Source organism: Melopsittacus undulatus, chromosome 10 (genome assembly GCF_012275295.1).
Source record: "Melopsittacus undulatus isolate bMelUnd1 chromosome 10, bMelUnd1.mat.Z, whole genome shotgun sequence".
Lineage (NCBI taxonomy): Eukaryota > Metazoa > Chordata > Aves > Psittaciformes > Psittaculidae > Melopsittacus > Melopsittacus undulatus.
In genome coordinates, this window is record NC_047536.1 from 12,947,187 (window position 1) to 13,182,621 (window position 235,435).

At 47.0% G+C, this 235,435-nt stretch overlaps 12 protein-coding genes across 25 annotated transcripts; 5 read left to right on the forward strand and 7 right to left on the reverse strand.

Moving 5' to 3' along the window:
* The first annotated feature begins 17,500 nt into the window (after positions 1-17,500).
* Positions 17,501-31,703, forward strand: SPRY4 (sprouty RTK signaling antagonist 4). The gene is made up of 2 exons (XM_031047500.2): positions 17,501-17,636; positions 27,516-31,703. The coding sequence occupies exon 2, from the start codon at positions 27,562-27,564 to the stop codon at positions 28,459-28,461; it is 900 nt and encodes a 299-aa protein (XP_030903360.1). The 5' UTR covers positions 17,501-17,636; positions 27,516-27,561; the 3' UTR covers positions 28,462-31,703.
* An 18,814-nt stretch (positions 31,704-50,517) lies between these two features.
* NDFIP1 (Nedd4 family interacting protein 1) lies at positions 50,518-66,184 on the reverse strand. Of its 3 annotated transcripts, none has more exons than XM_034067069.1 (8): positions 65,995-66,184; positions 58,509-58,596; positions 56,899-57,029; positions 55,568-55,655; positions 55,267-55,391; positions 53,815-53,881; positions 53,329-53,434; positions 50,518-51,517 (listed from the first exon to the last, which is right to left on the reverse strand). In XM_034067069.1, the coding sequence occupies exons 1-7, from the start codon at positions 66,031-66,033 to the stop codon at positions 53,331-53,333; spliced, it is 642 nt and encodes a 213-aa protein (XP_033922960.1). In that variant the 5' UTR covers positions 66,034-66,184; the 3' UTR covers positions 50,518-51,517; positions 53,329-53,330. The 3 variants fall into 3 exon arrangements, with proteins under 3 accessions (XP_033922960.1, XP_033922959.1, XP_033922958.1); XM_034067068.1 differs by having other exon boundaries at positions 50,518-51,489; positions 65,995-66,177; XM_034067067.1 differs by having other exon boundaries at positions 50,518-51,540; positions 65,995-66,177.
* A 5,104-nt stretch (positions 66,185-71,288) lies between these two features.
* On the forward strand, positions 71,289-75,428 carry GNPDA1 (glucosamine-6-phosphate deaminase 1). 5 transcript variants are annotated; one of them, XM_034067183.1, is made up of 7 exons: positions 71,289-71,407; positions 71,466-71,651; positions 71,725-71,826; positions 73,193-73,375; positions 74,009-74,193; positions 74,710-74,884; positions 75,172-75,428. In XM_034067183.1, the coding sequence occupies exons 2-7, from the start codon at positions 71,528-71,530 to the stop codon at positions 75,267-75,269; spliced, it is 867 nt and encodes a 288-aa protein (XP_033923074.1). In that variant the 5' UTR covers positions 71,289-71,407; positions 71,466-71,527; the 3' UTR covers positions 75,270-75,428. The 5 variants fall into 5 exon arrangements, with proteins under 5 accessions (XP_033923074.1, XP_033923073.1, XP_033923075.1 ...); XM_034067182.1 differs by having other exon boundaries at positions 71,297-71,407; positions 71,507-71,651; XM_034067184.1 differs by having other exon boundaries at positions 71,307-71,407; positions 71,471-71,651.
* Positions 75,429-77,830: 2,402 nt separating this feature from the next.
* RNF14 (ring finger protein 14) lies at positions 77,831-84,197 on the reverse strand. Of its 6 annotated transcripts, none has more exons than XM_034067193.1 (10): positions 84,131-84,197; positions 83,951-83,989; positions 83,757-83,843; positions 83,105-83,352; positions 82,511-82,668; positions 81,309-81,833; positions 80,678-80,906; positions 79,834-80,006; positions 79,126-79,256; positions 77,831-78,872 (listed from the first exon to the last, which is right to left on the reverse strand). In XM_034067193.1, the coding sequence occupies exons 4-10, from the start codon at positions 83,256-83,258 to the stop codon at positions 78,818-78,820; spliced, it is 1,425 nt and encodes a 474-aa protein (XP_033923084.1). In that variant the 5' UTR covers positions 83,259-83,352; positions 83,757-83,843; positions 83,951-83,989; positions 84,131-84,197; the 3' UTR covers positions 77,831-78,817. The 6 variants fall into 6 exon arrangements, with proteins under 6 accessions (XP_033923084.1, XP_033923086.1, XP_033923087.1 ...); XM_034067197.1 differs by having other exon boundaries at positions 77,949-78,872; positions 83,105-83,267; XM_034067195.1 differs by lacking the exon at positions 83,951-83,989 and having other exon boundaries at positions 84,131-84,190.
* A 475-nt stretch (positions 84,198-84,672) lies between these two features.
* Positions 84,673-102,699, reverse strand: HSPA4 (heat shock protein family A (Hsp70) member 4). The gene is made up of 19 exons (XM_034066705.1): positions 102,468-102,699; positions 98,605-98,662; positions 96,814-96,954; positions 96,030-96,152; positions 95,477-95,576; positions 94,945-95,078; positions 92,910-93,154; positions 92,448-92,524; positions 91,986-92,137; positions 90,953-91,059; positions 90,513-90,646; positions 89,896-90,077; positions 89,429-89,518; positions 88,781-88,933; positions 88,176-88,301; positions 87,112-87,219; positions 86,681-86,800; positions 86,173-86,334; positions 84,673-85,941 (listed from the first exon to the last, which is right to left on the reverse strand). The coding sequence occupies exons 1-19, from the start codon at positions 102,572-102,574 to the stop codon at positions 85,741-85,743; spliced, it is 2,520 nt and encodes an 839-aa protein (XP_033922596.1). The 5' UTR covers positions 102,575-102,699; the 3' UTR covers positions 84,673-85,740.
* Positions 102,700-113,539: 10,840 nt separating this feature from the next.
* ZCCHC10 (zinc finger CCHC-type containing 10) lies at positions 113,540-123,487 on the forward strand. The gene is made up of 4 exons (XM_005147286.3): positions 113,540-113,617; positions 116,512-116,673; positions 118,591-118,632; positions 121,776-123,487. Exons 1-4 carry the CDS (start codon positions 113,577-113,579, stop codon positions 122,041-122,043), a joined length of 513 nt encoding a protein of 170 aa, XP_005147343.1. The 5' UTR covers positions 113,540-113,576; the 3' UTR covers positions 122,044-123,487.
* Positions 123,488-126,517: 3,030 nt separating this feature from the next.
* AFF4 (ALF transcription elongation factor 4) lies at positions 126,518-177,889 on the forward strand. 2 transcript variants are annotated; one of them, XM_034066627.1, is made up of 22 exons: positions 126,518-126,574; positions 145,273-145,399; positions 146,581-147,372; positions 148,740-148,784; positions 149,611-149,697; positions 154,532-154,568; positions 156,021-156,069; positions 157,329-157,349; positions 157,888-157,942; positions 158,886-158,923; positions 159,275-159,437; positions 159,928-160,845; positions 162,449-162,537; positions 164,733-164,970; positions 167,067-167,164; positions 168,523-168,586; positions 168,735-168,871; positions 169,270-169,341; positions 170,064-170,157; positions 170,911-170,954; positions 171,724-171,944; positions 172,200-177,889. In XM_034066627.1, exons 1-22 carry the CDS (start codon positions 126,531-126,533, stop codon positions 172,316-172,318), a joined length of 3,552 nt encoding a protein of 1,183 aa, XP_033922518.1. In that variant the 5' UTR covers positions 126,518-126,530; the 3' UTR covers positions 172,319-177,889. The 2 variants fall into 2 exon arrangements, with proteins under 2 accessions (XP_033922518.1, XP_033922519.1); XM_034066628.1 differs by lacking the exon at positions 126,518-126,574 and adding an exon at positions 126,718-126,788.
* Positions 177,890-178,540: 651 nt separating this feature from the next.
* Positions 178,541-180,888, reverse strand: LEAP2 (liver enriched antimicrobial peptide 2). The gene is made up of 3 exons (XM_034066569.1): positions 180,217-180,888; positions 179,681-179,820; positions 178,541-178,789 (listed from the first exon to the last, which is right to left on the reverse strand). Exons 1-3 carry the CDS (start codon positions 180,271-180,273, stop codon positions 178,753-178,755), a joined length of 234 nt encoding a protein of 77 aa, XP_033922460.1. The 5' UTR covers positions 180,274-180,888; the 3' UTR covers positions 178,541-178,752.
* A 2,972-nt stretch (positions 180,889-183,860) lies between these two features.
* On the reverse strand, positions 183,861-184,452 carry UQCRQ (ubiquinol-cytochrome c reductase complex III subunit VII). The gene is made up of 2 exons (XM_005147356.3): positions 184,251-184,452; positions 183,861-184,089 (listed from the first exon to the last, which is right to left on the reverse strand). Exons 1-2 carry the CDS (start codon positions 184,402-184,404, stop codon positions 183,995-183,997), a joined length of 249 nt encoding a protein of 82 aa, XP_005147413.2. The 5' UTR covers positions 184,405-184,452; the 3' UTR covers positions 183,861-183,994.
* Positions 184,453-185,760: 1,308 nt separating this feature from the next.
* On the reverse strand, positions 185,761-187,666 carry GDF9 (growth differentiation factor 9). The gene is made up of 2 exons (XM_005147283.2): positions 187,267-187,666; positions 185,761-186,713 (listed from the first exon to the last, which is right to left on the reverse strand). The coding sequence occupies exons 1-2, from the start codon at positions 187,664-187,666 to the stop codon at positions 185,761-185,763; spliced, it is 1,353 nt and encodes a 450-aa protein (XP_005147340.2).
* Positions 187,667-193,801: 6,135 nt separating this feature from the next.
* Positions 193,802-219,402, forward strand: SHROOM1 (shroom family member 1). Of its 2 annotated transcripts, none has more exons than XM_013128562.3 (7): positions 193,802-193,875; positions 210,062-212,889; positions 213,645-213,703; positions 214,736-215,308; positions 215,652-215,802; positions 216,991-217,263; positions 218,828-219,402. In XM_013128562.3, the coding sequence occupies exons 2-7, from the start codon at positions 210,166-210,168 to the stop codon at positions 219,074-219,076; spliced, it is 4,029 nt and encodes a 1,342-aa protein (XP_012984016.2). In that variant the 5' UTR covers positions 193,802-193,875; positions 210,062-210,165; the 3' UTR covers positions 219,077-219,402. The 2 variants fall into 2 exon arrangements, with proteins under 2 accessions (XP_012984016.2, XP_030903306.2); XM_031047446.2 differs by having other exon boundaries at positions 215,655-215,802.
* A 7,313-nt stretch (positions 219,403-226,715) lies between these two features.
* SOWAHA (sosondowah ankyrin repeat domain family member A) lies at positions 226,716-229,902 on the reverse strand. The gene has a single exon (XM_031047449.2). The coding sequence runs from the start codon at positions 229,800-229,802 to the stop codon at positions 228,471-228,473; it is 1,332 nt and encodes a 443-aa protein (XP_030903309.2). The 5' UTR covers positions 229,803-229,902; the 3' UTR covers positions 226,716-228,470.
* Positions 229,903-235,435: the final 5,533 nt, after the last annotated feature.

The following is a 235,435-nucleotide window of genomic DNA, read 5'->3' on the forward strand; positions in this document are numbered from 1 at the left end:
AATAAAAAGCTTTTCATTGACACTCAAATGTAGGTGCAGCAAGTCAAAAGCCTTATTTTCATGTTTTACAGTGCTCCCACCTGAATAAATTCATTTTAAGTGCCACTTTTCCATTTGTGGATTAGGAAATGTTGGGAGGTCTGGATGCCATCGCAAGGTACCAGAAAGCAATATATTACCCACTGCAGGAGTCTGCTGGTGCTGCTCTAACCTGCAGCCATCACTGTTGTAAAGCTTTGCAGAGCACTGACCCACCTCTCAGCATGACCACAGCCCTGTCTTGGACCCACAGCCACAGACAGACAGACAGATGGACAGCAGCACATCTGCTGCTGATGGGAGAGTAGCCTGTTAAGCCATAAAGCAATGATGGTACTCGAATGTGAGATGGCCCAGTGGAAAAAAGCCTACTAATACGAAGTTTTTCCTAATCCTCCCACCTTCCTACTCCCCTTTGGAGAAGAACAGCTCCATTATAACATGGGGTTTGCTCAAGCCAGAACCTGCATGGGGAAAGCAGGACTTCCACCAGCATGAGCACACACTCCCCTCAGATCAGACTGGGGTTCCTGCAGCCACCCAGTTTCAACACAGGTGTGATTCTGCCCATTTTCAGCTAGAATGCACAGCACCACCTTAAATTACACAAGTGGCTGTGGGCATCAATGCAAGCTCATGTAGTAAATGTAGGCACACCAACCTCACACAGCAACACCTACAGCAGAAATCTGGAGAAATTAAGTTGTTGGCTCTGGTTATATTTAATTTTCCAGAGATTTTTAACCACATGGAATGATAGCTCAGTTATGTCAGAGCATCACTGGCTACCGATCCAGAGGACAAAGATGCTCTGTGTACACAGCTGAAAGATCTGAAGCCCTGTCCGCAGTGGGAACATACATCATCCAATCAAACATGGAAAACATCAGCAAGCTTAGCACCTTTCATAAAGAAGAATTTGCCAGGTTTAAAACCCAGATCCAACGGGTCCAAAAGCAATTGGTACCGTACAAGCTGCTTCATCCCATTCAGCACAGGAAAGGTTTGCCACAGCCCCTGGGAGCTCTCTAGCAAAATGCAGAAGGTTTGAGTTTACTCCATGCATGCAAGGAAACATCTCTGACAAATCAAACCCACGCTTGGCTGAGCAGGCTGCAGCATCTTGCTCCTCACTGCTCACACAGACCAACCTCTCCCAGTAATGCAGGGACAGAAGCACTAGGTGGCAAAAAGAGCCAACAGGTCCCTATTTATTATGCTCTGGAAATGAGCATTAACATACCTATAAAATTGCAGACACCTTAATAACAACCATGATTGGCATCAACCCATGTTCCCAGCAGCATGGGTTATTGTTTCCAGTGAAGCAATGGAAGTGAGGGATCACAATTATAGAAAGAAAAGGGAGAGAAAGGGGTTAACCCCCAAACTGTTACTGAATAAATGTTATCAAAGTACAAATAGCATCTTGATGGATTGCTGTTTCCTTCCTGGTAATGGCAGTGCAACAAAGCATCAACATAAACAGCAATCCAAACAAACACCAAAAAATGGCTAGAATTGCTCGGTATTCCAGATGAGAAACATCTGCAGGGCTAGATCAGATCTTTTCTCTCTTTCCTGGGCAATTTGTTAGACAATGCTGCACTCTCGTAGGTAAAATTATTCTCCCAGCCTCTTCTATCACCCCATAAATTAAATCAGTATTTTTGGAAAGGAAGGAAAAAATCAATAAATACCTCTAGATAAATAAGAGCAAAAGACTCCCTTAGATGTAGTTTAGATGCCTGCCTTGGTGAACATTTCCTGTGCAGCCCTTCTCATTTCTAGCTGTACTTTCTCAAATGGATGAGGGGAAAAAAACAATTCTCAAATGCATTAAATCTTCAAAATAAGACCACAGTTTTTCCTACACCAACAGAAATAACCAAGATCAGAAGGATGAGACCAATGCATTCACTGTGTGACTTGTTAACAGACTATAAACAAGGACAATCTTATTAATTTTGGAACCACTATAGCCAATTATGAAAGCATTGTGTTTGCCATACACATTGATTAGAAAAGCTGTTTATTTGAACTAATAAAGCAGTAAATGAGCTGAAATTGTCTCTTCTTTATTTTTAATATGATAAATGGAATAAACTATGAGTACATCTGTTCCAAGCCTCTTTTCCACAATATGGTATGTCTGAAAAGCCTCAAAAAGGTTCTTTTCTATTCCAATATTTCAAAGTAATGATTTCTGCAAGGCATCACCTACAAAACATCCAGCAGTGCTTATACAGTTTAATCCTCATTCTGCATTTAGTTCATTTTCTGAACTAAACCACATTAGATGGGCAGGAGAACTCAGGCACCAGTCTACAAATACATCATGGGCATCATAGCCCATTGACCTTGCAAGCATTCTTCGGCATACTGGCATGGCTCAGACATCTGTGAACACACTGTTATCAGCAGGATAACAAGAACAGGGCCGTGCAGGTAGATTTACATTGAGCGTTAGGAAGGAATTCTCTGCTGTGAGGCTGCTGAGGCACAGGGTGCCCAGAGGAGCTGTGGCTGCCCCATCCCTGGCAGTGCTCAAGGCCAGGTTGGACACAGGGGCTTGGAGCAAGCTGCTCCAGTGGAAGGGATCCCTGCCCGTGGCAGGGGTTGGAACTGGAGGAGCTTTAAGGTCCCTTCAACACAAACCAGGCTGGGATTCTATGCATACAAGCTGCTATTATTTGAATTTCCACCCAACAGCAGAAGAAAGCCCATACACAAACCTGTACAATGCTGCAGCAGCATCTTCTCTAGCAAGACACCACAGTACTCCATTTTTCAGTGCAGTAAATGCTGAACCTCATGTTTTTGCCCATGAGCTGCAATAACAGAGCACATTGAGGCAAACACAGAGCCTGGTTCTGGGATCTCCTAGGATCAGCTCAGCTGGAGCTGGGAACACAGACCTGCTCCCTGCACTGCCACTGAATGGGAGCTCAGTAAAGCAGCAAACAGAGAATACAAATTGTCAGCAGATAATGAACACCTTATTTTAGGCTGTGATCAAGTGATTTGCTTTTCTGAGCAGGGATCTTCTTCTGTCGTGGGTTTTTTAGGGCAGCCACAATGAAGTTTCTACATAAAGGAAAAGCAAACAGCTTTAAGAGTCCTCCTTGGGCTTTGATCCTCCCTGCAGAGAGTAAACCATGAAGTGTTTGTGAAAATCCTAATCCGATTTCAAACTGCTTTTGAATGTGTTAAGGGAGGAAGTGCTGGCTCTTGCTGTCCTGGCCAGCCCAGGGCTTTAAAGCCGTGTTACTCTGCGTGCACAATCCCAGTGTCCCCCTCCCGGGCAGCTGTTGCTTTGGCCAAAACCACCCACCTCGAGATAAAGCTATTCCGAAGGGACAGTTAATACATCTCATTGTTTGAGCACTCTTTTGCTCCCTTACAAGCAATGGCAATATTGCAGAACCAGCCAATTCCTATTGATCAGTAATTAATGGGCTGCTGGGGCTCTGGGCAGCTCCCCAGTAACTGAGTTCTCAATTGGGGAGCGCAGTTTGAGCAAGAGCACCTCAGTGCAGCACTGAGAAATACCTGAAAATAACACAAAATGTGTTGTTGTTTAACCCATGGTTATTCCATGGACACACAAGGGAGCCAGAGCATGGACACCTGGCGCATGAGTATCTCAGATCATGGAATATGAATCCCAATACAAATGAGACCAAAGTAACCTGCCATTGCTGGCACCAGACCCACCAAACAACTGCTCATTCTGGGCAAAGCCAGGGCACCTGGGCAGGCCTGGCTTTGCTGCAATGAACCCTGCTGGCATCATAACCCTGCCTACAGCCAACCCAATGGCAACAAGCATCTCTTGTACTGGCTCTGATAAAGAGCATCTCTGTGGTGTGGATCTGGATGGGTATTTTCCTTAACATATGTTGAACTTAGCACATAAAACTATTTCTACTTTTCTTCCTTTAAAAATACAGTCTCAAAGGGAATCAGCATAAAGCAATCAGCAAAACAACCTAATACAACTGTTAGTGACCAAGCTTCAGCTGCTACATCTTCCCTTGTGGATGAAGGAAAACAACCATGCCACAGCCCACCCAGTCCCTTTGCAGGGGCTCTCCCATCTCCACCCTGACTTCAGCAAGTGCTTGGGTACCAGCAGTCCCATCCAAAGGCTTTACTGCCTAGCTCTGAGACAAGCTGTTGGCAAGACACTTGGAGACTTGTGAAAATAGAGAGGTACAAGGAGCAGAGAGCGACCAAAGACACTCATTTCACTGCGGGTCTGAGCTCGGTGCAGGCTTTAATGTAAAGGGCACTGCAAAGCCTGATGAGTGAAGTTGTTTTGGGAGCACAAAGCATCCTTATTCTTCCCAACATGGAAAATTTGTATGATGTCCAGAGGCAAGCCAAGGAAAACACAAACTGTGACCCTGCCATGGCACAGGGACACAAACCCTGTTACTGTGGATGTGACCAAGTGGCACGTCTGGTCACACAGATTAACAGAGCGCAGAATTCCCGAGTTCAAAGAAGAAAAACAAAAGTGCTGTCACAATGAGCCATGCTCAGGGCCAGGGCAAGCCTGACTGCATTCCTCCAATTGGTACCGTGCTTCCTTTCTTTAGGGGAAGGAGAGGGAGGAAACGGGATCCCACTTTGTATCAAGCAGTATCTGTAATTTAAAATGTGCAACAAAAGAAAAGCCACAAATGTCTGAAATGTCTCCAAGTGCCCTGGATAACTCATTCATCCCACACACAAACAAGTGCCCAGCCAAAAGCCATGCTTTTGCCACAGGCCGCTCACTACAGTGGAGATCTCCACATGCACTGGGAGGGTCTAGGGGGCATCCAGGAGCTCAGAGGCTAAAGACGAGTTATCTAAAGAGGCATATTTCTACACAGCTTCACCACTCTGGGCTGAGTTAAGGAGGTTTAAAGCACACACAGCCTGTCCAGCAGCACTGGCCTCAGTCTAAGTTAGCAGGTAGAGCTGGGCTGCCTCTGTGACCATCCATGTGCATAACCCAGCTGGCCTTTGCAGCACTATTTTGCCAGTGGAGCCCTTTCAGGATTAAAGATATTCAACTTGAGAATGCCCACGTTCATTTGGATTTGAGACCAGGAGAACAGAGATGCAACAGGAGCGCTGGCCAGTGATGTTGCCTGGGTACAGAGAGCAGAAAGGTTTTTACCTCTCACCACACATCAGCAGATGGGTTTTTATGCCACCCATTGTTATTCCATTACCTTTTAATCCTCTGGACCTCTCTGCTGTCAACAAAGAGATTACCTAGAAAGACAACTTGCCATAGGTACACCTGTAGCCCAACAACTCCACTATTACAGAGCCGGAGAGGTGGAGGACACCACTACACCAAGAGCTGCACCAAGAGAATGACAACCCTGGCTTCTAAGAGTTTATGAAGGAGAAAACCAGGAACACTGAAGATCTGGGATCCTCACATCTGGGTTCTGTCATTGTAGCAGGATACAACAAAGCTGTGATCCAGCCTTCTTTGGTCAAGCATGGATCAGAAGATGAACACACCCATCTCAGCTTGGCATGTCATTATTTCCTGAACATACAGTCCATGAAGGGGTTGTAAGGAGAAGAGATTTCAACTTGAAAACCAAGGCCCCAGGACACCAGGATCAGAAATGTGCTGGTAACTGGCAAGATATCACAGCAGTTCCTTTGGCTGGAGCTGAAAAGCAGAGATTTTGCCTGGGAACTGTTTATAAATCCCGGCTCCAGAAAAGCTGAAGAGGCTCAATGTGATCATTCACACAGTAGGAGGAGTCTGCATGTTTCCAGGATGCAGGTGTTGGTTCCAAATCGAATTGTGTGGGTCTTCAGGGGGAAAATGAAATTCCATGCACCGCTGCACATATAGCCGTGGCTGCAGCTCTCGGATTACTGCATCCCAGCTCATGGTCTAAGAGCTGCTTCAGCCCAACTCCTAATTCCTTATGTATTTCAGAGCATTTAATGAGTAGGAACAGGGAAAAGACAACACAAGGAGCTTCCCCTCCCTTCCAAGCACAGCTTTTAAAGAGCAAAATGACCTTTACTTTAGAACATGCTTATCTAGCAAGAATGCTGGACAAGTTCCTGTGTGATGTACTCTAGGTTTCCCTGCTCTTGCAGGCGGGTTGGACTGGATGATCTTTCGAGGTCCCTTCCAACCCTTGGGATTCTGGGATTCTGTGATTTTTTGAACCCATCTTTTTTTGAACAATTAAAACACACCCCCACACCATACGCAAGTACACAAGTCAAAAATCTCTGCTTTACATCACACACAGCACTTTTAAATGACATCTCCTTTTTCCGGGGTGGAAAATCACAGTCAGCATTTGTATATAAATATTATTACACAGCTTGAATGTACAAGCCAGGAAACAGAGTGCTGCATGACAACGTGCTAAAAATTCCTCCCTGCATTCTTGTTTCACGTTAAGCATCCGCCACTGTTTGTTGTACAGTAATTCCATTGTCGCACACAGCCTCTTGCTCGCAGCAACTGGCAGCTCACACCCCTACACTTTGTCCTAAAGCCGAAGTACAGCAGCACGTAGGAAATCATCTCCCCCTGTGACACCGAGGCACTGCTCTCCTGAAGGCTACTGATTCACTTAACCTGTGCATACAGTAGTCATGCCTTGACTACACATATGCCTCTGAACAGCAAAAGTATTAAGAATGTGAGCATGTCCTCCAAAAAGAAGCAAATGAGGAGACCATGTTGGCATGCATTCCTTTTAAAGTCATAATAATATGACTTGTCTTTATAATATTACTTTATTTTAATCATAGAAGAAGGTTTTCTCGATAGATTTTCGATCACAACAATCCTCTTTTATAGCCAACAAGAGACTAACAGGGCCAAAGACTAGAACTTCCCTCAGTTTTAGAATCAGCTTCCCATGCAATAGCTTGACCTTGCCTGTTGAGTGGCAAGATCTTAACTTGCTGTTCCAGAGCTAGAGACTAACTTGCCTTTCCAGAGCTGGAGGCAGTAGTTTAACAGTCCAGAGCTTTTCTACCTCCAAATAAACAACAAAACCCAAATTGAAATCTCCAGCTTTCAGTTCATCAAACCCTAATTCCCCTGTATCAAAGGGTGAACTCTTTACTGCTAAAAATACACCAAACTGGCCTGCGCTAGCTGCTTAAGTATCCCTAAATAGTGGTTTGTTTTTTGAAAGCCACACACTTCCATGTGTCCACAATGTGCTGTTTGACTTTGAAAACAAAAACACTTCCACTGGAGATACACACTGTTCCATTAAAGAAAGGCTATCCAATCCCTAAGGCATGAAAACCTTAAATGGGGATAAACCACGTCCCAGACACGCCTCTCACAAATATCCCACTGACAAAACACGAAGCACTTTCTGGGAGACTGCAGCATGGAATAATTCTATTTGTAAGCATGAAGATAATCAAATACAGAGCCATAAAAGAAACTCTGCTCCTAACACAGATACCCTGAAGGGGTTTGCAGTGTGCAAGTGCAAGACAGGTCCTAGCTAGGGTTGTCCTTAAACAATCTGATGAGGTTCCCACTGGACAAAGCAAAGGTAACTTCGGAGCATCCAACCTCAGAGCCCTTCAGCTGAGTCCACAGCAGCCGGATGAGGGCCTCCTGTCTAAAACACCCCAAAGATGGCATCAGTAGGACAAATCCACACACATTTTATTAATCATATCACTGCATTTCTCTGCATACGACAAAAAGCTCTGAGGGCTCCCTGCCCCTTTGGCTGCCGAGCTCCTGTCATTATATTCATTAGCAAATCAACTACCAGAATTTAACATTCCTGAGAGTTTGGGGGACAAAATGTGATTTGATTATGAAATTTCCATGCAACCATTCCATTTCTAATGACTTTGATAGTTAAGACAAGGTTTGAGGGGAAATCTCAAGTCTCTTTCAACACATACTCTAATGAAAAGGAATTCACAAAACCAGTGGCTAAACAGGTCAAAATCCCCACAAATAGCTTTTCCCTTCTAACATTAACCCATTCAAAGAATATCAGGCACAACTCAACAGGCTTAGAAAGTGTTAACACCCACTAGATGGACAGAAGACTAGGCTTTTAAACTGAGAAAGTGGATGTTTAGATTGGACTGAGACGTGTACCTCATCATTCCTGTAACTCCAGGCCCTTACATACATTTACATCAGTTTCTCTTCTCTAGTTTTCCATTTCCCAAACATTTCCTGTTTGTCCCACAGATAAGAAAAGCTCCTACGCTGTGCTGGGCACCAAAACGCTTGTGAAGACGTGCACAAGGACTTCAGAGTATTTTCCCTCAGAGGAACTCGACCGTCACATCCCATTGCATTTGAAACTTGGGCTATTTTTGCCCTTGTGCATCATTCAGTGCTTGTCCTCATGGGCTCTTGCCTGCCAGGACGATGACTAACTTTCTCCCTTCAGTTGTTCCCTCCACCCCTGAGAACATTCACATCCATCTGGAGAGCCTCACAACAGAGTGTTTTTAAGCTACCCAAACCACCTTAAACCAGGATCAGCAAACTCCAGTCACTTGTCCCCACATCCTCCTGAGTCTTGGCACACAGACCCAGAGCCAGTGCCCTTGACCTGGGGCTGGTGCAGGGTGAGAGCTCCATTGATGCCAACATGGCTCTGAAGGGTACCCTAACACTTTCTGTATCAGGGTCTTTTCTTAATCAATCGCATCATGTTCATTGTCTACTATTTAATTGACATCCCATTCTAAAAGAAACAAAAGGGAAGCTCACCGTTCCCTGTGCTCCAAGCTGCACAGCCTCACTCCCTATCCCCACAGGAAAATGAGGAACTGGAAGATGCTTTACCCAAACTACCCATATTTTACTCAAAGAATAGAAGCTGAGGAGGGACAGAAACAAAAGGATGCTATCAGCTGAACATGAATTAATTACATTCATTAGCAAGTGTGAACGGAACACGATGTAACAGCATTAAGCTGCAGCAGAGGACACAGGTTTTGAGGTGCGGGAAAATCCTGATAAATCTCTGACATCAATCAGATCACTGTCTTGTGGGAAGACAGAAACACTCTGAAAGAACCAGTAACAGCAGAGAGGAAGAACATGAAGGTGCCCAAAAAAAGATCTCATGAATAAGAAAGCAAGAAGAAAAGCTTTTTGAGATCCATTAAAGGCAAATCATTTAACATTTCCTTTCCTTTCTGGAGCTCTTTTAAGTTTCCACATTACTGCACCATTAATTAGGCAAAACTACAGGAACTGATGGGTATTTTGACAGAGCATAGACTGCTGGACTGGGCCCAGCAGACCTGTCATAACATTCTGCTATACAGCATCAAGGGTGCTGGGGGCTGGTGGGTTTCATTATAGAGAAAAAGCAAAAGAAAACAAAACACTAAACCCCAGTAATAATACCTGTGAACAACAGGTTGAGGCCGCAAAGAAAAGGGGGGTTTAAGTGTTCAAAACAATTTCCTTTGAAATCATACATTTTCCAGTCTGTAACTTTTTAATGGATATAATCTGGGTCTTTTCAAAGCAGAGACAGGAGGAAATTAGTCAGGAAAATATTTAAGTGTTAGAATATGATAATTATATACAAGTATGTGACTCCGTAATACCCAGCAATACTTCAAAGAGGGAAGGGCTGAGTTAATTTTATTCTACTGCTGTTCCTTGTGGAAGAGTCAAAGCAGGAGGGATGGAAAAACAGGGGGATCAGAGCTGATTTTGCAGGGAGAGGCAGAATTCCCCTTGCTCCGTGGGTCACAGGCATCCTGCTCCAGCAGATCATGGGGAGGGAGAACCAGGACATTCACTTGGCACCTCTTGGTAAGAGATGTTTTACGTGCTATTTGGGGTTTTCTTTCAGCAGGGAGCAACAGCAAAGCTGCCCATCACCGAGCCAGGGTGATCCGGGGGAAACACACTCATTGACCTGCTTGGAAGTTCACACTAAACGTTGATTCAGAGCTACATCACACCAGTGGCGTGGTCAATGTCACATCCTTAAGGATTTTCAACTTCCAACTTCCTTCAGAAGTTATAAATCGTTACTGAAATGTTACGTTTCATCCTTTCCTATTGTACTACTTGTTATATACACACATCACATCCCAAATCAAAGCTAGTTAAAAATTAATGCATGGGGATGGAAAGGGGAGACACACAAACCATATTAACGTTATGGGACACAAAGGAGCTGAGGTTAAAACACCCAGTTAATCATCACCAATCCTGGGGAAACAGCAAAGAGCTACAGCACAGAATGAGTTTATAGTAAACAAAACCCCAATTATTTTCCATCAGCACAGCCAATAGCCACAGCACATGGACTCCATCTCCCATGAAGCTTTTGCATTTTAAACCTTGACTTCAGAAATACCAGGAACTGGTGACCAGAAATACCATTAACCACTGCAGTAGCTAAGCTGGAATTAAACACATTCCTTTTTGCTACAGGTTTCAGAAACTGAAGTGCAGAAGGGCAACAGGAAAGACACAGCAGATGTGCCTCAGCAATCAGTTGTAAGCACAAGTGATTTATACATTTGCATTGTAGGACTTCGGCTCTTTTTAAAGAAACACATCAAAACTAATTGCCACAAAAAATAGTTCAAAGCTGAAAGCAGATTATTTAACTGAAGGGACCTTGGAGATCATTTCCTTGTAGTCTTTTATCAGGGCAAACCCAGTTCTACAGATGGGGGCACAGGCACATAACAGTAACTTAGTGGACTTTTGATGCTGACACAATCAATTCAGTGTGGTGCTGAGTGATCAGTATCCTTGTCTATATCAGGTGGAAGGGGCAGATCTTATTCCTGCCAAAGCAGAGATGGATTTGCTGTCTGCTTTTGATCACTTTATTGCAATAGATGAGCAAAAATGTTGATATTTAAGTGTTTACTTTGCTGCTCATCAATGACATCATTTCTAAATGGAGCCTTACAGTGGAAAGTTATGTAGCTTTTTTAGGAAGGAGTTAGAGGAGGGTTATTCAAAGTGTAACTGGTTATTAGCGATGGTTTCAGGGAAGGATGATGCATTTTTTCAGGCTGCTGTCAATAGTTGGTAGCTCTCTTTATGGACTGGTGCCAGAGAAGTGAGAACAATCCCAATACTTGGATTTTTTAGGCTCATACTGGCCTGCTATAGCAATAGGAACACCAAAAGGCCCATAAAGCCCTGCTTTACAGTCACCAGGGTTTCGTGTCAGTACTTTTCCACAGCGTTGCTTTGCTTGCCAGGGAACACAATTTCCTCCCTATGAAAATCCATTTTCTCAGTCACAACTAAAGTGATTGGGCTGTGGGAAAGGTGCACCCGCAGGTAACAGGCTGGTAGTGCCTGCTCTTCCTTAGCATTAAAATACACATACACACACCAACCATCACAAGCCTATAAATCCAGCAGGAAAGACAATCCCCAGCTGTTCCAGATCCAACAGAGACAAGCGGCTCTGCCATTGCCAGGGGACCAGCTATTTCCAGCAAGGGCATTGGCCACATCTGGCCTCAGCTGGACACATCTGTCCCAGACGGCAGGAGTGAAGGCTCGGGCAGGCCCAAGGAGGGTTAATGTGACTTGGGGTAGTTCAGGAGTAGATTTAGTTTCTGGGCTGAACATTGCTGCCACAGCCTGGGCTACTGTGGGACAAAAAGTTCCATGCATCCAGTGGGGACATGGGACACAGAAAGCATTATGTTTTCCTTATTAAGTTGCAGGATGACCAACATCTCTGTGCTTGCCCTGCACAGCTCTATGTCTGATTCCAAGCTCCCCCTACACACAGGATGCTCTGCAGAAGTGACCTTCTCCTTGTTGTGTTTCAGGAGACCTGGGACCAGGCACCCTGGGAGAATGTGGATAGCGACACTTCCACTGCCCTGAAAACATGCTTGCATTTGTTCACTTAGTTGCTAAAAATGCTGGAGTCACATGGGAACGCCTGGGAATGCAGCCCAGGAATGTCGTTTGTAAGCAGAATTGTGTTTCTGGAGACTATTGACCTGAACCGTAAATAAATACTCAGGAAAAAAAGATAGAAATATTCACAATTTATGGTCCCTCAAATGAGCTGTTCAATCAGAAACAGTTGGAAACAGTTCCCAGAGTGCCCTCACCAACCTTCTATCAAGTGGCTGAGTGCTGGAGATCGGTAAATAACCCACAGCCCTTCCGCAGAGGAGAAGCAGATCCAGTTTCAGACCTGGGGCCTATGATGGGAAAATCCATATCTCACATTTACAGAGTCTCTGCCTGATAACAGGCGCTGTTACTCTGCCAACTGGATAGCAAGAACAATCACAGCAGCTTCAGAGCCCTGCTTACCCCTTACAACCAGGCCATGCCTGCTCTCTACCCCAAGGATTTCTACCTGTGCAAGCTGCAGCCATGCAGAAGAGCCCATCTAAAACCTATATTCTGGTAAGGCACCAGCTTCACAATTTGCATTTGCCTCAATGGAATTTTTTATCCCAATGGATGGTGAATTTTCTGATACAGTGAGCTCAGATTTCAAGACTGAGCCAGCCAGGGCACAGCAAACGTGAATAAGAAAACAGCCTTAAACCAGCAAACCCTGCAAAAGCAAGTGCACAAAATGGTACAGCTGGGTGGAATTACAGTGGCAGGTGAGTCGGAAATATATAAAATCAAGGAGTGAAAAAGAGAGCTGCTGTTGGCCTCCTCAGGAGAGAGGGCAAATCATGAATGGTTTGATGGGATATGGAAGGACAGACAGTTTTTGCTCTGGATGCTCTCTCTTTGCTCATTCAGGATCTCCTTCCTCCTCTCTCTGCCATTAAAAAACCCCATTTCTCCATCTTCCTCACACAGACCATCTTTCCAGACTCCTCATTACCTTTCACTTTACTCTTTATGCACTTTCTTCCCACCTCACTGAGCTCACACTTTAGTTAGCAGTGGCAGTTACTGTAATTGCTCATAAACACTGAATTATTCATGGAAAACCAGGTCAATGGTTATTAAAAGCAGAAGTGAATTGTCAAACAAAAGTGAATCCTGAATTACTGCAGCAAGCAGAAGTGCTGGCATTACACATCACACCCTGATTTCCATTCCTTGCCTGAAACTCCCAAAGAACCCTGACTGTTTCCATAGCCAGGTAAGGGCACACACAGAGTAAAGCAGCAAGGGAAGGAAGGAAATGAAGCACAGTTGGTGTTAATTATGCAAAACAAGATGTGACTTAAAGGATGTGAGTAATGTCTGGCTACAAGCAACAGGTGCCTGATAAGAGAGGAGGAAACCTAGGCCTTTCATATGTGCCGCAGGAGCGGACAACCGCGATAGCCCCATTTCTAACAGAGATAACAACACTGAGTCACCTCCAGGGTGGATTACAGGGTTCCTGAAGTAATTTCATAATGAGAAGAGGGATGTGCTGCCCCATGACAGGGAGCCTGGCTGCCGGGAGAGGCCCCTGCTATGTGCTGTGGCATTTCAAGGCAGCAAGATAAAGCTCAGGGACTCTGCATGCACAGCACCCCCCTCTACCCACCAGGAATTCAGGGTCTGCTTTGACATCCATCCACTCATCCATCCCTCCCTCCCTTTCTCAGTTAAAACACTGGGCTTCTCTCTTGCTTCCCACAGAGGCTGAGGGGTGCAATCCAAAAGGAAGCTCCAAAGAACTGGATTAATACATTAAATCGTTTTAAATCCACACAGATTCTGATAGCCCTAAAAGCCCACAGACACAGCACAGCCCTACAGGAGTTGTACGCAAGTCTAGTACTTCTGTATCTCATCAGGCACCCCTATTTTCTGTTTGGCATCTATTTTGTAGCACCTTGTTTCTGTTGGGCACCTCAACAAGGACCTGGTTCAGGTTGTGACCAACAGCCCACGATGCCACTGCCAACACAGCACTCACCATTTTACCAACACCTTTGTCATTCCACATCAAAAACTCCTTCTTTATTTCCAGGCATGATAGACCAGCACAATTCATCACAAGCATCAAACCGTCAGAAATATATGATGCTGCCCTTGACTGATTTTGCAGCAATACATTTCCAGGCAAGAGGCATATAATCTCAGCAGATGAAAAAATATAGATCCAGTTATCCAGGTTTTATGAACTATTTCTAAGAGGTGCTAAAAAACTGAAATCCCCTTTTCTCGTTTTTAACAGGAAATGTTAATCTACAGTTTCCATCCTTCTAACACAGAGAAACAGTTAAATAAATAATGAGAAGGGAAAAGTTCTTCTCGTGTTACCAACAGATGGCAAAACATCCCATAAGGGCATCCTTTAGTTGCAAGAGGCAAGGCCAAGTTTTAAAACCACTTCTTCTGTAATAATTTGAGCCCACTGCCAGCAAATTAGGAAATTCCACATGCAGTATCAGTTTAGACAGGGAATTAGCTACTTCTTCACACGGGAGCAGTGCCTGCGCGCCAACTTACCGTAAGCCTACAAACACCAGCCAGAAAGGATTTGGAGGAACATGAAAACCGCAGCAGATAAAGTCTACACATATGCTCTTGATCCGGTTTAAAGATAGCAAAACGCCAAGTGAGCACAGATTTAAGACAGAACATGGCTACACGTTCATAACGGCTCAGAAGCACAAGTTACGCGTTCCCCGGGGGGTTGCACTTTCACTTGACTAAATTGCCTGCATGTTTGCCTTTTTCTGATGGTAGATTAGGAGCCATGCATTTCCTTAAACCACCAGCTTTTGGCCAAGACACACACGCCCTTCCTGGAGACCTGCCAGCCCGCACTCCCACAAGAGGCAGAGCTGGAGAACCACGTTCCAGCACTGAGCTGCTCCGAGGAGAGCCCAGGATCCAGCTGCAGCAACTGCCAGGCTCTCACCATAGACCCAGCTCTCCTGGGCCCGAGGGAGAGCAGGTAAAGAAGAAAGGTTGGCTGAGAAGCCCCTCTGAACGAGGCCCAGGGTTCAGCTTATGGCCTTCTGTTATTATAGCTTGATCCAATAATTTTGTGACTGAGAAACCCAAAGGAGGAAGCACATGTTCCATGTAACACCCCGGCTGCAAGGGGAATGGTTTGCTTTTCTCTAACAGTATGGAAAAGGGGAAGATAACCTTAAAAACATGGGTAGGAACACACATTCCTCTAAGGCAGACCCAGCTTCTGAGCCTTGAGAGCACTGCGTGCTCAGAGGCAGGCTGTGTGCGCGCTGCACAGGTCAGGCCATAGAGCCTTCCTGCGAAAGCCCCCCCGAATGTTCTCTCCTGGAACCATATGGCCTGAGCCCATTTCCTCCTCACCCCTCCACACACATATAATAATCTTTACATCCTTTTCCACTTTTATTGCTAGGGCTCCTGTCAAGAGAGCACAGTCAAGCTTGGCTTTGCCAGTAACTGCGCTGTAATTACAGTGTCAGGCTCGTTCACTATTGCACACAGCCTGCAGTTGCCACATAGACGCTGCGTCTCATGGGGAGACACAAACTGTCCTGCAACAAAAGACTTCCCGAGTGCATTGAACACACAGCCCTGAAACAGAACACAGCATTCATCTAGAACAGCCCTTAAGTCCAGAAGGCTAGCCTCTGGCACTGCTGCAGTGTTACAGCACGCCTGCAAACCCCAACCAAGGCTCAGAATTTACACATGTGCCAGTGCTGTAACATGAGGGGATCAGAGCAGATACCTATTTGTTCAGGCACTGGAGTCTCTCAGCTTTTGAGATGGTTTCCAACACTAAATAGAGAGATGTTATTTTATTCTTTCTTCTCTATCAGCTCTTTTAAAACTGCATTTTCATTCAGTATCATTTGCCAGTATTCGAAATCAGACACAGAATTTCTATGCTTGCCTCTCCTTCAAACAGTATTTCACCATAAAGAACACAACCAATAACAAAGCAACATATTTAACGACCATATTCTACTCGTTCTGTAAAGCAAGCACCCGTCGGGCATATTTGAAGTCTCTTAATATTTCACATACCCCTCAGATAAGCTGCCCTTTAGAGAGTCTCCTTCTTCTGCCCTTCCCTTGTCAAATTGCATCTGCCCATGGCCTGTGAACACAGCTCCCACTGCCCTCAGAGACACACACACACACACGTAATTAAACCATCAGCCCTGGAGCACATGCTCTTAGAGCAATCTTTTCTGTAGGGTGTAGCTGCAATAACATAGCACTCACCACTCTTATTAGTACTAAATATATAGATAATCCAGAGCTCTTTCAGTGCTGTGCAAGGTTTGAAATATGTGTGCCATAAACATGGCAGGAAACGGGAAGGGTCTTGGTTTGTGCTCTGAAAATGACTCTTCACACATGTTAGAAACACATTATTATTCTCATTGCATTTTCAGTGTGAAGTGACCTCTTCCGAGGATCCTGGAGGACAGTGCCTGAGAGCCGGCCCACAGCCGCTGCTGCCCAGCTGAGGATGGAGATTCTCCATTTGCTGAATGGGAAATGAAGCACATAAGGCCGTTTGGGAGCTCTCGGCATGTGGTTAGGGCAAGGTTTTCTGAGGAGCTCAGCTCTGAGCAGCAAAATAGCAGTTCTTTGCTAAAGATCGTTTAAACATCTGGCCCTGAGGGCCTCACACACCGCCGGTGAGGTCCAGCAGGACACGGACAGAACAGCAAAGCTGGGAACATCAATGGCTCACTTCCAAACGGGGACCAGCCTCTCGCTCTGGGTGGTTCCGTGCAACCCGCACAGCTCCAGCCTCCGCGAGAGGCAAGAGCCACAGAAGGAACCAGCGGGTTCCAAACCCCACACGCGGATGCAGCCGCGGTTTTCACTCGCGGTTTCCCAGCGCGGCGGCCGGACGCGTGTGACGGTGCAGCGGGGGAAGGAGAAACCGCAGCGCCGAGCACGGGAACACATCACGGATCTCTTCTTGCTTCCCGTTCGCACGCCCCAGAACGGGAATCACCAACCCCTCCCCCGCCTCAGCCCCACCGCCCCGACGAGAAGCGCTGCCCGATGCCGCCCCGCTCCCGAACGGGGGCTCCGGCGGCGGAGGGGCGGGGGTAACGGGGGGCTGCGGCACTCTCGAAGCTGCCCCCAATAACGGCTACGCCTGGAAGGACCGGGACAGGGCGAGCCCGGAGGGGGGGGGGGGGTGGGGTTCGGTGGTCCCGTCTCCCCGGCGCGGCAGCCGCCGTTACCTGCAGCCCCGGGCGGGGGGCGCGGTGCACGCGCAGCCGCCGCCTGCGCTTCATTCATGCAAAAAAAAAAAAAACCCACAGAAAGAAAAAAAAAAGGAAAAAAAAAAAAAAAGGAAGAAGGAAAAAAAAAAGCGCAAGCCGCCACCGGGAGCGCGCGCCGCGCCAGCCCCCCATTCATAAAAGGCAGCCGGGCATGCGCGCTGGCGCCCCGGTGCCCACCCATTCATAGAGTCGGCAGGCCGCGCATGCGCAGGAGGAGCCGCTACCCTCCCATTCATAAAATAGCCATTTTCCCAGGCAGCGGCGGTTGCAGCATCGCGGCGGCCGCTGACAGCGCCGCGCTCGCAGGTCCCTTCCCGCAGCTCCAGCGGCTCCTGCCAGGATTTTCCCAGGTCCGGCCCCCTCCTCCGCCTCGGATTTAGGATTAACTCGCCTATGGAGAGATGGTCTTAGCTGAATTATTTAAAGTAAGTACGAGATCTGCTTTTGTGAGCAAATGTTAAATGTTGTTAAGTGGAGAAAGAAAAATCAAGCCTGTTCCTCAAGGGAAAATCTTGTGTTCTTTCTAGATGTATTCAGCCAGACCCTTCAAGATCCCTGATCATAAGTGCATTTCTGACTATGACTTTTCTAACAGCAGCTATCTCTAATTATGCCTAGTGGATATCTGCCTGGTGCCTCACAACCTACAGGAGACTTTGCATTCTGAAGGAATATCACGTTTCTTGCAGAATTTGCATTTGTGTGCCCGTGTCTCTCATTTATACCTCTCTTCTGTGCTTGTTCATCAACATCTGCAGTTGGTGTACATATATGGCAGGCAGGTTTCACCATACTTGTGCTGGGTTTGCGTGCAGGGATTTTATAACAGAATAAGGCTCTTCTTTCTGTTGATGGGATGTCGTCTCCTCCATCCCTTCTTCCTTCCCCCAAGAAGGAGCATAAATATGGGGTCACCTGAACTGACAAATAAGAATTAGGTATTTCATGCTTTGGTATATGAAAACTGATTGTACACATTTCCTCTCTTTTCCACAGCCTTATGTCTTGTTAGTGTCAAGTAGTTCCAAGCTGTCTCCATAATAGGACACTTCAGAGCTCAGCACTGGTGTGTCAGAGCTTTCCTGTGTGACCTTTGCTCTTTAGCATTTTATTTCACACAACTGTCCTTTTCTCTTTTATTTTGTTTGGCCTCTGTGCCTTATTCCATCACTTGTTCTGTTCCCTGTCCTGCTGTACACTTGTTTTAAATCTGGATGTCTGGATGGATGATGTATTTTAAGGGCTAGATAAGTAATGCAAGTAATAAAAATGTGTACCTAAGAATCATTTCATAAAGGTATGTGGCATATATTATATATGGAGGCAAAACCTGTCTCAGCTGCTCTTCCCCACCAACTGCGTAGCAAAGATAAGCCAGGATTTTCTTTTCTGGTACCAGTCCTGGCGTCACAGGAGAAAGACAAGCCTGGAAACGACATGTTCTGAAAATTCAGTATTAGGAGGGGAATGGAGAAAACAGAAAGGGGCATATAAAAGGCACAAAGGTCTTAGAGGAAAGCAGGACTGGGAACGCAGCCCTTAGAAATGGCAGTGCAAATGAATATGAACGTTAATCGCAGGAGGAAAAGGCTTCCCTCTATTTCCTCAAGTGACTGTGGGTCTGATTTCTTCATTTAAATTGTTTGAGCCCCCAAGTTTTTCCTTAAAGGGTGGAGGAGAGAAAGAAAGAGGAAAGGAAAAACATCCCTGCATTACCCAGGGTAGAAAAGGCATGTTCTAGATTCTTTAAAACTTCTTCAGCTGCTGTCTTTCTCCCATACCATGCTAAGGGTACAGCATGTCAAAAATCAGCTCAGGGATTGCTCTTTAATTAGGTAAAGAGAAACCCAGTTTTCCCAATATTAAGGCTTCCCCCCTCTCCCTTTATTTTGGGTTCAAGAATAAAGCTACAATTTATGCACGGAATCACAATGATCCTGATGACTGGCTTCCCCCTTCTCCATAAAAAAAAATGAATGATAGCAGGAGGAGGGGTTGTTCTCGGTTATTGGAACCCCACTGGGGATGTCTCATTGATAAATGTGCCATTTTTCCATGGACTACTGTGTTTTCTGTTGCTAGAAGGGACTCTATCTTGGTATTATAAAATTAAAAGGACCATTTCTGAATACTGCAGTCCTTTTGAAACGTTCTGTGAGGTATGTGCAAGGGAGAAATTATTTGTTCTCCTCCTGAAACAGCAAAACAAAAGCTGTTTTCATGGAATCATGACTAATTCCTAAACCACAGTGGGAAATGCAATATCTCAAAAAGCAGTTTCCCCACCAAAAAAAGAATACCCTGTTCTGAGACTGAGGACTAAAATTCACCACCTTTGCAGCACCCCAGTAATGATAATTCACAGTTCTGATGGGTTTCCAAATATTAACCATAAGAGCAAAAGAAATAATTGTGCTGCTGTACAATGTTTCACGTTCAGCCCAGTACTTAAAACTGTCTTTTTATAGGCAAACAGTTGCACGAGTATGCTTTGGGGTTTATTCTTTTCACATGCAATACAATGTATTTCCTTAAGAACATAGAAAATCCTTCTCATGTGGTTATCGTTTACTACCATTGCCTTAATAGATCATATCTGAGCTTAGTTTTCTGTCCTTAAAATAAATATTCTTCTCCCATAAAAAGCCTTAACTGAGAAATCTGAGTCCCGAGAGGTCTGAACATTAGTGGTTCAAAATGTGCTTTATTCACTCGCACCATAGGAACAGGCTTCAGCTGGACAGAGACAGCTTCTTGGAAGTCTACAGGTCTCATTTCCCAGCTTCCGAATTTCCACACTCTGGCAAGAATCGAGTGTCTCCGTTTAAAAATGGCAGGTTTCCCTAATCAGCTTTCTATTTTTTCCCCCCTTTCCCTTATTACTCGTAGAGAAAATTCCAGCTCTCCTTAGCTAGATGAGGCTGTTCAGGAGGGGAACAAGAATAATTAATACCAATATTTTGATAACATTAATATATGCTTTATAGAAAAGAGCTTTTTTCATTTTTAAAGCATTTACAGCTTGACTGGAAATTCAGCCAAACTCAGCTTAATGAACTCCAACATTATATATTATTTTTAATCACACATTAAAAACACATGCTTAGTAAAAGGTCTCTTTCAACTCCAAGTGTAGTCCTCCCTCATTAAAAGCTTTTATTGAGTTTTCCGACTTCCGTCAGTGGCAGCGTGGCCTGGGAGCACTGGACAAGAGGATGTCCTTCATTCCAGACAAAGGCAATGGCAGAATTTGTTCCCTTATCGCCACCTCCTCCACTGGGAAGCAGGTCCTCGGGTGATACCCTGGTTGTCTACAGTGGCAGCCAACCCTGACCCAACTGGAGCACACACTCTGTGAAGCCCTATAGATCTTCCCTTTACAAGTACTTTTTGATAGCAAGGAAAGCTCTTATCCCAGATATCCTGCCTTCATTTTCAATGCATGTCCTAGGTATTTCCCTCTTTTCCAAACAGCTGTAGGGAGGGGCTGTAAATATCTCTGCAGAGCCAGCAAGGCAGGGTTTGTGCACATCCCCAGAGCAGGGGATGCTGCTGTGATCAACACCTCCTGGTGTTGATCTCAACACCCTGTAACCAAACCACCACAGGAGAGGGACTCGTCACAGTTGTTCTGAAAGCAGTGATAATTCAGAGGAATTTTGCACTGGTTACACTGAGTCTGAACGGTGCTGACTTGCGCAGGCCTTGAAATACGTGCCTGACCTGACACTACGCTGCTTCAAAGTACATAGTTCTCAATTACCATGATTTCTCTGTATTCAGACTTACCTGTAAAGAGTCTATTGCTTTTTTTTAGCTTGTTTTTTTTCCTGCTGCCCTGCTTTAGAAATTTGTGTGTCCCAGATAGGAAAGAAAATAAGCCAATTTCTGCAGTCCATTTACTGCAACTGTTCCTACCTGCATGTCGATCTTAATGAGGTGATTGTTGCATTGCTTTCAGAGACTGTAACTCAGCTTTTGCCTGGGTAATAACAGGTCTAGTATCATAGTAACTGAGAGGAAGTGTCATCCAGCTGTGAGGTGACAAGATTCAGAGGTCTCTGGTCTGTCCCTTCACCATCGCTGACTCACAGCAGAGCTCCAGGCAAGTAGTTCAGGCTGTACCACAGCCCAGGAGCATGCACAGGACAATCCAGCACCAGCAACCCCAGGAGAAATCTTGGTCTGCTGAGGCAAATGACTCTTCCCTGACTCCGCTGCCATTCAGTGGCAACAGAAGGGGCGGGCTGCTCATGAGGTGTAATTTAGGCATAATACATTAGAAGGAGATAAAATAACCCCTGGTCTGGTACATGCAGCTTACAAAGGATAGAAAGAGTTATTGGTGGCTACATTGCTGCTCTGAGCATCCTGGTGGTGTCTCTGTTAACAAACACACACCAAACAGCACATTTAGGGCTTTTCTATGATGTTGAAGGCTACGTTCAGATGTTTGCATGTCAGCTTCTCATGTGGAAATTCCCTGCATCCTTCAGAAACAGGCTGGATGAAACTGCCATACCTCTTACCTGGTGCCGGGTGTCAGGAGGTGGTTGTGGGAGCACGTTTTCCCATTGACTTCACTGGGACTGTGGGCACTGGGGACGTGTCTGAGTCACATCAGTGCTTCCCAGGGCTGGGTTTTGCAGGATTACTTCCAGACAGGACCTGGTTCTGGGCTTAAAATGGTGCTGAGAGGAAGGGACTTGTTCCCACTTACATCTAGAACATTGTTTAAACATAAGGAAGAACTTGTTAAAATCATTAACTAAGGGATAATGAGACAGTGGTGATCATTGTGTATTTCTGCACTGATGAGCTAGTCAAGTCAAGCTCCATTTTGGTTTGCAGTACATGCAGAGGAGTCACCCAACCCCACCTTGAAAATAAAGCTATCAAACCTCATTGCTTCAAAAACTGCTCTGACAAACACTAACGAGCATGAGCTTTCCTGGGGGTTTATACAGCTTTCTCATGGAATTGCCTACAAGGATGTAGCTTTCTATAAAAGGATGGAGGCAAGTCCAAAATCCTATTAAAATACACGGTCACGTTTGTTTGAATTTCCTGTCACTGAAGAACCTTACAAACTGTTTGAGTCTGAAATTATACCCAAACACTTGAAAATAACAGTTGGTTTCCTACAACTTTAGGACTTGCAATTATCTGGTACAACAGTAATTTGCAATTGGCAGTATCTTGCTGAAGAGACAAAGCCAGCACCGCAGTGCGTTTGTGAACCTGACTTCTGAATCCATTGTACTTCCTTGGAAGGAAGTATATTTTGACTTGAAAATTGCATGTGGTGAGCAGCCCTCCAGTCCCTGGATAGCACTGGGGAAGAGAAGTTTCCTCTGCATGGGAGCTTGCTGACATGTCTGCTTTGAAAAGAACTCCATTGTTTCACCTACCTCTAAGGAACGAGTAAATCCCAATGCAGGAGCATACTCATGAATTTGCTTTCTTGCTGTCTACTGTCAGCCAATTGCCTGCACAATTGCACCCAGTGAATCTGTGCCCATGTTAATGCTGTAATAGGTCTGTAATTACTGATGATCAAAGATTAACTGATTTTGTTTACCACTATTCTGTATGGCTTTTTTCCTCAATTAAAATGCAATTTAGAGTCTGGCTGGATTAGTGCAGTGGACAGCAAAGACATAAAGTTTCCTAGCTCAAGCATCTCTGACCTATTCTACTTCATTATCTCTTCTGTATTTCTTTTTTAATCTACAATTTTCTTTAAATGACACATCTGGTTACATTAAATCTGTTCAATTTGAGCAATTAATTCAATAGCTGCAAGCCCAACCCCACTGCCCTTGCCAGAAGAAGATCTGTTCACAACACTGGCACCACAGGCTTCAGTCATTCCTTACCACCATGGATGACTCCTACAAGTGGAACTATTCTCTCTTAGGGGGTTTAACATTTGCAGCTCATCTCTAGTAACCATCCCCTCCTTGGGCAGCTGCCACAGGCACCTTCAGGCCCTCCAGTTGAAGGGGGTGGTGGAGACAGCTCAGCCTATTCTCTTGTGCCTCCCCTCCCAACCAAAGTGCATCCCATTTGTCACCACTTCCACCCAGGGCTGCTTCAAGCAGTGGCTAGTTCTATGTGCCATATGCTGAATTAGGTCACTTCAGCTACAAGACCCCCTGAACCCCAGCTTGCTCACCTGCACAGGCCTTCAGAGCCAATGCAAGAACCCCAGGGCTACAGCCCTTCAGCTTTTGTCCTTTTCCAAGGTCTTGATTTCTGCCAGGTCATCCCAAGCATTAACTTTGGGGATGAAGCTGCAGTTTGTAAGATACCAACATTGCTGCTCAAGGCAATGTTGTCCTTCCTGACAAGCATCCTGTGCATGACAGGTTCCCGGTGGGGAGTGGAAGAAGGGCACAGTGTCCTGCTTCTGGAGTGGGAATGAGCTTCCCTGCTGCTGAGCAGACATCACAGCAGATACGCCTGTGAACAGTCATGAGGTATCCTGCAAACTGATTGCATTTCAAAGGATGACTTGGTTGTATTGTTCCAGTCATCCTGGAACAATTTCAGACTGGCTGCAGCTGCATTTCCCCCCTCTGGGGAACACAGCAACCAAAAATGGTCAAGTTATGATATCCCGGAGGATCTTCCAAGGAAGTTGCCAGGATCCATGCACATATCCAGTCTCACGGGAACAGCCTGGCTTCTTGACTTGCTTCTGGTCCAGCACAAGTCCTTAACCTGAGAACTGGACTGGATTCCTCTTCTTTACCACGAGAGATGCAGTGCTGTGTTTGTAAACAGCTGCCTAGCACCCTTTGCTACAATCTCTTCTTTCATGCGATGCAGACATAAAGCTTAAGGCAGAAACAGCTCAGGGAAGGATGTGCTGAAGGCACTAGGGGAAGCATGCAGACACAAAACCTGGAGTCACCACATCCGTAAGTACTGACATTGTCGTCATCTGGGCAGATCCCAGTGGAGGAGAGCCTGCTTGGAGGACCAGCACCACTCAGCTCACTCTCTAGCTCAGCACATGAGATGTTTGACCTGGATCTGTCACCAGCAATCTTATGCACTGCTGAAACTTCCTGCGACAGGACCAGCAGCAGCAACATAGTCACGGTCCTTGAAAATCCTACAAATGCCAGAAATTTATGTCTTATAAGAGTGGCTTGAAAAGTGGCAGCAGTTAACTGTGGCAGGGCAGGCATTGAAGGACCATGTCTAGCACTAGCACCTGAAGCTGGTAGGGTGTGTATCTGTAATGATTTAAAAGTGATCTTCAAGAAGAGAGAGGTTGTGTCCAGAGCAGGGGTCTGGGAATTAGGAGAACTGGGCCTTATTTTCCTGTCTTCACTCCAGAGCTTTTATCCAAGTAGAGATCCTGTGCCCAGCTATCTGCAGGTCTCTTGCCATGTCAGAGCTTCCATTCCTCTTGTTCTGCAGAAATAGTTTCCCTCTCAGAAAGACAATTTGAAGCAGTGTTATAATGGAAAAAGGTGAATAGTTTTCAACCTTAACTATCCAGAAGTGCAGTATTTAGTCCAGGGTTCATCTCCCTTCTGTGCTAGTAAACTGAAATCCTGACCTGCATTAGCATATCTAGTTAAGCCATCTTTAATGTCTGCCTGCCTATGGTCATGTCTGTGTACCAGGGTTTGGGTGTTCTAAGAGTGCCTGTGGCTATAATATGTCTCCAAACTAATCTGATAACATAACTTCCATGTGATGTCATTGCTGGTTCTGGACCATGGCAGACTGTGCAATTACAGAGTTAATGTAAAGCCCAGATGCTGACTCCTGTCCCGGGGCTGCTGCCCTCCTGCTTGCTGCTCTCCCATGGTGCTGGGGCAAGGGGCTCCCTGTAGGGTGCCCTCAGTGAGGCAGAACCCCTCCATGTGCCACCAGAGCTGCCCTGCTGGGAAAATCAGCATCAGGTCAGGCTGTTTACATTGATGGAGAGAGCGGATGCTGCCCAGCTCTCCTCCATACAGTGCTGGCACACACTGCACCTTAAACAAAATAATGTTCCTTGGATCCACCATAAATATATGGCAAACAGACCAAACTCCAGAGGCTTGATAACAAGGGGGAGTGGGTTGAGGCCAGAACACAGAACCTCATGCTAGATGTGAAGGAGCAGTCAGGCTTGTAACATCCTTCAGTGTGCCACCATTTCCTCCAGCTACCTTCCATCTAGCATCAGCTCTGCTGCACTTACTCTTGGCAGCCAACACAGCTGCATCTCTCTCCTTAGAGAAAACAAACCCCAAAACCCTGTGAAGTCAAAGTCTTGCTGCAGACAAACCACCTAGCTCATGCAGAACCGAATCTGTTGCTAAACTATGACTTGCAGCAAGTCCTTTTTATATCATGACATTGGATTCTGACATACAGAAGAAAAGCAATACCCCACAGCTGTCAGAATCATTGCTGCTTTTTACTTTGAAATACAGTAAATAAGAAGAGATGCTCTGAAAACTCTCTTGTTGCTCGAGTCAGGATGTCAGTGAGCTATGAATAATGAAATAAAAAAATCAAATGAATGACTAAGAGCCAGCAGAGGATTTTAACTTGTGAAGAGAAACAGCCTAAGGACCACACTGCAATAATCATCATCACTGCTCGATAAAGCACTTCTCCTGCTTGCCCTGTGCAGCAGACAGGAGCCCAGCAGGCAGTACCCGGTGCCAGCACCCAGAGGTGCCATGTGCCTCCCCACTCTGTCACTGCCCTGGTCTCCATCCAGCAGCAGCCCTCACTCCTATTGATCCTGGGAGAACTGGCAGATTTTCAGCCCCTCAGATGCCAAGTGACCTATCACAGCAATGATTTACTAATGTAAGAGTGGCCCCTGGTAGCATTATTCAGTGGGTAAAGAAAAATGCACTTCCCCTTCTCCTTCCATAAATGAGTAATTAGTTCATGCCCCAGTTTTTGTTGTGTTGAGGTTAGAGGGGAACGTGTTCTTGCAATACACATACATTTACTTGTGCGCACACACACATCTTGGCTGTAGTTTGATGCATGTTTTTCCTGACTGGTTTTCAGCCTGCTCTAACATTAAACTCCCTCATGCTGTTGCAAAAAGCTCCGTTTATCTGAACACAAACAACTGGCAATGCCTTAAGCTGTGCACTGTTTCCTTTTTCTTGATACCAGAAGCTTCCCCCCCCTGCAAGTTGCTCTGAAGCTTTCCTCAGCCCTTCTTTAAACTGCTCTTCAGCATTCTATTATTTATGAATAAAGGTCACCCCGTGAGGAAATGGCACATCTACTAGAAAACAATGTGCACTTTCTAAATTTGAACCGAGTCGTTTCCGTTCTTTGATTTAAGTTTAGTTACTTCCTGTGGTTTCTTGTCCTACTGAATCTTTGGATTGGCTCCAGGATAAATTGCACTCTTTCAATGAAATTAGAAACTGCAGCAGCAGACGGCTGAGCTGGTGTAACTGGTAAACAGCTCTCAAACCAAGCATCAGCCCACTGAAGGGTTTCAAAGAACAGTGCCTGGTTACCTGCATGAGGTGCCAAATCAAGTCTGACCCGTGTGAGTGCTCTCCCCTGCCCTGCTTTGCACCGAGACAAGCTGCTGAGCAAGAGCTTCCACCTCCTGCAGGAAGGCTGAAAGCAGCCTCCAAGCCCAGCGGCTCCAAATGGAGACAGGACATTTGCTCACCAAAGCCAAGCCACCCTCCCGCAGGCAGATTCAGGGTTAGCAAGGATGAGTGCTCACCCCATGCCCCAAAGCATCTTTATACCAGTGCTCCCAAAGCCACAGTTTTGCATCAGGGCTTTTAGGGATCAGGGTCAATTGAGGAAAACCCCCAAACCTTAGATAAGTCGCTTCAGGCAGTTTGCTGACAAAAATGCATGTGAACATACAGCAGTAACCCTGAGATGTGCTTTCCCCCTGAAGAATGAGACATGGGCACTTCAGGGCCCTGCAGTAGTGGTAGCCCTCCCAGGACCAGAAGAGCTGTATATGGCCAAGGTTAGGGAGAGGAACACAGCAGTGAAGGGTGATATATTTTGTACATAGGCAAATGCTCTGACTCCCTTCTAAGTTTATCCTAGAAGACCTTCTGCACAATAATCAGCCTCAGTAAAGAGCCCTGTTCGATCCAAGGCTGTAGGGTAGAACCACAGAATGGTTTGGATTGAAAGGGACCTTAAAGCTCAACCAGTTCCAACCCCCTGCCACAGGCAGGGACACCTTCCAGTACAGCAGCTTGCTCAAGGCCCTCAAGAGTAACTCAATAACGATGCACTCTTTCTCCCCCCTACCCCTTTTCTTTCTCCTTTCCTTTCCCCAGAACACTTAAGAACAGGTTTTTCACCCGTACTCAGACTGCTTGATCAATGGAGCCCCGGATTCCCCACAACATCACTGTCGTCCCCAACTCTGTGATGGTCCAGCCCTTGCTGGACAGTCGGATCCCCTATGGGCGCCTGCAGCACCCACTCACCATCCTACCGATTGACCAAATGAAGACCACTCACATAGAGAATGATTACACCGACAACCCCACCGCTGCCCAGCTGGCAGCCCAGAAGCGGCCCCGAGGCCCCCATGAACTGGTCCTGACCAACCAGCACCCACAGCGCTGTGAGCAGGATGTCACCCACCCCTGGATCTCCTTCAGCGGGCGCCCCAGCTCCATCAGCAGCAGCAGCAGCACTTCCTCAGACCAAAGGCTCTTGGACCACATGGCCCCAGCACCCGTGGCGGAGCAGTCCTCCCCCCGAGCGGTTCGCATTCAGCCCAAGGTGATTAACTGCAAACCCCTGGACCTGAAGGAACCTGTGTCTCAGGAACTGGACAAGCACTTTCTGCTGTGCGAAGCCTGTGGGAAATGCAAGTGTAAGGAGTGCGCGCTGCCCCGGACGCTGCCTTCATGCTGGGTGTGCAACCAAGAGTGCCTCTGCTCAGCACAGAACCTGGTCAACTACTCCACCTGCATGTGTCTTGTCAAGGGCGTCTTCTACCACTGCACCAACGAGGACGATGAGGGCACATGCGCTGACCACCCCTGCTCCTGCTCCCACTCAAACTGCTGTGCCCGCTGGTCCTTCATGAGCGCCCTCTCCTTGGTGCTCCCTTGCTTGCTCTGCTACCTGCCAGCCACCGGCTGCGTCAAGCTGTCCCAGAGATGCTATGACCAAGTGAGCCGGCCCGGATGCAGATGTAAAAACACAAACAGTGTCATTTGCAAGGCACTGCCTGAGAGCAAAGGAAACAGGCCAGAGAAGCCCTTTTGATAGTTTGGGAGGATGGGGAGTGGGAGGACACTCCACAGTGGCATTGGCTCTTTTTGATAACCTGTGTTCTGAGGATAACATTAGTCTTTTGCATCTGAAGAAAGCAGAAGCAACTATTTCCACAAACTGAAGCACTTTGGGTTATTCAGGGTTTTGGAACTGGTCACAGTTTAAGTAGATGGGGCCAAAGGAGGAATCTTACTACCGTAAAGTGAAGGCTGCAAACCTATGTATATCGTGAAGTACAGCTGCTTAGAAACCCCTGGTTTGGACAGACGGCTGCTCACCATGCCTGCACACCACAAGAACCATTAACTGCTTGCTTGGCAGGCATGGCCGCACAAGCAATACCCATTCCCAGCTGCAAAAGCTGCATTGGATTCGTATCCAAGGTGGGCTTCTCAGTTTTGCTTTGCTTCCAAACCGATTTACTACCAGCAGCCCGCTGAAGGTGATGGGTTGAGTCCCTCCACCCTCCCTCCCCACCAGCACCCCATTAGAAGGGCCCATTGCGCACAAAGTCCACGTTTCTCAACAGCTTTCCGTGTCCCTGAAAGGTCTGGAACCACAAGCAACGATAAGGGTCATTCGTTTAAGGGCCTCTCCACATTAGGCATGTTGCTCTCTCTGAACCCACCTGGCCACGGCAATTCGGACCCTCTTTGTAAAGCAAGCTGGTAGCAGGGCGCTGCCTGCCCGGGAGGAACGGCAGCGGGAGCTGCTCAGGCAGTTGTGCCAACACTGTGTCATTCTGCCTGCAGCTGACCCATAGGTTTTGCTCAATGGAATAGTAATTCTACACCACCAGTACAAACCTGCTCCAGGAGGATGTTGCTCAAATCCCATTTCCCATCACACGTGCTTGCTCCCTGGTGCTGGATCTTAACTCATGCCACAAATCAAAGACGTTCGGGGTTCCTTTCTCTAAACCTCTTAAGCTCTGTTGAGGAGTCACAAAAACCTGAGTGTCCAGTACGCTTGGGTGCATTTTATAGGGATATCAATCCAGTACCTCCTCTCCTGGAACAAGCTCCTCTTTGCTCAGTAACTATTAAGATTTTTGTGTCTGGGGGATGAATGGCATTTGCTGGAGCAGAGCCCATTCCCCATCTCTATTGCTGCTGTTCGACTTCTGCCTCCTCTGTACAAAACCATGTCTTTTTCAGTGTACAGAATGCTGTTCATGTTTATTTTAATGTTAACAAACACATGGGAAAGCCAGGGAAGAGAAGAGAGGCTATTTAAAGAGTGTGCCCATGGTTTTCAGTAAGCGGGCTTTGCCTGTGCACTCATCCTGGGGCTGGTTCTGCATGCCCTTTGGATGCAGCAATCCCTGAAGATGCAGTAACCCCTTTCTCTCGACAACTACAAGGTGCTAAGTAAAAATCTGTGTCCAGCCATGCAACACTCAGAAGCGGGCAGGTACTGGTTGCATGCAGAAACCTGATCTAGTCTTTTTCCTTTGTAATTAGAGGATGTTTCCTCAGTAAATGCACAGCAGTGACAGTGAAATGTCATCTCCAATTAGACAAGCAATAGGCAGAGCTCATGTAGCATTTCCAGGAATCCCATTGACTTGGTTGCAATACAGTTGCTGCGTATGGGTTGGCAGGAGGGTACTGATGGGACTTGTGGTGTCTTTTGGCTTTGGAATTCAGTCAACCTGGATGTCTGGGGTTTAGTTAAGCTCAATTGCAGATACAGATCTGTCACCAGATACCAAGTCCTATAGTTTATCCTCATGCTGACACCTCTGGGGACACCAGAAAGAAGGAAGCAGGTGGGGATCCAGAACTGTATTGATTATCTTGCACAAACTGGAGGGGAAGAGATAAAAGGAAAACCAACCCCAAACTAGCTGAACTGTTGGTTGAATGTATAAGGTATTGTATTTAATAAGAGAAATCATTTTGCTAAGATGCAAATAGACTAAAAAATGCTGCCCTCCTCTATTGGGACCATACAGTATCCAAACGGCTTCCACCAGTGATTGTTTTGCCTTTTTGACCCTCTGTCCCTGGCTGTTCCTGGGGGACCTGTACTGAAAACCTGCAATAGCAAAGCCCATGGCTTAGATGCATGGTCCTTGCAAGCAAACACAACGCTGGAGTGGTCGCCACTGTGCCAATCTACACTCATGTACATACACCCAGCAATCCCATATGGATTTACATTCATTGTACATAGCTGTAAACTATTTCTCTGTTGGTTTCTTTTAATATATAAGTCCTGTAAGCCAGTCCCATGCTGGAAGACTGTAAAGCATTAGTGGATGTGTTAGAGCAGTGGTAAATGTAGCAGAGCAACCCTTCCTCTTCTCCTCAGCCTCTCAACCCCATGGTCAGACCCTGCTCCATCCGCTCATGGTCCAAGGCAAGGAAGTGCTGAGCTCCTTGCAGAGCACTCATAAAGGTTGGGGTCAGCCAAGGTGGGGGCTGTACTGGAGGGTACGTCTCCAGTCAAGGATTCCTTATCCCTTCTCTTCCCTCGTCCCAATGCCTCCTTTCACCCATCCCCTTTTAAGGTACTTGGGTCTCCTGCCACCCCCTGACACGTACCATGGGCATGGTGCAACCCCAGCTCTGGCCATCCTCCTGCAGGTTGGGTCCTCCCTTGCAGGCTGAGGAATGGCTATGAGTGAGCACAAACCTTGTCAGGATGCTTCTGGCCTCCGGCTGTGCCAGTGCAGTGGGGTGGGATGACAAAGGCAAACAGGGAGGTGAGGGCAGGTTCCCCTGGACCAGGCACTGTGCCACCACGGGAGGAGGAGGAGGGTGGCAGGGTGCTTTGGCTTTATCACCTTGACCTGCTCATTGCAGGTTCATTGCCAGGTTTTGTCCCCTGCCCACACGCAGAAGCAGGAAGGGGTGACTCCATGGGCAATGCCACATCGCATCCCTGGCTGGAGCTCATTGCCAGCAGAGCAGCTTCAACAGACAGACAGACCCTCCCTGCACCCTCCACCCCAGTGCTGCTACAAGGAGTAGTGACTAAATTCAACACCATTGCTCCCCGGGCACGGGCTTTCCCACCGGACAAACCCTCACCCTTTCCCAGCACTGGGCATTCCCCTCCTCTCCTACGCTGATAAAGGCTCCCCCTTGTGTTACCACCCCACCACATACACACCCTGAGAAGTTACCACAGAAGGTTTTCTTTGTATAGAATATTTATTTTGAAGCTCTATTTTAATAGTATTTATTTTAGAAAGTCTACTATTGTAAGAGTTCTTCTGTTTGTGAAGAAAAACAAGTACTGATGAATGTACTGATCTAGAAATTATATATATATATAAATATATATTGTTAAATATATAAATGGCTGTTGTGGTTTTTAAGCAAAAAAAAAAAGGAAAAAAAATCCCAAGAATGTTTATAGCAATTATTCTAAAAATACAAGCAGAGAGCAGCCCAAAATTCAGTGGGATGCTCTCCAGCCTGGTTCATCCCAGCCAAGGAACTCAGGGCAATGCTGGGCTTGTTTCACTCTATGGCCTGGCTCATCAGGGTGCACATCCATTAAATATCCTGTAATTCACTGCAGCAGGGAAGAGCTCCTCGATGAGAAGGAATACCCTCTTCTGCCCACTTGCAGGAGCAATTCTCTCCTTCCCACTGCCTCTAGAATATGCCAATTGCATTCAAGTCAGGATGCTTTCCTCCACAGGTCTAACATTCACAGAATCCCAGAATCCCAAGGGTTGGAAGGGACCTCAAAAGATCATCTAGTCCAACCCCCCTGCAAGAGCAGGGTAACCTAGAGTACATCACACAGGAACTTGTCCAGGCGGGCCTTGAATATCTCCAATGTAGGAGACTCCACAACCCCCCTGGGCAACCTGTTCCAGTGCTCTGTCACCCTCACAGTAAAGAAGCTCTTCCTGATGTTCACATGGAACCTCCTATGCTCCAGTTTACACCCATTGCCCCTTGTCCTATCACTGGATATCACTGAAAAAAACCTAACTCCATCATCCTGACACCCACCCTTTACAGATAGACATTAAAAAGGAACCAAACCCAAAGTCAGTGATAACCCCCACACGGAAGGGTTTTAGTGACAGCTCTGTCCCACAAAGCCTCCCTTGACAACCCAACCCTGCCCCCTCCTGTCATGCTGCTCATTTCTAGGAGCAGAGACCGTGCAGCCCTGCTCCCCAATGGCACAGGGTAGGACACAACAGCCAGCACCAAATACACAGCACACCAAGAACAACAGTCACTCACAATGAGTGGCCATTCACTTACAGCTGCCTCACCATAAGAGTGGGACACAGTTTCTTTCACAGTTATTTAAAGGCAGAAAGTCAGAGCTGCTCTTATGGCATCATTTATGCAGGTGCTAACACCAGCAACAGGCACCGCTGGGGTCCCGGCTGGGTTCAGAGCATCCTACAGCCCTGGCCAGCCCACCCATAGAACTCCAGCCTGGTTTGTGTTGGAAGGGACCTCAAAGCTCCTCCAGCTCCAACCCCTGCCACGGGCAGGGACCCCTTCCACTGGAGCAGCTGCTCCAAGCCCCTGTGTCCAGCCTGGCCTTGAGCACTGCCAGGGATGGGGCAGCCACAGCTTCTCTGGGCACCCTGTGCCAGCGCCTCAGCACCCTCACAGGGAAGAGCTTCTGCCTAAGAGCTCATCTCAGTCTCCCCTCTGGCAGGTTAAAGCCATTCTCCCTTAAGGTCCCTCCAAGACCCCACACCTCAGGTGAGTTGGGGATGCCCCTGCTATCCCTGCCACATCCCGGAGCCCCCAAAGCTCCCATCCACCAGCACTCATCACCCTCCCTGCCCCCATCCTGCCTCGTGTGTCACCAGCATCACATTCGCCTGCTAAAAATAAAGTATCTGGGTTATTTTTCACCATTCTCATTATTTATTTGCACGTGCTATGGAGCTGTGAGTCATTAAAAGATCTGCCATGGTTTGTGTCATCCACAAAGGTAACCCCAGTGCTTTACCTGGCCTGAAATAACGCTACTGAAACAATAATGTTGGGTTAGCCATTGGATCAGGTAAAGAGACAATAACTACACTCTACGGATCATGGCATTTGCATTAGGGAAAATATGCTGGATTTGTTATTCTCGTGGTGGTTTGTTGGGGTTTCTTTTGAACAGACTGAACCAGGATGTATACATTTAAATCAGAGTTTGGCAACACCAACTGATGTCTTGCACATAGAGCTTTAAAATAGCAACTCGACATTCTCATCTCTGCTGGAAGCAAACCAGAGCACTCTTGTTGATTTGATGAATAGCTGTTAATGTAATATTTTCTCAATCAATCAGAATTATCACCTTTTTAAAATAGCTTTTTTCACACCATTCTCTATAACTGACCATTGAATGAAAACAATCCCAGCACCATGAGCACAGGTTATAAGATAGCAAAGAGACACACAGACCTAAAAGTAAACCAGACTTCCCAGGTGACCATCAGGTCCAAAGCAAGCACAGCTTTTGGAGGTCAGACCACAAAGGGGATTTCTAGTGAACCAAAGCATCCAAAATAGCTATTAATCAATGCATTAACCCTGAGGGAATGGGCTGAAATTTACAGAAATGAGATTAAAAGCTGAAATTCCTTTAAAATGGTTTTGCTGAGTAATGAATTATTTTCATCACTGGGATTAGACACCAGTGTGTATGGGCACGATGGTGGCAGTGCCAGGGGGGAGAACCCTGTGCCCTGCCGGATGAGGAGCTGGCTCCTCGCAGGGCATCCACAACCAGCCCACATCATCCATGGATGAAGTTTGGCCTTTTGTGAGCAGCAGAGGGCCGGGACAAAGACAAATTGCCTTTGCATTCTGCTTTACTTCCTAACAACAGCAACCTCCCGTGTGAGACACTGAATCACCGGCTGCCCGCCCCGGCCCCGCCGAGCACCGTAAAACATCAGGGACCTCCTCACAGAGCCAGGAATGGCCACGAGCCTTCAGAGGGCACCTGCGCTCCCAAAGGGAATGCTTCCTTTTCAGGGGAATAATGGGATGCTTATAGAGGTCAAGGCAAACGTTTCAGCAGAGAGACACAGGTCGCATCCCTCCTCCTGCACCTCACACTAGCTCAGGGCTCAGCCTCAACAGGCTTTGAGGTCAAGGAGCTCAGAGCCACTCAGACCCAAGTTGGACACCAGGTTTTGAGGCGGAATAGGGATGAAAGGGGTTCACAGATCCTGCCCACAACACTGGAGCCCCTTGTGACCCAATGGAAAGCAGCTCTGGGCACCCAACTGGGGCACACGGGGCTCGTGCTGCTTGCTCAGGGGTTGTTGTGGCAGGTTAAGAACAGCCAACAGCAAGCTGAGAAACAGCAGTCAAAGGCATGACGGGAGAAGGTTTTCAATCAAACCCCCAAACCTCTGTGGATAGCTGCACTTATTTCACACAGGCTTACCAGTCTCCCATCAGCAGCTTGGGCTCAGTGACAGCTCAAGGACTCAGAGCTCACCCACCCCCACTCCCTGTTAAACCCAGGAAATAGCAAAGGAGATCCTGGAAATCCAGCCAGGATTTCAATCTCTAAGGTTTTGGTTTGCTTCTGCCAGACCATCACTCCTCCAGGCAGTGGGACAGCATCCCTAGGATGCAGCCCCAGCATCTCCTGCTCCCTTCCCAGCCTAGCTGGGCTCTGCAAACCTGAGCAGATTTTGTGCTCCCAAGGATAAAGGTCCAGAATTCCTCAATAAACAGCCTGATAAAATGTACTTCCCAGCACACCTGAACACAGGGAAGGCAAACACATGCTACCCCCTTGCTCCACAGCACTGCAGCTTTCACTGACGTTTCTCTCCCCTTACAACACGGAATCAATAGAAGCTTATGCATGAAGAAACTCTGATGAATAAATCATAAGCTCGAGTTCTGCTCAATGCCAGGTATGTTTGTGATTATGAGATGCAGTTATGTAACTGGGTTTTCCTAATCAAAACCATGATATTCCCAGAGCATGAAACTGGGACGTTCCGCACCACGTCCCTTCGCTCCAGTTACCGCACTGGAGCATCCAGCCATGTGCAAAGCAGCAAAATCCTCCACTAAGAAACATCCTGCTCTGAGCTGGGAAGGAAATGGTCCACACTGGCTCTTCAGTGGAGCCCTCTGGTCCAAACAGATGCTGAAGCCTGAATGTAGGAATAAGCAAGTCCATTCTTGTTGGTGCAGTATTTAATTGCTTCTCATGAAGAGGGTGAGCTCTTGGCACAGATTCTGCACATTCCTGTAAATAATCCTTATAAAGACAACAACCAAATGTACTTTTTCCTTCATGTGGGTATCTGTGTCCACTGCTAAGAACCTCCAGCCATATTTCAGTGACTGGACTCATGCTTAACTGATTTGGTTGGTGTGAATTAGGCAGGACAAATCCTAAGCTCACCAGCACAGATCTGCCTAAAAACCTGACAAGAAGCAACAGCACCACCAGAGCCAGGGGAGCATCGAGAAGCAGAACCCATCTCACCCACATGAGACACTGTTTAGGCCACACAGTTTGAGTAAATAGGAGGCTGGGGTCTAAAACAAGGCCAGAGATTGCTCACTGAGGCCAGGAGATGAAAAACACCGAGTTGGGAAGCCCCTGTGCTGCTGGGAAGCAATGGGCTTCACTTCCAGTCCCAAAGGAGCGAGTGGGAAATGCAGCGTAGGACCCCAGTGAGGCAGCAATACATCTGAACCATGGCTCAGCCAGCTCCTGCTCAGGGTTATCCTGGCTAAAGACCGTAAACTGCAGAGGAAACCCAGAAGGACAAACAATTGTAGGAACCTGAACCACCGAGTTCCTCTGGATTCCATGGGAAGAGCGATTCTGAGTACCCCGACCTGTCTGTCTGAAGGGAAGCGGGCAATAAATAGCAGCCGGGTTGTTATCAAGAGGATGTGAGCTATTTATAAAGAATTCTTGGGCTTTTTGAACTCTGTTTAAAGAGGCAACATCCTTCACTTGGGTAACTGGGGGACCGAGATGCTAAAGCAAACAAGATTACTCAGCCACCTTGGGAAAGTTTAGGGCTTGCTTGTGTGATTCTGAACCTTGGAGCACACTTAAACAGCTGCGCTGTTCTTGTCCCCAAACCCAGAGGACAGCATGGAAAGGTCTTTCAGACCCCTGGGTAGGCAGGGACACACCAACAGCCAAGAGGTGCTCCTGACACACAGGGATCAGCTCAGTGATCCCACAGCTGGCAGCTGTGGCATTTAAATATCTTACATCAATGAAATACTTCATTCAGAAGGGCTTTCTCCATGCCTTATAACATGTTAGGAAGGCTCTTACGCCAACATAACATTGGCATAAGCAGTCTCCAGCTCTGAGACAAAGGAGGGGTATCAACTCATGCACTCTGCAATAGCAGAAGAGATTTTGGTGGGAGGGCAAGGGGTAAAGGAAAATGGACATCCTGTGTAAGGCAGGCTGCATGAACCACACAAATGTCCATACAGAGCAATGAAGGCCTCCTTGCTCAAGGGAAACTCATCCCATCCTTCTGACAAATAACTGGTTTTAAATAAATCAGGAAAACCTGCTGCCTTTGCTGGGACAAGCACCTCTCCATCCTGCCTTTGGCAGCACACGGAGACACACTGGACTTCCAGAGGAACCACAGCAGCACCAGGAGCCATTGTGGGACACACAGCCTAGCATGGATGGCTAAATGGCCAGGTCACATTGGCCATGGTGATCTTACCCTCCCTGCACCATGTGAAGGACAAAGGAGCGACGGATTTAGGGTTGCTCAGCTGGGGAGCTCTGATACCAAACCTCTGTTTGCCAGGTCCTGACCCCCTTGGGGCACAGTAACAGCTGACCCACACCAGGGGAACATCCCTCCTGCTCCTTCTCCCTCTCCCATGATCCCCATGTCAGGATGTGGCACCAACGGAGCCCTCGAGGCTTTCCACTGGCTGCTTTTTTTGTCTGTGTGAGCACAGCCTCCGGGCAGACACCACTGCTCCTGTGTGGGAACCACACACAAAGTGTCCCGACAAAACGATGGCATCGGCTAAAATACACAAACACGCTCAAAAGAAGGAAAACCATGAAATGAAGGATAACAAACAACAAAGAGGAGCTGGTACACAGAATCTGTTAGTGTTTATGAGTCACTGAGGCCTTCCTGTCTCCTCTTATAAACTGTGGGAATCCGCCGAGGTCCATCCTCTCCCTGCAAACCACCGAGATGCTCTTTTCCTCACAGCAGCCGGGCTGGGGGGGGCTGCACAAATGAAAGATTCCTTTTTTTCCCAACCCCCTCCCTTTTCTTTTCTTCCAAGTAGGAAACCGAACCTGGAGCAAACGCTGCGAGGGGCATTAACAGGCGAGTGCAGAAGCCTCCGCGCTGAGATCACCGCGCGCCTTGGCCCAGCGCCGCTTTCCGACAGCGGAGGGCTTAACAATGGAATGGATGGGAAATGCCAGGAAAAGTTAAAGAGCTTTGGACACGAGGTCTTTGTAAAAGCTCATTCTCTATTGCTAACAACTCCTCCCCATCCTCCTTCCTTTCTCCCTTTAGCTAATGAGGATTTTCTTTAATATTCATTTTTTCCCCAATCTCAGCATTTTTAACCTCTCCCGGTGTGCCCGTTCTGCCCCATTCAAGGTGTCCCACCATGCCGGGATGCAGGGATGCACACCTTAATGCACAACCCACCCTGAGCTGTGCTCTGGCTTCAGAGCCAAGGTTTCCCCTTGGGTTGCTGGTGGGTTTCCAGGAGGGAACAATCCCATCCCTAGGGCAGGGCAGAGGCTGCCCAAGCACCCAGGTTCTCCCAGAAGGAAAGACCAAAAGAGCCTGTGCAAGCTCCTGCTGTAACCCAGGGGAAGGATGCTCAGCTCCTGCTTCCCGGCTGAAACTGGAATACACAAACCAGAACTGGGAACAGCTTTTTGGGATTTTGATGCGAAAGCCTCACACAACAGAGGATCTCAGATGGCTTCAAGAGAAGCCACCCAGACTCACTCAAACCAGGGCCAGCCTTGAACAGCTCATTCAAGCCGCAAGTAATTCACTGGCTAAACCATTTGTATGTACTTAGGGACTCTCAGCACAAACTCTGTGTAGAGATAAAAACACAAATAAGGATTGTAACGCTCTAAAATGGCATTCGATGCTAAAACACAACATCCTGCTGTTGGGATAGTGGTACATAACCCTGTGCAGCACCTTGACGTGATGGCGTGGAGCACTGCCAGGAGCTCAAGGGAGACTAAACCTGGTATTTTCACAGTCACAATTCCCTCCTTGCCTTTCCCCTGGGGAAGCACCTCTGGCCACTGACCAGTTCTGCAGTTTCTAGAGCCTTAATGGAAGGACAGCCCAGAGCAGGAGCTGCTTCCTCAGCCTGGAGCAGGTGCTGGGAGCCAGGAGCTCTCAGCAATGCACCTCCACTGCAACTTCAGTTCACACGATTCCTTCTGTCAGTTCACAAAGCAGTTTTCCTGCTCCCTCTGGATTCCTTGGTTTCCATTGCCACAAGCACTGGAAATAAAGTTATTATAATAATGATTGTGCTGCAACAAAAAGGCTACCCCCAAAATTACATACTTCAGAAGGAACAAGGGAGTTCAAACCCCTGAAATGTCAACCATAAGTGTTATAATGGTAGGTTTGTGCTAACTCAAGGACACGCTTCAGCAGCCCCTTTCAGCACCAATAACATCTCACTCACATCCCTGCCGGGGGAGCCCTGTGTCTGGGATGGTGCCTGGGGACCCTGCTGCCAACAAGGCTAAAATCACCAACACAGAGATTTCAGTCCTAACGGTGAGTGGAACCAAACCAGGATCTTTACAGCTACTTTGTACCACTGCAAACGGCTGCAGAAGGAGCAGAGCATCTCATGGCATTGATGCTGCTGTACCCAGAGGATGGTGCATCACGAGCTGAGCTTTCTGCTCAGATTGAATCACTCAGAGTTGTACCCTTTATGTCAAGAAAGGCTCTTTCATCCCTGCGTGCACTGGAAAAGTCCATATCACAGCTTGGGAGCTCATGGGTGGGTGCAATTTACTGCAGGAGCTGCCTTAGCACCCAGCCTGGCACCCAAAGGAAAGGAGCAGGACTTTGACTGCAGATACACATTCAGCAAGGAGTCAGCAGAGAAGCTTTCAGCTTCCTATAGGCTGTCAGATACTGGGAAATGCTACAGAAACCACCCCATTTCCTCAGAGATTGAAAAGAAACCCAAAGTAATGCAGTTTCTCAGCATCCACACAAGTTGGGATCTCGGGGGTGGTGTAACAGGCAGGTTCTTTCCATGTCAGGTTCTTTCAGTCTATGATCACTTGCACTAAAATGTGTCTCTTGCTTCCTTGGCAAGCGAGAGGATGGCATCACCCATACAATGTGGACACAAGGGTGACATTGCTGGAGACCCTTGCCCAGGCCATCCTCATCCCTGGACCAGCTGGAAATCAAAGCCAGGGCTGTGCTGGCCATGTCAAACTAGCTCCTAAATCCCATATATATGTATATATATATATACACACATATATACATATACAACACACACATACACATATAACCAAGTGGAAAAAAAAATCTCGTGTGGATCCCCTGGGATGTGCTGGTGTCTGAAAGCCCCCCTCTCATAGCAGACACATCCCAGTGCCAGTACCTCCATAAGGCAGAGCATGTGGAGCATGTGGCAGGCACTGGGAAAGACAAGGCTGACTGAGAGCATGAATAAAACAATAGGTACCACTCATCGCCCCGAGGGCTTCCTCATACCGGGACTTAATTTCCCTGAAAAACAAAGAACAATTCCCTGCATCGTGTATTGATGGGCTTGGATTTGATCCGCAGGATGAACACACACACACAGTTTTTTCTCCTACATTTTTGCATGAGGACTTGCATGACAAGCCTAATAAAAGCCCAGACAAATAACCCAAAACACACAAAAATGTAACACTGGTTCACATTAACTTCCAAAGCACTTCACTGACTGCAGGAAGAAACTGCATTAAAAAGTCAGAACAAGAATCAAAACCAAAAATGACTGGAAAAAGCTGTATGTAAAACTGCCCAGATAAAAGTCATCCACTGTGATGGAGCTGACAACACATGGTGCTGGGCAGAGCTGCTCTTGGGGCACCTTTGTGCAGGGTGGCTTTGACCTGGAACAAAACTCAGGCAGCTGCGATGCTGCTGCCCAACAGCAGAGCCCATGGGCACAAGGTATTTAGGGGAATAAAAGGAAGAAATCCCCCTTGCTTCACCCAGAGCCTGGTTTAGGCCACAGGATTCCTGCTCTTGGGCCACAGCTGGGACCCTTCCTGGTCCAGGACAGCCTCCTTGGGTTCTGTGCATGGATTCAGTGGGAAACACGTTCAGCCCCGATGCAGGACAGAGCATCTCAGTGCAGGGAAGGATAACACAACACTGGCCAGGGCTGCCCTGTGCCAGAGACCACAGCCTCAGCTGGTTCAGAGGATCTGAGCCCTGCCCCTGCCCCTGAACCCAGCACACAGGACCCTGGAAAGGCACCAGGTCCCATGATGTGACCAGGGCCCATCCCGAGGTGCACACTGGGTACTTGGCAGCGATGCTGAGCGGGGCCCTTTCACCACAGCCCTGCACATCCCATCACCACCCTCTGCAGTTCACCCCCTCCTGCCCCATGGCCAGGTGCTACACCCTATATTAGGAGGTGTCTTTCTACGAGCTGCTCCCCAGAGCATCACCCCACCAGTTGCCAGCAGCAAGAGGCAACAGCATCAACCCCCAGCACAGAGGAGCAGCGTGGTCCCTGGGGAGAAGCCCCACAGGACAATAACACCCATCCCGAGGCAGAGCGCGAGGTCACAGGGGAGGGAAAACCATCCCCCCCGAGGATATTCCAGAGGTTTTCCTTGGCAGGAGCTGATGGGGTTTTGCTTCCTGCCCAGTGTGGGGGGACACATCCCTGCAGGGGAGGGACAGCACATCCCCTTTCATGTCCTGCTTTCCAGGCTCGCTTGATTCCAGCCCAGCCAGCAGAGAACAGGCTCTATCCTCCAACTGCACAGGCAGACTGGACAGCAAACAGCACACCAAAACACACCAGCAGGACATCTATACTGCAACAGGGGAAACAAACAGCACACATGCTTCTATTCACCACCCAATCCATTTATACTCTACCTGGGGACGTTATAGGCTGTTTTGATACCTAATGACCCTCACGGCTTAGGGGAGCAGGCAGTCAAAACGTACAAGTGTGACCTAGATCCCCATGAACAGCTTTGTACAGGAATGGGGAGAGTTCCTCGAGGAGCTGACAGTGACTGAAATCCACCTTTTCCTCCCCTGGCTGTGCCAAGCAGCTGCAAAAGAAATAGCAGCAGGAATGGAAAACCGTTTCCATTCTTTCCCTAGGCTGCCTGCCATTGGAGAGCCCCGCACGGGGTGGGGGCACGGTGAGACCCCCCCAGAGGTGTTTGCATGGCTCAGTTGCCTTGGTCAGGAGGTGGATGTGTAGGGCCCCTTGGTGCAGGGGAGTAGGCAGCTGCCCGCAGCCCCCTCAGCCAAGCCAGGGGCAACCTGCGCTGGGTAAGTGGAAACTGGGCCCTGCATTGCAAGGCAGAATCCAGTGGCTAAACTTTAAACCACTTCCTCCTAACAATGCACAGAGGAATTTCCACAAATCCCAAGGCTGCCCTGACTTCCATTTCTAAACTTGGAAAAAGAAATACCAGGACATTCCTTTGTTGTTCCAGCTCACTCCCTGTTTGATCCAAGGAGATTTTTGCTCCAGCTGAGCCAATTAAAGGATCCCCATTTCTCCTGGAAAAAGGCACAAACCAGGAACAAACAATGCTCTCGTGGCTTTGATTTTTAACTACTTGTTTTCGAGTTGGATCAAAACCTGTCCCCTCATTCGGGTTTAATGCTGAAACAGTATTTTGGCCAGAAGAAGAGAGCCACGGAGGCATTTAGAACTGCATTCCTGCTCTCTGGAAGGAAACGCTCCAGTGCTGCACTCATTGAACAGAGGCAATTTTGCACCATAAGCAGTTTGAAATATTCCCCCCCCCCCGAATCCATGCATTGCCCCAGCCAGTGTCCAGCACAGTCCTACAGCCCCCCACTGCTGGGACAGAAAATCCTCAGCACTTACACACACCCTGGGAACCGCTTCTATTCTTTGCTGTATTTTCGGGAGGTTGCTCTCTTATCTCTCCCTTTCCCACTTGTGCCACCCCCAAGACCTCCCTCTCCTTCCCCAGCTCTGTGCCCAGTTGCTGGATTCCTCCTCATCCCCAGGTTCATTCTCAGCCCATTCACCCCTCAGTAAAATCCCTTTGCACAGCTCCCTCCCTCACTGCCCATAGGCAGCATCCCAGTCATTCCCTGCCCTACAGCCAGGCACAGCAGTGCCTGTGACCGTCTGCCATGGGAGATCTGGACACCAGCAGAAGGAGCAGTGATGCTCAGCAAGGCAGCGGTCCCTGCTCACCCCACAGGAGCCCCTATATGATGTCCTCCTGCATGCTCAGCTCCAGCATGGCCCCAGTTTGTCCCCTCCACTGGTCCCCAGCAGTTGTGGATGGGAAAATGCAGGTTCCTTGAGCTTACAAAGATCACGGCAGTGTAAATCACTGCTCTGAAAACCAAGATACACACTCGGATGCGAGGGGCTTGCCTTCAGCTTGCTCCAGGGGCTTCCAGACAAAGCCAAGGGTGCTTTAGAAGCTCCGAGGATCAGATGCGGGTGCCTAAAAGCCAGGCAGAGAGAGCACCTTGACTTGCAGTAGCTGTTAATCAGAACCCCTGCACCAAAAATAACCCGAGCAGCCACCTAACCACAAACAAACAGAGCCAGCAGAGCAGCTCTTGCCTCAAGTGCAAGGAAACATCTATTCTTCTGCCAGGAAGAAAGAGAGACGCGAACCTTGAACTTGAGGAGGAAGGACCGAGTTCCTGTTGTTCAGCTGCAGTAATTAATTGCATATGTACCGGGGGAGGCCAGGAGGGGAAACACGTGCTGTTCGTGGAAAGCCAGCACGGAGCCAGTGCCACCGGCTGGTGCTGCTGGCACAGCCCCAGCCAGGATGCGGCTCCTCCATCGCCACAGCCGTAGCTCAGCTATGAGGCTCCAGGGCTCCTGGCCCATCACCATGGTCCGAGTGAGCCTGTGAGCATGGGTCTAATGCTGACGACAGAGAACAGGGTCCTCAGCAGCTGGAGCCTGAGTAGACCATGAGGGAGATACGCTGCAGCGCAGCATCAAAGTGCTGTTGGGTATCATTAGTGAAATTTGCTTCTCATGATAGGACAGACCTCTTTGTCTCCTTTTTTTTGGTGGTATCTTATCATCCAAGAGCTCATTAGCCAGGAATTCCTCATGCTGTTTATTTTCCATTTGTCCATATGTTCCCCACAAACTCAGCCTAGTCTCTGTTTTAAGTTTATACTTAGAAGCAGTAATTGGAAGGGATGAACAAAGGCATGAAGGAAGGCAACACAAGCACAAACAAGCTTACCAGATGTTTTAGATTCCTGCATTTCCCCAAGAAGCAGGATCCTTAATGTTTTGATCGTGTCATCACAGCACAGAGCTGCTGCAGTCCAGAATACGACCAGCTCCTCTCTTCTGCCTACTGGCCACAGAGACAGTAATTCAAGTCACCACAACCAGCTCAAATCTGCTCTTAACCATGAGCAAGAGCAAAACCCTGGGATGTGCCTATTCGGCATCAGTGCCTACAGTGGGGTTGGCCCAGGGATGGATTTGGCTTCAGACATTGAAGCCACAGGGCAAAGCCAAGCCAAAGCCTTCTGTGTGCTTTCTGATTTCAGTTTAAGAAAGCTTTTTTCCCCCTTTAAGATCCATGCAAGTTCAATATCATAGAACCACAGAACCAACTGGAAAATACCTTTAAGCTCATCAAGACCAACCATTCCCCAGCACTGCCAAGGCCACCACTAACCCATGTCATTGAGGTCATTTGGTGTATGAACACCTCCAGGGACAGCGATTCCAGCACTGCCTTGGGAATATATAAATAATATTTATTAATATATGTATTTATTATGTATTTATTACACTGATTTAAAGTTAAATAAAATGGTATTCATCCCAAACAGGGCTTTGCACTAGTTAAAAGCAAATGGTATGTGTTTGCTTGTAGATAAAGCCTTGTTTTTCCAACACAGCTATTGCAAAACACTTGGGACAACACGGAGATGCTCTACAGAATGGAAAGAATTAAAATAAATAATAATTAGAAAAAGATACTGGCAATTGTGCATGATGCAACGAGAGCTGCTGGACTGGGAGACAGCATTTCCATCCTGCTCTGCAGCCTTCCCTCCCATTCAGATCCCAGCAGCGAAAACAGGCCGTAAGATTAATGAGAGGAAAAATCATGACCACAGCAAACAGAATGACTCACGCCCACTTCATGGCCTTAATTTCTAATCTGGAATAGGAATTTTCTGCTGGACCAGATTAGAAACAGTTCTCCTCCTGCTGAGCCCACAGGCCATAGGGATGCTGCAGCCCACACTCAGCGCAGGGCCATGGCTTGGGTAGAACAAAGCCAACCTCAGAGGTATCCAAGCTCTACCTCAAGGATGCACCGGGGAGCACAGCCTTGGATGAGAACCAGAAATGCAAGACAAAGAAATCCCTCCTGTTCTAAAGAGTGGCCCTTCCAGCACCACCGCTGCAGGCTGGCAGCAATCGACTGCGTATATGGAATTAAAGGGAGAACACTAAAAGCAGCCTAAATACTGGAAACCCTGTACTAAAGCACAGCTCACATCATGGTGGAAAAGGGAACTGCCCAGTCTGATTGCAGAAAGCAATTGACTTCAATTAGCTGGGACAGAAACAGAGCTCTTGCTTAATAGGAGTATTGCATCTCCAACAAAGCAAGCAGCTCAGTTGCATCTCTCCTCTTGGCACTTGCTGAGCTTCCAAAACCTCCTGTATGCAGGAGGGGTTGGAATAACCCTTTGGCTGTCAGTCAGCAGGGCTACACAGGCACATTCCCATCAGGAGGTTTAAGCCATATCCCAATCAGGAAGACACACACTGGGCCAAAGAGGAGATAACTGGGCAGAAAGGCAGCAGGCAGAGCCTTTCTCTGCTGCCCCCTCCTCCTCACCTCACCTGCTGTCAGCTGGCTCAGGCTCTGCTTAATGTGCAGAGGAAGTCATTCCCAGCGGCTTTGGAAAGCTTGGGCTGTAAAATGCTTCTTCCTCCCCATTTCCAGCTGAAAAGCTTGGGGCAATAGATCCTACTGTCTGATAAAAGCCTTCCTAGAAAACCAGGCAGGACCAAAGGACAAGGGGCCGGTACCTGATATGTCTGCTCGCCACCTCACTGCCCTGTGCCAGAATCTGGCACTGGATTCATCCCGAGTCCTTCGGAGCAGCTTCCTGCCCTTTGGGCTGCAGACTGGCAGTAAAATTCCTCCAAGAGTTTAAGAGCTTTTGCTCCGAACAACTAAAACCATCGAGAGACGAGGACACCGACATCGGCACCCACACAAATGGAAGGAATTAAGCACAAGTGGCTCATCCGGAAGCCTGGGGATGGGGCTTTGCATCCCACACCACAGGAAATCCATTCCCTAGGTTGTGCTTCTCAGTTCCCTGATAGAAGTGCTCTGCTATAACAGACAAAATTACTTTGCCCATTCATGAGTAATTAGGTCCAATTTCATCCCACTCACACAATGGAGCAGAGAAATGGACTTTCACAAAGGAGCCAAGGGGCAGCTCAGAGCTGCAGACACCGGATCCTGCACCCAAATCCATCTCTGCACCTAAAGCATCCTGTTCCTGCTCCCCTGAGGCATTCAAAATGCTGCATTGGCTGCAGCTCTGCTTTCCCCAAACCCCAGCCCTAAAGCCAAGCCTGATTTACCTCCATGTGGGTGTTAGCAGAGAGCTGCCCGAGGGATGAACAAGAGTCAGTGCTGTGCCCACCTCCACAGCCCAGCAGGGTCAGCAGGGCCAGGCAGGTCTGCAGCATCCAGCGCCAGCTCCCAGCATCACACCATGTGGGAACATGGAGACACCTGGAAACAAAGAGTTAGGGACATCACTGGGGGCATCCTTCAGCAGTGGCTCTGGGAAGAGGAGGCTGTCAGGAGCTGCAGCTCTGCAGTGGCAGCCCTGAAACCAAGGGCTGGTCTGAGAAGGGACCGGTCTCAGGTACAACCCAGAGAATTGGCATGAAGAGTTCCCAGCCACACTCAGAACCAGCTCACATCTACATCAGGTAACCACTCCAGCTCTATCCCCCCTGCTGCAGCCACTGCCCTGTACTTCAGATTTGAACCTGCAGCTGTTTCAGGGGCTTGAATTGGGAGTTTTAAAACATCATCTTGTCAAAGCCAAGCTCTGTGTTATTCTTTGTGCCACTGCACCTGCAGGCTTCAACCAACCTTCACATCCTCTGGGCACTGGGGGGGTGGGGGTTAGGGGTTTCTTGCAAAGGGGGTTTAGTTAGACTGAAGTTAATGTATTTCTGCTGCCCCTCTGCTGAGCTGCAGTGTGCTGCCACCAGCAGTGACCCAGCCCCATTGACAGCTCCACCACCCAAACCAGCTCCCACACAGAGGGGCAAATCCTAACCACGCGTTTTGTGCTGGTCCCACTTACCTCTGTGCAACATGGAGAACCAAAGCAATAACTCAATGCACAAACAGGGAGCACACCCCATGGCAAAGGGTGATGGTGCTGCTGCAGCTTGCAGCTTATGTGGGGTGCAGGGGAGACAGGTTTCCCCCCAGGCAGGCGCTCCCCATCCCCTGCTGCAGGCTCACAAGTCCCAGAGGAAGCACCACCAGGCACAGGTGGGGCTTTTGAGCACTGCCCCCGTCACAGCTGCAGGAGGGAGGCAGCAGTGATGGCAGCTGCAGCACAGCCTCAGCCGAGCACTGCAGGTGCTGCCCTTTAATCCAGGCAGTGCAACGTGTGTGAAGCGGCTGGCAGAGAGGGGAGCAGCGACAGAGAGCCCCAAAATGATGCAGTCTGTAGGCAAAAGCTGCTGCCGGCATCACAGCAAGGATGGGCAGAGCTGCAGCTGAGTAGGATGGATGGATGGACAGATGGACGGATGGACAGACAGAGGGCCCCATGCACACTCGCTGCATCCCAGCCCCGCGGTGTTGACCATTGCACATCTGCAACCCCTTTTCTCTTTCTTTCCCTCCTCCCAGATCACTTTAAAGGCCACATTAGGGCATAATTAGGCAGTTAAATGACGACCTGGAAGGGGCAGTGACCTCCGGCGGTGGCAGGAAATGCAGCAGTGGGTGGGCTGGGGGTGCAGCCCCGCATACACTGTGCTCAGCACCACCAGGCACACGGGAATTACCACTCGGTTACAAACCCTCCTTTTAAGCCCCCATCACAGCCTCGGTTTCCTCATTCTGCTCCAAGAAAACGACATTTTGGTGGAACAGCCGTGCTGAGCGATGCTGAGCGCTCCCCATCCCGGTCCCACACACTGCACTGGCACAAGATGCCCCCTCCTCTCTCCATCCCCAGCACCGGTCCAACCAGGGACTGACCCGCTGGCACTGACACTGTCCCATCCTGCCTCAAGCAGGGCTGGGTGCTGCACCCTCGGTGCTGGGCTGTTGTGACTCCATGCAGGGCTGTGTGCAGCCGCGGGGCTCCCTTATCACCACCGCGACCTTTGTTGGGTGCAGATTAGCGGCTGGAGCCAGTTGGGTTTGTTTGATTTCTGTTGATGGTTATTAGGCAGAGGAAGTGCCAGAAGGGATTTTGACCTCGAGTTTAAACCTATTCCAATTAGAGCCACTGAGCCTTTAATTACTGAGTTCCAGCCCCTTTGGTTAAAGCAACAAACACAAACCCTGGTGGAAGATGGACTTTTCTCCTCATTGGCCCTCTGAGCTGCTGCCCTCTTTGCCCGTGGCCTGTGGGATTGTGGGCATGGGGCTTTCTGACCCACAAAGCCCCTCACGCTGCCTCCAGACCCCGCGGCTGCTGAGTGTGATGCCCGTGGGCAGGAGGCAACGCTGCTCACTGTGCCTGGAGGATGCTCCAAGGACCACCTCCTGGTGCCCACATGACTCCAGCCGAGCATCACCTGAGGTTACAGTTTGGGGCCCATTGGGGCTCACCGAGGGGCAATGGATATTTTGGAAATGCTGATTTCTTACTCAGGATAACTTCTATGAAGTAACTCCATCTTTACAAAGCACTCCAGAGCACCCTTGCACTTCACTCCACTTGGCCTTGGGACATGGATGGTGTTTAACCCTCTGGAACTTTTGGCTCCTGGTGCAGACCCTTCCTGGCACTCCAGACCCCGGCCACAGACCCCTGCCTTTTGCTTTCTCCATTGCCATTAGGTTTTATTTACATGCTTAAGCTTAGCAAAAGAGGGTTTGGGTCTGTGTCAGTCCTATGATTTAAAAATAAGCTTCTAGGACACCTCCTGAGGTTGCTCTTTCACGTTAAACAATGACTGGACGCCGCACACTCTGGTACTTTCCTTCCCTGATGGGCTTTTAGTCCATACCCTAAGCAGTCTGGAAAATAAAACAAAATGGATCTGGAGGTCTCCAATTCAGTGGTTTTATTCCTTAGCATAATCCTCTACTTCACATGGATAAATTAGCACTGATGGCTAAGCTCCAGCCAGAGCCAGCAGAAGAGCAGGGACAATGGACAGATCCCATTCATCTCCTTCGTGGTGGTCCTACCTTCTCCATCAGCAGATTTGATTTCCTCCAGCACGTGCTGGTCTCCGTTTATCCGATCCTTCCCCCTCGGGTTCCTTTTCCTTCTTTCATGGGAACTGGAAATAAGGTTTCAAGAAAACCTGGAAAAACCTTAAAGCAACTCTCAAATGATTGAAAAAATAGGTTTTTAAAATCAATTTACAAACAAGTCTGGTTTTTGGATGAGAAGAAGTGACTCCTCTGAACCACAGCCAAGCTTTTCTGCATAAGGCTGCTACTGATGCAAAGTAGTTTTAACCATTTTGAGAGTTGCCATGGAATAACCTGCTCCAGCAGCCAAGAAAAGAGCTGGAGAGAACTGGTGAGGGGCTTGGGACAAGGGCCTGTAGGGACAGGCCAAGGGGAATGGCTTTAATCTGCCAGAGGGGAGACTGAGATGAGCTCTTAGGCAGAAGCTCTTCCCTGGGAGGGTGCTGAGGCACTGGCACAGGGTGCCCAGAGAAGCTGTGGCTGCCCCATCCCTGGCAGTGTTCAAGGCCAGGTTGGACACAGGGGCTTGGAGCAAGCTGCTCCAGTGGAAGGTGTCCCTGCCCATGGCAGGGGTTGCAGGTTTACAGTGCTGGAAGGAGAAGACAACCCAGGGGGTGGAAGGGCCAAAGGTGTGCATTTGGTCACTGCAGGTGAGCACAGACTGGCCACTTATATGGGACCAAGCTGTCAGAGCCCCAAAGTCATCACTGGAGCTTGGAGCTGGGGTTAACACACAGTGAACATGGGCTGCTCCAGCCCATCACCCACCCGCTGCTGGCTGCACATCCCACCCTGTGCCCTGAGCACTGTCTGCAGGGGATGATGAGCAGCAGGTGCCTGCAGCTTCAGCCACCAGAGCAGGAATGCCAAATATTCACCTTCTAAAAGAGGCCCAGATTCCACGAGAGCAAGCACAAGGCTCATCTGCCAACCTTGGGCAAATGTGATGCAGAGCTCCTGAATGCAACAGGTTTTGCCTCACAGGATAAACTTAATTCTCTCTGCATACACTTATTCTGGTTTGAAAAGGAAGTCTCTGTGAAACCCCCATCTATCTCCATCAGCTGTTTGTGAGGACTATAAATGGGAGAAGCTCAGCCATGAACCAAAGCCATGAACAGTTCACAGTTGTGAAACTACCAAAAGATCCAAGACAGCCCCAAAACTGTATGGACCCAACCAATTCCTGAGCTGCCAGGCTGGCACCAGGGCTTGGAAACATGGTTACAAAGGGGAGACAGACACCTTGGAGATTTGTTACACCTTCCATGGAAAAGCAATGGAATGCCCACAGGGAATCTGCATTTATAATCAATGACCAGGTGCAATGAAGGATTGTACCCAAATTAAACATTGCTCTACAGCAAGAAGTGCTACATAAGTGACATTTATTAACGTTCTGCTGTATTTACAGTTTGAACACAGTAAAACTCCGAAGTGAGTTACCGCTTGGCAGAAAGCACAGGAGTGCACATTAAATCTACATTTAGAACGCATCATAGTTTCTGCTAACACAAATTAGAAAAGCAAGAATTACAGGTGGGGTAGGAATTGTTTCCAAAGTCCCAAAGCCAAAGGAAAGGGAAAGAAAAAAGGCCTTTGTTTTGCAAGGTCATTTTTTATACAAAGTTGTATCATCATCTTTCGTGTCTCCACTACCAATGTGTACCGTGAAAACCCCTAGATATCCAAAAAGTAGGTAGTATGAAAGTAAAGTATCCTACAACATTGAGAGTATTGACTATCAAAAACTTAATACTTGTGCTGCCTTCAAAGCGACGCTCTCTGCCAATGAGCCCTCAAGAGCCTGTACCAGAGACCCGCTTTGACCACAGCAGCAGAGATGCTGCTGGATATAAGCAGCAGGAAAAGGTGTGCAGCCAGAACAGAGCCATCACCCCAACCTCAAGGCCACCACCCCATCTTTGAGGCCACCCCTGTCCAGCACTGCACAGGCTGCAGAGGCCAGAGCAGAGCCCAGGCCGGCTCCCAGGATGGAGGAGGAACTAAAGCAAGTCTGTCCCCTGCTGGCTCCAGAGCCAGGGCTCACGCTACCAAGCTCACTACAGAACTACCCATGGAAGGCTTTATTAGCACGTCACAGACTCGACCGCAAGAGCTTTTTCAAACATCAGCCACTAAATGAGTCAATGATTACAGAATTCTGCGTTAATTATTCAAACTTTACACCTAGAAACAAATAGAAAGAAATGCTTCTCCTTGTCTGTTTGAACAGTACTTTTATTTAGTTACTTTAAAGCAGGTGATTATTTTTTCTTCTGCTCCAGAGTCTTGATTCACTTCCTGCAGGTGTCCTGTTGCTTCTTGAGGGAGAATTCACTACTGCAGGAAGACATTTGCCAGAAAACATCTGTCGGAGAAGGATATTGAATACTGCAACTATAGTTAGATTGTTATTTTGGATAAAGAAGGATGTCGTTCACAAAGAGTGCAGGATGTCTAAAGGCTGATGAAGTATCTCAGTACACAATGACATGACTCTAGCAAAATGCTCAGTGCTTTTGTGCGCATCTGAAGAGTTAAAACTCCTCAGGGGAAAACAGGCACTGAACCAGACAAGGCTCTTAGAAACACCAGCATTAAACATACACATGTACCAAATTACACTGTACTATGAGAATAAAATTGGACTGTCTTTAATTTCAGCATCCACCCAGGATGATGATGAGGTTTGTATCTTTCCATCAAGTGTCTGTGTTGAAAGAGACATCCTCTCCTAAACTGTTAAAGCCTGAGACCCACCACAAGCCCCTTGTGCCTGTCACGTCTACCGCCAGCACACGTGGACAGAGCAGTGAGCACCAAGCTAACCATTCCGTTCAGTTTCACCAGTTGGTATTTGCTGGTTGGCACTAACTGTTCCTCTCCTCCTCCAGGAAAAGTTAAGTTTCAGTAAAAAAAGTACAATTTCAATGAGAACAAACTGCAGATGATAAAGCTGATGCTGAAACGCTCACGCTACGTGACCGTACAGCGGGGGGGATAGAAACCCTCTGGTGACTCAGCAGGAATACAAGAGGATATTACAAATGCTGGAGGAGGCTATAAACCATGACTGTGTTAAACAGAACTGAAACACTTCAATAAATGGACTGAACTATTTTTACACACAATCACCAGTGGAAAACTCAAGCTGGAAAACACTGCACAATGGCTGTTTTGTGTGGCCCGTTCTCATTACAGCCTCGAAATGAAGCAGAATCTTACGCAATTTGCAGTTTCTAATGAAAGGAAAGTGAATTTGGAAGAATCAAGCCTCAGTTTTAAAATCTGAACAATTTAATGACCCCCAATTTAAAGCTGGGGCTTGTTTGCTTTCTTTATGCCACTGTCCCAGCTGCAATTGCTTCAGCCCTGTCTTGGGGAAATCTAGTGCTATTATGATATTTCTAAAGGGAGCATCATGTTGCATTCACCATCTGGGAAGCAACAGGATTTCCTTCCCCTCAGGGAGGGACAGTTAATGCAAGGCCATTATCTGCTGTAAGCAGGAAATTATGCTAGAAGGGTTCAACTACTTAAGCCTCCTTCTTTAAAGTCCCATTAAGAAAGCAGCAAAGTTAAGGTTTGGCCTCAAAATGAAAGACTTGTAGGCATTAAGGTCTTTGAAGGATGTTCAGGCAGGACAGTGTGTTATGTTCAAGTATGCAGGAGGGGTTTCTAACAGGCAAAGGTGTGCAGGAGCTTTATTTCTTCAGGAACTTGGCAGAATATTCAAGCAGAATGCAAAATGCACACAAATGGGTCTGTCTGGGGCATAAGCCAAAGACACTGGCACAGTCTTCTAACATTCTGTGACCTTTACCCACGTTCAGGCCACACCATGTGCTTCAGGCATGTGGTTTCTTCTGAAAGACTCACTTGCCAAATACACTGCAACACCGAGGGGCAGAAATTTTGTTCTTACGATTCACGTCATGGAATCAAATGAATATACAAATTCCTCAAAGCAAAAACTCAAGGAGAAATGTTAAGTATTTCTCTGCTCCCCAGCAAGGCAGTCTGGACTCTGCCACAACACAAGCTGACTACAGGATACCAAGAAACAACTGTCATCTGCTGCCTAAACCATATTCAAACCAAAGCAAAGCCCAGCCTGAAAGAGTCACTAAATAAAGTTAAAACCAAAAGAGAACAAAATCAGGAAAGCAGAAAGTTTACCTTTAGTAAATAAAGAGAACTCTGGTTCTGGGGAGAGTGGAGAAGGTGTCTGGCATCTTCCGAACCTTTGCATAATTAATAAACCCTCTGAGGAACAGCAGAAAGCCTAGATGGAGAAACCACAGCAGTTAACACGAGTGCTGCTCCTTCAGTTAGAGGGAGCAGTTCAACCCAGCATTACTAATAGAGAGGGACATTTGTCACTTGGATGCACAATAGCTGATTAGATACGAGATAATTGAGTTTTTTAATCAATGACACCCAATCTTTCAGTCCTTCAGGATGCTGCCACCAAGAAATGAAAACAAAAGGATGGTGTTTGTGTGTACCTTTAAAACCCTGAAGGCATTCAGAAAGAGGAGGGGTTTTGTGAGGGTTACATTCACTTTTATATCAATTTGCACATATCTGAACATCCAGTAAAGCCCAAACTGCACTCGACAATAGTTTTTAAGCATGCATTCCTTCTCCCCACCAAACACTCACCTAGTACAAGGAAGACCCACCAGAGCCAGTACTGGCCATCAAAGTAACCAGGAAAATAGGTGGAGAACTGGGGAAAAAAATATATACAGGCAAGTTAGAGCACATGGAAGTGCCTGAATCCACATCTGCTCCCACCCATTTCAGCAGTAACCAGATCAAGCCCAGATGTGCACAGAAGAGACTTTATAGAACATCACATTTCATCAGCTGCCCTGATTGCAGGGAACAAGCCACCTCCACAAACTTTCATTTAAGGTTTTTCCCCACACACTAGGCCAGCTCTAACCAAGGGGAATGGAACAGAACAATGCCCAGCCATAAACTCCTGCAATCAGTGGAGCATTAAGACACTACTGGGCAAATAACCCTATTTTCCCTTACATCTTTGATGCTTGTAAACCACAGCTGCAGTTTGTGAAAGGGAAGACCAGGTCTGCAGCAGTGTATTAATTACACTGTGAGGTAGGACAGCACAGCAAACAAAAGTCCAGCTGAAAAAGAAACCCCAGACCTGTGGAACCCTCTGACAGGCTTTTCTATTGGGAAAATTACTGCCCATTGACTGAAAGGCACTGATACTCTCAGAGCACTGAAGCTCATTGTGTCAGTGGTAAATACAGCAGGGTTTTTTTGTTTTCACTCTATTCAAGTTTAAAAACCTAACAAAAGATAAGATTGTCATCAGAGTTTAAATCACATCCACAGGTAAGGTCACCTACTGCTGTCACACCTCTTAATCAAGCATATAGCTCTTAACACCACTGGTACCAGGTGACCACAGAAAGCTCCCCTCCTACAGGAAAAGTCAACAGATGCTGTATTGACACATTCTAATCCCTAGCCCCAAAAGACCAGGTATGAAGTGACAGCTCTTACCCAAATGCTCTCTACTGATGCACAGCTAATGAGCTTTTTTGCTTGCAATTTAGGCTCTCAGCCTGGGATGTCTGTGTGCCATTTTCACAGACATCACCTTTCCTTGGGCTTCAAATAAGGCTTTCCTGATAGAAACATTTCCTCCCAGTCTCTCCAAAAAACATTTTGGCTTTTTTCCCCCCATTCCTTCCAGCACCAGCACAGCTCAATTCCTTTCTGCTTTCCCCCACAACCATTTCTCTTTCTCCTCCTCCGAGTTTGAGAAACACTACGTCAGCCTTTCTCTGCATCCAGGCTCCCATAAAAGAAACCAGTTCTGACCAGTCATCCCCTTACTCTGCTGTGTGATCCAGTAGAGGGGAGCACAGCGGATGTTTAAACAGCCCGGATACACTGAGTTTATATGGAAATAAAACAGAAGTGTGCTTCCTCCTATCCCCTCCTGCTTGAACGGCAGGCATGTCACACCAGAGGGCACCAGCGGGCTTCTCCCATCCACTTCAGCTAACTTCAGCGTAAGGGGGATAAAACTGAACTAAACTGTCGATGTCCATGGGTTTGCACTACACAACTTACCCTGACAATAAGAATCCACTTAATGAGAGACAGACCAAACCCAGAAATGGCCCCATATCGTCCTGCAGCTGAAGTAGTCAGACAGAAAGACAGGAAAAATCCAATCCAGTTGAAGAGGAATGCCACTGAGAAAGCAGGAGAAAAGCAGCAGGTCAAGTCCTCTTTACATTCCAAATCAAAGAAAAGCTTAAAACCTTTGCACACAGGTTTCTCCTAGTGCTACATAAACCGAAGCGTGAAAATAACTCCAGCTACTTTGGCTCACTGCCTGCAAAAAGGGGAAGTCCCCCCATGGACTTACTGAAGAAAGTCAGCATGAAAATGCCATCATTTCCTATCCTCAGCTGGTCAGTGTCGTCAAAGTCATCCCGGGTCACAAATTCATCATCCTGCAAAACCAAGGGAGACGAGACATGGGTGGGTTTATGTCAGACCAGTCCATACAGCACTACAAATTCTGCCTGGGGCTCTTCAAGAAAGGGCTGACAAATTGCAGATCCTTCAGAAAGCAGCGTTCAACAGAGGGATCCAAAATGCTTCATTTACATTTAAGAAAGGAAGCCTACAAGAAAGCTGGAAAGGGGCTTTGGACAAGGGCCTGTAGGGACAGGCCAAGGGGGATGGCTTTAACCTGCCTGAGGGGAGACTGAGATGAGCTCTTAGGCAGAAGCTCTTCCCTGTGAGGGTGCTGAGGCGCTGGCACAGGGTGCCCAGAGAAGCTGTGGCTGCCCCATCCCTGGCAGTGTTCAAGGCCAGGTTGGACACAGGGGCTTGGAGCAAGCTGCTCCAGTGGAAGGTGTCCCTGCCCGTGGCAGGGGTTCGAGCTGGATGAGCTTTGAGGTCCCTTCAACCCAAACCAGGCTGGGATTCTATCAGAAGTCCCCTGTAGGGCAGGGCTGGAATCCTAAATCACAAAGTGCTGCAAATGTAAGCAGGATGCTTCTCATCCTGAGACAATACAGGGCATGAAATATTATATACATAATATGATTTCTAATATTTTTAAGATAGTCAAAACCCAGCCTGATCTTCGTCTCACTGTAAAGAACTCTCCTACTCATCAAAGCTATTAAAACTGCCATCTCAGGAAAGAATTTGGCTTCTACGAAGGAGCATAATAAGCAGTGGCCATGTAATGCAGGGGCAGAGGAAGAGGCTGAACAAGAGAGAGTGCTGGAAAAAACCCAGAATAAATAAAAAGAAAACCTAATGATTTTTACAGAATGGCTTTCCCATCCTTGTATCAGCTACACTGACCTCTGGAGCAGTCAGCTAAGTAAGCAGGAGGAGTAAAAAGGCTGAACAGTTAATCCTAAGTCTTTAAAAAGCCCCAGTGGCAGTGCACAGGGACACAGTACAGCTCCCCTGTCAGCATGCCCAGCTAATCTGGATGCTGGCACTGCTGAGGTGTTTACATCACCACAGCCACCCACAGGAACACTGGCAATTACAAATAATAAAAATAACCAGCAGAAAAACCCCCAAATTAGCCCCGGGCTCTCAGGAGTGTGTGGTCCCAGCACCCCAGGAAGCTCAGAACAAACACAAGTCATGGCACTTGCTCAGCAGGAGTTAAACCAGAAGTTCTCCACCAGCAACATGAAGGACAAGGAGCTGGCTGAGTGTACTCACCCTTCCAGGAACCAAGGGGATTGTGGCTTCAGCCTTGGTTCTCTCTGCCTCATCGTAACTAGGCAGTGTTGTGGCCACATTGTAAGATGGAGGCTTAGGAAATCCTGACTCATCCTTGTAGTCAAAATAAGCTGCAAAACAAAGGGTATATAGAAGGTAAGTTGTGGGTTCCCTGAGAACACCGTGTTGAGAACGAGCTGTGTTTTGGATGATTTCAGAAGATGTCAATACCCCAGGTTGTGAGATCCGGCCCCTCCTGTTCCCTCCCAGCCTCCTGCCATCCCAAAACAGAAAGTGGAAAACATGGGAGCACCTTATCTGATATAGAGCAGTGCTCTGGGTATCAGTTTAACAGGCCTGGCTGTTCCTGTTTAACACACTGTGTCTCTCCTGACTTCAATGATCAGAAGTAGTCATGTTTTCAAATCCAAGTGCTTTGAGTGAGTCAAAGGCTCACTGCAAGCCTCAGCCCACTGGTGACCCATCTTTCCAGACAGAGCCTCCAAATAGTTTTCAGCTGGATGGAAAAGGGATTGGAGTAAGTGACAACACATTTCCAAGCCCCAGTAACTGAGATGCACTAAAGAACTAGAACTAATGGGACATCTTCATGGTGACTGTGCCAAGGCAGGATGCTCAATAGGCAGTTTGAGAAACACAATATAGAATCATAGAATAGTTAGGGTTGGAAAGGACCTTAAGATCATCCAGTTCCAACCCTCCTGCCACAGGCAGGGACACCTCACACTAAACCATGGCACCCAAGGCTTCATCCAACCTGGCCTTGAACACTGCCAGGGATAGAGCATTCACAACTTCCCTGGGCAACCCATTCCAGTGCCTCACCACCCTAACAGTAAAGAATTTCTTCCTTATATCCAATCTAAACCTCTGCTGTTTAAGTTTCAACCCGTTACCCCTTGTCCTATCACTACAGTCCCTAATGAACAGTCCCTCTCCAGCATCCCTGTAGGCCCCCTTCAGATACTGGAAGGCTGCTATAAGGTCTCCACGCAGCCTTCTCTTCTCCAGGCTGCTGGCTGACAGACACAGTATGCTGCATTTGATTCATAAATCTCATCTGAATAGTTGACTATGAAAAAAAAGGGGAAAAAAAGAGATTTACCTAAGCCAAAATGCTCTGATACATAAATAACACAAACCAAGCTGCTTTGCTAAAAGCTATTAGGGACAGGACAGTGTGATGATGCAGAAGTATAATCCTTAGGACAAAGTCTTTAGTTACTGAAAACTGCAGGAAGACTGAATTCTTAATCCCTTTTAAGTAACAAGCCCTTTTTGGAAGGAGCACAGCATCATCCAAATGGCAAATAATGAGAGGGGAACCACAAATCCTCACAGCACTTTGATTTTTAACTGTCTTCAACCTGCTGAGAACACCGCGAAATGTAACTTGAACACCACTTGATGGGATGACATCAGATGAATGTAGCCAAAGTGCATCTCCTAAACCACAAGTAACAGCAGTCTCTCTGGATCAATTCTGGTCCTTTGCAGCCTTGGCAAGGATGCTGCAATGCCACCCATCAATAAGGAGAACAAGCAAGGAAGAAAAGCAGAGCAAACCTTGCTTTGTAAGTGAAATGTACCTGTACTCTCTGCAGAAATGCTGCTGTAAGGTGGAGGGGCATCATTCAGCACGGGTGCAGTCTCGCCTGGCTCCTCTTCATTCTGCAGCTGAAAAGACCCACACACAGAGAGGTTAATGGGGCTTTCCAAGCTCTGTGAAATCACCCCAGAGTTTTAACTGAACACAACAGACTCTTCTGTTGGACAACTGTTGTGCAGCACCATGGGACACATGAGAAGCAGCTCAGCCTCCCTCCAAACACTCCCACTTGAAATGATCTATACATCATCTCAGCTTTAATGTGGCTTTAGTGGTATCCTCACACACCTGGACGAAGTGCAGCACGCATCTTTTCAGTACCTTCCCATTCCCCTGGCACTTGTTCAGCTCACACTGCTCAGGAACTGCAGTTACACCTGGCTTACTTGAAGGAACACCATGAGATACCCAACAGAAGATTCCCTTGCTGCCTGTGGCTTTGCTAAGGAAGGGTTTTTTCATGGATACATTACATAAAGATACATACAAGTGTGAATCTTGCCATTTCCTTTCAACCTTTCACACTGCATGACTGAAAATGAGATGGGTTATTTTGTGCACTGTGCCTCCCACAGGCTCTGTATAAATAACCACATAGCTTATCAAACACAGAGTGTCACTTGCATGAAGCAGGCACGTGAACACGGGCTTTGGCCAGAGAATCCAGCAATATCAGGGCAGAAGCATCCAAAGCAGAACCCACCAGGAAGGAATTTGTAAATCAGCGGCACCTAAAGACATTTTCTTCTTCTTTCCATTTCTCATCATCTCACCAACCAACCTCTTTTGTAATCACCACAGGAATAACCCTGCAACCTCTTCCTTAACATCTCCTTGACCTACCCCTCCCATATACCCACACTAATATTCTAGAAGCCATTCATGATGTTTTGATTTCTCTTCTCTGGAGAGACACACTGCCATTCAAGTCTTTTCCAAGCATTTCATGCAAGGGGTCAGGGAGTGGGAATATGTTCCCATTTTACTTCATGTCTTATAAGGAAAAAATCAAAATCAGCTCACACTTCTAATTGAAGGGCTTATTTCATACCTAACTGTTGTGTGTCTTGGGCTTTTACTCCTTTTACTGCCTAAGAGCAAAGCTCAGACTACATCCATGTGCTCTGTGAAAGTCAAAGCCAAAACCTTCTCCAGTGTTGAAAGCACAGTTCACTGGATGTTTGGATGCAAGACCCACTCTATTAGTGAAGGAGGAATGGCTCCAACACACCAGACACTTTGGATACTGCATTCCCTGCACTACCCCCCTCACCTGGTGAAGGGGTGGCAGAAACTAAAGCCCTAATGTCTGCAAGAAAGAAGACATATGTAGCTTAAAAGCACAATCACCAAGGAGGGGGAAGGAAAGCACTAGATGTGCCAACACTGGGAGAGATGAAATGAAAGAGGACACAGATTATTGAGTGGAACATTAATTCCTACCACTGGAATTCTTACAAGGTTCTTCTTTCAATAGTAAAAAGGAACGCCTATTTTTACACCAATGTTGTGTGGGAGAAAGCGAGCGGAGCTTAATGCTGGCTTCAAATCATTCCAATCCAGGTAATGACACAAAAAACACAGTTCCTTTTGGAAGTGGAGCTCAAGGCTGCAGGAGGTATAGTTACAGAAAACAGCTTTTTCTTCTAATGGACAATGTACACAAATGCCTGCCAGCCTTTTTAATGATCCCAGCCATCTAAAATTCAACTAAGTGCCTATTAGCAAAGCAGCAAGGGTTCATGTGGCAGGAAGAATGAATCACCAGGCTTCGTGTGGTGCAGCTCTGCCCTCACCTCGCATGCTCTGTCTGCCCCACATAGCACCAGGGATGCACGGAGCCACGCTACTCGGGTTTGCAGCTGATTCCAACTTGGGCCACTGCTGAGTCTTCAGAACCCAGAGAACCTGGTGAAAGCAGGCTTTGACTTATGTCTGTTTCCCTGAGGCTGTGGGTGTTCTTTCTTCGATTTACTGATGGATTTTAGCTTACAGCAAGATTCCTGTATTTGAGGCTTTAAAAAAGAATCAATAGAATCACAGATCGGTTTGTGTTCGGAGGGACCTTAAAGCTCATCCAAGTCCCAACCCCTGCCACAGGCAGGGACACCTTCCACTGGAGCAGCTTCCTCCAAGCCCCTGTGTCCAGCCTGGCCTTGAACACTGCCAGGGATGGGGCAGCCACAGCTTCTCTGGCTGGCAACAGTTCCACATGAACTTTGCAGAAAGCATTTCCAATAAATATATTTGTTAATTCTTCCAAATTTGCTGCACTTGGCACAGGGGCTGCTGACACAGATTTAGATCCTGGGGGGTTTTAACCTCCTCTTGCCCTTTGCACATATTCTTTACACTACTTCAGCATTACTACAAGCTTTGCCTTAGCAACAGATCATCAATAATACATTAACTCTGCCACAGATCATCGTGTTTACTGCATTTCAGTTCTTATTTTATGTTCTGGTGCACAAATCCAACGGAGGAAGACAACCCTGATCAGATCCCATTTTTGTTGTTACTGTGGTTTCTCTGAGATTTCAAAAGGCAGATATTCAGGCTAATGACAGAAAGAGAACTGATATTTGTTTTAAAAGGCAACAGGATTGATGTTTTCAGAGTAAGGGAATCATCAACTTTGCAAGCCAAATGCTAAGAAGAAGTTAAAACGTGGACCACTACTAAATTTGGGAGTACTCCAGCACAGCAAGAGCCTGCCCACAAACAGGTTACACTTCACTCCCATCGCAACATCCCTTATTCCTCTCCTTCCATATCTCCAGCCTTGTGCAAGCAAATGCAAGTTGCTGCCAACTCTGAAGAAGAGAATTATTTTCACTCACTTACACTTCCTTACATCCCCTGACTTGAAATCCTGACTTTTGCCCTGTGCTGTTGCAGTCTCCCATAACTTACCATCCCCTTATTAATCACCAGGAATAACAGCACATATAAGCTGTCAGGCATATATATAATAGATATATAATAGATATATAATATAAGCACTGATAAGCTGTCAGACAAGGCAGCCCACATCCATCAGGCCTCTCCCTGATGAGCCAGTAACTGTTTTCTCTGTTGGCACCTCCAGTTCATTTAGCCCAAGGAATGATAGTGCCTACCCCAGCCCCACATGTGCTGTCAGCTCTGCAGTGACACTCAGCAGTCACAGTCCAAGCAAACCCTCCCCTGGCTCCTTCCTGCACCAGGAGATGCTGATGCTCCTGCCCAGGCCTCACGATGGGGAATGGGTTCTCCCTCGGGCCCAGAGCACAGCCCAGCTCTGGGGAGCGAATCCCAAGGTCTCTGCCAGCCTCAGCTTCTCCTTCATTTTAACACAGGACTGAGAACCGTTCCTTCACTCCCCCTCCCAAAACATTCCATGCAGTGAGCACACAGCTGCACCCACACAGTGGGATGCACAGACAAGGACCAGGAAACTGCAGGAGCAGTCACCTGAAGGGGCAGTTTGCAATGACCTCCCCAGCTACCAAGGTGAACACCATAAAGCAAAACGTATTTGATGTCCATCAAAATACCACCCGTGCTCACAAGGATGTTTTTCACTGACCCACTGCAGTTAATGGCCTGCTAACATGGAAATACACTTCAGTCCTGGGAAACACACCTCTGCTCCCACAGGGAACTATACTGCTCTGGCTGGACTGCAAACAAGCACTTGGGCCAGCACAAACCTGTGCTGCAAGCCCCATTTAACCTGGCCTTGAGCACTGCCAGGGATGGGGCAGCCACAGCTTCTCCAGGCGCTCTGTGCCAGCGCCTCAACACCCTCACAGGGAAGAATCCTGATACCTAAGATAATATTTTATTTAGAAGTTTGCAAGGCTATTTTCTCCTGTTACACAAGCTCTTTATAACACCAGACAACTACTGTTCCACTGCCTCTCCCAAGTCCTGTTAGAGACGGACTATATTTTAATTCCGCAATTACTTTTTCAGATAGAATCACTAAACCCTTTCAACCTCACCTACCAGGTACTGCTGCCTACAGGAGTGGGTGTTTCAGAGGCAAACAGCGAGACTTTAGTCACCTCAACACACTCTGGGCTGGTCATTGGGCAGCTCCAGGGAAGGCGAGTGGTCCCTGTCGGCTGCAGTAGAACCCAAGAGTATCACTTTACTCTGCAACTCTTTGAATCTTTCCTGGGTTTATGCCAATGGGCATCTCCCACTTTGCTTGTCTGAATGCAAAAAAAAACCTGAAAACAACCTACTCTGGAAATTTCCTTATCGTTCTTATCAGTTGCCTGTATCTAGAGCAAGCACATCTTCTGCACACTGCAAGCACCTCACCAAGGAAACGAACAGCACCGACACCACTAATTGTAACTGCTGACATTAAAAGATTTGGTATATTCTCATCTTTGAGTTTCAATCTGCGTGACTGCTTCAACTGAAAAAATGAAATACACCTTAAGGTAAGCACAAGGTGGCAACTGGCTCCTTGGTTCGCTCCAGCCTTCCCAGATAGTAAGTAACCATTGGGGTCCTCCATGGATTCAAGCTGCATTCACATTATATCCTCAGCAATGTATTTCTTCTGCAGTTTCATCAAAAGAAAACCAAAGGAACACAAAATCTTTCTTCCTTATGTTTGCCATGGACACCTCCCCTTATGAAGTGATTCAGGATCCATGTAAGCCTTCAACAAATGGAACAGGAAGAAATATCACTTAGCAAGGAATGTGTCTTCACTATTTAACACACCCACCATTTTCTAGGTGGGTTTACATCACTCACGTACATCACACATATCTTCAAAAGCTTCAAGTAAAAAGCAAGCTGCGGTGAACACACAGTGTAAATAAACCTATTAAAAGCCTGGCTATTTTTTCCAGCATGGAGGCTGGTTTCTATTCTAAGGACAAAATACAGTTCTGCCACTGAACTCTCAATCCAGGTCATGCCCAAAAGGCTTTAAGCCACCTAATCCTAACAACATCCCTGTACAGCTTCCCCAGAGGCAGGTCTAAATGCCAACAGCCTCCCAGTGTCCCTTTCTGGAACACAGCACCGCCCAGGATAACGACATCAGGGCGTGCTGCTGCCTTCCTTCCTCCAGACATCTCCCATTCCCATCTACAGCAAGCTCAGCCCCAACACCCAGACAGCAGGTTCCAGGGGGTCACACTGCTCCAGCCTGTGCTCCTGATGGAAAAGAGCTGGGGGAAGCGGAGATCCTTTCTCTGGAGTTTTAGCTTTATTCTTCACTGAGCTGCATTTCCTCAACATATCAGATCAGACTGCAACATCATCCGAAGGCGTCATCACAGGCTATTTTTTATCAGATTATCTAATGCCTGCACAGAGCACACGGGCTGGAAAGTTAGCATTAGAGAACAAATCATGTGCCACTGCACAGCCCCAGAACACTGCATGTGTGGGTGAACGGACACAGGCTGCCAGTTTGTAGTCAAGGAGGCTGCTGGGGTGCACGGCCACCCCTCACTCCCCATCTCCAGGGCTGAGGAACTGGGTGGAAGAAACAGCCAGATTCAAACCCCGTTATCAATCCCTGCTTTGGTCTGATCATCCTCATCACCATCAACTTTTTTCTTCTGAAAGTACACCCATACAAATATCATATCACTATGAGTCTGTCTTCACTGGCACACGGTACATTGATTAATTGTACATCCATGCACACAGTAAGGATCAGCTGTTGTTGAAACACCTTCAGTGCTGGGGAGACTCTCCCACCCTCTCATCTCCATCAAAATACCAACTCTGCATCTTTAGTTTCACAGCTTGCAGGGGTTTTGGGAGCTACACAAGCGTTAGGAGCTGGTTCAGCAGTAACACACGTTACACCACCACAAATAAGTCTTCAAGGTCAGGTTGGACAGGGCTTGGAGCAAGCTGCTCTAGTGGAAGGTGTCCCTGCCACGGCAGGGGTTGGAACTGGATGAGCTTTAAGGTCCCTTCCAAAACAAACCAGGCTGGGATTCTATGAAATACCTGGGTTCTGGCAGAGGTCAAAGGAAAAACAATCAATTTCTAAACAGCTACAGAAATGTAAATATATTTACAGGGCAGTTTCTGACTGTGCAGCCCAGTTACACCATTGCTTTCCTGCGGCCTCCATGATCAGCTTGGCATTAGCAGTAAAAGCCCCAGGGCACAGCCTGCTCTCTGCTCTCTGCAGTGCCCCGTAGAGCTCTACAGCACCATCAGTGTCTGCTCGCTGTCTGCCCGATGTGTCCACAGGAGCTGGTGAAACGCCAGCTTCACACATTGCTCTGTAAGGAGACCAGGACTGTGCCTATGGGGCAGGCAGCACCACTGAAGAGCAACTGAGCAGTGGCACGTTTGTCAGTCCTCTCCACGGGCTCCAGGCGATGGGACACGAAGCAAGAGCCTTGCTAAACGACATTTGTGAAGGTGTTTGTTGGGGTCAATGCCAATGGCAGGACTCTGACAAGAAAGACGATCAGTGAAGATCTGGTTATTTGTACCTGCCGCTTCCCAGAACAACAACAGAGAAATGTGCTTTGCACAGAACAACAGAAAAAAGCCCGAGTTTTACTGAACTTCTACATTTCTAGTATGTAAAACCCAGAGGCCTCCAGCTGTCACGATAAGGCTGATGCTGCATCTCGTGTGCTGAAGTGAATCTCTGAAGAGAATCTCATTTTCTGGAGAGAGCCCTCCCACACTGACAATGCTCCCAAGGCAAAGTCATGGCACAGGGATTTCTATGAAGCTTGGATCAGCAGGAAAAGTGCTGTGTACCATTTTGAGAGATTTCTCCCTTACTTTACGTAATGAATTCTCCATGTCTGCTCAACAGGAATACAACCAGAGGAGCCGGGGCACACAGCGGGATCCAACGGGCCCCGAACCCTTCCATGAGGCTGATGCTCCTGACGGAGCACGTCCAATCCCGCAGGAGACAGGGAAGGGAGCACAACCCCGCATTTAGAGGGAGCTCTGTAAGGCCGGTCTCTGGCCTCCGGGGGTTTCAATCTGCGCCAGCGAGGACCCCAAGTCAGCGATGAACTGAAGTTACCGGTAATGCCACGGCCCAGCCCGGGTCCCGACCTTCGGGCTGGGACCGCGGCGGCGCGGCCCTGCAGTACCGCGGCCGGACACCGGCCTCCGGGGACCGCCGCCTGCGCAAGGTCGCCCCGGCCCCGCCGCTCCGCAGCCGGAGCGCGGCCCGCCCGCCGGCAGGGCCCATCGCGCCCCAGCGGGCACCGAGGCCTCCGCAGGCCGCAGGCCCGGTCACCGCCCCGCTCCCCGCCTCTCCCCGCAGCGGGGCAGCGGCTCCGCGCCCGCAAGCCCGGCCCAGGCCCGCAGCCCTGGGAGGCTCCCGGCCTCGGGCCAGGGATGAGACGCCGCCCGGCTCCGAGCTCCTGGGCACAGCCGCGGGGGGAGGCGCCGGATCCCCGCCCGGCCCCGGCCCCGTCCTCCCCGGCGCGGCCTACGGAGCCGCGGCCCCCCCTCACCTGCTTGTACCGGCCGCAGCCGGGCTCTGCAGCCGCCATGGCGCTCGGCGGGGCGAGGGCGCGCGGGCACGGAGATGGGGTCTCGGCGGCGGCGCTGCCCGGCCGCCTCCCGACGGGCGCTGCGGAGGCGCAGGAGGCGGCAGCCGGTGCTCCTTGCTGCGGGCTCCGCTCCCGCCCTCCGCCCGTCACGCTCGGTCGCGCCCGCCTCCCGCCCCGCCCGCCTGCGGGGCCGGGCCGGGGCCGGAGCCCGAGCCCGAGCTCGCCGGCAGCGGGAGCCGGGAGTGGTGCTCGGTGCAGGGCTCAGGCCAGCTCCACTGGTGCCTGGAGAGCGACCGGAGCCGGCCCGATGCGGGCCGCGGGGCACCCGGTGCTCCTCTGCCCGCGGGATGCTGTGGGCCGGCAGCACGTTCCCGGCGGTTTGAGGGAGCTGCAGAAGTGACCGCACAAACTCTGTGCACCACTTTAATATATATTTATTATATATGATATTATATTATGAAACTTCATGTATGATTATTCAGAACGAAAGCTTCCATAGAAAGTGCTAAACCGTGTGCTGGACTGCACCCCCCGAAGTAAGCAGCAGATCGAGGGATGGGATTCTGCCCCTCTGCTGCGCTCTGGGTAGTCCTGGTCCAGCTCTGGGCCAACAGCACACGAGGAATATGGAGCTGTTGGAGCGAGGCCAGAGGAGGCCATGGGGATGCTGCGAGGGCTGGAGCAGCTCTGCTCTGGAGCCAGGCTGAGAGAGCTGGGCTGGGGCAGCCTGAAGAGGAGAAGGCTCCTTAAAGGGAGACCTGAGAGCAGCTCCAGTGCCTAAAGGGGCACTGGGACTAGGTGATGTGTAAGGTCCCTTCCAACCCAAATATTCTGTGATTTTATGATGATTATGTGAAACCCCATTAGTCAGAAAATTGATGTAAACCCATATTGAAAAACAAGGCCACCTCAGCAAGAAACCACCAGGGCACCCACAGAAACCAGCACCATCCTAAGCCACATTAACCAAGGCTTGGCCATACATACCACTACCTATCCCCATCACCAACACCCCATTGGTATGCTGACATGTGCCTGCACCGCCATCCACAGCCGCGTACCCGCACAGGCAGAGAAGAGGCCTGCGACATGCTGCACTGCAGCTGAAGCAAACACGAGATGTTGGCCAACTCCTCCCAGAGCACCATCAGATCTTTCATATCCACAGAAAGCAGATGGCATCGCAGATTTGAAACCTCAATCCAAAAGAAGCACGCGTAGGAAACCACACAGAGATAGAGCCTGGTTTATTCAGAGAGGTTTCTGCGTTGAATGTTGCACTGGTGAAGAGACTTCCCAGCTTGTGTAACCTTTCTGTTCTACATGCACAGTTCAGCTATAGTCAGCCTTGTACAGAACTACCCACATCAGTCCTTAAGGTTGATGAGGCTTAAATATATCAGCTTTAGGATGAGGAAGGCTGAATCAGCCCCCCTGGGATTCCAAGCTGCAAATTCAGAGTCGAAAGCGTTTAAACCTGAGGACATGGGTTTGAACTACTCAGTCATAAATACATACCCTGATGCTCATTATTCAGGGCCATAATCAGGTTGGACGTTTCCTTTTTTTGCCATTGGAGGAGTAGATAGCTCACTGCTTGCCTTAGGGAGATAAATGGGCATCACAATTCCCATGTTGACGAAGAGGCAGAAATCATAAAGGATCTTAGCCAGGAATAACCTCAAAGAGCAACTCCTGAGAAATGCTGGAGACACAAGGAGAACGCATGGTTCTTGCAACACAGGTACCTTTGAAGGAGCTAGAATGCGAGCTACAGGCACTGACAGCCTCTCTGGTTTCACCTTTCCACAACAGTCACCATTTGCACTAAGAATCTCCCTGCAGTAAGAAGCTGTCCTGCTGACACGCACAGATTTACTTGCCATTGAGGTGGGATTATAGCCCTAAGGCTATAGCCACAGTGGTGATTAGCTGTGCTCTGATTGACTTGGACATAGTAGACACTAAAATAAGAAGCAGCCTGTAGATGCCTTCAGGAAGATGCTGGAATGTATCCTGAAGAAATGGTGAAGCAGTTTGTGTCAAAGCCGTTCTGGGGCTAGCTGGAGGCAAACCGCGGTCTAATTAGGCCATGTAGTCTGAGCAAGACTAATTCATGAGGTGCAATGCAGTTTCTTCCAGCTGCTTTCTGTGTGTGTTTGATTTTCTTAGGTGGGGAAAAGCTGTAGAAAGAAGATGCTGTGGTTATAGTGCATGACTGGTTCTGCTTTCATTTCCCACATGGGTTTGGGCACATCATGCCTCTGTGTGTTTTGACTCTTCCTCCAGTACAAAGTGTCTTTTCTCCCAAGAGATGTTCTGAAGCTTGAAGTCATTGGTTTTCATTGACTTCCTCATGGGATGTGCTGTGGGAGTATTTGAAAGTGACTGAATGTGTTACAGAATTGCAGTAGAGAGTCTTCTGAAATCACTGTACAATAACACTGTACAAGCGTTCCTTTAATTGTTGTGTATGACTGAGCAATAAAGGGAACACTTTTCATCTGCACTTTGTAATAAATATTGAACTCTAAAAGCTAAATAACAAACCCCAGAGGCAGGGTGTTTTAAAGCTAGAACAGTGAGAAATAAGCAGGGCACCCTGTGCCAGGGCTTCACCACTCTCACAGGGAAAAACTTCTTCCTTTTGGCTCATCTCAATCCCCATGACAGCCTCACCGGGAAGGGACTGGCACGTGTGTGCTCCTGAGCTGTCTGCTCGTGGACCACCTCAGCATGTTGGCTTGTGGTGACCCCCCCAGCAAACTCCTAACTGGGATTTGGGTGCTGCTGCCAGAGCTAAGCAGGGAGTGGGGCTCACAGGGCTGCCCTTCACATCTGCCCAACATGGAATCTTTTTTCTCCTTTTCTTATAAATAAAGGTGGGAAGGTAAGTGGAACATGCTGGAGCAGGGAGAGGTGACAGATGGTGGGTATTAAAAAGACTCTTTGATTACAGGATTTGGAGAGAAGAGCCTTTATGGAGATAATTTTTGAATTGTTGCTTTTTTTCAGGGAAAAAACCCCAGTGCTCCCAAGCAGTTCCCAGCGAAAGCCCTGGTCTCTGAGCACTGTTGACTTTAATCACTTCAACACAGAGAAAAAGAAAATGCTGTGCTTGTTAGAACTCCTTGGTTCAACTTCTTCTGCAGAGAAGTGGTTGTTTCCTTCCATCTGCTGCCTTTGCAAGGAAGGAAAATCAGCCTGCTCAGATACCAGGAAGTTCTTCAGCATTTGCACAGCTAGCTGGAAATGCAGAAACAATAACATGCATAAATTATCATACCTAAAAATACCCTGCGTGCCAGTCACACATATAACCCAGCCCTGGAGTGACTCCTAAGTAACATAAGACTGCATAAAGTATGCAGATACACGGGATGTGGGCAGAACGGGGCAGCTGTGGCGGCAGATGCACGTGCCTGGCTCTCTTGTACCATTGTAGTTTCGCCCTCTCATCAAAACATGTTTTGCTTTTACTGGGAGCTGCCGGCTGCCTCCCTCATCTTTGTGCACTGTATCTGCCAAAGCCACTTGCACAGGAGATTAAAGCAAGAGCCAGACCCTCTGTGATCAGCAGAGTCCCCCAGCATTTAAAGCAAATCCATCCTGACATTGGGGCTGTGTGAGCAGCACAGTAGGATGCTGTAAGGCTGATCTTCAAATGCCACATTTCTCCTTTGGGGGCAAAGTACAGCAGAGGCAGGGCAGGGATGGATGTCCACAGGACACTCTGACAGCAGACAAACCCAACAACCCCAGGGCAGGACACGGTTGTTGCCCTACAGCTCTCTGCTGGGGGAAGTCCATGGTGTCTCTTGCAATCCTGCCTATGTGCTCCGTGTCTCCAGTAGTTTCTTTCCAGAACCCTTCGAGCCCGTGAACGTTTCCATGGTAACACCAAGCAGTGATGTGGTGACTGCAGGATTGAGGTGCTGGTGCTCTCTCCCTTCCGAGCCCTGCACCAGTTCTGGCTCTGCACACCAGAAGTGAGCTGCAGTAACTGAGTCTGCGGTGAGAACTGTGGTTCTTCACCACAACTCCCCTGCCAGCCTCAGGTCAGAGGCCATGCTCACCACATTCCCTGCACGCCGTTGGTGAATGAACAGCATAGGAAGTGTTCAGACCCCAGGCAGGTCCCAGTGGAGGTACAGTCCTGTTCAGCTCAGCACCTCAGTCCTGTGCCTGTGAACCCACCAGCGCTGCAATTCCTGCTGGTGTCCAGGGGACCAATCCCACCAACATGACCCCCATGGGAACTGTGGAAACACTGTATCACCCAGAGACAGAGCCCAGGCTGCCCTGCACTGCAGCAGGGATGAGGATGCTGCTGTCAGCTCTTCACCCATCACCACAACCACTGGAAGACTTCCCTGCCTGCTGGCTACCCAGTGCTGATGCAAACACATGGCACTTGCACTTCACTTACTCTGTTGCCTAAAACTCTTCCCGTGACCAACCACAGCCTGGCTACAGCCTGTCACACCCTTCCTTCCTCATCCCAATGCAAACCAAGCCAGGACTTCTCGGCATCCACAATGAGACCCAGAGTGAGGAGCACTCAGCCAGCCAGGCTGTTCCAATGACTAAACCCAGAAGGCACAGGCTGGATGATGCTAGCCCAACCATGGGTTATTATGTGTCCTCCTGATGAAAGTGAATAGCTGTCTAACTGCAGCAAGAGCTTTGACCTCAACCCCCAGCCCAGGCTGCAGGCAGAGGCCAGGCACGATTCCATCGCAACTGAAGGCAGCCGGAGCCAGAGCAGAAGCCAGGTCCTCTGGGGGTCCCACTGCTGTCAGGAGCAGCACAAGCATCCGCAGGCCATGGTCTGCTCATTGTGCCTGCCCTGGACCAGTCCCTACGAGATGTTTAACACGTGAGAGCTGCTCATTCCTGCCCAGGACACAGCTCATGGCTTCCCTTTAGGGATCAGGGCTCAGGGAATGACACTCAGAGCGGCTGAAGGACCGAGTCGTGCAGATCCCTGCAGTGACAGGGACCCCTCAGCAGAAGCATGAAGGAACAAAGATGTTTCACAGGCTCAGACTGGTTTGGGTTAGAAGAGACCTTAAAGCTCACCCAGTTCCAACCCTGCCAAGGGCAGAGACACCTTCCGCAGGAGCAGCTTGCCCGAACACTTCATTACGGGGTGTATTTAACCACTTCTGCTCTTTCTAACCCTAAACCCCGACCCTACGGGGGCCGGGCCGCGCTCGGAGCCTCCCGCGGGGCTCCTGAGGCGAGCGAGGGGCGGAGCGGGCGCGGGGGGCGGCCCTGCCGGCGGTGCTGCTGCCGAGACCCCGACCCCCAGCCCGGCTGTGGCTCCGGCCGTGCCCGGAGGGGATCGCGGGGCAGCGGCAGGCGGTGGCAGGTGGGTCGGTGTGCGGGGGGGAGCGGGGAGGCGGTGGGAAGATGGCGGCGGCCGTCAGCACAGCTCCGGCCCTCAGCACAGCTCCGGCCCTCAGCACAGCTCCGGCCCCGCCATGAAGCCATGAAGCTGATCATCCTGGAGACGTACTCGCAGGCCAGCGAGTGGGCCGCCAAGTACATCCGCAACCGCATCGTGCACTTCGCGCCCGGGCCCGGCCGCTTCTTCACGCTGGGGCTGCCCACAGGTGGGTGCCGGGGCCGGGAGCCGGGGCCCGTCCCTCGGCCCGACCCCGGCGCTGAGGCGGCCGCTCCCTGCAGGCAGCACGCCTCTGGGCTGCTACAGGAAGCTGGTGGAGTATTGCCACAACGGGGACCTCTCCTTCAAGTACGTGAAGACCTTCAACATGGACGAGTATGTAGGTGAGTGACCGCAGAGCAGAAGTGCTGGTTCTGCGTGAGCTGGTGTGCTCTGTGTCTGCATGGTGGGAAGGTCTGCAGGGCCTGAGGAGGGGCTGATGTGCCCCAGTGCTCGGGACTGCAGCCGGACTCTGGTGTCAGCACATGGTGGGTGCAGAGAATCCCGCCTGCGGAACGTTCAAGACAGGAGGGATAACGTTTGTGTTGGCCATGGGAGTGAATGGGGCAATTCTGAAATCCATACAAGAAATATGATCAGAGAGCTGGAGCCAGGCTGGGGAAGAGAAGGCTGCTTAAGGGGAGACCTCAGAGCAGCTCCCGTGCCTAAAGGGGCTGCAGGAAACCTTTGGACAAGGGCCTGTAGGGACAGGCCAAGGGGAATGGCTTTAACCTGCCAGAGGGGAGACTGAGATGAGCTCTTAGGCAGAAGCTCTTCCCTGTGAGGGTGCTGAGGCGCTGGCACAGGGTGCCCAGAGAAGCTGTGGCTGCCCCATCCCTGGCAGTGCTCAAGGCCAGGTTGGACACAGGGGCTTGGAGCAAGCTGCTCCGGTGGAAGGTGTCCCTGCCCATGGCAGGGGTTGGACCTGGAGGAGCTTTGAGGTCCCTTCCAGCACAAACCAGGCTGGGGTTCTATGTTCCTATGAAATCCTAAAGGGTATCAGGTGTCTGGTACAATACACACTGGACACTGCTGTATTTTACCTGAGCTTAGGTATTGATTGACTGAGAATCTCTGCAATACTGTGCAATATTAACTACCACCTTTGCTCTGCCATTATAAAGGTCGCTTTAGCTTCAGGTGTCTGACAAGGACCAATGTGTCACCTTGTGATTGCCCTCCTATACCGACGAGCACTCCTGTTGAGATAGCAGAGAGCTGTTTCATTTATGAAGCAAGCTGTGCTGAAACAGCCTCTTGAGAAGAAAGAGTACAGCGAGATTAGTGACAAGCCTGAAGTTCCAAAGGTGAAAGACACACAGGCTAATTATTTGCTAATGCTGCTTTTCCTCTGGTCAAGATATTTTCTTGGAAAAATCCCATCAGTCAGCATTAGGAAATAGGCAGTCCATGGGGGTTTATAGCACTCAAGGTAGTAAGAGATGAGGCACAGTGCATGCCTGCTTTCTGGAACCTCTGCTGCATGTTAAGACGAGCACATACAGGAGCTCTTAGAGGAGCTACAGTGATTGATTTTAATTGTGCTATTTAAGGAAACAAAACCAACTCGTGGAAGTTGAGGGAGTCACAAATGACAGCCAAAAGCAGAGCTCTGTTACCAAAGCTACTGCAAGGGCGTAGAGGTAGGTTACATTATGGGTGATATTCTCTCAGTTGGTCTTAGTCCTGTCTGTGCACTGCTGTCTCCAGGTCTCCCGAGGGATCACCCGGAAAGTTACCATTCCTTCATGTGGAATAACTTCTTCAAGCACATCGACATCTCGGCAGAAAATGTTCACATTTTGGATGGGAACGCCCCGGATCTGCAGGCAGAGTGCGACGCCTTCGAGGAGAAAATCAAGGCAGCCGGAGGAATCGAACTCTTTGTGGGAGGTGAGGCCCAAAAGACTGAGAGTCTCTTAACCCCACTGGCAGGAAGCGCTGCCTTCCCTCCACCAGCTAGCCCATGTACTGGCAGGACTGTTCATGTGCAGTGCAGTGCATCTGCAGTGAAAGCCACCCCATGCTCATTGTCCCAGGCACTCATGTCTTGAGAGCTTTGCCTTCCACTGCACTGCTCCCCCCATTTGAAGTATTTCAGTCCAGTAAGGGAATTGGTCAGGAATGGATTAGAAGGAGAAACTGGCAGTGCTAGAACTGCATCAAATATAAAATGTACCGCTGTTGCTGTGCTAACAGATCATTGCCAGGAGCAGTCAGAGTCCTCTGAGCACAGAGGAGCTGAAGGCAAGCTTTTCCCATCAATTTGCCCGAAGATTCTGCCATCTGCTCTGCTCCATTGCTGTCTCATTAGGGACTGTTAGGGAAGAGTTTCTGTTGGCTTCAGAGGGGCTTTTGCTGTCATTCCTACCAGAAACTAATTTGAGCTTGAGCAGAAAATGGCAAGTGTTTTTCCCAGATGTGTATCTGTTCCTGGAAGCACTGAGTGTCCCTCTAACAGGAGTGCTGTTGTCTCTGCTCCCCATGACAACCAGTACAGCCACTGACCTTCTCAAACTGTCACAGGTATTGGCCCGGATGGTCACATTGCCTTCAACGAACCTGGGTCAAGTTTGGTATCCAGGACACGAGTGAAGACCTTGGCTATGGACACGATACTGGCCAACGCCAGGTTCTTTGATGGTGACCTCTCCAAAGTCCCCACAATGGCTCTGACGGTCGGAGTAGGCACGGTCATGGATGCCAGAGAGGTTAGGAGGAAAGCAGTGAATCCATACAGTAGCTCTTGAGCAGGGCTTCCTGGAGCAGCTGAAGATGATTCAGTTTTGGAGCTGCAATGCACCCTGCTGGTGTAGGCCAGCTTACGCCTTTCCTGCTGCAGACATCTGAATACCTGATCCTCTTGCTCCATCTTCCTTTTTTTGCTCTACCAACAGTTAGGTTTGTGTAACCCTGCAGTACAGTTGTTATCCACAGGGAGCTAGGAAGGTTTGGGATGTGTTTGATTAAATATCTCACCTGGGGAAATAACTGCAAGAATCACAGGTTGACTTGACGTTCCACCAGCAGATCGTGAAACCTGGGATGGCTTATAGTGGAGTCTGTACCTCGACTTCATTAACAAATAAAATGCAGCCAGAACTGTGCAGGATGATGGAGCTCTCCCCATTAGGGACCAGGGCAGCTCTCTTTGTTCAACAGGGGGGTGTGTGCTCTGAACACATCTTCCAGACCCTAATTGCCATCTTCTGTGTCTTGGGGTCCAGGTGATGATTCTTATCACAGGAGCCCACAAAGCCTTTGCTTTGTACAAAGCAATTGAGGAAGGTGTCAACCACATGTGGACAGTATCTGCCTTCCAGCAGCACCCCAACACCGTGTTTGTGTGTGATGAGGACGCCACACTGGAACTCAGAGTTAAGACTGTGAAATACTTTAAAGGTGGGTGTTTGATCAGGCCGAGCAGTTGTTGTATTTAGTTTCTAAGAGGCACAAGCCATGCTTTGCATTAGATGCTGCTGATACTCAGCTCCCAAAGGAGTACATTTCTTAACTGTAACAGCTGAGGTATGCAGCAATAACAGAAGTGCAAAGGTAGATGCTTAACTGCATGGGAATGAGAGCAAAGGAACAGGGACTGTAGTGATGTGTAATTTCATTAGCATCCTATGAAAGAGAATGTTGCCACCTTATGTCTGCTGAAGTCATCTTTTCACTTCCTCCATCAGGTTTAATGCTGGTTCACAACAAGCTTGTGGAACCGTTATACAGCATGAAGGAGACTGGAGAAGAAAGAAGCCACTCCAAGAAGCCATACAGTGATTAATATGACTGTTCAGAGCAGTGCTGAACCAGCTTTCCTGCTGCAAACCAGCTGTGAAGGAAGGGAATTGCTGCATAAACTTGCATTTGTTCCTAAATTAGCAAAGTGATTATGTGCTGCTTCTCTCCATTAAAAACATGCCCAACACCTGCCCTAACCAAATGTGGATGGATCCAGTGCACTGTGTTCCATAAGCTTCTGCCTCTACCTTGTTCTCTGAAGGTAAAGTCAGTGGAGAATGAACTGTTTTCCCCATGGAGCAGCTCTGCTCATGTGGACTGAAGGCTGCAGAACTTAAATATGGAGAGACACAAAAGTCAGTGTTGTGGAAACCAAATGGGTCAATGCTTTGGGATGTATTCCTTGCAATTAGGTCAAGCACCTGTATGTCCTTCCCTCCACAAATCACCCTGAGATGCTCAGACTGGATATAAGGAAGAAACCTCCCCATGAGGACAGCCAAGCAGTGGGGGCAGGTTCCCCAGAGGGGGCTGTGTAGTCTCTGTCCTCAAGACCTGACTGGCTAAAGCCCTGGCTGAACCCTGCTTTGAGCCAGACAAAGCTGAAGCAGTAAGTTCTCTTGCTGCCCCTTCCTGTGCTTTTCCTGTTGCTACAAGGAAATGCCAAATAATCATAGAATCATAGAATAGTTATGGTTGGAAAGGACCTTAAGATCATCCAGTTCTAACCCCCCTGCCATAGGCAGGGACACCTCACACTAAACCATGGCACCCAAGGCTCTGTCCAACCTGGCCTTGAACACTGCCAGGGATGGAGCATTCACAACCTCCCTGGGCAACCCATGCCAGTGCCTCAGCACCCTCACAGTAAAGAACTTCCTCCTTATATCCAATCTAAACTTCCCCTGTTTAAGTTTCAACCCATTACCCCTTGTCCTATCACTACAGTCCCTAATGAATAGTCCCTCCCCGGCATCCCTGTAGGCCCCCTTCAGATACTGGAAGGCTGCTCTAAGGTCTCCACGTAGCCTTCTCTTCTCCAGGCTGAACAGCCCCAACTTTCTCAGCCTGCTCCAGTTCCCTTATCATCCAAATAAGCCTCAATGAAGAACTGTTCCCTCTGGAATTACAGAAGTCCCACACTGCTGGACAAAAGCCTGTACTGACAAGACCCCACGAATTCTGGAACTTGATTCCTGGTTTTTGTATCATATGTTACCATGTGAGGGCCAAGACAGAGTGGGCAGCATTTACTCCCTCCCTCCGTGCAGAAGTGCTGTAAGCTGTTGCTCTGTGATGTAACTTTCTACACTAAATGTCTTAAGTTTTCTAAACGCTCATGTTTGTACCTGGTGCTCAGTTTCACTGTGCTCATGAAACAGAACAGTTCCTGTGGGTCAGCAGGACTGGGAACAGAGTCTTTGAGCAGAACAAAACCTTCAAAGCATGAGAAAGAGCCATCATTTTGCACAAGCTTTCAGTAGCACCTAGAACCAAAGCAGTACTGGAAGAGTCTGATAGGAATAGCCACTGCTGCTCTCTCCTTCAGGCCTCGGCCAGTGTTTGCTGGCAGGTTTCCACCACACACCTGCTGTGCTCCTGTCCTGCCATATAGAAATGGCTCTTAGGCTAAAGGAGGAGGTCACAGCTTTCTGCCCAGTACCTGCACATAACCTAATGCTCCTTGTGTGCCCACAGAAATGGGGGTGGAGTTTACAAGAGGGGAGAAAAAACAAGGAAATAGCACCACAGTACCCAAGCTGCCTGCCCTGTTCTGTCTGTGAAGATGGGTTTGGGGTTATCTGTCCTACCTTTGCAGCACTGATTGTCCTAGGAGTGCAGTCCCCTGCCTGTCCCCTGCTCAGAGGGTCTGTCCTCGAGTCCTAAGTGCCCAAAATTCACACATGTTGGTGACCACATCATCCCTCTTCCCCTCCACGCACTGTTTGTGAAAGCAGAGGTAGGCCACTGCAGCACCTTCAAATACTCCCCATAGCACTTGTGCTGTGGTGGCTCTGGTGGACATCCCCAGCCACAGCTTTCCATCCCAACATACCCTCCAGTGTCCCAGCTCTGCCCCCAGCCCACCTCTGTCCTGGCAGAAGGGACGTGCCTGGCCTCCTGTAGGTTTGAGAGCTCCAGCACCATCTCCTCCACCCAGGCAGAAGGCCAAGGTTTAGGCACATTCCTTTCTTTGTCACAAATATTCCCATCTGAAAGCAGGCAGCTTCTGCAGTTAAAAATGGTGGCCAGAGTGGAAACTACAGTGGGAATGGCAGCTCAGAGCTGGTTTCACCCTCTGCAGTACTCCCAGTGTGGCATCAGTGGTGAACAGCCACTACGTATCTGGGGCTTGGAGCTCAGGGAAAACTTGAGCTCTTTGGGTGAGAGGTCATGCTGAACATGAACAGCCAAAGCTCTCAACAGAAGACACCCCATGCAGCTTCACCCTAGAGCTCTGCACCAGCCCCACTCTGCTCTCTCATTCTGCAGTCCAGTGACTCAGCCCTGTGGCCCATGGGAGCCAGCAGCCATCCCCACCCAGGCACAGATCTGCACTGCCATTGACATGCCATAACACAGACAAACAGGGCGACAACTGTGTTTGCTGTCTTAAAGTGAATTTAGTGCAGGTGAAAGGTGCAGGAAATACAATTTAAACCATACACAATGTGAATTTTCCCTACACACTGTCCCACAGCTTAAACCAAGACAAGATCTGCTCTTACCAGCTCATGTTTTTAATTGCTCCCAGTTCTAACAGTGCAGACTCCTCTGCAGAGGGCACTAAATCAATACTCGTTTATGGCAAGGTATCTGAGTAGAAATTTATTTACTATCAATCAAAGCTGAGCGAGAGGAATTCACCTTGAGCCTCTAAAGAGCCTCCTGGTGCCCAAGCTACCCCCGGCCCCTGCTCTTTGATTTGAACCCAAGAGATGCAGTTTTCATTTCAACATTTTTAGACCATTCTGCACATGGAAAAACTTCCTCAAACTGAGCAGTTCCCCCAGCACTCCCTGCCATGCTCCCAGCACCAGTCACTGGGCTGCCAGGAAAACCATTTGGGGTTTGAAACAGTGTGAAGTGCAAGAACAGTGGAAATAAGGGATCTAGTCCAGAAGCAAAACTAGTAACTTATGAAGAGTTAGTAAAAATAAATCACTTCATCATCTGAGAAGTATCTTCAAGAATTCAGCTTATTCTCAGCTATGTATCCATGAGCACGTGCTTCAGTGTGTGACTGATGCTTTCCACCCTCTCACTGGCCACTCATTCAGGTCAGTGCCTCAGCACTGACAAGATAAGGAGAAGCAACACAAGTGAATTCACCTTCAACACTGAGACTTCTGACTGGCTGCACCTGCCTTTAACAATTGATAGGATGATCAAGGCTTTCCACAGTGACCCTGACTGCAGGATGGGTGAAATCCTCTCCTTTGGTTTTGGTCACAGCCTCTGAAGGGTGAGGATCCTGCAGTGCAAGGTTGGTACCATTCTTGTATCACGCAATAGAAGGGGAAAGCAAACAAACTTGACATGAAACTGGAAGCACCTGATTCTGATTTGCTCAGTGTTGTTGCTAGAGAGTTACTGCTCTTCATCTTCCCAGTATTCCTCCTCAGGATGCATAGCTTGAAACAACCTGCAAGGCAGCCAGCAACTCACATCAGCGTGTAAGAAAAGGTAAAACACCTACCAAAAATACCAATCTAAATGGGACAAAAGCTATAAAAGCCACAAGTTTCAGTATCTTCAGTATCACAAACCACTGGTGCTGCAGAGCCCCAGGTCGACCAACATGATCTGAACAAAGCTGCTCTGCATCTCTGCAGCACGTTAACACCAGAAGGCAGGGAGAAGCTCTGCCCTGTGAGGGTGAGGAGGTGACCACGTACCTGTTGAAGCAGGGGGAGGATGGATCATTGAAGTGCCTGTAGGGGTTCACCCTTGACAGAGAGCCCATGCAGAGCCAGCAGAAGTACTGCATGCAGCCTGTGCACGTCATCTTGTTACACCCATCGAGTTTCTGAGGGGAAGAAAACAATAAATGGCAATAACCAAGTCTCACTCTGCCAGTCTTCAGGCCTGGCTCTGTTTGATAACAGTCCTTAAAGCCCCTCAGCTAAGGAATACACTGCACCCTGGCTCCATCGTGTCCCTGACGTTTTCTCCCTGCTGCAAAGGTCCAGGAGCTACAATCACAAATGGCACACTGGCTCAAATGATAATAATCATCATGCTGGAAATCAGTATTTTTCTGAAGCTATTTGTATTTCCTGGCTGTTGTGGAAACAGCAGTAGCCTGAAACATGGAAAACAAAGGGATCCATACGGATCCACAGAAAACCCGGATCATTTTAGACTTGGAGTCTGAACAATCCGAGCTGCTGTCTTTACCCAAGTCCCTGAGCTCCAGAAACATCACCTCCTTTTCCATACAACACAGAAAGGGAAAATCCTCTCACCATTTCCTAGCAGTTTGCCCTCCCTGGTGACCCTGGAGCCTATAAATCCATCTCTGCTCCAGCCTAAGCACAGAACTGACTCCATCAGAGTTTGTGTGCAGTTATTACAGCTCCTCCACCTCTCCTCTCCGTGCTTACCTCTATGTGAGTACCACAGCAGGGACAAGCCTTGGAGTTCTTTTCCAGCCATTCTTTACTCTCTATCTCCTCAAGAGCCTTCTGAATCACCCGTTTGCCGTAGCGTTGTTCCAAGAACCTTTTAGTTGCCTCATCTGCTTCTAAATACTCATTTCGCAAAGCCATTAATTTCTCTGGGGAGTAAAACAAAACCAACCCAAACAAACCACAAAGGAAATAAAACAGTTTTTGTCAGGGATTACATAAAGGAGGCCAGCAAGTAACAGCATCAATACTCTCAAAGGAAACTAACATAACTGATTAAAAAGGAACATTGGAATACATGAGAATACTAAAACCTCTCTACTGCAAAATTCAGCATTTTTACTCTGTTATTCTTTACATATATATATTTACACCATTATAAAATAGGCCAGCCAATGGACTAGTCTAAAACGTAGAATAAGCTAAAAAATGGGAATGCTTTTTCTGAGCATACACTTAATGAAACTTTATAACAGGATTTTGAGGCCAAACACAGAAGCATCCCCTGGTTCCAGCACCAACCCTAACAACGGGAAGTGGTGGACTCACAGGAAAGGGCAGGAAAAGGTACATGTAAAATTACTCTTGCCCTGCTGTGGCCTCTCAGCATTTGGCAATCAGCAGTTCAGGGACCCCAGGAGCTGCTGAGCATCCTCAAAGGAGTAATCTTTAATTGCCAGCAGCAGACCAGCTCCAAATGAGTCTGATCTTCGGGGAAGCTCACGTGGTGATGAGTGTCTCTGTTTAACTGCTGACTTTCAGTCTTTTCTATGCAAACCTTAACTGCTTCTCACTCCATTTCTGAAACACAGAGACTCACCTGCGGTGACTTTACATGGGGAGACCCCATGGTAGGTCATCTTACAGAGGGTGCAAAAGGCATAGTTGCACTGGGAGCACATGGCCATGGTGCAGCCCGGTTCCTGCATGACGGGGGTCTGGCAGCAAGGGCGAGGGCAGTACACCACATCTGCCATCAGGTCCAAACTCGACTGTAGGAGCAGGCGGTCGTAGCGCGCAAAGAGCTGCTCTCCAACCAGCTCCTTCACCTGAACAAAGACTACAGACAGGTCAGATGCACTGGAAATGCTGAGCCTGCTACCTGCAGCCACAGTGAAGATCTGCAGCTGGGGTGAATCTGCTCTGCATGCCCCAATAGCTCAGAAAAACACTTTTAGAAATGGTGGTTTCATGATTCACTAATGAAAGGAAAAGCATGCAGCATGAAAAGCAATGGGACATCGATTCAGGCCTCTGACTGACACCAGGGCGAGCAAAGTAGGCAAGACATGTCTGGAGTTAGCTCAGATGCCCCAGCACGGCTCAGGGGATGCAAAAAGCATTTCCCTGGATCTGTTCACAGGGCTCCCCAGGAAAAGCCACACCTCATCCTCTGTAATGATGGGTAAGGGAGCAGAACACTACCACCACTGCTCACACACTGCTATTACCTGGCCTGGCGTGGCTACAGAGGAACACTTGGGTTCTGGGCAGTTGAGGCAATGGACCTGCCCGTCCCTGATCTGGATTTCAAAGTAGTCCTTGAGGCACGCTTTGCAATAGACGTGGCTGCACTCGGTGAAGTGCATGCACTCACTGCCCAGCTTCTCACAGAAGCAGATATTGCACAAGTACATCTTGCTGTTAAAACACTTCCTCCTCTGGGCCTGATCAAAGTCCAAGATCTCCCTGATCAGACTTGACAGTGACTCCACATCCTGCACAGCTCTCGCATCCAAGACTTCTTCCTCAGCCGCAGCAGAGCCTGCTGCACCGCCACAGGCCTCAGCACTGGGAGGGACCAAAGGTGTCCTGCTCTGCCCGCGCCCCTGGGGGCACATTTTCAGCTCATACGGGGAAGAAATATTGAGGTAACTCAGTGTTTCTTCCTTCAGAAACTGCATCCAGGCAAACAAAACCACGCAGCCTCGATTCTCTTCCCAGACGTTGTCCAAGTGCTTGCAAAGGGCACTGAGCTAGGAAAGGAAAAATGATTCCAGATTTCAGTAGTTCTGACAACCCATGACTGTTTTCTTCCCCTCCCATAGTCCTCCTTAGCCCATGCTGCCATCTCAGCCCCTGCAGCTTTAAATATGTACATAAAATACAAATATCACACTCAAAGATGCAAGCTTTCATTCCTCAGAACAGCAAACAAATGAAAGCAAGTACGAAACAAGAGAAGAGCCAACTGGAAAAGCAATGTCATTGTTCATAGACCTGATATTTTAAGACCTTATATGTTGTTGTTTAAGGCCTTAGAGCAGCTTCCAGTGCCTAAAGGGGCTCCAGGAAACTTGGAGAGGGGCTCTGGGCAAGGGCCTGTAGGGACAGGCCAAGGGGAATGGCTTTAACCTGCCAGAACAGGGGAGACTGAGATGAGCTCTTAGGCAGAAGCTCTTCCCTGTGAGGGTGCTGAGGCGCTGGCACAGGGTGCCCAGAGAAGCTGTGGCTGCCCCATCCCTGGCAGTGTTCAAGGCCAGGTTGGACACAGGGGCTTGGAGCTTGAGGAGCTTTAAGGTCCCTTCAACACAAACCAGGCTGAGGTTCTATGATTGTCTTTTTTTTCCCCTGCTCCATTAACACCCCTCAGAGCTCAGTTATTTATGAACTTATTCATGACCACAACAGCTCTGTTTAAACGTTGCCAAACCTGAGCCTGGGAGAGCCATTTCCCACTGAGGGTGAAGGCGGGCGGGGAGGTGGAGGGGTAGTCTGGTGGAAGCTCGAAGTTCAGCACGAGGGGCGGCAGGAAGCAAACGCTGTACTCGAATCCACCCGTCTGGAGGCTGCCTCCGGAGCTGTCTGAACCTGAGACAACACCAAGGAGTGAGAACGGATGGCCCAGAGCTGCTGACGGCAGCACCCGAGGGGGTCCCTCATCTGATAAACCTCTGGGCTTAGGATTGATTGTTAAATAACAAAGTTTCACGGGGCTGTAGCTATCCCATGAAACCAGTGACCACCTGAGCTGTGAAGTACTGGATCCTGCACAAACCGAGCACTTGGGAAGAGAGAGCCTCAAGGGAAAGGAACAATAAATGAACTCAGTTATTCCAAAGAAATCCTATTGCTCAGCTCTACTTTGAAAGGTCACCAAGGAGGTTGTATGTAGGAGGGTGAAATCCCTACTCCAACACAAGCCCCAGGAATGCCATGAGTACAGCATGGGGCCAGGTACGGCTGGGGTCAGTGTCCCTGCAGGTCACCCCCTCGGTCTGGGATAACACAAAACGTCTCAACTCACCACTCACAAACACTTTGAAGTTTTGGGGCAATTCCAGGCAAATTCTCGTTTCTCCCCCTTGGGCAGACTCCGCTCTCTTGAACTCATCTTCATCATAGATACTGGCCAGCGCCAGCAGCTCATCCTCCTGAGCTTCTCTGTCTTCTGAAGACATTTAAACCTCCTGGGGAGTTAAAACCACTCTTCAGCATCCACCGAGTTAACACACCCTATGCACAGGAATCATTTGGGGTCTCTGTTTCATACTCCTGTAAGATTTACAAACCCAAGCGACAGATGTAGCAGTGTAAAACAGAATTAAGCTTTCTTACAGACTGAAGGATGTTGATGGTGGTGTAAAATAAACCCCCTCAACACTGAGAAGTCAGAAAGCAAATGGTCTCTGTCAGCGGCTGAAACAGACCTGCTGCAAAAGTGACACAGGGACACTGAGTTAATGCTTGAAAGGGACGGACAAGAAACCCCGGGGATAAGCAGCCAGCAGCAGCATCCCTCCTCCAGTGCTCTAAAACGAGCAAACAGCCCAATTTATGATTAAAGCCATTGAAGGCAGCAAGAAGAAGCTTCTGCTCCTCCACAGACACCTCGCAGGTGCCCTCCTGCCCCCTTTCAGTTCTTGTTTAGGGAAATCAAGCCACGTTCCATGGATTACCTTGTGCTCACCACGGCGCGGGGGCAAGCGGCGGGTCCCTGCTCATGCCTCTGGGGCACGGCAGCTCATGGGCTTCAGCTCCGGTACCTGCGGGCAGAGGAACGCTCACAGGGACTGGAGCCCTCCCCGTGCTCTCACTGACAACCTGAGAGAGCGGAGCTGGGGCAGCTGGAGAAGACTCCTGAAGGGGAGACCTGATAGCAGCTCCAGTGCCTGAAGAGGCTGCAGGAAACCTGAAGAGGAGACACCCACATTTTCAGGCCATGCCTCCCACCCGGCCGCGCCCGGGGCTCTGCGGCCGCCGGGGTGAACGGAGGCCCCGCGGCACCCGAGGCCCCGGCCCTGCCCCGCCCGCAGCCCCGCTCCGGCCTCACCGTGTCCCGGCCGCAGACGAGCGTGCCCGGGGTCAGCGCGGCGGGGCACGTACGGGGACAGGAAGCGGCTGCCCAGCGCACGGCTCCGCCCAGCGCAGCGCCCCCGGCGGCCGGGAGGGCCCATAGCGCCCAGCGAGAACAGCACCCCCAGAGCGGTACAGAGCCCCCGTCCGACATAGAAACAGGGCACGGTTTGGGGTGAATGAGGATGGAGCAGCCGCAGCTTCTCTGGGCACCCTGTGCCACCGCCTCAGCACCCTCCCAGGGAAGAGCTTCTGCCTAAGAGCTCATCTCAGTCTCCCCTCGGGCAAGTTCAAGCCATTCCCCTTGGCCTGTCCCTACAGGCCCTTGTCCAAAGCCCCTCTCCAGCTCTGCTTTATTAAAGGGGCCTGAACCAGGGTCTGGCAATTGCAGCTTCACCCACAGCAGCACAAGGGCATTCAAGGCTTTGAGCTGTGCCCTGCACGGGTGGGAAGGACACAGCCCTGCCTCTGCCCTCCCACCACTGCCTCTGCATTGCAATCAAGGGCTGGAGAAGGTGATGGGGTAGAATCCAGTGCATTTATTTCTTGCAGTATCTGAATGGGTGTTCCAGGTTTGGATTTTAACAGATACAAATGAATGTTTGCAAGATTATTGACAATCAGTACTAGAAGCAAATCATTGCACAAAGATCATAATAATAATTGAGAAAAAAAAAGCCAAAAGGTGTCAGGTCTTCCTTTTCCTGGGAAAAAAAAGCCAAACCAAACCCCAAGCATTCCAACTGAAGGCCTCATGGAAGCAAGCATATCCCCATGGAAGCAAGCATATTCCCTGGAAGACTTAGGAGCAAGTCAGAGTCAACGCTCAATGCAGGCAGCAGGAATAGAAGTATTCACTCTACAAGCAGCTAATTTTGTTAGAGACAAGCTTACATGGTCTGATCAGGGGGAAGTGGCCAGGTACACACACCCTGTCTAGGAGGACATTCAGGGATCCACAGGAGCTGCTCCTCTGAGTGTGTGCCAGGGATGCAGATCCACGATGTGAGGGGACCCATTAACATGATGGTACCAGCCCCTGCCTTGCAACCTCATGTAACCAGGCACTGTTGGAGCATGCACGAATCAGCTGGAGCAGTGTTAACACTACAGCAAGGGTTAGATGAGGGCAAGTGACGGAAAGGCTCTGCCTCTGGTGGGAGCTTCCCCCAAACCCCAGCAGCTCCCACACCAGGGGACATGGCCCTAAGTGCCACTGTGCCACCAGTGAGGGGAAGTGAAGAGAGAACCACAGGTGCCTGCAGGTAGGATCCTAGAACAGTGCTGCCATCTCCCCCCTCTACATCAAGGCCAACTCACCATGAACACTACAAATAGACATGAGCTTAGGGCTGCTCCTAAAGGTCTAGTAAGAATACCAACACTTCTAAATACAACCATAAAGGCAAGAAATGCTGCTTATCTGAGTGAGGCACTGAGCGTCACAGTCGACGCACTGACCAAACCTCTCCAGGAGTTCCTACTAGCGCTGTGGTATGCACTTGCTTCACTCTGTATTCAGAACATACAAAGTTGACAACTTAAAGCTTTATTGTAGTTCGCCATAATATAAACAGGTGCTGAAACTCAGTCAATGTCCATCTCTGGAAGCTTCTTCTCAGCAGTGGGGGGGGGAGCAGCGCTCTGCTCAGCGGTGGGGGCCGCAGTGTTGCCTTCACCCTGCCCATCCACAGGTCCATTGGGTTCAGGTGGCTTCTGCTCCTCCTTTGGGAGCTCAACTTTGGGTTTGGGTTTTCGGACAATAGGATTGCAAATACTTGTCAATTCCTGGAAATACAACACAGAAGTGGGTTTATCTGACAACAGCTCTACTTTAACATGTTGCTCAGGTGAACTTTGCCACCACCAGCTGGATATTCAAGCCACAGGCAGATGTTCCCCAGAAATCAAGAGATACCCAGTCACTGTCCTGCCACCAGGGTCCCTCTGAGCATGACAAACCAGACCAATAATCAGAAAGATTCATGGAAATGCAGTGAATTATGTACAAAGACTTACTTTAATCTTGGCTTGTATGTCCTTAGCTTTTATCACTGGGTCCAGTGTAAGACTTCTCTTGTTCTGGAGATTAAGGTGGTTGTTCATCCACTCTGTAGCTTCATTCGTGCTCTTCTCTACTTTTGCCACATCTGCTTCATCCAGGTGATCATACTGTTCATCCTGAAACAGCAAATAAAGAGTAGCTGTTGAAAACCAGTATCTACGTAAGTGCACTGCACATGGATCTCAAACCTCAACTCCCACACACCAGAAAGACCCATTTAGCCAGGAGGCTTTTGGAGCCAGCAGAGCAGCTCACCTAACACCCACAGCTCTAATCAGAGAACTGAAGTCCATGAGGAAATCAGCACCTCATGACTTGAGAGACTGTCAGGTTTTCAAGCCAACATCCACCTCTGAAAATACAGCCAGGAGGGTGCACCAGCTTTTTGAAGGAACTTACTTAAAATGCAGAAAAGATTTATAGCACTTGCTTGTATTTGCCAGAAATTAAATGTATAAATACCTTTGCTCTGAATGCAAGAACAGTTTTCATGTACTGCTGAATGTGCTTCCCTAATTCCTCAAATGCTTTTGGCCTTTCCTCTGATTCTTGGTATCTTGCCTGAATAGGTTGACCCAGAGCCTGAAACAGAGAACAACAGGTATCAAAACCCACACAGCTATGATCCCGCATGATCTGACAGGGTACATCGACACTTCTGAACCCCCTGGAACTTCTACTATTCCCTCTTCTTACAGTAAAGGCTGAGTCTCCCTCAACCCTGCACTGCTAAAGTTTTACTGGAGACCTGCTCCTCATGTGCTTATTAATGAGCAAACTAAGCAGCTTGTTAGCAGTGCTCATCACTGCACCAGTAGAGCTCTGACAGCTCCCTACATGAACAAAGCTCTCCACACTCCCACTGGGACTTACTGCACCCAAGAACCACTTACCTTTAATTCCCCCAACTTGTCAATGTAAATTTGCTTGGGTTGGTCTTCACCATCTTCATAAAGCCAATTTTCTGTATCCTCTAGCTTCAGTGTGAAACTATTTCTATCCTAAAGAACCCACACAAAGCAGGTAGGTGAGATATTCTGTTAGATGGTATTAAATGATGCTCAGAACCTTTCTAGAAGGGTTACAGTCTATAAATGTGAGAACTTGTTTGAAACTCTATTTTAATGAGAAATCAGAAATCCGATATCCTTCAGAATGGCTTTGTGGTGGAGACCAGGGGTAAGGAAGAACCCTCCATCACAGTTTAGACCAATACTGTCCCACAAAAGCCTATTTCCCCCACCTTTTTTTTTCTATTCACATTTCCATCATCAGTCCACAAGCAAACCAGAGAACAGACAAACTCATCTTTAGTGAGGGAGTGATGAATCCCACTCAGCTTGGCCCACTTCTGACTCTGATGGAGGTGCCTGGGCTCTACAAGGCAAGGCTCCGACTGCCATCAACAGGGATGCAGGCAGGAGTTTTGAGTGACTCAGCTGATTACCACAGTCCCCTAACTTTAGAGCTAACACACCAACACTAATTAATAACACCGAGACTTTTAGGGCAACCTGTCCAAACACAGGTATCCACCTTTAGTCAGACCAATCCCATGATTTTGTGCCCAGGTAGGGATGTCTTTGAGGTTTTTATTCTTTACACTATTCCTAAATACTCACAAAGAACCAGAATAGAACAAGATGCATGAAAACCTTAAAACCATTGTGCACATGCACCTAGTCTGTTTCAGTCTCAAAACATACACTCTGATAATACCTTAATTGCTGCAACTGCTTTGGAAGAGAACACGCCATGTATGCTGGGTACCATCTGCTGGTACTCAGGCCATATTCAGATAGCTATCTGCACAGCCAGGTTAAAAGCTATTTCTCCTCATTTAAAATCTGAAGACAGTCTAGGTAAAGACAGCATCTAATACAGGTCACAAGTTACAACAATACAACTGCTGATTGCAGAGAAAGCCATTAGAAGATACCAAGCAAGCAGTACTTACATCTTCACTAACAAACTTCTCATAAATACCGCAGAGTTTGTCTCTCATATCATACACATATTCTTCCACAGCATTCTTGGCATCATTCCTCTCCTTCTCTAGTTTATCCTGCATTATCATTTTACCCTGTGAACAAGTCGTCAAGTTAGCCAAAAAGGTAGTCTCTTAACATACACTGCTAAGATACCTTAAAAGCTTGACCTTGACTTCTGATTTTGGAATAGTGTGATTTACAGAACTGTTCTAAATGCAGCACATGTATGAAGATTCATGTCAGTTTTGGTGGGATACCCAACAAATCTTCCCCTGGTTGAGGAACTTTCACCCTGATGGCAGCAGCCATTTAGCACCTTTAATTGCAGGTGATCTCAGAAGTAATCACCCTGTGAACTGGCCTTCTGCAGAACCCCTCTTCAGGGAAGGTTACAGCATTCACTAATGGGAAGCATGTATCTTGGCTCTGTGGGTCAATGCTGCTCACCTCACCAAAAAAGCATGAGCCTTTCCATCTTTCCTTGATTATCCTTATCCATTAACCATGTTCAAACACCAACATTTCTGGAGCTCAACCAGTGAAATGTGAACTTTGGCAAGTAAGAGTTTACCTCATTCTCAATGAACAAGTTCAGCATATCCTTCCCTATCTGCCACACCAACTGGTTCTCAATGGGGAGGTCCACAGTGGTTGTCTTTACTTTAGCCTTCTTGGCTTGAGGTGGTTGATCCACTTTCTTGTCTTTCAAGTCAGCCTGAGTAGTCTGCATTAAAGAAACAGATTCAAGGTAAGAGCATCATCAGTCAGTTCACATTGAGTATTCAAGACTAACAGAGAAAGTATGACTGAGCTGGTGCACCTCAGCATCAGAGCTACATGCTACCTGTCACACTGACAGTGCAGCTGCTAGCCAGAGGTAGTAAAGGCAATTACTGACTTTTCCCAGGCACACTGAAAACACTGCAGCAGTGTAGTCAGTAAGTGAATACTCCTCCACTATTTAAGTTATTGAAAGCTACATAAAGAGGAGAGTTCATTCATTTTATCAGTACTAGAACACTTACCAGGTCTGCAAGTAATTATCTACATCAGCTATGTACTTCCAAAGCTCTAATCACAACACAGCCTACCCATACAATTCAATGAAAGCTCAGCTTCCAGAGCTATGACAAAAGCAGCAAATACTTCTGGAAGATTCATGGAAATATGTAGTCTGCAAGCTATCCTGTAAAACCAAAGTCTCAAATGATCACATTACCTCCATTTCTTCAGACTCAGCCTTATTTTCAGGTTGGGCCTGCTGTTGTTCTTCAGTTTTCTGCTGCTCTTCCTGATCTATCTGCATCTTCTGAAATTCATAAGGAGATCCAATTTGACATATTAAAGCATATGCAGATCACTGCTTCAGCTCCTAGGCTGATCACATCACCTAGTGCTCTTTGGCAGAAGGAACAGAATGAAACCTAGTCTCAAAACTTAAGTTATAAGCTTCTAATCTAGGCAAGCAACAGCTCCACAATCAGGAATTTTATTTATACCCCCCAGTCCTGGCATCAAGAGGATCTGTCACTGGTGTAACATACTTCAATTAGTACTTGACCACATCTTTATTTTAGTTGTTGGAGGTATCTACTAAATCCTTACACAAGTATTAGAACCTTCCCAGAACTTGGAAGGCTGACGAAGCACAGCTGGCCAAGTACTAAGAGCAACAGAGTCTATTACCTCTTCCTCTTTTGCATGCTGGTCTGTTTCCATCGGCTCTTCATTCTCATCAGATTTATGAACCTCCACTAAAGATGCACTTGAGACACTGAAGATACCGTGGATATTTACTCTGACTTTGACTTTCACTTTTGAACTGGATCCATCTGTTTGAGGAGTGACCTTCTGAACCAAGAAGTGAGCTAAGCAATCCCAGAGACAAAAAAAGATACCATTTGGTTAACTTCATCACTAAACGTGAAGTAAAACCTAACTGCTGCTGACAACAGATCACTGCAATGCACTCAAGAGGGCATCAAATCCTACTCAAGTCAAACAAGTCAATTTTTTTAGTCTGCAGTGCTAGGATACACAGCTATTAGAATTCTCTACGGTGTGCTGTAAGATAGCATTAAAGACAGCACAACTCTCAGTGTACCCCTTTCAGGTTTGTTCCAGCATCAGGATGATCTTCATTTAGCCTATTTGTCCATAAACTTCATATTACTCCACTCATTTTACTGTGGACCCATGACTTTGGAAACCTATCCCCAAGGCGCTTTCCAGACTATATAATCAGACAGAAGTCCTGAAACTTGTACATGATCACTAATAAATGGTTAAAGAATGGTCTTAACCTATAGCAGGATCTGGGTAAGGCAGCTCCTTGGGACAACTGTAGTATGCCTCCAGAGTAAATGGCTCCTTTCTGTAGAAGGTGAGGACCTTAGAAAATGGGGAAGCATGGTTCTTGGGAAAGACCTCACAATCACTGCAAGAGAGAACAGAGCAATCCTTCAGTACATGGCTAATGAATCTGATAAAGGTAACAAAACTTTTCTAGAGACCCTTATACCTTAAGGAAAAGCTTAAGAAGTGACAAGAAGAGTCTCCAAACCTCCTAGGTCAGAGTAAGGCCAACAGCCACATAGAAAGCGTTAAACTGCCCCCCATTAACTTCAGAAAAAGGATCATGTGATTTGTTGAATGAGCACTGCTCTAAAAGCATTATTTACTCCAGTAGTCATCATTCAGTTTTAAGCTGTATAGAACCATTCAAGAAAGCTGAACTTTTTACCTTAACCCTTCCTCTGCTGGTGAATTCCATCGTAAAGAAATAGGATATGGTATCAAATCTGTGATAGAGAATTCTCTCACTTTGAAAGCTGGGGATAAAATAGCACACTGAAAGAACACAAGAGCCATGTTAAAAACATTCAAACTTCAGGTGAACAGTAACTTAATTCAACAAGTGGCTATTTATGCAGCTTCATATGTAGATTTACTTTAGTTTAAGGGAGGCTAATGGCTGTCCTAATCTGATCACTCCCAAAACAGGAATACACAAGTTCTGTCTTAGAGTCATGTTGTTTGGTTTGCTATGGTTAGGCTACTGAAGTGCGTTTTGTGCCCACATAAGAGATCAGGAAACCTCAAGTAAAGTTGCTTTCTACAGTGACACTGTACCAGGCTTTCTGCATACTGTAACAGAAAACTCTCTTTAAGCAGATCCCTACAGCTCATACCACTGACCAAACAGAGCTGTAAGCACATGTTAAACATTTGGAGAGTGAGGTGATCAGAGCAAAATTAAGGTGCATTCAAGATATGGCAGCACTTTTGAAACTATTAAGAGTATTTACTACTGTTTAAGCCGTTCAAGTGGTTGATTCCAGCTCAGGACACAGATTCCCCTTAGCAAGAAGCTAAGCTTTCATTCCCATGCATGCTACTAAGCAGTTGTTTAATATCTTAAGTTCATCAGTAGTGCTGTAACAAAGAAAGATTTTCCCCTGTTTAACCTGGGCCCCCAAAGGAGCCTGGAAGACAAAACATCACATGAACTTTATCAGAGTACTGATTCCCAGCCACACTGAAACATGCTCTGCTTCACTTCCAAAAAGTTACACTGATCTTCATATTTGGCTCAAACAGCACAAAGGAATTGCTTAAAGCTGCTATTCTCTATTCTTCCAACTGCTTTCCTGAAGCTTACTTGAGTCCATTCTAGGATACATATGAAGTATCCTTCCTGTTACTTGGGGACCCTGTCTCAAATACTTGTGATTTCAGTAACAATACTCAGAGCTAAAACAAACAGCACTTGTTACCTGCAGTGCACAACCTCGTGCCACAGCCTCATCTGCATTCAAAGTTGTACTGACTTCTTTGCCAAAAAATTTACTGATCTTCTCTTTTACAGCGGGGATCCTTGTGGTACCACCAACTATCTCTACTGCATAAATATCCTCCTTCTTTAACTCTAGAAAGGAGTCAGACATTAGTTTTTAGACTGTTTTACATGAATATGCTGACATCATAAACTAGATGTTTACACCAACCATTACTTAATTCAAGCTTGTTCTCAATGTTTCGAAGCAGTAAGACTTTCAGATTTTTACCTTGTGTGAAAAGGTTTTAAAAGCTCGTAACTGCTAAGCAAGAAATTGATAGCTGTGGTAAATGCACCTGTCTGAGCCCTGTCAAGACCCAAAGGAAGCTTGTGATAGGGAGGAAGCTTGTGATAGGGATGTCTTTCCTGTATGCAGAACACAGAATGCATGCTCACTTACTGGCTTGCTCCAGCACACTTCGAAGGGGTGGCTCTACTCTTGCAAGCAGCCCTTCACACATCTCTAAAAATTTGCTTCTGTTGGAGGAAACCATAAATCAAGCTATAGCAAACCAGAAGTTAACATTGCAAATGCAATCAGATGCCAAAAGCAGAAGAATGCTACTGTAGCTACATGCTGCAGGGCTTTCCCTCCCCCAGTCCTAGTTTTATACTTATGAAGTAAGTTCTCCCACAGACTTTGCTCCAGTGATCCAGGCACACTTGCAACACTCGCAGCCCCCCCTCCTAGCTCAAGGCCACTGGCCAGTCTCTAAATATCATTCTTAGCAGCACCCCCGCACATATTGTTCTTACATTTCCATCTCCCTCCAGCCCTAAGCACCAGCACTTCATACGAAGTTTGAAGTGCTAAGTTTCTTGACTGAAGCATTTTGAACAAAGCTTAGAGCACAAGCATTACCTGTTCATTGTTCCAGAGACATCTATGTCATTCATGAAGCACTCTATATTCATTGGGAGGTCGGAGGCATTTGCACTCATCAGCTTTTTTAGCTTCTCACACTCCTGGGACAGCCTCAGCAGTGCCCGGATCTTGGACTTGATGTCCAGTTTGTATTTCTTGCCAAATTCTTCACAGAAGTATTCAACTAACATCTCGTCAAACTTCCTGCCTCCAAGTGTTGTGTCAAATGCTGTAGCGAGAACCTTAAAGAAACGAAACCCTTCAGTAATGGCACAGTTTCTCATTACTCAGTGACACCAGTTAGCAGTTAAAGTCAAAGCATTTCTTTGTTTCAAATATAGTCAACTTGAAATTAAAGCAAGTACTACAATGTTACTGCTGAAGAAGAATTACACTGGTGCAGCCATAACAAGAAGAATTCAGCACGGTTCATTCTCTACTGTGCCCTTGCAGTGAGGAGTTTCTTTTGATAAGCCTCATCCAGAAGCCCAACCTAGTCCAAACAATAAATCCGTGTCCCTTACTCAGCTTTCACACTTCAGACACTGCTGGCAACAACTAAGCTATTCTATTCTATTTCAGGGCAACCTAAGTAGCAATTACATTACCAGCATCTGCAGTAACAGATGTACACATCCTGAGATACCTCTGGTTTTCTTTAAGCCTACCAAGTCTAAGCCATGATTATCCTGTGCCTGTTGTAGCTGGTATCAGATGTTTTCAAAATGCTGCTGGAGAGGGAACCACTGTTACCTTGGACAAATTTTGGCACCTTCACAAATATGAGACCCCTCTCCAAACACCAATTCTCACAAGGGAAAAAACCCATGTACCAAATGCTAAAAGCAGCTTTGGGCCCCCAGCCTACCTATAGCAAGGTGACAACTTTCAGAGGCAATTTAGGAAGCTAGGGCAAGGCTCAGCAGCACAATCTGTTCAGTAGCTTGTACTGTAAGCACACCATCAGTTCCCAAATTCTGCTTAGCCACTGTCAGTTTGAGTCATATCCCAGATTAATTTTTGATGCCTCATAAGGGTGGAACATGCTTACACAAAGCCAAGAATAAATGGAGAGAATAAATGCTATTAACTCTTGCAGATAGGTGCTTGCTCCTGATGAGGGGATTATCTGCAAAGAACATCTGCAGCCCATCCACCTCAGCTGATTCTGTGCTTTAAACATGCTGGGAACTGATTTTTTAAGGAACAGAAATTAGTGAAGTATCCCATTATTCTCAATACACCTCCAGACTAGGCTTGGCCTCTTCACTTTTAACTGCCTTGCTGCCCAGCTCTCCATTCTACACTCAAAGGCATCCCTTCCATACTTCTGTGGTTACAGTTTAAAAGACAAATCAGAGAAACACAAAGTAGGTCACGTTTCTTTACAAAAGAAAACACAACTTCAACAAAACCAATGCTTTCAGAACTCTTGCCCTCTCTGCATTTCACTGCCCTGCACTGGAAAGTTCGGGTTTGTTTCTCCAGCAGATTGAGTTACTGGAACTGCAAAAGCCCAGACTGTAATTGTAAAAAGGCCACTTAGAAATGCTGAGAACAGTAATGCTTTGGCAGCTCACACTGTAACTTGCTTACCCTCCACTCAAAGCTTAAAGTAATTAGAATGTTTTTGCTCTTTCACATGAGCCCTGCAGTTAATGTTTAAAACATGACACTTGGAGCATCCTAGGAATGCCTGCTTTCATGCTCGCTCTCATGACTGAACTGGAATATTCTCTGAAAGCAACATCCAGTCAGATATGATAATTTCTGACTACACAGTTTAATTCAGGCTTTTTATTCTTTGCCAAAATCTGCTGATTAAGGCATGTTTGCTTCCTCCACACACTACTCAAAAGCTCTCTAGTTCCCTGCCCTACTTTTAACTCCAGACAAAGAGCAATTTTAAGAGTAAGAACTGAGCTGTCTGGATGCACAATGTAAAGACAAGCAAGCTTGCCTGTCACAGGCCCTGTATGCACTGGTGAATATTCTACTGGTGATTAAAATGCATGCAGAACTGATTGTTTACTTTCAGCTTTCCTTTGTTGAATGCACAAACAGAAACTTGATATGCAGAATGCCCCATATCCACAAAAACAACATTCCGTGGCTTCTCTTCCAAGGCAGGCAGGTCTTGCTTATAGATCCCGTATGCCAGGGCAACTACACAGAGACAAGAAGCAGAGACTGTAGTCAGGATATTCAGTTCCATAATTCTCTAAGTGGGTCATCAGTAAAGATAATCAGCATTGCCCCTTCATTTTCAAGCTACAGAAACTGGTTTCTTGTTAAAATTCCCAGTGCTAAAGAGACATGGAAGAACACAAAACAACATAAGCCCCCGCAGTAGCTGCATTATAACAGGTACCCGAGAAACATCTTTATGTTTCTGTAAAGCAATGAAATAGACCAGAGCTCAAGGAACTTGATGATCAACTAATCCATTTTAAGTTTACAAAAGCAGCAGTTAACTCCAGAGGACATGGATCACTGACACATTACAAGTCCTTTTATCTAATACAACTACAGTATTAAGCAAGGGAGAGAAAGGAAGATGCTACCTGCAGTTGTTTCATTTATCAGTCTCAGACAGTTGAGACCAGCGATCTGTGTAGCATCCATCACAGATCTCCTTTCTGCATCTGTGTAGAAAGAAGGAACCTGAAAGACAATCAAATATTCAATATAAGCATTTAGAACAGCCACCTTTAGCAAACAGTTAAAGTGTGTGTAGAGAATCAGTATAGAGCATAACTGAGGTACCCTGCAAATTCAATGTTCACTTCAGTTCCAACAGAGAAAGGGGAAGGAAAACATTACATGAAGACAAGTTATTTCTTGTGAAGTTTTTTCCACCCTATGTCAAGCCATTCATTTTAGGACTGAAAAAACAAACTGGTATCAAATATTATTTATGCTGCTGATTAGCAGCATTTTAAGACATTCACCATTAATGAAGTAAGTCTAGAGCTGAAGAGATGGGAGAAAGAATCATTTTAAACAGAAAAGACAAATACCTGAATATTCAAGTCTCATGGGCAATTTCATGCTGCCATCATTTCAGTTTATGATGCCAACCAAATAGGTAAAACCTGGTTACCATCACATACTTACAGAAACAACACAGTCAACTACAGGCTTCTTGAGCGCATTCTCAGCGGTCTCTTTTAGCTTGGTAAGAAGCATCCCTGTCACCTGTTCAATAGTAAAGTTTCTTTCTTCTTCCATATACATGGCCTTCAAAGAAGAATTGTGCACACAGGTTACACTACAGCACAAACCACGAGCTACACACATAAGGAACACATGCAAGAGCCTTTACTAAAAGCAAGCTCAAACAGTAATCCAGCTCTGTACAAGCTTCTCGCTGAGGGCCAGGCTTGTGCACAGCAATTGTGAGTTAAAGACTAGAACACACATTTCAATTCACATACACAAAGCTGCTCTGCACATTTTTTAACCCTAATTTGTAAGCAGTGCCTAGGATAACTGATCCTACACCAGCAGGGATGAGGGTATCAGTTACTGCTAAAATCCAAATCAGATAATCAGCCATTGTAGAAAATGACCAATTACTAAGCTGACTTCTCACACCTCTGCAGTATCTGGACAGTAGCTAAGTAAGTCCACTGCTCAAGTAACTCATCTTCCAGATTCACCATGGACTGAAAGGTAAAAGTCACTGCTACAGCAGTTGGTGTGGGCTTTGCAAGGCAGTGAAGTTGTGTTAACTAAATGCAGTCTCACCTAACACCTGGAGAGACCATCTGCATTATTAGCCTTTCATTCCCTATTTGAGATTTTCCATTCACTACAGCAAGGAGATTTAAAATAAAGAGACTAAAGGGAACTTTATCAGTTTCCTCCTCTGGCTCTTTGTCAAATCTGCCAGACTTACCTTGATGCCAGTTGAGCCTGTTGGCAGCTGGACAAGTTCATAGGCAAGGCTTGCTTTTTCAGCTTGAACAAAGGGATCTGAGAATGCACGACCATGAAATCTTTTAAAACTTTGTACTGTATTCTTTGCATTTGAAATAACCTAGAGGAAAAGAAATCTTTAATACAACATGTCAGGGCAACATCGGAATTTCAAACAGAAGACAGAGTTTTGTTCTCATGCCTCTCCCACCAGCAGAGTTTTGTCATTTGTATCTTGTATCAGGGCAGTTGCTAGAAGGCACCTTCCCTCTCATCACTCACGGAACCTACAGGAATTTGAGATTTAAAATAAAATGTATGCTAGCATATTGAGCCAAGATTCTATCAAAATCTGATTAAAACAGCACTCCATTGTCACAGTGTAATTGTAGGACCCTCTTTAAAAACGTTAGCAAAGTGTCTTTCCCCTTTACCTGTTTCCTACACCCCACCTTTCTATCACAACACAGTCAGTAATTCCACAAACAAAACAAGTACATTGATGTAAACCCCAGTTCAGGTTCATCACATGCATGTGACAGTCAACACAGGTATTCCCACAAAACAGCTCAAGGACATGGTCATGAAGCTTTAAAAAGTCAAGACAGCCCCAAGATGCTACTGTCAATTTGACTTAAGTGACAAGGGTCTTTTATTAATAGCAGAGATCAGTGCAAATGGAGAAGTGAAAGAAGTTACAGCCTGGTTTCACATGGTGAAAGTAAACTTGTTGAATTCTTTAATTTACATTAGAGCAAGACACATACTAAAACCCCCAAGCAGTTCACTGAGCAGACAACACTGTACCATGTAACATTTACCTGTGATTCAGTTTTAGTCGAGTGTCTATTTCCTACATAACCTGGGTCTGATGTTGTGTAAGTTTAGTTTCTGCAGGACATACCTCATCTCTACTGGATCTCTGTATCAATGCTTTTCTTTAAGCTAAGCAGACACTCAATCCCAGAAAAAAAACATCTGTATTTAGTTCTAGTACAGTTGTTCTGTTCTTGAATAACATGGTTGTGTCCAGTCATTTTTGTGTTCTAGATAATGAATCTTCACCCATCTCTAGGTATTTAAGGCTAAGAAAAACCAAGTGTTTGAATAGTCACTTCCTGTAGAGGACTTCAAAGAAAAAAATAGTCACATTTTATAGGGGTTTCACAGCAACAACAAGGCATGACACAGCAGGACCCAAATGTGACAACTCAACGTCACTTTCTCCGTGTCCTTAAATCATATTTACCTACCTACATCAACAGACACTCCAAGCATAAGCAAGAATGCCCAAGACAGACATCTAGGTTGTAACTCAACCACAAAGAGTCAAGAGAGATATATTTACACCCAAGTATGCCCCCTTTCTGACAGAACTATGCACTTGATGGAATTCCATAGAATGCAGTCACATAATTAAAAGCTAGCGTAAGACACACAAACTAGAACAAGCTAAGGCAGGATGAAGCACTCTGCTTAGCTTGCTTTCTAGGTTGCAAATGTAAATTCTAATTGGTATTTGTCATAATTTCAGAAAGGGCAAAACTGTATATCTTTTTCTGTTTCCACACTTCATCACATGCAATGATCAACCCCGAGCTTCCTACCCAAGATGCCAGAGCAGCATTACATGCTGAGCAGCTGAATTCAGCTCAGCTGTTCACACTTTATGAAGACACCAAGACACCAGCTCAGAGACATCTGTCACCTTCCCCGATCAACCAATACATCCTGCTCCTCAGCTACTGACTTACCCAACGTACACACTCACCTGGCTTTTAGCTGCAGCACCAATAGAGCGGTTCTTGGGTCCAAACGATATACATGACCTGTAATGAGAGGAAAGATTGACGGTTAGTAAGGGACTGGTAGAACTGCACTGCTTATCTTGTTGAGAAATGTTGACAAGATCAGAGATTTTAAGCAGTGTTTGGTCTATGGAGGAGCTGCTCGCTCACTGCAATATATGCACAGAAATTCTGTGAATTCTGGAGAAAAACAGGCACTTGCAGCTCAGTCAGAACAATGCTGTGCACAGCAGCACAGCACTGAACCCAAACATAACTCATGCTGCTTCAAGTTCTACATCTATATAGTAACTGGGGAGACACCCTTTAACTCTGTATTTACCCACCTATCTAAGGCCACCCAAAGATAAGCTGGTCATTAATAGTACAGGAAACATTCAGCTCTTCAGAAGACACACAGGAAATAAATCGGGTATTCAGGAAATCATTCCCACATATCTGTACCAAATGCTAACTCAACTTTCCAGCTGTAAAGCAAACCTGCAGAGAAAAATTGGTGCTTGAGTTTCATCTGCACTCACTGCAATAATACAGATTACAGAAAGAAAAAACATACTTCATGCCAAGCTACTTGTGACAGCCTGCAGGTCTGAAAAACATGGAATAAAACCCCTCCATTCTGGAGGAATTCCTGCTCCTATTAAGCCTCTTTATTTACATACTTAAAATTAAATCCAGCCCTCCAATCCAAGTTCCTCATACCACTGAGGTAAACTTACTGGGGAAAAAAAGAATACCATGAATCAAGTAGATTGTTACTATTCACACAACGCTGGAACAGCACAATTCAACTGCTCCCTGTGCAGCAGGTCAAGAATTTGCTTTACAACAGGGTTCTGCCGCAGGGCAGCCACAAGAAACAAATTCCATCCCAGACTGAGCTTTAGAATTGGCCTGTCAAACAGAAATGGTCAAAACCAGAACTGAAGACCACAGTGAGATAACTACATTGGGTTTGTATCTTCTTCCAATTTATTAGCAGCTTAACAACTGAGGCAAAACCCACCCCAAAGCAATGTGCTGCAACAGAATTAACACCTCTGAATTAATCTGTTTCTATTTGAAACAACCACTCAAAGGATCAGCTAAAGTGAGGAGATTCCGTGCTATGCAAATCCTAAGGTCCACACTAAGGGAACACAAGCTGCAGAGCTTATGGTTAAAAACTTCATGAGCCCCAAGCTGGAAGCTGGTTATTAATTTACTCTGGGCTTCAGAAAGGAATTAAAGACACAAACAGGAATTGCTGCTTTTCTCCTGGACAACAAGATATCCAGCTACTTCACTGCTAGGTTCACAAGCCATGGGCCCCATCCACCACAAATCCATTAAGATAGATAACAGAATTCTCTAAATCTGCTAGACTAAGAACTCAAAGCAGAAGTCTGTCTCAATAGAAGGAAATGGCACAGTAATTGAAGATGCACAGTAATTGAAGACATGGTATCTCATATTATGTGCAGGGAATAAAACTCTGAAGTGCAAACATCCTTCTTAACTATGCTTTATGAACAGGCAGGCTTCTCTGAGCAGCTGCAGTGAGATAGATGGGATTGTTTTCAGCTCCATTCAGTCCCTTTGTGCCCATCCCAGCCCTTCTCCTCTCAAAGCCCCAAGCAGCCACACCAGGTCCAGGGCAAAGCTAAGTTAAACTGCAAGAAGGAAGGAAAGAGGAAGTAGCTTCATTCCCCAAATCAATTTACCACAGGATTCAGGGTTAACTCATTTAACATGAATTAGACTATTACACAATTTACTGGGAGCTGAATAACTAACCACAGCACCTAGAGCAGAGTCATAATCACACTGAAGGTCATCACAGGTCTAATGAAGCAACTTAAGCAGAGCTCTGAACTTCATTAATGCTCCTGCAGGCACCACTTCACACTCCCACCTGCTTCCACTTCCTCAGATGATATATCCTGTCCCCTGACAGCACATTTCCTTTACAGTAAAAAGGAAAAATCAGCCCTCAACACCATAAGCTCAGTTACAAATTCACTTTCATCCTATGGAGATAATGGATAACCATGACACCTCCCTCTTCCCCCCACCTCACATTTTTACCAGCCTGCTCTCTACCACTTCTCCATTTTAAGAATATTGTATTCACAGACAAACATGTTTTGTGCTGCTTTTGGATAGAGAAGTTTCAATTTCACAGGATTCTAGAAAAATCCCAGTGCAGAGCTGAAAGCAGATTCAGAGAGAACACCATTGTGCCACGGCACTAAATACAGTGCATTCAGCAGGGTTTACTTCACTAAAACAATAACAGATATTTAAAAATCCTTCCTAAAACATGGAATTCATCATAGCAAATAGTGTTTAGCCCTGACCATGAGCAGACTCCTGAGGAAACCTGCCACAACACCTTGCAGGACTTCCCCAGAGGCCATGGTACAGAACCATTGAGCAGTGGCTTTTTGAACCAGGCTGTTTCCAAGCCAGTCATTAAGCATTCCCTTTACAGATGGGTTTGCTCACACAATGGTTTCTGCATTCTCCCAGAACAGGGCTTGGAAATTAAGTCCTGTTAAAAACTCTTTATCATTCGTATTATGCTTTTTTTTTCAATTTCACTTCAGCCCTTCATAACTGAATTATTTCCTGAAAGATGCTTTGGGCCAGGTACTTTATACAGCTTCAGTGAGCTGTATGTGCATTCTTACCTCAAATACATATAAGCAGAACTCCAGCTCCCTGAGGGACACATACCCAGGGCTTCTAGACAAGTGCCTTGGAGTTCTTCACATTAACTATTTTCCTAGTACATCTAACACTTAAGCTGTTACTGACAACACTTCAGAGACTGTTCCTTACTCCAGCACATGGTACAAGATTAAAGACTTCCTTCTCCATTGATTCATTGCTCAGAGACAGCAACAGGCAAACAGAGCCGAGGTACTGTCTAATGGGAAGCAAGATCATTTTATTCCTCTCATCATTACAAGCAGATGTGAAGGACCTAAAAAAACCCTACCTAAGACAATGTAACGATCTCATTAAGACAACAATTTACTTCAGCATCTGCTTAAAATAAAGCTATGCTACGAGAGTAACTTTTAAGAGAGCTTTGCGAACAGCTCCCTCCAGGTTTGATGCACTGGAAGGTTTCTTTTGCATCTTTATTTTGCAATTTATTCTTACAAGAGTTTTATCCGAGTTCTCCCTCTCAGAAAGTTTATTAAAACCACGCATCACAGTGTTGGGAGTCCTGTTTAGAGAAGGAGAGACAGAACACACTACACACGTTGTACAGTGCGACCTGCTTCAAGACCGAGTTCACCGGCGAACTGCACTATTAGCCAGGGCCTTTTCCAGGTAAAGGGGGGGTTCTGGCTGAGCTGCTCACATCCCCCTTCCCTATCCCCGGTCAGTCTGGTGGCTGGCTTCAAGCGTGAGTTTAAAAGCCTCAATGCGAGCTCAGTGTTCACCTCCGCAGCCTGGCTGAACTGAGGGGAGAAGAACTTGAACTGCAGGGGAACAGGCAGAAATGCTATCGGGGATGTGTGAACATGGTGTAGATATTTACTAGGAGTTAAGCTTTATTACTTCCAGCAAAGATGCGGTTGGCTTTCCTCGCATCCACAGACCCCGTCCAGCCCTGCCTTAAGGCGCACACGCTGCTTACACTACACAGGAAGAAAAGGAGCAGCGACGGGCACCCGCAGCCTCTCTCGGTGCCGGCCGCGCGGTACCGCTCGTTTTCCATCGCGTTTGTGTGCGGTAAACCCACTGCCCCCGGCCCCGGCTGCCTCCCGCCCCGCACACCCGGGCCCGGCGGCCGCGCTGCCTCCCTCAGCGCGGCCCGCGCCCCACTCACGGCGTGCTGCGGTCGCTGTACTCGTTGGCGATGGTCTCGATGCCGCCGGCACGGGCCACGGCCACATAGCAGCTCTGGAAACCCAGATCGATGCCCACCACGGACATGGCTGCGGCTCGAAGAGGAGGCGGCGCCTGCGAGGCAGCGGCGGGGCTCGGCGCGGTTAAATGCGCGGCGGCGGCAGCGGGGCCTGCCCGGGCGGGGGCACTTCTCGAAGGATCCCGTCGGGCCGCGGCAGAGAAGAGAGCGCAGGGAGGAGGCGGATCTCGCGAGACTAAAGAGGGGCGCGTCCGGGGGGCGGGGCTAGCGCTGGCCACGCCCCCAGGCCTGTGCGCGGGCTTTTCCTTGGCCGAAAGTGAGAGTTTTGTGCTCAGAAAGGAGCGGAAGGGGGGGGGGTTTGTGCCCTGGTTGCCTGCAGGTCTGAGGCGCCACCGGCCGGTTCCTGCCTTTCAGTGCCAGTAGAGAACGTTTAAGTTAAACTTGCCATTTTCCATATGATGTAATCACCGGATGACAAGGGAGGGGGCTGGAGGCAAAAGGTGCTTGTGAGAGCGATGGAAATGGATCACAGCTCCTGGTGATGCGCGGATAGACTCCACAACTAGTTAAAGTTGTAAAGTAGGTATGGTTTTATTCAGCGCTGAGGTGCATGGGGATAGCTCCTGCAAAGCATGCACACCTCAGGGTTGTTCTCCCTTTACATTTATTCTCTTAAGGTATACATAGACATGAGGTTGCTCAATACACCTATACATATGTAGTATCTATCCCTCTTCATATTATAATGAGCCAGGAGGTCCTTTGCACCTACGCAGTGCCCCTTCTGGTCATGGACAGAGGTCTCAGGATGAAGTAAATGAGTCTTCCTCTTGTGAGTAGGGGTCTTCAAGATGAAGTAAATGAGTCTTCCTCTTCTTAAACTTTTCACCTTTTAATCTTCAGACATGGCCTTAGGGTTTGGTCGGTGCCCAGTCTGCTTCTCCCCGGCTTCTCAGTAGAACCAAGCATCTGCTTTTGTCCCTTACCAGTAAAGCTAAGCATCTGCTTCTCCCCCTACAGCAGTAATCAATGCCTTGGCATGTTAGGTACTTAGGACAGACAATACTTTTGTTTAAGCAAAGGAATTCCTTTAACCCCCTTGTACAATTTCTCTGTATTACACACACACACCCCACCCCCACCCCCCCCCCCCCCATACATTGGTTACCCCTGTATCACTGGAAACTTGGGTTTCACAGAAAAGGACCGGAACTCCTGAGAAATCACCTTTTATTGTTCTGGGCCAGAACCGTTCAAGTGCACCATGGTGGTGGTTCTGCCTCAACCCCCCCAAAATGGCAATGAAACCTATTTTCTGTTTTAGCAACCTGGAGAACCTTATGGCCAACACCTAAAGGGGCCTGTGAGAAACCCGGAGAGGGGCTTTGGACAAGGGCCTGTAGGGACAGGCCAAAGGGAATGGCTTTAACCTGCCAGAGGGGAGACTGAGATGAGCTCTTAGGCAGAAGCTCTTCCCTGTGAGGGTGCTGAGGCGCTGGCACAGGGTGCCCAGAGAAGCTGTGGCTGCCCCATCCCTGGCAGTGCTCAAGGCCAAGTTGGACACAGGGGCTTGGAGCAGCTGCTCCAGTGGAAGGTGTCCCTGCCTGTGGCAGGGGCTGGAGCTGGAGGAGCTTTAAGGTCCCTTCCAACCCAAACCAGTCTGGGATTCTGTGATTTTATGACACTTCCTGTTTGGGAATGCTTTTACTTCTGAGACAAAACATAACCCAGCAATGCAATGTGTTATGAACAGAACATTCCCCAGTTCCCAGCTCTGTATTTCCAGCACTGCTCCTTGTCTTAATGATCCAGCAGACACACGGATGAGAAACCCAATCCTGGCAGCAGGAAGGGCTCGTGCCCAGCAGCAGCCCCTGGGGCCGCTCCTGGCAGGGAGCTGGGTGATGCCGCTCTGGCAGCTGCCGCTGGGCCAGGAATTGCATCACGGTGCCAGTGCCAGGGTAATAATGAACGGCTCAACCTCGGCTGTCCTTGGGCATTAGAGCGAGGTGCCAGGGAATGAACCAACGCCGCTCCGCAGAGAGGGTACTGGGGAGCGCAGCCAGGAGAGCATCACCCATTTCCCTTCTTTCTGTTTTTCACTTTCATTAGGACAGGAGCAACGAGCCTGGTGTCAGACAGGACATTTAATCATAGAGACATGTCATGGTTTAAAACCAAACTGCACACAGCTCGTTCACGCACTCCCCCCCTTGCTCCCCCAACTCCTGGAGAGTTAGGAAGGAGAATCCAAAGAATGTAGCCCCCACGGGTTGAGATAAGAAAGGTTTAATAACTAAGGTATAACACAAATCACTACTGCCATTACTACTACAAATAATAATGGTAAAGCCAATAACAAGTGAAGAGAATACAACACCTCACCAGCCACCGACCCATAACTCACCCCACCCTGCCCGACCGAGCACTGACCAATACCTCCTCCATCCCCCCAGAGCTCCAGCCCTTCCGGGTCTCTCCCGGTTACATCCTGTGTATGACGTACTATGGTATGGAATACCTCTTTGGCTAGCCTGGGTCAGGTGTCCTGTCTCTCCTTCCTCCCAGCCTCCCCTCCTCCCTGGCAGAGCATGAGCTCAGAAAAGGCCTTGGACAAACCAAACATCCGAGCAGTAACTCAAAACATACTTGCTATCAGCAACCGTTCCCAGCCCGAAAGTCAAAACACAGCACTGCACCAGCTACCAAGGAGAAAAATGACTGCTACTGCTCAAACCAGGACAAGACATAGAATGGTTAGGGCTGGAAAGGACATTATGATCTGTGTCCGAGTGTGGGGGACAGGAGGGAGGTGGGAGAGAAGGGCCCCACCAGCCCAAACAGAGAGTTCTGGTTATCACATACAACCCCCTGGAGAGGGGAAATAGAAAGAAATGAAATCAGAACTCAAGGTGTTGTGATGTATTCATCTGAAGTGGAACAGAGTCCATGATTCTCCCTATTCTCCTCTATTTTCTGGTGTACAAAACATGAAAAGGGTGGAATAGATCTTTCTAAGGAATAACTGGGATTCGAGGACAGCTGGAGAACACACAGCTTATTCTGAACTCTTGTTCTATGTATTATTTGATAGGGCTTTATCACTTCTTCCCTGGTGAAGTCTGGTTTGCAGTAGAGAGCAACTCTGAAATGAAACAGCAAAGTAACTCAAGTCACTGGATTTTACCTATGAGATTGACAGTTCTTGACTTTTGAAGGCTTGATAAGTAGCTGATACTGTGTATGCTGGGGTTTGTTCTATATCTGCTTTTTTTGGTATTTCATAACCACATCATATGCTCAAGACTTTCAGAATTCAGTCATATATTTGGTCAACCACTGCTATATAGAAGAAAACGTGAGTCAGAGAATGTATACAAATATAGTGATAACATGGCCTAAACCTCACGGCTGTTTCTAAGGAAGGAATGGTTTATTGTTCGTGGACTTGATACAACTTCACTGCTTTGAGCTGCAAACAGGCCTCCTGTAGCATGACAGGTATCATAAATAGTTAATCCTCATATATATAAAATATATAGTATATTTTATATAAATATATAAAATATTTATATATTAAGATTATATATTTATAGATATAATATATATGCTTATATATAAATATATAAAATATATAAAAAATAAAATAAAATGGGAAAAGACAGATATGTTGCTGTTCATTTGCCTGTTCTTCAAAGTATCTTCATCGTGCTTTCATCACTCAATGGAAGTCTACTTGATCTGTGCCCTGCTCAGCCCTGATCTCAGTGTGCAGCCTCCAGACTTCCCCAAAACTTACTCCCCTGGGGAGCTTCACAGATGCTTCCTTGCCTGGAAGATGGAGCACCCTCTTTCCTGTTATCTGCCTGTGGAACAGTGGTTTGATTTCAGAGGAAGCACTTACAACAAATCCATGGAGCATCTCAGTGTACACCCTCCATCTTCAGACTGTTTACAGTGGCATGTCTCACAATTCATCAACAGCAGCCAAACACGAACATTAATATGGGCTTAAAATAAGTCCTAGCTGATCTCTGTCACAGGCTATTCTTTGGGCAGCTCTAAATAGCCATTGCATGTCACCTAACGCATGGTTCATAGTGCTATTCTGGGATATTCAAATAGGAATGGGCTTTGCGATCTCCTCAGCTGAGGGTATCTGAAGTATCATGTTGCCCTGAGCTCTGATATGAATCATACCACATATAATACCCCAGTTCCCAGAAAATCCCACCTCTTTGTATGAGGCAGGTTACCCACAAGCCATTTTCACCAGTTATCTCATGAATTTGTAGTGAAATAAATAGTGAAAACATGAATTTTCCTCTTTTCTGGTTCCATAGCTCTCCCTCAGACTTGAACTACAATTAGATTTTATGTGTCTATGAATTAAGCCATCACAGCTACTGAAGTACCAGAGCTCAACAATTGCCCAGCAAAAAAAAACCCAAACCAACCAACTGAAAATATCCCACAGAAACATCACAAATTATGAACGTAAAGGAAAAAGGAGGAAAACCAGAGACAAGGAAAACATCATTGGCAAGTGATGGGCATTAGAGCACCAAATGTGTAATCTAACGAATATAGAAATGCTTCCTGAAACAAGTATGTGCTTCTGTGTGTTTGGTATTACACAGACATCGTAGTTGTGTAATTAAGGCTATATGTTTATGTTTAAACTGTACTTTGGCATATGCTTCCTGAGTAACACTGGAAATCAGGGCCCTGGGGCAGCCTGCCTTCATTAATGGGTTTTAAACATACAAGCCCCTGCTTTCTCTATCCAGATTATCCACAAACCTCCCAGAAGTTGCAGTATTCTGTGTGATGTGCACACACATTTGGTGCAGGTGACAGCCTTCCCCTCTCATAGCATCCCAGCATGGTTTGGGTTAGAAGGGACCCGAAAGCTCATCCAGTTCAAGTCCCCTGCCACAGGCAGGGACACCTTCCACTAGAGTGGGTTCGGGCTGGGACTGTCCTCCCCACCAGGCATCAGCCCCGGCCCCTTGCCTGCTGCTGCGGCTCCTTTGTACCTGAGGGTCTGCTGGCTGCCTGCCCAGGGAGGGGAAAAGGCCTGAATTAGCAATAAATCAAGTTAATGCATTCCAGTGCCATGTTTAATGATGTAAGGTGCCACAAACCGCACATGCAGATGACGTCCCTGCTGCGTTGACGTGCTTCATGCTCCACTGGGGCTCTGTTGACACACAGATCCTCAGCATTCCCTGACATGTGCGCTGGGGAGCTAAAAATAGGGCAGAGTTTTCTAGGCTAGAGTGGGAACAGTCACCCAGCAGGCACTCGCTGAGGTATAGGCAGAGTAACAACACCCCAGCCCCATAGCAACACTGCACCAAGGCTACCCCGTATAGGGAAATGGTGCTCATCTCAACTTCACAGATCATAAATTAAGTTCCTTTAAATGTATTTTAAGAACAAAGCTACATTTTTTGCTTTCTATTTCAATGGGAACTAGTACAGATTTTAGGGATGCCCTATCCTTTTTGATGTATCTTTACAACAGCTGCCCTACTGAAGATGGATCTGATTTGAGGCTCAGATTTGGGGTCCCTTCACATCAATGTCAAGTAGTCATTCAAACTGGCATTTCTGTCTTTTTTCTTTCAGCTTTCTGTATTATCCTCTAATGGTCTGTTTAAATGGAGGATACCAAAGGAGTCTGGCACCATGCAAGCCTGGAAATCTACTACAGAGAGCCAGAGTCTGCTCTTAGTTACTCATATAAATATTGAGTATCTGCATCGATTTCACGAGAACAGACGTACATCCATACTCATATTAAATTATATGTATTTAGACACTTATATTTTTGCCAGATCTTCTATTGCCTTCAAATAGTTGAAACAAATACTTTTTGTGACTCTGCCAGTAGACCCTTTTCACCATGGAAATATCGTATGTTCAGCAATTTATACTGCAGGGAAAGCGTACAGAGGAGGGAATGAGGGAACCCATCTTTGTTTGGGAAGTTAAGAGCAGAGGAACAGAACTGAACTATTTTGAGTTTCTGCTGCTTTATTTTATGCCATATTTCTGCTTCTCACAAGCAAGTCATCCGAAACCCCACAACAGATGGGATCTCACCTGGAGCTCCCTACCTTGATGTGCTAAAATACGCTCTGATGAGGCTGCTCACTGAAATGCTCCTGATGGCACAGTGTGAGGAAACATCACAGCAGTGTAGTGTGTGGGCAATGCTCTGGTGGGAAACAGGAGCTTTGCTCTTTATAGCGCTTAAAAGGGCCCAGCAGCAGGGTACCAGCTGGGTGCTTGGGGTTCACTGCAGCGGATGCTCATCTCCCTTGGCTGTTCTGGTTTTGCTTTTGTGATGAAGAGAAACACTGGGAGCTTTTTCATTGTAGGTTGGCTGTGTTTTAAGGAAAGCATAAAGCTCAGCTGCCCTCCTCTTGGATTTCAGTCTGGAGCTGCACTACAGGTGTGGCATTGTTCCTTGGGAAGAGTTAGGCTGTTATCTGGAAATTCAAACTCCAGTTGCCCTGGCAAAGGAATCACATCAGGAAAAGCTTTAATTAGAGAAATAAAACCTGTTTTGGGGAGATCACTGCATTTCTTACAGACATTTTATTCCACAGGGAGTGCCAAAGCTTTTCCTTTTTGTTCTGAATCAGGAAACACTGAAAACAGAACAGAACACTTCCCAGTACCTTACACTGTGTCTGTAGTGCTCAGAGATACCTGAGCCAAATTTAAAAGCCAGATTTCTGTGCCCAAAAGTAGTGACAAGGAGTTTCATGTGAGCTTGTTTCCTCTACAGAAGCAAATCAACCTGGCCAGCTTTAATGTGTTACCTTAATGTACTACTGTGTGTAAACTTGGAGTTACAGAAGGTACAACTGTGTGGAGGCAGGAAATCCCAGACAGGGACTGATTTAAATCTATTTACTGTATTCCTCATCACTGAAACTTTTTTCCTAGCCTATGGTTTCATTGGAACAAGGGTCTTCTGTGTTTCTGTCTCTCCCCTTTAGTTTGATGCTGAAAATGACAGCAGCTTTACATACAGGAGCTCGGTAGCCAGTGTGGGTTGGTTATTTGGGTTTCGGTTTGGGTTTTAAATGATGACTGTTATTTCTATGTTCAATTTGAATTGGGTTTTAATTTGTCATTTTCTCAGCGCAGAGCGCACAACGTGAGCAGTAACTGGAGTTACCCCTGGCAATGGGGTTTTAACCATTTCTGTGTGGACTCGGTTCTTCCTAAGTCATGGAGGGAAAGCTCTGACAACATTTTCCAGCTTCACTACAGACCCTTAACAAATAGTGTGATGCCCTCATTTCATGAGCAATGCTTGCATAGAGAAGTGCTGGGCTTGGGAGCAGAGTATGGTCTCTGAGGAGCTGACACAGGCACTTCAGCCTTGGGCCACTGAACCTTCAATATTCCCCCTCTTTTTGTCTTCTGTGTGTCCCCAGACCTCCTCCCTCTCCGGCCTAGAGCTGGGCACACTTTGGACCACAATCTCCCTGTCCAGCATATTTAGAAACAGGTTAATGACGCTGCACCTTTAAATAGCACCCAGCAGGCAGAGGCAGATTTATGGGCACAGGCAGTTCATTGAGCAGCTCCCTGGACCCGTCCCCCACCAGCCAAGCCAGCGCCGTGCAATGACTCTGCACATTCAGCACACAGAGTCTTGAGGTCGCATCCTGCGGCGTGATCGCCAACGTTGTGGGGAATTGCCTCGGAGTGAAAGAACAGATTTCAGGCTGTAGGAGCCCATGGGGTCTGAACTCACACCACCACTTTCAAACTCCTCACGGAGAAGGATTTTAAGTGGGTTGTTCTACTAAAAGATGCATCTTTAAAGACTCTGTGTAAGGAAAAGCCTCTCCACTGCACGGTGTACACCAGCAGTCTTACTATACTGGCCAATTTAGGCAACTGGAGCTCTGCTGTATTAACCTTAGGAGAGTTGCACACGGGTTGGAGGCACCAGATATTAAGTAAAGTGCAGATATTGCCATCAGGAAGTAATTTACTCCGAGATTTTAAGTGATAAATGGATCGGCAGTCAGGAATTTATTACAAAGCGTGGATTATTATAAACAGCTGTTCTTGGCTATTGTGTATTATAAGGAAAATTTCTCAGTCCATCCTAAAACAGAAAATTCTTCTGTCTGATCTTCTTCATTAAATGTGAGATGCCAGACATCAAAATTCAGACATTGAGGCCAAACTCTGCTGCGTCTGTAACACCAGACACCACACAGTAGAATTCAGCTGAGGTGCCAGAGATGATTAATCACAGGTTATTGTGGAGCATCATCCAAAGCATGACAATGATCAGGTACTGCAGAAAGAGACAGATATAAAGGGAACCATGTGTATGGGAACAGCCACTAGCCTTAGATGTTACAATTACAGACTCTGGAGACAGAGGCTGCCAGCATATTCAACAATTAGTCACCTGGTAATTAATCCTGGTGAGTTGGCGTGTTTATGTCTAAGAGAATCTCTCTTTCCCTTATCTTCCCAGTGTGGTACCTAATTGGTGCCGTTGTACCTGGCAGATGCTGTTACCATCCCTGTTGTTACAAATACTGGGTGACACACAGCAGGAAGTGCTGGCTCTGGTATCTCCCGGCTGTGACCTACGGGAGCACCACCAGGGCTGAACCACCTCTGCCACACACTGGATAATTCATGACTTGGATACTCATTGCCTGAAAGCACCAGATTTTTATGTGATATAGAAAGACAGTTTTCTTCCCTGTGAGGGTGCTGAGGCGCTGGCACAGGGTGCCCAGAGAAGCTGTGGCTGCCCCATCCCTGGCAGTGTTCAAGGCCAGGTTGGACACAGGGACTTGCAGCAAGCTGCTCCAGTGGAAGGTGCTGGAAGCTTTAAGGTCCCTTCAACCCCAACCAGTTTGGGACTGTATAAGTTTATACATCTATGAATTGCTTAAAAGATAAAACCTGTTCTCATTCCTGTTACATTCCTCTTCTTTCTCCCCACAAATTGTCGGACCATGCTCCCACCTTGTGTCTTGTCTCAAGTGCGAGTGTCTCTCAGCACAGGCTGTCTTTTACTCTATTCCTACAGTTCCTCACCCAGCAATGATCCAGCTGATACAGTTGGGGTCTATTGAACTTGTATAGCAGGAAAATACTTGTATTTTTATTTCATGCAATAAGTGAATAACACGAACCCAAGAAGCGCATTCTAAAGAGCTACCTTGCTGATACTACAAGTTGGTAGCAGTTCATCTACTTCACTAAATGCAAATGTTCAGTGGAATGCCCAGTTATTGCCAGTAAACTGCCCCTATGACAGGACAGTTCTGGATTAATGCTGGAAATGGTTGGTTATAAAGTATTCCCAGGATACTAGCAGCAGGAATAATTGCAATTCAGCACTATGAAATGTTTTGTTGAGGATTTTTGACAGGAAATGTAAGACACCATTTTAAAACTGATCCCATGAGATAACAATGAGCGCTGATAAAGCCACATTTCTTGCTATCCTGGATCCGGGATATTGGCTGTTCTGCTTGTGCCAGCTGGCAAAGCTTCCCAGGGGGCTGCCTGCCAGGTATGCGCCAGCAGAAAGCTCCAGCCACTGCTGCTCTCCTGTGCCCAGACCTCTCCTCCCACGTCAGAGACTATAAGGAGATGATGTAGGAGCCAAAAATACTTGCTGCTGTTGGCAGAGCTGGGGACTGTGGCCTCTTGGGCTGAATGGAGCAGCAGAAAGAATCTGCCTTACAATTCCTAGATGGAGCTGAGCTGTATTTCCTTACAATCAAGTATGGAACACATCGGGTCAGCATGAGCACAGTGTATCGGTGTCCTCGGGTCCTGAGGCTGTTAAATGGATGATTGAGCCACGGTTACACACCCAGAACAGTAGCAGAATTCATCTTCTCAATCACACGGAGATGTCTTTTTCTGTCCATGTGAGGTACATAAAAATCTGACCTGCCTAGGAATAACATCAGTAAACACCTGCAGCCTTTCAGGAGTGTTCATGAGTTGTGTTATGCTTTCTGAACGCTACCTCTTTCTATCACAGTTTCGGAGCCTTCATGTTACACCTGAGCGCTCTCAGGCTGCCTGCAGCTCTGTTGAATTATGCATGTGAACTCATGAAGGGGAACCGACCCCAGTGTCCCTGCGGTCAGGGCCCCTCCATGGCTGAAGCAGCACGGAGGTGGTGCCCTGTGACAAGGAGAGACCTGGATCCTCCTTCCCCACCCTCCTTGCACGCTACCCTTGTGCTGGCTGCCCTGAGCCCATAGGCAGGTGGAGATTCCAGCCTGGTTTGGGTTGAAGGGAACTTAAAGCTCCTCCAACCCCTGCCACGGGCAGGGACACCTTCCACTGGAGCAGCTTGCTCCAAGCCCCTGTGTCCAACCTGGCCTTGAACACTGACAGGGATGGGGCAGCCACAGCTTCTCTGGGCACCCTGTGCCAGCGCCTCAGCACCCTCACAGGGAAGAGCTTCTGCCTAAGAGCTCATCTCAGTCTCCCCTCTGGCAGGTTAAAGCCATTCAAACGGCTGCTCTCCATCCGAATCTAGACACGTGCTGCCTCAGCCACAGCCCGTTCTGCTGCTGGTTTCAGGTGTTTAAGACACATCCATGCTAATAAAACTTCACATTTATGAAGCGAGGGGCAGGTTGCTGCCAGCCCGTGACTGAAGGCAGGGAGAAGCAGAGCAGCAGCCGGAGCCCGAGGCGGGACCGTGCCCAGCAAGGGCCGAGCGCCCTGAAGAGACGCTGGCCGCTGAAGCAGAGCGGCCGGGAGCTGTGGGGCTGAGGGAGGGGACAGCGGGGAGCCGGCTGCTGGGGAGGGGAGCCAGGGACAGGGCGGCACCGACCGGGCCCGGGGCCATGCGCAGCGCGGCCCCGCCGCTGCCATGGCAACGCGGGAGGAGGCGAGACGAGACGCGCCCTGAGTCCTCTCTGGCCGCGCAGGCCGCGCCTCTCTGTGGCAGCCGCTCCGGCCCAATGGGAGGAGACGGTGACGCCATATCCTGGCATGCCCCGCGGTCGCGCCGCTCTTTCCGGTGTGGCCGCTAAGATGGCGACTCCCATGCACCGCCTCATCGCGCGGAGACAGGCGTGAGTGCGGCGGGCGGGGGCCGGGGCAGCCGGGGCGGGGGCACCGGGCAGTGCTCAGCGGCCCCCGCTTGCGGGGAGCGGGCGGCGGGTACGAGCTCCGGAAGAGCGGGGCCGGGGGAAGGCCCGGTGAGGGGTCCGAGCTCTTTTGCAGGCTCGTCCGTGAGGAAGCTTGGCCGCGGTGAGCCGGTGGTGACAGGGCTGCGGTGAAGGAGGGAACAGGAGCGGGGTTGGGGAAGAGGAGGATTTGCGCTCTCGGTGCTCACGGTCCTCGGCAGCGGTGCGGGCAGGGGCTGCGGGCAGGCAGGGCCGCGCCGTGCGGTCAGTGGTGGGTAACGGGTTCTGGGCCGTGCGGTCACTGGTGTTTCTCGGACCTTCAGGAGTCAGATGGAAGCAGGAGTTAGTTCGTGTTATGGTGTGGTTATGGAGCTGTAGGAGATAGTGAAGGCATAGGCAAGGAAGCAAGTGTCCTTTACTCAGATATGCCTGTTGCATGCGAGGACTTTGCTCAATACTAAAGGGATCTCATTGCAGAACACTGCATGAGGAAAAGCCAACATTTTTGGTTGCTTATGTTGGGTACAGCAAACGCCTGTGCTCTGCTGCTGTGCATTGCTTGCGTTGGCTTTTCATTTGTTGCTTTGTTGTTTGGTTTTGGTTACTGTTTCATCTTCAAAGTAATTAATTTCTCGTGTCTCAGTTTTCAGAGTGTGTTTGGGTTTTCTGGTCTGATCACAAGCGCTGGCTGGAGCGTGGAGACCCTCTGTGTTCAGGCAATCAGTGTAATCTCTAGTTTTTGCAATGGAAAGTGTCAGAATTCAATGGGCCTGTGGAATGTTTGCTCTTTTAAGTTGCTCTTTTATGAGTCAAGGAATTTTTTCTTCTCTGGTTATGTCTCTCTCTGCTTGTTGGGTATGTGCTGAGTTCTTAACGTGCCAGCCATTGCCTCTAGGTCATGGACATGGATTCTGTTGAAAGTTTACGTCAGTCTCTGGTTTCCCTTAGTGTTGGAACTTGCCAGTGCTGATGAGGTGTTACAGCTCTGTATCTGTTGAGCCTGTTGGGTGTTTTCCTGGTAACTATTTTGAGGCTTGATCCTTATCTTTTTAGCTTGCCCAGAGTTGTCTGCCCTGGCCCTGTGAGTAGTGCTAAAACCCTGGCAATCGTGAGCGGCGTTACTTTTGCCTTAAAATTCCATTCTGTCCCTGTGGAGACCAGTCTGGGCTGGTCAGAGATGGAAAAATAAGCGCTTTGGGGGGTTTGTGTGTTGTTGAAGAGGAGCTTTGTCATTCTGCTGATGTATAACTCTTGTGACAGGGCCAGAAGTCCAAGGTAAAACAAAGCAAACCATTCAAAGACGTTGTGTTTTTGTTCATTGCCAGACATCTGCTTCTTGTTCAAGTCTGAGTTCATTGTGCAGTGCGGGTTGCGAGTTTAATTAGTTTTGTAGTGCTGATTTAGGACAGTATTCTTAAAGCAAGACTATGAAGCCAGATATTCCTTGCATTGAAAGTGATGGATGCTCAGAACAAGGTTCCCTTGCAGATACAGTAGAACTGTCATGAAAGCTGATGGTAGAGTTGAATGAGCAGTTCACACCTTGCCTTGAAAAGCAGCATTCCTGTTGAGAGGAGAATACTACTGGTCTGTAATTTGGTGCTCTCCAAATACTAAATGATGAGTCCAGGAGCTTCCTCCCAGTTAAGCCAGGGCTGTGAACTGCAGAGAGTTGAGATGGGCTTGCCTTGGAAAGCTGGTGTTTGCTTTCTGGAAGAAATGATGCAGGTGGAAATAAGCTCCAGCAGTTGCAGTGGACGCTTGTGAGAGCTGCAGGTCCTGATGTCTGTGCTGGGGCTGGAACTGCTTTGTGGTTCTGACCTTGGGCCGGGTTGCTTGACCCATGTGCGAGTTTCCTTATCTGTGAAGGAGGGGGCTGGCTGTGAGAACATGGCAAAGCAGCTTCCGCAAAGCTTCAGAATAGTGGTGTAAGAGCTGGAACATGGAAATGCGAGTTTTCTCCCTTAGTTGGCTTTGAAAAATGGTCAAAGGAGTTTACTGCAGTGTGAGAACTGAAATATGGATGTAAAATGCTCACTAATCCTTCAGGTGTTGGGCTGGTACAGAGCAGTACGTGAAGTCTTGCTTGCTTTACATTGCACAAAGTCAGCAGGAATCTGATTGGTTTTATGATAAACTTTCTGCCAGGCTTGGATCAATCCCAGGAAGTTCAAATAAGCTACAGTTAGGAGCAGCTCTCAGGGCTGGGCTCTTTGTGAGGAGCTGGCAGTTTGGTACTTGAGTGTGAAGCAGTTTCATTGCCAAATCCTAGAACTTGTTTTTTGCTGGCTGCGTTTGGAAATAGAGCTTTGGTTATTTATCTGAACCACATGCAAGTCCACTGCAGACAGTTTGCTGCTATCCAGTAATCATTCCCAAGAGCTGGTGTATGAATATATCCTGTAATGCTAAAAACTGCCAATTGAGTTGATCAAATAGAGGCTGCAAGTTAGCTGAGCAGCAGCTAGTGTAAAGCTAAAAGTGAAGTTCAGGTGCAGTAGATAAGTGTGTTGGCAGTTGATGTCTGGAGCTCAGCATTCACTGCTTTAGCAGAAGACTTAAGCTGAAGGTTTGAAATAGAAGAAAAGTATCTTTCTGTTTGCTTTCACAAACTGTTGTATGAAAATGCTTTAATAAATGGGAATGTGTTTGCCCAAATTCTGTATATATATGGTGTTACTATTCTTGTCCAGATTTAACCTAAAAGCTAAAGTACAACAAATGTCTGCTTTAATCATAACTACTTACGCTGGTAAGAATCTGCATTATAAAAATGATGATTTCCTCAATAGGCAGAACAGACTTGGAATCAGTCACTTAAGCAATTCTGCTTTTTCTAGGGAGGCAAACAAGCAGCATGTAAGATGTCAGAAATGTTTAGAGTTTGGACATTGGACGTATGAATGTACAGGGAAGAGAAAATACCTGCACAGACCTTCGAGGACAGCTCAATTAGCAAAAATCCTTAAAGAAAAAGAAAAGCAACTATTGCTGCAGCAAAGGTAAGTCCTCTCCTGAAATGAAAACTAAGGGATGCTTAGGTGGGAGCAGTTTTTAATCCTGGTTAAGTTGGGCTGGATTCACAGTGGTCATGTAATCCTAAACTCTATTGAGCTCCTTAACTGTGCCATGAGGGAGCCACTTTCAAGGATGAGGCTTGTTCTTCACAGAAAGAACAGCTTCCTAGGGCACACTTTTACTCTTTGCATAGTTTGCTTTGGAGGGTTATTTCTTGTCTGCCGAGAACTTGGGTCTGCTTCAGAGTACTCGTGTCAGCATCTTTAAAGATCTAATAGTGAATCATTAACCAGAAAGCAAACAGAGCCTAATAAGGTTAATATTTACTTTTTGACAACCACATGCATGACTTTTCAGCATTAACTCATTTCAGCAGTTGTTCCAGGATCCTCCCATTTGCCCAATGCTGATCCCACGATTGTGATGGATATTATGGAGGTCTCATTTCCTGGTGTCAGTAAAGCACATCGCTCACTCACCATAAGGTGGGAATTGGGAAGGGAGGAGAGGTGAGAAAATGCTTGTTCTTCAGCGATGTTACTGCACCCAGCCACAGCCAGGGTGCCCGACTCTGCTGTACGGTTCTGGAGACAGCCACAGGGAAATCAACCAAGTGCTGTGACTGAGGTCTGATCTGCAGGGGACGATTGACCACTCTCGTGTGTTACCCCATAGTAGTGAACTCCCGTACTTACACAAGCGTTAAACGCTAGAGGGAGGCATTGCCCTGAGCCACGCCAGCCCGGGTTACTCATCCTGAATGAGGACGTCTCATAAATGGTGCTTTGCTATCTAATTCCTTTTACTTGTAGTGGCTCCTCTGACCTGTGAAGCACCTAGCTACCTATAGTAAGGGCCTTGATCATGCAAGGATTATAGTGTTTTCATACCGTATGCGTGAAAATAAAAAATTGGGGAAAAAGCTAGTATTTTCTGGCATACAAAAGGCATTGGGTACTTTTACTGAACTACAGCAGACTTTACACTATTTCTTCTTTCTACCCTTTTCTGGAGTCTTTATCAACACACTCTGATGTCTGATCACTAAATGAAACCTATTTCCATGTTTTACTTCTATTTTTGTATATTTATGGTGGCTTTTAATAATAGGTTTCAGTTGAAGAACAAGTGTCCTGGCTCACAAGAGAGCATACAGCTTCCTCCTCATATGTCAGGGGCATATTAAGTTTGTGGTATAAGGGTATGGTGAAGGGCTACTTGAATCCCTCATGTTCCACGTTGATTGATGTGCTGTGTATCTGCAGTGGATTGAGAGGAGCATGTGCCTGGTGGGTTTGACTGAAAGGATGTTACAAAAAAACCCTTAAAAATGCAGAAGTGACGACTGGTTTTAAACCCAGATCCCCAGTGTTTTGTTAAAAGAAACTTTCTTCTGGGCCATTTACCACTAATACTTGCTGTGAGTGTATGGTGCTTGGGAATCTGAAAGATGCTGGGAAGCATCGATGCAGATAGGTAGTTCTGTGTCTTTTTGTACTTGAAAGTGATGTGTGGGGAAAGCTACAGGCTAAGGCAGGGTTTTACCCTTTGTTTCAATCAATTCAGTTACTGTTAAATATGGGTATACAGAGCTTTTTTGCATCCCATCCCCAGATGGTGTTGTCCATATAATATGAAGGGTAAAGAAGAGCACAAACTTAATGTGGAAAATGAGAGGTGAATTGCTGCTTTTCTGTTGTGTTTTTTCCTTCCTGATCTGTAGCTGCTGTTGTTTTCTGGTTTGAACAGTGACTGAACCAGCCGCCAGATGAATTTCAGGCAGTGGAGCTCTGCCAGTGAGATGCCAGATTCCAAGAGTTTATATTCAACTCCACTGTGCTGCTATGGATTTAATTTTCCTGCTGTATTAATTAAAGCCATTGTTTTCCCCCCTTACCTAGCACTGGAGAAAGTACTGCAGAAAAGAAGGCCAAGAAGAAAAGGTATGTGGGGCTGGGGGAAGAGGGTGCAGTGTCTGTGTGTGACCTTGCTCTGGTGTTGCAGCAGGAGTGGACAAGGGCTATGTGGGGAAAGTCCACATTGCAAATCCAGTTTAGATTCCCCTGCTTTTGGCCTGTGGCAGACATTTGCACAGACATTTGCTCCTCTCTGCCCAAAAACTTTGTCCTCTGCTTCTCCCCCTACTGTCCTGTCTCTATGTGATCCTGTTTTAATAGTAAAGATCTTCCCATTGCTGCCTCAGAGTTCATCACGTGTGTGTTAAATGCCTGTGTGAGAATGGCACACTGTCTGCTAGCCTATAATCACTCCACCTGCCCAGCTTGCTCTTCCTTTGGTGTTGCTTCCCTTCCATAGCAACTGTCCTGCTCTGAAGCTTTGCCCAGGGAATGAAATAAACCATCAAAAACTCCAACCCTAACCCCAAACAACTCCCTCAATCCCAGAGCAACCCAAAAGCCAGGAAATAAACCTCCCTCCAGCCCCAGGTATTCATTTGAGCTGAGAATTTGTGGACATTATTTGTACTTCACTTTGCTTTAAAGCTTCCTTGGGAAGTTGCTGCTGCCCTTGTTAGAAGAACTGTTTGGGACCAGCTGAACCCTGGGTGTAATACACGTCTTGATCGTGTTGGGGGGTTTGCTTGTGGGGGATGCCTGTACAGCAACAGCTGCTTTGCATTGAGCTGACTGTTCCGTGTCTCTAAATCTGATTTAAACCCAGTTTTTGGCAGATATTTAAAGACCAGGCCTCTTGCTTTGTGGGGCAGTTGTTAAAGAAGCTGCAGCAGCTATTTTAAACAAGCCTTTATTTTAGGCTCTCAGGTGGAATGTGGCTTCATTGGAATGCTTCTTGGTGAGTGCTGTGGTGCTGCTGTCAGAGGCCATTTCACCAAAGGCTCCTTTCTCAGTAGTGTCCATTTACTGCTGGAGTTACTCAGGACTGGGGAGGTCAGAAATTAACTGATTTCTAACCAGTGTAGCTCGGACCTCTTCCTGCCTCAGCCTTCTCACAGGCTGCATTGGCATAAGGATTTTTAGAGTGTTGAAGCTCTAAACCAAGAAGGAAGGAAGGAAAAAAGCAAAAGGATTTATGGGTGAGGGGGTGGTTTGGTCACTTTTTCCTTTAAACTGTAAAGCTCTTCTGTTTGCACTGTTCCCCTGTTCTTATGCAAGCACCAAACCCATCAATATAAACTCCTTTCCAGAGAGTTTGCTCTTTATATGTTTATGATGATACAGAAAGAATTAAATATGGAAAACTCAGCAAAGGGTCACCACTGAGTGTTTAAGTTTCAGATTTAAAATGAAGAAGCAGAAGCTGGGCTCTGGCAGCACTGGTGAGCACTAACCTTTTCCATAGTGTCTATTTGTTTTGATATAAACAGTAATAAGTAAGCTAGAGGCTTAACCAGAAAAACAGGATCTGCAAAAGAGCTCTTGTACAATCTTGTGACCTCAGGTGACATGGAGCTGTCTCCTGGGTGCCTGTTGGCTCCAAGCTTTCCATACTCCTTGGTTACCATGTGGAGGCCCACTTTGTGCTTGGACCACAGAGAAATGTGCCTGTCAGAAGGGTAGCTCATGCCTTAATTCACTCCTTTCTTCAGGCACCCTGCTGTGATTGTCCCAAAAATGGTGGATGTGATTTATGTTTAAAATCACAGTCTCAGAAGGCTGATAGTCTGTTACAAGAGGCAGCAGTTCCTCAGTTGGTGCATGGGATCATAGGGGATGTTAACACTTGGAAGCTTGTTTTGAAGAGAATTGAGTCGCTGTCTGCTGGACTTCTGAAGTGGTGTAATAGATGCCCAAATCTCACATGTACCAATCTATAGCATCTGGAATGTTACATTACCTGTCTGGGACAAGGGCAAGTAGGTGAATTTTACTTGCTCCCATCTCCATCCTCTTTCTACCAACAGGCCACCTATTGCATAACCTGAAAACAAGTATCTGCTTGTTTCTCCCCTCATAGCTCCAGCTCCTGCTTTCCTCCATGAGAAGCAGTATTAAGTGTTAAATCCTAATGTTTCAGATTCTAACCTAAATATTGGGGGGTATGGACTGCTGCTATGGATTCTGTGGAAGGTGCTTAGGAAAAGAAAGAGGATTCCCTGAATGAGTCTTGCCGGTATAAACTGGATTGAATCAACTCTGGATTGAAACTACTTGTCCCACTTTTTTTTTTTTGTTTCCTCATCTTAAGACTGTGTTTTCACAAACAATAAGCCTGTATTTAACTAAATTATGGCTTTATCTTTCATAAACAGCCGTGGTGTCTGCACACACAGAGATAACATTGCGGATGTATTGTAAAGACTCCAGTGGTTCACAGCGTAATGCACGTGTCTGGGTTTGTCAGCTGATGTGATGAAAACAACATTACTCTTTCTCTAACAGCCTTAGCAGAGGCATTTCCTGAGTTGTAATATTTATCCAAACCCTCCGATAAAAACTACTCCATTAATTTTCTAATGGAGATGTTGATCTTGAGAACAACAGCCTCAGTAAGGGCTAAGCTTGGAAAAGAAATAGAGTATACAGAAATCCTGTTGCAGTGTTCATAATTCTATGTGTATCTTGGATTGTTTCCACCCCTTCTCCTCCACCTTAAACACAAGCATCCTGTAGTGGCAGGTACTTTGGATTCTTTTGCCAGGAGTAATCTAAGAACAGTTTCTGTTGAGTACAGTTCTGATGTTTGAGAAATCCCTGACAAAACTTCCACTGACTTTCACACTGGCAAAGTCTCCTTCTGCTGTGGGGTGCTCGGAATGGATTTGTTAGCTTTATCCTGAGGCTTCAGTAGCTGAAGACTTCCTTAGTTCCCCTGCAGCCTCTGCCTTCTTTAGCCAAGCCTGTAAAGACACTCCTCAGTACTATCAACAAGATCCTTGCCAGCTTTCAAACCTCACCTTTTTGTGTAGTCCTGTTGCAGCTTAATTCATGCATGTGGTGTCATAGAAAACGGGGAGGGGGAGGCACAGGAATTTGTCAGATTGTCAGGCCTGGAAATTTTCTGACCACATTATTGGTCTTTGGGTTACAGCCGAGTCTAAAGAGCCCTGTGTAACGATGCTGTCTCCAGCAGGCCTGTTCTCATCTGTGTGTTTGCTCACTTTCAGATCTAAAAGTGTGACCAGCTCCAGCAGCAGCAGCAGCGCCAGCTCAGCTAGCGATTCTTCATCAGACAGTGAAGATTCTTCTACCTCCTCTTCTGATGATGATAGTGACAGTGACGAGAGCTCCTCTACTTCCTCATCTTCTCCATCCTCAAGTAGTTCCTCCTCCTCTTCAGAGTTTGAATCGGATTCTAGTTCCTCCAGCAGTAGCAGCAGCAGCACAGACAGTAGCTCTGAGGATGAGCCACCAAAGAAAAGGAAGAAGAAATAGCGTGGTGCAGGGTGGACCTGATGGTTAGTGAGTGGGAACGCTCTGCCAAGATGTCTTCAGCACACAGCTGCCAAACAGTTTAACCTGTCAACATTTCTACTGCTGAACCTTTCTAAGTGTTTTGCGTAGCTGTTCATAGGCCATGGGAGGTGTTAGGGGGCACGTGAGACTTCCTGAAAGAGTATTTTTGTGGTTTATCCTTTTATGGAAGATTTTACTTTTTTAGTTGAAAAATCTATCATCAGATTTGTTTATATGAGCTAAGGTCCAGTCACCTGGATGTTTACATGCTGGAAAGCAACAGCTTTTAACTGCACATCATGCTGTGCATAATCCACTACTACTCTGTTCATGACAGCTTCACTGACAGGTGGAAAACCCTCTAGACTATTCAGAGCAGGAGTTTCATGCTGCTGGCTGTAGATCACTGTTGTTGTGGAAACTTGAGTGTTGCACACAGAGGGCTTTCATCTTGCTGGTAACAAACGTGTTAGACACCGCTGAGCTTTTCCTGAGGCTTCCAGGTTGAGTCTTAACTGCAACATAAAACTAGTGTTCATGTGTTAATGATCAGTATGCTACTCACTGTACAGAGCTTTTAGTCTTTTCAACTCGCCTCTTTCCTTAGCTCATGTGTTTGTAGTAATTTGTGAGACCCAAAGTGTCTGTTGCAGCAGGGGGTGTGTGAGGAAAGGAGCAGTGCACAGTGGGAGAGTTAGGACTGATGCTGCTTAGGAGTTTCATCTTTGTGCCTTTTTTTGTAAAATAAATGTATCCCAGCGAGAGAAGGGCTTCAGTGGGTGTTTTTCACAACTCCACTGGCTTTCTATATGGAAATAGGGTCAGTAAAACCAGGGAAACAGTAGTGGCAAACAAAACCAGGCACTATTTTCAAGGAGGTAAAAAAAATGCTGTTTTCACTGGATGCTCTGTAAGAAGGAGTCGCCTTTAAACAGAGTTTCCCAAAGGAATGTGTTTCCCTTTTGATAGTTTTACAAAAACCTGTTGTGTGATGCAAGATGACCGGTCGTGTTGTTGGGCACGTGGTGACTGGTGTTAGTCTGCGTGTCATCAGTCCATTATCTTCACGTGATAGTGCGCATGTGTCTGTGAAAATCTGGCGTGGGAGAAGCAAGTTAGAAGCAGAACCAAACCAAACAAAAGCAAACCCTAAACATCCTGTACCGCCAAACAAGTAGTGCTGGTTGCACAGTGAGAGTTATTTGTTCTTCTGGTGGTTTGAAGCAGTCGGCGTTAAGCGTTTGTGATGCAGTCTCCTGAATTTCTTATTGTTGCAGTGCCCTTTTTTGGGGAGGGGGCGTCATATGTGGAAGAATTCTTAAATCTCTTGTTGAGGTAAAATATAGTAACTAAAGTATTTTTTATATTTTTATGGACTAAGTAGTGTGTAGAGTTCCTTTGGAATAAAGCGTGCTTATTTAAATGTTTGGTATGTATGTTGTGTTCGTCTGTAATCGTTCCTGTTTCACAGAGCACTCTGCAGACTGTAAATAAAATTAGCAGAAAATTGTTTCGTGTCTTGAGTGAATGTACCATTTAATGGGAAAAGTTAATAAATTATTAAACAGCAGTTGCTAAGTTCATGCTTACTGCAAAGCCAAAAGTGAGTGATACCATAGTAAAGTGTGGGGGTGTAAGTCCTCTGGAGCGTTGGACTGTGTATAGTGCAGGTTTAGGGCCATCTCCCTGTTCCAGTAAGCCATGTGTGGTAACTGACACTGACATGGTGGCAAGCTCACTGGTGATGACCTCTTCATTGTATGGGGACATGCTATCAAGAGCCTGGGCTGTAGTTGGGTTGATGCTGTGCTGGATGGCAGCAGCATAGGTATGCAGGAGGACTGTGGTGAGGAACAGGCAGTGATTGGGGAAGGAGAAGATGAGGTCAAGGCTCCCTTCACCACCCTATTAAGTCCATGCTGTATTTCATTTCTTTAATGCTGCTGCTGTTGTTATGTAAATGGTTTTGTTGGAAATGCATCACTTCACACAGAGTAGCATTTCTCCCCATTGAGTTCTCTACCAAGGGAAGTTAGAAGCTCCCAAGTCCTAAAGCTACTAGTCACTACTAAAGCTACAAAGTCACTAAATTTGGAGGGTTGGGCTCTTCATGCATCTGTTTGTTTGTGTCTCCCTTGGACAAATTGGGTCCATTCACAAAGACAAAAGGAAGTGCTTGTGTGTGTTAAGTCTTGTCAGCGGGAGCCAGGATAAGGTCACCTAATTACAGCTGAGGCTATGGAGAGCTTAATTTAACCTCTGGTCTGCTGTTAGGTCACAAGTGGAGATTCAAAGGCATGGCTTACTGCTTTTCCTGGCTCTCCCACACCACCAACTGCGGATTGAGTCTGAGGCCATCAGTCCCTCTGCACTCGGATCTTTCAAACATTCCTTTAAAATTGCCTTTTCTGGTTGCTTTGTCTCTACATACTCTTATTTTACAGAGTAACCCCCCCCAGCCTATCAAGAGTCTTACCCCATCTTCATCCCCATGATCACACCCTGACAGCTTGCTGGATGCTTTGATTCAGTTTTTATATTTCAATGGGAAAGGTATTTTTTTAATGACTGTCTTCCAGAGCTCTAGACCAAGTACAAAAGATCATGAGTTTTGATTTTAAAACCCACTTACTAGAAATTGTTGTATTTGCTAAGCAGTTAGATGAGACCTGGATAGCTCTGAAGAGCCTCCGTTTAATCCCTCCAATTACAAGCGAAGCTGCCCTTGCTAATTGAAGGGAAGCAATTGATGGGAGTCTGGCAGAAAAACAGCCTCGGGAAAAGGCATCACATTTCAAGGAGAAATGCTGTGAACTGGAGCAAGGGAGGGAGGCAACCTGATGATCTAGTCCAGGTCTGTGTAACATCAAACATCTGTCAGTCAGAAACAGGTTTTAGGACCCTCAGTGTTACACAGTCTCTTGTGGATTGATTATTTTCTTAGGGAGGACTCTAAAACAGGACTTTTGCTATCAAGTGGATTTGATTTATAAAGAAGTGATTCCACGTATTTTAACCGCATGGGTTTAATTCGCTGTATGAAATTGTATTTGCACGAGCTCTGCCTTTAACCAGACCCTGAGACATCAGTTGTCAGAGGCAGATCTTCATTAACTGAGATGTGTGTGTCTGTGATACAAACCACAACCACAGATTCACAGATGGGTTTGGGTTGGAGGGGACCTTCAAGGCCATCTGATTCCAAACCTGCCGTGGGCAAGGGACACCTTCCACTAGAGCAGGTTAAAAGCAGAGTACTCTTGGCTGCTGAGACATGGTGTGTCAGAAACGTCACTGCCAGAACACGGCCTTATCGACACCACTGGAACCGATAGGAAGGACGTGTTGTTGTTTTCTGTTCTTACTCTCAGCATTGTTACTCCCTCAGAGGAGCTGCCTGTGCCCTCCCTCCCCCTGTGGAGCAGGGGAGTCAGAGCTGTGTTTAGTTCTCACGTAGGCCGGGTTCCAGCCCAATTTGATCCCTCTTTGCTGCCGTGTCAGCTCTATTTCAGCATCACATCAAACTTGATGTCACTGCCAGTAAACCAGTCACGAGCTGTGTCAGGCTGGCTCTGGGTTTAAACTGTTACTGTGTCATTTTACAGGGCTTTTTGCATGAAGGGTCTCTGCAGGTACAGCATCAGAGGCTGTGTTTTGGTTCCGGAGTTCATTATCCAAACGAAAAGTGCCCTTTGGGTTTTTCCCACCATTCTGTTGCACTTGACTTACGTATTCCAAACGAATAATGAACTATTTCGAACAAATTATGAACTCTTTTGAAAGCATAACCCCAATGTCCCCCTACATTTCAGAACCAGTTTATGTGGAAGAAGTAAGTTTTGTTTGGATTTTAATCTAGTCGAAATGTTTATATAGCATAGTTGTATGTTTACTTTTAAAGGAGCCTCTCCTGTAGATGACTTTAAAGCCCGTTCCTGAAGCTCGGTACCGCTGCAGGTGTACTGCGGATGCGGGATCCCCAGTGGTTCGGTCGCATTCAGGTACCTGTCGGTTCCCCTCCGTGCGCTCGGGTGTCGGACGCTGCCTGCAGCAGCAGCGGGGATGCCGGGTACCGACAACGGCCGAATTCCGCCGCCGCCTCCGGGCCCCGCTCCCCTCACACTACTCCCGCCCCTCCGCGCGGGGCCGCCGCCAAGTGACGCACGCCGCGGGGGGCGTGGCTGCGGCACGCTCCGCCCCCTCACCGCGGGGGTCACGTGTTCAATGAGTGTATTCCCCCCCCTCCCACCTCTACCGTTCCCTCCCCCCGCCCCGTCGGTAGGTCACGTGAGCGGCGGCGGGGCTGCGGTGGCGCGGGGGCTGCCGGGTATCGCGAGTGCCCGGCTGCGGGAGGAGCCGCGGCCCGGCCCCACGGGCGCAGGGACGGAGGCCGGACCCGGCGAGGGGCGCAGGGCTGCCCAGGCCGACCTCGCCTCGCCGCGCCGCCAGCCCGGCCCCGTCCCGCGATGGAGCGGCGGGACCCCTGGGGAGCCGCCGTCGCCTCCCGCCTGTGAGCCGCTCCCCCTCCCCCGAGCCTCATTCCCCGCCGGGGCCGGGCCTGCCCCTGCGCTCCCCGGGCTGTCGGTGACTCGGCGGCGGCGCCCCGTTCCCTCGGGCCTCTGCGCTTCCATACGCCCCCCTCCCCCAACCCCCCTTCTCCCCGCCCGGCGGGCCGGTGGCGGCAGCCAGGAAATGGTCCGGGCCTAGCGGAGCGGCGAACGGAGGTGAGACGCGGCCGGGGGTGGGGACGCGCGGGGACAGGCCCGCCCGCCGCGACCGGCACCCCGCCGGCGGGGGGGATGGAGGGCGGGATCCCGGAGCGGAGCGGCCGCCGTCCGACCCCGCGCTTCCCCCCCACCCCCGGGCTCGGAGCTCTCCCGGCCGCAGCCCGGCTCCCAAAGCACCGCCCCCAACCCCCCCCCCCACCGCCCCGCCGGGCTGCGGCTCCGGGCGGGCGGGAGCGCCCGTTCCGCCGCGCATCTCCCCCGCTTCACACCGCGGGTTCCCCGCTTCACGCCGCGAGTGAGGCGCCGGAGCAGTTACACACCCGGGGGGGGCTGTGCCTGTCCCGCCGCGTCCCTCCCGCTGGGGAGCAGAACCCGGGCGGTTCGTGGAGCCGGTGCGTTCCCTTCTCCCGGCCTTTGGGTTCGGTCCTCTTCCAGTAATTGACGTCAGGGCTTTGTTCCTTCCCCTTTGCTCCCTGCGTTTTAGGCCCTGAGCTACTGTGGGGAGATGGAGCGGGGCAGGATGGGTGCTGCTGTGGCCGTAGGAAATGGCTCTGGGTAGGTGCTGCCGGAGGTCAGGAGAAGGGAGACTCCCGGGGTTCCTGACACACCGACATCGCATCCTCCTTGTGAGTGACGAGATGTAGTTACGTAAAGCACCGGCCCTGGTGAGGACCGTGTGGTGCTGTGTAGTCAGAGGAGCCGTCACGTAACGTTTCTGGAGCCGGGGCTGACGTGTGCTTTGGGGTTTCCAGTTTTCCAATGAACAGAACAAAGCAGGAGACTGTCGAGGGGGGATAAGGCAGGTGTTGGTGCTTTCACTTCCTGTGTCTTTCATTTGCCTCTTGAAATGAGAAAGTGGTTAACTTTGTTTCGGGGGAAGACTGAATGCTTGTACCTGTGTCTCAAATACATCCTGAAAAGAGAATGCTGCTGTGCAGGTCTGGATCCCTCTGTTTCACAAGGCTTATGATGGCCTTGTTTGATCATTTACTTACGAAGACAGAGGGTTTTAACCATTCCTGTGTTCCCATTGCTGTCAGTCTTTTGCCTCCATGTAAGCTGAGCAGGCGCTTCCTCAGCATCCCTTGTCTGAAATCAACTTGTTCTGCTCAAGCCTGTGCTGTTGTTTGTCACCTTGTTGCCAGCTCCCCTCGGGCTACTGAGCTTCCCATGGGTGAGCTTCTGGTTCCTGGTGTTTCTTTGAAACTTGTGGGAATTTCTGTGAAGAGGCTGGAACAGGGAGCTCTGGGCCCTGGGGGCAGGATTGCGAAATTCAGAGCACTGGTTGTACCCTGGGTTTGACATTTTGTTATCACCTCCAATGAGAGAAACCTTATTAAACCCATAGTGCTACTGTTGTGTCCTCTGCGTCTGTATAGCGGGATGTACACAGCCCTATGGGGACTGTATAGGGATGTTATACTGGAGTTATACAGTGGTTTGGAATGGTAATCATGCAGCTCTGGTTGAAAAGAAGAAAAGAAAATGTTACCTTTTGGTATTATTAGTATCTTGGCTTTATTAATGTATCACTATTAATTGTAAAGACTTCTAACTGCTGTGCAATGGATTTGCAGCTTTGGGCACAAGCAAGCTCTCCCCTGTTGAACACTTTAGACAGTGATGAAAGAAAACTGTACATTTCAACTCTAATCTCAAAAGCAGGTTCAGGTCCCTGCTATTTCCTTTCACCATCTCTGCAGTTCTTGTTTTCTGACTTCTCTCCTGTGTCTCAAACATAGGCTGAGCCCCTGGGGTAGGTTTTGTGCAGGCAGGCACAAAGCAGCCAGGAAAAAAGGGGCTCATATTTGTGTGCTTTACTTCCCAGTTACAATGATCTGAACTTGATAAAGCGTGATAAAACCTCCATGGAATACTACTTGCATGTTTAGGTTGTCTTTTTAGTGAGCTGGAAGATACAGATGCTTTTGTGTGCTTATGACCCAACTATCTAATGGGAAGATGCCACGTGTTTTTATCTGCAGAAGCCATCCACTCTGTGTAGCTTGGGTTTTGTAGATAAATAGTTGCAGCAGAAATCTGTCCTGACTTCACAGTTGGTAGATAATAAGTTGGCACTAGTTCCTTCTTCCTTTTGTAGCTCACGGCTGCTGGCAAGGATGTGCTGCTGCACTTTATTTTCCACCGTGGTTGCTCCTGGATGTCGGATATGACTAAAGGCAGACATGACTTGTGTGTTACTGACCGAGGGCATGGTTCACAGTGTCTTCTGAAGTAGGCAGGGGACTCTGTGAACAAGTGATGGTCTGTCCATGTCCCCCCTTGTGTTTTCAGTGCTTCTGAAAGTTGCTGTAACTCCTCATAACCACTTCTGACACTTTCCTTCCTCCTCATCCTCCCATTCTGTGGGTTTTGTAACCATTGCTGCTCTTATGCTTTGCTCCAGATTAGCAGCAAGGTGTGTGTAGAGCTGGGAGGAAGGTTAGTCCTGGTTGGGGTCTACCTGGGTGAGCATGTAAGGGCAGACTTTAGTGACTGAGGCTTCTTTTCTGCTGGTGGAGCTGTTCATGGCCACATCATTTCAGATTGTTACTCGTGTGTGGTTTGTTGTACAGGCACATTTCCTTTCTGCCATGTTGCTACAATCTCCCAGTTACCTTCAACAGAAGCTAAGAAATAACTGAACTTAAGCCCACCTCCCTTTGTCATTCAGTGTTAATGTCTGTCTTGGAGTTTCTATCAGGAAAGAAGCAATGTTGGTGTCATCTTTGTTAAGCAGTGGGGAATGAACACCTCAAACTGGGGGGAGATGGAGAGGCTGGAGGATGATGAGGGTCTGTTTGGAGATGAGTCAGGAAACTTTTAGTAGGTTACATTTAGATATAACAGTTGCAGAGCAGGATTGGGTGCATGTCACGTTATCTCGCTAAAATGTGTTAAAATAAGAAATCAGGTTGATAGAATTGCAAAACTAAAGATGGAAGAACTTACCTGGCCATTATTCTTGTCTGCAGCTACTAATGACTAATGAGTTGCTCTCCAGCTTGTGAAATTATAGGGTCTCTGTCCCTGCTTAGGAAGTATAACTGCACAGGCTTGTGCTCCTTCCTGTCGTGAAGCTGTTCTCCTCAGTTTAGTCACCCTGTTTAAGGTAGCTCTGCTCTCTTCCTGTGTGCTTTCTCCTCTGGGAATCCAGGTTTATTCCAGAGCTCTCTGAAACACAAGGCTGAAGCTGTCCCTGAGTCCTGCAGAGGTGCCCAGCACAGCGCTGCAGCACAGCACCCGCCTCCTCCTCTGGGGCTGTGCCAGCTTTGGACGTGCTGTCCAGAATTCCATTTCCCTGGAGCTGTGATGTTGCTTCATTCACTTGTGTCTGATCTGGTGCCTGCCATCTCCCCACGCTCCCACATCCTGACTACTTCCCAGGTTTCTTTCTCCAGCTTTGTGTTTCAAACCTTGCTTTTCCCTAATGGAATGATCTGTATTTTCTCCTCAAGTGCATTAGCTTCAAGTTGTCGTGTCTCTTGTCCTTCCTTGAGTCCTTAGCTCTTGCAGATGAATGTAAAGCCTGGTTTATTAACTGGCAGCAGCACCAGGTACCAACAGGGAGAAAAGTGTCTCCTTGTGCTCCGTCCTGTGCAAATGCTGAACAGGAGAAGTTCTGCCCTCAAGTCCTGAACTAATTTTCTTCTGTTAACAGCTCATTAGGAAAAGCTTTCCTGCACTTTTCAATTGAGCTGCCCCTTCCCAGCAACACCTCCCTGCACTGCTCATTGCCCCCTTTTACTGAGCTGTCTTTTACAGCTCATCTTGTGTCATAACATTCACTGATTATTTACTTGGACCCTGTTTTTTGCCATCTTTTGGAATGACCCAAGTAGAGAGTGTACTTTTAGTGTAATCCTGTCTCCATCGTGTTTTCAGGAGAGGCTGTTCCATCATCTCGAGTCTCTCCCTGTGGACAGGTGTAGTCCTCTGCAGCCTCACTGGGGTTTCTGGCTATTCATTCCCAGTACTCCACTGGGGCCAGGGGACCAGACAGAGAGACAACAGGCCAGAACAATGGTGAGGTTCTTCTCAGCGTGAGCCCTGTGTTTATTTGCTTGCAGAGGGTTGCTGCATCCCCTGCTGTTGGCAGTTCCCAAGAGCAGCTTCAAGATGTTTGTCCTTTGGACTGGACTCAAAACTTCCCTCAGGTTTTAGTGGCTTGTTCATGGAAGGGCAGAAGCAAACCCTGGGAATGTGTGTGCACTTCTGGAGCTCTCAGGGGTGACTGCTGGGGTTGGGAAGAGCAAGGGAGAATGTGTCAAACCAATGCGGATCTGTGAGTTTAGTGCTCTGCAAACCATAACTCCCACTGTGTGTGGTGTTGAAGTGAAGGCATCAAGGGTTGGTTTGCTATAACTTTGTTATCTCCAGGAAACCAAACTGGGTCCTTGCTATCTCACTATAGTGGATTCACACATGGATTTATTTACAAACACTTCCCAACTTTACAAAAGCCGTAACAGAATGTTTAAGTTTTAGAAGAGAACATTGGGAATGGGGTGTTCCTAAGCAGCGGTTTGCTGAAGAGCACGCTTCAGAGAGGAGGAATTCTTTAAGCCTGTCCTTAGCTCACATTCAAAGGTTTCTCCAAGGTAAATTGCTCCATATTAGATAATCCCCTCAACAGTTTTGGTTCCTGCTGACGTTTCACACCACCGAAGTGCAGCGTGTCCACATGAACCTTTGCTTCAAGTCTGTCATCAGGCAGTGAGGTGGGAAATGGAAACATGCTCCAGATACAGAAACCAAACAAATATGAGAACAGAGCAGATGTTTTGTTGCTGTTCTGGCTGCGCACGGTGCGGAGATAGCGAGGCTGCAGGCACCTCCCCATGGATAGACAGGGACTCACAGATAAATGTGCAAGCACCCTGCAGCCATAAAAGGCAATGTTAGTGTAACTGGTCCTCCAGCATCACGGAACCTGCACACAAGTTGTGGTACTGACCCCACAGGCGCTTGTGTTCAGTGCTCTTCCCCTCTTGTGCCTTAGGGCTGCGTACAACAGGTACCCAGACTGCGCTGCCCTCACTGATCCTGCTGCGAGTGTCTGCTTTTCAGTTAATATTTAATACTTGTATCGGTTCTCTGCAATGTTTGGGTATACATTAAGCTTCAAAATACTAACCATTTATTCCCATGTATGTCACCATCTGTGCTGACATTACTGTGAAGCTCAGTGGCTGATCTGGCTTGTACACCTTTGCGACTTCACCTGTATTCTTTTGTTTCTGCATTTCATCTCATTTCCAAAAGACATTAAAGAGGTTTCAGTGATAGAAGTGCTTAAATGGTTTTTATGAGGCTTTGATGTGCACAAGCCGTGAACGTGAGTAGGATGAGGGAGTAGGAGTCCATGGTTATCTTCCTATGGTTTGGCTGCAGGGGAGCTAATGGCAGTGGGAAGGAAATCTTAAGAAGGAATTTTCCCAGGTGCAGGAGCAGGCTGTGCCCATGTGCTGGGTGACTGGCCTGGTAAACAGAGAGCTTTGGCTGGGATTCAGGGAACAAAGGAGAGTTTGTGACCTTTGGAAGGTCGGTTGCAAGGTCAGTAATCCAAGGGGGAATGGTCAGTGACCTGCTGCACCACTGAGACACACACAGGTGTCTGGGGCCAGATGGGATCTGCTCTGGGGTGCTGAGGAAGCTGATGGAAGCTCTCACTGAGCCTTCTTCCATCCTCCTCACCAGTCCTGGCTCACAGAAGAGGTCCCAGTTGCCTGAAGGTCAGCAAGTGTGCCTGCCTACAGAAGGGTGAGGAGAAGGATCCCAAAGGAGGATCTGTCAGCCTGACGTCGGTGCTGGGAAGCTCATGGAGCAGATCATCCCGAGTGCCGTCGTGCAGCACGTACAGGACAACCAGGCGATCAGGCCCAGTCAGCACAGGCTTGTGCAAGGCAGGTCCTGCTTGACTAACCTGATCTCCTTCTATACAAGGTGACCTGCTCGGTGGATGAGCCGGCAGTGTGGCCGAGAAGTCCAAGAGCATCCTGGCCTGTATCAGCACCAGTGTGGCAGCAGGGCCAGGACAGGGACCGTCCCCTGCACTGGGCACTGGTGAGGCTGCACCTTGAATCCTGGGTTCAGCTCTGGGCCCTCATTAGAGGAGAGACACTGAGGTGCTGGAGCAGGGCCAGAGAAAGGCACCAGAGCTGGTGCAGGGCCTGGAGCCCAAGTGTGATGGGGAACGGCTGAGGGAGCTGGGGGGTTCAGTCTGGAGAAGAGAAGGCTCAGGGGGGACCTGATGGCTCCTTACAACTGCCTGACAGGAGGATGGAGCCAGGAGGGGCTGGGCTCTGCTCCCAAGGGACACGGGATGGGACAAGAGGAAATGGCCTCAAGCTGTACCAGGGGAGGTTTAGATGGAGCTGAATTGTTCAGTTCCTTCCTCAGAGGGTGCTCAGGCATTGGAACAGGCTGCCCAGGGCAAGGCTGCAGTCACTGTCCATGGGGGTATTTAAAAGATGTGTAGACGAGGCCCTCAGTGCCATGGGTTAGTGATGGCCTTGACAATGCTGGGGTAAAGGTTGGATTCAGTGATCGTAAAGGTCTTTTCCAACCTGAAGGATTCTATGATTTTTTTTCCCCTCCTGTAAGAGAGGGTAAAAGCAAACCAGAAAAGCCACATCAAAATGGGAATGTAGTTTGGGGGTAATATGCTGTATCTTGGGGGTGATGCACTGTAGTTTATGATGAGCTGTAGTTTGGGTGTGATGTGTTGTATCTTGGGGGTGATGCACTGTAGTTTGTGATGAGCTGTAGTGTGTGATGTGCTGTACTCTGTGGGCAGAGCAGTAACCAGAGTTTCTGGAGAGAAGAAAATCCCCAGTCTGCCAGTGTAAATTTCCATTGGCGTTAGCACAAGCATTTCCTTAGTGAAGGGTAGTTAAAAACTGGCTTGGTCAAAGTCCAGATCTGAAAATTGAACTTCAGAACAGTGGAACATGGAGAAATGGGTTAAAGGACTTAATGGAGCAGCCTGTTATAAATGTAACTTAGCGAATTGTGCTATGTTTGGGCATACGTAAGAACAGTAACCTGATGGGAGGAGCTGCAATTGGAAACCACTTGACTGGATCAAGTTGTCCTGGTATTATTTTGTGTGATTTCAAGGCCCTTAAAGCATAAAGATTGGCCAAAAAGAGATGAAATGGACTCACATGTTATTCCTCTCTCATCTCTTTTTGATGTGCTGGGTGGTCCTGTATGGGAAAGAGCTCACTGATGGGTTTGTTTGTGTGTTTTGAGTAGGTTTCTGTATATTTGGCTGGGTGGGAGCTGGCAGTTTCTGTTTGAGATTTACCATTAAAACCTTCCAGTTCTCATGTGGTTTGTGTCAGTGGCTCTGGTGTGTAGCACCTGCAAGCCAGGCTGGCTGTGGCCACTAAACAGTGCTCTAAACTGACTGGTGAAGTTTGGGAACCACTGTATATAATTTTGTCCTCATGATGCTGATAGGATAAAGAGCATCGTGTTAAAACAGCGATCTGACGCGGTGAAAACTCTGCTGTAGATAAAGGATGGAAAGGTTCTCCTGGAGCAGTGATGACTTCCTCTGAGATATCTGCACCAATTATGTGTAATAAGGGGAAACATTCAGGTAAGAAGTCAGTGCTGTGACACATCTTGGCCAGTGATTATGTTAGCTGTGTTTTACCAGGCAAGTGCTTTAACAAGTGCTCTTTTTTTGCCCTTCATGATTTTCTCTGATTTTTCTCTTTGTTTAAGGAAAAAGTTGGGGTTTTTTTTGTGGCCACATGAAGCAAGATCCTTCTGCTGAATCTGTGCTGAGCTGATTTTTTGTTTCTTTTAGTAAAATTGGGGTTTTTTGTTTGCTAAATGCAATCCCCATTTGCTCTACTGATGCTGAGGGAAGCACTGGTGATGACAGGGACTTGTGTACTTGCTCCTCCTGCCTGCTCCTCATGGCACGTGCCCACATGTGCTTATTCCAGGGATGTTAAAATCCATTCAGCTGTGAGTTAAAACTGAAGTTGGCCAAAACCTGGTGTGGTTTCTGTTTCAGAGGAGTGCAGAACTGGGATCTCACTGCTTGGTATAATGTGATTTCTTGCTAGCAGGAGCGTACTCTGTATTTATGCAATTTATTTTAATCCATTATACAACTTAATTTACTTTTTACATTATTATGGGTAAGTAAATAGTGAATTATATGCTAAAAAAATTAATCCCTGCTTGTACTTAGCAGAATTCGGTTGATTCAACCAACAGCAAGGAGTTGCCATCTGTGCCAGGTGCCTAAGGCAACAGAACCCTTTCACTGAAGCTAGTTTGTCCACCATATCCCTGGAAGCTTCAGCAATGAGAAGCATTTCGTGTTCTGTAGCAGCTGAAGGGAGCTTTATCTGTTAACAGAGACATTATCGGGTTTAACTTTGCAGCAAACTGACCCGCTGACAGCCTCCCCATGAACCCTTTCAAACCCATGAGTGTTTTGAAATACAACTGAATTTTGACAAGGCTTTTGCAAGCTTGCTGGTGGTTTTTGTTATGTTCATCCAGCACAGAGCTCAACATCTTTCTCTGGTGGCACGATTCATTGAGTCTCCCTGCCTTTAAAGTACATCCATGGTTATGATTCCATGTTTTGTAGCTTCATGTCTATCAAGTCTTTTAGCTTATAGCTAAAAATGTGTTAGGACCAGCAGGTCAAAACCAGCTTGCACATCACCTTTCCTGGTTACTAAATGCAGAAGTTAAGGTGTTGGTCTGGGTAGGCACCATTTGATTCCCAGCTTCCCTGTGTGGGATATGGGATCCCTGGGAACAGGGAGCAGTGCGAGGTGTGTTCTGTCTGGGGTGTCTCTGGGGGCTCAGTCTTCTTGTGCTTCATTCAGCCTGGTAGACCTGTGAAGAGCATGACTTTGGTTTTAAGGCCATATCCAGAAAAGAGGAAAAGCTGTAAGAACTTTGTGGGGAAACAAGAAAGATCTTACTGTCTTTAGGGAAAGAAAGGTAACATTTTAGTGAAAGGTTTTATATAGTTCAATTAACATTTATCAGCTGTTTTCCTGATATTTCACTAAATGTCTTGATACTGGGTGGTTGCTGGAGTTGTAACGTTTTCCTCAAGCTGCTTCCAGGGGTTATAAAATGCAGGTGGCATTTTATAGGTAGGATGAAAGGTTCAAACTTTCCAGCTGTTTTAACTAGTGTTTGTTTGGAAGCACTGCACATCAAAGCTGTGGCTTTCCTGCTGCATTTCAGCTTGCCTCTCTAGATAGTTCTGGTCCCTTCCTCTCGCTTCCAAATTAATTTTGCTTCATCTGCACATTTTAAATCCTCCTCTGCCCTGTGGGTTTTCCCAGAGTTTAATTCCTGGGTGTCTCCTATCTTCACTGTACTTGCATTTAAAAAGAGAGTCTTACATTATCGGGAAGTTACCCAGGTCTTGGAGCTCTCGTGTCTTTTCAGATCAATAGCAATGCATTTGGTAAAATTCCTGTATACAGGAAGGGTGGAAAACTAGGAATTGGGAGTTAAAATTCTTATTCTCTCTTTTCTGGTACTCGAAATCGTGGATCAGATGTTTTCCTCTCTTTCTGAAGAGTTAAATCATCAGATAGTTTCCTTAACTCTGCCGACCTGCTCTCCAGCATCCTCTTCCTCTTGTTTCATCAGTTGTAACCACAGTGCTTGCTGCAGACAAAGTCTGCCTGTGATACAGCGGTGCAAACCACACAGGCTGTAATTTCATGAGACTTTTGTGGATTTGGGTGTTTTGTATGTATTTGTTTGGATTTTTTATTGTTATTTTGCTTTAAACAGGTCACTTATTCCTGCTCTCTGATGCTGATATGACTGGTTTGGGGACCACAGGGCATTCAAACTCAGCTGTGCTTAAAAATAACCCTGCCCCCAAAATACCTATTTTGAACCTGCACAGATTTCCTCCATTCAGCACAACGAGCTCCAGGAAGTGCTGTGTCAGCACAACCAGGAGAGTGATGCGGAGCAGGAGCTGCTTTGGACCAGGGACTTGGAACCACAGCTGAAATACACAGTCCAGTTTTAAAACCTGCCTTTGCTTTAAGTGCCAAGCAGAGCTGGGCACAGGATGTTTCAGAGCCCCAAAATACTTCATTCCTGATGATCGCATGGTGCAGATGCATCAAATAAAAGCTGTGTTTAGCAAATAAGCTGTGCTTGAAGGAACAAGGGGAAGAGGCAGAGATGCTATCGGTGCTTACACAGCACTGTTGTGTGGAAGAGACCTTCCTGCTGTGAGCACTTGCAAAAGACCCAAGTGGTTTATGCAGTGGCAGAATGTATCTCGGCCCCTCATGTTCACTTGAGTGCATTGTGCAGCAGAATGTCTGCACCTTGGATGGTGGGATGTCCAAGGGAAATGTCTGGTGGGGCAGTGCAGGCAGGTGATGGTTCAGTAAGGCAGGGAAGGGCAGTTAACCTGGGTAATGCTTTTGATAACCTTTCTCTCCTTGCTTTTACTGTAGTTCTGTTAAGATACAAGAAGGAGGTGAACCTCAAAATGAATGGGATTTTTCCCTTTTGCCTTTTCACTTTGAGTTTATATGGCACCTCATTAGAACAGTCTGCTGTTTCCAGTCTTACACAGAGCATATTTATCAGAGAACTTCAGTGAAGTGAATCCTTTCTTGGTCCTAATGCCACAGAGTTCATAACACTCAAATGTCATAATGTCTTTCATGAAAGTAAATTAATGTGAGGAAGTCAGAACTATAATAGCCCGATTAATGTTGGATGTCTGAATAACTGTTGCTTAATAAAACTTAAACACCAATTGTCTTGGCTTCAAAGTTTAAACAGAAGAACAAGTAGGCACAGGAATTCCTTTATTAACTTTCTGCCCAATTAAACTGCAGAATATGGTTGGGAAACAGTATTGGAACCTGCTTTCGTTAGCCTGTGTGGACATGAAGTGATTGCATGTAAAGGTTTTGTGTTTGGTGGCCCATTGTTGCACTGTGGAAGCTATAGGATCTACCAGTGATGGAGAATGGAAAGGATGAGGAGAATCTTGTTTGTGAGAGATTGAATTGGGCTGAGATGAAATTTGTTGAGTTGAAATTCGAGTGAGAAACACAGTTGTGTACCCAGTGGAGGGCCAGGCTCTGTAGAGTTCAGTCTGCACCGTAGGGCTGTTGGTCTTGTTATTTTCTGAGCTGTAGGATGTCGGGACTTGAGCTTCAGATGATGTCAAAAGGACTATCATGGCCTTGGTTTTAAGACAGCTTCATATCCTGACAGCAGTTTTGGTGATTGAAGCAAATGGAAATGTAAAAACTGGGAAGGCAATGTTGAAATCTGCTTCTCCTAATAGCAGAGATGGGCTTTACTTCCCTTTGTGGGCTTGGTTATCGGTAACAAGAGTATGTGGAGGCTCCTCTGTCTTACCTGACTCTTGGTCCTGACTTGGTGTTGTGGTTAGTGCAGAAGATGACACTTTTAGTAGATTATGGCTTTGCTGTGTCACAGCTTTCAGTCTTAGAGATGCTTTTGTCCTTTGAGCATCAGTAGTGCTACTGCTGTGTCGTTGCTCTGGGGGATCTGCGCCATCTGCCTCTGCAGTTGCATCAGTGGCAACTGATGGAGGAGTGAACCTTGTGTCGACTGAGAGGAGGAAAGAGCAGGGAGTTGTGGCTTCCTGGAGTTCCCCATTGCGCTACTGTTGCTGGAGAGACAGGCCAGAAAGGAGGGACTGCAGCTGATGTCCTGTCACAGCTCTGCTCTACAAAGAAAAAGAGCTGGGAACATTTCAGTGTGAGGTTATCGGGGCCATGGGGGACCAGATGCTTCATTACCGTGTAATACTTTTGCACAGTTATGGCATTTTAAAGAGCAGGTAGTTTGGGGCCTTTTAAGATCTCTTTAGTAAATGACATCAAAGCAGTCTTGCAAATTCCTCCTGGATGTAAACAGTTTAAGCTATTTCAATAGTATGTTTTAGAAATGGACTTCAGACATGGTTTTAAATGAGCTAGATTGCAACTGCTGAAGTTAGACACTGCCTCCTTAATTTGGCTTCTAAAATCCAGTTGCTGGGTGTTAACATTTACCTTGGCCACAATGCAGCCCTTGCTTCTGTGTGCCGAATCTTCTGTATGGTGAATAATACACCCATTTCTCATCTGAACCTGTTAATGAAACATTATACTCACAGAGCCTCTTTAGTTCTAAAGGCTCCCCAAGTCCTTTTTCTGCAGTCAGTGTTGAGTTACCGGTGATGGCCATAGTTCTTTCATCCATCATTGTGGTGCGGTGGCGTCTCACATGGAAGATGCTGGCTGGTACATGATAACCCGATACAGTTCTGTGGGATGAAGGGGGCAGTTAAACTGAAGGGCAGGATGTAATCAGTGGCATCGTCACTTGACGGAGATTCTGGAATTCCCAGTGTGCTCTCATAGACAGTTCTAGGGGTTCTTTCCCAGGTAACAGTGGGGAAGGATTTGTGCTCACCTCCGAGCAGCAGCGGCAAGTCCAGGCACATCGCGCCATCCTGGGGATTTCTGCGGTGGTTGGGAGCTGGGTAGGAAGGAGAAGTGCCTGCAGCAAGCTGGGAGCTCTGCCCTACCCGGAAGCGCTCAGCACACATTAACCTGACCTAGGCCAACTCACTGCTTTTGGTTTATTTGGTTTAAAGCTCTCCCACGCTTGCAGTCCATACAAAGGTGCTCACATCCAGCTCCTGCAGGACCTTGGGAGAGTGCAGAAGGAATCCCTGGCAGGAAGGGTGGGATAGGAACATTAATGTTTATATTCCATGAATGAGAAACGTTTATATTAATGTGACTCACAGACTTATATTTGTGTCATATTCCCAATACAATTGTGTTTGTGTTATTCCCAATAGCTCAGCCCTTCTAATGAAACCCTGGAAAGAGGGATAGCTCTCTTCTGGAGATGGAGCTCTGCAAGGGTTCATACTCATCAAAATATCGGAACGAGATTATGGCTCAAGCTGCTTTATGTTCACGTACATAATCCTGCTGCATGAGTGTGCCCAGCAGTGAGCTGATTGAAACTGGGGTATAACTGAAGAGTAGCACTGGTATTCCCAACCTTTTCTTTGGTGGAGCAGATGCTGTTTGCAGCTGGATCCACACCAAACTAAACACCCCTCCCTTGGCACAGAAAACCTCTGCGGTATTAACCAGAGCTGAGAGCGAACTGCAGCCTCTGTGTCAAAAGGTACGAGGGGGAGAAATAAAACAGAAGCGCTCATCCTTTTGAGAGCTGTTTTTTCCTGTTTCTTGACACGTACGAGTATTATTTGAATTCCCTGTTAACTCTTGTTCTTGGTTTTGTTCCTTATTTCAGTGTTCTAAAACTCCATAAAAACTAATGATCGCAGTGCTTCTGTTCTTGCAGCGCTGGGGCTGTCCTTCAGCAGCATCCTGTTTGTACTCCTTTGTGCAAAGCTGTATCATTTTAGGAGGAAATGTTTTATTTCTCTCTGTGTTTTGTCTCCTATAACAGAAAGTAAGAAGTTTCCACTACACATTCACTGCTATGTGGGGAGTATTAACTAGTTCTTGGTGACATCACAGCATGGTCCTGGGTTGTATGTTGGTGGGTTTTGTTAATTTTGTTGTTGGGGGGGGCAGTTATCTTTTAATTTCTCTTTTTTTTTAACTGCTCTTATGTGAGTGTATTTGCAATAGAAGCTGACAGAGGAGCACTCGAGGTTTGTGTATGTGATTCTAATGTCAGGATTGGTAGTGATGCCATAGTTGATGCACAAGCTGGGAGAGGCATGCCATGCTCCTTAGCTATAAGGCAGAAGCTCTTCCCTGTGAGGGTGCTGAGGCGCTGGCACAGGGTGCCCAGAGAAGTTGTGGCTGCCCCATCCCTGGCAGTGCTCAAGGCCAGGTTGGGCACAGGGGCTTGGAGCAAGCTGCTCCAGTGGAAGGTGTCCCTGCCATGGCAGGGGTTGGAGCTGGAGGAGCTTTAAGGTCCCTTCCAACACAAACCAATCTGGGATTCTATGGTTATCATTCTGTGTTTAGATGCTCCATGATCTTCATGGTAAAAAGTAAGAAAAATACTGTGAGCAGGTCACAGGTGTCTCTGGGAAGGAGCTGGATGCAGCATTGAGCAGTTTCTGGTATGTTGAAATGCCTTCTGAAAGCACCATTCCTTGATGCAAGAGGGTTTCCAGCACTTTTATTCCCTCCTTATAAATAAGTAAATAAATGGTGTGTGTTGCCTGTGCCCCTTGCAGCAGGGTGTGCCCTGCACGGAGCTCTAGATACTGGTGTGTTCTCTGTGAAGGCTTTATCACTCATGGCCAAATGCTGTCAAACAGCATTTGTGTTTCATCACAGCCAATGAACCAGCCTTGGGTAGATGATCTGTTTGGTTTCTCTTACTTATGAAACCAATTCAGATAAGAAAAATCCCCTGAGTTAAATGAGGATGGCTTGAAGGAAGTGAAGGTGTCGCAAGCACGCTTTGAAGGACCCACTAATGGCTGTTTTTAGAGTGGTGGGTTTAGGTCCCTTTTTGATGGGTTGCAAGAAGAGGGTTCTTTGGGCAGGCCTTCATCTGTGATGGTTTTGCCTTATGGTGTCTGGGAAGATGGGGGGGAGATGCTGGTGAACTTGTGCAAGGAAGATGTGGTTCAAGAGGCATGAGAAGGAGCTGTGAGTCCTGCGCCTGTACCCAGGGGTTGGCCACGTTCCCCTTTGTGTTGCCAGTAAAGCTTTGGCAATGTGGGAGTATTGGTTGATTTGGTTTTTTAACTGGAAGCGTGGTCCAACAGGCCCACACCTGGGATGTGCCCCAGAGCCGAGGGAATGAGAGGTGGGAAGCGGGAGAAGGCAGCGGCAGGCACGGCAGCGGCAGCACTGCCATTTCATAACACACGATGCTGATTGCTTTAGTGAACGGCAGCCAAAGCCATGCCCTTTTTGGCTTAGGGATGAACAGAAATACCAAATGGGATTTAGTGAGATGTTGGAACGAGAAAGGAAAGTTGCATTTCTGGTATGGATGACTCAAATGATGCTCGACTCGTTCATGTGCTCAGCACATCTAGAGCCACAGTTAACAGTAGTTAAGGAATATGCACAAGTGACTTTAGTGTCTGAAGTTTCTGTGAACTTCCTGATGAATTTCCTGCTTTCTTTCAACTCTTTGTATTGAGCTGGAGAAGAGGCTTGAGGCTTGAGCAGGGTCAGTTGTGTAGTGAAGTCACGTAGTAACAGGGCTGTGCAGAGCGCAGTGGGGCCAACTCTGCACAAATCATGACTCAAACCTTGCTGAAGTGGAGAATCAGGCTCTAAAAGGGGAAATTCTGCCCTGTGCTTTGGGCTTCTTTCCTGGTTTCTGTGAATTTGTGAACTTGGTGTTCCCCAGATGTGGAAGTTCAAGTGGCTTTGGCCCTTGCTGCCAGGGACATTAGTTCTGTCTCACTTAGCCTGGCTCTGCTCCTCAAAAGCAGCCACACTTCCACTCAGGCTTCCTGGGAAGAGGGAAAGGGAAATGATAACAGGATCCTCTTGATAGGAGCTAGTACAAGGTGACAAATTCATCTTCCACTCTTAGGCCTGGTGTGCAGGGATTGAGGAGCAGAGATGTTGCTCCCCAGCCAAGAGGGTGGGGTAGGGGTGGCAGGAGCTCGCCTGCACCGAGCTGCTCCCGGCTGGTTTATCTTGTGGGAAAAGCTTTAAATCCGGGGAGTGGGTGTGGATGTGGGAGAGGGAGCAGCAGTTCTGCCTGTGTGCAGCTCCGCCTGTGTCTGCAGCCGTGCTGGGAGCAGCAGCAGGGCAGAGCTTTCCATCAGTCACCATCGAAACCGGCCGAGAGTCATAGAACCCCAGCCTGGTTTGGGTTGGAAGGGACCTTAAAGCTCCTCCAGCTCCAACCCCTGTCACAGGCAGGGACACCTTCCACTGGAGCAGCTTGCTCCAAGCCCCTGTGTCCAACCTGGCCTTGAGCACTGCCAGGGATGGGGCACCCACAAGGGAGCTTCCTTTTCATGCCGGTGTGATGTGGGGCTGGGGTCTGCTCTGATGCAGTCATAAAACCTGAGGACTGGCAAATAGCACCAGTGATCCCGCAGTCAGTGTCAGACAATGGATGTGAAAGGTTTGTTACCATGGTCTGAAAACTTGGTTTTGCAGTTTCCTTTATGCTGAAGGTAACTGCCAGCAGTGTTGGTTCAGCAGCTTAGTCTAGTGCTTTTCAAAATGCCTCTGCTGCTTGCTTCTGAACACAGGCACATTTGTCCTCTGTTGGGTTTAATGGATGTGGAAGATACAGATTTGACTGTGAGCTTGTCTGAAGCATGGAGTAAAGGAAGCCCCACCAGCTTCATTTATTTACACCTTTAATGCTTGTGTGATTTTAGTAACTTACTACATGTTGTAGGCACTTAAAGTAGTAATTTAAAAGTGATTTGAAGCAGTGATCTCTGAGCAGGGATTTAGAAGATTAGATACAAGCAAGCCTAACTTGAATGCATTCAAACTGATAAAAAACCTAAAAGAATTATAGGAAAAATCTAAACCCAATCCCCATACAGTCAAAATGACTGCCCTTAAAGGTATTTATCATTTACTCAGTTAGAAAAGAGTGGGGAGGAGTGGTAAAAAGTGATTAACTGGTAGAGCTCTGATGACTAATTTTACATTGACCTGGCAGGTATAGCCAGATCAGCTCTGGTTTCGCTCCAGCTCCAATCTCAAGTGGATCTTAGCTCCTTTCATGTGACAGTTTTAGCACAAGTGGTTTCTGCCTCAGTCCCAAGAGTTTCAGTAAATGCTGATAGAATTTTGGAAGATGATGGTTGGCTCTGTAAGAAATAGTGAAGGTCTTTGTTGATATTTAACCCTCTCTTTGTAAAATGTAGGTGTAAAGTTCTCGGTTAATGTTGTTGTCTTAGTGTATATCTGCATGCAATTCGGTGTGCTGAAGTCAGCGAGCTGCTCAAAGACAGGCTACTCCTATTCTTTGCCTTGCATTTTCCCTTTCATAGTAAAAGGGATTGATTCAGACTGTTCCACTTGGCTTTAACTGGAATTAAATCAGATCTTTTCTCTGTTTAAATCCTACATGTATGAGAAACTGGGCTGCAGTGTGAAGAATAAGCTTGTAAAGCCTCCAAGTTCTAGAACATGTTGGCCTTTAACATCAGAATGATCCAGGCAGTTTGCTCACCCCATTTCAGCATAGGGGTCCCTCTCAGGAAGAAGCCTTGATGTTCACTTGCAGTTACATGAGTTATTGTGAGTTTATCTTTTTTGGCATCCTCTTAGATGCCACTCTGTTCAGAGTAATAGACAAAATGAAGCCAAATGAGTAAGGAATTACAGTGAGAGGCTACAATGTTATTAAGGTGACAAGACTAACGGTTTTGAAAGCGGTTGATAGGCTGAAGTGTTGTTCAGGATGGAATAACTAGGTTTGTGCAGCTCTCCAAGGCGTGCTGGAGCAAAGAGATAGATCTTTAAGTAATCAGGCAGCTGCCTAAAACCACAGAGCGGTGCTTTTCTAAGCAGATGATATTTTCCTTGTAGACTGCAAATTCTATGGAAGAACATCTGTTTCTTTCCTGGAAGCACCTACCATAGTGCTTGCAGATCGGTAAAAGGCACACGTATAAATCTCTCAATACAAAGTGTAGCACATGCTGAAAGAGTTGGTACCACCTGATGTAGCATCGTGTTTACTCCTCTAAGTCCTAGTGCTTTATCAAGCTCAGAGGGAATCCTTTCCAGCTTTCTATTTTTATTCTGGTATATCCCTTTGACGTGTTTCTGTTAAGCAGCGAGACCGAACTGTGGAGCAAGATTTATAAGAGGGGAGATAAGGAGGTTTTTAATGTGCGTTTTTGCAGTAGGAGAGCACTGTATGGTCTAAGGCAGAATGTGCAGTATTGCCAGAGTTCCCCTGAAGTTATTGCTTTGGGTGGAAAGGTCTTTAGGGAGGAAGGGAGGAAGAGAGACCTGGAAACAACATCAAAGCTTGAGGTTAGGATCTGTGGGCGAATGGGTGCCAATAAATGTATGTCAGCAGCAAAAATAAACTAAATCTACAGTAGAAATCAGGCACTGGATGGGTGGGGGGAAAAGAGAGTAAAATTCAGAACATCTGGGGGATGTGGAGGAGCAGAAGTGTTTTGGAGATGAATGGGAGATGTACAGCGTGGGCTGGAATAGCTAAATGATTCAAGCAGGTGAAATAGCTTCTTGCCTGAGGACTTTGTGGGTTTTTTTCCCCTTTTTTTATTCCTGCATGAGCTTTCGCTGTCAGTTGTGAGCTGCAGGTTGTGGGCTACAGCTCCCCTAAGTGTGAAGTGCCTTAACCTGGGCAGACACCTTTAATGTATTGAGGAGTGAGGTCAGTGCGGGGTTCCTCACCGCGGTCAGTCTCTGGGCAGGACAGGTCTCGGGGCTCATTTGTGCTCTCCCATCCCTCCCCTCCCCTTCCCTTCAGTGATCCACAATTCTCTGTTTGTCTGCAGCAACATGAACCGTGAAGACCGGAATGTGCTGCGAATGAAAGAAAGGGAAAGGCGAAATCAAGAGATTCAGCAGGGTGAAGAAGCCTTCCCACCCAACTCTCCTCTCTTTGCTGAACCCTACAAAGTTGTGAGTTTGTGCTCAGTTCCTAGAGCAACCTCATATTCTGAATTCGTTTCTACCTGTCGTCTTTTTAGATCCACAGCTCTTACATCAACCGAGTGTTTAAGCAGGGCTTGCAAACAAGGATGGACGATTACTAACCAGCCCTGCTGGCAGATTTATGATCTGTCTTATCTGCCAAGGGGTGGCTGCTTTGTAGGGAGTGAGAAAAGGGATGATAAACCCATAAATTTCTTCCCCTTCCTTCAGCTTTTGCCACAGTGATTCAGAACAATTAAACTGTCCATTGTGTTCTACCAAATTGCTGCTTTTGGGGTGCGTTAGCCTGTTGCTAAACTTTCTAAGCTTCAGGCAATGTAACCCAGAGCTGGGTAAGTTCAGAAAGAGAATGTTTAAATAGGAGGTTAATTTTAGATGCTGAAATGCCTGGTGTGACAGAGTTATCAGCTGTAACTATAGGCCAGGAGTTTGTATCTGATTTTCCAGTTTGTTTTGAAGGAGTTGACCCTGATCTTTACAGCTTTAGGCCTGTGCTGGGTTTCCTCCCAAGCCTGCTTTGCTGAACAGAGCTGGAAAAAATAACCTAAATCTGGGCTAGCTAAAAACGAACCATTTCAGATTATATTTAGGTATTCTGTGCTTGATAACCAAATCCCACACGTATGAAGTTAACTGGAGCTGGTTGGGATGCATGGGTAGTGGTGCAGTGTACCTCATTTGGAAACCAAGCTGCTTATGTAAGAAAGAACCCTTCCAACTGTTGGCAACAAGAATTATGCCAGGATAAATAGCAATTAAAAATGAAATACAGAGCTGAGGTTAAGCCGATTTTATTTTGCTGTTAATTAAAAGCTTTTAGGGCTGCTGTGTTCTCTGATAGAGAAATAGTCTTTAAGGCGACAGGAGGCACCTACAGCTTCTAAACTTGCATCCAGCTCACCAGTTCAGTATCTGAAGCAGTGATCAGTGCTGTTTCAGCTGCTCCTGCTGCTGAAGTACATATTTTCCTTACATTTTAGGGAGTTAAATTACTACTTTAAGAACTAAAATGGGGATTTAGAAAGAGTGGCAGAAAACCATGATCTTAGCCCTGAAATTCAGTGTAACTGCAGTAGCTGTCAAACCAATGAACTGAAGGGGAAGTTGTGACTTTTTTAAAGCATTGTTTGTTCCAATTCTTTCCACAGACCAGCAAGGAAGACAAGTTGTCTAGTCGGATTCAGAGCATGCTTGGTAATTATGATGAAATGGATGATCTTATAGGAGACCGCTCAGTACAAAAGCTTGTTGGAATCCCCAAACCAACTGTACCATCAGCACCAGATGACAAAGCAAACCAAAGTTACTTTGGTGATCAGAGACATAATCCCAGCTCCCATCAGAGCAGCAAATGGACTCCTGTAGGACCAGCACCTAGCACTTCCTCGCAATCCCAGAAACGGTCCTCAGGTTTACAGAGTGGGCACAGTGCTCAGCGTGGCAGTGGCAATAACAGCGGCAGCAGCGGCCAGAGGCACGACCGTGACTCCTACAGTAGCAGCAGCAGCCGCAAAAAAAGCCAGCATGGGTCTGAACACTCCAAACCACGTTCTTCCAGCCCTGGAAAACCATCTGCTGTTCCTTCGTTGAGCTCCAGCCATTCAAGATCTCATGGAAGTGATCACCACAGTAAAGAACATCAACGTTCAAAGTCTCCCCGGGATCCTGATGCTAACTGGGACTCTCCCTCTCGTGTACCCTCATTTTCGAGTGGACAACACCCTAATCAGTCTTTTCCACCTTCACTAATGTCCAAGTCCAGTTCAATGTTGCAGAAACCCACAGCATACGTAAGGCCAATGGATGGGCAGGAATCCATGGAACCAAAGTTATCTTCTGAACACTACAGTAGCCAGACTCACAGCAGCGGGGTGAATGAGCTGAAGCCTAACAGCAAAGCACATCTAACCAAGCTGAAAATCCCTTCTCAACCTCTAGAGGTAAGTTGCTGTTAGTTTCCTGGCTTCTTGAATGGGAGTCCCTTTGGGCTGGGGTTTTGCAGCTCCTTGAAAATCCCAGTCTGCATAACTAAGATTTAGTTTTTAGTAAGCTCTGGGTTTGTTGTTACATGAAGCATCTTAAACTTAGGCAGTGAAGAATTGGATTTTAACAGGGGAATGCACAAAAGTAATTGCATTTTTCTTCTGCTGCTTCCATGTGGATAGTGTGATTTCGATTCAGTAAAGGCTCTGAGACATTGAGAAAGACTTAGCAGAGAGGCGAATCTTCATAGAGTATTTCTGTAGTCAGAAGGTAGTAAAGTAGTGGGATATTCATAACTATCTTGCCAGATTAGATACATACATTGTTGTTTCTGGGAGCCACGTTGCCTTAGACTGGTGATATTGTCTGTGTCTATCAGGTTTCCTTTTGAAGTGTGTAACAATTACTAGACGTGATCATTAACCTTCACCTAGGGAAAATAAGCAAACCCTAAAGCACACTGAATTGACCAGGGTTCAGAACGTTTATCAGTTATGCTGGATACAAAATACTATTGGATTGGCAGCTTTTAGCAGCTTGGGAATTCTTGAGTGGTTAAGGCACAGACTGAGTGCAGCTCACTGACAAGGAAAGTGCTTTTCTTAATAGAAGTGTCATTGCCTCTCCTGTTTAACTGCTTGAATTGTGGTAGAGAATTGAGCTAGAGAAAAGCCTTCCTGGGATTTCAGCAAATAGCGAAGTAAAATCCAGGACATGGGGAAGGGAATTGGGAAAGAAATTATTTTGTTATTTGTGAAGACTTGACATGCTAATGCTGGTGCAGTGAATGGTGTCATTGCTTTGCTCCCTCTGCTTATAGCAGTCAGGGGGCAGGAGGTTCATAGTGTCATAATTATTGCTGTTTCCAGATTCAGGCTGTGGTTCTGTTTGGCCTCGTAATGCAGTTTGCCATGACTGTGTGTTCATGGTCATGCATTTGAGTTCTGATATTACCCCTGGCTTCTTCCAGGAAATGATGGAAAGCTTTGTATGATTCCCCTTCCTCTCTCTCCACAAGTTTTTAATAGCACTGACAGGCTGTGATCTCTTTAACTGTCAAGTGAAAAGTAAGAGAATATTGTCACAGCTTTTGAGATCTCATGTATTTGATTTTCATAACTGGCTGTGACTCATACCATGAAAATATGAATCTATCTGAGACTAAAATTAATGTTGATGAAAAGAATTAGCATGGCCTGTTTGTATCTAGGGTCCATATGAATCATGCCAAGGACTGAAGTTTATTTTTAACTGTTTCTAGTCCCTGGGATCTTTTAAGGAAGATTTGCTTTAGGAGATGTTAACCCTGACTTTTGATTTGTAGGCATCAGCATCTGGTGAGGTGAGCTGCGTGGATGAGATTCTAAAAGTAAGTCCTCTGTGCTTTTGTTCCTAACTTATTTGCTCAGAATACAAATGTTCCTAAGGAGGTGGAAAGTACTCAGCAGTTGAGTAGTGCCTTTTAAATCGACTTGGCTGCAAGTCATTACAGGAGGGCTCTTCAATTACTCCTCTAGCGTAGGCTGGCTGGGGAAGACTGAAAGCAGAGCTGGGCTCTGGGCAATGCTGGGTGTGCACATCATCTCCTGGATATCCTCCCTGTATTCCTGTTCTTGCAGGCCACCTCCCTGTCAACCAGAATTGCCCATTTCTTCCCCCCAGATACAGTCCTCATATCTTTCAAATTATAGTAATTCTTCTGGTACCCATGACAGAGCTTTCCCTTCTCTTCTACCCGGGTTATTTTCTCAAGTCTTCACGTCATGTGTCTACTCCATGGTCCTTGGAGACACCCTGAGGGAACACTTTCCTGCTTCAGGTGTTTGATTTTTTCCCCTTTTCTCCTCAAACTTCATCGGTTTCCCTTTCCTAGGATTCTTCTTTCTACCCCTGCATCCTTCATGTTCTCTTCACAGTCTGAATTGATCAGACTCTGCCTTCTGCTGCAGTTTATGTTCAGGCCAATCCATTTTATTGATTTATGCTTTCTGCTTGTTATTATGTCTTGACTTGCTGTTCTCATAGATAGCAATTTAAAATTTAGCTTTATGTGCAGAATCCTTGTTACCCGTTTGGCAAATAAAGCTTAGCAAAGTGTGGACAGTGAGCTGGAAATGGAGAGGCAGGGTTACCAATAACTTGAAATCTTTGCTTTAATTTTTGTTAATAGCTTTCCTTTTTTGTTCTGGTTGTAGGAGATGACCCATTCTTGGCCTCCTCCACTGACTGCTATTCATACACCATGCAAAACTGAACCGTCAAAATTTCCTTTTCCAACAAAGGTCAGTGCTGTAGCCAAACGCTGAATGCTGTTGAAAGAGTAACTCTTGTTAAAGAGCAGGGTTTTGGAACTCTCTTAACTTCAATTCTTTATAGTTCTGGCTTTGTTGCAGTGCTTTGTATCTCTTTTATCTTGCTTCACAACAACATCGGTCAGCAGTAGCCTTATGAAGAATGCCATTGGTTTTCCTCTGCTTCACACACGCACAGCAGTGAGGTCAATAATAGAACTTTCATTGTTTAATTTCATAAATTCAAACCTTCTTCAGGATACTTGTGAAGCTTGAAAATGCCATTGAGCCTTTTTCCCTGTAGGGAATCTTTGCACCGTTTTGTGTAGAGCCAAGCAAGCATGTTTGTCTCCATCTGGTAGAGTAAATGTTAAGAAATTTCAATGTACTTTTCCACATAAACTGAGTTTTTCTCATCATTTTGAAGTCCTTTAATAGTGCTGTTAGGTCTTACGTTTTCAAATACCAAGAATATGACTAGAACAGTTTAAAAATTGATGTTTTGCTAAAGAAATTTTCAGATCCTTCCAGAAGATCCCTCCCCAACCTCCCATGTACTGAATAACTACCGATGTGTTTAAGCTATTAATTGTAACGAGAAATCAGTTGTTCTTTGCTGCTGTTGACAGCACAGGGCACGTTTCCAGGAGACCTGCTGGAGCTGACACCTCTGAGGAAGGAGTTCTCTTGCTGGCTGCTTGCTGCCTCCCCCGGGGCCGGGTCAGCAGCCCCAGCTCCAGCGTTTCCCAGCAGACAGGCTCTGGTAATGATTTGCCTTCAAATCCAGCTCTGCTGTCTGCAGTGCCTGGAAGCTGCTGGGTAGGCAGGGCAGATAGCTGGGGGGGTAGCGACTTCTGCAAGCATAGCTCAGCTTGCACTAGCTGACTCATCCAAGACTTCATGGTTTGTTTCCTGTATTTGCTGATTACCAGAGCAGGATTGAACTCAATAATACAGTTTTATTCCAGACTCAACGTATCTGAGATGGATTGGGGTGCTCCACCCCAAACTTGGCATAACTTCAGAGTGAAGAAATTATACTGGTTGTCTTCATAATAATGAAGACTACCCTTTTCCTGGCCAGACTGCTGCTCTAGAGCATTGCTTGCTGCTCTCAGTTTTCTCTTGGAAGCAAATTACTCCCCAAAACAGAACAGTTCACTAAGGTACTTTAGGAAGATTCTCTCACTGAGGTCTCGAATGTAATCTGTCTGAACCAATTGTTTTATGTGAGTGCTTTGACACCAGCTTCTTTCAGCCAAAGGTTCCAGGTCTCACATTGTAAGTGCACATCCACAAAACTCCCACAGGCTGATGCTCAGTTAAACAGTTCAGATTCCTGTGCTGGGTAATACCACAGAGCTATGGGCAGTCCTGGAGTCATCACCATTTGTATTGCATGTTCTGTCTTCCTCGCTTCTCTCCAGTGAGCTGAAAATGGAGAACAAGCCATAGAGTTCTCAGCCTTCCTTTTGAAGGCATATCTAGAAATAAATCTCCTTGTCTAGTTCCTTAACCGTAGATCAATATTAGTCTTGCATATATTACCTTCACTCAGGGATTAGTTACTGTGTGACATAAAACTGCACTTGAAATAGTTCTTAACATTTATTGTAAAAGAAAGAAATTCCACATCTTTCCTTGTCAACAAAGGTACTTCACTGCTCTGGATATTTATTCCTTCAGGGCAATGCTCCCCTTCACTCTCATTTTAGTACCTTTGCTAGAACTGCTTTTGTTTGTGTTTCTCTGATGTTTGCCTCAGTTTGGGAAGAAAGGAAGTGTGCAGCGATAAATGTGTCTCTGCGATGCAGAGAGAAGCTACGTAAGATTGCATGGTGTTGATAATGTTTGAACAAAAAAGGTAGGTTGTGGGGTTTTGAAGCGATCAACCCGGGTTGTGCTGCTTCACCCCGTGTGCAAGAAATTCCATTTATGGCTGCTTGGAGTCTTCTGACTTTGTGCCAGCTTTTTCATTTTGTGGCTGCACATCTTAGCCATGGAGCTCTGTCAGAGTCTCTCTCAGCATCCAAAGCCTATAATTTCCTCTGCCTTTCCCCTCTGTCATTCTTGGCAGCAGCATCTTTGCAGGATTCCAGTGAGTTAGTGAGCCATAGGCTTGTGCAGTCTGGACCCAGAGCAGGATTCAGAAAGCAAAACAGAACAGTGGTTTGCTTTAATCAAGCAGTACTGTTCGGGGCAAGCTCATTCTCCGTGATACTGCGCTCACTTCATTGGCAAGTAATGTGCTCAAGTATTTCACAGCATTCCTTTTGTGGGCAGAAGTTTGGTGTGTTTTGCCTGCACATAGAATTCAGCTCCCTTTGGTGAAGCAGTCGATTTTCTGCTAAGACTGTTGGGATAGGATTGTTTTCCCTACGTGTAGATAGTGAGAAGCTTGAAGGAACTGACTGGGGCCTCTCTGGTTACTATAAATATATCTAACAGTTGTCAGGAAGTCTTTGAATCAGGAGATAAAACTTCATGAAAATAGGTCAGGGGAGGGTTTATGCAGAAAATGAAGATTCCCGAGTCTTGATATAAAGTGTTACCGGTGACCCAATGCTATCATTTTGTCCTGTGCAACTTTATTAAGCCATGGGCTTGCAGTGAAAATCTCCAGAGACATAGGCATGTTTGTAAGGTAGGTTAAACCCAGCTGTTTGTTAGAGGGTGGAAGCTGTCTGTTTCAAAGCAATGTGAGAGGATTGGCAGGTTTTGTCCCTGCAGACCTGAGCAGTGACTTGGAGGCATCTCTGGAGATGAGGACCCTGTCTCCAGGTTTATTCAGTGCCTGCTCCTTGTTGGAGTTACTGCAGAGGTCCATCCATCCTCAGATCCCTCAAGCTGCTGCACTACAGGAACGTCTGAGAAACAGAAATGAGACCTGACCTCAGATTTCAAGCATTAAATGGAAACTGGGGCTCTGGCCAAGCTGGTAACCTGCAAATGAGAGCTTGGTACCCCACAGCCATCCTGTCCCATTGGCCAATGCTTTTCTCTCCACAGTTTTTGTGTCAGTTTTTGTTTCCTGCTTAAGTGTCTTCCCTGTTGAACCTCAGCAGCCTATTATACTTTGGTTAAAAGGGTTTCCTTCCTTTAAGTTGTTTTTAATGTCTTTCTTTGTGAAGCAGACCTTTAGAACATGCAGCTATAAATAACTGGAGTTGAAAGGAGAGCTTTTTTAAAAAAAATCCCTGAGTTTCTTAAAGAAATATTTATTCAAAGGCAAAATGGATGGCGAGAGAGTTGGAAAAAGTTGCACATCTCAACATAACACCTCATTAAAGCGCACTTCACTGAAAGGCTGCTCTGTGCCTTAGAAACGGGAAGTTGACTACAGCGAGCAATTAGGCAGGTGTTTGCTGCAGGGTTTGTGATACACGTACTGGTAGGAGCAGGGCCCGTTCCTCCTCCTGTGCTCACCCAGTGCAGATGCTCCAGAGATGTGGGGTTTGACCACTGTGTGGTCTTAACCTCTTCTTTGACTTGGAGTTTGTGGCCTTCTCTAAGGTGATAGTGGCAAAAGGCAGTAAGGGAATCATGCTTGCGCTCTTTGTATCTATGTAAGGGGTGACAATCAGGTTTTATTCTGAAGTAAGCATAGCTGTTGCTTTCCACTGAAGTCACAAGGCTTCTCTCCAAGCAGCTTCACTTTGCAGGTTCATTTTACTTTCATTGCCCCTTCCTTTGTTAGTAAAGAGTAGACGCGTTTGCAACCCCTTATTACACGGAAAGTTCCCAATCAAGTTCCCTATCAACAAACTGCTGCTTTCATGTTTGAAATAAAAAGCTGAGGGAAATAAGAAATACCCAAGGGAGCTTTGCTGTGCGGAGAAAGCTTTTGTGTGTTTAAAAAGCCAGATTTTGTAAACTGTGCCCGTAACTGCTGCATGTCACTGCCGAGGCTGGTTGGGAAAACTGGGTCACAGCTTTACCACAAATCCTGGAATTCATTGTTGAGTTGCAGTTCTGATTTGCCACTGCCAGGGCATTTAAGCAAGAAGTGTGTGTATAACATCATGAAGTGAGCCAAAGATTTTTGAGTTAGATTTATGGGGCCAGCATTTGTCCTCATTTTAAAAGGAGGTCAGGAAGGTCCTATTTTAAAAGGGCACTGAGCCTAGAAGTAGGTTTTCAGTAACTCGGTAGCCTCTGCCTATTTGTTTGTTGAAACAGGATTGTAGGCTTTCAGAAAGCAATTATACAAGTGCTAACGTTTGCAAGGCTTTATCTTCCATGGCTTGATTTACAGGTAACAGATTCATTATATACCAAAGGAAGCTGCATGTCCTTGTTTACTGGCTTCTGTACAAGTGACTTGTCCAGTCACATGAAGATGTGGCCTTTGCAGGGAGGAATGACATGGCAGCCAGCTCTGCTCGGCTGCATTTGCCAGGACTGGCTTGGAGTTCAGGTGCAAATACATAAAGGCAGCAGCAAAGCTTATCCGTGTATAAGGAAGATAAAGAAAAAGCCACTGAACAGCTCCTCTCTGTGCAAACATACATGAAGATGGGGTTTATGGACATTACGTAGGGGTTTTGGTGTTTCGGCTGTCATCTAATACAACTGCATGTGGTCCTTCATAAAGCTAAGCAAGTGGGAAAGCTGCACTGAGGAAGAGGAGTTGGAAGTGCTCCTTCCCATGAGGGCTGGTGAGAGGTGCTGGGGCCCAGGTAGCAAATCCCTCTTGTATCGCTGGGTGTTTTCTGTAGCGGTTGGGTGCCCTCCTTTCAGTCAAAAGAGCAGCTTGCTTCCAGCATGGCTTTTGATGTGTTAAAATTCCCAATGAAAACCCACTTGTCGTCTTTTATTCCCTTAGGAGTCTCAGCAGCCCAGTTTTGGCACGGGGGAGCAGAGTAAGTATATGAAACTTCCGGTAATATGTTCAGTGTTTTGGTTGTGATCCACTTTTCTCAGCACCTCCTGCTCTTTAGAGAATGAGACTTTCCAGACTGGTGTTGGGATGCAGTCGAAGTTAAGAGTTTCTTTACTTCCTCAGGTTTTAACATCTTGAACAATTGCTTGCTTCTGTGTCACGGTTCTGTTTTCATCTAGAAAGCTGTAACTGAGTTGCAAAGTTGTTATTGTCTTCTAGGGAGAAAATAGTGGTTTTAATTTGTCGTTTGTTCTAATTCTGGAGAAAATGCCTCCCTCTGTGCTTCATCGGACTGAAAATAGCAGAGTCCTAAACCAAAGCACCCCGTACAAAAACCAGCTCCCTGCTTGGAGATATGCTGCAAACCGAGATAGGGCTCATGCTTACACTGCAGCCTCACTGTTTGTTTTCACTCTGTTATTTTAAAAGCAAAAGCAAGGACTGGAGAGGAACTCACACAGTAATAGGCTCAGTAATAACATTGAATTTCATGCCCCAAAATGCATTTTCAGATTTCAAACAAAAGCAGCTTTAAGTTCTCTTCATCATTGTTTTGAATATTACTGGAGTTAATAACAGCACAGGTAACTGCCAGGTAAAATTGAATTAGATTTGTGCTGTTCCCTTCCAAAAGTCTTTCCATCTCCTCTGGAAGTGATTGAACAGATTAAATAGGAAAAGAGGAATGGTTTATTCTTAGATATTCCCATGCAGCTTAATCTGAACACCTATTACTGTGGGAAATTAAGGAAATAACTCAAATCCAGAATGCTAAACCATGGCCTTTGTTACAGGAGCAACTGATCTTTAGGGCTGTGAGTGAAGAGGCAAAGTTGATCAAAACCCAGTGCCAGTTTTCAACTCCTGTTTGAATTCTCTGGGAAGCTTTTGACAGCCCCAGTTCTGGTTTCTGTTCTACCCTTAGCTATTTGCCAGAGCTAAAGAAAAGGGAAGGAAAAAAGCCCCAACCCAAAAAGCAGGTCACATTTGGGTGTATTCCTGCTTTAAGAACTGACTTCTGACTTTGATTTCTGGATGTGAAGATTGGTCATTTACTCACAAGCTGCATAGGGACAGGCTGATTTATATCCTGTATCCTGCATGTTGAAGGCAACAAATCAATCTTGATAGAAACAAACCAGCTTTCACACCATCAGTAACTGTGTATTGGTTCAGATGACAGTGATTTAAATAATTTTCTGGAGTTTCTTGATTGACATTTGCTGTGTTTAGTGTTTTGTCTCTGTATCCACTCACTTCTCCGTTTCTTTTGGTCTGTTGGAGAGTGTACCTTGTGTCAGTTAGTTACTGCTTTCTCCTGTCTACTCAGCTCTTCCTGGTTTCTCTCTGTCTGTATCCTCTTGGCAGCTTTGGAGTGCCATGTTTTGCTGGCTGAGTTTTCACTTTACCTTTCTTCTCTTTCTTCTTCTAGAGCGTTACAATCCTTCATCAAAAACATCCAATGGTCATCAGTCCAAAGCGTAAGTGGCTGCTGAGAAAACCTTTCACAACCAATAGTTGGATCTTAAGAGACTTGGACAATAGCAGTTTCTTTCGCTAGGATGTGTCAGCTCTTGCACAGACACTTTCACATACTTCTGCTTGACTGGCACAAAAAGGGGATCATGGTTAAGCAGCCATTTTCTGGGACGTTAGACCAAGTATTGCTCACTGGAGTGAGTAACACACACCCTGTGCTGCCTCTCCATTCCCCTGGCTTCTTGTCAGTTGTCAGGATAAATGTGTGAGAGTGTGGACTTTGGAGTCAGCTTGGGAACCGCAATGGTGTCAGCACATAGGAATGGGCAGGATGGGGCAGGACTTCCCAAACGTGTGCATTGCAGAGCTGTCAGCTGGAAGCAGCTTGTGGTGACAGCACAGATAGGGTGGGAACTGGTTTGTACTGGAGGAGACAGTAAAGTGTGTTTGGGTTCTAGTTGAGTTTGTTCTGCTCAGTGTCTGAACTGACAGACATTTCCATTAGTTACACGCAGACCCAATGTTTTACTTTGTCAATCATGAACTGGAATTAAAAAGGCAGATGGAATATTCTAGATGGCTGTAGTCCACCTTTCTCACACCTGGAAATCAATACAAGCTGTTAAAAGATTGTTTCCAAACAAATATGGCAAAGAAAATCAATGATTAGCAGCTGGTTGTATGTTTAAGGAGAGTGTTTGTAGATTCTGAAAACTGAGTTCACATTTGTTGTGATGCAGCCACAGATGAAGTCTAGTTCTGCTTGTCTGTGCGCATGTTACAGTGTTAGCAAGATTAAAAAGCCTGTGAGAAGGGAATAGAACAAAAAGAACCCCCCTCGGTTATTGTAGACATACAGTCAGTTTGTTTAAGATGCTCACCTGCAGCCAGTTTAATGAGTGGTGGAAATACAAGTTCACCATTTGGCTTTGCTTCTGTCACAGCAGTATAGACCAAGAAGGAACTGTCCTATTCCCAAAGCTGGGGGCTGTGAGAACAAGAATTGGTGTTGGACTGGGATGTGCAGGAAGAAAGCTGAGATGATGTTTCCTGTGACAACCCAGTTTGAAATCAATAAAACCCCCTCAATGGTTGTGATATGGTCAAAAGAACTTTAGAAAGGGGAGAAATACATCTTTTGTAGCAATTTCAGAACTAGATGCTAGAGGCTGGTGTTCCTTTTCAGATCACCAGTAGAGCAGCTGGGCTGTGAAACTCAGATGTGTTACACTTCTAATCCTTTCTCCTTTTCTTTTTCCAGATGTGAATCGAACCAGACAGAGTAAGATGTTTCATTTCTGTAATCAAAGGCGTTTTCAATAAGCACAAAAGCCCTGTAGTCTTGCTTGGTGTTTTCAGTGCGTTCACCTATTTTGTGTTGTGAAACAGTGTGTGCATGTATGACTACCATCAATAATGATGGCGTTGAATAATAATAATTATGGCTTACAACAGTCGTGGGGCTGCCATGAGACAGGAAACAGCCCCTAGTGTTAGCTTTCTTCATTCTATTTAAAACAGTATTCCTGGCCATTGTCTGTAAGTTAACTCCTCCTGCATCAGTAAATTGTGTCAAGTTTCCTTTCTGAATTGAACAGAATGGACTGAGGAGTCTCAGTACCAGAATCCTTATTCATTCTCCAAAGAATGACTAAACTCACTGTTCTTGAACGTTAAATGCTAGAACGGTGTCTTGTGGATTTCACCCACGCAGCCTGCTCTGTAGTATAAACAATAGCATGTTGAAATATAGAAGAATGCTTTGAAAGTAATTAAAAGTACATGGAAAAACTTGTCTCACTTTTCTCCCTTTTACTTAGTATGTTGAAAGATGATTTAAAACTTAGCAGTAGCGAAGACAGCGATGGAGAGCAGGTATGTTCCTTCAATCAGTGCTTCCGAAATAGAGCAGTGTTCAATATTCCACCAGCAAACTGGGCGGCTTAAGAGATGGTTTATGATTAAAAACCAAATGGGATGTTTTTAGACAAACCTCCTAAATGTAAACTTGGGGAAAATTGCCTGTTTTGTGGAAACAGTATGCTTGGATTTAGAAAATCTTGTTTTACTGATTTCTGATGGGCTTTCTCTGAACATAAAATGGCAATAGTGTGCTTTAAACATACAGGGTGGCCCACCATTTAAAGGTAGAACCTTTCATGTTCTGCCACTCCAGCTAAAGAGTACATGTATAAACTTCTCTGCACATTAGTAGCTTGGGACTGTGCTTGGGTAATAGGGGATGCTGTATTTGTAAGCAGGAGTATATAGCAGCACCTTTATTTTGTGGAAATGTCTCTTTTCTCCTTTTAGTCAGTATTAACTTGGTGCAGCTTCTGCCAGAAATGGCATTTAGCTAAATGAAAAGTCCCTGGAGGGTCTGTGCTACCCTGCAGTGAGCCACGCTCCTCTCCTGCTCTTCTGCCGCCTGTCCCCAGCTCTAGTACTTGGTTTTCTTCATGCAGAAGACCTGAGATAGTACATTCAGTTGGTTAATTCCTGCTGCTCTGGCATTTGGGGATATGTTGTAATAGATTGAACAATCTCATTCAGAAAGGTGAAAATGTAGTGAGTGGTGGAAATAGAAGCTCTTAGAAGTGCAGTCAGAATGTGTGGGACTCCGAGATGATAGATTTGTGGTGAAAACTTGGAGAAAACAACTCTGGTTTTCTGTATACAGAAAGTGCAGACAAACTTACACTGCAGCAAGCACTGAATTAAGGTGCTGTAAAGGCTCTGAATTGATGCTTTGCAACTGAAGTGTATGTACAATCCTAAATAACTTCTGGAAGTTTCACACTCATTTTCTTGATTGCAGGACTGCGATAAGACAGTGCCAAGGAGCACACCTGGAAGGTAGGCATTCCTGCTGCATTGTGCAGGGAGAGCAGAGTGCTGATGTTCAGCACTGTCAGCACTCCTGACTTCTGAATTTCATGTCTGTGTTTCACCTTGTGTTAAAGCAAAAGGCAATTAGAATTGAATCGGTGGTTAAATAGCACAGATGCTGCTAACTAAGCTAACTGCTTCGGGAAGGGGAGAAACAAAGACTGGTGTTTGTTCCAGTGTGAACTGTGTTCAGTTATGTTGAATTTTCTCCTAAATGTTGATTAGAATACTACATTTTATTGTTCGTAATGCAAGAATTCTGGGATGTGTTTGTGCCTTGGGTGGTGTTCGTTAATTTTCCCTCATTTTTGTTTTCAGTAACTCTGAACCTTCACAGCATAACAGTGAAGGAGCAGATAATTCACGGGATGACTCGAGCAGCCATAGTGGATCTGAAAGCAGTTCAGGATCTGACTCTGAAAGTGAAAGCAGTTCCAGTGACAGTGAAGCTAATGAACCATCCCAGAGCGCATCCCCCGAGGTAGGGTTTGACATGGATTTGGGCTCTCTTCATTGGCTGGGCATTAATCCTGAGTTTTAAAGGTAGAAAAGAACAATAAAGTCATGGGATCATTTTCAAGATGAGCTGTTCTTTTGCTGAAGTACCTGTGATTGCATATGGTAACAATTATCTACACAAACACACATTTGAGGTTTGAATTTGAGGTGCTTTTGACCACCTGTTGGGGAGCAGAAGTCAGATATGGTAACAGCACCCTACAAAGTTGCAGGCTCTTAGTGTGGAAAGCTGTGGCAGCAAATATTGCTTGTTGCTAGCAGCTGCTCCAGAGGAAGGGAAGAGCTGTTATTTATACCTATATTCATTAACATCTATCTCATTCCTTGTTTATCTCTGTTATTCTGGGTGTACGTCTTGCTTGGCCTGCAGCGTGTTAACTGCTGTGCCATGGGAAAGATGGGAGAAATGTGAAATACTTTATGTAACACTGGGTTTTTTGTTTGGTTTTTAGCCAGAGCCACCACCAACAAACAAGTGGCAACTGGATAACTGGTTGAACAAAGTCAACTCACACAAAGTATCACCAGCTTCTTCCGTGGACAGCAATATTCCATCTTCCCAAGGCTATAAAAAGGAGGGACGGGATCAGGGCACAGGGAGCGGATACACTGATCAAAGTGGATCCAAGGATTCCATTTCCTCTACACCGGGGCGAGATTCCAAACCCACTCAAAAGGGCTCGGAGGGCAGTCGTGGCAGGCAGAAATCACCTGCCCAGAGTGACAGCTCCACACAGAGGAGGACTGTAGGTAAAAAGCAGCCCAAGAAAGCAGAAAAGACATCTGTTGAAGAGCCTAGAGGAGGTCTTAAAATAGAAAGTGAAACCCCAGTAGACATGGCAACAAATATCCCTTCCAACAGGCATAAGGCAGCCACAAAAGGCTCCAGAAAACCCAATATAAAGAAAGAACCCAAATCTTCCCCTCGGCCTACAACAGAGAAGAAGAAATACAAGGCTTCAAGCAAATCTGCCCAGAAATCCAGGGAATTCATAGAAACAGATACCTCATCCTCTGATTCAGATGAAAATGAGAGCCTGCCTCCTTCCTCACAAACACCCAAATATTCTGAGAGCAATAGGACTCCTGTTAAATCTTCCATGGAGGAGGATGACAGCTTTTTTCGGCAAAGAATGTTCTCTCCTATGGAAGAGAAAGAGCTTCTTTCACCACTCAGTGATCCTGATGAAAGGTACCCACTCATTGTGAAGATTGACCTGAGCCTCTTATCAAGAATACCAGGGAAGCCTTACAAGGATGCTGACGCACCCAAAGTGGAAAAGAAACCCGTGCCAGAGAAGCACACGAGAGAATCCCAGAAGCAGCCGTCTGACAAGAGTTCTACAAAAGGCAAAAGGAAACACAAGCAGGTGATGATTTTGTAGAGAGAGATGTGCCTGTGCCTCAGCCCCTTAGGGCATTGCTGCTGGTGTCACACACATAGCTCAGCGATGCAGTTTGTACCTCAGTGTGGTGCCTGAGCAGTTTAGGAGATGGTTTTGTGTTGTGTAGAACACATGGATCATCCCTGTGGAGGTAGAGACTGTTGGGATTTTCCTTTGAGGTGAAAAGGGGAAGGGTGAAGGTTGCATTTGCAGGTGAGCTCATGGAGATAGCACAGCTTCTGTACCTGTGAGCGCTGCATCTTGCCCTCTCATGCCTCCGCTTGATCTGGCACAGCCCCTATTGCACTGCAGGCCACCTCAGGCAGCTGATCCAATGGAAAATTCACCTGGCCAAGAAAAAGGTGAAAGCTGGATCAGCTCCATGAGCCAGTGAGTCATGCAGCTGCATAGTGCCAGGACAAGGGATGGGGCAGAAATGGGCCGGGGGCATGGCAGCGGCAGAAACTGTGATCTCAGGGGTGCTGCTCTACTGGGAGCAGAGGGATCTCTCCATAATGATACTTAATATTTTGCAAGAAAGCATTTCATCTTTTCACCTATAAATAGATAGCAGGGATGCCTGGGGGCAGGGAATGGACAGGAATCGATGGGGAGCTGAATAGAAGTGATACTCTTGAGAGGGGGGAATGGTGAGAAGAAGTTGGCAGTGTCATCTTAAACTGCTTTTAGAAACCTCAGAATAGAGGCAGTCTGTATAAAGAGCAGACCTGTCAGAGGGACTCAGTGATCCAATAAATGTTTACAGATTCCTGGTTTCCATGCAGTCAGCGCTGTGCAACCCTAGCTCAGGAGGTCACAAATGGGATTTCATCATTAATATTTCATTTTGACAGGGGTTTGTCAGTGGTTGTAAGACTGACATCTGGAATTGAAGGATTACGTGGTTGTGTTCTTTCTTTTGAGGGTGCTGAGGCGCTGGCACAGGGTGCCCAGAGAAGCTGTGGCTGCCCCATCCCTGGCAGTGTTCAAGGCCAAGTTGGGCACAGGGGCTTGGAGCAAGCTGCTCCAGTGGAAGGTGTCCCTGCCTGTGGCAGGGGGTTGGAGATGGGAGGAGCTTTAATGTCACGTCCAAGCCCAAATATTCCATGGTTCCATGTTTCTGTGATACCATTCAGAGTCATTTGAGTCTCCAGAGGAGACGAATAGTTTCAGTTAAACCAGTTTTCCTACCGAGCAACCTAAGAAAAGTTGGCCGCTTACTGAAATGAGTGCTTTAAGGAGACCTTTATTCACTCTGTTGGTACTTTCAGTATTTCATGGTGATAACATGCTTGTACTAAAATAAACAGCTTGGCTGCTGATTCTTTTATGCAGGTTGGGAATTCAGAATCCAGACTTTGTATTCTGTTATGTTCCAGTACTGGGGTCTGGTCTAATATTTGATATGGAGTAGATACTGTAGGGCATATCCTTGTCATCTGTACCTATCTTGTACACTGCAAAACACCTGCTGAATTAAGTCTCTTTATGCAATGTCACCACTGTCAGTGAGGCTGTAACTGTGACTGTCAGTGAGGCTGTAACTGTGGACCTTTGCCTGGATCTGTTTCTTGTTTGATTTACTCAGAACGAGGATGAGAACAGAGCCAGTGAAAGCAAGAAAACAAAACTGGAAGAAAAAGCTCCATCAGGACACAAGACTTCCAGCAACAGGGAGTGAGTATCTTGGCTGTGTTCTCACCACTGAGGGCTCGGGGTGTTCAAGGAGATGGGTGCCCATCTTCTCCCCTCTCCTCCTTGCCTCCTCCCACCACGTGTTTCCACACTATGAAGCAGTTGGTGACATTTCATTGTTTCTTACCCTTCAGACAGAATTCCGAGTTTCTCCTAGCAGTTGTTGGAAATAAATTTCCATAACCAACAACATTGACCATAGACAGTTGTTTTACTTAATAGAAGCGAGATAACCGCTCATGTGAAGGGTTGGTGTCTTATGGAATCAGTGCTTCCTGGTTTTACTCTAATATACAGCTGGAGGTTGTTTCGGTTTAGAAATCAGCTGTTTCTGCACATTTCCAGCAAAAAACCCAGCTTTTTTGGTCTTGCAAAATCTGTGCTTTTAAATTCCCCACTCTGATAAACTGCAAAAAAAGTGTAAACTGCAAATAAATTACTTAACTGGTTTAAATGTAGTTTAATCCCAGCCGGCAGTTAAGTACCAGGCAGCTGCTTGCTCACTGCAATCCTCCAGTGTGAAGTGTCCCTGCCCATGGCAGGGGGGTTGGAACTGGATGATCTTAAGGTCCTTTCCAACCCTAACTATTCTGTGATTCTATGGGGAGGAGAGTTGGGAAGTTTATTAGTTGAAATAAAATACTAATAACTGTAATGAAAAGGGACATAACCAAAAGTGAAAGAGAAATAAAACTCAAGGAAAACAACCAACCAAGGGATGCACAAGACAGGAGCTCACCACCTGCTGACTGATGCCCAGCTCATCCCTAAGCAGAAACAATTCCCCCCCAGATTCTAGACCGGGCATGGTGTGATATGGTCTGGAATGTCCCTTTGGCCTCTTGAGCCTGCAGCCTCCTCGCTGCTGGGGCGTGAGAAGCTGCAAAGTCCTTGACTTGGTGTAAACACTACTTAGCAACAGCTGAAATACCCGTGTGTTATCAATGTTATTCCCATACTAAATCCAAAGCACCTAGGAAAAAAATTAACTTTCTAAGCTAAAACCAGCACACTGCATTGTATGGGAAGCTGATGGCTTTGAGATTTAGATCTGTGGATTTAGCCTCACATTTGCTTGAGAGATTAGCTAAGGAAAGTGTGAGTTACACAAAAGCAAAGTAATGCGGAATTAACAACTCAATAACATTGTTTAATCCTCCTTCAGCTGTTTGCTATTTCTGTAAATTCACATGCTTTTTGGACTAGGTGTTAGGCTGTGTATTTCTTGGTGAGTCTTACTCCACAGGAAAAAGTAAGTTTTTTTTTTTCCACTGCCTTTTCAAGCTGCTGTTTCAGATCAAGTGGCTGAAAACTGGTATAACTATGTCATGGAAAATGTTTCTGTATAGTGAGTAATGGCCAAATTACAAATAATGTGAGAAGCTGCAGCACATCAGATGCTAGAAAGCTTGTTTGCCCATTCTGAATTAAACAGTGTCTTGCTATTTGCTAGGAAACAGATGTAGAATAAGTGGATGCATTTCCAGCTTGATGATGCTTTTTTACCTGTTATTTCTGATACTTGCTTGACTGCCACTGCAGCTATCTGAAGGACATAGAACAAAATTAAACTCTGTGATCTTACAAAGGTAATCGGTAGAAATAATTATTATGGGAAGCCTGGAACAGCCAGTGTTAGCCCTCAGCAGCCAAGTAAGAGTGTACTGAAAGGCTGCAATGAGAAGGCTTTCCAGATGCCTGGGTTCCAGAGAACATTTATCTGGACCATCTTCTATCTGAGCTGTTAGATGATGAGTCGGGAACAGACAGCCTGGCGCTAACGCTGGCATCCATTCCTTACATCCCTAGTGTTCAGGGTGGATGTTTTATGGAGAACTCTTGGAGGGGTGTGGTTTTATGGTTAGAACTTGTCTGCTGTGTGTTCAGGTCAGGACAAATGAGATGGGGAAAGCGAGTTCACTTTGGCTTCATAGGAACCTACTCACCAGGATGATTAGTCTCTCTCTTTCCCTCCATATCTGCTTTGCCAGGTTGAACAATAAAAATCTGCTTTGTTTAAAAAATATATCAGGTTTAAGTAATAGATGTATTCAAAATAATAAAGAAAAGGTTTTTTTGGGGGGGAGGGAGTTTGTTTTGCGGGGTTGGTTGATTTCATTTTGGGGTTTTTTTTCAAGGAAAGAAACCCCAAAGCTGAATTTGTTCCCTTGGTCCAGGTCCTCAAAGCCAAGTGCTATTAAAGAAAAGGATTTGCTGCCATCTCCTGCTGCCCCAGTCCTGCAGAAAGATGCCAAGCAAGAGCATGGCTCCCGGAAGAGGACGGTCAGTCAGTCCTCATCCCTGAAGTCCAGCAGCAACCTTGGCAAAGAGGGCAGTGGTGGCAGTAAAGGCAGCTCGTCTTCCAAACAGAAGAAAACAGAGGGCAAGGGTTCTAGCAGTGCTAAAGAAACCAAGGTAAAGGGCTTTTCTGTACATGCCTCTTGCTTTGCATTGCAGTTTGGTGTGCTCAGTGTGATCTAAAAAGCAATTTGCAGTTCAAGTTAAATGCAGTTGGTTTTGGATCTGTATTGTGTCGTGTCCTAGTGCTTGAGTACTTTGGAAGTCTATAAATTAGAAGACAATTCGGGAGAGATTGTGGAATACTAATGCTTATTCCTACCAAATGTGTTTAATCATCTTCTGATTACTGGTGCTGCTTCCGTATTGTTAAATCTGTTAGTAAAATATCACCAGAAAGCTGTTTACACAATGGCAAATGGAAGAACGAGGTTACTCTTGCTTCATTGGAGCAGATACAGAGCTTGTCCTGATTTCTAAGGACAGCAGGAGCTCAGTCCACTCTCAGTGCTAGGGTGTGAAGCTGTAGCTCTCATGTCATGACACTGTGGGACCACAGAAAGATTATTTTAACTCCAGGAAAGGAGCATGCAGCACTGGCTGTGGTTGGAGTGGAGAAAACATGGTTATAAAGAAAGATGGTGCAGAAAATGGTTTTAAGAGATTTAGGTTAGGGAGATATTTCAATGTGATGGAATTTAAAAATATGATAGGAAAATTATACTTTTAGATCACTAAATTTAATGTGCTTGTTGGTCAGTATATAAGGGTGTAGAACTGGATAGAATTTAGCCTGTGAAGGCATCTGAGAGCGTAATGTTGAATACCTGTGATGCGCAGTTCCTGTTGTATAACCAGTTTTGAGCAGTGTTTAACTGGGAGGATTTCACCTTTCTGTGTGATTCCAGTGTGTGCTGCAGGTGCTGGTGTGGCTGCCTCCAAGCTCTCTGCAGCAAAGCCCCAGGGCCTCTGGTGGGCTGCAGAAACTCCAGTAGCTGAAGGAGCTTCTAAACCTCAGTAGCTGGATTTGCAATGGGAAAGCTCAGAAGCAAAATCCAGCAATGCTCAGGAAAGAGAATTGATTTGGGGAGGAGTGAAGCAGCAAATAGACATTAGTGATGGCAGAAAGCAACTTAGTCATCAGGGTGGGGCTCTTGAATATCTGAACTTGGGAGATGCTGTGTTAGTGCCATGGCAGTGCGGTGGGATTGGAGGAGCCTGGCAGGGCTGTGCACATCAGTGGCTGCATAAGGCACTTCCAGGAGCTGCAGATAGTGCCTTTACTTTACAGGCTTTGCCCTTTATTTGTCAGCATAGAAAATGTCCTGAAGCCAGCAGTTAATGTGTGAGATGTTTATCATTTTATTCTTCACATATGCTTAGTCATACGTACTTAGTAGTGAGTACTCCTCCTGCATTGCACTGCATGTTTCATTGCTGTTTCTACATTACAATGGCAGATAGCACGTTGCTGTGCCAGTCTGGTGCCTTGCAACTCCAGGATCCTTCTGATAAGCAATAATCTGATAAGTGTTAAGTTATGAAATATGTCTATATAGATGGCCTTTGGTCATGTTAAATCAAGAGAGCAGAAAACACGTATGAAGCTGGGGAGCTGTTTTATATCATTTAGCAAATAAAAATGTGTTCACTTCTGATTCATAGCATGTTCCTAGTGTCCAGTCTTTAGCCTGAAGTGTCATGTTGAGCCATAATTCAGAGGAACAAGGGCAGTGTTTTGTGAAGACAGCTACTTTTCTCCCTGATGATGATGCTTATTCTTCCAAAATACTCTTTTTTCCAAAGCAAAGACGTTCAGCTGAGTGTATTGTTGATAGAAAAGAGAAATCATAATAATCATCAGCTCTTTGAAAACCAGGACTTGGAAACAGAGACATGGGAGATTCAGGCAGGGATTTCCTGGCCTGGGTGTATCTAGAAAGCTTTGGCTGCGTTCTTTCTTCTAATGGAGATCCCCTGTGTGTTAGACTGAGGAGCTTGGTTATAGCCTCTGTGCCAGCAGCAGGTGAAAGCCTCCAGGAAGCTGTGTTGCTGTGTGTGGTGAATGGCAGCTGAACCAGCTGCAAAACTGACTTTATTGCATATAATATATGAAATCATGGGAGGAATGTGTACAACAGATGCTGTTCTTGAAGGCAAAGAAGATGTAACTGATCTTTACATTTATTCCTTGGCACCAATTTTCCTTTCAGGAAAAGATTCTGACCAATTCATCCAGCTGCCCTCCTGTGTCTGCTCAGTCTGCGGAGAGCTCAAAGTCAAGAAGAGCAAAACTTGTTTTTGATGATAGGTAAGAACAGCAGAAGGTGCCTCTCCCTCTGTGGGGCCAAGCTCCCTGTAGAGAAGAGCTGTTGTCTTGCTTCACTAAAGACCTTAGGTGCACACTCCTACCCTGGGGAGCTCTATGTTGTTCCTGCAGTGCTGTGCTTGTCTGCCTGCTCCCCGGGCCAGTGCCTTGGCAGACAGCACAGTCCTTGAGGAGGAGCTGAAGCCTGCTCTGCACATTCCTGCCGAGCATTAGAGGACCATGCAATAGACTTAAATAGCTCAGGGCTCTTCACGGTTTAAATGCTGATGTGTCCTTTTCACCTTACCAGGACACTGCTGCTACCTCTCTGCTGCTCACTGGTTTTCTTCTCGTAGCTGTTCCTTACAGAAGGAAAAAGAAAGGAGTTCAGTGAATTTGGTGATTTGAGCTACACTGTCAGTCATTTAGGGCAAATGAGTTTATAGAGGTTTTCAATTATTCCAAGACAAAACAGGGATGAGAAATTGAGATAAGATCAAACTTGTTTAAAAAATGAATATCAAATGTGTATTGAAGTATAAGAAGATCTAATGAGAACACCCTCTGAGGAATGGTCATTGTGCTTTGGAATGGTGACATGGTAAAACCTTACGGTTTTGACTGAGACATTTTAGGATTTCTTGGGCCTAGAACTATTGGACCTAATTTTGTAGGTATGGAATATTTTTAGTATTAACTGTTGCTTTTTAGTTCCCTCAGTTTCCTGTAAGTGGACTGTTAAAAACATTGCTTTCAGATATCTTTAATTCTTTGACAACTAAGATAGTGTGGATGGGAGAATTGATTTCAAACTTGAATCATCTCCTAGGTAATAGGTTAATATCTTGAAATGTATAATTACACTTTTATGATTGTCTTCTGCTCGTCTAGGTGTGGAAGTAATTTAGCTTTGATTGCTTTGAGTGGCTAAGCAAAAGCAGTTAACACCTGAATGCAGCTGTTCTGTACTACTATCATAATTTCTCTTTCACAGCCTCAGTAATGCCAGTCCTGGAGGCACTGGATGAATTTGTCCTCAAGTTTTGTGGTTTTTCCTTCCCTGCCTCTGTTGCTGGTTAGGGGTTTGGTTTGCTTGAGTGTCAAATGCAATAAATTTAACTAAGTCACATTTGTTAACCTGCTTGAAATACTGCTTTGAGTTACCTGAAACTAGAGAACTGACTTTAAGCTATTTTTAATAGTCCTGTAACTAACCATACTGGTTACCTGTTTTATCAGAGTGTAGCTCCTCTAACCTGACTTAAACAGAGAAAATAGGAAACTTGACAACATTAGGAAACTTCAGTCATAAAATGCAATGCGATATGGCTGGGGCTGATTCCTTGTGTCCTCTGTTGCAGGACTTATTCAGCTGATCATTATCTGCAAGAAGCAAAGAAGCTAAAACATAATGCTGATGCATTGGTAAGTAAATCTCAGATACTCATCCAGGGTTTGCACCTTACACTGGGGTTTGTTCCCTGCTGTTGCCATTTTGCTGCCCTCCTGTGCTGCAGCTCCCTTGTACTTCCTCTCTGGGTTTTGTCCTTAAAAGCTTTTCCCATGTGCTCAGTCTGACAGGTTTGAGAAGGCTGTCTACTACCTAGATGCTGTAGTGTCGTTCATTGAGTGTGGGAATGCATTGGAGAAAAATGCTCAGGAATCCAAGTCCCCGTTCCCTATGTATTCAGAAACTGTGGAATTAATCAAGTAAGCATTGCAAAGCAAATATGAAAGTCAAGTGGGTGGGAAAGATGTTTGGAAACCAGGGCTGCTAGATGCACACAAGTTGTGCCAGCTTTTGAGATCTCTTTCTCCAGCATAAGTGCATCACTTCCCAGTTTGTTCCAGTTACTGAGGCTTAAAGTGTTCTCACGAAGGTTGAGATGTTTTCTGCTAAGGCTCTTGAAATCACTCTACAAGGCATAACACAAGAAGCAAAACTATTGCAGTTGCCGCCTAGTTGGCGTTTTGTTTAGGGACTGAGAGAAGTTTCTGAACTGGTGAAGACAAGGTAAAACTAGAAAATCATAAGAACACCAATGTGTGGTGATTGATAAATGATAACTGTCATTTTTATGTTGCTTACTTGCCGTCTTTGTTTGCAGATACACTATGAAGCTGAAGAATTACTTGGCACCGGATGCCACGGCTGCAGATAAAAGGCTAGCAGTGCTTTGGTACGTGTCTTCTGATCTTAGTACAATGCACCATCTGACCTTAATGCCCTGATTAATATCAAGTGTTTTCTCTCTGTGAAATGCTGTACAACACTGAGTTCTCAGGTGGTTTTGAACCAAATATGAGTTTTCCACTTGGCTGTACACAAAGGTTACTGCTGTGTATGTGATTACTGTAGGCTGGGCCTGAGGGGATGTTGACAACGAAGGCCAAGTCTTTGAACTGTTAAGGAGTAACTGCAGAAAGGATGAGGGTCCTTCCTGTGTGCTCACCCAGTGATAAGTCAAACTTGGGAGTGGCTGTAGAGAATTGGCCGCAGCAGGACCAGTTGGAATCAGGTGGAAAAGGGAGAGCATGGGGGGATGCATTAGACTCTGTATGGCCTGAAAGGAGCAAGAAATAAGTAAAACCTTTGTTTGGGAAGTAACTGACTGTTGTCTCCTAAGCTCAACACTGGAAACTGAGTGTATCAGTAAAGTCACTGAAATTTAGTTTCAGCTTAAGGCACAGAGCTGGGTTTATGTCCTTGGGAATTTGAAGGGGGTCATGGATTCTTGGCTGAGTTGCAACTTAGAGAGCTGGCAGTCAGAGTTGGGTGAAAAAATGTCAGAAACACGGCTATTAGATTTTTGATATTCATTGATAGAGATTTATTTGATACTCACTGGGTTGTGATAAAGTTGACTTGAACTGAGTGCTGTCTTGTTCTCTTTTTGGACAGTCTGCGGTGCCAATCTCTGCTATACCTAAGGCTTTTCAAGCTGAAGAAGGAAAGTGCATTGAAATACTCTAAAACTCTGACTGAACATCTGAAGGTAATTGTATGTTCTTAAAGCCTAATCCCATTGAAGCTCTGCATCACTTAGAATTCCTGAATCCGGTTTTCAGACTGTGAAAACCAAACCCAAATGGGTCTTCCAGGATTGTGGTGTTTGCAGTGGGATGTTTGGTATTTTTGTTATCTCCCCTGCCATGAATTTACCTGAACTCAGGGAAAGGAGATGAAGAGGACATCCTCCAAGTGCATTTATTTAAATCAAGATGTTGCAGATGAGGAAAAACATCTAATGATGCTTCTGTAGTGTTACTCAGTCCTTAATCTACAGAGCTTTCCCAGAGGAGCACTTGGGGATAGGTGACTCATGTCACTGGGTTTCTCTGAAGCTCCCAGCTGTGAGGAAACAGAATTGTCTCATGCCTGACTTCTCAGGTTTTTTGAGACATCTTTAATTGTTTGGTGCCAGAAAGAACAAATTTCTTCCCATTAATGGGCTGAAAAAAGCAAGATGTTCTCTAACGGGTTGAGCAGGGGACTACTCCAGTCCTATGGATATTTAGTGGCCTTTGTGTTGCTAAAATAATCCCTTAATTTATGCCTTAGTCATCAGTAAAAGAGGATATTTACCCAAACGTTAATTCACTGGGACATTAGTTAGAGTGTGGTTATTGCTTAAGAGAACAAAAACTAATTTGGCCAAAACCAACCACTTAAATAAGCAGATAAAGTGTGACTGGTGAAAGCACGGACATGAATTGGGTGACAAACCTCTTTTTTTCCCCCCAAACAGAATTCCTATAACAATTCTCAAGCGCCGTCACCTGGTATGGGAAGGTGAGTAGGCAAAGCTGTTCCCTGTGCTTCTCAACCTATAGCTAGTTTTCTACATAAACTCTGTGCCTAAGGTGCTCAGGAAGTGGCTTTTCACTCTTTAAAGTGTTGGGTGATGGTTCTGAGGGTGTAGGTTTTGATTCAGTTGTTTCTGTGCAGAAAGGCTTGGAAGACTTAAGGGTCAGTGTGTCACTAACACACAAGTCACTTTTCTCAGTGAGTTTTGTTGGTTTATTTAATGCTTTTTCCCCTCAAAACAATGGTTTTGTTAATGCTGCAAGCCCAGGGTGTTACAAGGACTCTCAGTTGTCTGTTCCATAGTACAGCAATTTACTTGTGTTCTTTTCTGGACCATTGATCATTACTCTATGAGTTGTGGGAAGGCATTTCAGATTTGCATTGTGTTATCTGAAGGTCACTATTCTATGGCTGAATAGTTACCATGTAGTTAGAATGTTTTCATTATTATTCTTTAGGATTCTGTTTATTTAAACAATGAATTTAAGATTTGACTGATTGAGGAGATGATGAGGTTTGGCAGTTAGGTTTTGGCTGTGAAGTTAACACAAAGGAATTGGAGGATCCTCAGCAGTTGTTTCTACCTCATGCACTTCATGTGTTGTAGGGCAAATCCTGACCTGTTGATGTGCAAAGTGGGAGTGCTTTAGGTGTGGGAAGAGGGCTCTCAGAGGGCATCTTATGGTGTGGTGTGCCCAAAGTATGTGTGTGTGTATATGTGTTTTACAATTGACTGTTTCCTTTGGACAAGCAGCAAGCCCGTGGGTATGCCATCTCCAGTCTCTCCAAAGCTGTCTCCAGGGAATTCAGGAAATTACTCTTCCGGGGCAGCCAACCCTTCAGGAAGCGGGTCCTCGGTGACGATCCCCCAGAGGATCCATCAGATGGCTGCCAGCTACGTCCAGGTTACATCCAACTTCCTCTATGCCACTGAAATATGGGACCAAGCCGAACAGCTGTCTAAAGAACAGAAAGGTAAGAGCTGACAGGGGAGGATTAGGACACCAGATGTACCAGAGGGTGCTCACGGGCTTTGAACTGGGGCGTTGCAGTTAGTGGTGTGCAGGATGCTTAACCAGGTCCTCTGCAGAAGTGAGGTGGAATTGGTTTACAGCGAAACCCCAGGCTGGTTGTGTGTCAGTTTAAAGCCATTAAAGATAGGGGGCTGGATGTAATATTTCCCATGCAAAGGCACATGCATAGCTTTAACTTGTGTTTTTGTTCTTTTAGAGTTCTTTGCCGAACTGGATAAAGTTATGGGCCCTCTGGTTTTTAACTCGAGCATCATGACAGACCTAGTGCGTTACACCCGTCAGGGATTACACTGGTTGCGCCTGGATGCCAAGTGATATTTGGAACTGAAGGAACGGAAACTCAAACACATTTTTCTCGCTGCCTCTGATTTATCTCCACAACACTGTGTCATGTCAATAAGGAAGACTGCCATAACACATTGCTTAGTTGACACTAAGAGCAAAGAATGCTTTCACACGTCTCCCATCCTCATTTGTGTTTTGTGTTTTAACCCCAAATCATTTGGTTATTGGACTGCTTCAGTATTCCCAGTTTAAGTTATTTAAGTATTTTATAATTTGCTACATAGAAAGGAGTAGTTTTGCTGATCTGTCATGGGCAGATCACTGGAATTCCAGTCACAATACAGGAATAGTCCATTTAAATCCTATTTATTTGAATTTTTTAATTTTAAGTTTGAACAGCCCGGTTTTGGGGCAGTTCTTAGTTATTCCCTAAATTTACCCTTTCAAGTACTTAGCAGAAATTAAACATAGACACTTTATTTAAGTACTTTGTGAGCTTCGTTACTCTGTAATGTCTTGTGGTGGTAGAGCCTGTAAAGGAAGTAGGGTTGATAGGTTCTAACGTGTAGGGACACCATTCTTTCCATGCCTAATGCCTACGAGTCAACTAATAAATGACAACTACAGATTTATTATTGCAGAATTTGTACTAAATAGAAAAGTTCCAGATATTCTTCTACGTAGTAAGATACTTCATTTAAATGAATTATAAAGAAATTTATATGGAAAAGTATTTAGCTGGATCTGACTTGGATGGTTTTCCAGGCAGTTTCCAAACACGGATTAACACTATAACAATCACAAAACATTACAGTGATTTGCGTTCAATGTGAGATCAAGGAAATGGTGTAGGAATGAGCTTCAGCCCGGCAGGTGCGATGCAGACAGGAAAGGTTTCTGAAAAGGACAATCTTGTGCTTTTTTGCATCTCTTCATTTGAAATACCTTTTGTTTCCGTGCTTGTCGTTTCCTGACACCTCCAGAGTCGGTGAACTTTGTGGTGAACAAACCCAACAGCAGTTAAATTCCTACCAGAACTGTCATTTGCATCTTTTCCATTGACTGAGAAACCAGGAATCTTTAGAAACCGAGGTCCATTTTTTCCTTTTAGGGTCTGATAGGTGATGGACACTACAGGATGACAGTGCAAGAGCCGTCGTGGGGTGGGAGCACACCTGCTATTACAGGGAGAGTGACTGTTGTGATGCAGAATGGATTTAAAACTTGTATTTACCCCGTGTTGATGAAGGTCCCGTTAATGTTTGATGGAGCATAATACTCACTTGCGAGGGAGCGACTTGGTGCAACAGAAGTGGTTGATGGAGTTGCAGTTGCCTGCTCTCAAAAGTGAAAACCAAAGTACCTTTCCACGTGAGGTGCTTGTCTGAGTTAAAGGTTTAAACTGCTACTGCTTTCAGTATCGCTTAGTGCCCCTACCATGTCTGGTGTGCCTTATGCCTTACTTTTAGATGAAGATTTTATGAACTGTTTACAAGATGTTTTACAGCAGGACCAGGTATATACTGTATGCAGTGGTCTTCTGCAGTACTCTGGTAAAATTCCATTTCCTTTCTAAAAGTCCTAGTGTCCGTCACGCAAACTGACTTCTCATTACGGTGGTCTCCTTCTGAAGAGTCCAACTCTGAATCCTTTGGAGTGAGATTGTGGAATGCTGCTTTGTTTTCTCTCCCACTTCACCTTTTCTTCCATACCAGATATGAACGTGCATGTTCAGGAAAATGATTGCACTAAATTTTGTGTGTAGTTGTAGTTAAGTGCCAAACTCACGGCAACCTCGCGAGAAGGAATAGAATTCTACGCTCTCAGTACTGCAGTATGTCCTATGGGCTTTAAGAGTTTAGAAGTTTTGCAATTAGTAACCTACTAAAGGTAGCTGCATATTCGTAGAGCTTCCTTTGCGTTCCAGCGTGTTTTGTACTTCCAGAAAAGCTTTGCTACATACAAATGGATGGATACATGGGCAACAGACCTGTGACTCTTCCCATGACAGCTGAATTTCCTCTTCAGGTCTGTTGGAACATCCTTTTCCTTGAATCACTGTGCAAGGTCACGTTTCTGTTAGCGTTTGCTGTTTGAGATAGAATCTGTACCCTCAGACTCCACATCTTGGCTAATGGGACACTGTCAACTTGTTTTCCTTTAATACTCTAAAGTGCCTAGCACACTTTTGACGCTATATAAAAGATACCTTCATAGAAGTTGCAGTCATTGTTTCTTTTTTGTGTAGTGCTGTACTAGCCGGCATGGCTGCGTTCTGGCTTGCTCCGTTGTGCACAGGTACCATTCCTAGTAGCGGGAATGGGCTCATCTCTGGGAATTATTTTTCTTTTCCTTAACTAGAGTCCCACAAATACCTTTTGGTGTCACGTTCAATTGGTCTCTTAAAAACGTATCACTTATCCCTAGATCAGTGGATCTTTATGGTCTTTGAACAACTGCAGGATGTTATCATAGGAAGCAACCAGGTTGGAAAAGACCTTTAAGACCATCAAGTCCAACTGTTCCCCAGCACTGCCAAGGCCACCACTAAACCGTGTAACTAAGAGCCTCATCTGCATGGTTTGTGGACACTTCCAGGTACAGTGACTCCAGCACTGCCCTGGGCAGCCTGTTCCAATGCCTGACCACCCTTTGGGGAAGGAATTGTTCCTAATATCCAGTCTAAACCTCCCCTGGTACAGCTTGAGGCTGTTTCCTCATGTTCTATCACTTGTTACTTGGGAAAAGAGACCAGCCCCTGGACATCACGTCAAAATGTGGACCTGACTGGTTGAAAGTGTCCCACCTGGACAGTGGATTTTTGGGGTGGAATATCCCTGGAGCACTGTCCCAGGCCACCTGCCATACAGGAGATATTGGTGGCCTCATGAATTGAAAAGAAATGCCTTATGCATCTGTGGCTAGTTCAAAAGGATAAACTTCCCCATTCCAAAAGCACACCTTATTTTGGGATGTACTGTTGTTTCCGGGAGGAAAGTGATGTACTCTGTCAGATTCTGTAGCTAAGTGCTCAATAGGCTTCCATCCCTCTGTCCTAGTGCAGGCGACAGGTCTCACCCAGTTCTTCCATAGCTGTGACACACGTCACTGGGGTACCAATACGCGTCGCACTAGTGACAAATGAGGGAATCCTGAACTCCTGCCTTCCCAGATGGATCCCCCAGACACTTGTCTGTTAAATACATATCAATGCTGTGATTTTAATTCCCTCGCTGACTGTGGTCCTAGTTGGTGAATCTTAATAATGGCTTACTCAGACTAGGCTTGCTCAGCTATCAGTGCTGTCTGAATCCGCTCTCAGACTTCAGGGTCCTGGGTGATAAGGTGCAACCGTCAATAAGTCTAAACAAATATTGAGGACACCAGAGAGAAACAGCCCTAGACTTTTCTTTTGATTTAAAACTATTAGCCATAAAGCAGAGCATCTGGGTGGCTCTTCTTGGCTTTTGATGGCAGTATGCAATTTGTATTGTATGTGTCTTTTAATATATATGTATATATATATGAACTCAGTCTGTCCAAAGTATATGTTATACTTGTTTTTAGATTATGGTGCAACTGACTATATTGATATATTATTTATTGAGTGCAGAATCACCATCTTATTGGTGATAAATATTGCATATTATACAGGAGTGCAATGTATATTCCTTTAGATTGCTGAGGCTTGATTGCTGTGATCACAAAAAGATGCCCTCAACTGTATTTATGAACGGCCCCAACACACCGAGTCAGTACTTCATAGGAATAATGTAGCACTTGCCTGGGGCAAGTAAAACTAACGCCATAGGCACATCAGGAGGTGGTTTGCCAAAGTGGCAAGCTGCTGGAGGAAGAGAGACTACCTTTGCTGTATTTAATAGTTTACCTAACAGGTATTTGCTGTCACTGCAGTGTTTATATTAAGGGATTGAAAGGGCCTGAGCAAGTCCAGTTTGAATTACCCATTGGGGAGTCAGCAGCTTCCAAATTCTTACATTTCTGACAAATACTGTGGTCGGGGTTTCGGTTTCTCTGTCTGATGAATCAGTGTTATGGAAAACCCTGTGTTTCCAAGCAACAAAGCGAACGCTAGACATCTGTGAGAGTAGCCAAAGCTTTTGCTAGCCAACTCAGACAAATCCAGAGCTGTTCTGGGAGACAAATCCCCTACATAGGAAAGTTAAACTCAGTCAATCGGGGAATCATGATTTATGTCCAGTTCCCTTACTTGCAGGAACTGGGCTGCGCTGCCGGGGTGCTGTTTCTTAGAATCATAGGATGGTTTGGGCTGGAAGGGACCTTCAAGGGACTTCTAGTCCAACCCCCCTGCAATGAGCAGGAACATCTTCCACTAGATCAGGTTGCCCAGAACCACATCTGGCCTGGCCTGGAATGCCTCCAGGGATGGCTTTTGGAAGCGAGCGGTGCTGGGTGGGAGGTGAGGGCTGGTTGTGCCATCAGGATGTTGTGGTCTCGGTGGGAGCCCAATGGAGCAGCAGCTCTGCCCTGGCCAAGGGCAACCTCAGCTCTGCTCCTGGCTGGTGCTCGGAGGGGTTGTGGATGTGGTGGCACAGTGTGGAGTTTCCCACAGGATGTCTAACGTGAATGCTTCACTTGGTTTAATTCCATCTGGAAGCTTGAGGAAAGTGTTTCCCTTCCTGGTGTAACTCCACACATGCTGATGGAGCCAATACAGGCAGATTGGGACGCGGCATTCCTGCCTCCAGTTTTTATATGCAAGCCCGATGGCTGGTGCCGCATTCCCCTGGGCTGCGCTGGCATCCCACACCCCAGGACTCAACTCTAAGGACCAGGCATGACTTTTGCAAGCACAGTTCCTGACATTTGTATCTGGTCCCCCCCCTTTTAAAATTGTTTTAAGAAATTTTGTATATGGAGGATAAAGTGCTTATATATTTATTAAAACAAATCCTTTATCTTATTTGAAATTATTATTTGGTGAAGAAGGGTTTTTCTTTTGGGGGAGGGCTCGCGGGTGGGGGAAGGTCACTTTGAACCTGTCACTTATAAGTGAAGCCCTTATTAACCACTCGGAAAAGGTACTGTTAGTAATTAATGGGATGTCTCTGTTTTATGCTTTGTACATGACGAGTCCATGTGTTACATTTTGTTTTCTATCAGAGTATTTAGGCATCTGTCTTCAACCAAAACCTAAAAGAAGAAAACACAGACTGTGATTTTATTTGTTGCAATACATTTGAAATTTCAAAGGGTACTTCGGGGCTCAAAATTAGGATTTCTAAGTCAGTATGTGCATTTCACGTAATAAAGCTGTTAATGGTGAGCAAAGTATTATATACTAACTAGATTTTTTTCCACATCTGTATAGTATATTCTATGTATTTTGTGGTATTGAGATTATAGAAAGTTTAGTGTCTGAAACATGCGTTTAATGTGTATTTTTAAACAAATTTATGGCAATTAAAATATTTGGAGAAAAGGGTATCACATTTCAATTTGTAAAGATCTTTTTAACTACTGTGTCATTAAAATGCTTTGTACAATGCAAAACTGTAACTGGAGAAACTAAGTTTAATAAATATCAAATAGATTTTCTGTATTAAACTTCAAAACCACTGTGCTCGTGTCTGGTGTGTGGCTCTCCTCCTCCCTGGTACTGGGCTTAAGCAAAGGTTTCTGCTCTATGTATAACAAAAGGGAAAAGGCAGTTTGCATCCTACACTGGTTGATACTGGTCTTAATCAAAGGTGGTTTTGTTTCTTTCAGTCCTGAGTTAACGTGTGACAGATCAAAACTGGTTTTTGATCCATTTATTTTAAAATGGGAGCTGCTCCAGTGGCAAAAGTCAGTCTAGGACACGTATTAAAGTAAATTTGATTAGAAGTAATTAAAGGTAAATACTTTTCCTTCCAGATATCACTGGATATATTTGGGATATTAAAATGCTATCAGTATTATTGGTTTGTTTGCTCTCCCTTTCTAACAGGCCTTTATCAGAGGTGCTGATAAGAGTTCAGCTGTTGAGATGGAAAGGAGATAGAAGCGTCCTCTGCTTTGTGCACTTGCCAGCTTGAAGGATAAGTGTCTAAAGTCCAGTTTGAGCTAAGCCCTCCTGCTTGAAACGCCAGCTGTGCCCTCCCTGTACACTTTGCTCACAGGAGACAAGGAGAACCAAGGTAGTTTGCTGAACAGATGTTTTTAATTCACACCTTAAAAAACAGTAATGAACCATTACAAAAAAACCCAAAAAGGGGATGCACGGTCCTTTTATTGAGCTTGCCCAGAGCCATCCTGAGGTGTGCTGCAGCGGTACAGCCCTGGGTAGGAAACACTCTCAAGCTCTTTGAAGTCCTTAGTCAGTTCCTGGGGCAGAAACATTAAATACACTTATTGCTGGATCCACTGTCCTCGCTTCTGAAGGGTCAATAAATACTTCACTGTTAGTGATAACAGCACCGGGTGGGCTTCAGGGGGACGGGTCACTCAGCGGCTGTTGTCAGGAAGCAGCGGTTCTTCCTGGAAAAGAAAACCTCATCAGGCATTGCCAGCTTGGCCGTGGCCTTAACAGGGCTCCTGTTCTGCTCACGGGCTGTGCACGTCGCATTCCCCCCTTTACCCAGTTCATCTTGATTCATTTTATGTTCTCTGCTTTACATTACAGCTCCAACATGGGTGTTACACAGAGCTGTGTGGTCAGGCTGAGGTGTAGAAATCGCCCACAGTTGAAACCCTGTTCTATTGAGATCTTCCAGTACCTGCTGTTACAGTTAATCAATAGAACCAAATATGTGTTGCAAATGCACCCAGAATAGCACTCGGCTCTTCTGTCTTGTACATAGAGCAGAAACTGGCTCTGTTCTGCCCATCTTAAATTGCTTTCTGGTATGTGTAGAGTAGGTGCCATGCAAAATCACCTTTCAGCCACCAAGTAGTAATTGTAACTAATCAATTTAAATAGACATAGTTGGACAATTTGCTCACATCTAATGGCTTTTTATATTCAGTCATCTTTTAAACTGTGAGCATAAGTAATCATCTTAAAGTGATTCATTTAGGGTAAGATACTGCTTTCAATTAATATACTTTAGAGTGAACAGAACTGCATTTAAGAAGGATTAATTTTAAAGGTCTCTGATTACCCAAAAGCTGTCTCAAATGCTGTGCTCTTCTTTCAGAAGATGGGTTATCTGGGGTGGCAATGAAAGGACCAGGGGCTGTCATCAGGGGCACTTGGACTCTGCTCTGGTGGCACTGCTTACAAAGGAGGTCTGAATCTATTGCCCCATCCCTATTCCTGGTATCTTTTTTAATGCACAGAATTAACTCTATACCTCATTTGGGGAGAATAGGTGGGAACTTTGCCTAATACTAAATCACAGTGAGCCTGAACATGAATGAGGCTGTTACCTGCAGAGCATTGTAATGCATTCACTGTTGTCCCTGCACGAGGCTCCAACAGGTCTCAGCGAGACGCCTCTCCAGAAGGGTGTCATCCTCCTCTCTCTCACCAGCTGAGGCTCTGGTTGGCTCAAGGAAGCACAGTGTGTCTGGAAGAGAGTCAGGGTGGCTGTCAGAGCGTGCAGCAGCTGGTCATTCTGCTGCTGAGCTCAAGTCTTGAGGGAAGAACCTGAAATCTTTCTCATTTTGAGCTGATAACGTGCTCTGTTGAAGTATAGTGCTTGTATCCTACCCCCACAGAAGTAAGCATAAAAATCAACAATGGTTTTTAATCTCTTTGGGAAGAAAGGCAGAACTATTGCCAAGTTACATCTCAGAGGAACACGGTATTCACGAGGCAGGTTTTTTGTGACCATGAAAGCTCTGAAGGAGCTCTGCTGTCACCTCTAACCTCTGCCGGCTATTCTTATTCATGCAAATCATAACAGGTTTTGGTAAGTCTCTGAGCGTTTGAATCAGCCCTGTAAATCCTTGTCTCTATTTACCTGACAGAGCAGCAGTGAGCAGAGCAAGGTGACCACCAGCATTTTCCAACAGTGCATCTTCCCAGTGTGGGCTGGCACTTGGACCGCGGGACCAGCCTCGGGCGGAGGAGGTAGAAGAGCCCCAAATAGAACTTCCCAAGCCTCAGCTAGATTTTTATAGACTTCATTCTCTTATCGTTGCATCAGCTGTCAGTCATTGCAGGAACAAAGTTCGATTCGGAGCAGGAGGGAATTACTAAATTAGCATCTGCTGCAGTGATCTGGTTCAAGGCCTGTCTCTCTGGCTAATGATTTACCCTCCTTCCACTTGTACTTTGTCTGCTCAGCTTACCACTTGTGCCAACTGTTCCTTCCTTTAAAACCCACCTAATGCATTACCAGAACCCTATGGTGGATTTGAATGCAAAAGGGTGGCTGGCCCAAAGCGTTAGGGTAAAGATCAAAAGCCATGACCTTATTTAGCTTCTATGAGAGCTGCAGTGTATGCAGCTTAGAGTTTGTCAGCTGGGGAATATTTTGTCTGAGTGAGCTTATTTGGAGCAGAGAATCATGTTTTTGATTCTGCTTCTCATTCCTGGTACATGGAAGAATGATGAGGAAGTTACTCAACCTGCCTTGCCCAGCCCCAGCGCTTGAAAAGCAGAAGGAACACTTGTCAGATAAGTTTGGGGATTAAAATGTATGTCATGCATGATAAATAACAGACCTCTTCTCCCAGGGATCCTGATGTGCAGAGGAAGATGACAACCTCCAAATGGTGAATCCTAAAAGGAGAGATTGCTGCAGGGGTTTCTGGAACAGAGTTGCTCCACGTGGCAAGACTGTGGCTTCTTTCAATGAGCTGACACAGCCACAGTCTGCACCTTACAGTGTAACTCACAATCAGTCTCGTAAAGGAGACTGCTCCCATTGATGTGGGTGAGCAGCTTGTCATTAAGAGGAATGTTAGTTTTTCCCATTGTGAAATGGGATTGCAACAGCCCGGAGAACAGAACATTGAAGAACAGCTGTGTTACCGCTTGCCTTCAATAACCCCGCAGCTTACGAGCACTGGGACAGGTGGGAGAAGAGCAGGGGTAAGATCAGCCTGTACATGGACCTCACTGGTTCCTGCTCCTCATCTCGGATGCTGTGCCTCTGACTCCCACAGCTCCCCCCTGTACACCCAACCTGCCAGGTACAAGAAGTTTGAGATTGCAGAGTAGCATAAAGAGAATGCCAGCAGCTTATTTGTGTCAGGTGTTTGTGGGGATTGGAGCACCCTGTGTTTTAAGCTAGGTCATGATACCGTATAAAATAGTGAAGTCTGCTTTTGCTGAATGGCAAATACAAATCTGTATATAAGAGGCTGCCATCTTCAGTGATTGCTTAACATGGAGGCAGAAGTGCCAGCGTGGAAGGCAAGTTAGATTAAGATAATGCCCATGTTTGTCAGGTTCCTGTCTACAGATGATTAGCCCAAACTTCATTGGGATTAAATAAAAACCCTTCCCAGCTTATTGTCTACAACTGATATGGGAGAATTCATTCCAATTCTTGCTGTTTCCACCAGGCACTAGCATAGAACAGAGTAAGGACAAGAGGCAGCAGCAGTAGCCTTCAGCCATGGAGCACAGGATTTGAGGTGACAACTGCTTCAGCTCTGACAGCGAGACCCTCTCTCTGTCATCATTTCTCAGCTTTTTGGGCCAGGTAAGACCAGGACTTTGTGCCAATAAACCCATATCCTTGTGTGTCCTTCTGGGTTACCAACAGCATCAGCATGTCCCTTTCCGGCAGCAATCTGGGTGCTCTGGGCAAGAAACTGGAGGAGAAAGGTGAAAACTGAGCCAAGTGTTTCCACATAGACAAGTGCACGTTGTCAGCAAAAAGCCACTGGTTCTAACAGAAAAACCCACAGGCTTGCTCCGGTGCCACTTCCAATATTTACCAAAGGGAGGTCAGAAATAAATGACAGAAAACTTCCAGACACCTTGCTCAGCCCTGACATTCCCACTGGCTGCTGTCCCGAATGCCACGTCTCCGGCTCCCTGCCAGGCCCTGCAGGCAGCATGGGGACACCGGCACCGGGGGACAGCTCTGCAGGGACAGAGGACAGCGTTTGGGCATGGTTGTGACAGGAGCAAAGGGTGAGGAGGCCCAGCCTGCAGCCTGCTCGCTGCTGACACTGCAGCTGAGGGGATGGTGCTGGGAACGTGCTGCGCTGTTTGCACTTGTCTGGCAGCTGGCTTGGACATGGTTCAGCTGTCTGTGTACTGGGACAGCGACCGAGCGGAGCTGCTGCCCTTCAGGTGGAATGTGGTGAAAAACGAGGGTTTATGGAAGCTACCGACAGAAAAGCTAGCACCAGGGCACCCTTGCAGCTACCCATCAACTGCCGGTGGGGGCTGTCAGAGGGTAGGTAAGCAGGATGCAGGGGCATTGGAACTAGATGGTGTTTAAGGTCCATTCCAACCCCAGCCATTTAGGACTTGTATAACTCCTGTTTATGCCAACATCACACTGTACTTGGAGTAAACACAGGAGCAGTAGGAACAGCCCTAACACTAAGCTTATTCCCATGTGCTTAAGAGCCCCAAAAGAATAAAGCATTCAGCTATAAAAACTGCAAAATCCCCATCTTCCTGCAGGAAGAGCCCGAGCATCCTTGTCTTCCAGTTAGCCCAGGACTGAGCACACCAAGAAATGAACCAAGGTAAATGTCACTCCCACACTGGATAAGATAAATCCTTGGTACCAGCTGCAGGAAGAGCACAACAGTGAGATAAATGTATTGCTTTGTGTGGCGCAGGAGCCTGAGGCAGTCAGCTGAAAGGGAAAAGCAGGATAAGGGAACCAGTCAGCTGTTTGGACTGAGAACAGTGAAGCTTGTTCACTTAAAGCCACAGGGTGAATTTCTTTGTCCCATACTTGAGTCACTTTACTACAAGCAGTTGTTCTTAAAGCATCTTCAGGTATCAAATGGTCTTGTTTCTATGATTCTGTTAATAGGAATCAATAGCAGAACTACAGTTAATCAATGAATATAACCAGGTAATTTCAGTCGCGGAATAGCCCAGGTTGGAAAGGACCTTGAAGTACTGCCTGGCCCAGTCTCCCATGGGAAGGGACCAGGCTGAAGCCATCTGGCACCATGGCCTGCCCCATCCATAAACCCCCCAGCGGAGGACACCCCTGGGGAGGTTGCTCCTGGGACCGCCTGTTCTCATGCAGGGAAAAATCCCTTTCTTGCATGGTGATGAAAGCACTCCCGGTGCACTGTGTACCCACTGGGGTGCAGTGTGTACCCACTGTCCCTGCATGGGGCTCCTGGTGAAGAACAAGCCTCTGCACAGGGTCGAGGTCCATGCTCAGCCCTGACCACAGCCAGCTCACACAGTAGCGGGGCTGTTTGCCTTTCACAGATCTCAAGGCTAGGGGATGAAGCCAGGGATGGAAAGACAAACAGCAGGGAGGTAGGAGGTGTTATTTCAAGTCACCTCCAGCTGAAGGCACCCCTTGCTGTGTTAGTTATACTGAGAAATGCTCTGAGATAAAAGCATCTGAGCATACAGAACTTTAACCCGATTGATTATCTCCCTGGACAGAGCAAACCAGACACAGATTTGATGCTGCTCACCTTAAGCATCCCAAGACTCACAAGATTTCACGCAAAGTCACAGGGCAAAGTTTATTAGACGAGACTTATCTCCTTCTTAATACCCTTCTGGTCATGTGGAGAAGCTCAACAACACCGAAGTGGTAACACCGCGAGAGAAGGACATCCGTGTTCACTCAATCACTGGTCGTTTTCATAGTCAGCGGGGTTCTTCCTCTTCAGCCTCTCAAACTCTTGGGTTCCCCAGGAATACAGGAGATAGGCTGCCACGAAGGCTGGAAAGGAAAGGAGAGGAGAGCCCTCACAAGCCGCACTGCCATGAGCACAGCCCTCCTGTGCCCGCAAACAGCGCTACACAAGGCTGCTGCCACACGGAGAGCCGGTGCTGAGGGGGAAAGGGATAACGGATGGAGGGCCCCGGTGCCGCTGTACTCACGGGGCACCACCTTGAAGACCTGGGAGCTGAACCGGCGCCACACGTTGGGCACCCCGTGCGAGAAGACGTTGGGGAAGGCGCGCTGCTCGAACGGAGACAGGCTGTAGGTGATGATGTGGCGGACCCGCGCCAGGTTCCCGAAGTGGATCCCCATGGCCGCTCGGTCACCTTCCCCCGCCGCCGCAGAGGAAGAGGAAGCGGGGACGGTGCTTCCCTTTCCGGGGCGGGTGATGCTTCACCCGGCGCTGCGGGGGGAGCGGTGCCTGCGCCGTGCTGCGGTACCGGCGGGGGCATCCCCAGCGCAGGTGAAGGAGCCGTTATCGCAGCCTGCTCGGAGGTGCAGTCGCATGTCAGCTTTGGGACCTGCTGTGCGGGAAGGCTGCGGACGGGCTGGAGAGGGTCAGAGCAGGGACACAAGGGTGATCCAAAGGTTGGAACTGTGCAGCCTGGAGAAGAGAAGGCTCCTTAAGGGGAGACCTTAGAGCAGCTCCGGTGCCTAAAAGGGCTGCAGGAAACCTGGAGAGGGGCTTTGGACAAGGGCCTGTAGGGACAGGCCAAGGGGAATGGCTTTAACCTGCCAGAGGGGAGACTGAGATGAGCTCTTAGGCACAAGCTCTTCCCTGTGAGGGTGCTGAGGCGCTGGCACAGGGTGCCCAGAGAAGCTGTGGCTGCCCCATCCCTGGCAGTGTTCAAGGCCAGGTTGGACACAGGGGCTTGGAGCAAGCTGCTCCAGTGGAAGGTGTCCTTGCCCGTGGCAGGGGTTGGAGCTGGGTGAGCTTTGAGGTCCCTTCCAACCCAAACCAGGCTGAGGTTCTATGCTCCAGTATTTAAAGGATGATTACAAAGCAGAGGAAGGTTCCCTTTTTACAAGGAATCAGGGAAAGGATGGGCACAAGTTACCCTTGGAGAGATTCTAACCAGACACAAGAGGAAACTTCCCCACAGTGAGAACAACCTGCCATTGGAATGTTCGCCCCAGGGAAGCAGTGGATTCCCTAACACAACATTGTTAAGCTCCAGCTGGACAGGGTGCCAGGACATCAGTCTAAGTCATGTTTGCCTAGAAAGGTTGGACCTGGTGGTCCTTAAGGTTCCTTCCAACCTGGGATTCTATGAATCCCCTCAGTGAGGAGGCTTCAAATGCAAATGAGAGTTCAAAGGCATTGAATGCAAGTGGTATGCAAGATAGGCATTTATTTCTCTTTTTGAATCTGTAAGAAAACAGCTTAAAATAGACATCTGGTAGTTGAAATCTCTTTGCCATTTTAAATGCAAAGTTATTCCAATAAAAAGGTATTATTTACATTTCATTTCACATTCCAGAAAGACCGAGTGGCTACAAAAATAAGTGCTATGTTGCACTCACCTTCTACTGACTCCATACTAAATCCTAAGGGATTTTACAGAGCTATTAGAACTACACAAACACTATTCAATTAATTACAGTTGCAACTACATTGAGAATGCCAAAACACCCAAAGCCCGAGTAAAACCAATTGGGGTTCACCCACTACCGGCAAGTGCATTTAGTAGCTATCATGTCTTCATACTCTTTGTAGACGATGGAGCCATCAGGCTCTATGGTTAGGACGCTCAGTGGGCTGTACTCGGCAGGAACACAGGAGGGCTTCGGGACAGACGGGTCCAGTTTCTCATAGATGATGTTCTGTACCATGGTGTGCACAGCAGAGCCGTAACGGTGCCCAACGACCCTCGGGCAGTCACCTTTGCAGTATTGGGGGCTGTACCTGTGTGGTGCTATGATCCATTTGTCCCATTTGAGCTGGCTAAAACTCAGGCGGAAGTTGTGAAGCTCACACTCGTTTTGAGGGAACAGGAACTGTTTGAAGTACTCACTCAGATCAGAGGGTGAAGTCGCTGGTGCATCTTTCCCATTCCCATCTCTCCGCCGTCGAGAGGCCCTTTTGCCCTCTGAAGTCTCTTTTCCTTTGTCACCCAAAGGGTCACCAAGCAGACTGTTCCTTTGCCTGGGCCGCACTGGGATTTTCCTTCTGTGCCTCAGTGAGTTCCACCTGTGGTAAGCTTGCTCACTGGTATCATTCAGGTAAAGAAGAAGAGAAGGGGGAACCAGTGCCATGTTAACAGGATTTTCCAGGTTAGTGCTCTGTTGTGGATCACCCATCAGACAAGTGAAGTTCACAGCCATGTGAATATTCCTCCTGTTAGTAGCGATTAGGGGCTGGAGAAAAGAAGTCACATCAATCTCAACCCACTTGTGTTTTCTGACTTCAAAGTGCAGGCTAAAAGCTACAGCATGTGAAACGCTGGGGCAGACCTGGCCAGCAAGATCATGCTCCTGGACAAATAAATGGCACATGCACGTAACTGAAGAGGAGATAGGAACTGAGGTGTCAAAGGAGTAGAGCAGGACAGACTTGAGCAAGTGTTCGAGACCAGTGACACGATCCAGGTTGAAGAATAAATCCAGCAGGTGAATGTCTCCTGAGGAGGGAAATAGCAATATTGGAGAGTTAGTGAGTCTTAATATCCACCTAGACACAAATACTATAATGTAACGGAGAAACAGAAATGATTCAGCAGCAGATTCTTCCCCAGCAAACATACAAGGCAAGGAGGAAAGCCATCTTGCAATGAGATTCTAGCACTTGGTTGCAGGGTTCTGTTTTTATGGCCTTGAGTAACCCAAAACTGAGATGGGCAGCAGAAGGAAACATGGTGCCCATTGTGCCTAACCATTTTTCCTACTTTTCTTATGTTATCTAGAACTGGTTGTAGTTTTCTCTCTCTCAAAGAATAAAGGGTCAGCCTGAAACAGTGGTATCATTTAGAACATAGCACCAGTGATGGGGCATTTCCCAAACTATCTAATGCCATTCAGCAAGAAGCAGGTTATGAAAAACTCCTGCAGTTGAAGAGCCATCAGGATTAAAATATCAACGGCTCTAAAAATAAGACCTTTTATGTTACCCTGCAAGCAGAGAACACACAGAACCCCCCATTTAAACCTCATCAGCTCCTGTCCCTGCACACCTACCTTTCATCAGGGCCCTGGGGCGCTGCTTGCATTCAGAACAGGGAGTGAAAAGCCGGACAGTGTTATAGAGGTGGCTTTTGTTAGCTTTTGGGATTCCCTCCTTGGTAGCAAACATCTTATACAGCCTCTTCATGTACCGAAGGGCTCTGGAGTCCGGCTGCAGCCTGGGGGCCTCACTTTCCCAGACCTGGTGCTCCCGGTCCGACAGCACCTTGAGGAGGGGAGGCAGGAGGGCATAGCCACGTCTGACACCTTTGGGCAGCCACAGCCACGGATTGAGCTCGCTGCTGGTGTCCTCAGAGGCTACGCGTGCCCTGGAGTGAGGGGAGCCCTGGATGCTAAAAGAAAGCCAGTGAAGGCAGCAGTAGAAGCAAACACAGATTCTCCAGGTACCCGCCATGCTCTTTAGGGTCACAGCCAAAACAGTGCTCCCCTAAAACGTTCAAGTTAAAAGAGAGCTCCTGAGCCTGATCCCTTATATTTGTTGCAGCTGTAAAAGGGGAGGGAGGCTTCTTCCTGATTAGAAATCAAAGACAAAGATCTGCAGCTGGGTACTTAACCCCCATATTGGCTGCATTTAGGCTGATGCCTTCATCCATGAAAGCATCATTACAATCAAAACCTTTGCTGGAAGAGTTAACCTTTTTGCAGGGTAAATTATAAAGCTACAGTGAGTGGCAGCCTCCAGAGGGAGCTGGGCAGACAAGTTAGCGTCAGCTGGTTTAACTAAATCCATGCTTGTTTGTGGATAGAGTATATAAAGTTAATATTACTGGGTTTAGCAGTAATAAGCTAATAGAAGAAGCTGGGTTTCATTTTCTGTTAATGTATTTCTCACATTTCCTTCCCTATAGATTGCAATATACACTTGGGAGAGAAGTAACTATGAGGATAGTACCATCATGCCAGCACACAGCACATCTTTGCCTCCAGTCTGAGGCAAGGCATCCAGAAAGCAGAGTGCTTTTCAGTGTCAGTATCTGTGGAGTGTGCTCCCAATAGAGCAGTGTTGGTTGCATCAGAAATCCTCACAGACTCCTGTAGCTGAGCATAACTAAAAGGATGGATTCAGTTTTATTTTGTTAGGAATGTGTTTTCATGGCAGTTGGTTTTGATAAGAGCTCTGCTGTCAGTGATCCGGTGAAATGGAACTCATCATCCACCTTCCACATTTTAAGGCTTCTGAGCTGGTTTGAGGGTGTTGTGGATTAGTCCCACTCTCTCTTAGTTTCAAATAAATGTATTTCTGCTGTTCCATGACAGTTTAAGCTGCCCTCTAACCTGCCCTTTTCCACATGTACCTTCCTGCTCTCTCCTTTGCACTGATTTTTGATGCCATTAGATCCCGTGGTGGGTCCAGCCAGGGAGCTGAAATGGTGGGAAAATAACCCAGCAAAAAGCAAGGATTTGCTTTACTTTGCTGAAACCACTGGACAAGCTGAGAACAATTAAGCCTATCTTGAGCAATTCAGGGCTCAACAGGACATGAGTGGTACTTGTGGGTGCTAAAGGCATAGCAAATCCTGAACTAGTATTCAGCGTGGTGAGTGCCAGAACAGCCTTAGATATTTCTGTGTACACACTGGATTGAAGAGGGTATTGCTAAACATGTACCTTTTGAAAACTAAGTAGACTGATAAGTTCAGGAGAGGACACAATTTAACTGTAGGCTTAAACCCAGCCCTGACTGAGACATCCCTGCATAGTCTAGTGGCCTGGTCATAAAACTCATCCGCATTTATTAGCCGTCTTGTTGGAAATCTAAGCAGGGAAGTCAAAGTCCAGACACATTCAGCTTGAACCAGTCTATCAGACACCTTTCCCAGCTGTAATGACAAGGAGAAACCAAACACAAACTGCCTCATGCTCTGTTGGCCATGGCTAGGAGCTGCTGTGCTGATGGCTGGGGACCACCAACACTACTGCTCCTCACCTCACTGTCAAGCATAATGCTTCTTAGTTTATTTTCGTTCATCCTGATGTCTGACTGGGTTACATGCTGGGGAGGCTTTCAAAGGGTGTTATGGCTAAGGTTGAGTTGGTTGGTCTAGACCTGTGGAAGTGGATCTAGTTGATTTGACTCTGGTGTGTGGGCTGCTCAACCCTTCAGAAAATGGGATCATTTTCAGGGCATAAATAGGAACTGAAGTACTCCAAGAATGGCTGGAGAAATGTGGGGATTCTCCATGTTAGTAACGGCTTAAAATCTTCCCATGGATGTGTTTATACTCTTGAGCAGCTTCTAATAAATCAGACTCCCTTTGCTCTGCAGTAGCCTGTAACAAAGAGGGAGAAAGCTGAAGTTTATGCTGCCATTGATTATCTTCCTCTGAAGCCCAGTTCTCCTGGACAGATTTACTGATCCAACACAGCCACAACAATCCCTGTGTGCAGAATTGAAGCCTTGTGACTTGCAGGGGAGCTGGGGAGGGAATGAAGGAGGAAAGAGAGAGCCCTTTAAGCCACACTCACTGCCAAAGCCAGTTTATCACCCTGACTGTGACTCTTTACTGGACTTCAGGTTCCTTGGTGCTTGGACACATTTACAGAAGAGTTATGAATAGCAGCTATGTTTGAGTGAGGTTCTGGCATACCCACATGTGCCAGATGCATGTGCACAAGCATTGCAGACATTAAAGACCCTTTCAGTAAAACACAATGTTCAAGGACAGTAGTAGATTAATTTCACCAACCTCTTCAAAAGCCAGACCATCAGTGGATTGTTTGACAGTCTCATGTTTTAGTTCTCTTAAATATTCATTATAAATCATCAGGTTGTTGCAGTAGAAACTGTTGTTTTTTTTTCCCTGGGGAAGCACTGAGTTTCAAATGAACACTGATTTTTACACTGCTGTAAAGCAGAGGTGAAGAATGTGTAGCTTTGCCCTTAGCTAGCTAATGACATCTGTTTGTTTCCACAAGGCAGCAGGAGCATTAATCACAGCTATAGCTGTTATGCCCCGATAAACACAGTGGTTTCATTTTGGCCGCTGAGCTGATTCAGTGGACTTTGAAATACCAGAAGCATCAGGTGCTCTCTCCAGGGCCCATGAATAATGGGGCAGAAACTTCACTAACTGCCCATGCAGAGCACAGCTGAGCTGCGTGTCTGCTCCACACATGTGAGCTGGAGCCGTCTCTAGCAGCTTAAGGAGAAGGAACACTTCTAATAGCTTCTTCCTGCCAGCAACCAGAAAGATCACACACATATATACAAAAGTTATTGTTTGATAGGACAGGATCAGAGCTAAAAACCTACCTACCATTGATTTTTATGACTGCAGTGTAAAACAGAGATATTTTTTATCACTGACGATAGCAGCCTGTGCTCAAGTCAGCCCATATTTATCTCCTTGGTGATAACATCATCAATACCTTAAACTGATAAGAGCCAGAAGATCAGGCTCCATTTGCACCTCTGTTCCTAACCACTGCCTTCTACCTGTAATTACAGCAGCCTCCATAGTTTGTGCTGTCCCACTGGCTGCTTGAGCTCTTTTCCACAGACACAGATGAGATTCATTCCCATTTATCACACTTGTAATTGGCCTATGGAAGACTCACTTTCCAGGCTTAAATGTCAGCCTTCTGGAAGGGCTTGGAAAGGAACTGAAATGTCCTAGACGCACACATAAGCTGGGGCACCGAGGGATGGTTTGTGAATTCCCCTTTTCTTGCAGTCTGCTTCTCCTGCTACCTCAGCAGTTTTGCAGGTATCACTTCTTTTCTTTATGCTGTAATTTACCATCACCTTATTATCATTATTTATAGAACCTAGAAATTCCCCTAATGGACCATGAGCTCATTTTCCTCTGTGCTGCATATACGCAGATTAAACTGCCCAGAGTTTGTAATCTTAGTGGAGGACAAGAGAAGGGACTTGGCACACAAAGAGTTATCTTTGCCAGCGTGATAGAAGAGTAGAGTTTTAGGGATTTAAAGATTACAGGAGATCATTGCTGCTGTAGCATTAGGGGCAGCACAGAAATGATGTTTGAATATGTACCAGGTTAGCAGTGGGAGTTGTGCCCATGGGAGGGGGGAGTACATTGGTACTTGCCCTGTTGTGAAAACAACTGGTTAACTGACAGGCCCACTTGCCATGGAAAACAAGCCTGGCTTTCCTTGCTGCCAGGCTGCTGGTGGCCATTGGGTATCTTCATCAAAGCTCTTCAGTGTTCCTATCAGGATGGTACTTGCTTCTGGAGTGCTTTTTAGAGCTCTCCCGTGTCAAGAGTTTAATTTACAACTCATTCATGTGTCACATTTCATCATCCATGTGAAGACTGGGGAGGAACATAGATATTCAGTGCTGAAGTCTGGCCCTCGATTCCACCTCCGAAGCAAACATCACACGGAAAACTAGAAGGTTTCTCCCTGTAATCAGATATTCCTGAAGAAAATAAGGGTAATGAAAACCAGCCACCACTGTGGGTGGCAGAGCAAGCCCCTTCCACAGAGCACTCCTCTGTTTATGTTGGTTTAGGTGGTCCAGCATCTAGTAAGTGTATGGAAAACTCTCCAGGTTAAGGTTTTGGTAGGCACTGTCTGCAAACCTGTGCCACTGACTTATTTCATGTAGGTCTTTTAAAAGCCATTAACAGGGCAGGTTTTGTGCAGACTTCCAAATACAATTGCCCACATGGAACCCTGATGAAGTAGTCTTTTCATATGAAAAGTTAATATGTAAGTTCATATGTAAGTTCATATGTAAGTTCATATGTAAGTTCATATGTAAGTTAATATCTTACAGAAATAAACCCACTGAGGTTAATGAACAGAGCTGTCATTTCTTTGCTGTTGCTGTTACAGGGAGGTGCTGTGTGTGTACATCTATAAACCGTGGCTTTCAGGTCAAATTTGTGACTGCATTTAATCCAGGCTGATGGGTGCTGCTGTCAGGGCTGGGCTTTGTCATTCCCTCCTTGCCTTTTGGCCTTTCTCCACGTGTGGGTGAATAGTTTTCACCTGCTCTGTGCTGTGATGATCCATTCCCCAGCTGTGTGCTCTATATGAAGTGTGGGGCAGCCTGGTACATGTTCTTTGCTAAGGGGAAAGGCTGGAGGTGGGGATGTGCTGCTTTGAGGACATTGTATAGTTTGTTTCATTTAGGTGCAAGATGAAGTTATGCAATCCTGCAGTTAGGTATGTATTGAATCCTACAGGAGTCTAGAAAGGCTCAGTGAGAAAATGGGAATTGGTAGAAATTAGGTAGGCTTTTTGTGTTGGTTGGTTTATTCCCCCCATCGTGACCATGCAGGCAGGATTGCAATTCTCTTCCTCCCCTTTTATCCAGAAAGGCAGAAAGAAAGTATTTGGAACAAAGTATATTAAAACCAGGAAACTGGGATCTTTTATGCTGGAGGTTGTGCCCCTTGCTGCTGTATGCTGCTGGGGAGTGGAGTTTGCTAAGCTGCTTGTTATCCTTTCCAGCTTCCCTGGTGCATTCTCCTGCCTGGTGAACTCTTGTGTCTAAGCTGAGGAGCAAAGAAAGCCCTGAAGAGCAATAATGGTGAGCAACAGAGGGCCTGCTGCTGTTCCCTCAGCGCAGGTAAGGTGCTGTCTGCTGGCTGTGACTCTTCATTTTGCAGAGATGCACTTATTGCTTCTAAATAAACTATCAGTTCTGGCTCCTGTCACAGTGTCTCTGCTGTGGGGTTCCATTAGGGCTGGGAAATGGTGGGGTTTGGCTTGGGGGTTTTGTTTATTCCATGGCTGTCAGCCAGGGTTAAAATGTGAGTCCTTGTGTGACCCTGAGTGAGAGCAATGCTCAAGTACAGTTTAGCTTCTTAAAACTGCAGGAAAATAAATCCCAGGATTATATTTTTTCCCAGTCTCTCTGCTTTTATGCTTTCTATGTGGATGTGCTCCTGGTATGCGGCTGTGTTGGCTTAAAAGTGATGCTCTTAAGGGTCTTTTCCAACTGAAGTGGCTCTGTCCTGGGAATAGATCCTGTGTCCTGAAGGCATTGGCCAGCAGTGAAGTCCCACCTACTCTGTGAGGTGTGGGGAGCTGGGCTGGGATTCCTTTTTCCTGGTCCATCAAAACCAGTGGAATGGTGGGTTATGTCTGCAAGGACATTGCCAGCAGAGATAAAGATGTCATTGTCAGGCCACAACTGAAATATGTGTGCAATTTTGGTCCTTAGTGCACGAAAAAGATGTGGATGGGCTGGAGTCATATGGCAAAGATGGGGGTTATGGGCACAAGTTATTCCTGGGGAGATTCCGGTTGGACATAAGAGGAAATTTCTTCCTAATGAGAACAATCAGCCACTGGGATAATCTCCCCGGGGAACTGGTGGACTCCCCAGCTGGACACTTAAGATCTGGCTGGGCAGGGTGCTGGGACATCCCCTCTGGGTCAGGTTTTGACTGGGAAGGTTGGACCAGATGGGCTTTGAGGTCCCTTCCACCGGACGGTTCTGGGATCCTTGCGGGGCTCTGCCCCTCTCCGCAGCGCTGGGTTCAGGTTCATTATCCTGACCCCTCCTCCGTGCCTCCCCCTGGGCAGGGCCCTGCCCGGCGCCGGCCCCGGCCACCGGCGGGCTCTGTCCTGGCCACGCTCGGGGAGGTGGCGGCGGCTGCCGAGCCCCGGGGGACGCGCACGGTAAGAACGGGGATGGGGGGGGATGCTCGGGGCCGGGCAGAGGGAGCTGCAGCCTGGAGCGAAGGGACCAGTGCGTGCCTGGTGCTCATGACGGGGAACGGGAGCCTGGGGTGGGGGTTTTGCTCTTGGGTCCCCTGCTTCCAACCGCCTGCACGGCGCGGGAGCGACCGCTGCCTGCCGGGAGCAGGGGAGTTCGAAGTGGTTTCATCAGCCCCGATGCGTGCTTCAGTGGTTCTTTCGTAGTTTGCAGTCTGCGGAGCTCCAGAACCAAGCTCTGCGCTGCGGAACAATGCCTCTTATTTAGGCTGCCTTCAGCAGGAGGGGTTTAATCTGCCTAGAAAAGACCTCAACTGCGTAATTATTTCCTGCTGAACATCCCGGGGCAGTAACTGCCCAGACCCCTCTTTCCCTGGTGTGCAGAGACCTGTTAACAGGATTCTTCTCTCACAACGAAAGGTCTCCTTAGCAGCGTTTAACGTCAAGAATGAGGCAGCGTCAGGTAGGAACTGAGTGTATTTCAATGGAGAAATGTACTCAAAAGAATTCCAAACTCGAGTGCTCAGAGTTCTGCAAGATGTTTGCGATGTGCTTGAAAACCAGAAACATCTCCGATGGTGTGCACGCAGTGGGAAAGTTAATGAGAAAATAGTAAGGTTACAACTGCAAGCAATTTGAATGTGTGTTTAGAAGATAGAAATCCAGGTTGAATAAATAGGGGAGGTGACAGAAAGCAAAGTGTTTTCAAGTGTGTGTGGGAGGGATCCACAAAAGCCTTTCCAGCTGTTTACAAATGGGGTGAGAACATGCAAATGGATTTGGTTATGAGTTTGCCTGGGCGGGTTTGTAGTTTTGTACCTCTGCTGCTGTCTCTCGTGTTGCTTTAATGTAGTGCTGAGGTGCAGGTCCCGACATGCAGAGGGCCCGATTCATGTGAGTGGGGCTGGGGCTGGACATGGCAAACTGCATCCAGGCTTCCGGAGAAAGAACCTGCAGGAGGTGGCTGGAGATGAACTGAGACCAGGGTGGCTGTGCTGCCCATCCTGGTGTCCTGAGCTGCCCCATCTCTGACAGTGTTCAATGCCGGGTTGGACACAGGGGCTTGGAGCAAGCTGCTCCAGTGGAAGGTGTCCCTGCCCGTGACAGGGGTTGGAGCTGGAGGAGCTTTAAGGCCCCTTTAACTCCAAACCATTTCATGATTCTATGACTTATACTTTGGGCCTGGCACAGAATCAGTGCAGGCACAGCTCGAGCTCCTGAAGATTCCAGCTGAAAACAGAATCTTCAAAATCTAAGCTACTTAAAAAAAAAAAAAAAAGAATGAAAGCATTTTCCAGACTCATTAATTTCCCAGACTTGGGAAGAATTTGAGAGGGAACAACAAAGAGCACATCCTGATGCAAATTCATGCAAACCAGAACTGAGTTCCCTTCTCCAAGGCGTGGGAAACAAAGTCTTTCAGTGTTAGGTCAGAAGCATTGAAATGAGGCAAGGCATCAGTTTTTCCCTAAGCTGCTGCTTAGGAATACAGGATTTACTTTGCATTTTCCCCAAAATTCTGGGCAAATGAGAGTGATGCTCCTGCTGACTCAGCAGGTTTCCTGTCCTATGGTTGTACAATGCACATCAAGCCAGAATGGGAACCCGGCCCTGAGCATCATCACAAGTGATGCAGTTTGCAGTTGGGCTCTGTGTGTGTGCATGGCTGTGCACTGTATGGCTCAGAATGGATTTTTGAGACCTTTTTTGTATGTAAATCCCAGGAGGGTCTAAACTTGCTGTTGCAGAGCTTCATCATTCTTACAGGATGCAGTGGGGTTTAGGTGCTTTTTTTGGTACCTCCCAGTTTCCTTTCCTGGCTCCTCTTTCAAGCCTCCCTTGCTAGGACAGCCTTGCCCCTCACTTCCCATGGGCCTATCAGCCCAGGCTCAACACACTTCTGCTATAGGCACCTGGTTTTAACTCTTCACTGAGTTTGGTGGTTCCTTTGCTCCACCTGACTGACCTGAGCAGCACAGCAATGAGAGCAGAGCTTGGAGGTTTCCCCAGCTTTGGGTGATGCTGAGCTTCCAAAAGAAATTCCAGGAATAGCCTTGTAAGCTATGGACTGACTGAATGGAAACTTGAATACCCCAGGTCTCTACTGAGCTTATGCAGAGTGGTTTTTCAGGGATTTAAATTCAGCCCCAAATTCAGATCACTTTGATTTCCCAGGGAATCAAAGCCAAGTGCTTGGTGCAGTGGCTGTTCCCTGCCAGGTTTTCAGTGTCCAAAGGGTAAGTGCTACTGGTTCATAAAGGGTTGTCAGAATCTTTTTGAACCCGAGAATAGGATGTGTTACCCTGAGACTTGTCCTTAAACAGCTGGAACACTTCATCTGGGACCTGAAAACAGAGCCCCCAGATCCTATGAGCAGAGCTCCAGCTGGAATGTTCCAGTCAAATGGATGAGTGTTTGCTGCAACAAGTACCTGGAGCAGGAGGTGTGAGCACTGCTGATAGGTGTAGGGCCTTTCTAGAACACAAACCTGCCTGGTTTTCATCCTGAATATGAAATGACATCTCTCTTCTGTGGGAGTTTATTCTTGGTGCAGCATTCCATGCATTGGGCTGGATGAGATTGTTTCTTGGATCATGGGCTTCCTTGCACCTGTCTCTGTTACTGCAGAGGCTTCTGGATTCAGGAATGGGGAATTTGAGAAGAATGTCTGTTTGCTATTAGTCTGTCCAGCAGTAATTGTGCCTTGGGCTGTTCTGAGCCTGCGTTTAGTGAAACCTCAGTCCTGGTTTGAAAGTTTCTAGAGCTGGAAGGGACCGTAAAGCTCCTCCAGTTGCAACCCCTGCCATGGCAGGGACACCTTCCACTGGAGCAGCTTTATCCAAGCCCCTGTGTCCAACCTGGCCTTGAACACTGCCAGGGATGGGGCAGCCACAAGGGAGCTTCCTTTTCTTTTTATGATAATAAACATAAATCAGCAAGAGTTTTGTCTGTTTTTCTGAAGAAAGTTACAAATAAGTATTTATTTAGAAATTGTCAACAAACTTCCCACAAATCATAAACCAAATGGTTTAGGTGGTAAATGTGCTCTTTGAGCTGAGTTTTGTGCTAACCTTAAAGCCTATAAAACATCAAGGTTTGACCCAAGGGTCTGTTGTACTTCTGTGACTGGTCACTGTAAAGTTAATCTAGGTTTCTACTGCTCTATTGAGATGCTTTACGGGTTACACTCTGTTCAGTGCTTGCTGACCATAGCCACGCTTTGGGGGTTCTTCAGTGGTTTTGCATGGCCCCAGTACCTTGAAATACATTGTTCCATTCTGGGTGAACTTGGAACACGGTATTTGGCACAAACCCCACAGCTTTTATGGTTTTTGTAGACAAGCTGAAGATGTGCTTCAACTGAAGCAATTCAGTTGTCAAACTGAAGATACCTGCGATGGGCGCATCTCTGTGGCAAGGATCACATCTCTGTCACTTTTCCCCATGTGAAGCTGAGTTTCCAGCCCCAGCCTCATGAGAATTCCCTGCAAACCCTTGGCTGAAATAAGGGAAGAATACGACTCCCTCTGTAAGCAGCCTCTGTTCCTGGGGAAGCTGAGCTTCTGCTCTTGCCATGTGGTGTTTTCCAGTGAGGGCTGCGGAGCCCTGTGTATCTGACAGGTGCCAAACCATATCCAAGCTTAGAATTCCATGGATGAGAGTGACTCTGGGATGTGTCAGTCCTTCCCTGACCTGCCCTTCATACCAGCTGCTCTGCTTTTCCCTGTGGCAGATCTCATGGGCTAACATAGGGTGGATGCAGAAATCCCCATTAAGGCCCATGGTAAGTGATGTGGTTTGTAGAGTTGCTCCCATGGTGTTCCGGAGGTGGCTGGGTGGTGGTTCAGGAGGGTCAGTAGAACCAATTCTGGTGTATTTATGAGCTTGCACATGTACTCTTGGGTGCCTTGGGATTAAGAAGCTGAGGCCATAACCTGAGCTCACCTCTGCAAATGCACCCACAAAGCTTGGCTGATGTGTGGTTGTTCAGCATGGGAAACCTGGTCCGGTCAGTGGAGTGAGGCACTGGAAAACAGTTTTGTTCTCTTTCCATTTCAGCCATAAACTTACTGCATGAAAGTGGCTAAATTGCTGTGTAGCCCTAAATCTCTCCATTGAATAGCTTCAGTCAGCTCTGTCTGAGAAGAGTTCAAAGCCCTCTCTCTCTATCTATATAGATATGTAGCACAAGTAATTTTGCCCAGATTACATAAAACGGACTGGTAAAACAAGAAAGATTTACCCATATTAAAGAAGCCCTTTCCAGGTTTGTGGCATTTGTCAGTGAGTTGTCCGGCATTAGAACAGGATTTCATGTTGTGTGTCTGAGGGAATGGCTTCTTTTACTAGTTAAAATCAAATTGAAAAAGCCAAGATGAATTGCAGCACCTTGTTCAACCCCTTGCAGCAATTTCCACAACAGACACCTCTGCTGCCTGTTCCCTGTTAATAACACCTTACAGCTTTACCACATCAAAACATCTTGATGTTTGCTCCTGAGCTTTTTCCATAGTGGAAACTCTTGTGACAGGTCCATTGTGCACAGCTTGCAGGATACAGTCCTTAGCAGAAATGGCTCATGGAAAGGAAAATGTCTACTGCTTAACATCCTAATCTTAAACATAAATGGATTTATATGTTATTCTGACATCCCAATGCCTTCTGAAGTCCAGGGAGGCTCCAAAACTGATGAGCTGGCATTTCCAGACTATAGGCCAAATGAGTGCTTACCAAGTGTGATAAATGAGCCAGGTTTGCTTGGAGGCCTCTGAAACTCTTTTTACTGATTGATTATCAGAATAATACTGCTTTTACTCATGAACATGTGTGCACAAGTCACCCTACGAGACAGACTGGGGTTTTCTCAGAAGACATTAGTTCAGTCGTGCTGGGTTTATGCATTTATAAGCTCCATGATGGCGAACAAAGGCATATAAGAAAGACATACCTGTTGCCAGTCATTATTCTGAGCTGAACTGTACTAAATGCCCAGAGCTTTGTGGTCTGTATCTGTTGACCCTGTGTGACTTCTCCCCTTACCCCACACACTGCAGGACCAGGCTGCTGGCAGAGTCCATGGCCTTCCTTGCTGTACATCGATTTATTTGGGAGTGTAATAATCCTGCTCTGGGCCTGTAATTTAATCATGTATTGCTCCTTTTCCTTATGACACCTAATGGCTACATCATTTATTTAGCCCCCCAGAACAAAGAACCGGTCGTACTCAGGTGTTGTGAGGGAGAACAGGGAGCCTTTGCCATGTAACTGGATCGATGCACCAGCAGAAGCACTCGCTGTATATTTGAGCGCGGAGAGGGGAGCTCACACTGATGACAGAGGCAGGCAGCAGCTGGCACTTTGCTCCTCAGCCTGGTCCCAGGGGAACCATCACATCCCTCTCTTCTTACTTTACTCACATTTTACAGTGTTTAACCAAATAGATCACAGTTTCTCTGGGAGCTGTTTATCACCATCCTGTGCTGCTCTTTATTAGTTAGCTACAAGTGTGATTCCTCAGTTGAAGTGCAGTGACAAGTTGCATTTAAATTCTATTTTTCTAGTTATTTGTGGAAGAAAGCACAGGAGAGCCACATTCCTGACACAGAACACCCTGTTTCCTTTTAGAATGCCCTTTCATTTAGCCAATATAAAGGAAGAGTTTTGCCATAGATACCCATGGAATTGGTGTCAGACTCCAAGTGGGTTTCTAGTGAGCCTGTGTTTGCAGGCTGAGTGATAGATTCACTTTCATACCTTGGGCCCTAAAGCTGCTTGTGTTTCACACTCGGACTCAGTTTTATATTGAAGGGAGCTTGGCACAGCCCTAACACTGACCTGGTTTGGGATGGGCTTCTGTGTCACAGCTTGAGCTGTGGGGCTGCTGAGACGCGGTGTCCTGCCCAGCAGCACACTCTGCTCGCCTGGCATAGAATCATAGAATAGTTAGGGTTGGAAAGGACCTTAAGATCATCCAGTTCCAACCCCCCCTGCCATGGGCAGGGACACCTCACACTAAACCATGGCACCCAAGGCTTCATCCAACCTGGCCTTGAACACTGCCGGGGATGGAGCATTCACAAGTTCCCTGGGCAACCCATTCCAGTGCCTCACCACCCTAACAGTAAAGAACTTCTTCCTTATATCCAACCTAAACAGGGGAGTGTTTAAGTTTGAACCTGTTACCCCTTGTCCTATCACTACAGTCCCTAATGAAGAGTCCCTCCCCAGCATCCCTGTAGGCCCCCTTCAGGTACTGGAAGGCTGCTCTGAGGTCTCCATGCAGCCTTCTCTTCTCCAGGCTGAACAGCCCCAACTTTCTCAGCCTGTCTTCATACAGGAGGTGCTCCAGTCCCCTGATCATCCTCGTGGCCTCCTCTGGACTTGTTCTAACAGTTCCACGTCCTTTTTATGTTGAGAACACCAGAACTGCACACAATGCTCCAAGTGAGGTCAGTGTTCACCCTGTTCCTCTGTGAGCTCTTCCAGCTCAGTAACCCCCTGACCAGCTTCTGCCACGTTGGCAAACTGGATCAACTCAGCGGAGTCCAACAGGTATGAGAGTCACAGCAAGGCCAGTGTTGGGGGTGGAAAGAAGGAAGTGAGAAGGGGAGATGGCAATCACTCCTGTCAGCAGCAACATTGACTCAGCTGCATTTCCATTTAAATGCTTTGAGCAGATTCCATCCTGAGGCCCAGGGATCACTGATAACACATGAGTGACACAAAATGAAGTTCAGCTGGCGCATGAAACAATATTAAACAGTAAAATTAAACCCATTTATCCAGGCTGGTCCAGCCCCTTGATCCCAAAGCTAAAATGTCTCAGTATTATAAGGTATGGCATCACCTAAGGATGCTTCTCTGGGTTTGAAGAGCTCAGACTCTGGTGGTCTAGATTGAAATGTGCTTACAGCATGGCAGCAGGCAGAACCTTGTTTGTCTCAGTGCTGTTTTACTGGTCTAAATGAGGCTTTCAAGCAGTATTTGATTGTTCTCACCTATATATATAAAGACCATTATATGTTTTGCCAGGGACAAACCCTGTAACCTTACTCAGTGAAAGCTCACAGTGAAGCTTTACAGGACGAATAGCACGGCCATGCTGCCTGGCAATGACACCAGTCTAAGGGAATTCTTGGCAGCTGAGCTCTCCCCAGCACACAGCACTTGCCACTGCTCTACACTGCGGCAGAAAATCCTGTTCCTTTCAGGTTCTTATATGGCTTTGAAAGGGAAATCCTCCTCCAGAGGAGCAGGAGCAGGGGAAACAGGTGTAAAAGTGCCTTTGGGTGCAGAACGTTTTGTACCAAGCAGGCACTGATGGAACAGGGGGACCTGTCTTTGATACCTGGTACATAGGTATGCCTTGGAACAATAGTAGCGGCTGTGTGTTGCCTTTCTTCTAGAAATGATTACCAAACAATTAACCATTAAGAAATGATAAAACCCATTAAGTGTGCTGTAATATCGTACAGAAGGATTTCCTGCTGTAGGAATCACTGGATTCTAGTGAAAAAGCAGTGAATGTGTGTCTGTCTCAATGCTCTGCCCTGTGAGCTGGTTTGGTTACTGGGTAGGGCAGCCCTACCTGTGAAGCCTGGGATTGATGGGAGATCTCACAGATGCTATTTTGTCTGTTAGGTTGCTGTTACTTGGTTTTGCTGGGTAAACCCCAGGATGTTTGCTTCATATCTGTGCTACCATTGACCTAGTTTTGAAAGCCAGTAACCCCGAGCAGCCATCTGTATCCCAGCTGATGCCAAGTCAGGACAGTAACATCAAAAGGTAACAGCCCACTGGTTGATTGGAGGGTTTTATGGCCAGCATTTGCTGTTTGTCTTGCTTCCCCTTTGGGATTTCACTTCCTAACCTCTGGCAGCATTCAGAAACAATAGGGGTATCGATGGAACTACTGATGTCTTTATCATGAGTGCCATGAGATTTTATGCATCTCTGAAAGCATTGGCTGTAGAGGTTCGAGGCTTCCCTGAAAGCCTTAGCTCTCAGTTAGGGGATCTACCATGTATCCCAATATTTCTGGTTGTGAAGAGTTTGCAAACATGATGTAAATGCACTCAAACATTTAGGAACCCAGGGACAAATGAAATGAGCCTCAGCTCTGTTGTTTTTACAAACCCCTTTGATTGTTTTTCCTCTTGGCCCTGTTTATTGTTGTTACCACGTAAGTTTATAGCTACCAAACCTAAACAGCTTTTCCAACACTTGGACATCTCCTGAGGACACCCTGGTTATTTCCTAGCAGTGCTAAATGAATGGCTGCTGTGCTCGTGCCTGATACAAGGGTAAGGTTCTGCCTTGGTGCAATCATGTTCTTTGACTCCAGTGTATTGTGGTGGTTTTAATTGCCACAGGCAGCTGTAAGTTCTCTCTTTGGGATCTCTCCATCACATCTCATTCGGTCCTTACTTGTCCTCAAGCATATTACTGTGGTTCAGCTGGGGCAGGGCTGTGGTTACCCCCATCTTCCAGGGGGTAACTGTTCTGAGCTTGACTCTGAGGATGGAGCAAAGGGCACTTAACTCAGCCCAAATCCACAGTGCTTCATGCAAAGGCAGTGGGAAGGTTTAGTTGTTGATGTTTGTGTAACATGGATCTCCTGTGGCGGTCAGGACCCCAGGGAGCTCTATCCTGGCTCCCTATTGGCTCTGCCAGTGTCTCGCAGGCTTGTGGTCTCCTCAGGTGAATGTGGCTGTGGTTCTCCTCGATGGCAGTGCTGCTGGATCCAGCCTTGGACCAATTCACCATCGTGAGGTACGGATCATTAGAGCTGCAGACCACATGCAGAATGTAATAACTTCTTTACAAGGCTAGGAGTAACATTCATAGAATGTATAGAACCATAGAATCCCAGCCTGGACCTTAAAGCTCCTCCAGCTCCAACCCCTGCCACGGGCAGGGACACCTTCCACTGGAGCAGCTTGCTCCAAGCCCCTGTGTCCAACCTGGCCTTGAACACTGCCAGGGATGGGGCAGCCACAGCTTCTCTGGGCACCCTGTGCCAGCGCCTCAGCACCCTCACAGGGAATGCACAAAGCTCCTGCACAGGGAGGGCACAACCAATGTTGTGTCACCAGCTCTGTCCCCATGTGAGAGCCTTGCTCATGGTCTGGCAGGAGGAGTTGGTGTTCAGGTGTTGTGTTGGTGTTCAGGTTTGTGTTCTTCTTTCCAAACTGGTATCACACAGTGTGAGGTATTTTACTTCTCATTTCTCGGGCCTCTGGGAATGGTCCCTTTGCCTCCTGCTGCAGAACACTTGGCTCCATCAGATACCAAGCTGCTGCTTTGTGAAAGCAGTATTTAATGGGATGACTAAACACGGAGCTAGTTACTGAGTAACTCCCCAGGAGCCCTTCTCCATACTCTGGCAGTTACTGGTCACATCATGTACTGGAAAATAAGTTAGGCTTAGGGATGGCCTGTTTGGGACAGGATAGTGAGGAGGAGCCTGGGTGTTTGCTTGCAGAAGAGCTTCAAATGCAGTTTGAATGAATCATCAGTGAACTGTATTCCAGAGGCTCCTGTGTTCCCCCCATGCACAGGGTATGTGGAGTTGAGCTTTTCCAACAGAGCTATCCCCATCCTCTCCTTCTTCCGTGCAGTAAACCAGGGATGGATTTGGAGCTCTGATGGCTTCAGTAGTGCCTGGCTGGGGGCTGTGGTGAGACCAGGCAAGAAGCAGAAGCTGAATCTGTGTCCCAGCACCCCCCCATGTACAAACTGAACATGCCACAAGTGAGCAGGTTACTTTTGCAGGAAATGTGGACAGAATGCCCAGTTTTCCCTTGGGAGATGATGCATGAGAACAGATCAGAAGCTGTTGCCTGCATGGCGTTATCTAGTTGGGAGCTTAGATTGAGGGGGGGAAAGATACAGTGGCATAAAATCGGCTTACGTTTTTAATCCCAGCTGGAAGCCTATGGGAATCCATCTCCCCACATAAGGGCCTTAATATCAGGCTCTATTGCATAGAGTTGGAGGCAGGACAGAGTTTACTGTGGATTTTGAGTTGATTCAGAGTGGCATGGGAGGGATGAAAGCCTCAGTCTCTGTGCCTTCTGTGCTGTCTTATGAGCAGAACACTTGATAAAGCCCACCATGAAGCCTGCAGCTCATAAAGCCCAGCTCCAGTGTATCCTTGGACTGTGTTAACTTTTATGGTACGCTCCTTTTGCTCTCCCCCTCTGAAAGCAGAACTTAATTTTGTAAGACAACCAGATCTAGCTACTTTGTTGGAGTTAATCCACTTTTAGTTGGATTCGGTTAGTAGCAGTGCTTCTTGGTGGCCTTGGAGCCAGAGCTGGGGACAGCAAAGGCTGAGGTGCAGCAGAACGAAGGATGCTGTTCTGGCCATGCTGTCCTGGTGGGATGCACAGGAGGGAGTGTGTTGGGTGTCGGGGGCCTCGGCAGCATCTTTGTGGAGTTTCTCCATTGTGCCAAATGGGAGTCCTGGCCGCTGCCAACGGCTTGGGCACAAAAAGCACCGTTGTTAATAATTGACTGGTGCAACAGCGAAACGGCCAAGCCCATGGTTTGCTTCCCTCCTTATGCACTGCAGCGCTGGGCACGGCACGAGGCAGTTTCCAGCAGCGAGGCAGAGGGGTGTTTGTAGAAGTCACTGGTGCAGCTTGATGCTGGTGCTGTGCGTGGAGCTGCTCGGTGTGATGGACCTATGATGTGAGACACTGGGAAAACCACCTCTGAATCTGTGTGAGTTGCACTGAAAACACTTCAGGTTCTGGTGTTTGAAGATCTGTTCTGCAGACGTGGCTGGAATGTGGAACCAAAGCTTCGGCTTTTGTTTGCTGAAAAGAAAACTAGAGATAGAAAACTTGTTCCAGCTGTACTTACCATGGAAATGCCTTCAGATGTCTAGAGGTAACTAACCCAAGCATCATTTCAGAGAGTGTGTGTGTGTGTGTATTTTAGATGGCTGTATCTGGTCTATATTGTCTCTGTAATCCAATAGTTGCTATGATGCCTATTTGCTTTATGCAAGAAAAGAGTGCACATTCTGGTTTCTCAGTCTTGCTTGTATCATACTTGCTGTAAATCTGGTGGGAAGGTGATTCTGCTGCTCCATAGTCTAAGTAACTGCTCCTTCATCCCTGTGTAAGTGTGTGTTTGAGGAGGGAGAGCAGCTCCATGAAACCCTGAGTGCAGACCTCTGAGGACCAGAGTGTCTGTGTCCATGCTGCACTTCAGGTGCTCTCATTAGTCTCTCCATGCAAGCAGGTTTTCCTTCATCTGGACAGTGGCCATGTCCCAGAGCAGCTGGAGGATCACACCGGTCCTCACACCTCGCAGGGCCACAAAGGAGATGGGACCTTTAGAGATGGTGCAAGAGCACATCCTGACCCAGGCATGAGCTAGTGGAGGTGGCAGGAGGGAAAGCGTAATGTTGGAAAACAAAGTGTGCAAGTGTTGGGTCTTCGATGGATCCTTTCTCCCCAGCAAGGGCTCTTAGGTTTCTTTCAGAGCATCTGCTGCCAAAGTCCATCTGCTCCCATCCCTTCTGTAAAGTCAGCAGGAAAACAGATGAAGGAGCAGGATATAGCTTGGAAAATAATAAAACCACATTTGAAATGTTTAACCTGGGGTTGAAAGCAGCTTTAGGCATGGGAGTTCTCTAGGATACAGGATAATGTATACCGATTCTAAAAGCAGCAGTGTCATCAGGCTTTTTCTTTCTGGAGTTTTGACTTTTGAAGCCTGTAATTCTTTAATACTTGTGACTATTTCTGGGTCTGTTCTTGCAGCAATGTGGATGGCAAATTTATGGCATTAAAGGAACTTGATTAGTCTCTAAAAAGGGAGAAAAATTGTGCTGAAGTCAGAGAGGATGAAATGGAAATGATTGGAGAGGAACGTGTGCACTTGGGCGGAAGCTGTGATTTGGGGCAGAAGTGTGTTCTGAGATGTGCTTTCAGAGATAGAGACCAAACCAAGTGCTTGGTGCTCAGCAGAGGAGGGAGTGATGACGATGGAAACCAAGAGCAATTTCTGAGGCTGAATAAGGGAAGTCAGGGAATTCAAGGACAATGGGAAGTATGTGGCGGGTGACTGCTCTCATTAAAAGGTCAGACTCTGCTGGTGCTCAGAAAAGGCCTCTCGTGGGGCTGTGAGGAGTTGCCAAGCCTCATCTTCCTCATTAAACCCTTGGCCAGAGAAGGGACCATGGATCTCTGGTCCAGAGGCATTTTATTTGGGCCACGGCTTTACATCAGCCAAGTTTGCAAGTTACTGAAATGCCAATGGTCAAGTCCAGCAGTGAGATATCCTCACTGGGTGGGAAGTGACTCTGGGGAAGGTGGAGATGGACCCATACTGGCACTGTGGCTCAAGCGAAGCTCCTGCACTCGTCAGTAGGAATCTCTTCCTTCTGTGGAGAACAAGGTGTAGCTGGGTAAGGAAGTTTAGGAAGATTCATGTCCCCATTGCCACCTTCCCCACTAGGAAAAGGGGGTATTGAGATGTATTATTATTATTATTATTATGTTCATCCTCTTTTAAATTACTCAAGACACTTCCATTGCTCCAGAGACCCTCACGTCTCTATCTGTGGTTTTTACTGGAAGTTTACATTCCTCAAACTATGCTGAGATTTACTTGTGTGCACACAAGGCTTAAACCTCATCTAAATCCCATTTAGGCTCTGTTTTGAGGATGTCTGATACTGTGACCTTCCCTGGCTCCCAGTAGCAGGGTAAGTTTCCCACTGGGCCTGTATAAGCCAAACTTGAAAGCTTGTCCTTGGGTTTAGATGTATGATACCCTTGGCAAGCGTCGGCTACTGCATGATAGTGCTGGAAAGAGATGAGAAATCTGGGATTTAGAGTCCTCAGAAGTCTTTGCAAGGAAAATACAGAGCAGCAGAATGTGTTTTCCAGTCATCTAAAGGGGATGTCATCTGATATGTTTGCCTGCCTCTTTGAAACCTGAAGCTGGAAGCCCTAGGAGGTAAAATGGTTGATTATAGGTGAGAAAAAAATAATAATAAAGGGAAAAAGAGAGAAACAGGCTTTCAGTCACTGGGCACAAGGACGATCAGCAGCCACACTTTCCTGCATGTGGTATCCTCACATTTCAGTCATGTGAAAGTGATGGAATTTAAAGACTTCAGACATTTGTCTGGAATTTCTGGATATTTCGTAGTCTGGTCGAAAGAGCAGCTCTTATTTCCAGACATCTCATGTCTTGGAGTCACTGAGAATGCATCCATATGGATGATCAGGGGACTGGAGCACCTCCTGTATGAAGACAGACTGAGAAAGTTGGGGCTGTTCAGCCTGGAGAAGAGAAGGCTGCGTGGAGACCTCAGAGCAGCCTTCAAGTGTCTGAAGGGGGCCTACAAGGATGCTGGGGAGGGACTATTCATTAGAGACTGTAGTGATAGGACAAGGGGCAATGGGTTGAAACTTAAACAGCAGAGGTTTAGATTGGATATAAGGAAGAAATTCTTTACTGTTAGGGTGGTGAGGTACTGGAATGGGTTGCCCAGGGAAGTTGTGAATGCTCCATCCCTGGCAGTGTTCAAGGCCAGGTTGGATGAAGCCTTGGGTGCCATGGTTTAGTGTGAGGTGTCCCTGCCCATGGCAGGGGGGTTGGAACTGGATGATCTTAAGGTCCTTTCCAACCCGAACTATTCTATGATTCTATATCGTGCGTGTGCACAGCTTGATCGTCAGCAAATGACCTGCTGCAGGTGATGCGATTCCATATGCTCTGCACTTGCTTTCCCAGGATTTCAGACTCTCAAGGCTTCCTGAGGATCCCCTGAGTCTCAGAGGTGATGCTGTGGTAGCAGTTACATCTGCTGGGCTGTGAAGCAGGTGAATCGGGTGCTGTGGACTGTGCAACTGATTGGAATCTGAGGAATTCCGGCTAATATTTACATCAGGTGTTTGCTCGCTGATAACAAGCAGGTCACTCGCAAGCATGTACATGACATAATATGGGGAGGTTGGTCACGGTGTTTGCTTTGTGTTCCACATACCGGCCACGCTCGTTGCTTGGGGAACAGTTGCATATTGTAGTCTGATGCACGTGAAGAGCTGTGGGCTTCCCCTTTAGTCCCATGGACCCACTTGGTTAAAAATGGTAGTTTTACAGAAATAGACTAGAAATAGGCAGTGTTGGTGAAGAAAGCTTGGTCTTAGAAAACAGGGGACTTGTAACTGCAGCTTGGGGTCACTGAGTTTTCTCTGTACAGGGTTAATTTGCCAGAGACTTGAGGCTTTGACCTACTGAGTTGGTTGCAAGTAATTCAGGGTTGTGCAATAGAAACCACCTTTCCCTGGAGTGAGGAGGCTGAGGTGGTGACTGCTGTAACAGCAGTCTGTGTGGGGCTGGAGGCTGCAGCAGGTCAGAACATTACTGTTTTTCTCTTACATGACAAAGTTCTCAGGTAGTGCTTTAAATACATTGAGATCAACAGTTCTGCTTTCAGAGTTTAGGAAGCATCTTCTCCAAAAGAAATAGGTCAGGTTCTCCCTAAGATGCACTTCAGTACCATTTCTTTGCAGTTTAGCACAGGCTTCCAGAGGGCAGTTGCTCAGTTGCTGACCTCCCTGTGCGTGACAAAGAGATAGCTTGAAATAAAGGAGGAAAAGAGACGGGGAACAGTGGTGTAGGAAACCAAGCGAGTGCTTTCATTGGCATACGTAAACCAAACCACAACTGTTATGTAGATTCTATACATAGCTGTGAAAAGTTAGAGCCAAATTCTCATTGTAAAACCGAGTGGCTCCAGTAACTTAGTGGAACTGTGCCAGTGTATCCCAGACGAAGACTTGGCTCAGTCTATTAATAGCAATAGAGCAATAGAGCTGCTTGGAGTGGTTCTACTGTGAGAAAATTCAGATTTAGAGCGTGGAGATAAGAATGACAGAGGGATCTGCAACCTGGTTCTCCTGTGGAATGCTGCTCCCATGGGGTTTGATCCTGTGCACTCCCAGCACCCTCAAGTACACGATGCTCACACTCACTGTGGTGGTCCAGGCTCACATGTGCAGGCTGTTAACTGAGGTAACATAACAGCAGTGAGATAGCAACAGTGGTACAGCCTGATTCTGCATTTAGTGTCACTGCAGTTGTTCTCTGCTGCTTTTCTGTCTCCGTAGCTTCAGAAAACCCAAGGTTTTCCTTTCACCTTCACCTAAGGTTTTTATTTCTTCAAATTCTTCCCTAGAAACCATGGTGAGAAGGATGTGGGATGTCATCATCAGGCGGTGATGCTTCGTGTTCCCTCTGCCACCCTGGTATGCAGGGATAGACAATGAAATCTCACAGCTGCCTTTTAGATCATCTCTAAAGAACTTCTCCAGGTGTCCTTGAGTCAGTTTCTTACTGAAATGTCAAAAAAAGCCCAGCAGAAATTCCTTCTGTTTTTCTTTCCCAGAAACCAGTTAATTTATTTACTGTGTCCCACCAGACCAAGTTCCCTTTATAGATTAACTTGTGTGGTTTGGCTCCTGTCCCTCTCTTCCTTTGGCTCAACATGAATGATACCAGGACTGTCTTTGAAACAAGGCAGGAATGTGAGGTTTCTGATTAAACAGCAACCTCACCTCTCAAACCTCTCTTTCTGCCAGCTCTGAGGCCCCGCTGCAGAGGTTCAGGTTGGGAATGATGGGTTCAGGTCTGGTGAGATCAGCCTTTTTGGGGAAATTTGTGTTATCCTAGTAGGATTTGGAGACAACTCTGTCTCCTCAGAAGTGTGTTTGTCACTGAAGGGTTTCAAGGCTTTGCTTTCTTTTGATCACAGAATCACAGCCTTGTTTGGGTTGGGAGGGACCTTAAAGCTCATCCAGTTCCAACCGTGTTTTGATTCTGTCCCTTGTTGTTTGGCAATCATAATGAGAGGGCATCTTCCAATTGTATGTGTAGTCTTTGAGACTATTAATAAAGGCCTGGAGGACTCTTGTCATTAAAGACTTGGTTGCTCCATTTGTGATAGAGGAAAAGATTATTCCAAGATCCTGGTAATTACTGAAGGCAGAAATTTAGCTGCTACTCTAAATGCTACTTCCGAGCTCTCGTCTGAAGCACGTGTGTGTGATGCTCTCTGATGTCCCCAGGTGCAGTTAGAATCCTCCCACTCAGGTTTTCACATGTTTCTCTTTCTTTTTAGGATCCTCCAGGTATTATTGGAATGTGAATACAGAGGAGAATGTGCTTTTCTGACAACTGTTGTGGATTATTTAACCAGGCTTTGATTTCTGGAAATGCTACAACATGGCTTCATCTGGAAATGGGATCGAAAGATGGCCTCAGAGGCAGCGTGGCAGAATTGGAGAGCTGGTAGAGCCTCTGTCCTCTCCCAAAAGCAGCAATGGCCTTTCACCAGTGAAGTCAGTCAGCAGTGCAGAGCATCTCCTGCAGCTCCCTGCAAGAGTGGACTCTGCTTACAGCTCTTTCTCAGGGGGATCAAATGCTCCAGAGTATCCCACCCCGTCGTGCTATGGTGAAAACTGCTATTGGCCTCTGGAGCAGGCACCTTACATGGACTTGGAATATGTAAGAGGTATTTACAATCTCAGCGCAGCAAGCTCTGACCACGGGTGCCTGCATCCCTGCAGAGCACCAGACTTGAGCAGCCATAACTCTCACAGCACCGGTCTCACCGAGCGCTCTGGAAGCACTCCTACCCGAGGGACTTCACATCAGGGACCTCCTCCTCCAGCAGCACCTCCACCTTCTCCTCCCATGCGACTTGATAGCTATAAAGTCACCAGACACCTGGAAAACTCAAGAGGAAGATGCAGCTCTGGAAGTCATGGTGACTGGAGTGTGCCGCCAGCTCCGCGCATGCAGGACAGTCAGCTGGTGGATAGGGACCTACCACATGGTTGGCACAGGGATGAAGTTACAGAGGAAGATATAGTGGCTGCTAAGGAAAAGACTCTGGAAAACAAGGGCCTTTCCTCTGATTCTGCAAATGAGTTATCCATATCAAAAATTCAGGGGTTAAAGATGGAGGAAAATGGAGAGTGGAGCCCATCCCAACAGCCTGCAAGGAGAAGCAATCCACACGTTTTCAGCAGACCTTCTTCAGTCATTTTTCAGGAATATTTAAAGACTGACTCAGTGGCCAATATCCCCCAAATACTTTCTGCTTACAATTCAGTTCATGCTTATGAAGATCCTGAAGAGAAGAGTTCCAAGTCCTGTCACCCAGTACATACCCACCCTAACACTGTTAATGATACACAAGAAGACAAACAGTGTCCCTGCAGTGTACGTCAGCCGGCTCTCAGAGATGTGCAGAGCACAGTGCCAGAGCCCAGCCAAGGCAGAGGATGCTTGCCCTTCCCTCAATGCCCGCTCCATACCGAGCTGCGTTCGGATGTGGATCAAGGTGGGTTTGAGGATAGTTGTGACTTCAAATGTGTGGAGAATGCTTCCAGGAAGCTGAATGGTTGCACAGGGAAAAATCGGTGCTGTGCCTCTGAAGGAATGCTTGGAAGTGATACCAGGGAGCTACTGAATGAGCACACCAAAATGCAGAGGTCAGCACTGTCCTGCAGTTATGGTCCTGCTGAATCACAGCCTCTGTGCTGTGAGGAGTGGGATCAGGGAGATAGGCACTGCCATGGTAATAGTGGCCAAATGTCTTTGATCAGACCAAAGGAAGAGCCCACATCTCCTTTTTTACATGAAGCCAAGAAAGAAAAAGGGGTCAATCCCAGCAGTCCTGACCTCAGCATACAGCTGGAACGAGAGGAACCTCCTGTTCAGAAATGCCAGCCTCAGGTTCAAAAGCAGCTCTTGAGGCAGCCTCGGGATGCTCTTGCTGGGGAACAAATAACCAGGCAGACAACTCCCATGCTTTACTATCTGTCTGGGGGGAAACCCACTGATATCCTGAGCCACAACAAGCTCACCCAGCGTAAAGAGGACTCGAGGACCTCACTGAAGGAATCTCCAGCAAGCAGCTACTCAGCGCAGTGTCTAGAGCTACAGAGGGGAAGCAGTCAAAGGACCAACCACCACCATCAGTGCAGTGATGACCTGCTTGAGACTGAAGATCTCATTCTCATGGATGAGAGTTTCAGGGATGACTATAGAGAGAAACTTAAAGTGGCTCAGAAGAAGGTTCTGAGAGAAACCTCCTTCAAAAGGAAAGACTTGCAGATGAGTTTGCCAGTTAGACTGAGGCATAAACCCTCTAAAAGGCCATCAATTGAACACCTTAGGTCCTTCTCATTATCTGGTTCAAGTGAGGATGCCAAACCTGTTCCTTGTTCCCCTTCTCATCTAGAATCCTTGGAATGTTTCAATAGAGATGAAGAAATTAAGAAGCCACAAACAGGTCAAATGGGGGGAAGGAAAAGGGTCACCAAAGAGCAGAAGAACCTGTGTTATTCTGAACCTGAGAAACTTGACCAGCTGGCAGATAAGGAATTGTTGTGGAGTCAAGTCAGGGATGAAAACACTCAGCAAGGTACAGGAGCAGCAAGGAGGAAGACTTTGGAGAGCAGAGGGAGGGCACTTTCCAGTTCAAGTATCTCCAGGACAGAGCTGAAACAGATCCAGCACACTGCACTTATCCAGTACATGGAAAGGAAGATTAACCAGAGACCAGGTAGTTCACAGCACCTCCCACTGCATAAGCCACCCCTGCAGAAGAGGCTGTCACATCCCAAATGGCCTCCCAGCAAGACTTCCAATGCCAACGGGAGCAGGAAGATGCAAAATGATGAGGTTTTCTGCCAAGCTCTCTCGAAAGAGAAATCACTGGATGTTGCTCCTCATTTGGCTTCTGTTTCCCCACTGAGTGTGAGCAGCAGGCACAACCCCAGCTCTGCTGGCACAGAGACCTCAAAGCTCAGTCCATCACCCAGTGAAGCAGGCAGGGACTACCCCAGCAGAAGTGCATTGGCTGAGAGCCTCCTGCAGGAGGGTGATCCAGCTGGGAGAGCTCAGGAGAGGCCAAAATCCACTCCTCCTTCCACACAGGTGAGGCAGATATTAACATAGTCATTGTTTGGGAATAACTTAGCACTATTCACCTGGTTTAGAGAACTGTGGGACTACTCACATGAAAAGCTGCTCAACATCATGAACAAGTGTAGAGGTGAGGGCAGGGGAGATGCACCACGTGCCTCTTGAAGGGGACAAGGTGTGCATGGGGTCTGGCACTCGACACGCACATGTGCTGTGTGCAGGGTGATGCTGGTTGTGTTTCAGCTGTCACTGTTGTAACTACACCAACTTCATTAGAACAGTGTCCCAGGAAAGGCTTTTATAGAGAGATTTTTATTAATGACCAACTGTTTTGGCTCCTGAATTGGAAGGACAGCAGCTGTTAATGTTGTTGTCAAGGAGAATAAAAAGATAAAGGGTCAGGAAATAATCTAATGTACTACTCAAGTTAGCCAGCTGAAGAGGTTGGCAAACTAACCCCAGTGCTACCTACTTTCTGAATTGTTACGGGAATAGAGCATATGTTTTGTTGTCAGATGCTCTTTGTTTTTCTAGGTAGAAAAGGTGGATGATACATGGGGAGAGCATAATAGGAATTTCATTAATAAAACCAGATAGACACAACAAAACCCCCAAAAGCCCCATACAAGCAAGCACAAAACCTTGGTGAACCTACTCAGAGGTCTAGTGTCGGATTTTGTTCTGGGGATGACAAACATGGAGGTGAACTGGAACAGCTGCCCAGTGTGAAGATGCTCATGATCCCTTTGTGTTCTTTTTGCTTCCAGGACACTCATGGGCAAGTGGCATCTCCTCTGCACTGTGAGAGCTCTCCTGGCACCCCCAGGTAAGGGTGTGAAGGCTCTGCCTGGGTAGAGCCCATGTCCAAGCCACAGGAACTGCAGCAGCAGCAGTGGTTGTCTGCTGCTGTATTGGGATCTTGTGTGGTCCCAATGGGAATACTCATCTGCTGCACTATTTGTTTCACTTTGAGACAATCTTGACAATCGTTTCTGCTGTGCAGAGCAAGGTGGAGCAGGCAGTGAGGCAGCCACTTGCCTGCACATGCCTGAGATCACAGCTCCCTCATCTGAGCTCTGGCAAACACAGCATCTGCAACAGCACAGTGTGCCAGGCTGGAAGATGTGTGATCCGAGCGGTGTGTGATGAGGGCTTGGGGGGGGGTGTTCAAAGGGAAAAAATAATGTGCTGTTTGCACACAGCTGACTTGGGGTGTCTGTGTATGTGTGTTAAGTCTCCATGTTTGTCTTGCTGCTTCAGACATCAGGAAAGAAAAACATCCTGTCTCAACGAGGCAGTGATGCTGATGCTCGTGTAGTCATAGAATTTGCACTATTTCAGTCATTCAGAAAGATGCTGATGGTTTCTGGAGGCTTGATTATCTTGGGAAAATAATTGCATTTTCAGTGAGATTTTGAGGTTTATCTTCAATTTCCCAGTTTAGCCAAGAGGCTCAGTGGGTCAGCATGGATGTAACTGAAGTTCTGGACAGAACAGTAACATCAAAACACATAGCTCTGTAATATGTACTAAACAGATTAAAAGATGAGAAATCCAGAATTGGTTTCATTAGTTCATAATTTAGATTCTCCTCTTTGGGACAGAGCTGGCACTTTTTACCATGGGTTTGTTTCAGAAAACATGTATGTTGGTCATGATTAGAAAATAGGGATTCAAATAACACAGGCTGGTGCAGTAGACTTGCTTTTTTGGCAAGAAAAATGAATAGGTGGTCTGGAATCTGAATTCAAGAGGAAGCTGAAAAGATAATGGCAATTATCTTGTAGCTGCTTAAACGAGCTGCAAAATATCTGTGGTAGAGGAAATGTCTCAAAAGGAAGCATCTTCTTTGTTCTAGATTCCATGATCCTGAGAAAGGTGGATGTGAGAATTGTGAGCATGAAGACAATGACATAAGTGGAAGTCTGTGTTGTCAGGGTACCAAGGAGCTGATTCCTGAAGCCCCTATTCCCATACCAAGGAGCAGAAGCAAGGAAGATGCTCAAGCAGAGGAGGAATGCAGAACTGAGTCTCTGAGCAGCAATGCTCTAGTGAAGTGTCCAGAGCAGCAGCCTGCAGCTTCTCCAGAGCAAGCAATTTGCTGCCACACAGTGTTAGCTCAGCCCCACCACGGGGACAGGAATACAGCTAAAGGTTTAATTGCAAAGGAGACATCCACGTACAAGTGCCAAAGTGATGCTCACCTCAAGGGAGAGGCAAGAGGGAGACTGCAGTGTCTTGAAGACCAGCGATATGAAGAACTTGCTATGGAGATCATTGCCAAAGACAGTTCTCTGGTGGATATTCTCATACCTCAGCCTGATAGAAGAACTGCTTTAGATCTAATGGAGGGTCTCTTTCCTATTAACATTTCCATGCTGGATAAATCACACAGGAAAAAGGGAGACGTACAGAATGTGCAGGAGAATGAGTGAGTAGACAAATGATCTAGTGTTTTAAGCTAATTTACTCTATGAATATCACATGTACTAGTAGTAAGGTGACCTGAGCATATTGCTTTATTTTGGTTTCATTAGCAAATGATTTAGGTATCAAGAAACATCTGAGACTATGGGTGTATGACAAGAAATGTGGTTCAATGATACCTTATTACACGGGACTGTGACAAACCTAGACAGCAAATCTTTTGCTTTAGACTTTTAAGAACTTGGAAACATTGATTCTGAAGTCAGGATGGATAAAACCATGAACACAACGTTTGAGAATTAAACTCCTAAGTGCTTGCCATGGGTATTTATTTTCTGTTTCAACAGCAGAAGTAGCAGAGATGCAACAGCAGAATGGCCTGAACCTGAACACGATGCTAAGCAAAAGCGTGAAGGTCCTACCTCTGAGCGAAGCCAAGTCCTGAATAGGAGCAGCAGCAGCAGCACAAATGACCTGGATGACATCCGAGCTAAGAAAGTATGTACATGATCGTCAGAGGAACCCTGTTTATTCACCATGACAAATAAGTTGTTATTAATGTCCTGTATTTCACTGTGGGCATTTGTATTCATGACTTTTATCCCATCAGTAATGTTTCACAGATAACTTTCAGTCTATTTTTTGCCAGTAAATGGAGTCCTGCAAATTGGTATATTGATCATAAAGGGTGCTATTTAAGTCCTGGTTTGATTCAGATCTCTCCCCAACATATTTCTGAGCAGGTCACCGGGGATGGGTTGTACCTGGAACAAGCCTGGAATAACCCACCAAGTAAGGTGGGTTATACCTTTCCTTGCAAGGCCAGCTCCAACACAGCAGCTAGATCTCAATTTAACACCCAAATCTGGCCTCAGAATCTTCAAAATTCATTACAACTGGCAGCCTGAGTAAGAAATAGTTTTCACTCTGAGAGAACTGGCAGTTCTTGCTTCATACAGCACGTATGGACTGAGAGAGTGCTATGGCAGCTTGGAAAGGCAATCTGTAGCTTCAAAGAACTAGCTGGTTTGTATCCCTTGTAGAAACCTGGCCATGCTCCATCTCAGGTAATGACAATCTGCCTTCCTGAAACTCTTCCTGCGGTACACATGGTGATACTCCTCATCACCACTGTCTAATTGCTGCTCCCACTCATGATGGCATCAGATGACTTCCAAAATAGCTGATAGGGTTCTTCTGCTCTGGTCTCGGGGCCTTTTTCCATATCAACTTTTCCCTATCCAACAGCCTCTTGCTTCACTACCCAGGCACTGCAGCCTGCTTGAATCACCTCAGGAACTGACTTTGTGTGCGTATTATAAATGAAATTCCAGTCCTTGTAAAGCTTGCTAATGGAGTTGTGACTTGATGTTCATGTCTTGGAGCATAACTGTGTGTAACCATGTTGTAATCCTTATTGCAGTTGACTTGTGACTGATGGGAAGCTCTCTGAGCTAGGGATTATATCACCAGTTAAGGTGATTACCAGTGATTTGCTTTTCAGGGTTTGACAATTAAGTACAGCTTAGAAAAATGCTCTTTTTTTTCCTCCTTTCCTTAAGCTTAGAATAATTTTAAAAGTCAAAAATCTGCCAAAGACGATGCGAGGAAAATCCATCCTCTAGAAATGATCAGGATCTTCTTTGACAATAACAGCTTCCTAGGATTATCTTTCTCCCTTTGCAGCTGGAACTCATGTCCAGGCTCCGGTCCAAGCTGCAGACCCTGTATGGGGAAAGGGAGCTCATCCTGTCCGAAGTCCAGGCGTGTGCCGTGCGAGGCACGGAGCTGGAGGTGCTGGTGCGGGATGTCTGCAGGCACAATGAGTTTGAGCGCTACATGATGTTCATCGGTGACCTGGAGAAGGTGGTGAGCCTCCTGCTCTGCTTGTCCAGCCGCCTGGCCCGAGTCCAGAATGCCATGAGGAGGATCGATGGCAACACAGATGCTGAGGAGAAGGTGAGTGACAAGTGAATGGGGGAGAGTTATTTGTTTGGGTCACCCCAGGTGGGCTGATCCTGTGTCATTGTCTTGTAGCTCTAAACAGGAGCTGTAAATTCCACATGAATCCCAGCTGCTGTTGTAAGGAGATTAAATTATACATGAAACTAAATTATACATGACACTGGCCGCTGTCCCGGCAGTGTTAGTGCCACACAAGGAGATGGTCTGTGCTGGGGGTGGCCTTTGAACCCTGGGGGTAGCTCCAAGCCAGGACTTCACAGGGCTGTTTGCCATGTGGGGTTTTCCCCCTGGTTGTTTCAATGTGGTAATTGCTGCCTTTGAATTTCTGCTTCACTTAATGGAAGCAGGAAGATGTGGTCGTAACCTGAGATAAAATTCCCTGCAGTTTAACTCAACTAGCCAGTTTAGCTGGAAAATTAGGAATTGTCTCATGTCACCAGGAAATCCTTTCAAGTCTGAAAAGTCTCCTTTTTGCTAGAGAAGACAAGCCAAGTTTATCCCAGGAATGATGCTGTCCTGCTGCTCTTGTTGCTTTTAAACATGTTATCCATACAGCACCTGCTGTTCTCTCATATATGGAAACTCAAAAAGCACAGAGTTAGAAAAACTGGGATTTCCTGGACCTGGGCTGCCAAGAGGTTTATCATAGTTCTCATGCAGAACAGCACTAAAAGGGCCCTGCCGTGCAGTGTGACATGGAGATCAGGATCTGCCCACTCCAGAATGTCACTCACATTAACAGGAGTAACTTTGAGCTGTATTTGACACTGACTTTGGCTTTGTGGTAGGCGCTCCACTAGAGTTATGTTTATGCTCTTCATAGTAAATGTGTTAAAACATTCAAGCATTTGAATAACATAGTAAAGACTTGGTTATGTGCCAGCATCTTCACAACCACCTCCCAGTTGCTGCCATTGCCCCAGTGTCAGCACAACCAGCAGTGTGGATCTTTGACTCTGTCTTGAGGGTGCAGCTGGTGAGCACTGCTCTGTGCTGGACACTGCCCTGGAACTGGACATCTCCCAGCAGTGCTCTTCGTGTGAGCATCATCACAGCTGGAAGAGAGTTAGCTAAAACGTGAACGTGTTAAAATCCTGTAGAACAGGCAAGGCTTGATTCTGGGGGGTTTGTTAAAAAGAAGCCTTTGAACAGTTACCGTCTGCAACGTGTACCTTTTAATAGAAGTTTCAATAGATGTCTTTTTGATGTGACATCGGTACTGTGGCCGCACACAAAATACAAAGGTATGTGTCTCAAAGAGCTTCTAATTGAATGAAGATGGATACAGGACACTTTAAAATTCCCAGTATGTTAAATGTATTGATTTTTCTCCTGAGGGCAGCATGGAGGAAGTGAGCCCTGATGGGCTTTGCTGGGTGTCTTTACCTTACAAGCCACAAGAATGAGTAATTCAATCGAGCAAAAACTCATGTGGAACACAAAGCCCACAAGAGGAAGTAATTAAACTAAATTGACTGTGGCTTCCAAATGAAGATGTAGAGTCTGCCAGGAATGATGAGTTTTCATAGTGTGCTGCTTTGTTCTTTCATTCTACCAGCAATCGCTCCACGAACGGCACAAGCTCTTGTCTAGACAGCGGGAAGATGCAAAGGACCTGAAAGAGAACCTGGATCGCAGGGAGAGGGTGGTCTCTGGCATCCTTGCCAAGTACCTGAGTGCCCAGCAGCTCCAGGACTACCGGTGCTTTGTTCAGGACAAGACCTCTTTGCTGATTGAGCAGAAGGACCTTGAAGAGCAGATTAAGTTCTTTGAAGAGCAATTAGAAAGTCTTGAGAGAAGCATCTGACTGTAGCACCCACCAACAGCCCACCCGCTGCAACACCCTGATTTGGGACCTATCCCTGGAATTCTACAGGCTGGGTTTGGTGGATTCTTGTAATCCTGGTAGTGCTGTGGTGTTGACAAGTGCTTAGATGCTGCAGGGATGCTCTGGGCACGCACTGGATGTGCCTTCCCCTTGGACAGGCTAACTGCCAGCAGTGTACAGCACGTCGCATTGGAAATGATGGATAGGATGTTTGCTCCTATTCACTTGGCGTGTATTTCCCCTTATTGTTGTCTGTCCATCTGCTTCCAGATTGACATAATCCCAATAAAAGAACGGTACAAATATTTTCCTGCTGTGGGTGGGTTGAGTGTTTAAAATGAAAAATGCTGTGGGTGTTCAGATTTGGACTGGGGAAGACACGAAGCCATAGGGAATGTTATGGACCATTTTGGTGAAGCTCCTGCACTCATTTCTACTGTTTATATCTATGACACAGTGAAAATACACTGTAATGGAAGAAAACAATGATTTCCTTTCTTGGCAGCTGCCATCCTTGAGTCTTTCCTGGCTCTGTGTAACCCTGGTAGGCTGTTCAGTCTTAGCAGCGGTCCTCACAGACATCAAAAAGAGCTGCTCAGTGTTGAAGCCAGCTTAAATGAGCACTTTGGGGAGTGATAATCTCTGACCTTGGTCCAGCCCAGCCATTTGCCAAGTCCTCGTTCTGCTTTCAAAGTGTTTGTTTTTCAAGCAGCACCTTCAGGGGTTTGGGTTTAGGTGGTTTTCAATCGTCAGCATGAACAAGAAGTGCTGAACGTGGGAAAGCTGCTGCTGGGAGGTAGGTGGGACGGGTGGAGGAGATTATTGTGTTTCAATGAGGCTTTATATAAATCCCTTGGCAAAAAAATCTTTTAAACCAATGTTTTGTGTTGAGTCAAACCAGTGATGTCGCTGTATTTAAAATCTGAGTGTGGTTTCTTGTTTGTTTCTAAGTATTCAGTGAGGGGATCATTGTGTCTGAGCTACATACCGAGACCATGAATAAGGCGGCTACTAATGGGACTCAGGTTTCTTCCACAGATAGAAGAGATGTTCGTTGTTCCATGATGTTAGGCTTTACCAAGAAATGTTTTGCCAGTGGCGTGGGATGACCACTGAGAGAAGCTGTCCTGTTCCTGAGGCACCTTTTCCTTGGGGAGAGCTTTCAATAAACACCCAGAATGGGGAATTGATGTAAGTTTAAATGGATGGCTTGTATTCATTTTGCCTCAGATCATATTCTTTATCTGAGCTTACCCACTGGGCAACAGGAATGGGCTGGTTAAGAAATGACAACGTACAAAAAAGAGACCACTGTATGTGTTCTGCACAAGGAATGTTTGTTAAGGATAACTTGCCAATGCTCTGCTGCTGGAGGAGGGCACCAGAGAGGGCACAGTGTACTGCATCTACCCATGAGCACATCCAGACGTGGCCTGGGAGTTCCATGCCAGTGCAATGAAGCACAAAGAGCTTGCCAGCCTCCCAGGTTGTCAGCTGCTCTCTATTTGTCTTCAAACTAAAGGAACAAAGGAGAGGCTCATCAGGTGCTGGCCACAGTCAAACAAGGAAGCATGGTTCTAAGTCTGTATGTTTATGCAGAAGGACTCATGTCTAGAGCCCTGCTCTCATTTCAAGAGAAACAAGAGAGTGAAGCTGCTAGGACTTGCTGTCAACCGTGTTATTATGATGTGCACCAAGGATCACTAAACCTCATTGCTGGCAGCAGCAGCTCCCTTCCCAAAGCACCAGCAGGTCTGCATTGTCAGGTGGGTCTTGATTCTGATACTGATCATTTGTTATCAATGTGTTACCAGGGCCAAGCCCAAAGTAATGGTGGTATCTGCCACTGGACCTAAGGCCTGTGCAGCATTTCCTTGCACACCAGCATGCTGAGATGTGGGCTTTTCAAATCACAGTCTGATGTGTAAATGCAAGTAAAATCATTACTTGGATTAAATCATAATTAAAATTGATTACTCAGATTAAATCTTAATTAAATCAAGTTAAACCATAATCTGATACCAGAGGTGAGGAGCAGCCCTGGGTACCTCTGGGACTGGTGAAAGGCTCTTGGGTTGCTCAAAATTGCAGGTGTTATGTACAGGAGAATGAGGAACAGATACTGCTCTTAGAGGTGGGCTTGAATCTGCTTTCTGATCAGGGGAGAATCATAGGGTGGTTTATGTTGGAAGGGACCTTAAAGCTCATCCAGTTCTAACCCCTGCCACAGGCAGGGACACCTTCCACTGGAGCAGCTTGCTCCAACCCCCTGTGTCCAACCTGGCCTTGAGCACTGCCAGGGATGGGGCAGCCACAGCTTCTGAACTGCTGCCCAGGGCCCTGAAAAGCGTTTGGCTTCCAAGGCTTTGGCATTTCACCAGTGCTGAGACTTGCTGAGCACTGCTTAATGGAAGTCAGGTGTGTGTGTTGGGGGAATGTAAGGAATGAGGGAGATCCTGGTACCTGACCTCTGGGAGAGCAGGCAGGAAACCCCCTGGGCACTGCCCAGCCTCAGGCAATGGAACACTTCCTCCTGTTGCAGCCTGCAAGCCTAATGCCTTCTTATCACCCCAGGTAGAAGGTAATGTGACCCCACCACCATGGGAGGACTGCTATCAGAGACCTGCAGGAGCTGTCTGTGTGCATTAATTACAGCTACACCCAGGAGAATGCAGAGGAGTGGGAGGAGGAGGAGGTGAAAGAGGTACAATGCAAGAGCCTGTGGGGTACCAGTGGGAGGCTGTTGGGACTCCAGGAACAGTCTCTGTAACTCATGTGGCCATCCACGCACCAGCAGTGTGGGGGAAGATGCTGCAGGAACTTATGTTCTTCTAAGAAAAAGCTGGTGGGCCTGACTGCAGGATTCAGACCCCTTTTATTGCCTAGAGCCAGGGTGCAATGAGCAAGCATTACCGGTGTGGGTCAGGGGAAGCAGGCAGTGCATCACGTCTGGCGGTGCCTTGGCAGTGATTGCAGGGATTTTGGACATGGCAGCTCATTTACAATTTACCACCCACTGCAGTGTGTGGGAGTTGCTGCCCGATCAGGAGCTGCTGGATCAGGAGCTGCTCTTTCAGCCTCAGGCACTAAATTGAAGGATTTAAATCGCTTTTTGTTAAACCCCAGTCTCATTTCCTTTGCGGGGGCGTTATCCTGTGGATTCTCATACGGAGCTAAGTAAGGAATGGAGGAGTTAATGTAAATGTACTTTGCCAAAGCTCTATCTGGTGGCTGAGTGAGCTGCGTGTAAGAAGTGTGAGGATGTTCTCTGCTCTGGGGATTCATGGCAACCATCTGAATCAAACCTTAAAAATAAACTGCGAGCAGCACTGCAGAGCAGATCTGTGCCTGGGGAGCCCACGTGGGCTCCGAAGAATCATCAGGCTCTAGGAATCATGCAACCTCTGGGTTTCACAAAACGCAGCACATGAATTTCACTGCTGAATGAAGAGGCATTAAAGGTTATCAGAGGGACTCTAATATACTGCATGAGCCTTGGAGCTGAGTCATCTCATAGATAGATCCATGGAGAGAAAATAAGGGCTGAACTGATAGTCTTGATTTAGAGAATAGGATGTGCAGGGGCAGCCAGAGATTGTCCTAATGGCGTTCAGCCCATGGCACATGAACGAGAGCATCCCCAAAGAGAAGCCTGAGCAATTCTTGCTGGTGGGCAGATGTCTGTAGGTGAGTGCAGAGCACAGGGGCAGATGGCCACTTAGGGAGGAGCAAGCTGGTCCAGCCCTAAGCCTGGGGCAGAGCTGTTGTGCTTTGCTGCAAAGGGGGAAAGTGCTGCAGGAGAGTGGTGGGAGGAAATGTAACACAAAAACACAGTGAGAAAGTCTGTGTGTACCCGGCTGGTTTGTCGTCGTGACCATATTGGTGCATTGTGCCCAGAGAAGCTGTGGCTGCCCCATCCCTGGCAGTGTTCAAGGCCAGGTTGGACACAGGGGCTTGGATCAAACTGCTCCAGTGGAAGGTGTCCCTGCCTGTGGCAGGGGGTTGGAAGTGGATGAGCTTTAAGGTCCCTTCCAACAGAAACCATTCTGTCACCTTACCACTGTAACTCTACCTGAGGCAACACAGAGCAGAACTCCTACCTAGGAAAAGGAAGCTGAGAGTTGTCAGCATTGCTTTTGTTGTGTGCATCCAGCATTTTTCCTTCACAGAAAGGGAAGAGATACTGAAGGTGCACTTATATTAGCAGTAGGGGTTCTGCCTGGACTCAGGGGCAGATCATTGTTGTAATTTAAGATCAGAGCTTTTTTCCATCATTGAGCTGAAGACCAGTGGTTGGTTGGGTACAGCTCTGTGTGTGCTGTGTGGTTTCAGTGCAGTCACCAAGGCTGGGGCTGGCTCAGGGGGTGTTAGTGGCAGAGCTGCTGCAGTAAATCCTGTCCTAGCCTTGGTCTGGGTAGGTGGATTGGCCAGATCTGGTTTGCTGCTATACCTCATGCCCATTGAGGAACAGTGTGAGTTCTGCACCAGCAGTTTTCCCCTTATCTGTATGATCTGCATCACTACCAGAAGAGTTTGTTGATGCAAATTTACCCCAAAATGCTTTGTGGTGCACTTGGATCTATCACTTTTTCAGGGCAGCCGGTAGGACCAGGCTGCTTCCAATGGGGCTGCACCACGTGCTTCTGCAGCAGCTCTGTTCCAGAAATCCCTGCAGGTCTAATGGTGTTGATCAGTGGAATGAGTGGGGCAGAGCATTTTATCTCCTCTAAATGCCTTTTTTGACCTGCTGTAGGTTATCTGGCACAGACACTCTTGCTGCAGGCAGCCACATCACCATGAGAAAGTGTTTCCTGATGGGACTTCCCTGGTAATGCACACCAAAGGACTGGTAGGTACCCAGCCACTGGCGATGCTTCTCTCAGGGTTGCACCGTGGTGTAGGGGTGAGATGGGAGCAGTTATTTGCTTTCTGTTACAAATCAGTGAACTAAACCTTGGAACTGGGTTAGGAAATGAATGTTCCTCATTACAATGCAGAGCTTTTGATCTATGCTGACCTGCTGTGCCCCCATTCTCCCCCTCCAACAACCACCCACCTTGTTCTTGATGCCTGTGCTATGTGCTGGCCAGGTCCCTGTTAACAACCTCTGAATCTGGGGGGTCCCACATTAGTCCAGATGACTCAAAAGCTGCCACGTTGCCATTTTATTCAGATTAATATGCAAATCAGGAGGCAAATGCATCCAAGGAATGTAGGTCACAGTGGAAATGTGTGGAACAGGAGAAGGGACAAGCAGTGAGGAGTTAGAAGACTCTCAAGCTTCCTCTACCTTCAGCTGGTGGCTGGGACTCCCATGGGTCTGCTGGAGTTATTCACTGACTCTTCTGCTGCACCTTTGTGATGAAGCCAAAACCTTGTAAAGGGCTCCATGGCAGTGCAGAATTGGTGCATCCCGGGGTTTTCACCAGCCAGGTTTCTGTGTGGCACTCACAAGGGAACGGAGATACCCAAGACATCTGTTTGAGCCTGTCCATCACTGCACAACCTCGTGCTGCTCCAGCAGCCGCAGCTGAGAGGACAAAGTCTATCCCTTTGTGTAGAACCATGGCATGAAGCTTGTTTGCAGCCCTCCTCAGCACAGGTTTATGAGCTGGTATCCCTCAGAACAAACGGTGCCGAGGAATGGATGAGCTGAGTTATCTTTAGCAAGGCCTGAGCCAGGGTCAGACAAACATTAGCTTTGCTCATCTCCGATGCTGCTGAGCTGCAGTCCCAGCCAGTTTTGTTTGTGTAGGCACTCCCCTGAGTGTGCAGCATTCACAGCTTGCAGATGCTGCTGGTGCTGCCTCCAGGTCTGAAAACACTATCTTGATTTTGATGTGGAATCTCAGTACTGTGTGTTTTGAAGAAGTGTCCAAAATGATTGTATTTTATAGCAGGAAAACAGAGATGTAGCAAGCAGGCAGGCTAGTAACCAAGTAATATCATAGAATCGTGTAATGGTTTGTGCTGAAGGGACCTTAAAGCTCATCCAGCTCCAACCCCTGCCACTGGCAGGGACCCCTCCACTGGAGCAGCTTGCTCCAAGCCCCTGTGTCCAACCTGGCCTTGAGCACTGCCAGGGATGGGGCAGCCACAGCTTCTCTGGGCACCCTGTGCCAGCACCTCAGCACCCTCACAGGGAAGAGCTTCTGCCTAAGAGCTCATCTCAGTCTCCCCTCTGGCAGGTTAAAGCCATTCCCCTTGGCCTGAAAATACAACTCCAAACTCCTGAGTCCCAGCCTGTCCCTTACCTGTAGCTTCCATCTGCAGCTCCCAGCCTTCCCCCATCACACAAGCCATGTCCACAGGGCAGGCATGGAGGGTTTTGGGTTTTTCCCTTTCCTTCAAGTGTCTGTGATGACACAGAAGGCAGGGTCCAGCTCTGGCCTGTGCCAGAGGTTCAGAAAGCTGCTTGCCCAGCCATGGCACTCACTATGGCACAGCCCCTGCCCTGGGCCAGCATGGCTGGGAGCAGCAGTTCTCAGCCCTGGTGCTTGTTGAAAGCACAGCTCATTCATGCACATGAAAATCGTCCCGTGTCCAGCCAGATCTGGGCTTGACGCAGAGAAATTAATGAGGACCCTCCATTAAACCAGTCACAGCCTTAGTCTCTGCCAGCAAAATGCTCCCACGATCGCCCTTCAGTGTCCCCTCTGGAGCCTAAATGCAACATAGGAACCCAAACCCTGAAAGCAGAGGGGCCGGTTCAACCTCTAACCAAAGGTAATGTGGACTTTCTGAGATTGCAGCCCTGTTCTCTGTACCTCTCAGGATGTGTTTGCCCCTGAGGTTGTACAGCCCGAGGTACACTCATCACTGCCTGCCTAAACACTCTCTTATCCTCGGTCTGCTCAACAAGGAGGAGGCAGGAGCTGAGTCACTGCACAAGTGTGTTGGCAGAGCTGGGTGCACCCCATCACAGCATCGACCTTGCCAGCTCCACACCTCGGTGTTGCAATCTTCCTGCCATGCCCCTGAGCACTGCCTGGGAATGCTGTAGGACAGGGCTGGTGTTGCTGGATCTCTCTATCACAGCACCTTATCTCTTCTGTGCCTCCCAGGAAGGAGTAGCACAGAGTTTCCCCTGATGCTACCTGTTGCAATGAAGTCATCTCTGCTGTGATTTCTTGCTTTTCCTTTGACACAACAATACAGGAGCAACACAACCTTCTCCCACATTTCCTTATGGTGAAGTCACAGCCACGCTTTAGAGGTTGGCTGGTTGCTTTTTAACCAGGAAACCCTCCATCCTTGAACCTCACCTCTGACGCAAGCAGGCTTTGCTCTGAATTAGCACTAAAATCTCAGCTATTTGAACAGGTACCAAGCTCAGAGCCACAACCGCTGGGCAGACTTCCCCATAAGGCTGAGTCAAACTGGGGAGTGTTTCCAGTTCACGCAGAAACACAGTGATCTTACCAGTCCTGCTGTGCCTCAGAGGCAAGGTGAACACATGCACACACTGCTGTGGTTTCAGAAAATACAGGGGGAAAAGGGGTTCAATGCCAGCAAACTTGAAAAGCCTTTTTTTCCCCCTGGAAGCCTGTGAGCTGACCCAGTGCAGCACAAATCCAGGTTTCAAATGAGCACGCTGGGCACTGGTCACAGCGACAGCTATGCAGCAAATAGGATTTTATTTCTCTTTAAACCCTACTCCAGATATAGAAGTCAGGAGGTGTTGGAGCACCGGCGTTCACTTGGCAGCTTAAGCAGTTCAACACGGAAGCAGAGCAGTGCAGTGGAATCCAGGCTCCTATGGGAGCAGGTGGAGCAGCCCCTCTGCAGTCATGGGGAGGCTCCCAACCATTCCAATGTCACCAACTTCAGGGAGAACATTGTAAAGTAAAAGAGGGCAGTGCTCCCCTCAGCACTGTCCTGCAGCATTCCTTGCTGTAGGAGCATTCAGGAGAAGCCAATTACAGCCAATTAGAAGTAGGAGGCTTAATTCAAAGCTGAAAAAACAAACATTCCTGAAGTCACTGGCTTGGAAAGAAAGGCAAAGCATGCAACCAAGTGTTTCAGTATGGGGACTGGAGCACCTAATGGGGCTGAAAAGCAAAGCAAGCATAGCCCCACCATCCCCTTCATCACCTCTGAAATACCCAGGGGTTTTAGTTACATGTTTAGGTGATGGTTCGGCAGGTTGGTCCCAGCAGCTGGGCAGTTTCTATTCTTAGCTCTGCCCCTTTGCATTACACCTTTAAGCAAACAGCAATTAAAAGAGTAACCACCTCACTGCAGTGTATTAACCTGCAGTTAGCATGCTTTGGGGACCTACATGGAGCTCTATAGATTGAACAATTCTGTTTCTAATATTAGAGTTAGTTTTAGGTCCATGATTCATGCTGCTGAGACAAACGCTGCTTTAAGAGGTCATGCACACATTGCATCATGAAACACCTAACATAAAGCCCAAATTTCATAAACATTTATTGTAAGTAGGTCAAAATCAAAGGCCAAGCTTTAAATAGGAAGAATCAGACATAGGAGCCTTTGTTTCCAGTTGGCTACTCAGAAACTGCAGGATCCAATTCCCAGTTTTTCAGTTCAGTTTTTCACTATCAAGTATCAACAAGGGTTTTATTCAGAGTAAGTGACTGAACTCCAGTCAAGTTTAAGCATTCACAGTATCATCAGACATGTGGTTAGTACCACCTGGTCAGAAAGGCTTTCAGGAAGAGAAAAAGCCACAATTACAATGCTAACCTTGCTTCCAGGCTGAGGTAGACAGGTCATGGTGCTGATGGTGGGGTTTTAGTTTTGTAGAGTAGTTCACCTACTAAAACACCGTAGGCAATAACTGAGATTATTATGTGTGCATTTGTGATAGTGAGAAACTTCGAAAAAGTACACAATTTGTTTCTAAATAGAAATATTCCTCTTCTGTTACCAAAATAGTCAGAAACATCATAGAAAACTATGCATCTTTCCTCTAAGAATTTAAGCCTGTGTAACAAGCCATATTCAAGTAGCCAGCTACCAGCTTGCTGTTCACAGTGTAAAATACACAATCCTTTACCTTACTTTTGCTCTCCAGCCGAGGAGCACAGATCAAGAAGGCTGTACCTTAAGCATTTTAACCTGTCTACACACACAGAGGTTTAGGTTTTCAACCATTAATTATAAAGTTTGCAGTCTCCACCGAAGCATCAGCAGGACAGCACATGCAGCATCTGCAGTGCTCCCGGGGTAGCTCCCTCTCCATGGGTGGCTGTGAGTTAGGTTTCAGCCAGTGGCCTCTGGGGTCCCTATCACTGGCTTAGTCCAACATCCAAAAAGACAGGAGAGAAGAAATCCAAGCTGCTTCTGAGAGAGGAAAGCAAGGCCCCGGTCACGTTATTAAACAATTTGGATCCCAAGAAGGCAGAGGCTAGCGGCCAAAGAACAGCTCAGAAACAGGTCTGCGCTTCACAACAACCTCCTCTTCCTCCTCCTCCATTGCCTCGGAGAGGGAGGAATATGAAGGGAAGCCCCCTCTGATCTTTGGCTTCCTCCTTGGGCCCGTAGTGGCAGCCAGGAGCTTGTTTAAAGATGAAGGCTTCCTTAAACCTTTGGTGAGATCGTAGAAAGCCATGTCATCAGATATCACCCCCAGGAAAGTGCTCGTGGAGCTCAAGATGGAAGCTGCAAGCTTTGTGCTCTTCTTGATGGGCACGGAGGGCTCTGTGCTGTGGGGAAGGCTGGGGTCCCCCAGCAAGCGCCTGACCACAGAGGACGCCCCTTCCTTTAAGTACTGATGCGGCTTCTTCCCGCTGTAGTCCCGCAGGTCGGTCTTGGCGTGGTAGCTGTACACCAGCATGGTGATGATCTTCTCCTGGCCATGGATGGCAGCCAGGTGAAGGGCTGTGTAGCCACCGTGCGACCTCGCATCTACGTTGACGCGGGTCCCCCCCTTCTCGGCCGCTCTGATGATGTTTGTCACCATGTCGCAGTTGCCGCTCTTGGCGGCCCAGTGCAGGGCGGTGAAGCCCGAGATGAAGTCCCTCCTGTCCGCCAAGCTGGCGTCACCCAGCAGCAGCCCGTGGAGCTGCTGCGTCCACTGCCCGTCTGCAGCCATCACCAGCCACTGGTGCTCGGCCTGCTCCAGGGGCACCGCCGACGTCTCCTCGCTGGCCCGGTGGTTCTTGGGCGCCCGCCGCAGGTAAGGCGAGCGGGACCCGGTCTCCACCTCCGTGGGTGACAAAGGGGACCCCAGCGCCTCCGGCAGCCCCGGCGCTGCGGCGGGGGCCGGCACGCAGCGCACCGGCAGCATGCAGGGCTTGGGCAGCGGCTCCCGCCGGGCCCCCGCCGCGCCGCCGGGCAGCGGCACTCCGCCACCGCCGCCCTGGAACAGACCCCGCAGCTCGGACACTGCCCGCGGCCCCGGCAGCTCCTCGGGGGACGCCGGCGACAGCCGCCCGCTGGGCACGGGCTCGGGGCTGAGCTCGGGGCCGCCGCCATCGCCCCCCGGCGCCAGCGCGGCCCCCGGTGGAGGGTCCCGTCGCAGCTCCCGCCGCAGAACCACGAACTTGGCGCCGTCGCGCTCCTTCACCACGGCCACGGCGTTCACGGCCGCCTTGAAGCGCTCCCTCCGCGCCGCCGCGTCCCCGCCGGCCTCCAGCAGCGGCCGGAAGGCGCTCACCAGCTCGGTGTTGCGCACCAGCCCGCCGCGCTCCCGCAGAAAGCCCAGCACGGCCGCCGCGCTGAGCTCCAGCCCCTCCATCCCGTCCCGTCGCTACAGGTGGTGCTGATGCAGCCGCCGCCGGCCCGCCCCGGAGCTGAGCCCGGCCTCGGGGCTGGCCGCGATCCACAGCAGGAGGCACCTGCGGCGGCGGCAGCGAGCGCGGCCCCGCGGCCGCTCCCGCGGAGGTGATGGGATGGGATCGGGCCGCTCCGCCCCGGCCCTGCCCGCGCCGCCGCCTCCTCCTCCCCGAGGGAGCGGAGCGGCACCGGCGGCGGTCTCCACCCGCGGGGCGGTGCTGCGGGAGGGACGCGCCCGGAGCAGGCACCTGCCCCGCGGCTCCCTCCGGGGAGCAGGGAGCGCACCCGCCTGGCCCGGGCCCATCGCGCTGATGCCTCCTCCCTCAGGGAGCTGAGCGTCGGTCAGGGCACCGCGGAATCCGCGCTCGGAGCCTCCGCAGGCAGCGGCAATCGCTGCATTGATTTACTCCTCTGACGGCTTCCTAAAGCGATCGTGTGTTTGTTTCAATAGCGAATAAGTGGTAGCGGATAAGGTTTGGGTAGAAATCATTCTGCAAAGTCAGGTGTCCGTTCTCTGGAAGCCTCTTCAGAATCACAGAATCAGCCGGGTTAGACAAGCCCTTTAAGCTCATCCAGCCCAACCGTTCCCCAGCACTGCCAAGGCCACCCCTAACCCATGGCACTGACGGTCTCGTCTCCACGGTGTGTGAACACTTGCAGGGACGGTGACTGCAGCCCTGCCCTGGGCAGCCTGTTCCAATGCCTGAGCATCCTCTGTGGAAGGAAATGTTCCTGAGCTCCATCTAAACCTGCCCTGGTGCAGCTTGAGGCTGTTTCCTCTTGTCCCATGCCTTGTTACTGTGTTCTGCGGGAGCTTCAATTCTATTACCTATATATTTATTACCTATATTGTATCTACAATGTACCTACATGTGTCTATGTAGATGATAAACAACATCCCTGCATCTATCCATGTACATCTGGAGAAGAGAGAGCTTCACTGTTAAAAAGAGAGAAGCTGTCTCTGCTGCCATATCAATTACTTCTGCTTAAGCACTCAACATGATTATTGTTCTCTCTCCTACAGGGAATAAAAAGAAATCCTAGGCAAATGCCTTTCCCCAGGCGGAGGAGTGGGGCTGAGGACCTCTCCGAGGGATGACGTTCAGCCTGCAAACTTGTGCTCTCCTACACAGAGTGTTGCAGCTGAGATCACTACATTGATTCCTGAGTGGCTGAGCAGCTTGTCTAGAAAAACAGCAAGAAAGACAGAGTACAGAACGAACATCAGCGTGGTATGAAGGCAGATAAAAGTGGTTGTCTGTACAAGGGTGGGTAAGAAACCAGAAAATAGGTTCGTTTTCAGTTTCACTGTCTTAGAACTTGAATAAAATGTACTATCAGCCTGTGCTCAGTCTGTTTTGAAGGCAGTTGGAGGAACATCGATCCCCGTGCAGTGCATCTCCCTCCTCACTGATGCTGACGCTGACCTCCCTTCTGCCTCCTCACACCTCATACTGGTGGTGGAAGAGCCTCTTCCCATACACTGCTCAGAGCGTTCCTTTGGAGGCCCTTCCCCTTCTCTCTCCATCTTTGTGCAAACCTCTGAAAAGCCATTTTATCTCTTGCTAACAACCTGGTGCTGAGCCAGTTCCTCAAAATCACTTTGCTGCTGTAATGTTCTGTCACATAATAGTGTGTAATCTTCATGCTGTGTGTAGCAATTCAGTATTTCTATGGCGTTCTACACCTCTTATTACTGCCTTTTGACACACATATGCAGCAGCCTCACCCTCTGCTCAGGCACCCGCTGGTGGCGAGTGTTCTGTGCTAGCAACGCCTTCTTGCTCGTGGCATCACCATGGTTCTGCCTGGCCTGCTGTAGAGAGCTAATGCAGAGCATCCAAACATTAATTGCTATGCTTTGGTTTCGCTGTTGATTTCTTTTCCTTACTGGAATCTGTTGCAGGCATAAGAGAATCTCAGCAGTCTGTGATTGTTGCAGTGCAAACTTTTGACTGTACCCTAATACTATAGTTTGTGTCTGCAAATAAGTGAGAGGAGGAGGGAAACAGAAGAATAGGCTCTTATAGAGAATGTTTTCTTATGTTACAAATGTTAAGGGAGAAGTCATTCCTGTTGCTTGAGCTGGTTCAAGCACAGCAGGGTATGTCCTTGGGCTCACTGCTACGCTGAGGGTGTTTCTGTGGGTGCTTGTGGAGAGGTGCTGTGCTCCTTCCCTGCCTGCACAGGCATCCCATCACCCCTCCCAGGCTTGTGTGGGGTCGAGAACCCAAAGGAGGGGTGTTACTGACACTGTTCCCCACTGCAGGTCCTGGTGTTCCTTGTGGCCACAGAGCAGGACACAGGCCTGGGAGGCCATAGGAGAGGAGACAGGATGTCTGCACATGCTCCTCGTGCCGTGCCAACCACAAACTGGTTGCTCTCGTTTTACTGCCTGACCAAGGAGCTCTTTCCCCACTCACCTGTCCCACGTGCACTCACTTCATCCTTTGCATGCAGCTCGTGCCATGTAATTGTGTTCCTCTGCACAGTCTTGCTGTCAGTGGGTGCTAGGTTAGGCCTGTACTTTCTGTAATTAGTTAGAAAGCACCATTGTGGCTAATCCTCCAGCATGTCTTGTTTGCCAGCCTTTGCCTTTGTTAATCATAGAATGGTTCGGGTTGGAAATAACCTTAAGATCATCCAGCTCCAACCCCCCTGCCATGGACAGGGACACCATACACTAGACCATGAATGGTATAATCGATGCCTTTTGGTTGCCTGCCTTTCAGCCAAATGCCAAGCACCGAGGGATCAGCCCCCAGTGAGCTCCTTTTCAGTTTACTGAGCATCGGTTGCATTCTGGTCAGATTGTGCAGCAGAAATGAAGCTGTTTGAATGAATTTTACTCACATAGACAATAAAAGCCTGGAGCATCCTGGGTGCAGTGCTCGTCCGTCATCTGAGATTTCCAGCCTGGGAAAACAGAAGTTTTTCTTTGTCACCAAAACCTACAAAGTATTTCTTGTCGAGCTATTTGCAGAAGGCTGTGGGCTGCTTTGGGGAGATTTCAAGCCAACTGCCTTGGTATTTTTAATCTCCTGGCTGGGGCACAAACAATGCACAGAAGCCCGTGACTGAATTCATTTACTACTATGGTTATGAACACAAATATTGCAGGGTGCTGGCTCTGCGTCACAGGCTGCGGGGAGCTGCAGGGCCCCTATTTATAACCGTGGCTCTGGGGAGAGTTGCTTTTGTGGTGAAGAAGTTCTACAAACTTGCAGACTATCAACATCCCAGTGTAGTAAACGGCGCAGAGCCTGCAGCCTTCTCCCACCCCCGCAGGGAGGGAGGTAAAAGTTAACTGAGTAATTATTCACAGCACACACAACCAGGAAATAAAGTGGGAGCTCAAGGAAAGCATCCAGTCAGAGCGAAGAAGCTTCTAGTGACACTTCAGAACCGAAGGACATGGTAGCCGAGGTCCTGCTCCTTCGCGTGTGATACTCCCTGAGCCACAGGGAAGGTGAGGTGCCAGGATGGAAGCAACAGAGGCAGAAAAGGGAATCCAGGGAATAGTCTCAGCCAGATAGGGTGTCTCTGCTTTGCTCTGCTTTTGCACCTGAAGCTTAGGTGTCATTGACTACAGAGCATTTGTTCCTCAAGGAAAACTTATTTTCCTCTGAACTGAAATAATGGTTCCCAGAATAAATAGGATGACAAAGCCCAGGATTTTCCACTTTCCTTGTTGATATTTTCATGTGAAACAAAGGGCATGCATTGTGAAGGAAAATAGCTCTTCCTTTGTTCCACGGATGAATGCAGTAACCTTCCATAGAGAAACAATCCAGCAAGACTGAGAAGGGGCAGGGAGGGGGGGAAGGTTATTTGCAGATAAGAGGCATTTCTCATACATGAGCAAGGTTCAGCTGACTCAAGGACCTCAGTAAGTGGCTCAGACAACGTTCCTCAACAGCAACCACTCAGCTGCAGTTTTCCACGTGTCTCAGGCTCTGTATTTATTAAATCCTGCTCATTCTATATGGATGAAGCAAGGATCCATCCCGAGCATCGCCCGGTTTGCAGTGGTGCTTGCAAGCTTGATGGGGTTCTAGCAGAACAAGGCAAACCTGCATGAGGTACAGTGTGGTGATGCTGCCTCGTAGCATTAGGAAGCAGGAAGTTCAGAGCCTGTTTCCAGCCATCCCACTTATACTCACTGGGATGGTCAGTGTGCACAGGGAAAACAGACCCACAGCTCCTATTGACTTCCACCTCTTCTGTAGAAACACCTTTTAAGTCCCATATATTGTCAGTATAACCGATGAGTTTAATAAGGTGTTTGGTGGGAGGGCTGCTGAAAAAGCAGCTATGAAACTGTCTGATCACCATTTGATTGTGAATAATCCCCAGGAGGACACATTGCAAGAAATGAATAGTTACCAACAAGCTCCTTCCTCCAGCCTGTGCTGAAAACATGAAGGACTCTGTCGATCTGCACTACCTGGTTTGAAGATCAAGGATTCTGCTCAGCCCTGAAGGATGCAGCAGCTTCACAAGGCCCCGGGCTTGATGCTGCATTCATGTGGCAGGTATGATGATCACTCAATCCCTGTGGCTGTGTGTGAAATAAGAGGGGCTGTGAGAACGTTTATTTCTCTCTACCTTCGTTGCCTGTACCCAGGGTCACAACATGAAGGGGTAAAGCTAATCTCCCCATCATCACAACTACTGCAATGCTACACAGCGAGGGGCATTTTCCTTCCTTTCCTCAGGACAAAGAGGTTCCAGGGACACATTTGTGCCTCTCCAGTCCTTTGTACTCTCTGTCCCAGCACTTTACCTATAGAAAATTCACAGTTTATCCTACATTCCCTGTGCATTTAGCAGGTAAAATATTCCACAGTGTTAAAATCCTTGCAGGAGCATCCATCACTGTAATACATGTCTATTACATCGAGCCATTAGGAATAATTTACATAACAACTGATGCCTTAGCAGTTAAAGGAGCCACCAAATCAAATTCCCTCCGCTGGAAGCAGTTGTTTCAATGCAAGTGAAGCTTTTGAAAGCGGCAGGTTCCTCCTGAATTTGCATTAGCATTGTGCTTTCTGAAATAAGGAGCTGTTTGAAGATACCTGCGAGCTTCTACACAGTGCGGTCCTGCCCCGTGCTGGGGGACACAGGGAGGAGAAGCTCTCAGCAGCACAGCTCAGCCCAGCCAGGGGCACCAATGCTGGCCTTTGAGCCTTTGCAATGGCTCACAATTCCCGTTATACCATGGATCTTTGCATCTGCTCCCAGAAGCCAGTAGCTGCCTGGGAATCAGCTCTGTGAGCCTCCTGTCGTTGCATTCTGCACTTCATTGGCAGGAAAAGAGCTTTTAATGAATAGAAGTCAATCACTTCTCCCAAAGCACCTGCTGTAATGGCATTTAAACGTGTGTTAAACAAGACTTTTACATTGTCTTCAATAAGGACTCCCAAGCTTGCCTGTAAAGAAAGGAGGGAAAAAATAGCACAAAGAGCAGTGGCTGTGACAGGAAGAACGCTGGGGGAGTTTGGTCATTTCTGGTGGCCTAAGGAAATAAATGAAGAAATGGTGTTCAGCAATGGCCTGTTTATAGAAATACAGTATTTTTGGAACCTA

What these genes read in the sequence shown, in the direction of transcription:
- RNF14 (XM_034067193.1), bottom strand. Translation starts at nt 83,258, where the DNA reads ATGTCTTCAGAAGACAGAGAAGCTCAGGAGGATGAGCTGCTGGCGCTG. An exon ending in CCCATGTAAAGTCACCGCAG is followed by an intron (nt 80,007 to 80,677) that starts GTGAGTCTCTGT and finishes TTTACTCCCCAG; the next exon opens with AGAAATTAATGGCTTTGCGA. An exon ending in TCCTCCCCCTGCTTCAACAG is followed by an intron (nt 78,873 to 79,125) that starts GTACGTGGTCAC and finishes GCTGCCTTGCAG; the next exon opens with GTTGTTTCAAGCTATGCATC.
- HSPA4 (XM_034066705.1), bottom strand. Translation starts at nt 102,574, where the DNA reads ATGTCCGTGGTGGGCATCGATCTGGGTTTCCAGAGCTGCTATGTGGCC. An exon ending in TCAACAAAGGAAAGCTGAAA is followed by an intron (nt 93,155 to 94,944) that starts GTAAACAATCAG and finishes CGTTTCTTTAAG; the next exon opens with GTTCTCGCTACAGCATTTGA. An exon ending in CTGAGTCTGAAGAAATGGAG is followed by an intron (nt 88,934 to 89,428) that starts GTAATGTGATCA and finishes TCTTTAATGCAG; the next exon opens with ACTACTCAGGCTGACTTGAA.
- UQCRQ (XM_005147356.3), bottom strand. Translation starts at nt 184,404, where the DNA reads ATGGGGATCCACTTCGGGAACCTGGCGCGGGTCCGCCACATCATCACC. An exon ending in GGTCTTCAAGGTGGTGCCCC is followed by an intron (nt 184,090 to 184,250) that starts GTGAGTACAGCG and finishes TTTCCTTTCCAG; the next exon opens with CCTTCGTGGCAGCCTATCTC.
- SOWAHA (XM_031047449.2), bottom strand. Translation starts at nt 229,802, where the DNA reads ATGGAGGGGCTGGAGCTCAGCGCGGCGGCCGTGCTGGGCTTTCTGCGG.
- GNPDA1 (XM_034067183.1), top strand. Translation starts at nt 71,528, where the DNA reads ATGAAGCTGATCATCCTGGAGACGTACTCGCAGGCCAGCGAGTGGGCC. An exon ending in AATCGAACTCTTTGTGGGAG is followed by an intron (nt 73,376 to 74,008) that starts GTGAGGCCCAAA and finishes AAACTGTCACAG; the next exon opens with GTATTGGCCCGGATGGTCAC. An exon ending in GACTGTGAAATACTTTAAAG is followed by an intron (nt 74,885 to 75,171) that starts GTGGGTGTTTGA and finishes TTCCTCCATCAG; the next exon opens with GTTTAATGCTGGTTCACAAC.
- SPRY4 (XM_031047500.2), top strand. Translation starts at nt 27,562, where the DNA reads ATGGAGCCCCGGATTCCCCACAACATCACTGTCGTCCCCAACTCTGTG.
- AFF4 (XM_034066627.1), top strand. Translation starts at nt 126,531, where the DNA reads ATGGAGCGGCGGGACCCCTGGGGAGCCGCCGTCGCCTCCCGCCT. An exon ending in GCCGCCGTCGCCTCCCGCCT is followed by an intron (nt 126,575 to 145,272) that starts GTGAGCCGCTCC and finishes GTTTGTCTGCAG; the next exon opens with CAACATGAACCGTGAAGACC. An exon ending in GAAACTGTGGAATTAATCAA is followed by an intron (nt 168,872 to 169,269) that starts GTAAGCATTGCA and finishes CTTTGTTTGCAG; the next exon opens with ATACACTATGAAGCTGAAGA.
- NDFIP1 (XM_034067069.1), bottom strand. Translation starts at nt 66,033, where the DNA reads ATGGCGGCTGCAGAGCCCGGCTGCGGCCGGTACAAGCAG. An exon ending in GCTGCGGCCGGTACAAGCAG is followed by an intron (nt 58,597 to 65,994) that starts GTGAGGGGGGGC and finishes GGGTCTTTTCAG; the next exon opens with CTGCAGAATGAAGAGGAGCC. An exon ending in AGTGGATTCTTATTGTCAGG is followed by an intron (nt 53,882 to 55,266) that starts GTAAGTTGTGTA and finishes TTTTTTCCCCAG; the next exon opens with TTCTCCACCTATTTTCCTGG.
- LEAP2 (XM_034066569.1), bottom strand. Translation starts at nt 180,273, where the DNA reads ATGCACTGTTGGAAAATGCTGGTGGTCACCTTGCTCTGCTCACTGCTG. An exon ending in GCTCACTGCTGCTCTGTCAG is followed by an intron (nt 179,821 to 180,216) that starts GTAAATAGAGAC and finishes ACTCTCTTCCAG; the next exon opens with ACACACTGTGCTTCCTTGAG. An exon ending in TGCATTACAATGCTCTGCAG is followed by an intron (nt 178,790 to 179,680) that starts GTAACAGCCTCA and finishes TTTCTTTTCCAG; the next exon opens with GAAGAACCGCTGCTTCCTGA.
- GDF9 (XM_005147283.2), bottom strand. Translation starts at nt 187,666, where the DNA reads ATGGCGGGTACCTGGAGAATCTGTGTTTGCTTCTACTGCTGCCTTCAC. An exon ending in CCCCAGGGCCCTGATGAAAG is followed by an intron (nt 186,714 to 187,266) that starts GTAGGTGTGCAG and finishes TTCCCTCCTCAG; the next exon opens with GAGACATTCACCTGCTGGAT.
- SHROOM1 (XM_013128562.3), top strand. Translation starts at nt 210,166, where the DNA reads ATGGCTTCATCTGGAAATGGGATCGAAAGATGGCCTCAGAGGCAGCGT. An exon ending in CCACTCCTCCTTCCACACAG is followed by an intron (nt 212,890 to 213,644) that starts GTGAGGCAGATA and finishes TTTTGCTTCCAG; the next exon opens with GACACTCATGGGCAAGTGGC. An exon ending in CAGAATGTGCAGGAGAATGA is followed by an intron (nt 215,309 to 215,651) that starts GTGAGTAGACAA and finishes CTGTTTCAACAG; the next exon opens with CAGAAGTAGCAGAGATGCAA.
- ZCCHC10 (XM_005147286.3), top strand. Translation starts at nt 113,577, where the DNA reads ATGGCGACTCCCATGCACCGCCTCATCGCGCGGAGACAGGC. An exon ending in CTCATCGCGCGGAGACAGGC is followed by an intron (nt 113,618 to 116,511) that starts GTGAGTGCGGCG and finishes TGCTTTTTCTAG; the next exon opens with GGAGGCAAACAAGCAGCATG. An exon ending in AAGAAGGCCAAGAAGAAAAG is followed by an intron (nt 118,633 to 121,775) that starts GTATGTGGGGCT and finishes GCTCACTTTCAG; the next exon opens with ATCTAAAAGTGTGACCAGCT.